Source organism: Esox lucius, chromosome 22 (genome assembly GCF_011004845.1).
Source record: "Esox lucius isolate fEsoLuc1 chromosome 22, fEsoLuc1.pri, whole genome shotgun sequence".
Classification (NCBI taxonomy): Eukaryota; Metazoa; Chordata; class Actinopteri; order Esociformes; family Esocidae; genus Esox; species Esox lucius.
This window is the reverse complement of record NC_047590.1, coordinates 1,869,359-2,096,448: the sequence shown is the minus strand read 5'-3', so window position 1 is coordinate 2,096,448 and position 227,090 is coordinate 1,869,359. Positions and strand designations below refer to the sequence as shown.

At 44.1% G+C, this 227,090-nt stretch overlaps 9 protein-coding genes and 1 long non-coding RNA gene across 16 annotated transcripts; 8 read left to right on the top strand and 2 right to left on the bottom strand.

The window, feature by feature from the left end:
• The first annotated feature begins 4,688 nt into the window (after positions 1–4,688).
• On the top strand, positions 4,689–45,243 carry rasa3 (RAS p21 protein activator 3). 2 transcript variants are annotated; one of them, XM_010886815.3, is made up of 23 exons: positions 4,689–4,778; positions 20,544–20,661; positions 22,496–22,599; positions 25,540–25,634; positions 26,874–26,950; positions 29,955–30,035; positions 30,421–30,493; positions 32,467–32,540; positions 32,706–32,810; positions 33,554–33,713; positions 33,876–34,024; positions 35,509–35,623; positions 36,333–36,407; positions 37,514–37,637; positions 38,200–38,306; positions 38,594–38,749; positions 39,417–39,490; positions 40,819–40,925; positions 41,305–41,387; positions 41,871–42,079; positions 42,918–43,021; positions 43,113–43,296; positions 43,620–45,243. In XM_010886815.3, the coding sequence occupies exons 1-23, from the start codon at positions 4,724–4,726 to the stop codon at positions 43,693–43,695; spliced, it is 2,505 nt and encodes an 834-aa protein (XP_010885117.2). In that variant the 5' UTR covers positions 4,689–4,723; the 3' UTR covers positions 43,696–45,243. The 2 variants fall into 2 exon arrangements, with proteins under 2 accessions (XP_010885117.2, XP_010885116.2); XM_010886814.3 differs by having other exon boundaries at positions 40,819–40,937; positions 43,620–45,242.
• Positions 45,244–45,343: 100 nt separating this feature from the next.
• On the top strand, positions 45,344–60,365 carry pros1 (protein S). The gene is made up of 14 exons (XM_034289753.1): positions 45,344–47,279; positions 47,895–48,052; positions 48,678–48,702; positions 49,224–49,310; positions 51,504–51,626; positions 52,009–52,140; positions 53,258–53,383; positions 53,490–53,733; positions 54,409–54,610; positions 54,782–54,946; positions 55,207–55,378; positions 55,713–55,849; positions 59,057–59,276; positions 59,652–60,365. The coding sequence occupies exons 1-14, from the start codon at positions 47,066–47,068 to the stop codon at positions 59,843–59,845; spliced, it is 2,199 nt and encodes a 732-aa protein (XP_034145644.1). The 5' UTR covers positions 45,344–47,065; the 3' UTR covers positions 59,846–60,365.
• A 331-nt stretch (positions 60,366–60,696) lies between these two features.
• txnl4b (thioredoxin-like 4B) lies at positions 60,697–61,824 on the top strand. 2 transcript variants are annotated; one of them, XM_020042070.2, is made up of 3 exons: positions 60,697–60,932; positions 61,120–61,199; positions 61,440–61,824. In XM_020042070.2, exons 1-3 carry the CDS (start codon positions 60,801–60,803, stop codon positions 61,603–61,605), a joined length of 378 nt encoding a protein of 125 aa, XP_019897629.1. In that variant the 5' UTR covers positions 60,697–60,800; the 3' UTR covers positions 61,606–61,824. The 2 variants fall into 2 exon arrangements, with proteins under 2 accessions (XP_019897629.1, XP_010885120.1); XM_010886818.4 differs by having other exon boundaries at positions 60,714–60,932; positions 61,120–61,271.
• A 479-nt stretch (positions 61,825–62,303) lies between these two features.
• si:ch73-41e3.7 (uncharacterized protein LOC572312 homolog) lies at positions 62,304–65,326 on the bottom strand. Of its 3 annotated transcripts, XM_010886819.3 has the most exons (3): positions 64,311–65,326; positions 63,279–64,065; positions 62,304–63,206 (listed from the first exon to the last, which is right to left on the bottom strand). In XM_010886819.3, the coding sequence occupies exons 2-3, from the start codon at positions 64,058–64,060 to the stop codon at positions 62,996–62,998; spliced, it is 993 nt and encodes a 330-aa protein (XP_010885121.1). In that variant the 5' UTR covers positions 64,061–64,065; positions 64,311–65,326; the 3' UTR covers positions 62,304–62,995. The 3 variants fall into 3 exon arrangements, with proteins under 3 accessions (XP_010885121.1, XP_019897627.1, XP_019897628.1); XM_020042068.2 differs by having other exon boundaries at positions 62,304–64,065; XM_020042069.2 differs by having other exon boundaries at positions 62,304–64,061.
• Positions 65,327–65,435: 109 nt separating this feature from the next.
• Positions 65,436–67,924, top strand: mrpl16 (mitochondrial ribosomal protein L16). The gene is made up of 6 exons (XM_034289754.1): positions 65,436–65,650; positions 65,825–65,896; positions 66,124–66,272; positions 66,582–66,875; positions 67,367–67,577; positions 67,630–67,924. The coding sequence occupies exons 1-5, from the start codon at positions 65,578–65,580 to the stop codon at positions 67,556–67,558; spliced, it is 780 nt and encodes a 259-aa protein (XP_034145645.1). The 5' UTR covers positions 65,436–65,577; the 3' UTR covers positions 67,559–67,577; positions 67,630–67,924.
• An 813-nt stretch (positions 67,925–68,737) lies between these two features.
• On the top strand, positions 68,738–73,795 carry LOC105020116 (centromere protein Q). Of its 2 annotated transcripts, none has more exons than XM_010886824.4 (8): positions 68,738–69,079; positions 69,373–69,496; positions 69,577–69,737; positions 70,156–70,224; positions 70,404–70,608; positions 70,710–70,829; positions 72,023–72,100; positions 73,569–73,795. In XM_010886824.4, exons 2-8 carry the CDS (start codon positions 69,404–69,406, stop codon positions 73,764–73,766), a joined length of 924 nt encoding a protein of 307 aa, XP_010885126.2. In that variant the 5' UTR covers positions 68,738–69,079; positions 69,373–69,403; the 3' UTR covers positions 73,767–73,795. The 2 variants fall into 2 exon arrangements, with proteins under 2 accessions (XP_010885126.2, XP_010885127.2); XM_010886825.4 differs by having other exon boundaries at positions 68,743–69,079; positions 70,404–70,533.
• Positions 73,670–81,106, bottom strand: LOC105020115 (fMet-Leu-Phe receptor). Its single transcript, XM_020042576.2, has 4 exons — positions 81,061–81,106; positions 80,792–80,945; positions 75,930–76,125; positions 73,670–75,227 (listed from the first exon to the last, which is right to left on the bottom strand). Exons 3-4 carry the CDS (start codon positions 76,074–76,076, stop codon positions 74,292–74,294), a joined length of 1,083 nt encoding a protein of 360 aa, XP_019898135.2. The 5' UTR covers positions 76,077–76,125; positions 80,792–80,945; positions 81,061–81,106; the 3' UTR covers positions 73,670–74,291.
• Positions 81,107–96,835: 15,729 nt separating this feature from the next.
• On the top strand, positions 96,836–102,446 carry LOC105020117 (ephrin-B2a). Its single transcript, XM_010886827.3, has 5 exons — positions 96,836–97,239; positions 97,677–97,963; positions 98,983–99,075; positions 101,151–101,246; positions 101,339–102,446. Exons 1-5 carry the CDS (start codon positions 97,124–97,126, stop codon positions 101,752–101,754), a joined length of 1,008 nt encoding a protein of 335 aa, XP_010885129.2. The 5' UTR covers positions 96,836–97,123; the 3' UTR covers positions 101,755–102,446.
• A 7,114-nt stretch (positions 102,447–109,560) lies between these two features.
• On the top strand, positions 109,561–112,594 carry LOC114830060. Its single transcript, XR_003777805.2, has 2 exons — positions 109,561–109,769; positions 111,287–112,594. It is a non-coding gene; the product is annotated as an uncharacterized LOC114830060 (long non-coding RNA).
• Positions 112,595–112,954: 360 nt separating this feature from the next.
• Positions 112,955–226,736, top strand: gpc5a (glypican 5a). Of its 2 annotated transcripts, XM_010886828.3 has the most exons (9): positions 112,955–113,336; positions 118,936–119,097; positions 142,270–142,805; positions 143,023–143,181; positions 144,116–144,249; positions 144,415–144,540; positions 164,792–164,912; positions 181,196–181,379; positions 225,901–226,736. In XM_010886828.3, exons 1-9 carry the CDS (start codon positions 113,186–113,188, stop codon positions 226,083–226,085), a joined length of 1,758 nt encoding a protein of 585 aa, XP_010885130.2. In that variant the 5' UTR covers positions 112,955–113,185; the 3' UTR covers positions 226,086–226,736. The 2 variants fall into 2 exon arrangements, with proteins under 2 accessions (XP_010885130.2, XP_010885131.2); XM_010886829.3 differs by lacking the exon at positions 181,196–181,379 and having other exon boundaries at positions 225,901–226,093.
• The last annotated feature ends 354 nt before the right edge of the window (positions 226,737–227,090 follow it).

The following is a 227,090-nucleotide window of genomic DNA, read 5'->3' as shown; positions in this document are numbered from 1 at the left end:
CAGTCCACTGCTTCGCTGGCCATCTACAGTTGATGAGAGGTGGTAACAGAGGATCATATTGTATTAACATATAATGTCTAACTTCAGTCAGATGTGTTATTTACTGATGAATGTGGAAGTCTCCAGCTTTCATTTCCCAATTTGTTCATTGTTTTATTATAAATAGACCAACTTGCTTAAAAACACTCAGGGTCTCAGACAGATTTCACTTTTGATACATCTTTTTCATAATGCAAGGATCGTTCTTCATTGCAATGTCTTATCACCTCTGCATTTACATTTCTGTCATCAAGGATACGCTCTAATCCAGAGCGACTTATAGTTGGTGCCTCCCTCCCTCCCTCCCTCCCTCTCTCCATCCCTCCCTCTCTCCATCCCTCACTCCCTCTCGCTCTCTCTTCATCCCTCCCTCCCTCTCTCCATCCCTCCCTCCCTCTCTCCATCCCTCTCTCCCTCTCTCTCTCCATCCCTCCCTCCCTCCCTCTCTCCATCCCTCCCTCCCTCTCTCGTTTTCTTTCCCTACCGTGGGAGCATCATAGCGGCGAGCCAACGTCAGCTTCGATATCATTACAGTCATTAACACATAGTGTGTAAATGTGCAGGGAGACGCATGGACACTGGCCAGGGGGGGGGAGGAAGGCCACAAGTATACGTGGATGTGTGTTGTTGTGTAATGTTGGGCATCGGGGAGGGGCCAGACGTGCGCACTCAGGTTATTAATAGTCCCTGGCCCGCTGGACTCCCTGGTTCTGCTGACGCAGTACAACAGCTCGGCTGCTGAGCATGTCCACATTAATCTGCTTACAGCTAACATCTGTCCCTCTGTCTCACACACACACACACACACACACACGCGCATGCCAAACATCACAGGCTGTTATAATCCACAACAGATAGAGGCACAGTCATCTAGAGGAACAGACACTTTTATGCAAATGCACAATGTTGTTGGCTCAAAGGCTCAGGCCCAGAGTGGGCTCCAAACACACGCCCATAACGGAGTCAGACGCACACAAGCATGAATGCACACACACGCGCAGACACACGCACTCGCACCCACGCATGCAACACACACAGCCCTGTAGGTGGTTTAACCACAGGGTGTAGTCACCACTGCTCGCTGAACTCAAATAAGGGCTCTGTGTCTGTTGGTTGATGTTCACCCTGCTGCCACTCCATGCAGATGAACTGTATTTCCCTCTTATAGATCTTCTAACTCCAAGTCCCCTTACTGATGAACTGTATTCCTCTTATAGATCTTCTAACTCCAAGTCCCCTTACTGATGAACTGTATTCCTCTTATATATCCTTAAACTAACACCCCAAATCCCCCTCCCCTTACCTGTGAACTATATTCCTCTTATGGATCCTGTAACTAGCACCTCAAGTTCCCTTACAGATTAAGCATATTCCACTTATATTTCATTTATTCCACTTATATATCCTCTAACTAACACTTCAAGGCCAGTGCCACACCAATGCTCCTGATCTGGCCAGTATTGGCCTGCTAACTGAATGAGCCATTTCCCTGATTATGAGAGCAGGCTTGCTAGTACTGTAATGTCAGGCTGACAAGCCCAGTGGCTGCTCTTACAATTGGCGCCTGAGTCCTATTCCCTACATAGTATAATACTAGGGTTCTAATTAGAGTACACTATGTGTAAGCAATAAGGCACGAGGGTGTGGTGTATGGCTGATATACCACGCCTAAGAGCTGTTCTTAGGTAGAAAGTATAGCAGAGTGCCTTGACAGAGCGCTTAGCCGTGGCATATTGGGAATATACCACAAACCTCAGGGATGCCCAGTTGCTCTTATGAACCAGTTACAAACACAGTCAGAGCGGTAAAAAGTGACAGCCACGGCTATCAGCCAATCCGTGTTCAGGATTCAAACCACCCACTTTATAAGAGGGAATATGGCACTGTTTAGGGAAATAACCCACGTCTCTGTCTTCCATTAGCTCACTCCCGGCCAGAGGAATCAGGGTGGAGTGTGGAATTGGGTGACGTGACAAGGATGAGGGTGTATAATTAGATCAGGGCTGTTCTGAATGAGCCACGGCTAATCCAGAGCCCTCGGCTGAAGGGGCGGGACGGAGCTGGAGGCTGCCGTTGGCAATGATTGTGGTCCGAAATGTTGGAGCTGTCAACGTCTCAAACTGTTCTAACTTCTCTGCATTCCACTTTAAATCAAATCAAATTGTTATAATAAAAAAAACAATTGCGTGGCTACATATATTCTACACTGAGTAACAGTACAGAGTCACTAGAACAAGGTAGTTGGTGTGAGGGGGTAGGAGGTAGTCGTGTGAGGGGGTAGGAGGTAGTCGTGTGAGGGGATAGGAGGTAGTTGGTGTGAGGGGGTAGGAGGTAGTTGGTGTGAGGGGGTAGGAGGTAGTCGTGTGAGAGGGTAGGAGGTAGTCGTGTGAGGGGATAGGAGGTAGTCATGTGAGGGGGTAGGAGGTAGTCGTGTGAGGGGGTAGGAGGTAGTCGTGTGAGGGGTTAGGAGGTAGTTGGTGTGAGGGGGTAGGAGGTAGTCGTGTGAGGGGGTAGGAGGTAGTCGTGTGAGGGAGTAGGAGGTAGTCGTGTGAGGGGTTAGGAGGTAGTCGTGTGAGGGGTTAGGAGGTAGTTGGTGTGAGGGGATAGGAGGTAGTCGTGTGAGGGGGTAGGAGGTAGTTGGTGTGAGGGGGTAGGAGGTAGTCGTGTGAGGGGGTAGGAGGTAGTCGTGTGAGGGGGTAGGAGGTAGTCGTGTGAGGGGTTAGGAGGTAGTTGGTGTGAGGGGGTAGGAGGTAGTCGTGTGAGGGGGTAGGAGGTAGTCGTGTGAGGGGGTAGGAGGTAGTCGTGTGAGGGGTTAGGAGGTAGTTGGTGTGAGGGGATAGGAGGTAGTCGTGTGAGGGGGTAGGAGGTAGTTAGTGTGAGGGGGTAGGAGGTAGTTGGTGTGAGGGGGTAGGAGGTAGTCGTGTGAGGGGGTAGGAGGTAGTTGGCGTGAGGGGGTAGGTGGTAGTTGTGTGAGGGGGTAGGAGGTAGTTGGTGTGAGGGGGTAGGAGGTAGTCGTGTGAGGGGGTAGGAGGTAGTCTATGAAGGGATACATACAGTATAAATGTGGTGACAGCATCCCTTTACTTCTCTACACCTCCACCATGTCATCCCTCCACCATGTCATCCCTCCACCACACCATCCCTCCACCATGTCATCCCTCCACCACACCATCCCTCCACCACACCATCCCTCCACCACGCCATCCCTCCACCACGCCATCCCTCCACCACGTCATCCCTCCACCACATCATCCCTCCACATTACAGTGCCTAATGTTTCAGTGTTCTGGAAGGAGAATGTTTGGTTTCACATTGATTCTGCGGTCATGCCTGTCCAATGACCTTAAGGACAGAGTGATTACACTCCTCGCGTTCTCCTGTCCCAGGATGACTCCTCCTAAGTCTGTTCATCAACACGTATCACAACACTGAGAGAACACCTGACACCACGCCAACACGTGGTCGAGTAGCTCTAAGCCCAAGTTCATACTAGGTCAAGATCAGTCATTCATTCATTAATTTGTAGTTTGCCTTGTGTTTCCTGTACATACGAACAATAAAAAGGTCAAATTAAATATTCATAGAGGTAGGCATGCTTTTGAATGATAGCTTCAAGGTCAAATCCGTTTTTGCTTGTGGCCAGCAACTTTTATAAAGAGAGTGCCCTGATTTTGTTATGCACTTTCAGTAAGACAATGAAAGTAACATTCTACTTTCGGCAAAAGACAGGCTATTATGACAAAATGAACCATACCAAAACACTGCTGAAAATGTCCTTAAGAATGTATTTTAGCCACAAGCAAATGGGATGTCCGGCCCTGTTTATTCATGTGGTGAAAATCTTGTATAACTTGGTATCATAGTTTTCCATCAACAACGGGTAAAAAGAGCAAATTAACCCTGTCTTTGTACAATGACAACATATAATTATTCTTATTTTAAGAAAAACTAGAACATCCAAAGCAGTCTGACCTATCATCTAAAGCAGTCTGACCTAACTTAACAGACAAATAATGATCGTTTTGCTTTGCACAACAATAAAAACGTTAACTGGACCATTGAGCTGATAATGGGCCAGACCATTTGATATTTGCCCGAAATGCCAGATAGCCAGTCCGGTGTAGAGACCATCCATTCATACGTGCCGTTTTGTATTCATTCATTCATACATACATTACATAATCTAGTTAAACCAATTTTATTTCATATCGATAAATGTTTTTCCATATTTCAAAGGCAGCGAACGAAGAAAAACCGGTCTGTTCTTGGGAACTTTGGAATGTTTTTCGCAACACACTCGGCGCATCCTTGCATCAAACCGCCTCTATAGGCACAAAACAGGTTTGGCTTCCGATGTTTTCTTGACAAAAAACACGCCCGACTTGACCAGACCGCCCCAAATCCCGCCCGCCCGCCCGCTGGCAGTCAATCAGCTGTAGAGGTAACATGGAGCCCCTCCCCCACCCGAGCTCTGCTCTGCTGTGAGCTGCAGTGTGTTCTAGCAGCGGTTGGGTTGGGGAATGCATCTCTGAGCTGTCCGGGACTCATACACATAGCTGTACCCGTACATACGTACCGCGCTGGAGCTGGACTAGACCTCCCTGTGCTACTGGAGGGACCGACACGCACAGAACATCGTGGAGCAACGTCCACCAGACAAAAGGGAAAAAGCCGTACTGCGAGTATGGCGGTCGAAGAGGAAGGGCTGCGGGTTTTCCAAAGCGTCAAAATAAAAATAGGTAAGAAAGGCTGGGTGAGAGGCAGCGGGATATTATTCACCCTACACCCCCTCCCCCCGCCTCCGTAGATTTACATTAACGGTCTGAAAGGCAATGGAGCTCCGAGAAAGCCCTCGCGCACGCGACTTTCTATCCAATATTCATCATTCAAATGATAAGCTCGCATAACAACGTGCTGTTTTGTGAAAAAGAAAACATCGGCGCGGTCTAGTCAAATCAGAACCGTTTTGGTGGATTATGGAGGAAGATAGGGGGATTTGGGAATAGACATAAATGTGTTTGGTGGTCGTTTACCCTGAACGTGGATTGGTATTCTTTGGCGGTAGACTGAGCAGAGCGACAAAGCTCGAGACGAGAACGGTAAACAGCTGTATTATCCAGATGGCTCGCTCTCTGCTTGCCCACTTTCTCCCCACGCAGAGCTTCAGCCCTGGGTTCTGTTCCTGCTGTTCTCTATTGCGACACAAGTCGTGGCATTCATCGGGGAGGTTGAGGGAATAATTAGTGAACGGAATAACTACCCCTCCACGGCTGGTTCCGTAGGCCATTGCTTAAATTGCTTGCTTTAAAGCGTAGCCATAAGCTGTTTTACCTTGGCTCGCTTTACAATTAGTTATTAATGCGCTATGCACAAGTTCACCCGTGTGTCCCATCAGCAACACCCATTCATTAATAGTCGGTTGTCAAAAGTGTCTTTTTTTTATGTTGAAGATCTGTTTTGTAGTGCGCCATGGATACCACATACTGTCATGAGAACCGTTCAACATTTATTACGTTTGCGACTGTTCCCGAGGAGCACTCGAATGTCAACCGACAACAGCTGGACTCCCTGTTCGTTGGTGGTCGTAATGTTTGGCAGACTTTATCGTCGCCTGCAAACTGCAAGTCGTCCCCAGGATGCAGGGCAGCCCCTTTCTTATGGGCCGCCTGTTTTTACCATCAAGTGTCTTGATGTGAAGAACCACTAACCCACTGGACTGGGGCCGTGTAGGTCAGCCCATTGGATGGCAACGTGTGACGTTACCGTGAAACCAACCCGTCTAACTTCAACCGCTGTATTAGGTGAAGATTAAGACCATGGCAGAGACTGGTTACGCCCCTTCACCAGTATCTGGTGGGGTCTCCATCTGAAGCTCACAGCCACAGCTACTTTGTTGTTTAGCCGACTCCTATCAAGACCGACTGGTGAATGCGGAGACCCCCCCACACACACACACACATTTGGGCCCGCATCCCCTTGGTGTTATGGGCGACGTGGTCCACCGACCGACGTACATGGGACAGTAAAGGAGTGCAGTGTGGATGTAGGATATGGTTGTTAGCTGCCGTTTGGCGGTGAGGTCAGTTTGTCTTCTGTCCCAGCTGTTGGTCAGAACTGGCATCACATTGCATCACACAGACAGTCACACTGCACTTCCCCTTGCTCTGTCTGGCTGTTTTTTGTCATTCTTCATGTCAAAACAATGAGAGTCCAGGCAAGGGAAGACCGTGGCTAAGGTTTAGTGGGCAGGGCTGCTGTTGTGATGTCCGTTTTTTGAAACATTACCAGGAAGTTGCTGCAGACTATTAGTCAATCAGAAGATTATAGGGTAGTCCATCATAAGGCAATAGAACTCAGACCAAACTGCCAGATAAAATATTTGGATTTCTTCTGAATATACACGCCATCATTTTAATTTTGAGCAAGAGAATACCTTCTTTAAGCCTGTCTTTGATCATGGTGATATTCTGTATTTGAATGTCTCAGTCTTGCTTTTATACATCAAACTCTATAATGCTGCTCTTAGATTTCTACTGAGCACAGCCCTCTTACACAGCACTGTGCCTTATATCAGTTGTCAGGTTCGCCTTCCATTACTGTATGGAGGCTGCTCATAGTGACTGGTAGATGTTTATCCACAAGGTGCTCTCAGGTCAGGGCAATATTCTAGCACTTTATTAACATCGCAGAGTCATGGACTTGATGTTCTAAGATCTCACCGTCGAACATTAAGACCACTAAGCTACAGCTGTTGCATTGGGAGGTGTGATACTAGGGACTGGTGTTTGAGGAACTTCTACAAAAGTCACCTCCTGGTAGAATAGGGCAGAACAGTACAGTACAGAAGACTATAGCACAGAACAGTACAGTACAGAGGATTATAGCACAGAACAGTACAGTATAGAAGAATATTGCACAGAACAGTACAGAAGAATATAGCACAGAACAGTACAGAAGAATATAGCACAGAACAGTATTATGACCAACTTTACCAGTAAAACACAGTATTATGACCAACACTATCAGTAAACAACATTATTATGACCATCTTTACCAGTAAAACACAGTATTATAACCAACAGTATCAGTAAACAACATTATTATGACCAACTTTACCAGTAAAACACAGTATTATGACCAACACTATCAGTAAACAACATTATTATGACCATCTTTACCAGTAAAACACAGTATTATGACCAACAGTATCAGTAAACAACATTATTATGACCAACTTTACCAGTAAAACACAGTATTTTGACCAATAGTATCAGTAAACAACATTATTATGACCAACTTTACCAGTAAAACACAGTATTATGACCAATAGTATCAGTAAACAACATTATTATGACCAACATTACCAGTAAAAAGACACTTATTGGAAAAATGACCAAACATTAAGTTTATAAGGAGGAATGGTCTTTGTAAAAAGTATATGTTTGAAAAATCACTTTATTGTTGTCCACATTTCTCTATATCTCAATTTTATACTTCATGATTTATTTAATTTGTGTATGTTTTTTATTATTGCTGTTATATGGGATTGTGGCTGTAAAAGAGACATTCCCTTATGTAACAAAGGTAGATAGAAACGACAATCAAATTAATGTGCAGCCCTGTTTTGTAGAGCATTGTAAAATTCACTAAGATTCACCAATTTCGACCTAAAAAATTACTTTACATATCATCATAATATGTATATATTATTGTATCTATTAGTTCTATTGATCAGCTTGCACATGCAGGACACAGACAGACAAACCTACTAACACGCTGGCCAAACTGGGAAGAGGAGAGGAATGAATGAACGATGAAGTTGAGCAAGGTGTGCATGATACAACCAAGGAGACACTGCGTTCTAGAATACAAATATATTGTTTTTTACAGACACACATTTTAAAATCAACAGGAGACAAAAACATTGGAATCCCGAGGTTGTGTGTTTGTCCACCAGCTTCCACTCTAACTGAAAAGACGTCTTGGTGTTGTAGTGCTGCTGTCCGGACAGAGGCCCCCTTCCTCCTGGTCCCAGTTTCCTGAAGCAACACGTACAGTATAACACTGAAGCCGTCTGGCTAGCGGGGCCGGGGCTAAGCCTACTGTCCGGGGGAACGCAGGAAACAGGAAGCTACTGCCCCAAATCACTTCCTGATTGGCTGGATGGACTACAAAGAAGTGTGTCTGTGTGTGTGTGTGTGTTTTTCTGCGTAGCAACAATCTAATGCAAAGCAGATGGACTGTCTGTCTCCGTTTCTCCTACTGATCCACTAACAGATACATACTGCCTGTAACCCAGCTTCTGATCCAATAACATTACAGACTCAGATATGTACTGCCTCTTACCCAGCTTCTGGTGCAATAACATTACAGACTCAGATACATACTACCTCTAACCCAGCTTCTGACCCATAACATTACAGACTCCGAAACGTACTGCCTCTAACCCAGCTTCTGATCCAATAACATTACAGACTCCGATACGTACTGCCTCTAACCCAGCTTCTGATCCAATAACATTACAGACTCTGATACGTACTGCCTCTAACCCAGCTTCTAATCCAATAACATTACAGACTCCGATACGTACTGCCTCTAACCCAGCTTCTGATCCAATAACATTACAGACTCCGATACGTACTGCCTCTGACCCAACACCCTTGTGTTTCACTCAACCCATGTGATGGCGGGTAGAGTGGGAGAACTGTGCTGAGGTTTGTAAGTCTATCGCATAGCGACACTGACCAGTTGGTCAGTCTGGCCCAGCAGCCCTTGTGTTCTGTGTGGGAGGAGTCTTATATATATGGGAGGGGTCTGTCTGGGAGGAGGGAGACAGTCAGGCACGACTGGGGTGGGGGTGGTTGTTGAACATTCAGGTCATACAGGCCAGAAGAATGCAATCTGCCGTCTTTACACAACCTACAGACCTCCAAGATACGGAGGCGAGCAGCAAAGATAGGGGCTGATCCCTCTCACCCTGGAAATTGACAATTCAGAACTCTCTCCTCTGGTGGAAGGTTGAGGTCTATCAGGACGGAAACCTCCCACCACAAGAACAGTTACTTTCCTACAGCAGAAGGCCTCATGAACATGCCCCTGGAACCAAACTGACTATAGCCCGTTCCCCACATACAAATACAACCCTCAACTGGATAAATCTATAAACTCTTCCCACATACATAAACAACCCTCAACTGGACAAAATCATACATACTTTTTTGTTATTTCTAGTAATTTATTAATGCACAGTTAACTATTTTTATGCTCAGTCCACTTTTCTTATTTGTTTTCACTTCCCTTATTCCTATTGTATAAATCCTGGCCCACGGCCAGAAAAAAATCCTTCTATGTTGTGAAACTTACTTGGCAATAAAACTCTTTCTGATTCTGAAGAAGAGAGACTGCCATGCTGGCCTTCTTTACTGGGAGACATAAGGAGGCAGTGTCTTTTAATCTGGGAGTCGGGTCAGAGGGAGCCAGGGACAGGGACACACCTCGCTCTGCAGCCACGTGGAGGAAGCACTAGGGCCGAGTTTGAGGTTTGAGGTTTCCAGTCCCTCTAGTCTTTGTCAGCTGGCCAGCAGAGTTTCCCTAACTTCCTGAAGACGAGTTTGAGATGGGAGAGGACAGAGAGAGAGAGAGGCCGGGGACAGGGAGGAGAGAGAGAGTTGTACTGTTAGGATACTCTCCTGGAGGACAGGACTCTAAATAGCAGCTCTGACCTCTGACTGTCTAAATAGACAGAACTAAAGGAATTTAGAACTAAAAGAATTTAAAACTAAATTAATGTAGAACTAAAGGAACTCATGACTCAGAACTAAATGAGCCCAGAATCCTGTTTGACTGAAGGAGTCTGGAGGCTATGTCTCTAGCAGGGTCGACAGCAAGGTCAAGAGAGCAGCTCTCTGTGTGGTGTGTCCTGTTAATGTAAACAAGTCACACGCAAGTGGCTTTTCATTGGCATTAGGTAGGAAGTTCCTGGAAAGCAGAGGGGTGTAAACATCTGTGTGTTGACTAGACAGGCGTTTGTTCTGGTTGAGTCTTAGGATAATGATGATGATAATGATGATGGCGGCGGTGGTGTAATGTAATCACAGTTCTATGAGGTGAGGTCACGCGCCATCTTTCCTACACACAGCCTTGCCCTGCGTTTTATCAGAGCCCTCTGGGTTCAATAGTTCACTTTGCAGTGGATTGACATGGGGGTGTAAATAGTGGCAAATAAAGGGGGGTTTAGTAAATAACTCTCAACCAATCTGCTATTTCTCACCCTTCAGATGCCCTCTATCTCCACCAGAGACCGCCCAGTGTAGGTGTGATGTAATCAGATACCAACCAGTGTAGGTGTGATGTCACCAGAGACCGCCCAGTGTAGGTGTGATGTCACCAGAGACCGCCCACTACTACTTGGTGCTCAAAAAATGACTCCTTGACCGTTAGAGGAAAACCTGTTGGGTGGAGAGAAATTCAGTAATTCAAGTTTTTGTATGTATGATTAACTGAAGGGTTGTAAAGTACTAACTTTAAAGGTATGGTAAAATTGACAGAATTATGACCCAATTTTCTATCTCCGCTGACATTTCAGGTAATGCCATGGGTGTGTGCTTAATCACACTTTTTAAGCGTGTGCTTAATCGCACTTAATAGCACTTTGGTGTCACACACAAACAATCACATGTAGCAACTCTCAAAATCACCAACATCAGTGAATTCATTTCTGCTGGATTCCTGGGTTTTTGGGGAAACTGAACAGATACATAGCTATAGGCTCTATGCTTGACCTGACTGGTGTTGGTAAAGTGGGTGTAATTTTAATTTGTGGCATGATATATTCTTTGTTTGCTTTAATAAAGCCCACATTAAACTGTGTAATAATACATTTTAAGGATAGGCTAAACGAACTGAAAGGCCAGCTGAACATTTTATCACTGCCAACGTGTGTGTGGGGAGAGTGGAGATGGAATGGGGCGAGGGGCAGAGCGTGCATCATTTGTCTTGAATGCAGAACAGGTTTCCAACATTTTGGAGGGGCAGCTAACCCTACAACCATACCCGCTACAATTTCGCTCCCGAAGCACACCGCGCATTGTCCCTATGTTTCCTTCATCACCCTTTAGATTTAGGCAATACACTATGCTGTTGAAAAATGCAATATTAAGTGCTTCTTCAGTAGTTTAAATGAAAACTAATTGGTAGTACTTGATCAGAAAAGTAGATGTTTTTTTTTTAAGTTATGCTTTTAAACAGAACAATGCAGCGATATGATGAGGCAGTTTTTTTGTGAAACCTGAGCGGGAAAAAGCACATTAGCAACTGGAGCGGCAAGAACTGGTCTGTGAGCGAGAGGGATTTTCGACACAGCTATGCTTGCATACTCCGGTCATTGCTCTCCACTGATGGGTAAAATATCTCGTTATTAAGCATTTAGAGGCGGAAAATACAATTCAAGATGAGCCTAGTTAGACAGGTTATGACGGCTTTATCACAAATTCGAAATGGACTGCTTGATTAAAGTTGGGAAATGTAGTTTCCGACATCAGCTGCAGTTTTGGAGTATTACCTGCCCCAGTTATTATTGTGTGTGTGTGTTATAAGCTGGGTTGGCGAACTGCTTGGCCTATGTTGGGAATATTCTATAAATCCCATTGGCAGGTGCCATATTGGAAAATGCAACATAGGCTATTAATTGGCTATTCATTTAGGTATTTATTTTCTGGTCCATGGAATACTAGCTCAGCAGGAAATTGGCCCAATGCCAGACCTACTTCCTGATCCCTGGGGAGACTTCAGTGAAAGACTCGCTGTGCTGCATGATGGCTCTGAAGAGGTCAGGCTGACCGTAAAGCTCCAGCATGTCACTTCTGGCAACAGTTTTCAACCTCACATGGTCGTTCTGATCAAATGTGTCCAGCCTAGCAACGGTATCTCTCTTTTGCAACGGTGACACCACATCCGTCATGGAAACTCGGTCATTGTAACAGACAACAACACTGTGACAGTCCTGTTTTCTGCCCGGACATATGATGGGGTGTGTGTGTGTGTACAGCATCCAATGGCCATATGTAGAATTCGAAAACGTATTGTATCTGCCTCTGAGTGTGATGATTATGTCATCAGATAGTGCCCCGAATCAGACGCTGGTGTGTGTGTCTGTGTTTGTGTGTGTGTGTGTGTGTGCCTTACTGGATAACGCTTGTGTTCTCCAGAATGAGTGTGTGTTTGTGTGTGAGATCTCTAGGGACTTTTCACATTAGACAGATGAAGTGAGAAGTCTAATGGATTTTTGGTGGATGGGTCTGATCTACTAGAAGGGGGTTTGTGGTTAAATGGTAACTGTGATGACAAGTCCTTGTACAGGTGAAAGATGGCCAGGACAACCCCAGCTGGCCCTTCGTCAGGGTCTTTCCTGTCTTAAACGGCACCCTATTCCCTACAAATAGTATACTGCTGTGGTCCAATGTAGTGCGTTGAATAGGAAATTGGTTGTCATTTAGGTCACATTCCAGTCATCCTGTAACATTAGACTCAACTTCCGCCTTGAATGATACTGGCTCATTGACCATCTGTGTGTTAGCCTCTGACCCAGTCAAAGGTGAGAGGTCATTCCCAACCTCTGACCCAGTCAAAGGTGAGAGGTCATTCCAAAACACTGACCATTCAAAGGTAAAAAGTCACTTTAACCCCCCCGACCAATCAAAGGTCAAAAGTCAACCTAAATCCCACTGACCAGTAAAGGTCAGAAGTCAATCTGGACCCCACCGACCGGTCAAATGTGGGAGCCTATCTGACCTAGTCTAAGGTCAACCTAAATGTCTCTGACAGTGAAAGGTCATAGCTGACAGTGAAAGGTCATAGCTGACAGTGAAAGGTCATAATTCAAAATCAACCTCTGAGGCCAGTGCTTCTGTCTTTGAACCTTTGTGGACATGTGTGTTCATGTACAGTACGTTTTCTGTCGGACCAGATCCTCCTCCCCTCCTCCCTGGCCTGCGGTGTGCTGTTTTGCCAGGGATGGGTGAACACCGAGAATGTGATCACTAACTAAAACACAGCCTCGGCCCTGCAAGTGTGTGTGTGTGTGCTTTCAGTGTCATAAACTCCAAGGCTGTTGAGTGGAGATAAAAGCTAGACGGATCCAGAGTCCTACACACACAGCCTGACTCCATTATAGAGAGCTCTGATCAGGCAGCACGGTGGAGATCTGGGGCTCTGTGGACTCTAATGGGCTCTAATGGGCTCTAATGCTGTGTGGCCTTAAAAGGACAATCTGCAGTTTAAAGTGTACCCAGGTTGACTATATTGACTCTGTGTTTGGACATTGTTTTAGAAACAGGTTTATGTTTCTTTCTCTATGTACGCTGTGAGTTGCTGCAGGATTCTGCCCATCAGGCTTGAACCGACCAATTAAAGGCTAGCTAAGTAAGAGTGTCTTTTTCTGACAAACATTTTGCAGGACAGGCACACCAGCTCATGAAGTTGTACTAGAAAAAATGAAATTGCAACTTTTTTTGCTACAATTTCAATGGAAAGCTCAGCATGAAACCAAATGCCCGAATGTTGAGCATCAGCATAATGGAGCGTTTTAGATGTTTGACATTACAGTTATGAAATGTCTGTGTAGCCGACAGTTCCCCTCAAAACTTGTTCTCCATCTTTTTTTTTTTTTTTTCTAATTTCTTTTGTTGAAAATAAGGAACCAATATGTTTTAAGTGCTTTTACTTCTATGACCTCTTTTCTCACGGCTGTCTTGTCCATCTGAAGCAGACATGTGGTGAGCAATGTTTGGAAGTAGAAACTGCAGATGGCCCCTTTAAGCTGTCAGAGAGCGGTGACAGTTATCCAACCAGACCCACAGTGTATGTTTGTTTTCGGTTGGGGCTCATTGGTCTGTTATAAAGGGAGGCTCTGCAGTCTGTCATTGGTCTGTTATAAAGGGAGGCTCTGCAGTCTGTCATGGTCTGTTATTAAGGGAGGCTCTTCAGTCTGTCATTGGTCTGTTATAAAGGGAGGCTCTGCAGTCTGTGATGGTCTGTATTAAATGGGGGCTCTGCAGTCTGTCATTGGTCTGTCATAAAGGGAGGCTCTGCAGTCTGTCATGGTCTGTTATAAAGGGAGGCTCTGCAGTCTGTCATGGTCTGTATTAAATGGGGGCTCTGCAGTCTGTCATGGTCTGTATTAAATGGGGGCTCTGCAGTCTGTCATGGTCTGTAATAAATGGGGGCTCTGCAGTCTGTCATGGTCTATATTAAATGGGGGCTCTGCAGTCTGTCATGGTCTGTAATAAATGGGGGCTCTGCAGTCTGTCATGGTCTGTATTAAATGGGGGCTCTGCAGTCTGTCATGGTCTGTATTAAATGGGGGCTCTGCAGTCTGTCGTGGTCTGTATTAAATGGGGGCTCTGCAGTCTGTCATGGTCTGTATTAAATGGGGGCTCTGCAGTCTGTCATGGTCTGTATTAAATGGGGGCTCTGCAGTCTGTCATGGTCTGTAATAAATGGGGGCTCTGCAGTCTGTCATGGTCTGTATTAAATGGGGGCTCTGCAGTCTGTCATGGTCTGTATTAAATGGGGGCTCTGCAGTCTGTCATGGTCTGTAATAAATGGGGGCTCTGCAGTCTGTCATGGTCTGTATTAAATGGGGGCTCTGAAGTCTGTCATGGTCTGTAATAAAGGGGTCCCGGTGTCCCGGTTATAAAAGGCTGCTGTGAGGTAATTAACTCAGTGAGTCATTAATTAACTGAACCCGAGATGACAGACAGGCAAAGATACTGGAACAGACAACCGGCCAGCCATGCTCTTCTCCCCTCTCCTCCCCCATCTCTCTCCTCCCCAATCTCACTCCTCCCCCATCCCTCTCCTCCCCCACATTCCTCTCCTCCTTTCCTTCCTATCCTTCCTTCGCTCCACAAATCCTCTCCATCTCCTCTCCTTCCTCTTTTTACTTCCCTCCTTCAGATCTCCTTTCCTCCTCTACTCCTTCTAATCCTACTCTTCTTCCTCTCCTTCATCTCCTCCTCTCCCTCTCCTTCCTCCTTTCCTTCCTCTCCTTACATTTTCTATTCTCCTTCCTTGCTTCCATTTATCTTGCCAGGGAGAACAAAGTGCCCCTGTATGTGTGTATTCCATTGTACATGAACACACTGTGTATCATCAACCCATTTACAACATTCTAAAAGGTCTGTTTGGAAGGAAGGATCTAGAGAAGCAGTATCCTTCTAATGGAAGGAACATTCAGTGGACATTCATAGCTGCTTCCCTGTGAACTTCCCTTCTCACTGTCTCTCTCTGTTGCTGTCTCTCTTTTTTTTTGTCTGTTGCTCTGTCTCTTTCTCTGATGCTTTTTATCGCTGTCTGTTCTTTCAGAGTTACTGGCTTGTCTAGTCTCTATCTGTTCTGTCAGTTTCTGGGGTTTTCAGTCTCTCTCTGTTCAGTCTGAGGCACTGGATTGTACAGTGCCTTTTTAAACAACGTCTTGGATGCAGATCGGAATTCCTTTCTGTCTATCTCATTTCCTGTTGTAGCTCTCTCTTCCCCCCACCCCCCCTGTAGTGTTTCCCAGGCCTGGTAGGGGAGTGGGGTGGTCTTCAGTCTGTCATTCAGGGGTGTTGGGGTGGTCTTCAGTCTGTCATTCAGGGGTGTTGGGGTGGTCTTCAGTCTGTCATTCAGGGCAGTGGGGGTGGTCTTAAGTCTGTCATTCAGGGCAGTGGGGGTGGTCTTCAGTCTGTCATTCAGGGCAGTGGGGGTGGTCTTCAGTCTGTCATTCAGGGCAGTGGGGGTGGTCTTCAGTCTGTCATTCATGGGTGTTGGGGTGGTCTTCAGTCTCTAATTCAGGGCAGTTGGGGTGGTGTTCAGTCTGTCATTCAGGGCAGTGGGGGTGGTCTTCAGTCTGTCATTCAGGGCAGTGGGGGTGGTCTTCAGTCTGTCATTCAGGGCAGTGGGGGTGGTCTTCAGTCTGTCATTCAGGGCAGTGGGGGTGGTCTTCAGTCTGTCATTCATGGGTGTTGGGGTGGTCTTCAGTCTCTAATTCAGGGCAGTTGGGGTGGTGTTCAGTCTGTCATTCAGGGCAGTGGGGGTGGTCTTCAGTCTGTCATTCAGGGCAGTGGGGGTGGTCTTCAGTCTGTCATACAGGGCAGTGGGGGTGGTCTTCAGTCTGTCATACAGGGCAGTGGGGGTGGTCTTCAGTCTGTCATACAGGGCAGTGGGGGTGGTCTTCAGTCTGTCATTCAGGGCAGTGGGGGTGGTCTTCAGTCTGTCATACAGGGCAGTGGGGGTGGTCTTCAGTCTGTCATACAGGGCAGTGGGGGTGGTCTTCAGTCTGTCATACAGGGCAGTGGGGGTGGTCTTCAGTCTGTCATACAGGGCAGTGGGGGTGGTCTTCAGTCTGTCATTCAGGGCAGTGGGGGTGGTCTTCAGTCTGTCAGCCAGTGTTAGATGCCACAGGATGGAACACAGAGAACCAGAGAACATAATATCAGCAGTATCATTTTGTTCTTAATCCCTTTTTTTTAATGAAAAACATGCATTTTTTGTTTATTTTGATGCTTCAGTTGAAAGAGAGTGGGGAAAGAGAGATTTGTTTTGCTGAAAAGGCGGATTTGAACCCTCCTGCAGCAGTTCACCGGAGGCAGCAGTATATGTTCACCAGAGGCAGCAGTATATGTTCACCGGAGGCAGCAGTATATGTTCACCAGAGGCAGCAGTATATGTTCACCGGAGGCAGTAGTATATGTTCACCAGAGGCAGCAGTATATGTTCACCGGAGGCAGCAGTATATGTTCACTGGAGGCAGCAGTATATGTTCACCAGAGGCAGTAGTATATGTTCACCAGAGGCAGCAGTATATGTTCACCGGAGGCAGCAGTATATGTTCACTGGAGGCAGCAGTATATGTTCACCAGAGGCAGCAGTATATGTTCACCAGAGGCAGTAGTATATGTTCACCGGAGGCAGCAGTATATGTTCACCCCCCCCCCCCCCCTTTCTAATCAGGATAATTCTCTTTGTTACTATCGCTCTCTTTCACTCTTAAATTTCTCTCTTAGTGTTTCTTTAGGGGCTTCCTATGATCATTTTCTCTCTAGTGATTGTTATCTACCACTGAGCCGGTGTGTGTGTGTGTGTGTGTGTGTGGTGGGGGGGGCAATCATTGTGCTGGGTCTTGATTGATCTGTGTGTGTGTATTTTCACCAGTGTGTGTATGTAAATATGTGTGTGTGTAAAAATGAGATTTAGGCCATGTAATACTCTTGGGGGAACATTCATTATTTGGGTAAAAAAAAGGCATTTGTTGTTGTTTCTCCAGAATGAAGAGGAGAAGAGTGAGTCAGACAAGTGCCTGAAGAAAGACAAGCCAACAGATACACCAGAGAATAGAGAGGAGGGGGAGTATACATGGGAGGGGACTAAAAAGAGAGAAAGAGACGGGGGGGAAGAAAGCATGAGAGATTGGTAGAGAGAGGGGGGAGAGGAGAGAGGGGGGGGGTGAAGAGAGAGAGGGGGAGAGGAGAGAGAGAGCTGCTGTGTGGTTTCAGGACTATGTAGCTGGTATTATATGTGAAACTGGGGGCTATGTTTCCTTTGTAATGTGCTGTAAGACACACAAACACACACGTACCATGCATACACACACCACACACATAGTCACTCTCCCCTCATCACAGTATATACATTTGTGCTCAAAAGTTTGAATACCCTTAAAGAATTGGTATTATATGTACCATTTGTAAAGAAAACATGAGTGAGCAGGCAAAACACATGTCTTATGGGATTCACATTCAACTGTAGGTCATTACAGAATGGCACAATCATAAAACAAAACATGGCAACAAAGAAAAGAATGAACTGACCCCTGTTCAGAAGTCTGCATACCCTTAGTTCTTAATGCTGTGTATTGCCCCCTTTAGAATCAATGACAACATGCAGTCTTTTGTAATAGTTGTCTATGAGGCCCTGAATTCTTGCAGGTGGTATAGCTGCCTATTCAATTTGGCAAAATGCCTCCAAGTCTTTGGTCGTCTCACGTTTGAGTCCTCCCCAGAGTGTCTTGATGATATTGAGGTCAGGAGACTGTGATGGCCACTCCAGAACCTTCACCTTTTCCTGCTGTAACCACTGGAGGGTCAACTTGGTCAACATTGTCGTGCTGGAAAGTCCAAGAGCGTCCCTTATGCAGCTTTCATGCTGACGAATGCAAATTGTCTGCCAGTATTTTCTGATAACATGTTGCATTCATCTTGCCATCAATTCTCACAAGATTCCCTGTGCCTTTAGAGCTCACCCCCCCCCCCCCCCCCAAAACATCAGTGAGCCACCACCATGCTTCACAGTGGGGATGGTATTCAGTTCACTATAGGCCTTGATGGCCCCTCTATAAACATAGTGCTTATGGTTGTGACCATAAAGCTCTATTTTGGTCTCATCACATCCAAATTACTGTGTGCCAGAAGCTGTGAGGTGTGTCAAGGTGTTGTGTTTGCATGATCAGTCATATTTTCAAAATCAATGCAAAAATTGCAAATGTTTACCAGGGTATACAAATTTATGAGCACTGTATATACCCTGAGAAATTGTTCTGTAACTTAAAACAGGAAGCTCTTTCTCTTTCACAATGTATCTCTCTCTTACAGATGATAAGACACTATTTCACTCTGTAAAACACTATATCACCCTGTTAGATTCTACATCACTCTGTAAAACACTATATCACCCAGTTAGATTCTATATCACCATGTAAAACACTATATTACCCTGTAAGATTCTATATCACCCTGTAAGATTCTATATCACCCTGTAAGATTCTATATCAGCCTGTAAGAAACTATATCACACTAGGACACTATATCACCCGGTTCCAAGGTTTATTGGGTTGAGAATCATTTGTTTACATTGCCAAAGCAAGTGGAAAATAATAATAAAACCATATTACCCAGTCAGACATTAGATCAGCACATTTGTGTCTACGTTGTTGTGGGGGAAACAGATGCTGTTTGGCCACTTCCTGTTTTCATGTTTTCCACAAGAAAGTGTGTGAGAGTTCAGACGCACAACAGCAGCTTGCGTCGCATCCTTCTCAGAGCCTCCGGCCGCCTGCTCCGTAATCCTGTGATGCTACGGTTTCCTGGGCCACCTGGCCACTTTAATCCAATCAGGGTCACCATTGCGATTTTACAAGCGGGAAGTAGCGAGTAGGAGATGCCACTAGATCACAGCTGTCACTGACCCGATCCACGGCATTAATGACCTGACGTCAGCACGGCAGCCCAGTCCCCCGTTCACCAGGGGGTGTGCCCTGCTTTTCTGACGGGATCCTCATGGGTGATTGAGTCACAGTACCACACGCAGAGTCGCTCATTCACATTAGAACGTCATGTTATGGCCCGTGGGACTCGGCAGGCGACGCTGGTCCACTGGGAGGAAAGCTGGGCGATGCGATAAATTGTGCGAATTGAGGAGATAACTAGGCTTTCGAATGACATGTATAAAACATTCAGTTTTTAAAAACAGATAACCATTCATCTACTGCCAGAAGTGGTTTGATGTTACATTCCTGGACACTTAGTGAGTCTGTTTCTCCCCCGCTAGCTCAATCTCAGACCCCGAAGGGTGGGTTCAGGGGGAGCCTCTGCTGCTTTGAGGGGTGGGGTTAAATGACCTGGAATACTGACCATGTGTTTGGATTGGCTCGTGTGTGTGTCTGTGTGTGTGTGTGTGTGTGTAAGGGAGTGCTTCTGTCTTTCTGTCCAATGAACAGATTAACTTCCTGTTGGACCAAAGGGAAATGTCCCTCACAGATTCTCACACACACACACACACACACACACACACACACACACGTGGAAGCAGAGAGGCGGTGTGTAAGGATACGGTCTCGGAGAAGCCCCTGCTTCCACCACTTTGCCGTGTTTCACGGCTCACGCTAGGAACATGCGTGTCCAGACCATGTGACCAGTGGCATCTCATTCTCACAGACGTTTGAGAAACGTACCGGACACATTTAGCCCTATGAACTAATTAAATGCTATTTGTTTCATGTGTCTTTATTAGAAAACGATATCCTTACAACATAACAGGTTTTATAGGAGAGTAAAGTGTTTGCCCTTGTGTCTTTACTGTTAAAATATAAATTAACTGAGAACTACGGAGGCAGTTGATTTTGCCCAGTTGAAAATCATCCCGACAATTTGCCACAAAACCAGGGCGTCTCCTGACCATGGCTGCAGTTTGAAACTACACAATTAGATTTTTTTCTTCCAGACAATTTGGTCGGCAGCCAATAATGTCACCGGCTTGTCGTTTCTTGTTTATCTGCCAAAAAGGAACGGAAACCCTGGTGTGTACCGAGTCTTACGGTGTACCACAGAGGATAGCAACGTAACCCTGGGTTACGTTTCAGGCCTTGTTGGTAAACAGGGTTGTTTGAAGAGAGAGAGCAGAACTAGCAGTTCCCAGTGTTTATTTAGGGTTGTTCATCTCCTCTCTCCCCTCCTCTCTCTCTTCTCACTTAGGTGAAGCGAAAAACATCCCTCCATACCCAGGGCCCAACAGAATGAGGGACTGTTACTGTACTGTCAATCTGGACCAGGAGGAGGTCTTCAGGACCAAGATCATTGAGAAGTCTCTGTGGTGGGTTACTGTCTCTCTGTGACTGTCTGTCTGTCTAACTCTCTCTGGCGGTCTTTCCTGCACTGTTTAACTCAGTGTAAGTCTTTCACTGCCGCTCTCCTCACCCCACTCTCAATTAAATTCAGTTGGATGCCACTATATCCAAAGAAAACTATGTTTAGGCTGAAGTAATAATGCAGTATATATACTAAGTGTACAACAGTCTGTGCATTTCTCTTTTTCTTTTTAAAATTCACATAATTTTCATAGATTAAAACCATTTAATTAATATTGCATTAAAGCATTTTGTTTTGACAATATTCAGTATTCTCTCTTTTCAATTCAGTCGGCTTGGGAAATGTGTTAAAGGCATAGAAAACACTCCTGGTTAGGTGAGGTGCTGGCTAGGGGGGGCCAGAACAATTTCAGGAAATGAAAGAAATAGCCGCACACTGGACGCTCAAATGCACTAATTTATTCTGTCCCTGCCACGTCCCCCCCAGGCTATCATGTTAAACACTGCAGGTCACATGCTTACATGTGTTTTTGTGGGATTGTATCAGCAGTGTGTTTTTGGCACATTGCTGATACTTTGTATTCTGTCGTGGCAGAAACATCAGAGATCACTGATCCACAAATAGCATCCTCCTCATGACTTCACCAGACGTCATCCTCACGTGTAACGTTTGAGCCCAATTCAATGGCACTTACAAATGGACATCTTTGTGGAAAGATTTATGTGTACAAAACGAAGCATGAACTTGAAGTTACAATCTCAATCAGCTGCAAAAACTTGATGTTGCTGTCCGCTTCCTGTGAAAGAACCTCTCGTCTCGCTGCTTCGTTCTCCAACACATCAACCTCCCAGCGAGACGAGGTAACCTTGGCAACATTTTATGAAAAAGAGCGTCTGCTGGGATCCTCTGTCTTGTGTTCCCTTCGTTCTAAATGTAGTGTGATCTCAAAACGCTGTTGCTCCTGTAATCACAAACTCTGGTGGTTTAGCAGATATGGCACAATGTCAGTATTTGACATTTGACATTTCTCATCACTTCTGGATCCTTGTGATCAGAGGGGACCACGAGTACAGCTGAGAGAACTCTCTTCCCCTTGTCACTTCAGCTCGGAGATATTACTCAGGCAGAGAGACACCACTGACTTCACTGAGATGATGATGTCTGAAGTCTCTCTACTGTGAACGGGTGTAATAGGATTGGACAGGGAGGAGAGTTTACATTAACAGGAACCGGAGTTTGGAATGCTGCTTGTTTACATCACATGTCGTCCCTTGTTGCCATGGCGTTGCTACATATCTGCAACCTTCCTAAAGGTTTTCCGGGAATACATTTGAAGGATGCCCGTATTCCCGGAATGGAAACGGCGTGAAATCTGGAATCTTCCAAACAGGAATTCTGTGAAAATCCGAAGTTACGGGTATTGTACAATCCACAAAAGTAACTGTAGCATGGATGTGTCAGCCTGTCTTTAGGGGTCAGTGGGTCAGTACAGGGCTGGTTATCTGGACAGGGAGCCTCTTCGCTTGTTAGCTTCCATAACCCACAAATTCTGTCTGCACCCTTAAACAGGAATTAAAACCTGTTCCTTGCCTGAATTAAGACTGAAAAAATCACAAGCTGTTTTTATACATATTTTAAATAAAACTAATTTAGACATTAGATATGGAATCAGACAATTGTAACATATGGTGGAAAAACCTAAATGATCTATCCAATTGGGAATGTTGTTTTGGTGAAGCCAAAGGATTATGGTTTTGGTCCTGTAAAGTACTGTAAATGGGCTCAGATGTGTCGGTTGTCAGCTGGTGTAATGAAATGTGTTTTCTTTCCCCCTACAGCCCTTTTTATGGAGAGGACTTTTATTGTGAAATCCCACGTAGTTTCCGCCATCTTTCCTTCTATCTCTTTGACAGAGACGTTTTTCGGAGGGACTTCAGCATTGGTGAGTAACACCAGATGCCCCTGGTCAAACCGACGGTGTAAAACTGCTACCTCGGCAGTCGTGTCTACATTGGCACCAATCAATCATCAATCAATCACATTTATTTATGAAGCCCTTTTTACAACAGCAGTTGTCACAAAGTGCTTTACAGAGACACCCGGCCTTAAACCCCAAGGAGCAAACAACAGTAGTGTTGGATTTCAGTGGCTAGGAAAAACTCCCTAAGAAGGCAGAATTTTAGGAAGAAACCTAGAGAGGACCCAGGCTCAGAGGGCTCAGTCCTCTTCTGGCTGTGCCGGGTGAGATATTAAGAGTCCAATTGGAATAATTAATAAATGCATGTGGGCTGAGTCCAGAGTCTATTTAAATTTAGACTAGGGAATTATGACCAGATGGACAAGGACAGGGACAGCAACGGGCCCCCCCAAACCAGGTACCAGGTGTGGACCAGGACCTCATGCCCTCCTAAAGTTTAAAACGGGAGGAGACATGAGTTCAACCTTTACATATATCCCCATCAACAGAGAAACCTAATGAGCGACCAGCCAAGGCAACCATATTAGATAACTGACCCCCCCAAACCTGGACACTGGGGTGTTTAACCCCCGTGCCATTCAGGGATTTATTAAAATAACTGTACATTTGTAGCTTAAAAATAACGTTCAGCTTTAAAGTTTCAAACCATCATTGGTTTGAATGATGTCAGCAATTTATTTAGTTATTTTCCAATAGACTCTGTGCACCAGCGTAGTGAGGAAGTTCTGCTTTTGTCTAGAAGTCGGTATTGCAGTTTCCGGTTTACTTACTAATACTCATCCGCATTAGTAAACACCTAAACTCACAACAAGATGAGTGATGCTGTTGTACGGAAAAAAAAGAAATATTATGTACGTGACTCATTTAAGTTTCAAGGTACAAGTGGGGCATCATTTTAATCAGGAGAATGTCCTCTTTTTAATAAAATATGGCTTGCGCCATTCAATGACTTCAAACGCTAGACTAGAAATAGTAAGAAAAGGGGATTTTTTATATACTTCCACATAACGCAGGTTTAAGCGCAATTAATGCCATATAGGACCAGATGTTTACTTCCTTTGCCAGTTGTTATTTTTCAGTTTCGTTGTGAAATGAGGTTACAGTAGTAAAATAAAAGAGGAGACCTGTTTTGGTGCTTTTTTGAGGCTATGGAAATTTAAGCTTCATTCAGGTTGAAGAGGCTGAACGAAGGTTTGTTTCAATTCACTTGCTATGGGGACGCGCTAGCGTTCCAGCTCAGCCAGCGTTCCAGCTCAGCCAGAGTTCTTTTGCCGTTTTTGAGGCTAGGGTGAATTTTTATGCGTTTTATTGTCCTGCCTAATACTACACTAAAAAGGAACACGTCACTAACTAGCTTAGCCGATAGCCGGCCGGCACACCATTGTAAACTACTTACCCTCGTAGTTGTGCAGATAACTCGATACGTAGAGTTTGAATCCCTTGTTCCGCTTGCTTGTTGGAGCAGGAGACCAGGCATCAACAATTTGATGGACATCACTAATGCTTTTAGGCAGGTCTTGGAGACATCTATTAAAAACTGAAATTTTGGGCGATGCGGGTGATCGCCTTAAGTAAACCGGAAAATGATATGCCGACATCTGGCTAAAGCGGAAGTTCGTCCATACGCTTGTGCACAGAGCCTATAGAGTATTTTGCAAACTACACCCCCAACTATTTGATTCAGCCCTCATCTCTAGATTTTGAAGTTACTGGGCTTGGTGTTTGTCTAGTTAGTGTGAAGCAGGTTAGCGGTTAGCGTTTGCTTGTGTGCTTCAGGGAGAAGCACACAAGCTCAAGATCATACCCTTAGTATTTTCGTTTATTTTAAATAAATTAACTGTAGCAATTTATTAAAAAATAAATACATATTTTGAAAGATTTTTAGAAGCATTTCTATGGTTTTTGTAGAGGAAAGTAGTGAATGATACAGGGGAGAGTTTTATCTGAAATAGCAGTCGGCCAGACTTGAACCCATACTGCAGCAGGACCTGTGGATTAATGGCACCGTATCCCATTAGCCCATGTGTTTGGCTGATCTGGGTTTGCTTTGGGTTGGTGTGGGTTGGTGTGGGGCTCGCCCAAACCCTTGATTATCTAACTGAGGGCCAAGGGTGTCATGTTTGTGGTATCTCTTCTTCTCTCCTGGTGGTTGATGAGACACAGGTGTCAGCATTCTGTTAGATTGTGATTGGCTGTGCTGCTTTGGTTCCCATGGTGACAGGCAGCCAGAAGCCCGGGGAACAACCTGAATGTCTTCAGTTCTGTTGAGCAGATGACAAGAAAACAGCTTGTTTCTGCACGTTTCTGCTTCTCCTGTAAATGCTCTCCATGTTGAGTGAGAGAAAAGGGAGGGTGAAGGAGAGAGAGAAGAGAGGAGGCAGGGCAACGGACAGAGGAGGTAGAGAGAGAAGAGAGGAGGCAGGGCAACGGACAGAGGAGGTAGAGAGAGAGAGAAGAGAGGAGGCAGGGCAATGGACAGAGGAGGTAGAGAGAGAGAGAGAAGAAGCGAAAAAGAATGAGAGAGGGAAGGGCGAGAGTTTAAAGAGGAAAGGGAAGAGTAAAGCCCTTTAGGTAGTGTTATTTGTAGATGGACTGATAGACTTCTTGGCGTAGGTGTTTGTTTGTGTGTGTGTATGTGGGGGGGGGGGTTCTCTCTTGAAGGTGTGAGCTGAGATAATGGAGTTTTAAGGTCACAAATGTGTCAGTGATGACATCACAGTGCTGACTGGAGGCCAATTGTTCTTCCAGTTCATTGCTTAACTATTTAGGTGTGTGTTGGGTTAAGTTGACGGCAGCTCTAATTGTTCTCTGACATGAGGTGCGTGTCTGTGTGTGTGTGCGCATGTGTGCCTGTGTGTGTGCGTGTGTGTCTGTGTGTGTGCGTGTGTGTCTGTGTGTGTGCAGGTAAAGTGGCAGTGAAGAAAGAGGACCTGCAGCAGTACCATGGGAAAGACACCTGGTTTCCTCTGCAACACGTCAGTGCTGACTCAGAGGTCCAGGTAGGTGGGAACACACACATCATAGATTCAACACCTCAAACATTATTCTCACTCTCTCTCTGCCTCAGTAGACAGCAGTTTTATGTGTGTCTGCATGATCTTTGTGTGTGTATCTGTAGTGGGGTTGGTTCTGATCCATATAGGATTCTGCTGAGATTCAGTGGACACCGTGTCCATTGTGGAATGCTTATTGGTGACATACACCCACAGAGACACACAAACACACACACACACACACACAGAGACTCACAGACACACACACACACACACACACAGAGACACACAGACACACACACACACACACAGAGACACACAGACACACACACACACACACAGGGACACAGTAGGTCAGAAATCCAGTGAATAGTAACATCTGTGTGTGTGGCCACTGAGCAAAGCGCTGAGACAGAGAGGCATTCATACTGACATACTGGGAAAGGAAAAGGATGTGAGAGAAAGAGGAGGGAGAGGAGAGAGGGAGGGAGGGAGGGAGCGAGGGATGGAGGGAGGGGGGGAGGGAGGGAGTGAGGGAGGGGGGAGGGAGGGAGGGGGGGGGGGATCTAAGGAAGTAGGAAGATAGACTGTTTCTCCCAGAGTCCCTTTCTCTGTAAATAGAGGACACATTGTTTAGTGTTTCTGTGTGTTTGACAGAGAGATGTCCTGGTAGAGAGAGAGAGGGGCCCTGGTAGAGAGAGAGGCCCTGGTAGAGAGAGAGAGGGGCCCTGGTAGAGAGAGAGGCCCTGGTAGAGAGAGAAAGGGGCCCTGGTAGAGAGAGAGGCCCTGGTAGAGAGAGAGAGAGGCCCTGGTAGAGAGAGAGAGGTCCTGGTAGGAAGAGGCCCTGATAGAGAGAGAGGTCCTGGTAGAGAGAGAGAGGCCCTGATAGAGGCCCTGGTGGAGAGATAGGCCCTGGTAGAGAGAGACCCTGATAGAGGCCCTGGTAGAGAGAGACCCTGATAGAGGGAAAGAGGGCTTGGTAGAGAGAGAGCCCTGATAGAGTCCCTGGTAGAGAGATGGGGTCCTGGTAGAGGCCCTGCTAGTGAGAGAGAGGCCCAGATAGAGGCCCTGATGTTATTTCGAGTTCTGGTTTGTATGTGACCTGCATAATAACTAACCTAGCATGTTCTACATTAACCCTGCCCTACCCAATTTAAACACACACACACACACACACGGTATACTACAGGCGGGTTTTTCTCCTGGTGTGGTGGTAACCAAGGTAACAGTGTATCCCATCCTCAGGGAAAGGTACACCTGGACCTGCGGCTCAGTGAGGTCATCACGGACAGCGGGGGGGTGTGCCATAAACTGGCTTCACGGTAAGGACACACATGACCTTTGCACTGACCCTAACTCCAAAACCCTTACCTTAACTTTGTCTTATTAAGACTTCTACTGTTACTATGAAACCACTGTAAAACCTTTAAATGTATATATACTGATATACTGAGCAAAGGAATAACCATCTCGTGTAATGTGTTTGGCCCATGTTTCATCAGCTGAAGTAAAATATCCCTGATATTTTACGGCCAAAAAGATGCAGGGTTACTGTAAACCCTTCTAATGAAGATGCAAGGTGTTCCTGTAGAACGTTCTAATGAAGATGCAAGGTGTTCCTGTAGAACGTTCTAAAGGAGGGTGTCACTTAATGGACATTTTCAATGTTCTCTTTTCAATGAGATGGCCGTTGTCACGGCAACAGCCCCACAGTTCCGAGGTCATTAGCAATGCTTTGATTGGCATGCCGTTGCTTGGGGGCTTCGTGTCCAGGGTGACTCACTCGTCGTTGGACTGTAAATAAACACAACGACTTCTGTGTGTGTGTGTGTGTGTGCGTGTGGGCGTGTGTGCGTGTGTGTGTGTGTCCTTAACAGGATGTGATGGGCGTTAGTGAGCCTTGATGCTGAGACTAGTGGACAAGACGTGCCTCTGCATATGTGTGTGTGTGTGTGTGCGTGTGTGCGCGCGCGTTTGTAATCTTCCCAGAAAAGTGTCTCTCCCAGTGTACCATGACTCCATTTCAGTACTGCCAGGCGTGGGTAACAACACAGTCCTCTGCCTCAGACCAGCTCAGCTTCACACCGACATGGTTCAGTTGACTGCTGGGCGGAGGACCAAGGTTGTTCCAGGCCGTATTTATTATATATTTCCTTCTGAGACACCTGTTGGATTCTCACCTGTATCAGGGAATGTATTCGCAGGTCAGAGGGGTGGGGGTTTGGTGGGGTGTGGGGTCATTTTGAGCTGAAGCGTGTAAATGAAAAATAAAATAAGTAAGACAATTTATTTTGAAGTGCTACCTTTAAGTATATATTTAAATAGCTTGTAAAAAATGCATATCATGAATACTGGCCAAAAAACATGTTTAATTTATCCTAGACTTGAACAGATTAGACCTACAATATAACATGAATAAAAATGCACATGTATCTACTAAATGTCTTTATCAGAACAAGACTGGGTTGAAGCACATGATTTCATGGATCATTTCTATGACAAGCACACGTTCTTATATTACGCTAAGGGGCATATTTTATGATATTCATGAGAAGAGTTGCCTACCCAGCAGACAATGAACTGTCCCCAAAAGTGAGAAATGTCATTCCTTCCGTTTAATCCTAAAACCTACAAACATGGTGGACTTCAGCAGAAAGGAATGCTGGACTAAATACATCAGTAACTGAGACATTTGAACAGCAAGCGAGGGAAGGTGTTCGCAGGAGACCTCAACTGCCTTTAGATTCCAGAAATAAAATGGCTTCCAGTGGTCCAGAGAGGGAACTGTAGCGTGCTGTTCATCTGTGATGTAGCTGGGCGTGCAGTCGATATGACCCTGAATGAAATTAACTGTGGTGGTGTGGAGTCTGATTCCAAAAGACGGACACACACTGCACTCAGTAAATAACATTCAATTTACATTTTATTTATTCACTTTACTCACAAACTAATTTAATAAAAGAAAATGTATTGATCAACCGTTGGGGCCAAGCCATGGGGACTTACCTTTAGGGGTTAAAGAAAATAGGATATTGAATGTGAATTCTGTTCTGTGGAAACAGGGATAAAGTGTGTGTCTCTCTGTGTTGTGTGTCTCTTTGTGTGTGTCTCTGTGTGTATGTGTCTGTGTGTGTGTGTGTGTCTCTGTGTGTGTCTCTGTGTGTTCTGTGTGTGTCTGTGTGTGTGTGTGTGTGTGTCTCTGTGTGTGTCTCTGTGTGATGTGTGTGTGTCTGTGTGTGTGTGTCTCTGTATGTGTCTCCGTGTGTGTGTGTCTTGGTGTGTGTGTGTGTGTTGTGTCGTCTGTTTTATCTCCTTACACTGATGTGATCCAGGGTTAGGATGTAGAGTGGGTGATCCAGGGTTAGGATGTAGAGTGGGTGATCCAGGGTTAGGATGTAGAGTGGGTGATCCAGGGTTAGGATGTAGAGTGGGTGATCCAGGGTTAGGATGTAGAGTGGGTGATCCAGGGTTAGGATGTAGAGTGGGTGATCCAGGGTTAGGATGTAGAGTGGGTGATCCAGGGTTAGGATGTAGAGTGGGTGATCCAGGGTTAGGATGTAGAGTGGGTGATCCAGGGTTAGGATGTAGAGTGGGTGATGGGTCTTCTGCTCGTTGCCATGTTGATGCTGTGCTGGAAAAGGTTTAAGCAGGTGATTGCAGTGCAGTTTGTCTAGTTGAATAGAGAGACATCATGAGTCAAAGATAATGTTTGGAGGTGAATAGAGACAGTCCTGATTGAGTCAAAGATAATGTTTCTGCATATCAGTTTAGTGTCTTTGTCTGGTTCTCTGCACTGCGAGTGTGCTCTCCTGTTGCTAGTGTTGAGGAATAAGTGCTTTTTGAGGCTGGTTGAAATTCCATTGACTTCTGGGCCTGGTTGTGCTGATTATTTCTGTGCTTCTTACATAACCAAAATGTATTCAAATCATATTTGTATAAACTTTGCTTTGTTTGATCACTTTTTTTTCTTCTGTAAGCCAGTCATCTTTTCTCTGCTCCTATTAGCAGCCAGACAGCAACCAACTGAAACCACTGTCATGTTGTCACTGCTGCTGTCAGTTATTTAGAGGCTAGCAGCAGGTGGTCCTACAACAGAGATTACTGACCAAGTAACTTTACTAGTTTAGTTCTGCAAAGTAGATGAGGCAGTCTGTGGATACGTGTCTGTAGTAGAGCTTCCACCTACACTCATTGAGCCTTATGAAACTACCACTCCCTTGTGCCTGCGTGCCAGTTTGTTTTGTGACTCGAAGCTACGGTTGTACCTTTTGAAATAATACTTTGTGATGGGTTAAAGCTCAGTGCACTCTGTGTCTGTCTCTGCAGCGTGCTGGAGTGCCAGGGTCTGCCCATCGTAAACGGACAGTGTGATCCGTATGCTGCCGTCACCCTGCTGGGACCGTCCAGGTCAGAGGCAACGATCACAGAGACACTGATCGCAGCCGTGGTCTCGCCTGTCAGTCATCTGTGTGATAGGTGGTCATTTAACCAGGTCTCCTTTCTTTCTCCCTGCCTTCATCTACTACTCCTCCCGCTGTTTTGCCTTCTGTCTGGCCTTTTACTCTCTCTCCTACTTCACCTCCCCCACCTCCTGCTCTCCTGTCCTTCTACACCTCTATCGCTCTGCTTTTTTTCTCTGTCTCCCTCTGTCTGTTTTGTGCCGTCTTTCTCTCTCCGTCCCTCTGTCTGTATCTCTGTCCCTCTGTCTGTATCTCTGTCCCTCTGTCTGTATCTCTGTCCCTCTGTCTGTATCTCTGTCCCTCTGTCTGTATCTCTGTCGCTCTCTCTACAGGTCCGATGCTAAGAAGACAAAGGTGAAAAGAAAAACCAACAACCCCCAGTTTGAGGAGACATTCTACTTTGAGGTGAGTGGAGGCTGTCATCACATCTCCAACAGCCCTCTGCTCCCTGACTGGGGCACCACAGTGTTAGGAAACCGGGGGACCTCTGAATCATTCTGTTGCTCAGGGCTTCTAGTTATTCCTCCTGGAATGATCATGGAGCCTAACTAATCTATTTGAGGGTTAGGGTCAGACGTTATTATGCCACAGAACTCCGGGAAAGTGCCTTGTTTTTGGGGCAACTTGTAAACAGCCTGACTGTAGGAGGGGACTGTTAGATTACAGCAGGGCTTATCATCTTCACTGTGGTTGTGTCTGTGTTACCTCAGGTTAAGACGGTTGTGGTTTCGCTTGAGGGAGTTTGTGTCCACACCCTTTTGTTTCTCGTTTCAGTTTGTGGTGGGGCTGAATCGTTAGGTAGTCCGTTGTTTAACAGCCCTCTGGGGGCCTCTGAAGTGCATCATCATTTGAACTCCCCAGGGGTCCTACAGGTACACAGTCTCTTTGGGAGCTGTAGCAGTGGACCATGGGGATGTGTAGTTATTTGACAGGTCTGAGAACTGCTCTCCAATGGCCCCCACTCCCTGCGTTCTGTAGAGTGACACGAGGAGAAGAAACAGCGTAATTGAGTCTGACAAACAGTCTGATCCATTGATTTCTATCTGACAGTTTCTCCCCCTCCCAAACTCTCCGTGAATTCTGGCATGGCAACCTCTGTCAGTGTGTCTGTGTAACCTCTGTCAGTGTGTCTGTGTAACCGCTGTCAGTGTGTCTGTGTAACCTCTGTCAGTGTGTCTGTGCAACATCTGTCAGTGTGTCTGAGTAACCTCTGTCAGTGTGTCTGTGTAACCGCTGTCAGTGTGTCTGTGTAACCTCTGTCAGTGTGTCTGTGTAACCACTGTCAGTGTGTCTGTGTAACCGCTGTCAGTGTGTCTGTGTAACCGCTGTCAGTGTGTCTGTGTAACCGCTGTCAGTGTGTCTGTGTAACCGCTGTCAGTGTCTGTGTAACCGCTGTCAGTGTGTCTGTGTAACTTCTATCAGTGTCAGTGTGTCTGTGTAACCTCTATCAGTGTCAGTGTGTCTGTGTAACCTCTGTCAGTGTGTCTGTGTAACCTCTGTCAGTGTCAGTGTGTCTGTGTAACTTCTATCAGTGTCAGTGTGTCTGTGTAACCGCTGTCAGTGTGTCTGTGTAACCGCTGTCAGTGTGTCTGTGTAACCGCTGTCAGTGTGTCTGTGTAACTTCTATCAGTGTCAGTGTGTCTGTGTAACCTCTATCAGTGTCAGTGTGTCTGTGTAACCTCTATCAGTGTCAGTGTGTCTGTGTAACCTCTGTCAGTGTGTCTGTGTAACCTCTGTCAGTGTCAGTGTGTCTGTGTAACTTCTATCAGTGTCAGTGTGTCTGTGTAACCTCTATCAGTGTCAGTGTGTCTGTGTAACCTCTGTCAGTGTGTCTGTGTAACCTCTGTCAGTGTCAGTGTGTCTGTGTAACTTCTATCAGTGTCAGTGTGTCTGTGTAACCTCTGTCTGTTCGCCTGTCTGCCTGACACAGGGTTGTGGGTAAATGGTTGTTCTGAGACACAAAGCATTATTAAGTAATAAACCACAAATCCCTGATAAGCCTCATTGCTGTTATAAACCAGTTGCCAAAACAATTAAATCAGTAAAAGGTTATTTGATATCATACCGTTTAAACCGTTTAACATACCGTGGCTGTTTCTGTTGACATTGCATGTCAATCAAATGTATTTATAATCAATCTAATGTATTTATAAAGCCCTTTTTACAACAGCAGTTGTCACAAAGTGCTTTTACAGAGACACCCGGCCTTAAACCCCAAGGAGCAAACAACAGTAGTGTTGGATTTCATTTGCCACTCACCATCGACCGTAATCGCTGATGTATTTCATATCAAGCCTCCATAGCACAGAAATGTATCTGTGATTCCTGGTGGTTGTTTATCCACCCAGTTCCAGTGTTTAAGTGTCTGTGTTCTTCAGGTGACCCGTCCTCTCAGCCACACCAAGAGGCAGTTTGACATGGAGGAAGAGGACGTTGACAAACTGGCCCTGAGGTGAGCAGCTGTTCGCCTGTTTGGGCTCCTGTTCCCCCAATAGAAGATCAGCATAAACATATTGTGGATCTCAGACAATAGAAACGCTACCAGAAACCGAAATGACCTCGGATTTTAGTCCAGGCTAAGAGCCGTTGTGTGTGTTTGTGTGTTCACTCCTTTCAGGGTGGACCTGTGGAATGCCAGTAACCTCAAGTTTGGGGATGAGTTCCTGGGAGGGGTCAAAGTTCCTCTGAGGGCCCTGGGCCAGGACGGAGTTCACGACGCATGGTTAGAAACTACAGAACTCTCTCTCAGTCTCTGTCTCTTCACCTTACTGATCGCATACGTGTAAACACTGCTTGGAATTTTTCGCATTTCTTTTTGTTAGAAAGTACAGATCCTTCAGTTTGAGATAAAATTCTTTACTACACAAACAGAGGCTCTGTACCTTCCGCATCATTGCATAGGTTTGATTCACTTTGTTTTTTAGTTGAAAAAGAACCAGGATTTAGATTAGCACAGGATCAGGATTTAGATTAGCACAGGATCAGGATTTAGATTAGCACAGGTTCAAGATTTAGAAAACATGGTTCAGTTTGCTTTACACCAGACACTGGGAGAGGTATAAAGCAGATCCATCCACTCTGTCAACTTCTGGATCGCCGTCTCATGCACTGTGAAACACTCTGAGACACTCTGAGCACTCTGGGACACTCTGAGACACTCTGAGACACTCTGAGACACTCTGGGACACTCTGAGACACTCTGGGACACTCTGAGACACTGAGACACTCTGATACACTCTGGGACACTCTGAACACTCTGAGACACTCTGGGACACTCTGAGACACTGAGACACTCTGAGACACTCTGGGACACTCTGAACACTCTGGGACACTCAGAATGTGTGTCAACGTGCACCTTTCTGTTCTTCTGCCAAAAGAAACAGACACAATAAAGGACTGACTGGCTCTTACCCCTCCCACAACCCCACCCATCACCCTCACTAACCCCGCCCCTATTATGTGCAGGTACTACCTCCAGCCCAGGGACAATGTGGGGGGGAAACCAGTGAAGGTGGATGAGCTGGGCTCTCTGCGCCTCAACATAGTTTACACCGAGGACCATGTGTTCCCATCTGAACATTACAGCCCCCTCAGAGACCTCCTGCTGCACTCCACTAATGTAGAGGTCAGCCATTACTTTACATTCTTGTCTTCAGGAACCAGCAAACCTTTGTGTATTGGTTCAACACTCTTGACCACTAGGTGTACCTCTGTGTGTGTGTGTGTGTGTGTGTACATGTTTCTATATCATTAGTGTTTGTTACACAGCATGTTTCTCTCCTGTCAGCCTGTCTCGGCATCAGCTGCACACATCTTAGGAGAGGCGTGTCGGGAGAAGCAGGAAGCAGCCATCCCATTGGTCCGTCTGTTCCTTCACTATGGAAACATAGTGCCTTTTCTCAGTGCCATCGCCCATGCAGAGGTCAACCGCACACAGTAAGAACACACACACACTCAGTAAAAACACACACACACACACACAGTAAGAACACACACACACTCAGTAAAAACACACACAAACACAGTAAGAACACACACAGTAAAAACACACACAAACACAGTAAGAACACACACAGTAAAAACACACACAAACACAGTAAGAACACACACACAGTAAGAACACACACACTCAGTAAAAACACACTAACACACACTCAGGAAGAAAGCACTAACAAAGTGTAGAGTTAGGCTTGGTTTAGGTGGGTCCAGAAGGTTTGGATCCAGGGGCCTCAGGTATCCATCTTGCATACGTTTCCAACTTAATTCTGGCATATTTGGAAATCCTATGATTTGCGTGCTCTGTTGTACGCAACACATACGCATGCTTCCATTGATAAATCAGACGCATACTATACTATAGCTTGCAGTCTCCACCCAATGAACGCCTACAATTACCCATATAAGGTATCCAAATTAGCCCTATTGACTATGTAATTTCAGTCGATACACAAAGCAAGGTGGAGACTGGTCAGAAGAAACTTAGAAGAAAATGCATTTTCCATAATGTGTACTTCAAATAATATTATCTGAATATTATCTGATATAAAAACATGTCCTTTTTCGAAACATATCAAGTAGGCCGACAAGCAGTCATAAATATTCTGGCTGTTGTTAATAAAATAAAAAGTGATCAGAGATCAGTCAAGGTGGACGAGAGGAAGCAATTTGCTGCACTCCTAACCAGTGTCCAAACTACAGGAGGTGGGCAGAGTGTGACAGATATTTCTCCCATTGACTAGCAAATCGCTGGCATCATTCTGGGAGAATTTTAAATAAATGTCATTTCTGAAATTTATTGTCAATTTTGTCATATTACAAATTGTAGGCCAACATTTTATAACGCTATAGCTCATTCAGAAACACAAAGAACCTCTAGGTTGTAAATGTGAGCATCTTTAATTAAACTGGCATATTGTAGTGAATGGGAGAATATGCAATGTCGAATGTGTTGCTTTACGCACATGTGGCTATTGTTTGTCCTGTTTTCACGCTGCACGGATATGCCCATTGAAAGGGCTTCGTTTTGCAACCTGTTAGTCCTAATAGTTTTTGGATCAGCTACAGGCTGTAGGGTTTTGATGCTTGCTGTAGCTTATAGGCCTACGATGTAGCAGGAAACAGTTAGCGCATTCCTGTAGGCTATTCATATTTCTACTCATTAGATTTTCCCCATGTGTTTCAGTTGACATTCCTCCACCAGCTTTCCTGAAATAGCATGGTGTTTCTCCAGTTCAACCGCTAGGCTGTGCACACGTTCCCGCTCAGCATTGATAAATGCCCACTTTTGTGTCAAAACTGGAGTTCTAATGGTTGACACACATATTTGTGCGTACGCACGACTGATACCAGAGGCCTCAGGAGAGAAATTTGTTGAGTCTAGTTAAAGAACCAAGTTTGTTGATGTGTGGTCTCCTCTGTAGGGACCCCAACACTATTTTCAGGGGGAACTCCTTAACGTCTAAATGTATTGATGAAACCATGAAGCTGGCTGGAAACCATTACCTGCAGGTCACCCTCAAGCCCATCATAGACGAGGTACAGAACGGACACCATTTCATCTCCTGTCCTCCCTCCCTTCCATTCCATATCTCCCCCTATTTTACAATTTAAATTAGAGAAATAAATACTTCAATTCATAAAAGAAATCTGCCTTTGGGCTGATGAAATGTGTCTGAAAACAAGCAACGTAGACTAATTCAGACACAGAGACAAGTCTGAACATGACTAATATTATTGTTTTTAGTCAAAAGTTGTGAATCAAGTTGTGACTGAATTCGACTAACATGTTTGTTTTCAGATTTTTCTGTTTTGTAACAAGCACAACTTGATCACCTCATTGGCAATTGATTCAAACATTCATTTTATAATTTCATGTTTTCTTAACTACTTTTGAAGATGCATTTTGTGCATTTTATTCTTTCTTCTACCTTCTCTCCTGCTTCTCTCCTCCATCTCTTCTCCATCTCTCCTGCTTCTCTCCTCCATCTCTCCTCCATCTCTCCTCCATCTCTCCTGCTTCTCTCCTCCATCTCTCCTCCATCTCTCCTCCTTCTCTCCTCCTTCTCTCCTCCTTCTCTCCTCCATCTCTCCTCCATCTCTCCTCCATTTCTCCTCCTTCTCTCCTCCATCTCTCCTGCTTCTCTCCTCCATCTCTCCTCCATCTCTCCTGCTTCTCTCCTCCATCTCTCCTCTCTTTCCCTTGGATATGGAGACTGTCAGTAACACTGATGGTTTTGGTCTCTAGATCTGTACGGACCACAAGCCTTGTGAGATTGACCCCGTCAAGCTCAAGGAGTCTGAAAATCTGGAGACCAACAGGGTGAGTGTGTATGTTTTTAGATTAGTGTGTGTGTTCTGTATGGGTTTTGAACATGGTTACTGGGTTTAGATTAGTGTGTGTGTTCTGTATGGGTTTTGAACATGGTTACTGGGTGTAGATTAGTGTGTGTGTTCTGTATGGGTTTTGAACATGGTTACTGGGTTTAGATTAGTGTGTGTGTTCTGTATGGGTTTTGAACATGGTTACTGGGTTTAGATTAGTGTGTGTGTTCTGTATGGGTTTTGAACCTGGTTACTGGGTTTAGATTAGTGTGTGTGTTCTGTATGGGTTTTGAACATGGTTACTGGGTTTAGATTAGTGTGTGTGTTCTGTATGGGTTTTGAACATGGTTACTGGGTGTAGATTAGTGTGTGTGTTCTGTATGGGTTTTGAACATGGTTACTGGGTTTAGATTAGTGTGTGTGTTCTGTATGGGTTTTGAACATGGTTACTGGGTTTAGATTAGTGTGTGTGTTCTGTATGGGTTTTGAACCTGGTTACTGGGTTTAGATTAGTGTGTGTGTTCTGTATGGGTTTTGAACATGGTTACTGGGTTTAGATTAGTGTGTGTGTTCTGTATGGGTTTTGAACATGGTTACTGGGTTTACAACTCTCATCCAGAATGTGTCCATCTAACGAGAGACAGGCAACAACACAACGTTTCACAGTCATATTGTATCAGAACAACAAATCGCAGTTGTAAGGTGTTCAGCACAAGAAGAGGGACTTTTTTTTATTTTTATATTCTTCAAATAAGCTTTGGATTTTTTCAGGGACTCTGCGGTCCAATCTTTAAGGGGACCCGGTTCCACATCTGAGATGCCAGGACAGAAAAGGACTTTCACTGGGCTGAGTAAGAGCTGCCCTTCTGTGATGTGGGACAACCCAGGTGACAGAATGCAGTGCCTGGGTGGGGATGCCGGGCCCCAGAGTCAGGACGGGTTTGAGGGGGCAGGTTGTCGGTCCGCTGGACGTTATTAGTTGCAGGCTTCACCTGAGGCAAGAGTTCAAGGGTCACGGTTGTGCCAGCGGACCCAGTACGTTGAGGTGATGACGGGCAGTGGTCTGGTTCTAACCCTGCGGTTCTGTGTGGTTCCGTTGCTCAGGAGAACCTACGTCAGTACGTAGACCAGATCTTCAAGGGGATTACAACGTCAGGCGTTAGTTGTCCAACGGTCATGTGTGACATCTTCTTCTCTCTCAGGGAATCTGCCGCAACACGTTTCCAAGGTAACAACCTAATGGTCTGCTTCCTGCTTTAGGGTCTTGGTGACCTTGTGACCTTGCTACAAAAAGAGATTAGTTTTATAGTCTCTCTATATTCCCTTCAGTCACCCTCTAGTCTCTATAGTTTCTCTGTAGTCTCTCTCTCTCTTTAATCTCTATAGTGTCTCTCTTTAGTCATATTACCCCCTGTAGTCTTTCTCTCTTTAGTCTTATTACTCACCCCAGACATGGAAACATTTGTTTACATTACCAAACCAAGTGGAAAATATAACAGATACAATTAAAATAATAGATAATCAAAGGGGTTAGTATCTTACTCTCTGTCTCTGCCCTTTCACTTTCTCTGTTTCTATCTCTGTATCTCTCTCCCTTGTTTCTGTAGTCTCTATGGTGCTATTAAACACTATTTCCTGTTTACTTCCTCTGTGAAATTGTGGCAATTGTTTCTTTGTTCTCCGGAGGGTAACTAGTAGTGTCTCATAGACTACACTGCCACCTGCTGGCCACTCTATATTTTCCAGCCACTGGCCGCTGTCTAACGTGATGTTTAAATTTTTTTCCCCAGTTGACCACGACGTGAAGTACACAGCCGTCAGCAGTTTCATCTTCCTGCGTTTCTTCGCCCCGGCCATCTTGTCCCCCAACCTGTTCCAGCTGCGTCCTCATCACCCGGTGGGAACACAGTTCTGGTGCAGAACTCACTGGGCCGACCCGGCAAAGCACAGACCTAACCTACAGCTAATATTCACACATAACTGCTTTCAAGGCTTAAATGAGTACGGCCCTGTCCACGGTGTTCTGTGCTGCACCGCAGGTCCAAAGCCTGTCCAGTACCGTTGAGTTGGTCAGTGGCGGCTGGTGGGGCTACGCTGGGGAGGACAGGGCCTGAAAAATGGACGGAAAGATGCCTTCTGGAGCCTTCTGCGAAGCATTGACCTTTATTTCCACTCCTGCCCCAGGACCCAGCCACATCCCGAACGCTGACACTCATCTCCAAGACCATCCAGACCTTGGGGAGCCTGGCCAAGTCCAAGTCAGCCAACTTCAAGGAGACCTACATGGCTGCGTTCTACGACTACTTCAACGAGCAGAAGTATGCAGACGCTGTGAAGAATGTGAGTTGTGTCTGTCTGAAGACCTCATTGAACCCTGTAGATCGGTGTTTCTCAACCCTGCTCCTGGGCGACCTCCTGCCCTGCATGTTTTAGATCTCTCCCTGCTCTGTCACACCTGATTATCAAGTCCTTCATGAGCTACATCGGGTATGTTTGGGTAGGGAGAGACCTAAAACATGCTGGGCAGGGGGGCACCCAAGAGCCCCCCTGTGTAATTAACCCTGAAGATGTTTCTCATCTGTCTAAAGACATCATTTTACCCAAATTGATTCTCATCAGGTCAACAAAATATGGATTGCAGCTGAGTTGAGGCAACAAGTGAATTCGTTTTTTTCATTCACTTCAGTTCTCTTAATAAGCTGAGCTGTCTGTGATTACTGTTAGAAACGTTTGTAATAACTTAAAACCTGTCTGTTTAAGTTGAATTTTCTGTGAATGCCCCTATTTTTTTGCTGGTTGACATGAAAGTTGACTAAGTATGACTGCAGTTGATTTTAGATGACAGTCACTTGAACCTAGCAAATGTAATTCATATCCAAAAGTGTAAAATGCCTTAAAATAATTACCGCTGTGTTCTGGCCCCATTTGAAAACACAGCGGCCGTCTGAAGTAGCACACTGCCTAGGAAATAGGGTGTGATTTATGCCTGCTGACTGTTTCTCTTTAGTTCCTGGACTTGATCTCGACATCAGGGCGTTGGGACCAGAAGAGCATTGAGACGCCCATCATGCTGAAAGAGGGGTAAGATAACATTACTAGCTAACAGGTTTGCTCATGGACGAGAAGACTAACTCATGGATGGGAAGACTATCTCATGGACGAGAAGACTAACTCATGGACGGGAAGACTAACTCATGGACGGGAAGACTAACTCATGGACGAGAAGACTAACTCATGGACGAGAAGACTAACTCATGGACGGGAAGACTAACTCATGGACGAGAAGACTAACTCATGGACGGGAAGACTAACTCATGGACGGGAAGACTAACTCATGGACGGGAAGACTAACTCATGGACGGGAAGACTAACTCATGGATGGGAAGACTAACTCATGGACGGGAAGACTAACTGTTAAGAAGCAGAATGGACAGGACTTTTGGTGATGGCTGAAGTTCTCTGATGGAAGGGTATACTAGTAGAAACGTGGCAGTCGAAAGACTCGGACTAACTCTGGTCCAGAACCTCTGACTTGGACCTGTAAATCAGTAGTAATCTGTCTAATCAGACTAGTTCTCTCCAGACTCATTCCCCTGTGTTGTGTCTCTGTTGGATGTCATCAGGACGGTTAAACTCACATTTAAGAGGGTTGATGGGAAGGAGTCCTTCAGGTAAGCACTGTGCCAAGGTGTCGTGACTTATGACCTTGTGACCCTGAAACCTCCCCGATGCTTTTGAGACTCGCTGTCTGAACCTTCCCTGAAGTCCTCTGTAACGTCGAAGCCAAGCCCTAGCTTAGTTAGTGTCCTGGTGACCTGTCCTGTGTGTGACCTGACTGCTTCAGCGTCATTGGTTGTTCCGCCCCTGTAATGACGGACACCCTACAGGGAAGAGTGCCTGAGTCCTAATATGGTCACCTTTGCTGTGTCAACACTCACAACCAGTGCCAGCTCCAGCCTTTTGGGGGCCCCTCTTCCCTAGCGGTCGGGGCTCACTAGCAGTTGGAGCCCCCCTAGTGGTCGGGGGCCCTAAGTGACCACTTATATCGCTTATGTCTGGATCCGGCCCTGCTCAGAACCAACAAAACAGATCCCTTTTACCTTGTAGCATTTCATGGTTGTGGTGTAGCAGCGTTAAAGATCTAGAACACATTGATCGTCCTCTGAAGGCCTCAGTAGAGTCCATCTTTTCTTTCTCATCTTCAACTCCCTAACCTCTGTCTGCTCTTTCAACACTTCTCCTTCTCTACATCCTTCAACTGTCTCTCCCCCTCTTTAGACTCTGTCTCTCACTCCTTTAACTCTCTCTCCCTGTCTCTTTTTTAGTCCCCTCTCTCTCCCTCCTTCATTTCTCTTCCTCTCTCTCTCTGTCATCATCCTTCAACTCCATCCTTCCTTGTTTTTCTCCAGATTCATGATCAAACGAGCCCAGGGGAGGAACCGTTTTGGGATGAAGAACTTCAAGAAAAGGTGGTTCCGTCTGACAAACCACGAGTTTACCTACCACAGAACCAAAGGTAACGCCAAAGGTTTGTAGGGAATCTTTTTTCAACATTGTCAGAGCTGGTCTGTCTGTCTGTTTGTCTGGTCCAGTTCTCTGTCAGCAGTTGTATGGAGGTTGTATGTAGGTGTTATACAGCTACTGTGGTGGTGATGTGTTTGTGTAATTAAGGTTTGTGGCTTTTGTTTATGCACACTATTTGTGTGTATCTGTGTTTGTGTGTATATGTGTGTGTGAGAAATCCTTTTATAGTATGCACATTGCGTCTGCAAGAAAAACCATAAATGTGTTTGTGATTACTCGTCCAAGGAAATGAAGGCATGCCGTGGAACAAACCAGCCTAATCAAAACATGTTCCTTGTCTGGTGTCTGATGCAATACATTGTTTTCCCCAGGGGAAGGCGCTCTCTGCAGTATCCCCATAGAGAACATCTTGGCTGTGGAGAGACTTGAGGAGGAATCCTTCAAAATGAAGAATGTAGGAATACCAGAACTACAGGAACAATACAGAACAGCACACCGAACCACTATAACCATTCAGCATTTGCCATAAATATGATTAGATCATTCACTGTTATCCTACCTGGGCCTACCTTCAGAGAGTACTAGACCACACGTTACCCTCCAGAAACCAACACGTGTTGGGGTCAATACAGTTTCAGTTACAGTCAAATGAAAGTAAAACCAAATTCCCATTCTGAATGTCTCTTCAATACAACGGGTGAACTACAATAGAACACTTAATTCAGTTCTGAATTATAAAAATTAAATACATGTATATATTATTATTTTTTTGCCATGGGAAGCATTTGTTTACATTGCCGAGGCATGAAATACATAACCAATATAAAATATATAACAAAAGTGAAAGCCTGAAACATTACACACATTTTCAAAAAGAACAAAGACATTTCTAATGCTGAATTACTGTCTCTGTTGTCCACCTTGTCCCTCCCACCAGATGTTCCAGGTTATCCAGCCGGAGAGAGCGCTGTACATCCAGGCCAACAACTGTGTGGAGGCCCGGGACTGGATCGACATCCTGACCAAGGTCAGCCAGTGCAACAGGAAGAGGCTGAGCACCTACCACCCCTCAGCGTACCTCAACGGCCACTGGCTGTGCTGTAAGACATCTGCCGACACGGCGCCCGGCTGCACTCCCTGTACAGGGTGAGGAGAAGATCGCTGTCTCTCCCTCTTCCTCCCCCTCTATATCCCTGTCTCTCCCTCCTCCTCCCCCTCTATATCCCTGTCTCTTCCTCCCCCTCTATATCCCTGTCTCTTCCTCCCCCTCTATATCCCTGTCTCTCCCTCCTCCTCCCCCTCTATATCCCTGTCTCTCCCTCCTCCTCCCCCTCTATATCCCTGTCTCTCCCTCCTCCTCCCCCTCTATATCCCTGTCCCTCCCTCTTCCTCCCCCTCTATATCCCTGTCCCTCCCTCTTCCTCCCCCTCTATATCCCTGTCTCTCCCTCCTCCTCCCCCTCTATATCCCTGTCTCTCCCTCCTCCTCCCCCTCTATATCCCTGTCTCTCCCTCCTCCTCCCCCTCTATATCCCTGTCTCTCCCTCCTCCTCCCCCTCTATATCCCTGTCTCTCCCTCCTCCTCCCCCTCTATATCCCTGTCTCTCCCTCTTCCTCCCCCTCTATATCCCTGTCTCTCCCTCTTCCTCCCCCTCTATATCCCTGTCTCTCCCTCTTCCTCCCCCTCTATATCCCTGTCTCTTCCTCCCCCTCTATATCCCTGTCTCTCCCTCCTCCTCCCCCTCTATATCCCTGTCTCTCCCTCTTCCTCCCCCTCTATATCCCTGTCTCTCCCTCCTCCTCCCCCTCTATATCCCTGTCTCTCCCTCTTCCTCCCCCTCTATATCCCTGTCTCTCCCTCTATCTCCTCCCCCTCTCCTCTTTGTATGTAGTTGGGGGTTTTAATTGGCTTTCCAGAGGGCTTCTGTTCAGGCGTTGTGGCGACGGTAAACATGGTAATGGGGTTTAATGTGTCTGTGTTAAAGGGGCCTGCCAGCCAACATTCAGCTGGATGTGGACGGAGACCGAGAAACAGAGAGGATCTACTCCCTGTTCAGCACCTACATGAACAAACTGGTCAACATGCAAGGTCAGACATACACACTATCCTCTCTTTGCCATGTGTGTGTGTGTGTGTGTGTGTGTCACGGTCTGACCCTGTGGTCTCTTCCTCCGTCCAGAGGCGTGTGGCAGTAGGTCTGTGTATGACGGGCCGGAAGAGGAGGAGTACTCCAGCTTCGTCATCGATGACCCCCAGGAGACCTACAAGACCCTGAAGCTCATCGTCTCCTCTGTCCAGACACTGGAGCAGCAACACACCAAGTACAAACGAGACAAGTTCAAGAAGACCAAGATTGGGAGCCAGTAAGCACACACACACGCGTACGCGCACACACACATGCACACAAGCCATCTCGAATGGTTGAGAGGACAGTAGATAACGCTGGAGATATTATATTAACAGGCATGATTTTGAGAGGGCTGTTTTACTTTCCAAAGTATGGAACAGTAATTCACATTTTTGACACCAACACTGGGGTTAATGGGTGTTAATATTACTCCTACAGAGTGAGTATTGAATCAACACTTAAAATGTTTTACGCAGATAAAATCCAAATGTGCCAATTTAACGTTTAGTAATGTTGAACAACATTCCTGACCACACCCCTGTTCTTCGTGTTCTACAGGGAACATCCTATCGGAGACAAGAGCCTCCAGTGCTACATCCGCCAGCAGTCTGAGAGCTCCACCTTCTCCATTTAGCCCCGCCCACCAACCACTGCCATGAAGCCTGGAGCACCGCCCCTACAACATGTGACTTGGCAACACTTCCTGATTGCCCGGTCCACAGCTCTATGGTGGATACTCTTGTAACACCACGGACACTGAGCCGTCATCCTGACTGGGAGGAAAAGGATGAGGAGGGGGTCGTGCTCGGTTTCTAACTGGTCTTGTTTTCGAAGATGATGTGCTTAAAGAAAATGCTTTTCACTGGATCCATGATCTGGGTGATCCCGCACTTTAATCTGCCCCAAAATGGTGGCGGATCAAGAAAGCTACCGCCTCAGCACATTTTTAAAGAACTGTAATTCACTGCTCTTTTTTATGATTTAAGTGATATATTATTATAGATGTTAAGAAAAACTATTCCTTTGTATTTCAAGTCGTTCTGACCAAATGCAGACGGTTTCAGCCGTGTGTTTTAGCGTCTTCACTCCTGTCGCCCAGAGAAAGATGAAGATGGAGGATTGCAAGGAGACAGCCCTTGATTTCAAACTTTATGGCTCTGTTTCAACAGTTGTTAAGAGTTGTAGTCTTTGATTCAGAGCTTGGTCCTGCTGTTTGAAGTTTTCCTGCTCCTCATTGCCTGCTCCCTGTCTCTGGGTGAAAACTACAAGTCCCAGTGTGTAAAACTCATTTATTCTGTATAGACTGAAATGGTCCAAGTGTCAAAATCCCCAGAAAGCAGTAAAAGGTGGTACTGGTTTAATTTCTCCTTTCCATAAGGAATTTCAGAATCACTTCAGGCATGTGTTTTGTTTAGGCATAACTGTGTAAATCTTGTCAGAACAAGGGGACTTTTGTCAATATATTTGCTTCAATTAACTCTACAAAGAAAATATCTTTGCTTATATTAAGCCAGTATTGATGAAAGTGAACTTGTCTGTTTGATATTTACACAGTTCTCAAAACACACAGGTGCTTTAAGCCAACACGAAACGCAGACCTGATTTAAAGTGCACATAGAAATGAAAAAATGGTGTAAGGACACAACAAACCGCTTTTGCAGTTGTGTTGCAAGGTTTTATGGGGTTTATGATTCATACTATTTCATTCATTACATTACATCACTTCTCCTGCTGTGAATTTTATCAATGGTTTGGTCCAGTTGCATACAGTATTTGAAGGTACAGTTATGCTTCACCCTTTGCATTGTGGGAAATGTGGCTCTCACTGGCCTGGTGTGCCACGCTACCAGACAGTGTGTCTACACACCCAGCTATATCCATCCATCTTTACCACTGGATAACAGTTTATTTCCAGTGTCTCCTTCCACACTAGTGACAAGGCCTATTGATTGGGCGACAGGGTTGGGGTGAATTCCATTTCTCCTCCATGCTTTTCATATAGGAACCTTCATGACTGGAAATGGGTATACTTTCTGAATGGAATGTATATTAAAATGGAATGTTCCCCCACCATGTCATGTGTTCTAGGAATCTAGCTGGTGTGGATATTGGAACATAGCCTCTGAGCTGGGTGTAGCTAGCTGGGTGGGGCTAGCTGGGTGGGGCTAGCTGGGTGTAGCTAGCTGGGTGGGGCTAGCTGGGTGTGGCTAGCTGGGTGGGGCTAGCTGGGTGTAGCTAGCTGGGTGGGGCTAGCTGGGTGTGGCTAGCTGGGTGGGGCTAGCTGGGTGGGGCTAGCTGGGTGGGGCTAGCTGGGCGGGGCTAGCTGGGCGGGGCTAGCTGGAGCCTCTCACTGTCTGTAGGCCCGGTGGGGTCTGTCACATACAGGCTCCCACACAGTGTCAGTCACTGTTTCTTCACCTCTCCATCTCTGTTTATGCACCTGTTGTTCTTTCCTTTCACCTCATTTGACCTCTGTAGAAGAACCCGGTCATCTGTGTGAATAATTGACCTTTCTACATCTCCAAACCGCTACTGTATTTGGTGAACAGATGCGATATTGCCAATGCCGCAAAATTTGTCTTTTGTATCTTTCTACGTTTTGATGTTTGAACCTCCTCAACATTAAGGACTGTGTTTTCTATTCTTCTGAATGTCATATTGTTGTACAGAATGCTCTTTACTTTCCACAGTTGAAGAAAAAAAAAAGTTTTTCTTGCGTGTGAACCTGATCTACCATGTGTGTGTGTGTGTGTGTGTGTGTGTGTGTGTGTGTGTATGGTCCATGAAAGTGATTGTGTGTTTATGTGTGAGAAAGAGAGACTGAGAAGGAGATTGTAAGTTCATAGTTAAGGCATGAGTGAGTGTGTCTTAAAGGTTGTTGTTTTAGGTTGTGTTGTAAATACCCCCCCCCACGTCTCTACAGGGTTGTGTTGAGTTCTGCATCTTTTATCGTGAAGAAAAAGAAAACCTTGTTTGATTGTAAGCCATGTCTGTCATCCACCCCATTGTATTTATTTCTTTATCTCAATAATGTGTTCCATTGAAGGATGTTGGTTTTAATTGGAGATAGAGGGACACTGGAGAAACAACCTCCATCCTCAAAAAGGCACACAGGATGTGATTTATGCAATAATGACTGATCACATAATGAAATTATGATCAATAAATTAACATGTATTCCTTTTGGTATGCAATAATCACACCCACATAGGTCAGCTAATTAATTTGTTACCAATCCAATCGCCTAGAAATAACCAATTCTACATTCCTCATCTAATGGACACCTTTTAAGGGAGAACAGTGTATTTTATATATAAATATATAAAGAGTGTTACGAAGAAACCTGTCATATTTGTGTACAGAACAATTGAATGAATGGTTGGTGAAAATGTTGTTTAAATTTGTTTTTTCTTCAGATAAAGAAATGAAGGCAATATGAATACAAACACGTTGTCAGAGGACTGTTCATGACATCAAAACTATATTTGTTTACATTTATTACTTACAAACATTGTTAAACTAGTCAATATTTTGCAATCATCTTGGCACAGCAGTCACAATAAGCTCATGTATAAGTAATTCTTTAAGTATCAGTGGGTGAATATCAGTTATCCCTAAAATACTTACCTCCAGGCTGCCCCTTTTAGATCCAGAAACAATACATCGCTTTGCGATGAATAACTCATAAATGTAAGAATAGAAGCACTTATAGACTAGTTGTGGAGATCCGGTACCACACTTTTAAGGGGGAAAAAAGTATTTAGGAGTATTTTTGTTTGCCTTTGGTAAAAGATGCTGGGAGGTTTATGCGTGATAATGACGTGCAGGTTTTGTGTCCTATCTTCTGGTTGAGCTTCTGCATTTACTCGAAGAGAGACAGTCCGGTGGTTCAAATACTGGCTGCAACCCGATGTTCCAGCACTGCTAAAGAGGCCGCAATGTATGCAGAGTGTGTGGTGATCTGAGATGAGAAGCTACACCCCCTCCCTTTCCTCTACGCGTACATGGCACAGTCCCAGCTCCCTCCAGCGAACAGGGAAAACGCTTTCCGGGAGAATAAACTTTTCTCACAGAGCTCAGCAAACCCGATTGGAGCTAACCCCCGGGCCAACCGCTTATTTCAGAGGAACGGCTTTACTATGTGGAGAAAGAAATCGGCATTGGGAGAATCTATTGTTTGTCTAGTCTTACTCATGACGCTCTGCGATGCTCATCAATGTAAGTGAACGTTTTATGTATACAGAACTATTGCCTATTGGTCATGTCGGCAATGCTAGGAAAATTAACACTGTGTGTTTCGTTATTCAGTAGTTGAGGAATGTATGGGTGTTTTTGTTGTTTATTTATATTCCAACGAATATAACGGTGACTTTCTCTCATAAATGCAACTTTCATGAGCCAAATCCAAGTTCCAAGCCAGTTTCAAGCGGTGCTTGTCGACACTAGCCTGCACACATGCAACAGCTGACCAACCGAGATTTTGCCTGTCGGAGCCTTCTGAGGAACCTGGAGATTTCTTGCAAAAGTTGTGATTTAAATAGACCACGTGGTAGTAATGCCACGCAAATAAGAACAACGGCCTGTTGAAACAGCCTGCTGGTAATCCCGTAATTCTACGGCGTTTCTAAATAAGTCACGAATTAAACATGGGAAATAAACAAAGTACCTGCATATATGAGACACTCTGTTCACATCTTGTTCACAGAATGGCAGTTTCATCATAGCAATGTCATACACACATAACAGTAGTTAGGCCATATTGTCCTCATAGGGAATAACCCTGTACCAACTCTTCAATAAACAAGTTTCACTCGTCGTCTGCCCCCTGTCCAGTCCTTACTAGGAGCAGAGCTTCACAGTTTCTAAACAGACAGCGCAGGGCCAATTCTATGTTCGAGGAGAGCAAGAAGGGGAACCTGGAGAGGGAGTGCATCGAAGAGCTGTGCAATAAGGAGGAGGCCCGAGAGATCTTCGAGAACAACCCAGAGACGGTGAGTGACTGGGGTCACACTGGTTACAAAGTGTCTGTGTGTGGAGCAACCAGGGGACAGGATAGTCTTTTTAAGGTCATGTCAGAATGATGCCTTGTCTCTCAATACCAATAAACGTTAGTGGGTTGGTGTGGACTGGTAGGCAGGCTAGCCAAAAAGTACAAATGGGTCAACATCCGAGGAGCAAGTTCTCTGAACAACTCATGTTACAAATTCAGTGTGAATGTTGGTGTGTGTTTGTGTGTGTGTGTGTGTGTGTGTGTGTCAGAGACAGACTCAGGTCAGTGAACCCCCTCATGTGTTTGTTTATTTAGTGAGGTTTCTCGTGTTGACGTAGCTGAAGTCTGACCTGTGTGGGTCGGAGCAGGATTATGACCAGGGCGGACTGGGAACTGAAAACAGACCTGGCATTTCTAACACACTGGCCCATTTCTTCTCTTGAGTCACGCCAGGTTACATTGTCCTCACAATGAACAAGCTTGACAGGCCCGCTGGCCAAAAAACAAACTAGCCCATTAAAAATGTCTTCTAATTACGACCCCTTAGCTGCAGATAGGCTGCTAGCCAATAGGAAAACGCATTCCTCTGTACTTCGCTAATCAGTGTGTTCTCTTTCCTTCCATAGGAATACTTCTATCCCAGATATGTCGGTAAGTTTCAAATATTCCAATTGAATGTGAACTGAGGGATGTTTGGAGCTGGCATCTTATGCCCATTCATGCTGTCTATGATGTAACGTCCACTGTGACATCTGACCGTGATCTTCTCCACCTCCACGGTTCTGCAACGTGTCTGATGCTTTGAAGAACCTGAACATGTTAACGTGTGTTACAGTGTGTCTGATGCTTTAAAGAACCTGAACATGTTAACGTGTGTGTTGCAGCGTGTCTGATGCTTTAAAGAACCTGGACATGTTAACGTGTGTTGCAGCGTGTCTGATGCTTTAAAGAACCTGAACATGTTAACGTGTGTGTTGCAGCGTGTCTGATGCTTTAAAGAACCTGAACATGTTAACGTGTGTTGCAGCGTGTCTGATGCTTTAAAGAACCTGAACATGTTAACGTGTGTGTTGCAGCGTGTCTGATGCTTTAAAGAACCTGAACATGTTAACATGTGTGTTGCAGCGTGTCTGATGCTTTAAAGAACCTGAACATGTTAACGTGTGTTGCAGCGTGTCTGGGTTCACACCGTGTCGGCATTAACAACCACGACTCTGGGATCACCAACATTCCTTCTGACCTCAGGTCCTGTGTTAAAGGTGGGTTTGGGTGTGGTCACGGGCGTAGGTAAGGATGGAGTTACATGGATTTACCCCTGAAGGTACAGCTGCTATTTTAAGTCATTATTCTAAAGGTTCTTTCTGGTCTTTCTGCAGCATAAGCTGTGAGCAATATTTTACAAACAAAATACCTCCATCAGAATCACGAAAACGTGTGGGCACCTAGAGATATTGATCACGTACAACCCTGTTTCCAAAACAGTTGTGACGCTGTGTAAAATGCAAAGAAAAACAGAATGCAATTATGTGCAAATCATTTATCCCTGTATTTATTTTAAAATAGTACAAAGACAACATATCAAATGTTGAAACTGAGAAATGTTATTGTTTTTGGAAAAATACATGCCCATTTAGAATTTGATGCCAGCAACATAGTCAAAAAGATTTGACTGGGGCGTGTTTACCACTGTGTTGCATCACCTCTTCTTTTAACAACACTCTGTGTGGGAACTGAGGAGACCAATTGCTGTAGATCTGAAAGTAAAATGTAGTCCCATTCTTGCTTGACACAGGATTTCAGCTGCTCAACAGTTCGGGGGCACATTGGTTGTATTTTTCGTTTCATAATGCGCCAGATGTTTTCAATGGGTGAAAGGTCTGGACTGGAGGCAGACCAGTTTAGCACCCAGACTCTTACTACAGAACCATGTTGTTGTAATATGTGCAGAAGGTGGTTTGGCATTGTCTTGCTGAAATAAGCCCACTGATTAATGGTGTCTTCACAGATGTGCACGGATGCTGGCTTTTTAACTGTGCGCTGATAACAATCCGGATGGTCCCTCTTTAGTCCAGAGAAAGCAGTGTTCATGATTCCCAGAAATAATGAACATTTTGATTTGTCAGACCACAGGACAGTTTTCCACTTTGCCTCAGTCTATCTTAAATGATCTCAGGCCCAGAGAAGGTGGTTTGATCTTGTTTAAATATGGTTTCCTCTTCGCCTGGTAGAATTTTTACTTGCATTTGTGGATGAAGCAATGTACTGTGTTCACAAACAGTGTTTCAGAAGTGTTCCTGAGCCCATGCAGTGATGTCCAATACAGAAATGTGTCTTTTTGTTAATGCGCTGCTGCCTGAGGGTCCGAAGATCACAGCCATCCAATATTGATTTTCGGCCTTGTCCCTGGCATAAAGAGATTTCTCTGGATTCTCTGAATCTTTTAATGATATTATGTGCTGTAGATGACGAGATCCCCAAACTGTTTGACATTTTACATAGTGAAACGTTATTCTTACATTTTTGCACTATTTGCCCATGCAGTCTTTCACAGAGGGGTGAACCCCTCCCCATCCTCACTTCTGACAGACTCATCCTCTCTGGAATGATATTTTAATACCCAATCATGTTACTGACCTGTTGCCAATTGACCTAATTAGTTGTGTGATATTCCACCAGGTTTAGTTTTTTAGCATTTCACAACTTTTTTGAGATGTGTTGCTGGCGTCAAATTCAAAGTGGGCATATACAGCTACACTCAAAACCTTCCTTTTCAACTTTTTTGGAAAGGAAATACGTTTTTTTCCCCAGAACTGTATTCTCAGTTTCAACATTTAATATGTTGTCTTGACACTATTCTCTATTGAATATAGGGTTTAAATGATTCGCACATCATTGCATTCTGTTTTTAGTTACATTTTAAGCAGCTTCCCACATTTCATATATATAGGTAAATGCATCATTCTTCTTGATGTGGGTTGGGGACGGTGTTGCAGAGTGTCTGTTGTCAGTGTTGATTTATTCAATACATTTATATTTGTGTTGACAAATATCCATATGTCCAAATATTAAAAAAATTTTTACCGGGGGTGTTTTTACTTCCTGACAGCCTTAGATATTACATGTAAAATTTGAAATATTGTTTATTTTGTATGTTAAATATACTGTATTTTATGTTACATTTATGTTAAATGTAGAATTGTGTGTTGCATGTATGCTACATGTATGTTACATATGCATTGTATATGTTACATATATGTTACTTGTATGTTAAATATGTTGTGTGCATGCTGAATGTATGTCAAGTGTATGTTACAAGGATGTTAAATGTACATTTTATGTTACATGTATGTTAAATATGTTGTTTGTTAAATGTAAATGTTGCGTTGCAGTACATTGCATATCAAATGCACATTGCATGTATGTTAAATGTACATTATCTATTTATTCTGCAGGGATCAGCAACCAGTGTCATCCGTTGCCGTGTTACAAGGAGGGTTATGAGCGCTGCATTGATGGACACGGCTCCTTCACCTGTCAGTGTAAACCGGGCTGGAAGGGCGTACGCTGTGAGGAAGGTGAGGAACAGAAAGGTTGAAGAACGTATCCACTCATGATTAGAATTCACTGCAAGTAAATGTTTAGTTCCTTCTCTGCCCTGGTTTAATACTGGGTGTTTATACCGTGTGTTAATACTGGGTATTAATACTCAGTGTTAATAGTGGGTGTTAATACTGGGTTTTGGGTCTTAGGTGCATCACAGCAGAGGACAGCTGAAGCGCTTACATCGCTGGTCTCCATACGCCCTGATGGCTTTTTTTATTGAAACCTTAAAGGCTTGGCCAGTAAATTTGCTGTTGCTTCCTTGATTCACAGTTCTAACCAGTGATAGTAAATTATCTCTGCATAACCAACCTTCATGTTATAATAAAATAATTATGTTATTGTTTAATGGAACAGACATAGATGAGTGTCTGGACCCAGAGTACCCTGCTGGCTGTAACCAGGGGTGTCACAACAATCCCGGGAGCTTCCGCTGTTTGTGTGAGGATGGGTACAGGTACAGCAGCAACGACCAGATGCACTGCACAGGTAACTGACACTGTCATACTGTAGGGTCACTGCACAGGTAACAGACACTGTCATACTGTAGGGTCACTGTACAGGTAACAGACACTGTCGACCATAGGTTCAACAGAAACCCTTCACCTATAAAAATATTTCCAGTTCCTTCAGATTCCGAGGTCCACGCTTGTGGACTCTCCTCTTTAGCTCACCCCACATTCTGTTTGGTTTAGGTCAGGTTTTAGGTATTTTTATGGAAACTCTCCTAAAAAACGTGTGGTTATGTATGAGGTGTCTGATCGTAGTATAGGCAGGAGTCCTCTTCCAGACCAATTGTCAACATCTCCAGTGATGGATTTGGCCTGTGTCACCTCATATTTATACCCCAGTGAAACAGGATGTCATGGCTTACCACTTAATTGTTATCACTCAAGTGAACTAGAATATACTTTGGTTAGATTTTTCACATAACAATTTCTAGGGGTGACAATAATTGAGGCTCACATGTAAATAAATAAAAATATTTATGTATTCTTATTTATTTTGCTTTTTTCAATCATTTTACTCCAATTAAATGTTCGCTTTTTGTGAATATTTGGAATGAAAGAGGATAAACAGCAAATACATTTTTCTGACAGGCCATTCATAATTACTATGGGTGCCAATATTAGTGAAGGGCACTGTAGGCATAATCCCCATAAATACTTGCGGCAAAACTTAAAAAGTCTATTTTCTTTACTCCACCATTCATTTGTTCTACCACAGATAGATCCACTTCCAAAAAGGTGTTTTTCGTATAGGCTTACACCACCTCAGCATTTTGGTAACTGTAAATATCTATAGGACAAGGTGAATTTTATTAATATGTTCACCTATATTTAGGCAAACATTTTTGCCGAGGGAATTGACGCGAATATGTTGACAAACATATTTGAAGTGAATATAAAATATCTTTATGGATCAATTAATGGTGTAACATGAAATGAGACGCTTTCAGATTTCAGATTTTTGCGGGGTCATACCTCTAATGATGACGTTTTGGAGCGTATGTTTTCTGACTTGAATCTTTCATCTCCATAATACCAATTCGCATTAATGTTGTCCAGTTAGATGTTTGGTGTATTTATCTGTCCCCCTGCTCCAGACATCAACGAGTGTCTGCTGTACCCCAGTGTCTGTGAAACCGCAAAGTGTGTCAACACCCCGGGCAAGTATGAGTGCCAATGTCTCCTAGGATTTAAGTACAACTTCACCTCGCACTCCTGTTCTGGTGAGACACCGCTGCCGTGTGAATCGAGCATCAAAGTGACCATAGCTGAGGCTAAGTGGTTGTGACCTCCGACCTCTGTCTGACCCATGCCCTTGTCCCTGTGCAGACGTGGACGAGTGTGAGTGGAACGTGTGCGCCGGCGAGTGTGTGAACACGCCAGGTAGCTACTCGTGCCACTGCAACGGGCGGCGGGGCCTGCGGCTGGCTGAGGACCTGCACGCCTGTGAGAGGGTCCCAGTGTGTGTCCAGCTGTACGACTACAAACACCCTGAGATGCTGTACCTGGGAGAACAGTTCACAGGTGGACCTGTCATTTACCTCCGCTACAGACTACAGACTGACAACACCAGGTGAGGACTCATAAATGCGTCCTTGCACGCTCAGACATTTTCTCAATGCTTTCATTTGAAAACACAAATGGCATCAAGGAGGATTCTTCCACTGTGAAGGCCTTGGGTTTGGGTTTCACAGTTACGGATAGACAGTCCAAGTAGCATTAGTCTTCAGCTAACAATGGTCCAGTGACTGGCTTTAAATCTCATGTCACTTTATGTTCAACATGTAGCTAGATTTTCACAAACAAAAATGTAAAAGAAAAATCAACAACGTTACTGGAGTTGGATTTAATGGAACCTAAACCTTTAAACGGGAGATTTTCATTGGGTGTTTACTTCTCTACACAGAGCTGAAACAGAGCAGTACCTACTGGACACACATTCAAACATTCAAACACAATACTGGTCCTGTTCCATGGACCTCCCAGTACCCTAAACCTGCTACTGGGTCCATGGATGTCCCTGTACTCTAACCTGGCTACTGGGTCCATGGACCTCTCTGTACCCTAACCTGGCTACTGGGTCCATGGATGTCCCTGTACCCTAAACTTGCTACTGGGTCCATGGATGTCCCTGTACCCTAACCTGGCGACTGGGTCCATGGACCTCTCTGTACCCTTACCTGGCTATTGGGTCCATGGAAGTCGTTGTACCCTAACCTTGCTGTTGGGTCCTGTTTTTTTGTTGCAGGTTTGCTGCAGAGTTCGACTTCCGTACGTTCGACCCCGAGGGGGTGGTCCTGTACGCGGAGTCCTACAGTGACTTAAGTTCTGGCCCAGCGTGGTTCATGTTGGGGCTCAGGGGAGGACGCATCGAGGTCCAGTTCAAGAACCAGCACTCCCTGAAGGTGACCAGTGGAGGCAAGGCCATCAATGATGGGCAGTGGCACGTGGTGAGAGACGGCTGGGTGTCTGTAATGTTGTGGTTTTGGATTGGTGCTGTTGGGTAATACTGTAGTTGCTGCTGTTGCGTTAAGTTGTATTGGCTGTGTAATGTTTAATGTTGTTATTGTGTAATATTGTTGTTGTTGTTGTTGTGGTGTAATTTTGTGTTTGGGGTGTAGATTTCGGTAGATGAACTGGAGTCCAGTATTAGCGTTAAGATCAGCAAGGAGGCGGTGATGAGTATCAACATTCCAGACAGTCTCTTCAGTTATGTTGACAGGAAGATGGACACCAAGGTTTACATCGCTGGTCTTCCCAACCACACGGACAGCCTCATCAAACCGGTGACAAGCCTGCCCGCCACTGAACCGGCCTAACACAACAACAACACAACTGTGTCACCACAATCACACAACAACGACAACACAACCACATCATTACACAAACAGAAAAACAACCACAATACAACCACATCATTCCTTACCATGATAACCACAGCCTAATCTCAGTACAAAAAATCCTCAAAACATATGACTTTTTTAAAATTTACTGTTGGTAAGACCATCTGCTAAATGGCTTAAATGAATTGTAAATGTCTTCCTAGATTAACCCTCGTTTGGACGGCTGCATCCGGGGCTGGAACCTGATGAACCAGGGGGCATCCGGAGTGAAGGAGGTCATCCAAGAGAAGGAGAGCAAACACTGCTTTGTAAATGTTGAGAGAGGAACCTACTTCACTGGAAATGGCCTGGCTCACTTCAATATAGACTACTACAGTAAGTAGTGCACACTATACTGGCTCACTTCAATATAGACTACTACAGTGAGTAGTGCACACTATAGTGGCTCACTTCATCATAGACTACTACAGTATGTAGTGTACACCGTACTGGCTCACTTCAATATAGACTACTAAAGTAAGTAGTGTACACTATACCAGCTCACTTTAATGTTGGCTCTAGTAAGTAGTGTACACTTTAATACCCCCCATCAATGGAGGATTCTACCATAACAGTATGGTCTTAATGATTGTGAATTTGGGTTCAGTGTCATACTGTGTGTGTGTGTGTGTGTGTGTGTGTGTGTGTGTGTGTGTGTGTGTGTGTGTAGGTGAGTCTGACACCTGGAGGGTGGATCTGGAGATGAACATCCGTCCATCCAGCAGTACCGGGGTTCTCTTTGCGTTGGTCGCCAATGATACCGTCCCCCTGTCTGTGTCCGTGGTTACACAAGGAACCGACGATGCTGTGAGTTCAACCACAACCATGAGACTAACACACATACACACTATCACACATGAAGTTAACTCAAGAAGTATTGGCACCCTTCATGAAATTGTGCTAAAGTGAATGCAAAAAAACACATTTAGTGCTTAGACACGAAAGGGAGACCTGTCCTTTCGACACAATAATTTCTCAAACACAAAATATTTGTTTGAGCAGTACGATTTAATTCAGTAAAACAGGTTCTGCCGGAAGAGGACTGAGGACACAAGTTGTGTTATTGTATACATTTAGTCTTTTAACATATGAGGCAGGATTCTACACTAACCCTTTAATTATTCCTTACGGGTGACAATCTATATTTTTTAGATAAATACTACATACTACTCATTGAAATGTTTTGTGTTGAAATAAAGGTATACACCTTTACCCTCTAATGTTTGAAATATGACTCAGTGTTAGTGTGAATTGTTTTTTTACATTCACTTTTTCTCAATTCCATGAATCTGAGTATTTTTTTTATCAGTAATTACTGAAAACCTAAATTACCCTAAGAGGTTTTGGAAAACTATTAAGTTCATTTCTGCTAATGAGCTGCCATCATGCATTATGAAGGATTCGATTGCTGTCTATGACAAAACCCTAATGCTAAATTGTTTTAACAAACATTTTGTATCATCTGGTAAATTGTTTGATTCAACTACTGTTTCTGATCTACATTGTATTGAGGAACCTGTGATATCTGGTCAGATTTTCAGTTTTCAGTCCAGGAAATCCTGAAAGCCCTGAAGTCACTAGATCTAAAAAAAATAATAAACAAACCTGCAGGTCCTGATCTACTTGATCCCTGCTTTCTGAAGTTGGCAGCTGATTTTATAGCTGAACCATTGACACATAGACACATATTGAATGTAATGAAATACCAGAGATATTGAAGTCAGCATTTGTTTTACCATTGCTTAAAGGGGGTGATCTCTCTCTTTTAAACAACTTTAGGCCAATTTCGAAGCTGTCACCCTTCGCTAAAATCTTTGAAACCCTTGTTAGTGAACAGTTAAAGGAGTTTTTACAAACCCGATTCCAAATAATTTGGGACACTGTACAATTGTGAATAAAAACGGAATGCAATGATGTGGAAGTTTCAAATTTCAATATTTTATTCAGAATACAACATAGATGACATATCAAATGTTTAAACTGAGGAAATGTATCACTTTAAGGGGGAAATAAGTTGATTTAAATTTCATGGAAAGTTGGGACAAGGCCATGTTTACCACTGTGTGGCATCCCCTCTTTTTATAACAGACTGCAAACTTCTGGGGAATGAGGAGACAAGTTGCTCAAGTTTATGAATAGGAATGTTGTCCCATTCTTGTCTATTACAGGCTTCTAGTTGCTCAACTGTCTTAGGTCTTCTTTGTCACACCTTCCTCTTTATGATGCGCCAAATGTTTTCTATGGGTGAAAGATCTGGACTGCAGGCTGGCCATTTCAGTACCCGGATCCTTCTTCTATACAGCCATGACATTGTAATTGATGCAGTATGTGGTCTGGCATTGTCATGTTGGAAAATGCAAGGTATTCCCTGAAAGAGACGATGTCTGGATGGGAGCATATGTTGTTCTAGAACTTGGATATGATGGTGCCTTTCCAGATGTGTAGGCTGCACATGCCACACGCACTCATGCAACCCCATACCATCAGAGATGCAGGCTTCTGAACTGAGCGCTGATAACAACTTGGGTTGTTCTTGTCCTCTTTAGTCCGGATGACATGGCGTCCCAGTTTTCCAAAATGAACTTCCACAGAACACTTTTCCACTTTGCCACAGTCCATTTTAAATGATCCTTGGCCCAGAGAAAACACCTGCGCTTCTGGATCCTGTTTAGATACGGCTTCTTTTTTGACCTATAGAGTTTTAGCCGGCAACGGCGAATGTCACGGTGGATTGTGTTCACCGACAATGTTTTCTGGAAGTATTCCTGAGCCCATGTTGTGACTTACATTACAGTATCATTCCTGTATGTGATGCAGTGCCGTCTGAGGGCCCGAAGATGAAAAATGCTGAACTCCACTTTTATGCAGATGAAACTGTTATTTATTGTTGGGCTTTGACCTTAGAGAAAGCTTTTCAACATTTACAAACTGCTTTTAATGCTGTTCAACATACCTTGTGTCAGTTGAAACTTGTTCTCAATGTGGACAAAACCAAACAAATGTTTTTCTCTAAAACAAAAAAGAAACCTCTAAATCGTCCATGTATTACTACCTACCAGGGTAATGTGATTGAGACAGTAACTTCATATAAATATCTTGGAATTTTAATTGACGATGATTTGTCCATCAAACTGCATATACTTCAACTTGCAAAAAAACTTAAGTTGAAGTTGGGATTTTATTTTAGGAACAAGGCTTGTTTCTCTTCTAAAGCCAGAAAAAAGCTTATTTTAGGAGCCTTTATGCCTATACTGGACTGTGGTGATATTTTATAAATGAATGCCTCTGCTCAGTGTTTGAGATCTGTTGACACCCTTTATCATGGAGCATTGAGATTTATCTTAAATTGTCAGGCACTTACACACCACTGCCCTTTATATGCTGGAGTTGGATGGTCTTCACTAGCATCCCGTGGTCTTAGCCACTGGGATACCTTAGTTTACAAAGACATATTGGGTTTATTGCCCTTATATTTATGTTCATTTATCCATTAAAAATTTGGTGAATACTGTCTCCACTCACAAGATGTTATGTTACTTACTGTGCCAACGGTCAGAACAAATTATGTGCCATGTACTCTTCTCCATCAGCTTGGAACACCTCTCAAAATTGTTTTAAACTACAAGATCCTGTCTCTCTTAGCATTCTAAAATAATTGATGATGGACTTGGAATTTGATTCCTTTACTTGTTAATGTTATTAATTTTGTTCTGTCAACATCTGCAGAATAATGGTGTAATTGTCTTATGGTTGTATTGATTATACTTGTACTTGTATTTGTTGTATTGTATTCTGAAACATTTGATTTTACGCCTATTCTTGGCCAGGACGCTCTTGGAAAAATGTAAATTTTTAATCTCTATGAGCCTATCCTGGTTAAATAAAGGTTTAATAAAAAAAAATAATAATAAAATGAATGGTTCCAATATTTGAGTCTGTCTGTACATACAGAACCTGAGAAACACACAGACACATATATATGCTCTAACTCCCACCTCTTCCCCTTGTCTCCAGGACCTGCAGGTGTTCCTGGATGGTGTATCCGTGGCGACTCTCCAGACGTTGATGTTGTGTTACCCAGAGCGACTGGCTGTGGCGCTGACGGTCACCCCAACCACAGTGGAGTTAAGAGCCAACTCCTCCACCTCCGCATACAGCCTCCCTGATGGGGCCCTGGGCCAACTCAACAGCACCATGATGCAGCCCATCAGGACATACATCGGAGGATTGCCAGGTCAGCAGTCAGCCATCTGTCTAGTTACTAAACAAATGACTAGTAACTAAATAACCAGCTACTAGCTAAAAAACAACAACTAATAACTAACTAGATGATGCATCCTGTTAAGGCATGTTTTGGAGAACTGCGGTGTTGATAACCTGTTGCCATCTAAATCAATAATGTAGTCTGACTGAGAAATTATCTTTGATGTCCAAGTTAGTGTCATTTAAGTATTTCACCTGTCCTGCTTTACATTTTTCTTACACCCTCAACTATCTATGCTTTTCCCTCAACTATCTCCTTCCTCTTTTTGTCTCTCCCCCATTCCACACCTCCGTCTCACCACCTCTCCATCCCCCTTTTCTCTCCGTCCTCCTCCCCTCCCTCCAGATGGCATCCCGTTGTCCTCCACCCCAGTGTCGGCCTTCTATCACGGCTGTATGGACATCACCATCAACGGTCAGCTGTTGGACTTCGACGAGGCCGTCAGTAAACATAACAGCATCAAGTCCCACTCCTGCCCCCCTGTCTCCCCCCCTGACACGAAGAACAACAAACCCTACCAGTCACCATACAGGAACTGACCTCACAGCAAAGTCAACCTGTCACTAAATGTCTCAGCCCCAAGGCCAAACACTGTATATGACCTAATAACAAATTATTGGGAACCAGGGTTCCCAATAATTTGGTGGACTTGTGCAATGCGGTCACGACTCTGTTGATTTTATTTTGTGCATTCTTTGTTATACATACTCTTTCTTAATTGGATACCTTTGTCTCACAGCTGTTTATTACGTCTTTATAAGGTCTTCGGCCTGTTCAGTTGAAGAATTGTTTGGTTATGAAAACATTGATCTTTATCTACCAAGAAATGTATCTACCACATCCTGGCTTTAATACAGCATTTTTTCCCTATGTGTATCTATTGTCCTCTCTGTCCCCCATCTCTCCTCTCTAATGACAACTCAAGATTTCAGGTTTCATCGTGTATATAAAACAAACTCACTTTAATATATAAGTTAAATGTAGTTGTTTTTTTTTTTTTTTATGGATTGAGTGGTTCGTGTGTGTTTACTTCAATAAAGGTGGCTTTGGCACTGAGAATGTATCTAGCGTGCTGGTCCATTACAAGTTCCCAAAGTTGGCAAAAATTTCACCTCACCTGAACTAGTTGAAATTACATAAATTACCTTTTATTCTACAAAATAGCATTTTTTTATTTTCACAATTTCTGAGTTTTATTTCGACCTCAGTGAGAACTTGAACACTTAAAAATATTAACATGCTAGGCATTGCTTCATTTCGGTTTGGGCATTTGGTGAATAGTATGGTTACGGTTATTCGTTCTGAAAGAAGCGTTTTAAGATTTTACGCATTTTTTAAGATGCGTAGAAACATTTTAAGATTCTATTATACGCATATTAGCAATTTAGGAAATGTCAATTTTTCGGGGACGTTTAATAGTGTTGAACAACATGACGGTGCGTGCCATTTCCGATTATCAAACTGGTAAACGCATCTAGCTAGCAAACTTAGAACATGAGTTTGTTTTTGCCCAAATTATCATGCAAAAAGGATATAGACGAAGTAATAAAGACTGTTGCTGAAAAGGTATTGGTTCTTCGGTTTGGAAGAGATGAAGACTCGGTCTGTTTACAGCTTGATGAGATTGTAAGTAGCTAGTACAGTGGTTAGCTAACTCTGGGTGCTAGCCCTGTGCATGGTTTAGCTGTAGCTGCTAGATCTAGCGACAGATTAATGAGCTTTCGCCCGTCAAAACTTTACATAAACCGAAAATGTGCATGTGCTTTGAAACATTTGCGCTAACTCCTACCTAATATTTTATTTATTTTAACAGCTATCAAAAACCTCCCACGATCTGAGTAATATGGCGTCCATCTACATCGTGGACGTGGACTCGGCTCCAGTCTACACCAGGTATTTTGACATAAGCTACATCCCTTCTACCGTGTTCTTCTTCAACGGACAGCATATGAAGGTGGATTATGGGTGAGTCTGCTTTGTGTTTTGTCGTGGTCGGTGAGTGGGACATTCCAGTGAACCTTATGGAAGGGACTTGAAAACCAGTTTAGATATACAGTATGAAGCATACCCTTCCCTTCCATGGATAATCACTCATGGAAGACTGAATTATTCGTTTTTCTTTTCTCCATTCAGGTCTCCAGACCACACCAAGTTTGTGGGCAGCTTTAAAACGAAGCAGGACTTCATGGACCTGATCGAGGTGATCTACAGAGGAGCTATGAGGGGGAAGATGATTGTACAGAGTCCCATTGACCCTCAGAACATCCCCAAGTACGACCTGCTCTACCACGGGATCTAACGGATCACAGCTGCTCAACCACAGGATCTAGTGGCATTTGAACAAATGGGGGGTCTCAATAAGGCAGACTGATTGGTGGACATATTACTGAGAGGACACACTCACTTTGAGAGACTGTTCTGGTATTGATGTGATTATTTGTTGCTTTAGACATCACAACCACAGAACTCTAGTGGTATGTCTTGAGAATTCCAATAAATGAATTTGTTTGTTCCATTATTTCTTGTGCAAATTGAACATTTTGCAAACAACAGTTTCTGTAAAACAAATTCAGTTTCCTTTTTGCTTTTTATTACAAAGAGTTTTCAGACAGAAATCCTTATGGTGTATTAATTCTGCCAGACTGAACCTGTTAGTTGCAAAATGTTTTTTTTATATAGTTTGTGTTGCACAAATTAAGGTTTGTTGCTGCTCCATTGTTTTTATTTTTGACAAAACAGTCAGAGACCTACTTCTTGGTATTTTACCAGGTACCTATGCTAAGAACACTTTCTTATTTACAGCAATGATCTGGGAGCAATTAGCATTAAAAGTTCAGCAACTAAAACATTTGTTTTGCGGAATAAATTCACCAGAGTTGTACTGGCTGTTCAGCCGGTGAAATTGTGTAATTAGATATTTCCTATGGAAATAGAATCAAGACCTACTAACTGATGTATGATATGAACAATGGATGTTTATTTTTTTTAATAAGCTACATGTACAGTTAGTTTACACTGTGGTTGCCTATATAATGTACATATGGCAAAGCTAAACCTCTAATAAATGTGTCCACATTTTCAAATGAAAAAGGCCATTGGCAGTGCTGCACATATTTCTCATGTTGGGAGGTCCACATACATCCAGCCACTTGACTTACATTGTGTACTGTACTGTTTCCCCAAATACCTCAACCACATTGTTCTACAGTTCAACACATGGTGACGTTTGACATGGCCAACAGGTCTTCCCCTCCACCGCTTCCCTTCATCTCTGGTGGTTCTGCAGCTCCAGTTATCTAAATACGGTGATAAACTGTCTGCTGTGGTTTTTCATTATTTAGTGCATCAATGACCCCTGGATGTGGGTACTTGCATTATTAAGTGGTTCCCTGTTCTTACCCTGGGTTTCTCTGTATGACCACAGACTGATATGCTGCGTAAGGCCGCACACACAAAGTGAAACTGCAAGATCAACCACAAGATCAGTGGCGTCAAACTCTTTCCATTAAGGGTCAAGTGTGTTCTGCCTTCCCCTTTTAATTTCTAAGTTATGTCCAATTATGACCAGGACAGCTGGTCAGGGGAATTCCGCATTTCAGACTTCAACAAATCAACCAAGAACAAGGAGGGAGTGAATCTGCCCTGTGTCCTCCATGCTAGGACCCCAATCCCCTGTCAGAAAGGCCTGGTCAGACATGCCCCAAGCTACTCCTGCTGCGAGTCACAATGTTGAAGGCGCTGGTTGGTTTGGGACTGAGCATCTTGGAGAAGAACTTGAACACTGACTCCATGCAGACAGAGGGGGCTGCCTCGTGTCTCTGTGTGCCTGCTGACATCTGTAGGCACCCCGCCTTTAACGACCCCACCGGCTGGTTCAGGGGCTTGGAGCTCAACACCCACCTGGAAACAAGACACGGAATGTAAAAGAGAACACGTTCTGAACGACTCGCCGTGACAGCGTGCCGGCCCCACCTCCTGGAGTGTGTCCTCAGCCACTCCCGTCCCATCGCGTCCAACGGCTGATGCCACAGGCTGTGGGAGGAGTCCAGGAAGGCCACCGCCCACACCTGCTTTACCACTTCCTGTGGGCGTCGGCACAGCAGGTCCACAAACACAAGGCCTCCATAGCCGTGCGCCACCATGACCACGCGGCTGGAGCTACAGCGAGACACGATCACGTCCCACACATGTTGCGCATGATCCTCCGGCATCTCCCCGACACCACCCTGGTTGGGGTTCATCAGTAGCACTGAGCACCCATCTTCCAGGGCTTTCCGGACATAGGGGATCATGCTGCCCTTCTCAAGGCCCTCGCTGGCTGCAGCTCTCCAGCTCCATAGCCCACAGTGCACTGTGCCCCGGTCCTGGACAAGAACCACCAGGGTGGCTGGACTCTCCAGGGCCCTGGTGCTCAGGTACACATACCCCAGGCAGGGGGCTCCTTGGTGGGGTCTGAGGTTGGCCCTATGGTCCCCTTGTTGGAGGACTGGTGGAGGAGGGAGGTAGAGCCTAAAAAGGTGGAGCTGCTCCTCCAGGATGGAGTGGACATGCTGGGTGATGTGGAGACACAGCGCCTGGTCCTCTCTCTGGGTGTCTTCCGGGTCGCGGCCTCGCTGGAACCTGAACACGAAGGGCTCCTGGGTGACCTGGTGACGCAGGCGCCCGTCTGATGTGAAGCGATAAGGGAACACTAGAGGAGACTCAATGGAGACGGCCTGGTCCTGGGTCTCAGCAGTGTCCACCATTACTTCCATCCTGGCTAAAAGCAGACATTATGTTTAGCCAGGTTAGAGCAGAAGTAGTCAAGATCTGATAATGCTTTATCCCATATGAGCATGCAAATTCAGGCTATATGTTGCCTACTCAAGCCAAAGATCATATTACAAAATGACCATAGGCAGTTTTACATTTTAATTATCCAAACTCAGACCAGGAGTCCTTGGATAGAGCTTCTAATCTTCATCAGCATGGCTAAAAATAGCAAGCCTCTTCACCAAAACTTACCTTAAAAGTGTTCTGGTGTCCGAGATAAATTAGTGCTGCTTTATGGCGATCAGTTAGATTGTCCAAGATGCGAAGTATTGTTTGAAACGTAGTGTATGAGCAAATGTGATAAATCTGACTCTGCTCTCGAATGAATAAGCACCAGGGTTGTCCTTTGACAGATGCTACAAGCTACAAACGAATTGGACGATGTAGCAACCCAGCCCCCATCCAATCTGCAGGTTCAAGGTGCGCGTGCCGTTCCATGGCGCGCGAATGGAAACAACCTGCGCGACAGTCATCCACGAGATGTTCTTGTACTTCGCAATATATACTCAAAAACGTCTTGCTTTAACTATACAAATTATTTTACTTTAAACGTACATGTGGTCTAATGAATCTGCCCTTATCACTGTCAACGAGATGTTCTTGAACTTTGCAATCTATTCTCAAAAACGTATTGCTTTAACAGATTATTTTACTTTAAACGCACATTTGGTCTAAATTAATCTGCCCTTATCACTGTCAACACGGATAGTGCGCACTAGGCTACATCACAGGATAGTATGTCCACACAACGATCATTATATTCAGTTAAATCTGATTAACAATGAATGAATTACAGTTAAGTAAAAACCTACAGTACTGCCTGGATGCTGTGAGAACAGATAATGTAAAGGTGGATGACACTTAAAGGAACCCGTACCTATCAATTAGTTTTATGACCATTATTCTGAGAGGTTAACCTGCCAGGCGTTTGTGAGACCCCCTTGTTCAACTACCCCAGGTTCCTGCCCCAGGTGGGCCTCTTTCAGCTGGGTCAAAACATTGCTATCTGACATGGCTAATTGAGTGCCCGTAAATGACTGACATAAAAGAAAAACCGCTGAAGCGCAGTCACATTTTGAACTGCCTAACTATGCCCAATACGATTGGTAAAGTTTGGACTCAAAAAAGGAGTTCAGAGAGCAGGGGAATATGCCTCTAGCTGGTACAGTTTAACAGACATAAATAAGTAAGAAAAAACATGGTTAATTCGATTTATGAAGTGCGCTGCCAAAGTTATCTCCCGTTTCGTATACTTTTTCAGTGATGCGTTAAGAGGAACTATAGGATTACGAATATTTGTTCTACGCGGTGCGATATTACCGGCGCACTGGATGTTGATAAGCGACCTTGTGCGAACCGTGGTTTATAAAACGAACCTATTTATTTTGATATTATGGAGACAATAATTGTCTAAATACCAATTTTAAGCGTAGTTCATTCACAACGCCATTGTCCAAATATGCTTTCTCTAATGAAATCTGCTCTTATTGGACTGACCAACACGGGTACTTCAACTGCCGTTGGTTTCCAAGGTAAAATTCTTTCACTGGAACGATATCTGTAAATGCTTTTACACATAGTCTAGCTCAGTTACGCTAAAAAATGATGATCAGACTGTATTATTGTAATCGTGATACGTTTGGATAGCTGTCTAGCTATTACCAGCTTTAACTAGCTAGCTAATGTGAAAACATTTTGGTTCTCAGGTCTTGTCCGAAACCGCTTGAAGATCTTGTCTGCAGGGATGAATACATATGACGTTCCTCCAGATTACAGCGGTAATCAACCGTAACTACCTTACATTATCATAATTCACCTTCAGTTGCACTTCATAACTGAATGAAGCACTAACCCATTTTAGTTTGTTACGTTCATGATGTCACACAAATCCACTTCCTGTGTTGGCTACTCAAGATCAAGTCTCTTGACATGTTTTACCTCGAAATCAGTCCCCTAGACATTTCTGCACCTGTCTGTGACTCTATATTCCTCCGTCCCAATACAGATGTGGTGCTACCTGAACGGCCCAAGCTGAAGTTCATGAACAAGGTGCCGAACTTTAAGAAGGCAAAGAAGGAGATGAAGAAGCTGAGAGACATTCAGGGCCCAGCCCTTACAGCCAATACTTTCACCAGAGGACAGTATGGCATTGTGGTCAGTGTCTTCTTTTGCATTTGAAATGGTCTCTGTGTTCAGGGGCAGGCCTGTGTGTAAAAACATTCTCACAAGGGAGTGTTTCTTTTGATCCAGGTGCAGATATTTTCATTCTTTCCACATGCTTGTTTTGGTTGAGTTGAGTTTCCTCATATCATATCGTATCTTTTGAATTTCAACACTACTGTTGTTTGCTCCTTGGGGATTAAGGCCGGGTGTCTCTGTAAAAGCACTTTGTGACAACTGCTGTTGTAAAAAGGGCTTTATAAATGCATGCGCTTGATTGATTGATCTTTCCACCTCCCTCAGGCGTTGGGTGGGGGTTATCTCCACTTTGGACACATGGAGATGATGCGACTGACCATCAACAGAAAAATGAATCCACGTACCACCTTTGCCTGTTGGCGCATCAATGCCCCCTACAAGCCAGTCACCAGGAAGGGTCTGGGGCAGAGGATGGGTGGAGGGAAAGGGGCCATAGACCACTACGTCACGCCTGTGAAGTGCGGACGGATAATAGTGGAGGTGGGGGGTCGGCTGGAGTTGGCGGAGGTGGAACCTGTCCTGAAAGAGGTTGCCAAGAAACTGCCCTTCCCTGCCAAGGTGAGATTAGAATGTGCCCTTTGTTGGAGGGTGCTGTGTGGTAGAATATGTCCTGTTGCTGTTAAGTCTGTCACCTGTCAAGGGACCCTCTGTCCTTGGCTCCTTTTTCTTATGAAGGCAAAAAAGTCTAGACTTGTATTTTCTACTTGCATTGTAGAACGTACTTCAAATATAAGTATAGTTCAAAGTGTGCCTTTGTTTGCTTTAGAATGGGGATTGTGCTATAGATTATAATTTCTGGACAATTTAAGAATCAACAAGGCCCCTGCTTCAATTGCACTCTGTGACCTTATTGATCAACAGAAGCCTGTTAGATTTTAGAGAACTGTTCATTCCTCAGATTCCAGTGAAATACCTGACCTTTACCCTATATGATCTCTGACACCTTTCCTTCAAGTAGCAAGCAGAGGGAGCCTCACAGGCGCACAGCTGGAGCGGAAATCATGAACTTGACCATTTTCTTGTTTAACCTCTGACCTTTAACCCCCCAGGTGGTGAGCAGAGAGAGCCTGGCCACCATGCAGCAGGAGCAGAAGGACAAGGAGCAGAACAACCAGAACCCTTGGACTTTCCAGAGGATTGCCCGTGGCAACATGCTGGGTATTAGGAAGGTCCTCAGCCCATTCGACCTCCACAACCATGGGAAATACACTGGCAAGTTCTACGACTCCAGAAGGGTGTGAGCCAGGAGCCCTCACCAAGGCTTAATGGACCGGATGGATGCTCAGGGTGTGAGCCAGGAGCCCTCACCAAGGCTTAATGGACCGGATGGATGCTCAGATGAGATTCCACATAAATGTATCTGAAAACACATCTGAGAGAAATCCTTGAGCCTAGACACTGTCCTGTTTGGGTCCTCTAATGCGTTATACGGCTTTCTGTGGGATTACTGCTCATGGACATTCACGGTTCAAGGAAAATTGATGGAAAGGCAGCAACATGTTTTATCCTACATGGTATAAATGTGGGTCTCTTCTGTTGGAATGTGTCGAGACACTTTGTCCCAGTTGGTGTTAAATCAGCAAAATAAATATGGCTGTTCTAATCAATCAGTGTATTCAATGAAGCCCTTTTTAATCCATCCCGTTTTGTATAAATTGGTGGCTTAGCAAACAATAACAAGCTTAGGAAATCATGCTAGCTCTGATGACTTCATCACACTTCCAAAATTCTGACCGTTGGTGCCAATAACTCATTAACTAGTTGTAAAATGTTGCAGCAATGAAAATGTATGGAATTTAAACCTGTGTTAAGCAATGGACATAAGGGTACATTATGGTGTCACAATGAGGGTACATTATGGTGTCACAATGAGGGTACATTATGGTGTCACAATGAGGGTACATTATGGTGTCACAATGAGGGTACATTATGGTGTCACAATGCTGTGTGAAGTTATATGGGATCCTTGAAAAAAACGTATTTGAAATCAGAACATTAAGGTTGAAGTATACATTCTTAGCTTTTATTTTATTATATTTGTATAGATATTAATTTCATCATTTTAAAAAAGGATGTTGTGGAATAGCAAGGATGATTAGGAAGAAGGCACTGTCTTTAACTAGTGATGGCCATTCGAGGCTTAATTAGCGTTATTTTAGCATCAGGATATTATGCTGGCAGCACTCAGATTATCTTTATCACAATAAAAGCCATAATTGAAATGTATAAGGCAATATAATTAATCTAGTTTGTGAAAAAGAACAGACAAGGATAACATTGGTACGGACATTAAACATAAAACGCACAGACTAGATTAACAATATTGCCTTTTATATTTCAATGATGGCTTTTATTTTGAAAAAGAAAATCTGAACCGTAGTAAACCCTCGAATGCCCATGACTACCTTTAACTCACCCAACTTCGTATGAGTTACATACGTTTGGCTAAGGGTTGAAAAAGTGGAGATATAAATGTTCAGAAATAAGTCCTATCCTTTTAATTAAATTGTTAGATGCCTTCAGTGGTTCGTGCTGCGAGTCTATGCCGTTCTAAACCAAGGCTTTTCAGCTCTTGAAAGAAATGTGCAATGTTTTGACAGCGTACACCTTGGAGTTTTTTTTATTCCGTAAAGCTGGGGAAGTTATATGAAAGTGCAATTTTACCTCCGACCTAAGAGTGGCAGCACCACGCAATAAAGCGAAGAGTCTACCGTAAACGCACAAGAAGTAAAACGTTTTTAAAGAAAATTACCGCGAACCAGGTAAGTTGAATTACAAAATGCATGTTTACGGATATTAGTTTCCCGCATTGACCCTAAATGCATGAATTGCTCGTGTAGGTCCTCGCGAAACTGTTCTACAAAAGAGTATCACATTTGTTCTGTCCTCAGTTAGCAAGTTACTGTAGATTGCGCCCCAGCTCCTGTTGCAAAATAACATCCGTGTTGTCAAAATTGTCCATAAACAACGAATATGTTTATTAACTTCAGTACAGTAACATTATTTGGTTAGCTTATAGTAACATTTGTCTATTTTGTGTGTAAGCACGGTTTAGTAGTCTGACTAGGTAGTTAGAAAACGTTACTATGAAGCCAACTCGGGGATCAGAACGCGTCCCGTCCAAGGCAACGAAAGGCAAGAAGCCAAGTGAAAAGGGAAAGAAACGGAGAAAATCCCAGGTGAGAAATTACAAAATAATTAAATATCACAGGGGAAATGTTGTCCTTCGCGCTGCTGACTGCCTTCCATTCCTTCTCAGGAAAACCTACAGGCCGGTACCAGCGGTACTGTCCCTCAGCCCAAGTCTAAGAAGAACAAAGTTAATGCAGCTCCCAGGAAGTTGACCGGTCAGGAGAAATGGAAACCGCTGTCCGAGTCATCCATTACGGCTCTGGACAAGATGCTAGCCCTGTCCGTACTGTGAGTAAACACACAACCAGAATTTTACCGGGAGGTGGTCTTAGGGGTTGTCTCTCTCCTAGACAGTTTTTGGATGATTGGCAACTTTAGAATTTTTGCTTCCGTGTTATACATCAGAGATTGGTTCTCCCCACCCGCAGATATAATGGGAGATCAGCTGGTTGTCAATCACCTGTTTTGCAAATATTGAATGATTCGACCATTGCTCAAGCAGCCAATCAATCACTAGTGTGTCTATATCATAATGTACCTATGTATTTATACTATCTGGACCACAACTTGCTATTGACCAAAATAATGGACAAATAACCAAGCAAACATGATTGCTCTCCCCTGCTCTAGGCCATACTTTGATAGCCCTGCTTCTGCTTTCACTTGGTGGTTTTTGCCAATTTATTTTTCTCCCTCACTTACTCAGATCTGTTCTGGCCGTGCAACGGACTGGAAAAGAGGAATCTCAGAAACATCTGAATATTCTAAGAACCAGGTGAGAAGTGAAGGGTGTAGAACAGATGACAGTGAATCCACCTGGATGGGTCAAACAACCAGGATGTATTCCCTTGCTCTTCATTGGAGGATTATCCTGTCTATGGAGGCACTTCTAAAAGGTGTGGGATGCCGCTTTAATGTGGAGCACGTCTTTTATTTGTTTTGTCTGTTTCTCAGATTCATAGCTAAGTGTGCTCAGCTGGCAGTTCCGTTCCAGAAACAGGAAACGCTAGGTAATGCTTTCCGCCAACACCAGGAAGAGAGCAGGAAGGCCACTGTGGGCAGGAAGAACCTCACCATGCTGGAGGTGAGGGACCCGGTGTGGTTCTCTGTGGATGGGTGTGTTTGTCTTTGGTCCACCTGTACGAGCTTCTGTGTTTATGTGAGGAACCGCTGTTGAGGTTTAGCCTGAGCCTGTTCAATCTGATGGCACATGTTGCTGTGTGTTTGAACTGTTAATCTGTTTTTGTTGTTGTTTTTCAGGCAGATTTGAGTGCCGTGGTGATCTCTCTAGAGAAGATGGAGGAACAGAGAGACTCTCTGGAACACCAGTGTTCTAACCTCCGAAAACTACTGGCGCACGAGGAGGATGGAAACCAGCAGGTGCTTGCGTGCAGAGACAAGCTTGTGAAAACAGATTACAGACACATTTACCCAATCGGCTTCTGCAGAAATCGAAGTGAAATGATGAAAATAGGAACCATGTTCATATTTGGGCATCTGCTCAGAGCTTGGTTTGAGTTTGGTCATCTGTCTGGTTGTTGTCTGAAAAGCCTCCGCCCTGGAGCCCCTGAAGTCCTTTTAGGGCCCCCGTAAAACCTGCAACATGAAAAATGTGAGCTGTGGGCCGTTCAGGTAGCACCACCTCTGTATTGAGACAGAGGAATATAGAGTCGCAGATAGGTACAGAAATGTCCAGGGGACTGACTTCAAGGTAAAAGATGTCGAGAGACTTGATCTTGTGTAGCCAACACAGGAAGTGGATTTGTGTGACAGCATGAATGTAACAAACCAAGATGGGTTAGTGCTTCATTCAGTGATGAAGTGCAACTCATATTTAGCAATACCCGCAGGATGGAGTGGTTTTAAAAAAAATACTTTTCAGTGTTTGTAGCACTGCAATGTGTACCAGCAGTGAACTTGTGTAACTCTTAAGAATTTAATTTCATCTTTCGCTGTGTCTCATTAAGACGCTTAGTTACATTTACATCACTTATATCGCTTTATGATCGGCGTTTCATGTTTATTCTGTTAGTTTCCAAAAATAATGTAATGTTAATTTGGTCACTGTTCATACATAGAAATGCACTTTTCCTCAACTTTAAATCGTATTTTCATATGCCTGGAGTGTATAGCAAAAATATCAGTTTTGACTTTACAGTCCTAATACTTTTGCAGGGCATTGTACATTTTATGCCAAAACAAGGGACATTGACTGGCTTTTGCGAGGGCATCAACTTTTAAAGTTCAGAGCCTTGTTGCTTTGATTAACATATAGTCACGGCTAAAGAAGCAATGGATTCACTAGTAAATATTGTACTTTTGGCTAAAGAAGCACTTGTTGAATAACTAGCAATATAGTCTGGGCATGAATTAGATGTTTATTAGTCTCATGTTAACTTATAGTTACTCATTTTGGAAGAAAACAATGAATATAACCTTATTCTCTCTGAGTTGTGTCCGGTGACACCTTAAGTGTGCTGTGATTTATTGCTTTTAATGATGAGCGAGATGTTTTCTCCTGCATCCAATCAGGCTGTTGGTTGTGTGAATGACCTCTTCATCTTTTGGTCCAGGTCCTCCAGTTATCAAACCAAGGAGTCCTGCATCTACCCACTCTACCTCCACGAAAACACAGAGACACACCCCTACAGGTGACGCACACACCCCTACATGCACACACACACAGAGGCACGCATACAGACACGCATATAGAGGCACGCACGCACGCATACTGACACGCATATGAGGCACGCACGCACGCATACAGACACGCATATAGAGGCACACACGCACGCATACAGACACGCATATAGAGGCACGCACGCATACAGACACGCATGCACACACTTATATCCTTGTGGGGACCAGAAAAATGTATGTCCTAATCTCAATAACATATCCTGTATACCTCAATTTAACCTTAACCCTAAGAACTAAAAGTAAGACTGTAAGATTTACCTTAAACCTAACCCCCGGAAATAGCCTTTTTCCTTTTGGGCAACGGATGAAAGAAAAAACTGGTTCAGACCAAGTTGTCTGTTTTTTCAATCTCTGCTGGGATTTCTGGCCTTGGAACATTATAGTTGTGAAAGCTGACTATTGATTATCCCAAAAAACCTAACCCCAAAATCTATCCCCTAGCACCTAGCCTTAATCCGTAACCCCTAGCCTTAATCCGTAACCCCTAGCCTTAATCCGTAACCCCTAGCCTTAATCCGTAACCCCTAGCCTTAATCCGTAACCCCTAGCCTTAATCCGTAACCCCTAGCCTTAATCCGTAACCCCTAGCCTTAATCCGTAACCCCTAGCCTTAATCCGTAACCCCTAGCCTTAATCCGTAACCCCTAGCCTTAATCCGTAACCCCTAGCCTTAATCCGTAACCCCTAGCCTTAATCCGTAACCCCTAGCCTTAATCCGTAACCCCTAGCCTTAATCCGTAACCCCTAGCCTTAATCTGTAACCCCTAGCCTTAATCCGTGAACACAAATGATAACAATGTTGAACCGTAGTTCTCACAGCAGTCAGACAGGAAGTTGTGTGATTAACACCTTTTGGTGAGAGAATTTTTATCTCTGGTTTTAGGGAGGAAGTTGACAGACTTTGAAAATCATTAATTTTTTTCTCTCTCAAAAGAAGCAGGAAGTTGCAGAATAGCCTGTAATACATTATGTGCAGGACATTTGTCTGATCTGTAATACATTCAATGTGTTACGTTTCTGTCTGGTCTGTTACATATGGCAAATTCCGTAATATTAACAAATCTCGCCATGTCATTTAGGAAAGAGTATTTTGTAAATAGAGAAACCCTCTCAAGCAAGTAGCTGAAAAAGTATTGGCCTTTCAGACAGTGTGTCCCGTGGCGATGGCCTAAAGAAAGCAGGAAGACATTGAAACATTCAGTTACTGTTCGATCAAACATCATAACAGGCAAAACCAGTGACCTTGGACTTAGTTCATGTTCTGATCATCAAAACCATGCGTGCCTTTTCTAGTATTCCAGAAACGGCAGCAGGCGATAATTCTGGTGGAAGATTTTTTTAATAAACTGTGATCTGAAGAAGCAAATCCGCTGAAAACACTTTAATATGATATATGATTTCTAACTCTCCTTTGTCTAGAAACGCTTGCTGACTTTGGTTCCTGGTGAAGCCTCGACCACTGTGGCCCGAAACATAGCCAAGACCCTCCAGGCTCCAGGGCCCCTCCAGGATGCCCGGGCCCTGCTGGAGCAGGCCTATAAACACGCAGACCACATGCTCACCCCTGCAGCTATCAGCCAAACACAGGAGGTCTCCACTAACCCCCTCGGCCAATAACATTTACTGACCAATAGCATGGACTCATTCCCGTGGACCGATCGACCAATGGCCTGTATTCTAAGTGCAAGTAGCTTCGGGTGCTACATGTAGTCATTAACATTGCATACAGTTTTGTAAACGGCACCATTTGTACATGTCATTTAAGTTTTCTGCAGATTAAAAAAGTATGATGGTGATCGGTCGTTCTTGGCATTGGAGTGTTCTATCAGGTCTAAAGCTAATGCCTGTAATTATTATGGTAATGCATTAATGGTAATGCATGTGATATATATAGAGCCATTATCATTAGAACTGATCAAATGCATGAAACACTTAAGTAGACATTTATATAGCTCTTAATGCAGTTATAATGATAATGCCTAGTAAAACGCTAATGCTCGACAGTCATATGCCAGTATAGCACAGTAATAGGATAATGTAGTAATTCAGACCACATATGGGCCAAAGACTGCTTGAGCTCTCCAAGTAATCAACCCACTGTAGTCTCTAACTCCGTAGGGTCCCTGAAAGGGATTTAGGGCACTAGATCTGGGAATCCCCTCTCTTTAGAGTCCTCCTGCTCCTGGTGTCGGTCGACTCCTCGTTGAACACCTTCCCAATGTTGGAGGGGAGCGTTGCCCAGATGGTCCGGCCCAGACCGCGGGCTGCGAAGACGTAGAGGACGGGGTTCAGAGCGCTCTTCAGATACACCAGGAACGACGACACGTACTTCGCCGTAAACAAATGGATTTTGTGCCCACTCCAGTCCGGCCGCCCTTCGGCCAGAGCCTGCAGGAAGCGACAGGTGAAGTAGGGCACCCAGCAGGTGAGGAAGAGCAGCATGGTGAGGAAGAGGACACGGTACAGCCTGACCATGCGCTGTGTCGAGGAGGAGGAAGTGGCTGTCCTGGCCGTCCACAGAACGGCCAAGTTACTCCCCAGGAACACCGTGAGAGGCAGCAGGAAGCCAGCTACGGTCTCCGTGACAAACAGCCCCTGGCTGTAACCGTCGCTGTCCAGACACTGCTTGGTGCCGTTGACCCCCTTCACTAAGGCGCTGTAGACATAGGGAGCAGCGAGGGCACTGGCCAGCACCCACAATAAACCACACACCAGGGGCACGGCCCACCGTGGGCGCTTCAGACTGGCCCACACGGGCCGGAGGAGGCACAGGCATCTCTCCAGGGCTACGGCGCACAGGAGGAAGGCCGCCGCGTAGAGCCCCAGGCCCCGCAGGAACACCACCAGCTTGCAAGCCTCCAACCCCAGGGGCCAGCTGCAGTTGTCCGCCAGGTAGGCCATCATCAGAGGGGTGCGGAGCAGGAGAACCAGGTCGGCCAGGGCCAGGTTCACCACGTAGACCCGGAAGCTGCTGGCGCCACGGGTCTCCCCCTCGCCAGCGCTGCCACGCCTCGTCAGGCGGCCACGCCCACGCAAGGCCAGCGCCCAGACCACCAGGCCGTTCAGGAACACGCCCACCTGGAAACAAGATGGTAAGAGGGAGGAATGTGGTAATCGTGTTGCTTCTGATCTTAATGGTTTCCTTAATACATCATGGAATTATGACGTTATGTGTTTGTTGATGTGGCGGACGGCCAGTGAAGTGACAGACAGTTGTTGGTTGAGGTACCCAACGTCTAAGCAGGAGGACAACATCGGAGAGGTTTGTAAACAGGCCCGTGATCAACAGCTTACTGTGTGGAGAATACAATAGACCCTCCTACAAGAGAACTGGGCAAGTGAGGAGCAAAGAACCCTGGAAACGTGGGGGCTTAAAAAAGTTTAAAACTTGACGTCCTCCCCACTTTGCCTTTGGCAATTCCCTTAAGTGCTGGTCCAATTTACAAATACTGTTGCCTCAGATTCTACACGGTGCCCCGTTAAAGTGAGCCAATTTGGTTGGGAAACAACACCCTTTCGATTGACGCAACCAAGCTCATCAAATGTCTACCTTGTTTGAGTGCAAAATATCTGATGTTTGAGTGCAACTCCCAGCTCCGATTTGCAAGTGTCAGACCCAAACCTCATTGGTCGGACTCCCTGTGAGGTGTGTCAATAGTTATCAAACTCCGATCCGTCTCGCTTGTTTGGGCGACCGCATCGTCAGCCGAGTTATGGCTAAAATGATGTCAATGGGACGTCGTTCTTCAACCGTCTTTGCTACGCAAACCAGAGACTCACTAGGAAGATGACAATGGTGACCAACAGCTGAATGACGCGTCCAATCTCCTCCTGCCAGGTTTTGTTGCAGCCCAGCTTATGAATGGGCCCTGTTTGGTTTGGAGTGGACAGGGTCATGGTCCTTCGGGTGCTGCTTACGAAGTCCATACCGGCGTTCAGATGGTGGAGAAAGATCGAGACCAGAGGCTGCGGAGACCTGCACAGACAGAATGGGAGACCTAGTTATTTTTACATCTAACCCGCATTGAGACCTAGTTGGACAGAGATCCCTAAAAAGATTGGACAAAATTGATCAGTAGCGCTGTTGAGCCAAAGCAGGGGGCCCAAGAATTGTGTACTATGTCATCTGCAGTATGTGCAGAAGACACAGTATGCCTTGTTTCATCAAAACCACTCGCTTCGAACCTGGGAATTCCATGGCTGACTGAGGGACGAATGTGATTCTACTCACAGTTTATGCAGATATAAACAAATATTACTCACCCATGACAATGATTTGTTATTTGCAGAAGTCCCAAACTGCATCATTAAGGTAGAAATGTTCAAAGAAAAAACAATTCCTTTATAAGAATTAGGAATTTGAGATGACAAACAAGATTAAGACAATCCGTCATCGACAACATGAGAAGGTCAGAGAACAAGAATCCTCATCAAGTAAGCAATGGCTATAGAAAAATACCAACATGCCTAGAAACACTCATCTCCACTAATTTGGTGCTAATTAAAAAGTCTAAATCAACTGAAGCAGTGATGAACCTGCATGAAAAAGGTCCCATGTTTATTCTATCCCCACACTCTGCGACGAGGATGGCTGGAGGGCTGAAGGAAACCCAACACAGTCCCCAAATAAAGAATTGCAGAAGTTGAATCTTGGGGTCAACAACTCTCCAAAACTGAAACGCTGATGCTGTCACAAACAGGGTGGTGTAGTGCAGTGTTGCATGGACAAGGAACCAGGTGCAGGCAGGGGTAGTCGGTGTTGATACTTTAATTTATAAGAAATAAACAAAACACCAAGCACAAAACACACAAAGCAAAGGGCTGACTAAAGCAGCAAAAACGACAATAAGAAATGACACAAGTACTTACAAATACCGGCAACACACACGACAAGAACAATGAGCCACAATGTGGGGAGCTGAGGGGAAACATACATACACATACAAACGATTCAAATTGGGACCTGGTGTGGAGGATTGAAAACATCTGACAGTCCGGGATGTGTTCGTGAGAATATGGGAACTTGTGAAAATATGGCACGGTGGAGCTGCTCACCGCACCATGACAGATGCACCAAACAAATGTGAAAAACCTTGTCTACAGGGCCATGTAGTCTTTCTGGATAAGAGCCTCAACTAAATTACCATTATTTAAAAAATGGAATGTGGCCTCCGGTTGGGTTTTGTCCAAACACGTCTGCCCGTGGAACTGGTTTTGTTGCCACATCAAAGTGCAGCAAAACCGAAAATCAGCATGTTTACATTTGGGTTGCACTTGTCATAGTTAATGACACATTATGGGATGCTGACACACATGTTTCTTAATCTATGCCATAATGCTTTATAACATAGATTATTAACTGTTTCTCAGAGATTAGCCTTCTGCATGTTGTTTAAAGTAGGTGAGTAAGGTAACACCAAATCATTTATTTTATTATCAGTTGATTCTTAAAAGATAAAACTTCTGAATGCGTTATGAGCTTGGTTCAATTTATGTACCAAATCGAAACACAAGATATCAGCTTGTTTTATTCCAATGTTTGCCAAGAAATTTAACTTCAAAACGTGTTTCAATCATTTTTACTTTATTGATGGTTAGTCCCAGCATCTAAATCTCTATCTATGAATTTCAGAGCATTTAAATTTCTCTTCCTACATCCTTCAGAAAAATGTGTGAGAGACTTAACTTCTGTGTGCATGTTAAAGCTTTCGAGAGAAATCGCATGTAATAACTTGCATTTTGGCAGAATTCTAGGTGAGTCAAAACACTGGGAGAAACAAAGCCCCTCTTCAACAAAAACTGAGTTTCTTCCTCTTACAGCAGACCTGGGCAAGATGAGGCCCTCGGGCGCGGAAGTTATCATTTGTACGTACTATACGCAATTGATGGCTAGCGATCTCTGGAAATAAGAAAAGTTGATAACGAAAGCAGGGTATTTAAAAAAAAATATTGACAGGAAAATATTTATTGGCAGATGTGGCAGGTAAAGCAACTTGTTAAGCAAACGTTACAGTTTTTAAAGAGTACAATTTGCAGAGTCACGAAATACAAAAACTGTCACCCGATGCTACAATTCAGCAAGTCCAGGCGCAGATGCAGCCTCACTGATGAACATCTTGCAGCAGTACCGCACACTGCTTCAACAGATGATTCCTGACTTCAATTGTTCATATTGAGTGAGTAGCCCTAAAAGTTGATTTCTTGGTTCTGGACTGCTGGAATCGCTGTCGTTAAAAGCACGTAGTACAAAAAATATACTGTATGAAGTTAGATGACGGCAATTATACCAACATTTGCTTTAATTGAAAATCTTCAGTAGTGATTTCATTGACTTATGTCTGCCCTAATAACTATTATACCTATATAACTGTTATACACTATACCTTATGTAATGTTGATTACTCTGTTGAGTTAAAAGTCAAATTTTAAGGCAAATTCCCTTTTTAATAATCTTAAAAAGGGAATTCTTTAGGCCTTTGCCTGCCATAATAACAGTTGTTAACAGAAAAAATAAAATAAAAACATTGTTAAAGTAAATTAAGTTCAATTATGAAGACTGTGTTGCATGGAAAACAGATATGCATAAATATAATATGCAAGTTAACAGAGTTAGCTATGTTGTGTGTTTTTTAGGCATGTTGGTTAAAAAAGTAATCTGGCCCACGATGCTCTCTGGCATTTTCAGTGTGGCCCCCCAGTGAAAAATATTGCCCACTCCTGATCTTACAGCATCTAAGAGCAACATATGCAAATATTTTACAAAGGTAAGGGTCAGATGTTATACTGTTAGTTAACGATGTGCAAATACCATAAAGTGAAGAACATGGAAAAATAAATAGAGATAAACACAGCTTATGTTTACAGTGTTGCTAGCCTTTCATTGGCTGCGTTACACACATCTGCTGCTGAGATTGGACTCCGCTTCCACCTCATTTGTTCCGCTTCCAAGTATTTTCTCTGCCAATGGCAGCTTCTCATACTTTTGTGTCAGCTTGAGGGGAACAACTTTGCTCACTTGCAGAGTTGACATCCCCCACAATTCAATGCCAATTCAGAGCATCAGTAGCCACTATGTGTCTAACCTAATCAACACACTACATAAACATGTCTTGGGGGCAGAACTGCCCTGAAAGCAGAAATGTATGTGATTGGTTGACTCAGTGGAGATGGCGGAGCGTGCTTCTGAGATGGTCGAAGACGCAAGCAGTGTTCATTTTTTAATTCAGTCTTAAATGCCAGAGGCAGGATTCTACACGGTGCCCCATTAAAAATGAGCCAATTCGGTTGCAGAGCAACACCCTTTCGATTGACAGAACCAAGCCCATCAAATGTCTGCCTTCAGGACAGATCTGATGTTTGAGTGCAACTCCCAGCTCCGACTTGCATGTGTCAGACTCAAACCTCATTGGTCGGACTCCCTGTGAGGTGCGTTGATAATTATCTTACTCCGATCCGTCTCGCTTGTTTGGGCGACAGCATTGATGTACGACAGATCAAATCTAGCTGCTGTCACGTTGTGTATGGCAGGGGCCCCATCTGCGGGCCCCATCAGCGGGTCTACTTTTTCTGGCAACTTTTTTGGCACATTTTATCTTATCCACTGCACCTTTAACCAACGTCTTCACAGAATAGGAGGAGGTACTGCATTCTGCTTGGTCAATATACCTGGTCATATAATGGGTAAAACTCTTTGAGTGGGCCCCTTTTAAAATCTGATTATTTCTGAATTCAGTTAGGGTGCAAAATCATGTTTCTCAATTATACGGTACCAGTCAAAAGTTAGAGTATGCCGCCTGAGGAAATTGTTCTAATAGAGCAATTTCCCTGGGAGTAATCCTACATAACATTAGAATGTAAACATTCAAATTTATAATAGAATTACAATATATGTTGTTCTCCAAAAGGTAAATTATTTTGTGAGATGGTTAGAAAAGATTGCAAACTAGGCAGGCTGAAGATAAAAAATGCATTGGAGGACCCAAAAAGAAGTACTGAAATTATTCCCTGCTCAGCGTCTGTTGAAGTGGTTTGGCACAAAAGCACACACTTTGACCATGATAAGAAGTGTTACATGAATTAGCGTTGTAGGGGCATGTAGCAACTAAGAAATCTCTCTTGCAATCTTTTCTGCTAGTCACCTTTCCACAAAAGAAACAAAGTTGCAACATAACATACATACTTATTAAGAAAATTGACATTTGACGTCCACGTCTGGGATTAAATTACCTACAAATATATAATTAATCCTGATACATTCAGGAGCCTGCAGCTTATTGGAAATAGCAACATAGGTGTTGAGATGAAAAAGGGGGTCAGGATGAAAAATTATGAAGATATTCAGTCACTGCTGTACGTGGCTCTTGATAAGTGTGTCAGCCAAATAACTAATTGTAGTTGTGGTTAGTTCAAAGCCCCTAAACACACAGAACACAACCAACACCTTTGGTAACCACAGTTCTAACGCGACGCACACAAACTCTCTCGGGGCTCGTCCACAAGAATTAGACTGACACACATTCTGTTCCCCCATCTTTCTCTGTCTTCCCCCCCATCTCCCTCTATTTCTTTCTCCCTGGGCCTGTCCATGCTTATCAGACAAGCCTAGCTGCTTTGGAATTACTCAACATGCAACACAGCCTCACCCTCTTCCTGCAGCTGCATTCCTTCACGATCACGCCTGTAGTTCTACTTTCCCCACGCGGCTTCTGCCAACTGCCTGGTCCCTGTGAGCACAGGTAGATACCGTATCCTCTTCCGATGGTCGTTGCAGAGCAGCAGATACGGCCGAGGAAGGCGCTTTGACAAAAAGGTCTGTATGAGCGGTGTTGCTTTTTTGAGGTTTAGTGGTCAGTTTTGCGAGCAGGCGGATGATCATTAGCTCAGAATGAAAGGCAGGGAAGGTTTGACTCACCTGCGTCTGTCAGTCGGTCACTGTGCTTCTGAGACTGAGAGGAGGAGTGCCGACTTCACATTGCAACGCCTTGAGGTAGGCTAGTTAGAGGGTGTTTGTGTGTGTGTGTGTGTGTGTGTGTGTGTGTATTTCCTTCTTTCTCAATAATTGCGACACTTGTATGTGCACAACCATTACACATCCTTCCTTATTTAGATATTCAAACAAAAAAGTTTAGCAAGGATCTGGAAGTGTACTATATCAGTGATCAAGTGGTAAAGATAAGGAGTGAAAAGGTGGGTAGTGGGTAAGTGAGTTGAAATGGTTGGACACTATAAGGTGTGAAACTCTGGGTAACTGTAATACAACAGTTGGACACTGAAAGGTGTGTAATGTCTGGGTAAGTGCGATAAAGTGGTTGGACATTGAACGCTGAGTAAACTCTGGGTAAGTGTGCTGAAATGGTTGGACATTGAAAGGTGAGTAAACTCTGGGTAAGCGTGCTGAAATGGTTGGACATTTAAAGGTGAGTAAACTCTGGGTAAGTGTGCTGAAATGATTGGACATTGAAAGGTGAGTAAACTCTGGGTAAGCGTGCTGAAATGGTTGGACATTTAAAGGTGAGTAAACTCTGGGTAAGTGTGCTGAAATGATTGGACATTGAAAGGTGAGTAAACTCTGGGTAAGTGTGCCGAAATGGTTGGACATAGAAAGGTGAGTAGACTGGGTAAGCGTGCTGAAATTGTTGGACATTGAAAGGTCAGCATAAATCGATCCACTGCACCACTGCTGATGTCACTGGTAGGCAGATCTCACCCCCTGACAAAACCAGCCAGTCAGAGTTAACCACCAACAGCTACCAACAAAGATTTCTCTTATTCCTAATCCCATGCAGACTATGTTTTACGACTCTTTCCTTCACTTATTGCAGTTACCATATATATATATAAAGCAGTCTATCTGTGGCAGTTGTGTTGTCAAGAGGTGAACCTGCAAGTTCTGTGTGTGTGTGTTGCATAGATTTATCTTAGTGTGGTTATGTGACCGAAGGAGAGACCCCACAGATGTGCAATTGGATTCAGGTCTGGGCTCTGGCTTGGCCATTCCAAAACGTTAATCTTCTTCTGGTGAAGCCATGCTTTTGTTGATTTGGATGTGTGCTTTGGGTCGTTGTCATGCTCAAAGGTGAACTTCATCTTCGGCTTTCTAACGGACGACTGACTGTTTTGTGCCAAAATTGCCTGGTATTTGGAACTGTTCATAATTCCCTCCACCCTGACTAAGGCCCTGGTTCCAGCTGAAGAAAAACAGCCCCAAAGCATGATGCTGCCACCACCATGCTTCACTGTGGGTATGGTGTTCTTTGGGTGATGTGCAGTGTTATTTTTGCGCCAAACATACCTTTTGGAATTATGGCCAAAAAGTTCAACCTTGGTTTCATCAGACCATAACACATTTTTCCACATGCTTTTGGGAGACTTGATGTTTGTTTTTGCAAACTTCAGTTGGGCTTGGATGTTTTTCTTTGTAAGAAAATGCTTCTGTCTTGCCCAATAGCCCATTCATATGAAGAATATGGGAGATTGTTGTAACATGTAGCACACAGCCAGTACTTGCCAGAAATTCCTGCAGTTCCTTTAATGTTGCTGTTGGCCTCCCTGACCAATTTTCTTCTCGTCTTTTCATCAATTTTGGAGGGATGTCCAGTTCTTGATAATGTCTCTGTTGTGCCATATTTTCTCCACTTGATGATGACCTGTCTTCACTGTGTTCCATGGTATATCTAATGCTTTTAAATTTATTTTGTACCCTTCTCCTGACTGATATCTTTCAACAATGACATCCCTCTGATGCTTTGGAAGCTCTCTGCGGACCATGGCTTGTGCTCTGAGATGTAACTAAGAAAATGTCAGGGAAATCCTACTAAAACAGCTGAACTTTTATTTGTAAATAATCAGAGTTACTTTAAATGATGGCAGGTGTGTAATGACTTCTATTTAACATGAGTTTGAATGTGATTGTTTAATTCTGAACACAGCCACATCCCCAGTTATAAGAGGGTGTGCACACTTACGAAACCAGATTTTTTTTTGAATTGTTCACATTATAGGTCACATTAAAAGTGGGAAAAGTTCTGACATGATTTATCTTTGTCTCATTCTTTTACATCACAAAAACCTGGCATTTTCATAGGGGTGTGTAGACTTTTTATATCCACTGTATCTATTGAGAGAGGAAGTGTGTGTGTGTTGCATGTAGTTCAGTGCGTGTGCGCGTGCGTGCGTGTGTGTGTATAGCATGGATTTATCTTTGTGGTGTTATGCGAACGAGCTAGATATATATCTATAGAGAGAGAGAGAAAGTGTGTGTGTAGTTCAGTGTGTGGGTGTGTGTGTTGAGTTGATAAAGGACTTTCTTCCTCCTCATTGTTGAAACCATCATTAAAATATTTTGAAACAAATGACAGGCTCCTTCAGTTGCCAAACTGGTTCTTAGCCACTAATTTGCTAAAAATATGATTCTGCGTTAATGATGCTCCAGCTTCCTATGAACCATGTACAGTGCGTACAGAAAGTCTACACAGTTTCTAACATTTAATTTGTGATTCCTAGAAATAAGGATACCACAGTACCTGATAAAGGTAGATGATTCAGTTGAGGAAGAGAACATTGGTGTCTAAGCTCTATGGAGCTCCCAGAGGCGTTGCAATTGGGCAGAACAGTCCGGGTTTGGGGGATTCATCTTGAAATATTTGTGCCTATTTTTGCCTCTAGCGACTTCTAGTCGTGGGTATGTATTCTGGTGTGTGCCTTCTGGATGACTGAATGGCTTGATAGGAAACAGAACGCAGTTGGATATGCTGTGAAATGTGCTGACAGATTTCTCAAATTGGATTCCCTGAGTCCGCTAGGTGTTGCTGTGATGAACAGGTCTTAATCAATTCAGCAGAACAAGAGAGTACGAAAAAAAATAAACATGTACTGTATTACCCCACTCTCCTACATTTTCTGATTTTGTAAGTTGTTACACGGGTAAGTTGTCACATTGCTCATACCTCCAACAATAGTTGCTCTCTCAGAAATCAAATAGCTACTTTGTGTGCCTCAACTTCCTGTTTACAAGTGATTAAGATCACTAATCTGTGGTGAGCACACGTTTCTTATATTTCCCTATCAAAAGTATAAATGTGCCGCTTTACATTTTATGCAAGAAAACCTTGTTAGGTATGAATGTAGAAAATTATAATTTTGCTTTGAGTAAAGGAGACAATTACATGTCTTTTGATACTTTATCTGCAGTCCTATGTTAAGCTAAACTTGAGATTTAGCCAACATTAACATTAATTGGGGCAAGTTGTCCCTTGCCCCAAGATCATGTGACAGCTTGTGACAGCTTGCCCTGGTATAAACAGACACACAGAACATGCTCCATTGTAATACTTTTTAATCAGCTCTGATAATATTATTAAATGTGACTGTAAATGGATTATTATATATAGGTATAGTTTAAAGGAGCTGACATATCCCTGGACTAGCCTATACAAGACAGGCTCTGGTGTGTCTGTGTGTTTGTGTGTGTCTACTAACACACTACTTGCCTACTGTATGAGACAGTATATCCACACATACACTAGTTCATAGTGTAATTAATTTAGTGTGATGTTATGAATTGTGTTATGGAAACAAGAATAGTAGACAGGGAGGAGGGCGTAATAAGCCTGTAATTAATATGCAATTGAAATGAGGAAATGTGTTTTGGAAGGAAAGAAGGAAGGAAGGAATAAAAAAAGAGGGGAAGGAAAGAAAGATTGTAAGAAATTATAAAAGAAAGACAGATAATGACAGCGCACCACCTGACAATGTGAAGTTGCAGTTGCTATGCCAGCATTATTGTTTTGATTGACAGGCATGATTTGCCATATTCTCTAGGCATGATTGTTTTCATTTTTTATCCTACATAGTGTGACAACTTACTCGCTGATTGGGCAAATTGTCACAAGTGCACACTCTTTATTTAAAGGTCTACAAGTCCGTACTGATATAAGATGCAATGAATACAAAATAAGTGCCCAAGACTTCCTTCTTTCATTTGGTATGACATTTATAGCATTGTGATGTATTGAGCCCTGTAAATGTTACCCAGAGTGAAAAGTGTGACAACATACTCTCCTCTACTTATATTTAGTTTTGTAAAGGTTCCCACTGAAGTACTGTAATCGCAACATATACTGGTCTGGAGTCGCAATTTCTATCGAGGTCTTTTTATTTTTACGTGCATAAGATTAGGCTATCATCGAAACACAAACACGCCTATGTACCTAGGTCCTACTATTACATGTTATAGTCCCCTCTCCTTTGCTACCCCCTACTCATCATAAGGACAAGACATATATCCCTCTGCCATTGACAAACCACCCATTATTCCTTCACTGTGACTTGTAAACACTTCACAGCATACTAAAAGATACCCGTATAGAAATGAATAGAAAAGACAATAGAAAATAAAAGCACAACTGCCAATTTTTATTTATATATATATATATATATATATATATATATATATATATATATTACATTAGAAAATGTGTAATCAAAATGTGTAATCAATGCATTTTCATTGATAATAATCAGTTCATAATGGATAAGTGTTTGTAAAAATCTTTCTTGAATGAAAAGTTTTATTAGGCTCCTACCGAACATCTTACCTACAGTATTTCCTAAACAAGCCTAACTGACGCCAACCATCCAGGTAATTTGACCCGACGTCCCTAAGCGAGATTGCCATAACCATACATAATTCAACACAATAGGAAGCTTTCAAATACCGGGAATTGAAATTTTGGATGGTTGATAGGAAGATGTTTGTTTGTTTATTTAATAGGTGGGTAATTAATTTACCTGAAATATGCGTGTCTTTTGGTTCCACATATACCACTGCAGCTCGAGTTGCATTCCTGCCTAATGTGATTTAATCAGGCTATCTTTCCCACTGTTATGCCCCTATTATGAATTTCAGCATGACATGACATATTTTTGTAAATATAACACATTTTCATTACAAATTTTATTCAAGATAATTAACTTTATTCAAGCGTAAAAAGCTTACTGACATTTATAGGAATTGATGTGATCGTCCGCACAGACCTGGAGCGCCACAATTAGCCGAATGGGCAGAGACAAAAATAACCTATGAACTAGGCCAGTGGCTCCCAACCCTTTTCAGTTACTGTACCCCCAAAAAGAATTTGCACTGCTTGGAGTACCCCTGAAGTACCCCCTCATGTTCATTTCACTAGTAAGTCTATGGTGTCATGAGTGTTTTCAAGTACCCCCAGGGGTCCTAGTACCCCTGGTTGGGAACCACTGAACTAGGCTACTATAAACTACTTTTAACCAGGCTGTTTGGAGAATATGTTCCGGAAAACGCACCGTTTTACAGCATTTCCGCTCTCTGTCGTATTTATGCCCAGACATAGCGGAGAGAATGCTTTCCAACACTTGCCGGGAGATTCCTGGAGGTGCTCCTAAAGCTGACAGCATTGTAGCAGAAGAAAAAGTTGCTGCTGGAGTCGGACCGAAATAACTCTTCTGTTACATCAAACGAATACCAAGGCCATCTTTACGCATCCTAAGTTATGTTATTCCCATCCATTCCCCTACCAGGGTCGACACCCGAGGTTATATAAAATGCATTATTAAGACAATCCGTGTAATACACACGAAAATCTGGAGCCGTTGAATGAAATTAATTAAGAAAAGTGAGTAATATACAAAAATAGTGGATCCGTATATAAAATGAAATAGGCTATAAAGAAAATATCGTATTGTAGCCTACTGAATTTTACGTATGCAGTAGACTTATTTCTAATCAGCAATTATGGGTAGACCTGTGATAGTGTGATAGTGTAGCCTGTTGAAAACATCCCGTTCTAGTCTACTTGGGTTGTTCCTCCACTGACCAGTCGTTAGCCCTGGGCGTCCGGGGCTATTTTATTTTATGAATAGTCCCGGATCTCAAACGGACAAAAAAAAACCCAAAAAACATTTAAAGCAGGTGGTAAGCTATTCAACTGTTTTTACATACGTCTCGAAATCCGACAAAACAAAATGTACTTGTTGCAGATCTACACAGCCACGCTCCTTCGGTGTGCCTTCTTTTGCGTTGACCAGTTAATGAAGGCTTCTACTTTCCTATTCGTTTTTTGGTTGGTTCTTAGTTTTACTGACACAGCACAAGGAATACCACAACAAGGAATAAGATATTCTATTAAGATATTCAAAGTGGAAGACACACAAGGGTCACAAAATAAGTCAAACATACGAACAATAAGTGTATACAGTACCCTTCATAAGAATTGGGACAGTAATGTCCCAAAAGGCATATGAAAATACGGTTGGAAGAAGCATATGAGGCAGAAGTACGGACTGTCACCTTATATTTCTGTTCATTTCAACACGTTTTACCCCCTCGTGACTTGGCTCACAGGTGTTTCTGATTGGTCAGGTGTTTCCTGTTGCATTGACGTTCACACGTAAAAGAGCTGTAAATGTGTATTCTCAGTTCCACCTGCTTTTTCCTCTGGAGTCTGCGTTGAGCTACAGAAACTCCCCAAAATCAGCACAAGCTCAAAATCTCTGCTGTAGAGATTTATTTTAGGTAATAATTAAAAATCATTGTAATTATGCATTGCTCTAAATTTTAAGATTTCCTTTTTTATCATCACAATTTCTTAGTCACAAAATATGCAGTTTTTGGACTGAAATTGAATCTTTGCCTAAGGAATTCTCCCAGGGTATTTAGCAGTAGATATTTTTATTCAATGCAATTGGTTTGCTTTAGGCAGGACAGGAAAAGGATAATTAAGTGCAACACTTCCTTATACTGATGTATTTGCGATGTGGAATTTCTGTTGGACTGCATTGGATATTAAATTAGATTTGATTCAACGTTATTGTCATTGAACAGTACAAGTACATTACAACAAAATGCAGTTAGTATCCAACCAGAAGTACAAACAGAAGTGGGCAGAAGATTTACAAGTAGCGTTAAGTATATGTATATTTCAAGTGGAATGTATACAGGTGCTGGTCATAAAATTAGAATTACGGATGGAATTACGAATGGAATTACTTAAATAAATCAACTTTTTGATGATATTCTAATATTATGACCAGCACCTGTAGATGTGCAATGAAGGCAAATGCAGTACAAATGGCAATACTAAATGTGCAATTAAGGCAAATACAGGAGAGGAGAAAATGTACATGTATTAAGTATAGTGGATGTTACAAATTGGATAATAGTTGTGCGGGTACAGATGGAAATTCAGATGTGCATTTGAGGCAAATTGAAGGAGTAAGGTAGCATGTGTGACCGGGATGCAGAGAGAGAAGAAATGAGGTTCCCGAGGTAGACACATACCTGTAACAACTGAAAACATTCATTATCAGACTAGGCAGTGTCAGAGTAATACAAAGGGAGAAGTGCAAAAAGGTCCCTGGGAGGTATGGTTGGTGATGGGAGTAGTGCAAAAAGGTCCCTGGGAGGTATTGTTTGGTGATGGGAGTAGTGCAACATGGTCCCTGGGAGGTATTGTTTGGTGATGGGAGTAGTGCAACATGGTCCCTGGGAGGTATGGTTGGTGATGGGAGTAGTGCAACATGGTCCCTGGGAGGTATGGTTGGTGATGGGAGTAGTGCAACATGGTCCCTGGGAGGTATGGTTGGTGATGGGAGTAGTGCAACATGGTCCCTGGGAGGTATTGTTTGGTGATGGGAGTAGTGCAACATGGTCCCTGGGAGGTATTTTTTGGTGATGGGAGTAGTGCAACATGGTCCCTGGGAGGTATGGTTGGTGATGGGAGTAGTGCAACATGGTCCCTGGGAGGTATTGTTTGGTGATGGGAGTAGTGCAACATGGTCCCTGGGAGGTATTTTTTGGTGATGGGAGTAGTGCAACATGGTCCCTAGGAGGTATTGTTTGGTGATGGGAGTAGTGCAACATGTTCTCTGGGAGGTATTGTTTGGTGATGGGAGTAGTGCAACATGGTCCCTGGGAGGTATGGTTGGTGATGGGAGTAGTGCAACATGGTCCCTGGGAGGTATGGTTGGTGAAGGGTTACAGAGTTCAGCAGGGTTACAGTAGATGGGGAAAAAACTGTTCCTGAGCCTGCTGGTGTGGGAACGAAGAGGCCTGTACCGCCTGCCTGATGGTAGGAGGGCAAACAGTTTGTGGCATAGATGTGAAGGGTCCCTGATCCCGCACACCCTCTGCAGACACCCCTTTGAGCTGGAGGTCTACGATGGCAGGAAGCTGGGCACCAGTGATGTGCTGGAGGTCTACGATGGCAGGAAGCTGAGCACCAGTGATGTGCTGGAGGTCTACGATGGCAGGAAGCTGGGCACCAGTGATGTGCTGGAGGTCTACGATGGCAGGAAGCTGAGCACCAGTGATGTGCTGGAGATCTACGATGGCAGGAAGCTGGGCACCAGTGATGTGCTGGAGGTCTACGATGGCAGGAAGCTGGGCACCAGTGATGAGCTGGACGATTTTCACCACCCGTTGGTGGGCCTTCCGGTCATCTACGGAGCAACTGCTAAACCAAACTGTGGCACAGTGTGGGCTTTTTTCAGCCTCCTCAGAAAGTACAGATGCTGCTGTGCTTTTTTGACCAGGGCTGAGTCCAGGAGAGGTCTTTGGACATGTGGATACCCAGGAATTTGAAGCTGGACACACGCTCCACCTCAGTGCCAATCAGTGAGAATTGGGGTGTGACTGCAGCCTTTAGACTTCCTGTAACCCACAATGAGCTCCTTGGTTTTGTTTGCGTTGAGGGCCAGGTTGTTGTCAGGGCACCATGCCGCCAGGCACTTGACCTCCTCCCTGTAGGCTAACACGTCATTGTCACTGATCAGGCCTACCACCGTGGTGTCATCTACGAACTTGACGATGGTGTTGGAACTGTGTACAGGAATGCAGTCGTGGGTGAAGAGGGAGTACAGGAGGGGGCTCAGCACAAAGCCTTGTGGAACACCAGTGTTCAGGATCAGGGTGGAGGGGGCTCAGCACACAGCCTTGCGGAACACCAGTGTTCAGGATCAGGGTGGAGGGGGCTCAGCACACAGCCTTGTGGAACACCAGTGTTCAGTATCAGGGTGGAGGAGGTGAAGTTGTCAAAACTGACAGAAAGGGGTCTGTTGGTTAGGAAGTCTGTTGGTTAGGGGTCCAGTGTTGGGGTGAAGCAGGACTTAAGGTGGGCCAGATCTAATCTTTTGAAACACTTCATGATCGTGGGGGTGAGTGCGACAGGTCGGATGTCATTCTGATTAGATGCAGTTGACTGCTTCGGCACTGGCACAGTGGTCACAATGGTTGAACATGTCAGTAAAGACCTCAGCCAGCTGCCCAGCACGCCCTGAGCACACGCCCGGGGACGCCATCAGAACAAGCAGCCTTGCGTGCGTTCGCCCTGCTCAGTGCAGATGACACATATGCGGTGGATTGTCTGATGGGGGGGTCGTCTCGGGGGAGTTCAGCTTTAATGGCTGGTCATAATGTAAAAGATGACAGATATGTGTTTGCATGTATTTGTAAATTCCTTGGTGGCTGGTTCACCCTCAGATTTGGGACACATCAAAAGGCCTGTAAAAGGTCCCAAATTACAAATGTACTAAAATGGCAAAAAGAGGTATCACAATGAGAGAATCTTTTTATGTCCTCTTGCATCACTCTAAAAGCCCCCCCCCCCCCCTTCGTTGCTTCTCATCCAATGGCTTTTAAGAAGGTGTCAAGGAGAAACCAGTTAAGATTCTCAGATTGTGTTTGAGTGAGTGCATGGCAGTATTTTGGCCACTAGGTGTCAGTGCCTCCCATTTCCTGGACCTTGTCAACACTCCAGGACCTTGTCGCTTCAGGTTGACATTGCAGGGCCACTGTGTACTAAATGACAGGGTGTCAGTGAACCGAAGCCTCAGGCTGTGCCACAAATGACCCCTATACCCTACACAGCTCACTCCTTTTTGACCAGGTGGATCCTGGTCAAAAGTAGTGTGGACCAAATGGTCCACACAGCAATGGTTTATAAGCATGTGAGTGCCCCTCTGTGTAACCCCTCTGATTGGGAGGTGATTTCCCTGTCCATCTCAGTATGAAACTACCTAACTAGTGTTGTATTCCTATCAATGACAGTAAACCCCTCCCCAGGGAGACCCCTCCCCAATTTCGGTTGTCGAGCTAACCGCCTCCGGTATGTTCTGAGTAATCTGCCTCAATAAATGCAGTCATGATTGACATCTCAGCACCAACTGGATTTAACCGGGTCAGGGTTGTTGGGCTTTTTTCCCTCTGTGAATTTCCCCTGAATGCTTGGTCTGTGAAGCACACAGGACTAGGGAAGGACCATTAGAATACTGTATCAAGCACAAGAAGATATGCAAAGTCAATGACTGATCTCTTATCAAATTACTTTTGTGTAATTGTTTATTATTATTTTACATACACATTTAAAGGGTACATTTTGTCATACATTCATTTCTGTGTAAAAACATAATGGTTTAGACGTATTGTGTACTAAATTGTGGAACCAGGAAATGACATCATCAGTCGGTAGTGCCTCCCACATACATGAAACTGAGTGAGGTTAAGTTAACCACGGGGGACATATGAGCACAGAGACGTATAGACTGAGAGATAAAGAAACAGACAGAGAGTGATAGAGAGACAATGACAGAGTGATAGAGAGTGAATCACAAAGAGAAAATACTTGAAAAAAATAATATTCACTCTCTCCTCTCTCCAAAACCATATCAAAATTAAAAGAAATCTCTCACAAAGGTCAGGTTACTCATAAAGGGAAACAACGTAAGTAAAATACCCAGAACAATTTGAATTTTGGCCCTTTGGAGATGTGATCCATCTTACTGGAAGGTGCCACTTACTCTGTGGTCAGGATTCTGTGTAGGCAGCTGTTAATTTCCACCGGGACGGGGGGGTCCCTTGAAAGCTCAGTGTGCCAGTCCCCACCTTCTTGTCTTTCTGTCTGTCTCTCTGATTTTCTTCTCCTTCTTTTGACTAACCCAAGAAGGCATGACACACTTTCACTGAAATGCAATGCGTTACAGATAAACTGAAACAAAATCAGTGTGTGTTGTATGAGCATTCTGCGCGTGTGTACCCGTGTTGTAGTGATCTAGTCATGGTAGCAGCACACAACAGTGTTAAAGTTGAAGCGTCTGCCATTGGCAGTTTCCTCTCAGCAGTTTCAAGTAAAGCCATAACGCCTCTGAGACCCCTTTACAGGAAAGCAAGTAAGAGTTATACAGGGAGTTTCAGAAGCACAAATTCCCAGTACAGGGTCCTGGGTCTTGGGGCAGGTGTGAGAGGAAAGGGAGACAACCTGGTTCTCCTGAGAGTCGCGTTATGAGAAGGCAGAAACAGGTTACTTGGATACCACCGAATAACAATAGATGCTAGCTGGGTTGCCTGGCTACCATCTGGGAGAGCGAGCTGTGTGTAGGACATGTCATTCAGATTTGGTTTAGGTTTAGTCATTCAGAGGGAAGGACTGACCAAACCTGAAACCCTGAGGTTACTGTCACACCAACTGACAAACTGAAGTGTTCATCGTCTCCATCAACCTGGGGTAGGCTCCAGTCTGAACCTCGACTGATGTGTACAGATGATGTACACCCTGGGAAGACCCTAATTAATAGCTCCTCAGTTGATTCCTAGGGGGCAAATCACACTTTACTCACTGGAGCCCAGTCCTCCATTACAAAGCTCTCCCCAGCCTGGCTCCCTCTACATCCCTGGCCTCCTCCTATCCGCCCCTCCTTCTGTCCCTCCTGTCTCTGCTGCTCAGACCCTGGACTGGCCACCATTGCAAAAAACAAGATTGAGCTGCATGGTTAAACTGATGGCCCCTTAATCTCAGGAACTGTCTCCTCCCAGACACCCACATCTTCTGAATCACTACCTTAAAAAATAGCTAAACACCAGTGTTTCAGTCAGGCCCCACTCAGATTGGCTCAGCCCTCACTCCCTTTTCCGTTTCTATTTTAGCCATATTGTTGTTAAATTATTTTCTCTGCTCTGCTGCTCAGTGTTCCTCGGTTGTGTAAAAGGCTTTTTAAATCAAATGGATTGTTATTGTTTTATTATTAGTAGTATTATAATTGGTATTAATATTAATATTAATCCTGACTTCTTTTTTTCTTGGTGTTATCGTATATATATTTACATAGATGACATCATGTGTGATTTCTCATAACCTTTATCCAAGAAGAGCTCAATCCCCTGCTATCACTTTCCGTTAAATAGAAGGGGAATTCATGAAGTTATAAGAGGTTATGAGTCATAAAGACACTTAACACGTATAAAAGACAGACTGGGGGGGGCTCGTGGATTATTACTCTGATAGACAGAAAGACAGAGGGAAGACAGAGACGGAGGGAAAACAGAGGCTCTTCAAGGAATATTTTGGCAACAGAGAAATTTTGAATATTTGGCATCCTGATGGAGGAAGTCAGTGGCAGGTAACGTATTTCTCTGACACCAGCACACCATCTTTGGGCTGTAAGCTAACATAGACCAAAGAACATCCTGTTCAAGTCCCCAAGGGCTTTACAGATGCTGCTCTGTGTATCATGGTTGATTCCACAGGCTGCTCTGTGTATCAATGTTGATTATACAGGCTGCTCTATGTATCACTGTTGATTCTACAGGCTGCTCTATGTATCACTGTTGATTCTACAGGCTGCTCTGTGTATCACAGCTGATTCTACAGGCTGCTCTGTGTACCACTGTTGATTCTACAGGCTGCTCTGTGTACCACTGTTGATTCTACTGGCTGCTCTGTGTACCACTGTGTTAAGACTCACTCTGCCTATCATTGTGTTAAAACAGGTGTCAGTCAGTCTGTCAAGCAGAGTTGAGCTTAGCATGGTTGCAATGTCAAGGACTAGCAGGTGTTGTTTGAAAATCTGACAGGTTTTTAAAGATTTGGGTGATAAAAGAGCTGTAAAAACATTATTCAAGCAAATATTTAGTTCTGAATGTCAATGTGGCCATATATCCACACTGTCCAGGGTAGAATGAGTTAGGCTTCCACACAACTGTCCAGGGTAGAATGAGTTAGGCTTCCACACAACTGTCCAGGGTAGAATGAGTTAGGCTTCCACACAACTGTCCAGGGTAGAATGAGTTAGGCTTCCACACAACTGTCCAGGGTAGAATGAGTTAGGCTTTCACACAACTGTCCAGGCTAGAATGAGTTAGGCTTCCACACAACTGTCCAGGGAAGAATGAGTTAGGCTTCCACACAACTGTCCAGGGTAGAATGAGTTAGGCTTCCACACAACTGTCCAGGGTAGAATGAGTTAGGCTTCCACACAACTGAGCTCTGGCCTTTTCGTGTCCTGATAAGTCTGAAGGGTTGTTTCTCTTGTCCTGTGTCTCCAGTCAATTTAAACTTGTCTTACAGGGGAATACTGGCCTGTTAAAGAAGCCTAGAGATGATTACAACTGACTGAACTAGAACATAATTTACTGGACACTGTATTACTAACTCAATTATTCACTCCACTATCTCACTCGCTAACGTACTCAGTAACTCGCTATCAATTCAACATATCACATACTCGGATAATAATGGCTAATAATAACATTGCTCATCTAGATATACCTTTCGTGTCGTCTAAGAGTGAAGGATCTTTGTCTCCCTCTACAGGTGGTTCTCAACACTGACGCCACTCAGCTTCCCGACAGTGAAGAGGAACCGTTACAGATCGAACCTGCCTCCCAGGTTGGGGTTAATGCTAATCGTGATAGGGGTTCTGTAATAAAAGAGACACCTACCATGCTAGCATTAGCCTTGCCCTGGGACCACACTGCGAATATTTCATATAGGTGCCCACTTGGGACCAAGTTTGGTTTATGACCTACACACTGTAAAAGATCAAGTCTGGGGTGAAGTAAAACTGACCCAAAAGAAAAGAACAACATGTGCTTATCAAATAATGAATTATATTTTTATTATGTGTTAATTTCATTTCACTAAGTAAGTTCCGAGAAAATCCAAAAGAACATTATTGCTTAAGTTCCATGCAGATTTTCTGAGTATATAACAAAGATAGAGAACGCATATTTAAGTTACTTAATTTATTTTTGAATAATTTAAGTTTTCCCTTCATCATGCTACATGGTCCTGTTTGTGGGTAATTCATCGTTTGTAGACTTTATGGAGTGTCTGATTGGCTGACAGTGTGTCACTTTATTAATTCATGCATTTATATGAAGTAACTTCATGTGCCATGAGGATAGCAAAACTGTCAGAAAAACTGACATTCAATAATAAATGGTAGCACTTTCCACTGACACAAATGCAGAAAACCGCCATGCCTACAGATCAACCTCCATTTACCACAGGACAGATGAGTCATCAATGCCCTATAGAGCTGGAAGAAATCGAAACGTTAATAAGAATGGTAAATACTGACACTTGGACATAAATTATGTGTTTTTGAGAAATAAATTAAATCTTCTTTCACCTCAATATTGTGATTTTTTTTATCTGCTCAGATAAATTGTTTGTAACATTGTTATTTAAAAAAAAAAATTAAGCAGATTTAATTAAATTTTACAACTACATTTTTTCTTACTTTTTAGACGTGATTTTACTCAGAAATATAGAAATTCTAATCTACGCAATGCCAATATTGTGTTAATGCTGCATGACTGGGGTGAGAATGACGATGCACCCATCGTAACTGCATTCACACCAAAACAACTGCATTTCCCATGACTCCATCCCCCATTGCTTCTGTCAGACACAAATCAGTGACACAAATCATAGTGAATTCTGTCCCACAATCTTTGAGGTGCCACGGTCTCGAGACGGTACAGACATTTGCTGGCTACACTCTAATCGCCAGTCGTTGTAAAACCGAAAACCATATATAGGCTAGATAAAACTCCTAATAGTTTAAATGCGATTTCCCCCCAAAGATGTTTGATGTCTGGCTGACGCCAGCTCTGTTTCTTAACTATGCAGCTTGGACAGGGTTAAATGTAAGGCTAAAGGAATATATGTTGTATGTATGAGTATATGCGTGTAAGTATGTGTGTGTGTGTGTGTGTGTGTGTGTGTGTGTGTGTGTGTGTGTGTGTGTGTGTGTGTGTGTGTGTGTGTGTGTGTGTGTGTGTGTGTGTGTACGTATTTTCTTGTTTGTGTATTTTGTTCTTGATGTCCTGTTTTTTTGTCTTAAAAAACATGTATTCCTTGTCCTTAATTTAAAATAGAAAATTAAGAAAAGCAGCCTGCATTTTGTATGTAAACTACTGCTCCTCTGTCTGTTGGTGTTAAAATATGTGGAATGAAAATGCCGAAAGAAAATTCACCAAAAGATCGAAACGATTTCTGTAACTTAATATGTACTTAGAACTACTGAAGAATATCGACATTGCGATAAGTTAATCGTTTTAACGAGTTTTGTGGAAGATAATATTACAGTCCCACTATCCAATAACTGCTGACATGGGCGGACGTTAACTATCGTCTTAAACTATAGCAGGGATTCGTACATTAGAATGTTATACATGTTTTATTAATGAAAAGTGGACCATGAATTCAAGTCACGAGTGCATCCCGAAGTTGATGGCATTAATTAGCAACTCTGTGTAAGTGGATGTCACCCCTCGGAGTTTCGTCAGCAACACATTACCACGGAGGGCACTCCGAGCAAGGGCGTAGTGTATAGGGGCCGGCTTGAGATTCACAGATCCAGTCAATGATCCGTCACAACCCACTTCAGAATAAACCCTTTCATCTCCTCTCTCAGGATTCACATTCCACTTTTACTCGCCATAATGCCGGTACGGGGATTTAATTCTTGGGAAAAAACGTTATTACAACACCCTCAAATCGCACTGGAGGTACTCTCTGTCTCAGGTGGTCGTCCTATTGAAAATGGCAAGTTAGGGATTATAAAGATGCCGTCCGATTATGTTGTCGCTGATACTGACTTAGAAACAAAATCGTTCTATTATAATCTCTTCTTGTGATATTGAGCGGTGACGGGAGTGTGTGATGGGGTTGGGGAGCTGCGCATGGGGATTCTATGTTAGAATGTTGGTTCTCGCAATGAGTCCACGCGCCTTTGCTGTCATTCTGGAGTCGATCTATTGGAATTCCTCAAATACAAAGTAAGTCGGTTGAAAGGTATTCGTTTGCATAAAATAATAATGTTGTGGAAAATGAAACCATAAAGTATAGATACATGCATCTATATGGCTTTCTATTGTATTGTGAAACTGTTAGATATTATTTAGCATTATCTACATACGTTGTCTAAAAATTGTGTTGTCCAAATGATGTAGCCTATAAATAGCCTGTGAATCCATTATAATATTTTTTGTCTTGAGTAGTTTATTAGTTTCCGTTTTTTATATAATTTTTTAATGGGTAAAATATTAATACATGAATTGGTGAATTTTATTATGATGTTTAAATACCAATTAATATGAATGACAAAAACATTACGTGAATATCAACTAAGAAATTCCCCAAATTATAATGTAATTAGCTATAATATCACAGACATTCTGACGGTTGAAGTCATCTCTCTCACTGCTTTCCTCAGGTTCTCACCTGGACAGGGGCTAGTCCTTTACCCTCAGATTGGGGACAAGATGGACATTTTATGTCCCCGGACGAGGCCCGAAGGTGGGAGCAGTGCGACAGAATACTACCGTGTGTACCTGGTAACCCGGGATCAGCTTCACAGCTGCACTGTCAGCCAATCAGACACTCCGCTGTTGAACTGTGACAAGCCGGACCAAGACGTCAAGTTCACCTTCAAGTTCCAGGAGTTTAGCCCCAACCTATGGGGCCTGGAGTTCCTCAAGGGGCGGGACTACTACATTACCTGTAAGTAGTCTGTCGCTAAGGTTTCCTGTATGGCAGTGTGTTGGATTCTCTGGGCTGTTCCTCCAAAATTCTGTACTGAAACGACTCTCCAACCCCGCCTTGGATAAACACGGCAACATTTGTTTTTTGGCCAAAAACGATTATACTAGCAGAATGTTTGTAATTTTAGGAGTGTTTCTCGGTTAGCTCCCCTATAGACAGTTATTCTGAGGAGACCACCGCCTTCCTTTGTCTCACACCTCTCAGTCAGGTTTCGTCGAGTTCCTCTGGTCTTGTTATGTGGGCCATGTTGGTCGACCAGGCAGCGTCCCACAGCGTCTCCAAGCCCAGTGTAGCGTGACAGTAAGCCTGCGTCCCCAATGGCGACCTAGGGTCCAGAGGGCCCTGGTGTAAGTAGTGCACTCCAGGGTGATTTGGGACTTCATACAGTGCGCTGTGTTGGTCCCTGCGCCTCACTCAGGGCGCTGTCAGTGGGGCTCCGCCCATCCTGGCAGCCAGGGGCTGTGATCCTGAGAGCCTACATGCCCCAAATCACACAATGCTCTTAAACAGCGTGAGCCAGATTTGACGTGAGCTGTCGTGGCAACCAAGCTCGTCGCATGCGAGACGCTGTCATCTGACCTAAATGGTCTAAATGGGCCTGAGTGTGTGTGTGTGTGTGTGTGCGTGCACGCGCACGTGCGTGTGTTTGAGGAAATAGGATAAATGTGTGAGTATAAAGGTGAGTTCATGTACACCCTGTTTCTACTCAGCGATTTGGTGTTTTATTCTCGCCGGGCGAAGAATTAATGCAGTTTCACTGTTATTTGCTCCATGTTGGAGTTACTCTGAGCAACTGAGTATTTTCTGTATTTGGTATTTTATCTGTTCATTACTTTGAGGTATATATACATATATTCCCCCCGTCTCTCTCTGTCTTTACTTCCCCATCCCTCTCTCTCTGTTTGCCTTTGTCTGCCTCTTTCTCAACCTCCCTGGTTACATCTCCCTCTACCTCCCTGTCTTGCTCTTTCCCTCAGCGACCTCCACCGGGACTCTTCAAGGGCTGGACAACCCTGATGGAGGAGTGTGCAGAGTCAGGTCCATGAAGCTGGTCCTCAGGGTAGGACAGAGTAAGTTGTGTGTGTGTGTGTGTGTGTGTGTGAAGTATGGGGAAGTGTGTGTGTGAGGTATGTGTGTTCTCTTCACACTGCCCCTGGTAGGGACTGGACATCCCCATAAGGAGAAAAACACCCCTGGGAAGATTTCACCAGTTCCCATGATGAAAAAGGCTGTCTAGTTTAGGCATTAAGTTTAGGGTAGGTTAGTGTGAGTGTTGTTACGGTTAAGGTTAGGGTTGGGTTAGGGAAAAAACTCTTTGAATCTTTTTTTTTAACAAGTGTGTGAAGGGTTTATGAAGGGTTGGTGAAGGGTTTTTGAAGGGTTTGTGATGGGCTTGTCAAACGTCATCCCCTGTCTTTGATGCATGTTCTACTGGTATTGAGTGACACACATGATGAGAGGAATTGGATAAAAGTTTGGAACAAGACCTCTATTTTTATTAAGTTTCCTGGAACAATGTTGCTGGCTTTCAAAACAGTGTTTATGAGACACAGAGCTATATGGCATTTAGCAAAAATGACAAATGCTTTTTCCAAATGCAGTTGCCTTTTCAAAACTTAAATGCATTCATCAAAACAAAAGGATGCTTTCAAAACTGAAAGTCATTCATCAAAAATAAAAAAAAATTTGGCAAAAGGATTACTCAAATTCATATCTCTTGAATCCAAACTGACAAAACAGAAAACGAGTCAGTCTGTTAAACGAAGTCCTTTCACAATCTAAATCACAAGGATGAAATCCATCTATAAAAAGTAGCTGTAATTACATTAATGTTTATGCCAAGCAGTTTTAATGCAGATCAAATAGTATTTATGATCAAAACAACAATGGAAAATGAGCACATTCATGCAAGATTCATTCATTGGTATCATCACAATCATATGTCATGCATTTAATAAATGTTCTGCTGAGAATTGTGTAGACTCCATTGATACAGAAACACATTCCCCAATATAAACTGAAACGTTCCATTGAATTCCAGAGGAGAACATGTCAAATTCCTAATGTCAAAACATCAAACAGTAATTTCTATTTTTCTGTTAAATTACCACTTGATGTTCAATAAATCTGTGTGTGTTAGTAATTTTAACCTATAATATATTTGTATTTTATTTATTAATATTTTCTTAGCCTCCTATACAGGTCTGACATGCTCATTCGGATCCTGTTGGAGCTTGAAAACAACTTTGAAGATTATTTTTTAGTGCTTGGGGTTGCTGCCAGCCACCAAGCAGTCAAAACCTGCCATCAAAAGCTGCATCCCTTTGCTTTTACACCTCCACCTGGGAAGTCTATGAAATGACTCAAATATGGAGGTGTCAGTGACAATAAAACCCACAGTACACTCCGAGAGTTATTTCTATTTGTACGTGTCTTCTATGGACCATGGAAATCTGGATGTCATCGGTACAATGACACTTTAACGTTTAGAAATAAAACTGTCTTATATATTTGCATTCCTTGAACAAGGACAAGAAAATTACCAGACATTCTTGAGATGGAAGAATTTGACCAGTTTGGTTTGTTTTTGATTGCATACAGTTTTTCAGGAATTCTATGCTTTGTAAGGCTGAGAGTCGGTGTGGGAATTCAATTAGTCAGGGTCTTGGGGGTGTTTCACTAATTTAATCAGGTGTGTCAGTTCAGGGCTACAACAGATATGTGGGACTCCCAGGGTCCCTAAGGAGAAGGAAAGCAAAGGCCACTGGCTCCACCAATGTCATTCTGCACAGTTCAAAAACAAATTGTGCAATTAAGAAAACCTCTCGGTGTGTTGATGTGCTCATGGTCCCTGTTTGAATAAAAGTTGTTCATAATAGTGATGAAATAACCAATATCCATTAGTACTTTTGGTTCGCTGGGAAACGCGCTCGATAGGGTGATCATTTCTATCTTCTCTGATCCACAGATCATCTCCTTTCATCCTAATGTAAACCCTCCCGACCAAGCAGGACAAATTCCCCATTCAGACCATCTTGGCAAGGCAGACAGTACAGCATTATTCTGTGATCATAATAAGCTTGCTAGGATTTGGTTTGAACCAGTTTGCTGGGGTGATTTTAATATAATATATGTGTTCTTCCAGGTTCTTCTGCCTCGTCACCCCCTAAAGATTCTCCTACCAGGTTTCCCCCTCGACACCCAAAGCCCCGAGTCAAGGACCCAACCGTAAAAGGCAATGGTGCGCTGGAGAATTATGAAATGTAGTTCAAGTTCAAATGTAAATCGTGTAACTGTGTACGTCTTTGCATTGATTGGCTCTTCCTCTCTCAGACACCGCTCACGGTGGTGGAGACGCCGACAGGGAGGGCGGGGCCTCGCCAGGAGGCGGGCCCGTTGGCTCTGAGGTGGGACTCTACGTTGGCGTGGCATGTGGCTGCGCCATCCTCCTATTGGCCACCGTGATACTGCTGGTGGCGGTGTGCCGTTACCACCGGCGGCACGCCAAGCCGCACGGCGAGGGGCCGCAGCCCACGTCCCTGCCCCTCAACGCCCTGGTGAAGAGCGACAGCTACGGAGGGGATGGGGACCGGCGTGGCTCGGGGCCCGGTGACGCGATTTTTCCACCGAGGCCCTCGGACATGTTCTGTCGTCACTATGAGAGGGTTGGCGGCGACTACGGACACCCGGTCTACATCGTACAGGAGGTCGCTACCCAGAGCCCCACCAACGTCTACTATAAGGTCTGACCTGACCCGTCGTGGATCAAGTGCTGCCAAACACTCAAACATTTGGATCTGTTCCACACATTCCAACCGGGGACAAATACATGCCTGTGAATTACTTACGAATATCTAGACACCTACTATGCTTTTAAATATGTAGACATTGTCGAGCCGACAATAGAATCGCTGTAAGAGAGAATGAGACAAAGAAAACTCAGAAGACAGCGGAGTTTTCACAAGGAAAGATCACAAACGGAGGAAAGGTGCCACTACATTTATTGCTGCTAAATGAGGGAACAGCATTTCATTAAAAGAGATGCATGAGTTGGGCAGAGGCTCATCGGAAACTGGTCACAGAACAGAATTATGTTCTCCTGCTTGCGTACTTGTTCTCCTGTAGGATATCAGCTCAAGGTATTGTGCAGCTCCCACACCTAAATATACAGTGTACTGGCAATCAGAATGAGTACTGGCACCTATTTTAGTCTGAGGCCAGCGCTAAAAGAGATCCATGGTTTTAGAATCGGAGCACAATATTGCGAATGGCTTGAAGTAATTTTAAAGAACCTGTGTGTCTGTGTAATTTTGTTGAAACTGTTCTGTGAATCGATATGTTGCTGTGAACTTGCTGATAACAGGCCAACATACCTACTGGACCCAGTTGTCTAGTTTTCATTTGGTTGAGCTGCAAGAATAAAAATGCATTTTTCACCCTGCACTTGGATTTAGATGGGGGCCAGATTTCATTTTATATCGATAACTTTTTGCAAATCAACTTATTTTACTTGTTTCATATTATTTTGCTAAAATTACATTTAAAATATGTCACGGTTTTTGCCCAGTAGGCAGGAATCCAGGACTTCACCTAGCCCTCACCATAGCCCAGACTGCTGGGTGATGTAAGAGTTAGTACTGGAAGACAGAGCGTGGAGGTTTACCTCCTTATAATGGAGTGGCTCCCTCAGCTCCAGGCAAGCACGCCGTCCTTCTGTCAGAGTGGAGAGTGACTGAAGTGACTCACAGAGAAAACAAAACAGCATCCGTCTCTAGTAGCCAGGAATAAACCTGGAGAAAAGCCTTTGGCCCCTAAAGCCTTCTATATAGAGCCCTCTATGGCGAGTGAATAGAGATCTTGGATTATTTAGGACGAAGGCATCATTGAACTGTCGGGTGGGAGGTTTTGTAGGGTATGATCTACAAAAGGTTTGTTATTACACTCTCCACTATCATAACTGAAACAGCCAACATTTCTCTGAATGTGAAAAATTCTGCTTCATCCGCTAAATGTTTCTTGGATGTCTTGGTGGGCTTGAGCCGGGGGAACACCGAGAGAACCTGTGAAGGATGAAACATGTCCTTATACATCTGGCATTCCCACGCGTGCGTCTCCAGCTCTGCTCCTGGAAGTGACGTAGCTGGGTAATTAAAGCGTGTTGCCTGAATGAAAGTGGGGCAGTCCATTACCTCCCTAATTCACCACACGGGACAACCCGGCTGGGATTCGGCACGTCCGATGGCCACAGCATCATCAGCAGTCTCCTCTCACTGTAGGTATTCGTCCAGTGGGTTACATCTGGGGTGTCGAAACCAATTCACGTTGGCAGCCGTCTTTGCTTTTCAACAAGATCCAGAGGGTCACACTGAAAGTGGGTTATATTACCTCGCCTTGGAAGTTTGCTAAATACAGTCCTTCATCTTTTCGGGGGCGGCGGGGGGGGGGGTTACAATGCTTCCTCTCTTTCATGTTGGTGTTGATTAGTGAGCTGGACATTGTTAAGCACGTGTGAATCTAGGTCCATCATTTTTTTTTTTACTTTTATATCCCGTTAATTTTACCAGGTTTGCCGGATGGTCAGCCGGTTGTTATTGACATTGACAACCGTGCCAAAGGTGCAAGAGAGCAGAAAGTTACCTTTCAGAACACTCAAAAGAAACAAAAGAAACAGAAGCAAAGAGACGGCCATCCACAATTTCACCAATATACATGACACATTGTGTGGAGATACATAAATACATACAGGATTGGGTGTTCACCATATGAGGTAACATACATATATATATAGAGACTAGTTAAGCATACATTTGCTGTTAGTAGAATTGAGTGGTAGTTGGAGATCAAGGGGAAGTGTTTTGTATGTTATTGAAGCTGTGTTGAAGGGATTGTACACAGAGAATAAGGTCAGCTCGAAAATCGAACCCAGAGGAACACCCATTGAGACCGAGAGTGTTCTGGACAGCAGGCCCTCAGATTTGGCACTGTGTACAGGGTCAGAAAAGTAGTTTTAGAAGCAGGCTAGGCATTTTTGTCAGGAAACAAGACTGTTGGGTCTATTGATCAGAATTGGGCGCATTACGGAATCAAAGGCTTTGGTCGGGTCAATAAAAACAGCTGCGCAGGACTGATTATTATCCATGGCAGATGAGATGTCATTTAAGGCTTTCAGTGTAACCAAGGTAAACACAGGACCAGCTATGAAGCTCTAAATCAACAGAGACAATATGATGGGAGTCAAAATGGCGGGTTGTCTGTTTGTTTACCTGCCGTTCCAACATTTTCGATAGGCAGGGCGGGATGGAAGTTGGCCTGTAGCAGTTTGGATCTAATTTGTCACACCCTTTTGAAGTGGGGAACAGCAGCTGCGCCCCTAAAATCTCTGGGGATTAGGGAGATTTTAAGTGACAGGTTAAACAGGCAAGCGACAGGGACTGCGATAATGGCGACGGACAGCTTCAGTCAGAAAAGCTCCAGATCATTGAGCCCATCTGATTTACAAGGTTCCACATTCGGAGCCCCTACCAGACATCAGTCACCTGAATTGGTTGGAATGAGAAATGGGGGGGTTCAGGGGGAGAGGCCCAGGGGCCAGTGTCAGAGTAAGACTAGCAGATTGTCTTGCTTGGTCGGCCGTAGCAAAGTGTTTATCAAAACTCTCAGTAATTCTGTCTTTCTCAGAAATAAACTGTGCCATCTAATTAAGGTGCTGTATAGGCAGATTGTAGGAGGTATTTTTACCATTGACTTCAGTATCCAAGTAATGTTTAGTTTAGTATTAGGGCTACAAAATATTAATTTGTATCCAGAACACAAAAGTTCCATAAAGATTTGTCAGTCACTTGGTTCAAGACTATTGCTAAATGCCAGAGATGTTTTTCTGTAGAGATTCTTTCATTTGAGTATCCTGAACAGTGCATGTATATTAAGCAGAGTACCGAAAGCGTTTTTAAAATGCACCAAGCATTTAAAAAACACAGAAAAGGTTCATCTTGTGCCGTTTCTACACAGATTTCTACAAGAAATTCTGTTAAATAATATGCACTGTATTTTTTCTTTTTTACTCAAATCCCCCACAGGTCGGGTAGGAATAGTTCCTCTACAAGAAATGACATCACTTTGTCTGCCTCCAAACAGTCAGATACTGTTTCACTATTTTGTTTTTCATCTTCAAGTCAAGCGTATCGCTTACACACAATCTAAAAACTTCACACAAAACCCCTTTGCAGTAATTTCCATTTTAGTAATTTGTTCTGATCTAAATGAAGTCTCCTTGACTTTGATCTTCCCTTCTGGGACTTGGCCGCGGCACCGTGGAATCGGGGAGCCTCCGTGGGCGAACGTGTTTCACGCTCCTTCAGCCACATCATACCACATTACTAAACCGACAGACCCGTCAGGTACTGCACCACCTGAAAACACACCAGGTCACCAGGGGACCTCCCTGTCTCCACCAGGACCTCCCTGTCTCCACCAGAACCTCCCTGTCTCCACCAGACTGTTCATACAAGACGTCAGAGAAGTGTTGGTTATTATTAAAACATGACAACATTGAACAATCAGTGACACACACCTATCGTACTGAAATATTTACGCACTTACTTTTAGTACAGTACAGCGAATACACAACAAATTGTATTTGTATTATCTATGAAATTTTGTCATATATTTTCTTCATGAACATTAACCACTTTCTTCAATAGGAAAACATAGTTATAGACGATTACTGCATAAAACCTCCTGTCTGTTTTGTACCAAGCGTACCCCCAAGTTACCCTTGCTTAGTTGTTTGATGTTTGGTTTTCTCGCAGTGTCTCACAGTTGAATGCTCTGTTGTGGAAATAAGAGGGATGAGAGAATGGACAGGGGGAGAAGAGAAAAGGAGAGAGGGAGAGGTGAGCTGTTGACCCTGGGTCACTAAGGGACAATAGTGGCCTTGCTTCACTAAGCAGAACAAGAGAATAGACAGACCAAAGTGGGAGGAGCCTCACAGGCAGCTGCCATTTTAGAACCTGAAACATGAGTGACATAGCAACGGACAATCTCCTCAGTGTCTCTGTGCTCAAGGAGTTTTATGACCAAATTAATTTATGAAAATGTAAAAAATATTTTTGATCTCTGCATAATTCATAATTGGAGGTGAAGTGTTAAAATACATACAAACAAAGAGAGAAAGATAATACCAATTTAAATTAAATATAGTTTCTTCTGATTCTTTCGATAGATTTCCACTTTTTCCCCCACCTTTTGTTTAGTATAATAATTGTAACAATATTATTATTTTATACAGCCAATCTCTCCAGTGTGTTTGAAGAGAGAGGAGACTGTAAAATCAGAAAGGTTTCTGTGGGTTACCAAGACACCACTTTTGACCAGCACCCGGAGTGTACAGATCAATGCGAGGTGTTGGAGAGAATGATTCAAAAGGTTAACCACTTAGAAGGTTACCATGGGACACCTAGGGAATGAGTGCCTGGGAACATAACTTTAGAGATAAATATATATAATATATATATACAAATATAATCTGACTCCATATTGTCAGTAAAAACAATATATTGTAAATGACTATGTTGGAAGTCCTTAGGAAAGGTAGCTACTCCTTTTTATTTATTTAGGCTAATCCAGTAATACAATTATAATACAGAACATAGTTACAGGTCTTTGGGTAAATAGCATGCTACAACACAATGCGTTGGGAGGTCTCTTTTTAAAGATGACAAACTCCAAAATATGACTACAACACAACATGTCGGGAGGCCCCAGACTGCTAGGTGAGAGGGGGCCACAAAACACATTTTTGCTTAGGGCCCCCAGAAGGCTAGAGCCGGCACTGACTACACAACCCAACGTTTTGGAAGTTCTCTTTAACGAGGACAAACTCTCATAACTTTTTGGAGACGTGGCTGTTTATTCTCAAATCAGACAAATCTAAAACACTCCACGAAATAGTCATTAGCATTACTTTACCTTGGCAAACACAATGAACACAATGGACCGCTACTGTCCCATTTAGTCAATGCAAAATGATCAAATGGACAGGACGTAGCTGCCAGCTGTTGCCAGACATGCAACAAGGACAAACATTTCTACAATGTTCTTGAAAAGTTTGACCCATAACCCGTACAGTACAATAAAGCATATCAGACTATACAGCCCTTTATGGGGAATAGGGGAAATCCAAACAATCCACAATATCATGCATTTAGTTACATTCCAGTTCACTCAGAGTTTCACACCTCTCCAGGTGAGCTGAGGAGGGTGGGGCTGATGACCCACACCTGGTGTTACGGATCTTGAGAGAAGCAAATGTTACCCAGGACACTGATTAACATCACCGAGGGTCTGTTGGACTTGGTGGGTCCAGACGCACAACTTCGTCCAAAAAACTTCCACTCTTCCTTCACAGCCATTCCTTGTTACACTACAATAGGATGCCATTTGAGAGTTGGACCCAGAGCTCCAGAGGCTCTGATCTAGAGTGTGTGAGGTTTAGGGTTGCAGGAGAGGGAGGGGTACACATCAGTGACCACTAACTAAACTTAATATACATCCACAATAGATGATGCCAGGGTGTCCATCTAGTTAAACAAACTTCCCTTCCACAGTAAATGATACTAACTTCGGCGTCTACATGGACATGTTTTGATATTAAATTGTATCTTTATATATTTAATAAAGGATAAAGAGTTTCCCTTCCTAAATCTATAATCAATACTACCACACCATAATCAATTATGAATGTTACATTTCAATTAAAAAAGCATTCATGTATGAACTGGATTCTTCCTTCCGTTACGGAAACTGTCCTTGTATTTAGCAAATGGATTGGAAATAGTGATGTTAAATAATGTGAATGATGTAGACAGGATGTTGTTTGTGTCAGAGGAAAGAAATATGTTACTCAGTTTGCTGAGACCATCTAGTGGTGATCTAGTAGAATGTTTATTATCGGATTACAGTTTACAGAGCAAAATATGGCAATTCCCCAAATAAATAGACTTGTTTTATAACTCAAAGTACAATTTCACTATTACAATCAACCAACTGTAAAGACTAAGGTAATGCATGTAAACAGCTGCGCAATTGGTTTCTGAAACTACAATGGCTTTCAAAACAGCAAAATCATCTGTGTTACCTCACAATTTATCTCTCAATTTTTTGTTATGTTGTTAAGCTAGACAATCATTTGTGATATGGCCCAATTAAATCAAACTTGCATTGTCGAATTTACACGCATTTTCCTACTTTTCCTGTGATCAAATATACTGACTGACTGCAAAAATTTACAACTGAGGGGAACCCCCTGTGTCTTTCAGTTTCCAGAATTAGAAATGTTTGGGCCCACCATGAATGTTAGATAAAATATAAAGAATTATCTTAATAAATATTTCTATAACTTGTTTGAGATTCCTACTTATCTGTGTGATGTATGTTTTAGGTATGTTAAAGGTGTGTGATGTCAGGAGAATCTAAGAAGTTTCCCCATTTTTTAAAAACATGTTTTGTTTCGTTAGTGAGAAAATGTATGTATCAATTTCCTTGGATTACAATGCATTATGAAAAATTTGTAAAAGGACAAAAAAACAACCAAACTATTCAAATCTATCAACTCTTTTTGCTTTATGATATATCTCTGTAAAACGTTTCTACACTGGATTTTTACATAAATGTGTATATTTAAGCTGTTTCTTTAATTTACAGTGTATATTTGTATTGGAAATGTTTGGTTGTTGTTCTTAACAGACACATTTTAAATGGCACAAATTTAAAAAGAAATGTAGTGCAGAAACATCCAGAATGATATTTTCATTCACAGTAATATTGAGGGTATAATTTTGTGAAATAAACAACATTAATAAATAAAAAAAATTAGACAACATTAGATATATTTTTATAAAACATTGCAGTTATCCATCGGTAACTGACAGTGATGTGACAAAATATTTCCTCTAGTACAAAACAAAATAATTATGGAACGTGCACACAAGCACAGACAGACTAAAAATAAGACTAAAAATGGGGAAACCTTAACTTTAATGACCATAGGTTTGGGACAAGATATTGGATAAATATCTCACATTTTTAGTTTGGTGGGACTATAGTTTTAATAGATTTTTAACACACATAACTATAAAAAACACTATTTGATTTCACATAAACATAAATTGAATTTACTTTTTAAATGAACTTTTTTAAAAATATTTAGTCACCTATTCCTTCATGTTTTTATTTTCTGTTGTTCTGTTTTAAAATACCATGTGGTGTGTTTTATAGTTATATAATAAAATTGCAACAATTATAAGAAATGTGGGATCTAACCATGCACAAAAGAAACAATTAATTTCGTTTAAGTCTGACTTTAGGTCTGGACTACCATAAGTAACTTCAAAGTAAATAAAAAAGCTTATGTTTTCTTATTAATATAGCTACTGTTCTATAAGGGTGGGATCGGAAGTACCGTAGTTGATGTATGCTAATTAGGAAGTTGGGGGTTGTAGCTAGATATTTACGTTCAGCGGGAACCGCCCTTCATTCACCCACATGGGTACCGACAGGTCGCCTTCGCGCCACTTTCGTAATCCCTCAATAATATCCGAAATTACAGCCACGGATTGATTTCTTCTAATTTAAACTCGGGTTATGTAATCTATTTTCTGCTCAGCCCACGATAAAAGTTGATTAAGTATTTGCTAGATTTTACTCCCACAGTCGAAACATTCAACGGTAAGTGCACGCAACTGAGCGAAGATGGTGGATTTCAGCGGTGAGTGTTATTGACAAGGAAATACATTTCTGTTTTAGTTTGATGATTGGTTAGGAAAATGACAAAGTGTATTTGTGTGGTTTTAATTGATAAGACACCTTTAGAGTGAATATCTGGCTACCGTCCTAAAACCGAAGAGGTTAGTGAGAAACAGTGGTAACTAAGAGGCGCATGGCAGCCCTCTCCTGCTCCATAGTTGTGAGAATGAGGGAGATTTGAAAAGCGTGCTGCCTCGCTGCAGTGCCTCATCTGAACGTTGCTACATATTTGGGTGATTTAATAAAATTGACACAGTCAATATGTTTGATTTAATCTTTAATTTTATTTTAGCAAAACATAGTTTTTCTAGTGTATTCTGTGCGTTGGTCTGTGAGTTAGCTAGTGCCCCCCAGAACAAAGCAGCTCCAGCAGCACATGGGGCAGATTTAGGCCGCGCGCCTTAGTTAGCTAGTTAGCCTAACCAACTTCTTACTCGCGGTTTGTGTAGTCCGCTAGTTGTAACAGAGCACAAACTGCAAACTTGCTGTAATTGTACATAAATCATTAAGCGAAAGCGTCCGGTCACAGTGTTTTCAGGGCTAAATTGGCCCTAACTTAAAGTTCGCGTGAAACGGTTTTGGGTGGGCTAACCAGTTCGCTAACGGCAACTTATTAGCCGGGGTAGTTTGTCAAATTAGCTGGTCTTAATTTGTTCCGAGGTAACACATGTTTGCCGTGGCATATAGTGTTACATCAGGTGTTAGTTGAAGTTTGTATTGTATTTTTGTTTGTGTATTTAGGGTGGTAACTAGCTAACTTTGGCAGTCAGTTTGCCATGTTTTGTGTAGTTAGCTAGATACCGCGTTAGCATAAACGGTCAAAGAACGCGCATGTTGTTACGGTACAGTAGCTACACTGGTTCGTGTTTTCCGCGGTCGTGATTTTCACAAGTTCCCCACTTTCACTGTACGGAAATATTTAGGCAAAGTGAACAAACGTGTGGTGTAGTTGTTTTCAGTAAATATTGTTAAGGTTTGTGGACTCAGCGGCGCCATGTTAAGACGGTGGGGGAGGGGTGAGCGGACAGTGTGCTCTGTAGCGCGTGCGCAGAACATCCAATGCGGGCGGCAAGCTGCGCAGTCCATTCATGTTTTTTCCTTCCTGTGGCGGCCTCATGGTTCACAATAAATCACAACAATATTTGAACTACGTCCACCTTCACAGACTGACAAACTTGATTTAAACTAACGACTTATTTTTGGAGGTGTACGTTAATTTGTCTTTGGGTGGTGTAGCTCCTAACGCCAAGTTTTTCTTTTTTACTCGAGTGTTCAAAAAGAGAACAACGACCATGATGCTGCTAAAAACCCGTGCTTCTGCCCTGATGGCTAGCCATCGTGAAGTTATATATCTGGTTCTGGTGTCCCCCCCCCCCCATTTAGCTAGGCATTATTTTAAATTAGGCTTCAGATGTGTTTTAATGCTTGCCCTCTTCACACGTTTCACACAAGTAACTCTGCTTTATTGTTTGATTTCAGGAAGCATTTCCAAGATGTTTTGGGAGCAGACATCAACACGTCATGGAAGTTTTGTTTGCCACAAACCTTTTACCGTCTGGAAGACGACACTTGGGTACTGGTCAAGGCCGTCGATTGTGGCTGTATTGTCAAAGTGCTTACAGTGCAGGTAGTACCATGGGATACCTACTGCAGTGAAGGCACTTCTAGCAATGCCCCTGACATTAACACCCGCAGTGGACCCCCGCCTCGCAAGTGTCACTTCCCTTCGTCAGGTCTTTGTGCTAAGGTGCATCTAGTGCAGATAGTGAAATAGACTAGCGCCTACTGCCCTATGTGCCCCTTCTGGCAGAAGGGCCTGTGACCCGTCTGAATTCGCAGTGCGATATGACTCCCCTCATTTAATTTTCTCGCAGTTCTCTGCTAGTTTTGCATAGTTGCATTACAAGTAAAAATGAGTTGTGCAAATCTATGCAAAACTGATGGAGGCCTGCTTGTTCTTCCACCTCTTGTCTGTTGTGGGGGGCTATGTTGCCCTTAACCCGGAAGCGTCACCCGGGACTCCAAGCTGCTGTGCTCCTGCTCGCCTGCCTTTGTTTGGGGGACCCAGCAGTTGACCGGTTTCAGCAGTGCTAAAGTGCTTATAGTGCAGGTAGTTGTTTCCCGATCTACTGCAATGTGAGCACTTAAAGTACTTCTAGCTGCGTTGCAGCGCCGTCGACTCGAACGGAAGACCCCTTGGAGCCAGCTCCGCCCAGCTGTTGCCAACCCCTGGTCAGTTTTGCTGGCTTGCATCCCGCTTTAACAAATGTTTGCTGTGCAAATCCATGCAAAACTGACTTGGCGCTGGGCACTCCGTCCGTTGGTGCCTGTTGCTTAGGCTCTGCATGTCTTGAATGTTTTTAGTACCCATCTATTCGTTTGGATTTGTGAAGCGTTTACATTGCTCCATTCCAGTGGTCAGGGTTTGTTGGTTTGTTTTACCTGGATGCTAAATGGTGATGGTTCTTTGGATTTTCATTGGTTCTAATATTTGTATGGCATTGCAGTGGTTCTGTGGATGTCCCAGTCTGGGCCAGGTTGGGAAAGGTGTCAATGCGGTGTAGTCTGAAGGTATTGCACTTGTCCCGGCCTGCTTAAGACTGAGATGAGGCAGCGGATTACTTTGACCACAAAGTTAAATTAAAAGAGTTAAGTTTCCATCCATGATTGCTTTTCAGTGTACACATGGTTTGTTTTTCAGTGGTAAATGTCAACTTCCCCATTTTGTTGGTATATATGTTTGAATGTTTGGCCCATGTCGGTGTAAATAAACAGCCATAAATTGTACTTCTGTTTCCGTTTCTTTGGTTTTTTTGATTTATACTATTAAGATTTGACTGTTTTTGTCAATTCGCCCAGATGCAGTATCATGAAGGCTTGATAATGATTGCAGAAAGTGCTGCGAAATGTATTATTCAAACTCCTTAATTCGATTAACGATTTGATTCATGGCGTTATCAAGGTTATCAAAGTTGCTAACATGATCTGGTGTACTGAATGTTACGGAAATGGTCGTTTTTACTCGGTCTTACTGTTGACCACAAGATGGCGCCCCACACCAGCGGTTGAGTTGGGACTTTCGCCAGTGGTTTTCCCCCAGGTATGGTTCCGCCCACTCCCCTCATTCCCTTGACAGCTCCAGTCACGCCAATCGTACGACATGGTGCAGGGGTGTTCCATGACGCCCATGGTCATTTCTCTACCCTACTAGTAATTTTGAAGCATACCGCAGTCCGTGTTTGAAGTACCATCATAGTCTTGGCAATGTTAACATACGGGTAGGGTCCGTGGTCTTAGGATGTGCGAATTTTACAGCCCGTGCTTGTTCACAAAAAGTTATTAGATCCCGGGTCAGTGCCACATCGCAACTGTATTAAAATGGAACTGCAAAAGATGATGATCTGTTGTTTTTTTGCCGCTTCTGTTGGGTTTAGCTCTGAAAGTATAAGTAACTGCGATGAAGTGCGTAAAGTTTTCCAACTAAGGCAGATTGGACCGGTGAAATCTCTGCCGGAGAGACCGCAAGAAGGTAAAGTTGACTAGTATTTCGCTTTCAAAAGTTTTGTCATTTGATTTTTGAGAAGTTAGCGCTATTAAAATGTATTATCAGCAGTTGTTATAGGAGCTATGTAGCCAATAAACCGTCTGTAAAGGCGGCAAAGCGTGCGTAATTCGATCAAACCTATCCAGTTGGTGCTAATATAGTATCCCGATGTCCACGTCAAACTAACAAAACCCGCATTTATCCGATATCCCTCTCCATGGACTGTCGTACACAATGGCATTTAATAGCCTAATATTGTTTTATTTGGCTTTGTTCTTTCCCGTTGATTGTCTGTGGTTTTGAGTGTTCAGACTTTATTGGTACCATGTTCATCCGAGTGCGGTAAAAGTGGTACATTGTGATACTTAGGGTGCAAGTTAGCAGCCCCTGGCATCATCATTATGGCTGATAGTGACATTGTTTATACATTGTGAATTCGTGGCATGCGGCCTATTTGACTAGTATAATTTACTTTCAAGTAGGCCACATCAAGCAATTTGGATGATTAATCCTGTTCGACTTTTGCATATTAAATACAATTCGCTATCAATGCATCGGGGATGAGTCTGGCTCCGTGTGCTCCATCACATACCATTCATTCCCTTGTACATCCGTCATGTTTGACGATGCACCTGATTAGAGAGCCTCGGCGATGTGATGAAAGTTCATCTTTGTTGACACAGCTGGAGCTTAACTTCGTGCGGCGTGGCCCTTGTCACCTATTCTGTTGGGCAATTATGTAGTTTGAAGCATCCGAAACGGGGCGATGGTTATACCTGAATTAATAGGCACATTGGTCCAGAATATCTTGTTTTTGTCAAATATTCAGTTTGCAGCCTAATTGGCTGAATGAATATGCCCTGACTCTAGTTAGTGGATGTTTTTCAGGCTCTACATGTGAGATTAGTTTGTGGTTAGGTGAAAACAGACTGCTCCTCTGATTTACAATGCTGTAGCTATATTGTCTACTCTAGGGTAACTGCATGTGAGCAGATGTTATTTCAATTCAATATACAATTTTTTCAGAAATGTTGGTTGTGATTGGATTTTTGGGTGATTTTTGTCATGTCTGACCTAAATAGCTTTCATAGCCTGAGGACCCGCACAATGCTTTGAGGGCCTTTTCCGCACCCCGCCTAGAATATCTGCGGGGGACCCAGCCCCCAGTGTTGTATGACTCAACGGAACTGTGATGATTAATGCATTGATCACACAAACATTCTCCCTGTTCTCCTCAACACTTTGATATGTTAAGATCTCTCCAGGAATGCCTGACATACTAGCCGATTGCTGCTGTTTTGAAATATTGTTTTATTAATTTCATTTTTAAATTAATAAAACAATTCATTTTTAAATATGGTGCTGTGCCATTACGTTTCCAGTTCACTGGGTTTTTAGCTCATCCAGTCATAACTTCTGGGGAGGAGTGAATTGCTTCCTCTTAGCTGTGTGTTTATGACTCTCCCGCTGAACGATGCAGGACAGTTCTGTAAATATAGCTGAGCTGTGGGCAGCCTTTTCTCTGTCTTCTGACTTGGTTTTCCACCCCGTCTCTCTGCCTCTTTGTCACTCGGTCTCTCCGCCTCTCTACTGCTCTCTCTGGCTCAACATCCCTGATTCTTACCCTATTTCTCAGTTTCTCCTGATCTCTGGCGTCTCTTATCCTGCCCATGAGGTAAAGACTCATTAACTACCTAGTTGTCGGGCCAGCAATAACAAGGCCGGCAGTAACTGGACCCCCCCGTAACAAGGCTGGCAGTAACTAGTTTCTACCATCAATCTGCGAAACTCCATAGTCAGGTATTCTGGTGTCTGAGGTCGTGTCTTGAACTGAACCCTGTCCTCTACACAAAAAGAGAATACGGTGCCGTTTTGCCCCAACTGTCCCATGTCTCTCACAGTGCGTGGGGATGCCTGGTCACTGGGGATGCCTGGTCACTGGGGATGCCTGGTCACTGGGGATGCCTGGTCACTGGGGATGCCTGGTCACTGGGGATGCCTGGTCACTGGGGATGCCTGGTCACTGGGGATGCCTGGTCACTGGGGATGGAGATCATAACCCAGGACACATGTTTCAGCTTCAACTGCTGTTTTAAAATGGTAATTGTTTCCTACCATTGCTGGTGACAGATCTGAAGGGGTAAGATGTTCAAGGCTTCCAACTGATTTACTTAGGAGCTTGTGATTGGTGCAAACTCTTTCAAGTTTAAGTGGAAAGCTTCCAATATTTCCTTCAGGATGGTTTGATCAGTCTGTGTGTTGGCGGTAATAAAAAAAAAAAAATACCCCGTAGCATTGTGGTTACTGGTTGATGTCAAATAGATTTGAAAGGACTTAGTCAAAGGTATTACTAGGAAAAAAAGTAATGTTTATTCAAGGTTGTGGCTGTTGTAATCTGAACAAACAATGTGTGAAGTAAGAACAACTTAAACGTATGAAAACAATTGAACCAGACTTGTTCAACGCATTGCTCCAAGCCCTGTATATAGTTAAATTGGAAACACTTCTTGGGAGTGTTAGTTTAAATCAAGAGTAAAATCTGAGACTCTTTCACGTCGTCTTATCTAGAAGGCAAGGAATGTTTTAAAGCGTGCTCTTCTGTGTGACTTCACACACACCACATCTAGAGGCAGCTGATCAGATCTTTGTCAGCACTTCCCTACTCTGTCTCTGCCTGTCTGTCTCAAACCTTTTTACAGTTGTTTTTGTCCCTGTCTTCAACATGTTTGTATTGTCCCCTATGTGATCCAGTTGCTTTATACACTTAGTGGATAATCTCCAAGATCACTTGTCAAGGTGGTAACGATTAAACTGATTGCTTTCAATGTTTTCCAGTGTTCCTTCTTTCCTGAGCGTGTTTCAACACGTCGGGAGCCTGAGTGTACAGATGGAGCGCACGTAGTCGTTTCTATAGAATTGGCTGTTATTGACTTCAATAGGGTCACCCACTCAGAAATCATCCTATTTCTGATACGGGCAGAATCGTTCAGCTTAGAGACCTTAGAGAAACAAAAACAGATTTCAATTTTGTTTTATTAACTAAAACATACACCAACAAAGTACACCCCCTGGAAAGAAATTGGACATATTATGATATGTGGATTTGTATTCTTCATTTGAATACTATTGACACACACGTAACCTAACATCAGTAGCTAAAGTTGCCCCCTTTGGCTGAAATAACATGTGGCTTTCCTGTAACTGCATCGTCTGGGAGGAACTTTCTGCTTACTCTTTTTGACAGCACTACTGTGTCATGTTGAAGGCTGCTTTTTTTTTGTTGCATGAACAGCCTTCAAGTCTCCCCCCAGGATTTCAATAGAATTGAGATCTAGGTTTTGACTTGCTTTACTTGTGTCAATCATTAACATGTTGGGGGATCGATTTTCATTTCAGTCTCAGCTTTTTGACTGATGGCCTCAAATTCTCCTCAAGAATTCTCTGCTACAATATGGAATTCATGGTTGATTCCATGATGGCAATTTGGCCATGCCTTGAAGCAGCAAAGCAGCCGTCAAGATTGATTGTGGCCAGAGGCCTGTAGACCTCTTGGTGTTGTCCTTCGGTCCTTAGAGTCTTCCATGAGCATCTTTCCAGTCAGCTCTTGAGCTGTGGGCAGCCTGGATTTGGTGGGATGATGTAGATTGCCAGTGGCCTGGTATTTTCTCCATTTCTAGATCATCTTTTGGACAGTGGAATTATGTACTTGGAATTGTTTGGAAATGGCTTTGTAACCCCTCCAGACACATGGACATCAATAATCTTCTGAATCTTCTGTGTTACCACACACCCATCTAATTCAGACCAAATCAAACCAAGTTTCTAATCTTTATGGAAGGCTGGACCCTGCCAAGTTACACTGTAATGACTTTTGGGTGACCTGTTTCCCAATGTTAGACATTTTATGTGATGGTAAAGGTAGAGATGTACTAACTTGAGGAATGAAGAAATTACATTTCTGTTTAATTAAATTGCATCAGAGCTTTCAAACTTGTTTTGTTGCATTGGGTTACCTCAATCCATGAATGTGGTTGGAGTGCTCTTTTTTTTTTTCCATATCTCCATGTGTCCAAATATATTTAAAGAAATACAAACTTTTCTGGATTTTTTTCATGTGGCTCTGCAGTATACAAGAAATCACCAGGAAATAATAATAATAATTAAAAAAAAATACTTAGTCAAGGTGCTCGGTAATTAATGTGATTTCTTTGTTGTGGCTTTAAGTTGACAGGTACCTGGCAGGTTTACTAAAACATGGCCGTCTGCCCGGTACTGTGAGGAGTGAGATTACTGCAGTACAAATCATTTATTCATGACTCATTGAAGTGTTTCGTGATGAGTGCAGTTCATTTCCCCCTTCACTGTTGATGATACGTTATCTCTGTGGTAATGGCTTTGTACTGGAACTTTTAACTTGCCCCCAGGGCTTCTCCTTCAATGTGACAGAGATCATACCATCTCTCCGTGTGTCAGACAGTTTGGCATTTATTTAACGAGTCATTTAAACGCTATGGTAATGGATCTTTGAGTAGTTCATGATAGGTTTGCAGTACCTCCATGGAGACCATGGGTTTTCCCTATCTGAGAGGACTAAATTGCCAACCGTAGCTTGTCCCGTGTAATTTAGCCTTCACAGGATTATTTTTGTGTCTCAGTTAACGTAACTAGATTTTTTGGGGGGAGGATAGTACTGCATAAGTAAAGGGTTATCTTTGGGTTATTTTGTGAGATCATGCTAACTTAAAAGAAAAGTTTTGTATTTTATCGGCGCCAGACACAGGGTATGGACACAGTGCCAGTGTTCTGGGCCCTGGAGGGCAATTATTAACACAGAGTGACCTTTTATCCCCCCTGGTGATATTATTTGGGGGCAAGTGATGCCTTGTCAGGGGTGACAGCTGTTCTGTAGGTGTTTTTTCTGGTTGTGTCGAAAGTTTCATGAAAATGTCGTGCCCTTTTTGGATATCTTCATCCAGCTGGCTCTGTTTTTGAGGCAAATTAATGTTTTCCATGGAATTCATGTGCTTTTTCTGGAAGACTTGACACCACCCGCTGTTCACCTGCACCGAATATAATATCCATCACCGCCTGCAATGCTTTGTACTGTCTGCAGAAAGGGGCATTCACTGCCAACTGCCCTCAAAGAAGCATACAGGCAAGGCTGTTCCTGACCCCGGCCACTGTTCCAAAAACCGTCCCCCCCATGTGTCCATGAACCGCTGGGCAGGACGGGGTAATTGGGACCAAAAACCCCTCCACCTGGAGTGCGTATTTATGGATTTCAGGGAGGTAAACCGTATTTTCTATGCAGTTTTCTCCACTTGCTGATGTTTATTTTGCAAATATGGACTTTGGGTGTGTTGGGAGGAGGGACGTGTCTTGATGTGGCTCTTGCCAAGCCATTGTGTTTTATGACCGTACTCATTCAACCAGGAAGTGTTCACCGAGACACTAAAACTGCTGGATCATCTGAATTCAATGAGTTAGTTTATGAACACCGGTCATATTCAACTACTATCTTCTCCTGAGCCTGGTTGTGTAAAAAGGCCTAACACCCGACTAACCATTCTTTGTCCCACACCAGGGTCGGAGCTGCAGGTGTGCCAGTCCAGGAACCTGACCTGCTGTACTAAGAAAATGGAAGAGCGCTACCAGGTGGCGGCCCGGCGAGACGTTCAGAACCTCCTTCAGACGTCCTCCTCAAGCCTCAAGTTCCTCATCTCCAGAAATGTTGCTGCCTTCCAAGGTAAGTGAGGATGCAGAGGAGGCCTGGCAGACATGGACAGAAGTGAAATACTACGTGTTCAGGTGGAGGCTTGCCGCTTTGGTTCTCAATCTCCCCCCTTGCTCTTTGTCTCCTCACCACTTCCTTATCAATAACCACCCCCACCTTGTGCTCACTGCTTTGGGACTGGCTGTGATGGACCGTAAAACAGAATTGAAACTATTTTGTATGAACATTGGCATATAACGAGCATGCACAGAGTCATATCATTACGTTAAATCACCTCAATTATCCCTTTCAGTAAACACAGTCTGCTGATCTGAGATGCCGTGACGGTAAACACTGTATTTAAAACGCTGAAGGAGCTGCAGGCGGGACCCACAGCCCTGGGCTTGGCGGCTGGTTGGATGTTGCCTGGTAGATGTGTGGGAGGATGGATCCCACCACGCCTGGGTTTGTTCTGTTTAGTGACTCCGACGTTTGGTCTGGTGGAGTTAATCCACAGTCACGATCTACAGGCCTGGACCACGATCGGGCTGTTGACCAGCAGCTCACAGGGATCCCCCAGTTCTCATTCTTTGGGTCGAGGGATACTCGTTTTCCCCTGATATGTCTTCTCATGTCTATGTCAGCCGGTTCAACCAGCCTACTAGTTTGAAAAATGTGGAAGACTACCAGCCGCTCAGTCAGTTGTCCTTCCTCCAGCCAAAGAGAGAAAGGCCGGGTGTGCCCTGCCCTGCCCTGCCCTGCCCTGCCCTGTCCTGTCCTGCACACACAGACCTGTAAAACAGGCAAGAAGTGGAAGCATCCTTGACCAATGATGAGCTTGTCTTTCTGTGTCCAGTTGAACCTGTGACCAATCATTGTTTACGTGCTTTGTTGAGGTTTGTAGACAATGGCTGGCTAACCCAACATGCTTTAGTTTATTCCATGCAGATTAATGAGCATTGTCTTTTTCTCATGGCTTAGTGTTGAGAGTGGTCACACCAGCTGATGTGTGTACATGTGTCTTCTCTCTGCGACATTACCTCTGCTCTTTTGAGGACATCCTATTCTGCCACGCTGTGGATTATCATCTTGCTGTGGTTTGGGGAACTAAAGCCACTTCTCTGCCTTCACATAAAGTGAATTTAGCAAGGTCTCTTGGGAGTGACGTACAGAAGGACTTAAGTTTAACTATCCTGCTCAAGGACTGAACATTGTATTTTTCACCTTGGCTCTGAAACTCAGTCTGGCAACCTTTGGTTACTATTCAGATGCTCTGAACACTAAGCCTTCTGAAACCTGGCACAGTTTTGGAATGCATCCGAGAAGCGGCCCTATTCCTTTTCTAATGCACTGCTTTGACCAGGGCCTAGATGGAATATTTAGGGAATAGTGTGCCATTTGGGAGGCCGGATCGGTTCCCAAATGGCTGTTGACTGCAGTGGTCTGTCAGCTGTGCTATATAACATGGAGACACTGTCTGAGGAACAGAGACACCGGGTCAACGTTGGGGGTCCGGGACGTCCTGACTGTTAGTTTTGCTGCTGTAGGTGCTGCGGGACGACGGAGAGGCAGCCTCTACTCAGCGTTCAGTCTCCAACACAGCAGGACTCTAGGATAGCTCAGGGCGGTTGCCAGGGACCCAGGCCAAATCTGGTGGAGGGGGCGAGCGCTCCTCCAGCACCCCACTCAGCAGGCACCGGCCGGGGCTTTGTCTCGGGGCAAGCCTGGGTATTGTCCTGGAGATGTGGAGGGACTTAACAACCTGCAAATGAAATACAAACTCTCTGAGGGGAGTCACATTCTCCGCTGGGGAGAGAAAGGTTATGGTGAAAGACCAGCTGCTTGACAGTTTTCTACCAGATCTTTTGATCTTTTTTTTCCTTTTATTTCTTTTGCTGACTGGGAAATGACATGAATGTTGGGTTTCAGCTTCAACAGAGGATGAATCATTGACATTTTGTGGGGTTGATTGTGAGAAATTTGTGACGAAAGGAGAGTGTGTGAGTGGAAGAGAGATATAAAGAGAGACTGAGAAAGAGAGAAAGAAAAAGAGAAACAAAGACGAAGCAGTGAGATGAAGTGGCGTGTGGTGACTTGCTGTTGGTTGGAATGGGTTTTGAAGAACCAGTTACTACACAAATAGTTAAAACTTCAGTTCACCCGTTTCAAGGCAAGGGTCCTTCTAAATCAGTTGTAATGTTACCATAAAAAAAGAATACAATTAAGGATGAAGTCCTTAAAAATCCAAAAAGAAAAAAGAAAAACTCTGAGTAGCATTTTATAGTCTTTTTTATTGGCTGATGTCTCTTGGGTGTTGTGACAATGTGGTCGTCTTGCCAACAAACTTCGTGGAATTACCACTGTTGGAGTCTTCATTTATATCTCCCTTCCTTCCTCTGGCTCATCCCCTTTCTTCCTCTCGCTCTCTCACCCCTTTCTCTCTCTCTCTCTCTCTCTCTCTCTCGCTTGCCCCCCCCCCCCCCCCCACATGCTTTCCAGCTGTGTATAATAAAGCAGAAGGCTAATTGCAGGTTTTGTATGTTACAAACAGGACCATTAGTCTTCCCTTTTAACTTGTCTGTTCTTCCTGTGACTGTCTGGGGCTCTAATGCATCACATACAGTAGTTAGAGACCAGCAGCTCTGGGTGTCTCCAACATTAGAAATCAGGACCTCTGGTTATCTCTAACATTAGAGCTCAGGACCTCTGGTTGTCTCCTACATTAGAAATCAGGACTTCTGGTTGTCTCCTACATTAGAAATCAGGACCTCTGGTTGTCTCCAACATTAGAGCTCAGGACCTCTGGTTGTCTCCTACATTAGAAATCAGGACCTCTGGTTATCTCCTACATTAGAGCTCAGGACCTCTGGTTGTCTCCTACATTAGATGAGGCAATGAGGTTTAACAGGCTGAGGTTTAACAGGCTGAGGTTTAACAGGCTGAGGTTTAACAGGCTGAGGTTTAACAGGCTGAGGTTTAACAGGCTGAGGTTTAACAGGCTGAGGTTTAACAGGCTGAGGTTTAACAGGCTGAGGTTTAACAGGCTGAGGTTTAACAGGCTGAGGTTTAACAGGCTATGGGGTTTAACAGGCTATGGGGTTTAACAGGCTATGGGGTTTAACCGGCTGTTTCTCTTTTATTCCTCCTCACCTGCTGCTCATCCGTTTCCTACCTCACTCTCACCCTCCTTTACGCTCTCCTTTTCCTTGCCCATATTTCCCCCAACTCCCTCCTATCTCTCTCTCTCCTCCACCTCCTCCACCTCCTACTCATGTGATTCAGCCTTGACTTGTAATCTGACTTCTCCATCAGAACCTCCAGCCGAAGGGAACCTCTCCAGACTCTCTAGCCCTAGATGTGTGAAGGACCTCCGGTGTTCATTCAGCTTCACCGACCTCTTTGCTCCACATCCTCAAATACATGTTATATGCATGAGTTGTCATTAGTTATGTCCAACCCTTTCCACCACCTCAACAACAAATAAGACCACTGTCTATTTCCATTTAGGAAGCCTCTGCATGCCAGCCTCAGTTTTGTGTCCCTCTGTGCTTCCCGTACATATGTTGCGACTCTTAATGTTCGGCGTATCAGAGAAGGACTTCTTGACTAACAGTTCAGTCTCTGAATGGCATTCTGGACAATACTCTGTGGGTGGTACAGTCTCTCTCTGACTCGCTCTGTCTCTTTCTTATAACAGATTAACATTCCGGTTGGTGCTGCCCAATGTTGCTAAGTTAGTCGCTAGCCAATATTACTAGCTAGCAAACATTATTTTGAGTTTTATTTTGGGTTTATTGCTGTCTTTGTGACCACTTGTTAAACCAATACACAATATGCCATCCTAAAGATGGCAGACTCAAGAATTGAACCAGAATAGAAACGGCTGCACTCTATGGACAGTTGTGAGGTTATTGGTAATGGTAAATGAGTTTGGTTTTCTCATGTAGCGGTTGGTCCCCTAACAATTGCAGCTTCACTGTTTAGAACAGTGATATGGTGACAAGGTCACCGTTGGTATAAACGACAGAGATAACCGCGATGCGACGGAGCTAACCGCGATGCGACGGAGCTAACCGCGATGCGACGGAGCTAACCGCGATGCCACGGAGCTAACCGCGATGCCACGGAGCTAACCGCGATGCCACGGAGCTAACCGCGATGCCACGGAGCTAACCGCGATGCCACGGAGCTAACCGCGATGCCACGGAGCTAACCGCGATGCCACGGAGCTAACCGCGATGCCACGGAGCTAACCGCGATGCCACGGAGCTAACCGCGATGCAGAACGGAGTTCCGGGTGTCACATTAGGGTTCTGCAGTGATTTGTCTGTGGGATATGAAGCCAGTTGGGTCGTCAGCGAGTGTGTAGTTGTATGGCCGATACAGAACCGGAACTGAGCCACCAGAACATTTTATAGCCACAGGGAAGTGGCCTAATGAGTCAAATATTTCAAGGCATTGATGGGTGAGGGGTTGAAAAGGGCGAGGCAGGGCTCAGGTAGTTCCCTGCATTCATCCTATTATCTCTAGTTTGGCCGGGTCTGTTCGGGCTCCGGTTGTCTTGTTGAAGGGGCTCTGCCCTACTTTCTGCCTGAATGAGATTGTCCTCAGCTCAGCAGCAGGCAGTCCTCTTGGCCTGAAGTGTCCTTCAGCACTGGCAGCCACATTGCCCCGGTATTCTCAGTCATGGGCACCGTAGATAGTGGACCACCTGGCTTGGTTCTACACAACCCTCGGTTTGGGGCTCTTGCAGGGAGTTTTCAGATGAAAAGAGAAAGGTTGTTTCAGCGTGATTGTTTGTTGTGAGCTTCGGTCTGTGACCGTGTGGGCTAAATCCACGGCTCATGTCTAGAAAACACTCTCTGCTTTCTGACTCGTCAAATCCTTTTGGATTTAGCCCTGTCAGATTAGGTTTCTGATTCTTCCTTAACTTGAAATGAAAAGGCTCACTAAAGCAAAATCCCTTTCTTGTCAGGCGTTAAATGGAAAGAAATTGAAACCTAAAGCCCAGTGACTTGTGTGCCTGGAGGAGGTTGATAGACTTGACGTTCTTGGGATTGAGGACTGGTACTGGGGGCTGGTACTGGGGGCTGGTACTGGGGACTGGTACTGGGGGCTGGTACTGGGGGCTGGTACTGGGGACTGGTACTGGGGACTGGTACTGGGGGCTGGTACTGGGGACTGGTACTGGGGACTGGTACTGGGGACTGGTACTGGGGACTGGGACTGGTACTGGGGACTGGTACTGGGGACTGGTACTGGGGACGGGGTTGTGGAAAAGACCATGTTCGTTCACTAGCTGCGTAAAGACCTTGAAAAGCAGTTTGATGTCACTGTACTCAGACATTTGCTTTTCACTCCAGCCTCGCATTCATTTCTCTCCTTGGCCTCTCCGTTGTCATTGTGTTGTACTGGAGGGTTGTAGGTGTTGTTATTGTGTTGTACTGGAGGGTTGTAGGTGTTGTTATTGTGTTGAACTGGAGGGTTGTAGGTGTTGTTATTGTGTTGAACTGGAGGGTTGTAGGTGTTGTTATTGTGTTGAACTGGAGGGTTGTAGGTGTTGTTATTGTGTTGAACTGGAGGGTTGTAGGCGTTGTTATTGTGTTGAACTGAAGGGTTGTAGGTGTTGTTATTGTGTTGAACTGGAGGGTTGTAGGCGTTGTTATTGTGTTGAACTGGAGGGTTGTAGGCGTTGTTATTGTGTTGAACTGGAGGGTTGTAGGCGTTGTTATTGTGTTGAACTGGAGGGTTGTAGGTGTTGTTATTGTGTTGAACTGGAGGGTTGTAGGTGTTGTTATTGTGTTGAACTGGAGGGTTGTAGGTGTTGTTATTGTGTTGAACTGGAGGGTTGTAGGTGTTGTTATTGTGTTGAACTGGAGGGTTGTAGGCGTTGTTATTGTGTTGAACTGGAGGGTTGTAGGCATTATTGTGTTGAACTGGAGGGTTGTAGGCATTATTGTGTTGAATTGGAGGGTTGTAGGCATTGTTAAATATGAAGTGAATGTAACTAAATGTGGTGACTCGTCTGGCTGTTGGGGTCCCGTCGTATGGTCTCCTCTTCCTGTAAAGAAAACACTTCTATATTTGTCAATGTTTGGCCGCCTGTCAGGAGAATAACTGTGCGTGGCTCGGCAGTCCGCATTCTGATTTTTGTTGTTTTCATTTTTATTGCTGGACTCGTGTTTACAGTACCCCTTAATAGCTGGAGATGACATGTTTCACTTTTAGATCTCTGACCTGAAACATTTTCTTTGCAGCAATTTTAAACAAGCCCCTAAAGCCTGTATTTATACTCCTCATATAGACAGAGTCATTATAGTAAAAACAAATGTTGTCTTTCGCGCACAGTCCAGCTGAAAGTAGGCTTTCGCTTTTAACTCTGCCCCTCTGCCTGCTGTGGCGTGTCCTGTGTAGTGACCTTATGACTGGCCTGGTCCCAAGTAGTGAACAGTATATACGAGGTGTGTTCAGCTTGGAACCCTTCGAGGTCTGGAGCCTGCTGGTCTTCTGTTCTACCTCATTAACGGCACCCGCTTGGTGTGTCTCTGGTCTGAATCTGTCCCTGGTAGGTTCCAGAGTTTCAGGGATGTAGGGGATTGAGAGCTGTTTGGACCTCGTTCTAGATGTTTGGGGGTTTAGAAGTGACGGAGTCGGTTCACTTTCTATTCAACACCTCTCCGGCTGTCTTTCTGTGGTCTCTGTTTGAGTGTTAGTACTGTTTAAACCCTCTACAGCTGCACTCAACCGGAAACAGCGTGTTATTCTGCTGTAGAAGCGGTTCTGGATGTGTAAAATGCTCCGTGGCAGATAGACAATAAATCAAAGCTCGGGGGCAGTCAGAGCTGAATGGCATTGACTGTAGAAACCATGTCTCTTTTACTCAACAAAACACAAACGAAGACCGTGCAAAGAATTAATGGAGGAGAGAAACACACAGAAACTGAGAGAGACAGACAAGGAGAGAGACAGACAAGGAGAGAGACAGACAAGGAGAGAGACAGACAGGGAGAGAGACAGACAGGGAGAGAGACAGACAGGGAGAGAGACAGACAGGGAGAGAGACAGACAGGGAGAGAGACAGACAGGGAGAGAGACAGACAGGGAAACAGAATTAGGCCAATTTCCCCTCATAAATCTACAAAAAAAAAGAGAACAAAAATATCCCATCCATCTGATAAAAGTGACCCCAGTAGGCAGGGTGCTGTGTGCGCTGGTAGTAGCACTGTAAGGTGCCATTTGGGTCACCGACTGGTTCGGTCAGACGAGTCGCGACGTGAGGATGTTATGGACACTTCAGCCCTGAATGAACTGTAAAAACCCTGTCTGTCCCTCTAGTTTTCCATGGGCATACTAGTCATTCAGCAGCCGCTGTTCTCCAGTAGGACGTGTGGACCCTGGAAGGACTGCTTCAGTCTCTGGTTTGACACATTTTGGAGTAATCTTGGAGGGTGGGACCGTGTTGTTGTTGTTTGTTCAAGGTCTCAGAAAAAGCTGTAGATAACATCAACTCCTTACACTCAAGCTAAATTGGAGTGTTTGTGATTGTTCAGTGTGCTTCAACACTTGTCCTTTTACACAAACTGAGGAGCTTTGACTTGATGGCGTTCCACTCAGGGCTCCCCTCTTCAGCTTTGGGGCCTCAGATGTAGCCTTAGAAAAGCCTGTGTGTGTGTGTGTGTGTGTGTGTGTGTGTGTGTGTGTGCACGCGTCTCTGTGTGTGTAAGGGGCTTCCTCCAGATTCCCACAGAAAGAGTCTTGGCTTTGTGATTCAGGGTGGACAGTTGATCCTGGCAGACCGGTGCATAGAGATGGACAGAGGTCTCTTCTGTGGGTCCATGCCATTAACGTGTCTGTAACAGTTTAGTTGTTAATTATTTCTACTTGTTTAGTGGTGCTGCTGTATTTAATTTCCAATTGCTTCGGTAGCTAATGTTTCCCATGCCATTGGCAGTGCCTTTGATACAATCTCCATATCAATGCAGCCAGTTTAGGTTCATTTCAGTGCATTATGTTGAATCTTTCTCATGAAGTCCTGATCGGTTCAGAAACGATCAGCCAATGAAGTTGAAAGTGCCACTGTGTTAACTACATTCACAATGTCTGCATCCTCTAAGCATCTCTATAGGATTTGGAAGGAGTTGCTGTCTCTCTCTTGTGGTCTCTCTCTTTCTGTTTGAAGTGTCAGAGGGAGGATTTGCCGTATTGCAGGATTACCGACTCAATACCCTGACTGTTCATACATGCCATTACAAAATGTCTATTCAGAAATTTCTGAATTTAGTCCATAATGAGATTGTGTCTTAAGCTGTGTTTCCCATGACCATCACCAAAACACCAGCTGATGGAATTAATGTGGATGTTTGCTGGCCAACTCTTTCTCAGTCTCTTTTGGTCTTGCAACTAGTGTTCACTCGTAACCGATGTGTGTGTGCACAATCTGTACGTCCGTGTAGAAAACCGATAAAGTAAAATAAACATCCACTCGTCAGCAATTTGAAAGCACCTGACCGTTTGTCACAGACATCCATCTCCTCAAAACTCTCTGCCGAACGATGTGTTGAACCTGACTAGATAAGTCCTGAAGAGATGTGCTGAGCAGAAACTGTGCTTCCGGGCTAAATTCTCCCTGAAATGGATTGTAAAAAGGCGACACAGTTAGTCTGGAAGCTGGTGTTAACATGCTGAGAGAGGCCTTAGGCTAGCCCTAGCCCAGAGGAGATGGTAGCCTAGCGACCAGCCTCATGGTTTCCCACAGAATTGACTGGCTGTTCTGTCCTTATTCAGAGAAGGTTGGAGTCCTAAACAGTAGACCAAGGTGGCTCCTCCAGTCAAAGCCGTACGCTGGAAAACCTTTGTACAGCAAAGGGAGGATTCTGGCCCCCTGAACGGCGGGGCGATAAAGTCACTGCCTTGCACTCAGGACAGTTAACATTATGTATTTTCCGAGACGCATCGAAGGAGACTCGAGACCCTAGATTATTTTGTTGTGTAAACTTGCAGATATCGATAGCTCAAGACGCCACCTTCTAAGGTAGCCTGCGGCATATTTCCCATGGAGCCCCCCTGGAGTTTTAAGTGTGTAGACAATTCTGTTGGAGCTGTATCAAGTGTCTGTGCAGTGTGAGGGCATATCGATAGATTCTTCTGCATTTGAAGCCCACAATCCTGCCTGGTGCGTCTCAAACGTGGGCGTACATTCAAGTGCTGTGCCAACTAATGTAAGTCTATCTAGTGGGACATTTTTCTATCTTGAAACGTTAACAAGCCCTCTAGCTGTGTCTCTGAGAAAACAGGGCTTGAATCCTGGTTGGATGTTAAAAGTTCGAATCCTGTGACACACAGAGGGGCAGTGCTCTTGGCACCATCTGGGTTTGGGAGTTACTAATCAAATATGCTTGCCTTTCATTGGCAGTACTTCAACTTTTAATTTGGCCTTTTCCAAAAGGTCCGGGCGTAAATGTCACAGTTGTTGTGCTGATTCCACTGCATCCGAGGGAGTCTAATAGCTCTGATATGTCTTGACCTGTTATGCCATGTGTAGATTTGACCATGGGTAGAAAATCGTTGTCTTTTTTTGTAGTAACATCATGGCAGAAGCTGCGTTTGTTGCTGTTACAGTGTAGTTGGATCTGCTCTGTGCAAAGTTTGAGGGGTTGAGATTTGGCGAGCAGTTTTGTTGGACCAAACAGAAAATGCAAATAAAGAGTAGAAACTGCTTCTTGTCATTGTGAGTGGGACTGTGTGTCCGTCCGTGCATGCGTCCGTGTGTCCGTAAATGGGAAGGTAGCCAGGGGATGTTAGTCAGTTTATTGCCTGTCCAACAGAGATTTGGCTTCGTCATTCAACCCAGGCCCTCTTAAGAGAGTTGGCAGGGGGTGTAACATCTGAGCAAGTGTGTAACATAACTATATCAGAAACATTACGTGAACAAGTGTGTCGTGTTTGTCACATGTAAGGATCAAGGAAGAAATTCAGCAGCCTAAACTGTTCATCACTGTTCATTTTCCTCCAATCTCTGATGGCACAGATTATAGTCTAGTCTGCCGTATGGTGCTGAAAATCAGCTTCTCCCTCCACACTCCTTTGTCTCCCCCCTGTTTCTGAGCTTTTTTTAATCCACCCCCTAATTTTTTCTCCCCCATCTCCATCTCTCCTTGTCCCCCCAATCTTTCTCTCTTTTTCTCTTTCTTGCTCGCTCGCTCTCTTTGTCTGTCTGCCTGCCTAAGAGAGATAATGACAAAGTTGCTTTCTAAGATCATTACAACATTTGGCCAGGGTCAGAGGGATGGACAGAGCGATATGATTGGTCAATTAGAGCACGGCTGCTGCTGTCTGATAGGCTGTTTTCTGTTGATCTTGATTGTTATTTAATTGCTCAGTTTGTCTGTATCTCTTAGAATTCTATATGCTGTTCCCATTACATTTTCAGACATGAACAACAGCGCTATTTACATTGTGAACCTTTCAAATAAAAGATGCAAACTCTAAAATTGCAGAGCTTAACATTAAGTGAGAGCTGAGAAATCTACTATAGCTAGTGGCCAAACACACAAAAATATGCAAACGGATGTTTCAACTTGAAACCAACGCTCAACAGGCACCGCAAGATGTACATCATATTAAGCGAAAGCCTGTAGGAAAAAATGCTGAATGATTTTGTTTTGGTTTGTTTGAGCGTGGTTAAAGGTTTCTGGGCCAGGAGGCGGTCCTGGTTGTGTTAAGGCTCTGTTACTTCTCTGGCCTGAAACAGACCTGCTTTCAGAAGTTATGAAAGGATCATTATGGCCCATTAATTTCTTACTTTAGCTCTTAAACTGAGGTGTTTTTGCTGCTAAAGTGTCAGGAGGGTTCGTGGGTATTCACACTGTATGTGTGGTACTATGGTGTCCAGGTCAGAGCTGTGTGTGTTTGTCACTGACCACATCAGAGATGATTGTGTGTCGACATCAAGCATACCTGCATTGCTATCGGAGGACTGGACATTTTGTATCCTTAAACGCCTTTAGCTACATCCTAGCCCCTCCCTCCCTAACTGATACCGTAACCTCAATAAATTACCATTTCCTGTTTCAGTATCTTATTGAGGACCGGAGGTTAATTAACATGGTTTGGAGGTCCTCACTATGATAAAGAAACATTGAAGTGAAGTGAGAACATTTGGCTGGACATTTAGGGTTATGTTTAGGCATTTATGATGGAGTTAGAGGTTAGGTTAAGTTTAGGCATGAACTTATTCAGTGTACGGTTAGGTTTAACGATTGGGTACAATCGTTTTTTGAATGGTGCTCAACTCCGGTCTCAGTATGTGAGTAACATTGTGTGCGTCTGTGCAGATCAGAGGTGTTTGTCCTGATTAGAAGTGTGTGTATCTGCCATATACCCGATCCAAGGTATGTTTGTGTCTGTGGCTGTCCATTTAAGGGTTGTCCTCTCCTGTCCTCGGGTCTTCGCTCATTTCTTTGAAGTTAAGCCGAGAGCAGAGGCCTCGCCACAGCGCCTCTTCAAATATTGATTTTTAACCTCTCGGAGAGGTGGTGTGGGATTTGAAGGAGGGGGGAAAGGAGACTAGCTCTAGCCTGTTCCCATTGCTGGAGTGGGTCTATTCAGGTCAGGAACGTCAACTCTGCATTTTATCCCCCCTCTAGTCTTTGTCTCACTGCTTTTTCTCTCTGTCCTTTGAGTCTGTCTTTCCGTACTCTTTCAGTAAATTTCAACTCATTTCAACAGTTCCAAGCAAAAGGTAATTAAACAAGACAAAGGCAATCAGACATTACCAGTCACCATACAAACACAGGAAGATCAGTATTTTGATGGTGGTAAATATAATACTGCCTCCTCTGATAGTTGACAGCCTAGTTGAAGTTTCCTGTGAAGTTGTTCATTTAGAGTTTTTTTTCTTGTGTTCTGCATGGAAATTGTGTTTAGTTTTGTGGCACCTGGACCTTTTTGTCTAACACCAATATTTTTATCTTGGTAAGATTAACTGACAGATACAGTAAACATTAGATTTAGTGCAGACTTACATTGTCCTTGCTAATTCAAAGATGTGTTGCGAATGTTGGGGCTGCAAAGTGTTAATTGCCCAATTGTAACTCCACTGTAATGTTTGTATTCATTTTATATCATTGTCGGCTGACAAAATGCTCTCACTGCGCATCGGGTCAAACTCACTGGAGTCAACTGGAGTCAACTGGCTTACAGCTTTTATTTGGGTTCTGTAGATGAGGTTAGTGTTCAAGGTTAGCATGTTCCTTATTGAAATGCAGCCACATTTTCAACTTGCGTGCACGCGTGTGTTTGGTAGTGTCACGTCACACACATGAAGGAACTTGGCCACGCTGGGGCCTGGATGGCGGTTTCTTCAGACGGGATCAGGAACTGAAAAATAGAACCAGAATGTAATTTTCATTTTGATACCAGCAGAACCGGAAGGCTTGGAACCGGTGTTTTCAGTTGCAAAGTATTTTGGATTTTACCAGGTCATTTTCACTGAGGAAATGTCATAGTCTGCTATTTATGAAACTGTCAAATATACCAGAGGTGAGGATACCAGAGGTGAGGATATAAGGAATATCACAGGCCTCCGTAGGTTGATATTTCATCCTGCCCTTTATTTAGTTCTGATGGTCTTTAAAAGTTGATGTCACTGTTTATGTTACAATTCTGTTTTTGGTTTTGCTTTGAGTCCTTGTCGTTGTCAAATGCTTAGAATTCGGATCAATCCGTCGTCACCATTTACGGTAGCTACGTCTTTGTCTGCATCGTTTAGTCTTCTGTTCTCCCGGACGCGGTTTAATTTGATGGATTCTTCAGTCACATAACACATTCTGATCCTTATTGTTTATTAATGTATTGCTGTAATATGAGTTATTCCCCATAGTGAAAAGCAATGTTCTGGATGTTGTGGAAAGTTATTTGATTTTCTTCTTGGATGGAAGAACAATACATGTTAGCTGATTGGACACCATCCATGCTAGGTTTTACTGTTGCTTGGCAACACTGTAACAATGCCCAGCAGTTGTTCTTTGGTAGGTTTCTTTTCTGTCATCCCTTCTTCTATAGCAGCTCTAAATATTATCCATCCTGTTGGGTTTCAATGCCTCCTGGCTGAGTACTGGTCTGTTCAAGTTTTTTGCGGTGATCTGAAACTGCTGTTGATTGGCTGACTGGGACCCCCCCCCCCCCCATCCCGTCCCAACAGCAACACTTAATGTTCCTCTCCTTCATGTTTAATAAGTTGAATTCCTGGGTAATATGAGGCTGTGTGTTCGGGGGGGGGGGTTGTGACTGGCTCATAACAACATGGGATGTTGTTTTTGTTGTTGTTGATGTTAGGGCACCAAGAGAATGACTCGCCCCTCTTCTCCTTTTTTCTTTGGTGAGTAAGAACCCTTAACTCACCCCATTAACTGGCATATGTGCCACTGTTAGTGAGGGGAACACACACGCAGACACGCGCACACTGTCCCATGTACCCCTCCCCCGTTCCCCGTCAGGGCTTCAGCCAGGAGACAGGCGTCTCTGACACCTCCTTGCAGCCGTTTTGGTTGTTCAGTGTTTGGGTTGGTTCAAACAGTGCTTCCTCTATTCAGGACTGAAATTGATCCCTCTCCTCCTCAGAAATGTTTCCAAAGAGCGATATACAGGTCAGCGTTCCGTTACCTGACGGCTCCGACCGATATCTTCTGCCACTCTGTCGTTCACTAGGTATTTCAGTCTCAGACTGACGTCGGTTGAAGATCTTTGTGGTCACGTCAGAATGTTGTACGACACGCATTCATTGGTGATTTTCAAAGTCACTGGCACATTTTGTGAATGCCACCGAACTGATTTGTTGCTTTCTGGGATCCATCACTTTCTGGGACCAATCAGATTTGTAGCTGTCATTCTGGCTGGTCAGTCAGTAGTTGGCAGGTAAACATATATCCGCTATGTATATCTACTTCCTCTCAATGACGCTGTCCTACTGTATCCATCAAGGATGTGTGTGTGTGTGTGTGTGTGTGTCTGTGTGTGTGTGTGTGTGTTTAAGTGGTCAGACAATTTCCTCCTTATAGATTTCCAAACCATCTTCTGTATGGCAGGTTGGCCTCAATCCCAGTAATTTGACCCAGGTATGGCTAGACATGAACCGCCAGGCAGACATCCTTCCCACCGCTTCCAGCCAAGCGTGGGTGTGTGTCTGTGTAGTAGGCAGGTGTGTGTTTCCAGGTAGTGTGTTTGTTAGCCGGTAGTATATGTGGTGCTGGGTGTGTGTCTGTGTTGTTTGGACTTCTCTGAGTGCTTTTGCTGTGATTGTGATAATAGATCTGTTTTCCCTGGCGTCTTGTGTCTGCGTTTCAGTTTCCAAAACCAACAGTCATCTAGCAGCTTAGAGTATTACTACATCCTAAATGCCACCCTGTGTAGTGCCCTAACACTGACCACTGCCTGTATGACTGCAGTCAAATGTAGTGCACGTGATCAGGAATAGAATGCCACTGAGGATTCTTGATACTTCCTTTGCAGAGCCACTCATTTTTTTTGTAATTTTTTTTTGCTCAAGACCCAAATGAGCAATTGTCCGGCATCCCATGACTCAGATGATCCATGTGGTGAACGGTTGTACTGTATATTTAAGTCGATGTATGGTCATATAGATGGAGAATAAACACTGTGGGTGTTGTAGATGTATGGTCATATAGATGGAGAATAAACACTGTGGGTGTTGTAGATGTATGGTCATATAGATGGAGAATAAACACTCTGGGTGTTGTAGATGTATGGTAATACAGATGGAGAATAAACACTCATAACATTTTTGGAATCTGTCTTAGAAGACTGTTATGATGACACTGAACATTTAGCAACATTTCTGTGGAAGCATCCTCTCAGATTTACATACGCATGGATTTATTTTCTTCATGTGAACTGAAATCCTTTACATAAAGATTATTTTCACAGTATCAAATTGATATAATTTAAAAACTGTATGCCCTGGAAGGAATGTATTTTTTCTGTGAGGCTCTTAACACAGCTATAACTATCACAGTGGAAAGTTCAAACTGTAGGAGGAAAAAAACTATTGTGTTGTTTGGCATTTGACGAGATCACAGAGTGACCGAGGTCTGCATGTTGTACCATCCAGATCCAAGTGAGTGAGTTGCTAAAGTCCTTGATTTTGCAGCGAGGGATGCAGACTGTTCCTCTTCCACCCAAGCTGGACCCCTTTCCCCATATAGATTGACCCGTGCCATCGGTCTGTGTAGGCTGTGGAGGTTGGCCCGGGCTGACAAGGACGTGAGCCTGAGGCCCTGGTAAGATGCTTACACTATAACTATGGTGTGGTTGAGTTTGCCTCCGACACAACCGCCCCCCACTGGCTGAAGATTGCGGGAGTGGCGCCTTGCAGCCCGTAGTATATTTCCATATCCCTTAACATAGCGCCCTGTTCCTAACCTGACCCTGACGCTGCGTGGGTGAGAGTAGTGCGCTAGAAAAGCTGTTGTTGGCATTTGGGAGACGCAGGCAGTCTGGGTGCTGTGTGTTGGAGGGATGGTTCTGAACAGCAATAAGATTGGTACTAATCTGTTGATTAACCCGGAGGACCTGTTCAGACAGACAGTCTGTTGCCACCAGTAATAGACAAGACATCCAGATAAACCCCTGGACTGTAACATAATAAATGCAGAACAACAATGGTCTCACTGAAAAGCAAAAGAATGAGGCGCACCGAACCTATAAATACTGTCCTTGCGGTGGTTGTTGTGTCGTGTCACTAGAGGATTCATTGTGGTATTTTGTGTGTTTAGATCATAGGGGGGTTTGATCCGGGGATGAGCTCAAGCCGCAGAGTGACTCAGTTTTACCAAACAGGACTCCAGATTGGTTTCAATAGCCTATCAGATGTCACAGGCTATTCTCCTGTGGTCTGGGCCATTCAGAGGAGATGAAAAACATCAATGAGAGCCATCTTCCCTTTGCTCTGAGCGGGGAGAGAAAGGATTGGCCAGGTGTCTCCCAGCAGAACTCTATTTACCTTCTAAAGGAACACAGACGTTCCCAACAAAGAATTATTAAGAATATAAACAGACTGTTCTGAAACAGTGATGTTCCACTGGTTTCCGTCTGAATGGTGTGGACAGGGACTGAACATATTTTCAGGTTGCTCTCTTTCACCTCACTGACTGAAACACAGGGCGTGTTTTGAAGAGGTGGGGTTCAGATTTTTTCACATTAGGATGGCTGGCTTCATATTATTCCCTCATTCCCTACTTGCCGCTCTACTCTGGCTGTATTTGCCGACTCGCAGTCTTTTCCGAGTCTTGTCAGTCTTTTCCGAGTCTTGTCAGTCTGTCCGAGTCTTGTCAGTCTGTCCGAGTCTTGTCAGTCTGTCCGAGTCTTGTCAGTCTGTCCGAGAGCAGCAGATGAGAGGACATCTTGTCAGTCTGTCCCCCCCAAGTCAGGTGTTTCCCATCCAGTGCTTCTGTAGACTCAAACTCATTTCTGTTCTGACTAACCTCATTCTTGAATGACACATTGAGGTAATATACAGCTACACACAAGTCTCACACACACACACACACACACTTGAAGGAAGACAAGCACCAGCACACCAATTCTAAGCGTTAGAAATTATTTTGGGTGAAACGCTGATGTCTTCATGCAGGTACAAGATTTGGAGCTGATGCTCAACCTCCTGACAGCCTGTACTCTGTGTAAATCAAATTCATAACTGGTCTGTGTCTAGAACTCTGCCTCTTAGGTGTCATTCCAGGTAAGTATCAGAGGAAGAGTTCACCTCTCATTCCTGACCTCCTACCTTTAGGAATGTTTTATACCCACAACCACCTAACACCCAGTAACTCCATTCCTGACCTCTTACCTTTTGGAATGTTCTATACCCACAACCACCTAACATCCAGTAACTCCATTCCCGTGGTTGGCAGTTGGTTTAACCTCTGCACCCAAAATTATCCAGGAAAAGTTTTTGCTGAAATTCTATCTGTAATTTCTTTGAGCTTGACAGTAAATAGCTTTTTATATTATATACTATGTAGGTGTCATGTGCCATGTCAAAAGAATTTCATTGTGCCGGATGATGCTGTTATTCAATACATTTGACAAATAAACTTGGACTTGAACTTAAATGAAACCACATTTTTAGTTTCTGTAATGTCAAAGATGAGGTTATTTGTGTTCTTGATGTTGAATGTTGGCATGTTTTCTTGATTTAGACCGCAGATACCTGGAGGATTTATCTGGATGATTGAAGGGAGAAGAACAGTAAAGGGGGCGAGGAGTTGGGAGGATTGGATATGGTTGCAAAACGTATGAAAAGAAAGGAAGTATAATGATCTGTAACTGCGGTGGTTGAGGTGACCTGCCCCTTTAGACGGAGGGTCCCTCTTGTTTTGTGGAGTCCCATTGGGCTCTGGTCTGGAGGACTGCACTACAGACAGTAGGGTCCCATTGGGCTCTGGTCTGGAGGACTGCACTACAGACAATAGGGTCCCATTGGGCTCTGGTCTGGAGGACTGCACTACAGACAATAGGGTCCCATTGGGCTCTGGTCTGGAGGACTGCATTACAGACAATAGGGTCCCATTGGGGTCTCAGCTATGGGGTCCTCTAACTGGGTCTCCACTATGCATTCAGTGCTCAGTAGAACAGTGTAATGTCAGGCAGGGCTGGATCTCTCCGGGTGGCAGGAGGTTCGGCCTGACGTAAACTGTGTTGTTCGGCTGTAGTTAGTGTCATTATCTTCAGTGGTTACTTGCAACCCTCAATTAAAACTAGCAGAAAGCTTTACATTAAAATTAGGCCTTAAATCTGTCCTCTTTATAGTGTTTTTTTATTTTGTACAGCCCTTCACGATGCCACAGAAATGAGAGTTCTGGTGTTAGAGGAGAATACAAAAATATTCAACTGTTTTTTGCAGCTCACATTACTACAGGTTCCCTTTCAGGCTGTAGGTAAAGTTTTCCTCTTAGAGCTTCCCTCTGCTTTTGTCAGATAGTGTGGGGTTCTAACATGGCTCTGTCTCTACATCAGCTCTCGTGGGGTTCTAACATGGCGCTATCACTCTACATCGGATCCTGTGTGGTTCTAACATGGCTCTGTCTCTACTTCAGATCCTGTCAGGTCCTTTCTAAGTTAGTTGTCTGTCTCTACATCAGATCCTGTGGGATCCTGACATGTCTTTCTCCGACTTGTCTGGACTGATTTACACAGATGAGACAAGCATCTAAATATCGCATGGACATGTCTGGATAAATTGCATGGACCATCTCATCACAGAATGACATGAATTACTGAGCCCATCAGCGGTGCGGCCCAGCAGGCTGTTTGGATTAGACTTCATAATGTTATTATCTCTGGAACCCGACTGTGTTGTTTGGATCACTGAGTTAAATTCATCAGGACTCAATTGTCTCCTTACATTTGCAATCCTTATCCTTTTGTGAGGGTTCTCAACCCTTGCTCCAGGGACACAAATGGGGACACATTCAAATTTTTGCCAAGGACCAACGCACCTAAATTAAAAGACTTGATTGGTTGATTTGTTCAGGGGTTCTTAAACTTTGGGAATCTGGAACCCTTTTTCCAAAAAGCAATATCATCAACTGATTCCTCATTATCAGATTGCAACAAGTGAGATGTAAATGACTGACAAAAAGTGTTGCTGTTTTAGATATGCTGAACTGACTAAATAAGTAGTAACAAGAAAACAAAGATTTAAAGCTTCAATTCCTGTGAATTAAAATTTTTAACTATTTCGGGGGAGGGTACCTGTTGTGAAACATATAAACTCTAAAGAACTTTGGATACCAATATCCATGTGATCCCTGCAAACACATCTCTTGCTGGGCTGAGAGCAGACATTGTTGAGTAACATCATTACATTGTATTGTATTACGCCCTCTACTTTTCCCACAGGGATCTTGGCAAAATATATTTTATCTCTTATTATTATTACTCAAATAAAAAAAGTTGCAGTTTTTGCCCACTGACCTTAGCAGTAACTCTGTTTCAGAAACCCTGGATTAGTTGAATTTAGTTTGGTGTGTTTTAGGCCAGAAACTGTGCAGTCCTTTGGTTCCTTGCTGGGACATGCTAGTATGAAGAAATGTGGCTCCAGTCTGACCAGGCTTCCTCAGCCAGTTCCTCATCGCTGAATTAATGACCCCGCTGTCACGGCTAAGTGGATTTGTTTGCATTATTGAAAATGAGAAATGCAACAATTAGGGGACGCAGAGAGAGGGAGAAGCCTTTTAACCACAGAGCAGTGAGCAGGGATTGGATCGTTCAGTTCTGGCCGTCATATGACGAACCACGTGTCAAGCTAATGATCATAATTACCATGAATTGTAATAATGATTATTTGTAATGGTGATTTTAAGGTTTAACGATTTAAGATGCTAGCCCGGGACCGACTGGCGTCCTGTCTGAGTTCTCCTGATCGGAACGGTGACCTGACTTTCGGACAAAGCATTGTGTTGAAAACATCTCGTCATTTCACCTGGTCGTGATGTTGAACCTTTTTAACGCCAAAGAAACCGCTGCTCAGAGAGGCTGAGTGGACCTAGTCTGTGTTTCATATTAGGGATGTCCAAACGTAGATCTGGCTGGGCTTAATAGGCAGTCTCACCTCAATGTCAGTGACTGTTCTGTGTTATCCCCGCCTTGAACCACCCAACATCAATCTCTAAATCCACTACAATTACCCATGATGCCTGCCACATGGCCTGCTGGTGGATGTTAACTGGGGGATGTCTCAAATGGCACCCTGTTCCTTACATAGCACATTACTTGACTGGTGGCCTGGTTAAACGCAGTGCACTTACTGAGGAACAGGCCACTCCAGGCTTGAGGAAGGCCTGAGCTTTGACAGTCTTTTGATGGACTCCGGTTTCTGTGTGAGAGGTCTGTATATGTTATCCATGTCCATCTCAAATGGCACACTAGTTTTGACCCGGGGCTGTGGTCAGAGGAGTGCGCTAGCTAGGGAATAGGATGCCAGTTGGGACATGCATGTCATGCTGCTGCCAGCCAGGAACCACAGCATGTCTCCTGCTTTGTAATTGGTTGTGTCACAGTGTCGCCCCAATATATTATGGTATGAAACACGTCCAGGCGGCAATATACCGTAAACACACACACACCTCTAGGCATAAGCGCCATGCACAGCAATCCTTGTGTTCTAGCTGGCCAATTACCGGGGGTTAGTTGACAGGTCTGGGTTCAGAACCTGGCCAGGGAACATGTTTTTTATTTCCTGACTAGTTAAGCCTGCTCGGCTGCTCGCGCTTGGTCTCCTAACAGCCTGTAAAACCTCCTGTCCGGACAGAAGGATTATGGTCTAGTAAGAGAGAGGTCACATGGTCATGTGAGCCATCCACCCAATCTACAGTTAGTTACTGAATATACAGGTGTACAACTCCCTATTTCCAGAGGACTTTACAAAGCATTCATCTATTAGAATCAATTGACTGAGGAAATAAAAGAAATACATGCAGACAGACGTCTATGTGGAGAAATAGTCTACATTAAATTGCTAACGGTACTGAGAACCCATCAGCCTTCTCGCCATGGGTCTGTCCTGGAGTGTGGTCCGTATATGAGTGGCGCTGCTCCTCGTCGCGGCTCTCCTGCGGGACGTCTCAGATCAGGACATGCATACAGAGGGAGGCATCGGCTGTCTCCCAGATCCCCAACACACTGCACAGAGTAGTGCTCTCATCCCTCAGCAGCAGTTTGCCTTCAGTGTGTTAGTATTGACAAGACCCACGAGGCTCAGCTGCTAGAGCTTCCCGCTGGCAGGTCTGTCAATGTACCTTTACACCGCAGAGACCCCCAAAATATTTCATCCCATCTGCATTCTTCTCTTTTAGATGTAAATTCATGTGAGCCTGGAGCAATGAAAACCATTTCTTTTTTCAAATTAACTGTTTTATCTATAATAAATGACCGAACCTCTCTCCCGGCCTGGCGGTGTCCAAGCCCTCACGTCTGCCCACGATGGCCGTGCTACCTGGTTCAGAAGGTACCCGGGCCCCCGGAACCTGTCCTCTGCCCCTACCCTCACAACCCCTGGCGTCGCTCTCCACGCGTCCCTCCCGCCAGTCTCTCTCTCTCTCTCTCTCTCTCCCTCTCTCTCTCTCTCTCCACGCGTCCCTCCCGCCAGTGTCTCTCTCTCTCTCCACGCGTCCCTCCCGCCAGTCTCTCTCTCTCTCTCTCTCTCTCTCCCTCTCTCTCTCTCTCTCCACGCGTCCCTCCCGCCAGTGTCTCTCTCTCTCTCCACGCGTCCCTCCCGCCAGTCTCTCTCTCTCTCTCCCTCCACACGTCCCTCCCGCCAGTCTCTCTCTCTCTCTCCACGCGTCCCTCCCACCAGTCTCTCTCTCTCCACACCTTCCTCCCCCAGTCAATCTGTCTTTGCCACCAGCTCTCATCCCTCAGCTTCAGCTTAGCTCCACGCCCTGCTCTCTCCTCTACCCCCCAGTTCCACCCCTGCAGCCCCATGACAGGCACATGATGTTGGGGCAGACCTTCCGGTCACGGCCTGGCTAGCTCCTGCCTGGGCCTCGGGGGAAGGGGTAGCTGCTGGTGGATGTCTTAGTGGTTTGTTTCTCTTGACTGAGGACGTGGGCAGTATTTCTTCACTCTGCTAAATGACAGAAATGCTGAAAGTGGTTCAGTTTCTAATCCGGCGAAGAGAACGTTTAACCTGGCTTTTGTCCCGTGGTTGCTACAGTGAGTCGGAGTATGTGGAGAGACTGTTAATGTCTCCCTCGTGAAAAGGTTTAGTACATCTCAGCATCATTTTGTTTTGCCTGTAGACTGAATGTGTGTGTGTATCTGATGGCCTGGGTTTCCCCAGATGCTGTCTTCTCTCTCGCTCTCTCTCTCGCTCTCTCTCTCGCTCTCTCTCTCTCTTTTACCCTCTCAAAAAAGTATTCCCAGTAAATGAATTAAAATCCAACACCTTTTGCCGTGGGGACCAGCAACTTGTCCCCCAAATGTTGAATTTTACTAGTTTTAAACTATCCTGGTTATGGATTTTTGGTCTTCACAAGGATGCCCTCCCACAGCGAATCCCCCTGAATGGAGGGCACACTCTAAAACAAGCTAAATATATATATATTTTTTGTGATTCCTAAATCAAAGTCTTTCTATCTACTGAAAGCAGGCCAAGTGCAGGTGACAGACAGGAGTTGCCTGGGTTATTTTAGTGTGCTTGGTATTAATCGGTATTCTGGTCATGATCTGGGGGCTCCATCATCGAGCGGCCCAAATTGACCCGCCCTGCCTGGTTGGGAGGAGGGTTGGACAGGCCTGCTTTGTCATCTCGTGCTTAATGATTTCTAGTGGTGGGGGCGTGTCCTGTGCTCATGGGTGGTTGTCGAGTGGGGGCGTGTCCTGTGCTCATGGGTGGTTGTGGAGTGTGTCCCCTTGAAGCAATGTCCCCAGAAACCTCCTGGTTGAGTCGTCTGCTTTGAATGCTGAGATGTCCTTGGAAGAAATGTCTCCATCTACAATTCTCCTGTACCTGCAGGAGAGCCGTTTCCATAATAAGGTTTTCAAATTAGACATCACCACATTGGGAGGGGAGAAATGTGTGGTAAAATATAGGTATTAAAAGCCTATGCAGACTCCACTAATCGAGACTGACTGAAGTCATCCAAGAAGATTACAGTCATTTTGACTGTCGGAACCTTCATTGTCTGTTTCAAGAGTTACAGTTGGATCAGTCTGACCTCATCTACAGTTACACTGTTGGATGGAGAATAGAGCCCCCTCTGCTCTGTTAACTGCTATAACCACCTCCCTCCCTCCATGTCTCCCTCCCTCCCCCCTCCCTCCATGTCTCCCCCCCTCCCTCCATGTCTCCCCCTCTCCCTCCATGTCTCCCTCCCTCCCTCCATGTCTCCCTCCCCCCCCCCCTCCCTCCATGTCTCCCCCCCTCCCTCCATGTCTCCCCCTCTCCCTCCATGTCTCCCTCCCTCCCCCCTCGCTCCATGTCTCCCCCCCTCCCTCCATGTCTCCCCCCCTCCCTCCATGTCTCCCTCCCTCCATGTCTCCCCCCCTCCCTCCATGTCTCCCTCCCTCCCTCCATGTCTCCCTCCCTCCCTCCATGTCTCCCTCCCTCCCCCCCTCCCTCCATGTCTCCCCCCCTCCCTCCATGTCTCCCTCCCTCCCTCCCTCCATGTCTCCCCCCCTCCATAGAATCATTTGAGTCCCTGATGAAGGCAGCTGAGAACCAGACCAACGTAGTCCTCCAGGCATCGTATCGGAACATGGCCGTCGAGGCGTCAGGCCCGGTTCGGGAGCTGTTCACGGACATTGGCCTCTTTCTCCTTGGCTCCGAGCTCAACATCGATGACATAACCAGGCGTTTTTTCGATTCCCTCTTCCCATTGGTCTACAACCACCTCATCAACCCTGACCTCAGCCACATCGCTCCTGGATACGCCGAGTGTGTCCGGGCCGCCCGCCGCAGTCTGGCCCCGTTCGGTGCCTCCCCTGGGATCCTAGCCAATCAGATCGGGAGGTCAGGGGTCGGGGGGCGTGTCCTACTGCAGGCGCTGCACTTGGGCATTGAGGTCATCAACACGACAGATCACCTGGCCTTCAGCAGAGAGTGTCGACGAGCTCTCCTCAGGATGCAGTTCTGCCCTCACTGCCAGGGCCTGACCCAGTCCAAACCCTGCATGGGTTTCTGTCTCAACGTGATGCGAGGCTGTCTGGCTAGCATGGCTGAGGTACGACCGACCACACACACACACACACACACACACAGGTCTGCATAATGCTCCTTCCATTTCCAAGCACAAACTGCAGTAAAAACACGTTTACAGAGATGCTGAATGACACAGAGAAAACAAAGATTTTACTGCCCGGTTTTACTGCTGGAGGTCCACTGCTGTTCCGTCTGGCTCTTCATGTCACGTTGTGACGTTTGATGTGGTGTGATTTGAGGTGGACCCCCACTGGAGGGAGTTTGTGAGGTCATTGGAGGGCTTGTCGAAACGCATGCACGGATCCCAGGACCTGGAGCAAGTTCTACTCGGAGTTCACAACCTGGTCCACGATGCCGTTGCCCATGCTCAAAATATCGGGCCACGCCTTTCTGCTCAGGTAAGAACCAGCCACGCCTTTCTGCTCAAGTGAGACAGAAGCTGAAATTCTATGGTAAAATGACCAGGACATCCTGGGATTTTAAGTTTTTGAAATGTCACATTATAACCCTTTACATCCCCCCCAATATAAAAAAGCTATTTCCGACAAGCAGGGTTATTGTGATCCTGCTACCGACTGTTTCTGTCTGTTAGGGATGTTAAAGTCCAGCTGCTACCACTCTGTCACTCAGGAATGTACTACACACACACACACACACACACACACAAACACTTACATACCACACAACAGTGTGCCCGGAACATTCCCAGAATACACCATTATAGGCATGTTGAGCCAGCAGAGGTTGACGTGTGTGTGTGTGTTTGCGGTTGTGGGGTTTTCGCAGAGGCCGGCAAAACTGCTAACCAGAGACTCTGTTAGGTATCACATATGGAAAACAAATGTGGATCCGGGAGGTATTTTTATATGCATTTTGGAACGTATTTGAATTCCTGGCCAACATTTGGAAATGGACTTGGAATACGATGGTCAGGAAATGCATTGTGCACGCGCGCGCACACACCCACACAAAAACACACACACATAGGAGCCCTATGTAATACCCAGGGTCGGGTGGGGGGGGGGGGGGGGTGGCCACAGGTGTTTGGTCAAAACTAATGCTAAGCCCGTCAGATGCCCCCAATTCAACTAACCTGTTCCCCAGAGTTCTGGTCCATTGTCAAGCAGGACAGCACTTTTGGACATTTTAAACGCTGAGGTTCGTGAAGCTGGAGACTGTGGTAAAACTTAAATTACAGCCCCATCTTGTGGAAACGTTATGCCATAGCATCTCCTGTGGGCTACTGACATGTATTTTACCTGATTGGCTGCACACAGATCATACTGATGTTTAATGTCATGTCTCTGTTTGTGTCTGTTTGTGCTGTTTTAGGTGCATAAAGTGTGTGGCCGCCCTAGCAGACAGCCAGCCCAGTCTGTTAGTGGCCAGCAGAGCGGCGCTAGAGAATCCATCCCCCTCAAATCCCCCCCGAGGGAAACCGGAGACAACCTGGCTACCAGGAGGAAGTATGTTTTCTGGTTTACATTGGGCATTTTAGTCATTTAGTACATCTCTTACACAGAACCACTAACTTGTTGACACATCATCTCTGCTTGTATTGTAAGATGGACAGCAGGTTAGACAATACTCAAAGGTTGTTTTTCCCTGTGTCTGTGTGTGTTTATCTAAAGAGAGTTCCTGAATAGCCTGCGTCAGTACAGGACGTTCTACGGAGGCCTGGCGGACCAGCTCTGTGTGAGCGAACTGGCCTCTACTGACAGTCTGGCCTGCTGGAACGGAGCAGACATCGTGAAAAGGTTCATGACCCCCCGCCCCACACAAACAGTATATGTAGGGTACTGGGTGTCATCTCTGTTTCCAGAATATCTAATGGACCTGGAGGTCCTCTCTATATCCAGGATATCTAGAGTACAGGATGTCCCCTCTATATCCTGTGTATTTATGGTCCTGGTGGTCCTCTCTATATACAGTATCTTTGTATCTGTGGTGGTGGAAATGTCTGAAGTGTTCTGGAAGGGCAGACAGTTTGGACGTTCCCTAGTCCTGTGTGTGTGTGTGTGTGTCCTTCTAACCCCTCTTCTCAGGATGGTATTTCTTCTTTACTGTCATCTCCTGTCAGGACAGTAAAATGGCAGGTGGGCCCACATCTCACACCGAGGGCTGACACGTTGGGTTAATGCCTACTGGGAAATGTTGACAGGGTGGGAGGGCGTGCGAAGGGTTATTACATCTGTCTGTCAAGGCTGCGCTCGCTGCTGCCCCCGTGTGGTGGACAGAGGGAACTGCCACCAGACGAGGGCTTCAGTAGACACTGCTTTGAGCTTTGTAGCTGAGATGGACATAAAGACAGGCAGCATTCATTTGCTTTCAGGCTGCCTGAAGGAAGGGAATAGTAAATCTGTGTATGTGCTCTCCGCCTGAAAGAAATATACGTGTGTATATTATCTGTATGAGTGAGGTATGATCTAACAGCGGGGGGATATATGGTGATGCCCATTATCCCAGGAGGAGGTGTGTTTTACTGCTAGGAGGGAGGATGGGAGGCCGGTCAGCCTCTCATAAATAACACCCTGCTGAAGGAGAGGGGGAGGGAGATAAAATGCCAAGTTAGATGATAGTTGATTTACGTAGCGTCTCTGACTGGAATTCACGTGTGTGTGTGTGTGTGTGTGGATCTCTGTTGAGAAATAAAACTGAAAGTGTGTAGGACCTGCATTTCGCTACACCTGCAACAACATCTGCTACAATGTCTTTGTAATCCACTGAAACATGGACACTTTGAAACTGTGGAACTTTGTTTGGGTGGGTGCGTGCATGCGTGCGTGCTTTTGGCCTTTGTTATGACTCAGTATGCATGCCTTCATGACCTTTAGATGACTTTATAGTTGACCGTTACATGTTCATTGCTTTCGAGTGGAACTGTTCAGATCTGTGTTATATTTTCGTTTCCCTCTGGGGCTGTGTAACATAGAGGCTAGAACCAATCAGATAACAGCTAGTGAAAAAAGCCTAGACTAAAGCTTTTGTCTCTACTTCCTGCTTCTGTCATGAGGTTTTTTGGAGGGGGAGGGGGTCTCTGTATTATGATTGCTTTATTAAGCCTCATACGTTGTGGTTGCTTTAAAGTATGACCACTTCTCACTGACAATGAACTGAACCTGGGACCACAGATCAGAACTTCCAAGATAGATTGAAGTTCTTCCTTTCATTAGTCAAACTAAATGAATGGTAGGGAGAGCCAGAGACTCATCTGTCTGTGTCGGGGCCACCTTCTCTGTCTGGGGTGAAAGGTTAGAGGATTCCCACATTCTTTATCCAGACATATATACACACACACACACACACACACACACAGTTACTTGAATGACTGGCATTCCGCCAACAACCTGTCCTTTCTCTCTGCTCCCTGTGCGACTAAGACACACACACACACAGACAGACACACACACACACAGACAGACACACACACACACACAGACAGACACACACACACATGCACGCCCATATGCACACAGTCAACTCAAAGTCATGCTAATAGAATGAAACAATCTTTTGTTTGTGCGACTGCCTTCAAATGACACCCTGGTCCCTATCTAGTGCGCTACTTGATTCTAACGTCCTATTGGCCCTGTTCTCTAAAAGTGCGCCACATAGGGAACGGGATGTTATTTATGATACGGCCCGTGTCTTCACGAGAGAATGTTCTCTTACTGTAAAGTTGGAGAGCGCCTTGTTTCTATGGTGACCAATAATCTGCATCCTGCCTGTTATCTTTTTGGCTCCTCCCTTCCATTTCCTCCTTTTGACACCGATGACAGACCCTGTGGTTGGCGATGGGACCGCTGGCACCTTTGGAGAAACACTGCATTCCAGATGACCCCCTGATCTCTAGAGGGGACCCGTGGTCTGGTGATTACAGGCTTGGGCTGGTCACACAAAGGTTGCCTTTTCAATATCCTTGAGTTAGGAACTTTTCCTTAATAGCTCCAGGGTTGCCCTTAACATTGTCCGGTCCTGGACTCTGAAAGATATATCTCAGTTTAACTACAGATGGGCTCCCATATTGCACCTTTATCTGTCAGACAGTACTAATATACACAGCCTGTTTGACTGTTGTAAAGATTTGATGGTGACCAATTTTACCAGTTGGCCGATATTGTCGGCTAATAATAGCCTTTCACAGATATATTTGTAATCATTCCACTGATTACATGTATCTCACAAACATATTTCTTGGAAGGAGTTTTTCGACAAGCATGTGCGCACTTCATTTTGCCTGTGTATCATCAGAAGAAATCCAGGGGAAATTTAAAGATTATTATTATTACGAAGTATTTGTGACCAATAAAGTATTTGTTAGGAACCATTCATGTTCCATTATTTTTAGGATGACTGAAATGAAGATTGTTTTTAGCATGAGCACTATGGAGAATGACAATGATTTATATGTTCTTTTATTGTTTAGCCTTTTTAATGGATGGTTTTATTAAGCCCTGAATGTTCTTCACTGGTGCTGTCCTTGATACCTACCACCTTTAACATTTTACAGATCAATATTCTTTAATGGAGCAATGTTCTTGTTTAAGTGTTTTATTTTAAGTATCTAATGTTGTTGATAGCATTGTCCTCTGAAAAGTGTACATGATATACTTACTAAAACAAATATTTTCTTTTGTCCTTTGGTGTGATGTAATGTCCTTTGGTGTGACATTAGAAATGGGAGAATTAAATGGTTCTCTGCTTGGGAAAACAGAAACCGCAATGGAACATGGGTCTCAAAAGGACCCACCAGTACCTTTGTAGATTTATGAAAACGATTGTCAGAAATTAGAGGTTATACTCTGTTGGTTCTAATGTCCATAACCCCTGGGTGCTGTTGGTCCCCAGACCCCTGGGTGCTGTTGGTCCCCAGACCCCTGGGTGCTGTTGGTCCCCAGACCCCTGGGTGCTGTTGGTCCCCAGGCCCATGGGTGCTGTTGGTCCTGCGAACTTCCATTCACAAGTATATTCAAATGGCTTGGAAGCTTTTCTTTAACAATAGGTGTATATCACATTGTTTAGAGGTTACAACAGAGGATGGATAAATTAGAGAGAGAAAAAGTAAGGAATTCCTCTCCTCTTCTGTCCTCCCTGGGTGATTTGCCTGGAAAGATTAAGCTTAGCAGAGGGGACAGTCTCTAAGCCCTGGTAATAGAAATCCAGTGAAGAGCATCAGGAGGTTTAGGCCTCTCATAGGTCCTCAGCCACCTAGAAATGTCTGTTTTAACAGCAATTCAATCCACTCAGCTTTAATGGGCAGGCATGGGCCTCTGCAGGTTGGATTAATGCCTGAGTCGTTTGACCACTGAGCGTTGCTGCTTCTTTAACAGTAAAGGTGGTCATTATATGTTGATGTGACCCCTAGTGCTGTCATTTATTACAAATCTATATAAAGTTTGTGCCCATGTGACTGTTATCAGACTATGCACATTAGTGAATGTCTGTTAAAATGTTATCATACTCCATTAAGATAGCGGGTGAATGAGACTGTAGATGTAACCACACATTATTGGGCATTACGAGACACTGCGCTGACGAATGAAGGCAAATGCATAATTACATTATACATGGCATGGTCGTTAAAGGACAAGATAGGACTGAAACTAACTGGCATTAAACATAAACCGAGAGTAACAGAAAGCAAGATGATGTTCCTCTGCCCCACAGCACATTTTAGAGGGGCAATAGAAAGAGACAGAGAGCGAACGAGAAAGAGACAAAGAAAGGGAAAGATATTCTTCACCAATTCTGTCGGTCTTGGACCTAACAGTGGATGTCAGTACAACAAATATAATGGTGTCCCAGAACAGGTCTGGATGCCATGAACACAAACATAAATGGTACCGTTGCCCTGTAGCAAACATTACACCGCCGAGACCTAAACATCAACATGACAGGTAACTTCTATAAGGTTGTGAATGACCTGAGACGAGTCTACACCAACAAAAAAAGTGTCGCTGGGCTGGGTGGTGTCGCTGTCGCTGGGCTGGGTGGTGTCGCTGGGCCGGGTGGTGTAAAGGCACAAATATTATGGGTTTTGGTACAGTATATACTGTTTCCTGGTTCAACCACTTGATGTGGTGGTGTAATGTCTCCCTCTGGCTACCAGAGGGCGCTCTAATCATTTAGTGATGCAGCAGAGTTTACTGACGTCTATGAACCTGCACTTAGACACACTCTTCTATGAAATTGTACACCGCATTACACATCCATTTGAAAAACTAGTAAAATAACAAATAGCATGAAAACAGATTTTTCTTCTCTAGGTATTGACTCTTTTTCACCAGTTATTTTTGTGTGGTTTGGAGGATGTTTAATGGCTACAAGAAAGTGATTACTTTAATAAATTACCAGGAGTTATTAAACACCTTTTGTTCTAAATAGACAACTTTTGTTCAAATAGTGAGTGGGAGAGAGAGAGAGAGGGGCGAGTTTTTCTCTCCTCATTTATTATTTATTGCTATTTTCTAGTTTTTTATCTTATTTCCCATGCCAATTCAGGCCTCTAAATTTAAATTGAGAGAAACAGCGAGAGGAATAAGAATGACAGGAGATAGAGGGAAAGGAGAGAGAGAATAAAGAGGTTCCTGTGAGCCTTTCCTTCCCTTTCCATTCTGTCCAGCTGGCCATTCTAGATAACCACAGAGACCACTAATTCCTTTGAGGTCTTGGAGCCGAGCAGAGCCGGGCAGCATGGGAGGAGAGTTCCTCTGAACCTGACCTCATAGTTACTCTGCATCCATCTGGACTGACACCATAGGGCCCGTTTTCAGCTCTCACTTCGTATTCATCAGTCCGTGTTTGGTCCCGTTTCTTATGACAGCAGTTCTCAAACCTCCTCTCAGGGACCTCCAGACTTTTTTACAGTGTGGTTGTCTTGGAACTGGCTCGTCTGATTTGCCTTATTCAAGGACTCAATAAATAGTTGACAAATCAGGTGTGCCAGTTCTGATCTGATTCCAAGAGGAGAGGTTTGAGAAACACTCAACTATGCTCTGAATGAAAATCAGAACCAGAATATACTGATAGTATACTGAGAATCAGAACCAGGATATACTGATTCTATACTGAGAATAAGAACCAGGATATACTGCTACTATACTGAGAATAAGAACCAGGATATACTGTTACTATTCAGAGAATAAGAACCAGGATATTCAGAGAATTTGACTGAATACACAGAGAATCCCCAATAGTGTACTGAGAATTTAATATTTAAAGTATGTGCAGAATTTAGACACGCAGGATAGACTGTACGCTATCAACACTGATGATCAAAACCACAGACGCTATCAACATTGATCAAAACCACAGACACTATCAACCCTGATGATCAAAACCACAGACGCTATCAACACTGATGATCAAAACCACAGACGCTATCAACATTGATCAAAACCACAGACACTATCAACCCTGATGATCAAAACCACAGACGCTATCAACGCTGATTATCAAAACCACAGACGCTATCAACGCTGATGATCAAAACCACAGACGCTATCAACGCTGATGATCAAAACCACAGACGCTATCAACGCTGATGATCAAAACCACAGACGCTATCAACGCTGATGATCAAAACCACAGACGCTATCAACGCTGATGAACAAAACCACAGACGCTATCAACGCTGATGATCAAAACCACAGACGCTATCAACGCTGATGATCAAAACCACAGACGCTATCAACGCTGATGATCAAAACCACAGACGCTATCAACGCTGATGATCAAAACCACAGACGCTATCAACACAGATTCTCAAAACAGAGTACATTATTAACACTAGTAGCTACATTAAATTAAGAGCAGGGTTGTGGGAAAGGAAGTCAATTTAATTAAGTCCACGGGAGCTTTTAGTCAAAAAAAAATTTAAGTTCTTATTTTTATTTTAGTGGAACATTTATTTATTTATATTTTATCAAAGAGAAAATACCCCAAATCGTCTAAAACTGGGGGCCTGGAACTTTTGATGAAGAAACCAGTTGGAACTCCTCCAACACTAATAATTGATTTAACTCCCTGGAGGGTCTGGTTAAGCAGTGTTGGAGTTGTCAAAGACAAAGGGAGAAGACATGACTGGGCCTGGAGGGAGAAGACATGACTGGGCCTGGAGGTAGAAGACACGACTGGGCCTGGAGGGAGAAGACACGACTGGGCCTGGAGGGGGAAGACACGACTGGGCCTGGAGAGGGAAGACACGACTGGGCCTGGAGGTAGAAGACACGTCTGGGCCTGGAGGGAGAAGACACGACTGGGCCTGGAGGTAGAAGACACGACTGGGCCTGGAGGGAGAAGACATGGCTGGGCCGGGATGGGGAAGACACGGCTGGGCCTGGAGGTAGAAGACACGGCTGGGCCTGGAGGGAGAAGACACGACTGGGCCTGGAGGGAGAAGACATGACTGGGCCTGGAGGGAGAAGACACGACTGGGCCTGGAGGTAGAAGACACGACTGGGCCTGGAGGGAGAAGACATGACTGGGCCTGGAGGGAGAAGACACGACTGGGCCTGGAGGGAGAAGACACGACTGGGCCTGGAGGGAGAAGACACGACTGGGCCTGGATGGAGAAGACACGACTGGGCCTGGAGGGGGAAGACACGACTGGGCCTGGAGGGGGAAGACACGACTGGGCCTGGAGGTAGAAGACACGTCTGGGCCTGGAGGGAGAAGACACGACTGGGCCTGGAGGTAGAAGACACGACTGGGCCTGGAGGGAGAAGACACGACTGGGCCTGGAGGTAGAAGACACGACTGGGCCTGGAGGGAGAAGACACGACTGGGCCTGGAGGGGGAAGACACGGCTGGGCCTGGAGGGAGAAGACACGACTGGGCCTGGAGGGAGAAGACACGACTGGGCCTGGAGGTAGAAGACACGTCTGGGCCTGGAGGTAGAAGACACGTCTGGGCCTGGAGGTAGAAGACACGACTGGGCCTGGAGGTAGAAGACACGACTGGGCCTGGAGGTAGAAGACACGACTGGGCCTGGAGGTAGAAGACACGACTGGGCCTGGAGGTAGAAGACACGACTGGGCCTGGAGGGAGAAGACACGTCTGGGCCTGGAGGGAGAAGACACGGCTGTGACAAAGACCTGGTTAGAGACCCAGTTGCCTTGACCCCAGGTAGTCCCAGAAAAGGTCGGCTGACAGGGCAGAAAAGGCCAAAGCCGACAATAACAGACTCATTCACAAGCTCTACTTGCTGAAGCCCAGTGCTTTATATTGGCTTGAGATAAAACAATGGAAAGGTTAATTACTAAGCCGATCTGGTCTTTACACAGCAGGAATTGACGTCTGGTTATATTAATGACCTTTCAAGGTTCTTGTGTCCCTGAAGTCATCATTTTGAGGGGCGAACAGGTAGTACCATAGCTACCATACTTCGGGAGTGATTTATTTTCCCGTGGCTCATATTTTTCCTGGCTCTGGTGACAATGTCAGGTTATAATGTGAGCAATCTGTGGTAAAATGTTTAATAGGATGTTTTTCTAATCAGGTCACATGGTGTTAACAGATGATAGAAAAGCGACTTGACACTAACTGTTCCTTTTAAGAAGAAAGTCCGAATCTACTTAAGGACTACCTGTTACAAGTGTAAGATGCAACTACTCAATGAGACAGTTTAACCGGCCAATGACAAGCCTGAACTGTTTAGCCGTTTTTTTACGTCACAGGGTCATGTTTTCCTAAATCAAATCGTCATTTTAGCGAATATGAATATCTGTCCTGTCTAATGTTACTGTTAACCCGGGCTAATTTCTTCATTTTGCCATGGACAGACCCCATCTGTTGTAGCTGGATCTGTAATTAATTCTCTGATTGCTCATGCTGGACGTTGACTGTCTGTGGATCCAGCCAGCCTCTAGTATATGTGGTAGACAGTGTGGCGATGCATTCTGCGAGTTACACACACTGCTCCATTTGGGTCTGAATGCTTTTTCTTCTTGTAGATGAGTTTTCCGTAACACCCTTGTCCCAGTGTCAAATCTTGTCTTCTCCTTGGCTTTGGGCAACGCACATTTTAAACTGCCTTGCTGTACACAGAGACAAACACACACATACAAATCTGGTGTAGCGTGACTCCAATCCTCCTCAGAAAGGGTCCTTTTAGGTTCTGCCGGCTTGTCGATGACACTCCGAATATTAAGTTGACGTTAAGGTTTGTTTTCCTTCTCTAGACAGAACTACTATGCCCACAGACAAGCTTTGCTTACATCGGGCAGAATATGATGGTTCTTGACTCAAGCCGGAGCTGATCAGAACAGGACCTGCCGTGAGATGTTCTCTGGTTTGATTTCCAGTTCCTCTTACGACATGTTAGCTCAAGTATTGCAGAGCTCCTGCGCATAAATGCAAACATTAACGGCATCAAAAATGAGTAAGTCGGGTTACATTTTTGGCCTTTATGCACTAAGTCAAACCTTAGATATTTCTTGTAATTCCTCTTAAAAGGAGACATTTTTAAGTTCAGCCCTCTGGTGTCTATAAGGGGAGTAGAGTAAACTATGTCTTAACGACTCTAGACAGCTTTAGCTAGAAAACCGCTAGCTGGGTGATCTAGCTAACATTACATGGTTTGAAATTCCTGCACCGAAATTAATAAAACACAATAGTATTGAAGACGACGAACATACAAGAGCGTAAGTAAGCCAACAATAACAAACTTTTTCAGAGGAACTCCATTTGAAATTACTCTCCCCATTTCCTCTGCCTTCGTTTGGTGTAAATCTGACAAATGGCTCCTTTAATCTGTAAGGCCTGGTGAAGTGTGCGATATTAAGTGGCTGCTCTTAGGCACAACATCACGCCGAGTGGAAATATTTCTGAATGACATCTGTAACACTGAGTTCAACTTCGCTGTCTCTCTTCTCCTTCAAATCTCTGTTCATTTAACATTTACCATTTCTTCCTCTAATGTGAAGAAGGCAGTCAACATTAAGAATTGATTTGGAGGAGAGCGATAATTTGTGTCTTTGTGTGTTTTAGCCCGGAGAGCTTTTAGTTGATCTGCTGCAGGAATATTGATGATCAGTCTGAACCGTGTTCTTTATTTTAATTTGAGGCCACAAATTAACTTTCAACCTATTTTCTGCTCTCCTTTCCATCCTTTCTTTCTCTCTCTCTCTTTCTCTGGCTTGCCCTCTCTTTTGTCTCCCCATCTGTTCTACTCCAATTCTTTCTCTACCCAAGGTTGTCTTGGCTTTATTCAAACATCTCTTGTATAATGCTCTTGCTATACACAGTCTGTGGCGGTATGGGACATTATGGGTTGGCACTCCCATCATGCAACCCTAGATGATGTCTGCTATTTCTAGAGACGTGGGACAGGCGTTTGTAAAATTCACCTTGTCTTTCCTTTACCAACCAGGATAAATGAGACTTTTCTAAAAGGACACACTACTGTGATTGGCTGGCACTTAAGAGGCGGTGAATGAATCTGATTGGTGAGGTCATGTCACTGTCGGCTAATCCTGACGATGAGTCCTGAGAGAATGTATCGTCTAACTGCTGTTGGATCAGACCCTATTCCCTGTATATAGTACACTAGTTTAGACCAGACCCTATTCCCTGTATATAGTACACTAGTTTAGACCAGACCCTATTCCCTGTATATAGTACACTAGTTTAGATCAGACCCTATTTCCTGTATATAGTACACTAGTTTAGATCAGACCCTATTCCCTGTATATAGTACACTAGTTTAGATCAGACCCTATTCCCTGTATATAGTACACTAGTTTAGACCAGACCCTATTTCCTGTATATAGTACACTAGTTTAGATCAGACCCTATTCCCTGTATATAGTACACTAGTTTAGATCAGACCCTATTCCCTGTATATAGTACACTAGTTTAGACCAGACCCTATTTGCTGTATATAGTACACTAGTTTAGATCAGACCCTATTCCCTGTATGTAGTACACTAGTTTAGACCAGACCCTATTCCCTGTATATAGTACACTAGTTTAGATCAGTCCCTATTCCCTGTATATAGTACACTAGTTTAGACCAGACCCTATTTCCTGTATATAGTACACTAGTTTAGATCAGACCCTATTCCCTGTATATAGTACACTAGTTTAGACCAGACCCTATTCCCTGTATATAGTACACTAGTTTAGACCAGACCCTATTCCCTGTATATAGTACACTAGTTTAGACCAGACCCTATTCCCTGTATATAGCACACTAGTTTAGACCAGACCCTATTCCCTGTGTATAGTACACTAGTTTAGACCCCTAACCTAGTAATAGGAGTATGGACTAGTGTGAAATTTGAGATGAAGACAGGTGTCAGATCTACTGAGGTCAAATGTTCTGAGGTAATCTCTGTTCATGTCAGCTTTATGCAGGTTAGCTTTACAGAGGTCAAATGTTCTGAGGTCAGATCTACCTGGGTCAGGCCATTAATTGTATCTGATTAGGTGATCAAATTAACGTTCCGACCAACTTGTTATTTAACCAGAGGCATGTTCCTGTAGAGGCATCTCTTCTGTTGTGAAAAGGAAAGTACTTTCTTAATATATTTTCTTATTTTGCCAACCAACTTTCCTTTTTTGTGCTTTTACCTTCCATTTCTGAGCCTCCCTGGATATCAAGGAGGGTGATTGGCAGGTCCTTGTCTCTGGCCTTTGGCGAGGGGGTGTTTCTTTGGTTATTGAAGATGAGTGTTAGATAACAATTAAGGATGACCTTTAAAAGCAGCCCCACCCCCCACCCTGTTCCACTGTTTTTTGATCTTCCTTCAGATTGGCACCCTATTTCCTGGCAAGAAGTATGGCACTACATATGGACAAGGGAGTCATTTCAGACATTCAGGGCCTGGCCGACAGACGGGCAGCCTCCGATCAGGTGGTGCTGTAATTGACTGAGGACCCAGTGAGATTAGGGAGCGAACTATTATTTTTTTTTTTCCAGTCTCCTCCAGTTTTACATTTTAGGAGGAGATGAGGTCCTCGTCCACACCTGCGGATTACCTGGTTTGGGGGGCCCGTTGCTGTCCCTGTCCTTGTCCACCTGGTCATACTTCTGACCTAGTCTAAAATCAAATAGACTCTGGATTTAGCCCAGAGAATTTTATTTATTATTCCAATTGGACTCTTAATATCTCACCCGGCACGGTCAGAAGGGGACTGGTTACCCCTCTGAGCCTGGGTCCTCTCTAGGTTTCTTCCTGAAATTCGACCTTCTTAGGGAGTTTTTCCTAGCCACTGAAATTCAACACTACTGTTGTTTGCTCCTTGGGGTTTAAGGCCGGGTGTCTCTGTAAAGCACTTTGTGACAACTGCTGTTGTAAAAAGGGCTTTGTAAATACATTTGATTGATTGATAGTGTCTCTAACATCACACCTTTTGTTTTGTCTTTTTCAGAGAGCTCTGCTGGAGTTGGAGGAGGTGGAGGGAGAGATGAGTGATGTATAGGGACAGTTGGGGAGAGGGAGGAAAGGTGGGCAGTGATGGAGAAGAGGTCTGTAGTGGAGGAGGGGGAGAGGTCTGTAGTGGAGGAGGGGGAGAGGTCTGTAGTGGAGGAGGGGGAGAGGTCTGTAGTGGAGGAGGAGGGGAGGTCTGTAGTGGAGGAGGAGGGGAGGTCTGTAGTGGAGGAGGGGGAGAGGTCTGTAGTGGAGGAGGGGAGGTCTGTAGATGGTTCCTGAAATCAAGACACAGGGAAAGGAAGCACATCAAGACTGAGGACTGTATGAACCCATGGACGCACACATACAAACACATGCTCAGACCCACATGTGCTGAAATTATGGGAGCCATGACCATCTGGGGGAACATATGAACATAGCACTGACTCACATTACAGCAGAGACTGTGTGTTAACACCCAGCAGTGTGTGTGTGTATGTGTTGACACCCAGCAGAGTGTGTGTGTATGTGTTGACACCCAGCAGAGTGTGTGTGTTTGTGTTGACACCCAGCAGAGTGTGTGTGTGTATGTGTTGACACCCAGCAGTGTGTGTGTGTGTGTGTGTTGACACCCAGCAGTGTGTGTGTGTGTGTGTGTTGACACCCAGCAGTGTGTGTGTGTGTGTGTGTTGACACCCAGCAGAGTGTGTGTGTGTGTGTGTGTGTTGACACCCAGCAGAGTGTGTGTGTGTGTGTGTGTGTTGACACCCAGCAGAGTGTGTGTGTGTGTGTGTTGACACCCAGCAGAGTGTGTGTGTGTGTGTGTTGACACCCAGCAGAGTGTGTGTGTGTGTATGTGTTGACACCCAGCAGAGTGTGTGTGTGTGTATGTGTTGACACCCAGCAGAGTGTGTGTGTGTGTATGTGTTGACACCCAGCAGAGTGTGTGTGTGTGTATGTGTTGACACCCAGCAGAGTGTGTGTGTGAGTATGTGTTGACACCCAGCAGAGTGTGTGTGTGTGTGTGTTGACACCCAGCAGAGTGTGTGTGTGTGTGTGTGTGTTGACACCCAGCAGAGTGTGTGTGTTGACACCCAGCAGAGTGTGTGTGTTGACACCCAGCAGAGTGTGTGTGTTGACACCCAGCAGAGTGTGTGTGTTGACACCCAGCAGAGTGTGTGTGTTGACACGCTTCTTTTCAGAATTCTGTGTTTACTAACGCTGGTAAGGGCGTTCAAATGTTAGCAGTAGTAGGCAAGAATGATTTGGGACACGGCTCACTCAGCTGTCTGAACCCCAAACGCACCCTCAGTTTACAATATTTCGGGCACTGGTCAAGAGTAGTGTACTATCTAGGGAATAGGGTGGTTAAGAGCTCCGGTTATTGGAACTGCACCATGTATAGAATAGTGTGGCATTTGGAACGTCGCTGTGGTGTGTTGAACCCAAACCCCCTGGACACTCCATCCATCTCTCTGACACCAGGGCATTATGGGATGGAATCAAATTCCGGAACACGTAAAGAGACGTTTTGGGCTCTGTCAGATTTCATGCCGTGCATTTAATTCCCTCCTAAGTCGGTTGTTTTGAAAGATGGTTTACCAAATCAGAGGTCAGAGAAAAATGAAGAGAAAAGTTTAAAGAGGATGAGAAGTCTGAAACTGGAGTTTCTATTGAGTGTACCAACCTGGACCAAATTGGAAAATCTTTAGTAATTAGAAGGTGCCTTCAAACAGCGCTGTTTCACCAAATGAGCTCTCAAAGCTCTTTTCACCTCATCCTTCTTTAATGTGTAGCACACCTGGGTTATGGAACGCTACTAATTAGTTGCCGACTGCTTAACACATCCACTGTGAGGTGAGGAGGTGAGGGAACTATACCAATTAGGAATGGAGGGGCTAATTAAGTGGTCATGGTGGTAATCTAGCCGAGACATCCCTACGATTACAGTAGGTACCTTTTGTAACACCTTCACGAAAGCCGCCACTCTGATGTGTATGTCCCCTTTACTCTTCTAGTAGTTACCGAATACCGGAAGACTGCCCCCTACTGGCCCTGCATCACCACTGGCAGAATCCGTTGGCCCGAATCCATTGGCAGAATCTGGTCTCACCCTGGGACCGATGAGTGCAGTCTTCTGCACATCAGAGGCAGCTTGATGTGCTCCAATCTTCCTAACTTCTACTTTCATGTATTGAGACGTCCTGTAGAGGAATAGATTCTGCTACACCCCTGTGAACGGTGGAGGAACAGATCCTGCTACACCCCTGGCGAAGGTGAAGGTGTAGAACCTGTTACTATACACCCCAGGATTACAGACTAATGCTCTGGGAACACTCAGGTGGAATTTGAATCAATAAGCCTACAGAGGGCTCACCTTCCAACTGGCACTCTCCTGTTCCCTGTATGCAGTGTAGTGCCCTATAAAAGTAATAGAATGCCATTTGGGGCTGGAGAGGAGCCAGGGGAGACTGTCATTAAATTAATGGACCGAACTGTTTGGTCTGCTTCCTGTTTAACGGTTTGCCACGTAACAAATATTGCTTCACAGCCCTGTTATCATATATTTTATTCATTTTGAATACTCCATTTTTGGTTTGAAAGTTGTGGGAGGGGATGCTCTGCAGCCTTGCTTTGCTGTCATTTGGAGTGGCAGAGTGGCCGGGCAGTTGGTGGTCCCCTCTGACCTCGCCCGTCTGGTGAGCGTGGGATTTGCTTGTCACTGTTCTTGTCACTGTCTATTCCTCGACACAAGATCTACTGAGCGTGCTCACACTGGGAGTTCCTCCCCCATGTAACAGGCCAGATGAGTTGTCCTAGTATCTAACTGGTGAAGACGTTACGGACGTCCGCAGCTTAAATCCGCTCTAGTCTTCCATGGTCTTGGGTCCCTGGCGGGCCTATGTGCAGCACGGAAACGACCTTTTTCCACAGTGTTTGCCCATAAAACACCTCTGTCTGACTTCAGGATCACTGGGTGGCCCTATCAATGCATTTCAGGGTGGACTCGTCTCTGTCTTACTGTATAAGCTCCTCTCCTACTTCTAAAAGTCTGAGATTGTGTGCGCACATTGGTGGGTGTGTGTTTGAGTATCTGTATCTTGTGTGTGTGTTTGTTTTTAATCTCCTCTCTAACTTCTAACAGGCTGAGATTGTGTGTGTGTGTGTGTGTGTGTGTGTGTGTGTTTAAGCTCCTCTCCTACTTCTGATAGTGTGTGAGTGTCTGGGGAAACGAGATGCTCTGGGGCTTGTTGATTTGTTTATGTCTGTTTACAGAAGCTCTCATGAATTCATAATCAGTTTATTCATGTTTCTCTCTGTGTCACGACTGGCACCCTGTTATTACCTTTACAGTGAACTGTTATTACCTCTTTACAGTGAACTAGTTTTGACAAGAGCCCTATTGTCCCTCCAAGCCCTTAGACGTTCCAGTCTAAACTAGGGTACTGAGCTTGGAATAGGACTCTGTTTGGGACGTGGAGGTCTTTGTTTTTCTTTGCTGTGTCTTGGAGAGCTGGTGTGGTCCAAACGATTGGTTCAGATATTGATAAGGCAGTCAAGTAAAGCTAGAATTTGAAGGCTCAGTGTGATTTTCTGTTGTTTGTGAGGAATTGGTTCTGATTACTCCCCAAGTTCTGATTACTGCCAGTTAAAATGTTTATAAATCTTTGGAAATTTTTGGCAGAAAGAAATATATATTTACTTGAGTCCTTATTTAGACTTTTCAATCAATTTTTAAATCATAACTCAAGTGGAATGCCTGACTGTGTTTGTTTTGAATATTATAATATCCTAAATGTATTTTTTATAATGTTTTTCCCTGAGCCTCCATTGGTGCTCAAAATGCTCACTCAGAACATTTGGGCGTTAGGAAAGAAATGTGTTAGTAGACTCAGTAATCCTCAGCCCGGATTGACATATACGAAGTGTTTATGTTGTATTTTAAACCTGTTGATATGCGAGACACCGTCTGAACGTTTACTGCAGCCAAATTGTAAACCAGCAAGGCTGTGTTGTATGGGTTCCCTTCCAGCTGGTGATCTCAGTAGAGATGTACTGAGTACATCTCAGCGTCCTAACCTTTAGTAACAGCCTCCTTGTACAATGCGGTTGTGTATGTTTACTGAAGGTTTACGAGACCCCAGGACAGACAGACAGTGCATGACACCATCTGGAACCATCATCACCATTCTCCATGTCCTGCTAGAGTTTAGATCAGACCTTCTCTTCTCTGTCTGTCCTGCTAGAGTTTAGAACTTCTGTCTGTCCTGCTAGAGTTTAGAACTTCTGTCTGTCCTGCTTGAGTTTAGAACTTCTCTTCTGCATCTGTCCATCTAGAGTTAAGATCAGACCTTCACTGAGAGATAAAAAGAGAAACGACTGTTTGGGAATTTTATGACTTCTGTTTAGGAATAAAAAACCTCTAGGGAGATAGATGAATCTAGATGTCCCTGGCTGGCTGGAAGTATGACTCAGGGATATTATGACGGTGATATTTCTGCTGGATATACTGTGAGTCGGAGGAGAAAGAGAAGGAGGATCTAATAAAATCCAATGTTATTTGTCAAATGTGTCGTAAAAAACTGGTGTAGACCGTAGTGGAATGCTGACATATAGTCTCGTTCCCCGACTGTTAGAAAGTAAGACCGTAAACTTAATATACATTTAACTCATCTAAACAATGACTAGCACATGACAATAAAAAACAGTAGCCTGGTTGTATACTGGTACTTACAGCCCATTCAGGTGGCACAGGCAGTCCAGCTCCTCCAGGGTGGCATATCCGAAGTGCCGTCGCGAGAAGGTTTGCTGTGTCTCCCAATACAGTCTAATTATCAAGGAGGAGATACCAGGAGACGGGCCGTTACACGAGGAGAGCTGGACAGGGCCGTAGAAGGGCATCAACCCAGCAGCAGGACCTATATATGCTCCTTTGTGCGAGGAGGAACAGGAGGAGCACTGCCAGAGCCCTACAAAATTACATCCAAAAAGAATTACCTCCAATGGTACCCTGACTGCTGTTAGATACCGGGATGAAATCTTCAGACCCACCTTAGGCTGGTGCAGTAGGCCCTGGGTTCCTCCTGGTGCTGGAAAATGCCCAGCCTCATGTGGCCAGAGTGTGTAGGCAGTTCCTGGATGACGAAGGCATTGATGCAATTGACTGGCTCTCACGTTCCCCAGACCTGAATCCAGTTGTGAACCTCTGGGACAATATATATCAGTGCATCCGACCCCACCAAGTAACACCGCAGACTGTCCAGACCTCGCTGATCCAGGTCTGGGAGGAGATCCCCCAGGACACCATCCGCCGTCTCATCAGGAGCATGCCCAGTTGTTGTCAGGAGTCCATACAGGCATGTGGGCGCCATACACACTAATGAGTCATGTTATGAGTTGCCGTGATAAGAATCACCTCACAGTGGATGTGTGTTGGAACAGCCTGTGATTTCAGTTGTTTACTTAGATTTTCGTTGTGAGTTTGTATTCAGCCCTCAAGTGGTTGGTGATTTTGGTTTCCACTGGCCGCTGTTACGTCATTATGTTCTCAGTAGGGTCTAGTTGAGCCTTCTCATTCCTGAGTGCTATTGTAAGAAACGGCATAATTTATATCTACAGTAGCAATCAAAGGGCAGGTTTCCCCACCATATTGAATTGGATGGTGTGTCCAGACTTGACGAATTTGACTGACTGTATATGTTAGAGAGTGTATACATCTGAGAGGGGCCGTGTCTTGTTTAAGAAATACAAATGCCGGCCATTCCCAGGCATACAGGTGACCTGGAAATCAATGATATTTAAAATAAAGTCCCTATATAATTTTTTTTCTTCTGTCTCTTCTCCGATGCTGATCGGTATTCCGGTCCTTCTCGCCCACTTACAGAGTCAACAGCTCAATCCCACTTCAAACATGGCTGTCATAACACACACACACACACACACCATCTCTATTACCTTAACTGCCATGCCCACCTCTGGAGCAAGACTACACTTTAGTTTGTCAAATACGCTGATTCTGTGTCCGGGCAGATGCCCCCCCCCTCCACCCGCCCCTCTCCACCTCTGTCTCTGATCAATGATGTGTCGGTCAGGCCTCATGGAGTCCCAATAATTGGAACGAACATGGCAGCCGTTCGCTGTGTTTGCTGCTAAACCTACGCCAGCCCCGTGTCACACCTCAGCTCTTTTATCCGTTCTGCTGGTTGCTGGCTGAGCCGACTGTTATACCTGACTGCTACGGGGAATGGCTGCCTTTTTAATCTGGAATGTGATTGTCTTTAATTGCACCATTTGTACTCAGAACTCTGTCGAGGCAATTATTTGTTTTTCTGGAGTAATTTATTTGGATTTAAATAAACAGCCCTAGATTTATGTTGCACAGCTGTCAGTGATATGACATCACTACAGCTCTTGGGCAGTTTTTTCAGTTTTGTCTATCAGATTTGCTTCAACGGCTACCTACAGATGAATAAATCAACCAACCGTTGGCTTACTTCCAGTGGTGGGGACTGTGGGTTTTGGGCAGCCTGCCTGTTCCCTGCTTGTGTCTTTGTGTTGGAGGTAAATGTTTTAGTGCTAGTCTTAGCTGTGGCCGCACTGCGTAGGTGGACTGGATTCGCTGCGCTCCTGACTCATAATTTGCATCAAGGAGTGGAAGAGGTGGGTTGGTCTGGCTGTCTGTCTGTCTGTCACCGGGCTAGCTGCTTTCTCTTTGTGTTCTGATTAGGAGACCGACAGACAGAGAGGGAGGGGGGGAGGGGGGGAGGGAGGGAGGGGGCGGGAGTAGGGATAAAGACAGAGTGAGAGTGGGCAATGAAAAGGAGGGATGAGTGAGAAAGAGAGAGGGAAAGAAAGAGTGGACAAGAAGAGGAAGTAAATCCCTGTTTGGTTATGACGTCCTCTGCCAGGGCTTATTTTCACATACCAGCACATACAGAGGAGAGATCAAGTCTCTGGGAATGTTCTGGAACGTCACTTCTCTTTTTCTTATGTTCATAATGCAGCTTGATGAATTGGAATGGACATTCACTCGTCTGTGCTTTCTGGTGAATGAATGTTAGACTAGCAACCTTTTCTGAATATGACTACATGAATGGCCTGTTACTTGTGGTTAAAGAAGTGAACCATGTAGGCTAAAGGTGTCCCTGTTGGATGCTGTCAGTTTATTTGTTAGTATGTTATGACTTCATTCCCTTGTTCTTTGAGTTTAGGATTTCTCCCTCTGTTCCCTTAAAGCAGAATGATTCACACAGAGATCGGAGTCAGATGGACAATGAGGAAGAGAGTGTATAAAATGATTTAAAACATTCTGTCTTTCTCTAGCGTCCCCAGGGAAGGTGTTGGGTTAGCACTGCGCTGTTACAAAGAGAGAGACACGCGATCTTAGATTTATGTTTTCTTCTTTTTAATGCTTGGTTCTTTCTTTTCAGTGTTGGTTAAAGTGTGTCTGATGAATGTTTCCATATAACTGTTCTTCATCATGGGACTCCTATGATGAGCAGGCGGATGGTGGGTTTCTGTCTGTCTACGAAAACCCAGGAGAGCCTATGGACTGTGGAAACACTGTTACACTGTGTGATAAACTCCATGTGGTTCTGGCACTGGCTCCCTATGGCATTGTAAAATACAGGGTTGACAGCATGCAACAGAGGTTCTGTGTGTGTGTGTGTGTGTGTGTGTGTGTGTGTGAGAGGGGGAGACAGTAAGAGGGTGATGCTAGTACATCAAGCCAGTTTAGACAGGAATCAGAACGTCCTGCGTCTGGCCCCAGTGGATGACATCACCTGTTATTGCGACGAGCATGTCCATCAATCTACCTGACGAGGTTCTGATGAAGGTGGCCGTTTCCCCGCTCACATCCTCCGATATTCGGCACGCTGTGCACTCGGCTTTGTGGCTAATGTGTAATTTTCGCTACGTCTCGCTTGCTAGCGGTTTTGTTGTCCTTCAGATTGATTCTTGTTCCGGCCGTGAGACATCGGGAAAGTGCAGAGCCTAAATGTCAAGACCTAATATAACATATTGACCTTTATTTTCTAGTGAACGGTTAAACAAATATACCTGGGTTTTTCTGTTTGATCTCTGTTTTCCTGTTTTGCACCGAGCAGTCAGCGTTGACTGCCTTGCTCAAGGACAGTATAGCAGTGTTTTTCATCTAGTCAGGATTAAAACCGACGACCTTTCGTTTACAGGCTCGATGCACTTGATCCCTTGGTCACTTGATCCCTTGGTCACTTGATCCCTTGGTCACTTGATCCCTTGGTCACTTGATCCCTTGGTTACCCTGCTGGCCCCCGAAATATAGAGCTGCTAACGCTAATAGCTACATGCTATTGTCATGTGGATGTTGAATGTGTTGTAATGGCCTAGAATGGTGTTGTCTCACCGTTTGAGGGTGTGGAATGACATCCTGAAACGGTGTTGCAGGGAGCAGACTGGTCCAGATGGCCTGGCGGTCGTCAGTCCAGAGTGGGGGTCGGGGGGGTGATTCATAATTGTTGTGTTATAATGTTCCAGTCTGTTCTGAGTCATGTAGCTCTCCTGGCTTGGCTTCAGACACGTGTGTGTTTCATTATCAAATTCAATTCCACCGTAAGCCCTGTCCATCCGCCCGTTCCCTGGCCCATATCTCCTCTCTCTCTTTCCTCCCCAGCTATACCTTTCAGGTCGTGGGCAATGGGATTAAGGCTCAGGCTGACAATCTAGAGGTCAGAGTGAAGGAAGTGGACCCTGTCGTCAACCAGATTATCGATAAACTCAAGCACGTCAACCAGGTGAGTGTTCTCCACCAGGTGAGTGTTCTCCACCTGGTGAGTGTTCTCCACCTGGTGAGTGTTCTCCACCTGGTGAGTGTTCTCCACCAGGTGAGTGTTCTCCACCAGGTGAGTGTACTCCACCAGGTGAGTGTTCTCCACCAGGTGAGTGTTCTCCACCAGGTGAGTGTTCTCCACCAGGTGAGTGTTCTCCACCAGGTGAGTGTTCTCCACCAGATCAAAGACAGAGATGATGTTCCCACAGAAACGTCCTGGACTTGAACGGGTCGTTGTGTGCTCGGCCTGGATGACATAGAGGCCCAAGGTTTTGTACCTGGTATAAAAACAAGAACACTCCCTGAAGTGATAAAGAATACATAATTAAACCGTGTGTGTATATAAACACACACACACAGAATATATATGCATATATGCATGCCCAAGTCATTTGTTTCTAAGTTACTTTAGCTATTAATGAATTTTCCGGATGTAGTTTTTTGGGCGATGAACAGCGGCCTGCTGTGTGGGATAGTTTGGAAAATGTTTCTTTTTCTTTGAACATGGAGACTTTTGAAGTAGCAAGTAGAACGAACAAACAAACATTAATTTGCTCATTTCCAATCTGAAAAGCCCTATTTCCTTTGAAACTTAAACCCTAAAGAAGCTGACTACCTTTATTTATTTTCTTTTGATTAGTTTCCTCGGAAGAGAAATTAGTTTTGTGTCCTGTTTCATTCTGTGCAACAGGTAGAGTCGAAGTGATTGTCAAAAAACCTCTGATGGGGTGGAAGAAACAATGAGTATCTGTTTACCAGCTAATTTAAATGGTCTTTTTGTATTTCCCATCCATATTTGTATATCTGTTGTATCCTTGTTTGGTCTGTTAAACATATCAGCCTTTGCGTTGTTTTGCTATTTGGCTTTTTCATGCAAGTTTTTTGAATATATTTAGATAGGAAGGAAATATCAACATACATATAATTAATCTGAGTTGTATTAATAGTGGTAGAAGTATTCGCTGTCAGTGTTGTTCTTGTTTTTCAGATGTTCTATGGTCTTCCGGAAACGCACAGTCGTAATGGGCGTTACCATTGCTGTGGAAAGCCTGATTTTGTATTAATAACAGGGTAGTTAGCCTACACGTCATTGACACATAATGAAGACAGGACCTGAGGTGTTAGGCTGTTCAAATCAGTCTAAACTCATAGAGAGTGTGCTGGTGACTGGGAAAAGGTGCTCTAGAGAGTGTGCTGGTGACTGGGAAAAGGTGCTCTAGAGAGTGTGCTGGTGACTGGGAAAAGGTGCTCTAGAGAGTGTGCTGGTGACTGGGAAAAGGTGCTCTAGAGAGTGTGCTGGTGTTGACCAGAGGGTCATTCTGCATGTATCAGTTTTCAAAGACCAATCAGAACTGATGATTTTTGTAAAGTAGAAATGAGGTTGTAGGTACTACGATCCAGGTTCCTCGCTGAGGGAAAAAAATCCTGTCTGTGGGCGTGGCTTAACGGTTGACTGGAGGGAGGGGTTCGGTAGCCGGGCAACGGAGCGTATAGCCTGCTGGGGATCTTAAAGCCCCCCTGAGAAGCACTGTGATTTAGGGCCTAAGAGAGAAAGGCCTTTGTTCCCCCTAATAACACCCCTCCCTGCCATGGCAAGTGTCCCAAACCAAACCCTATTCCCTACATAGTCCACTGCTTTTTGCCAGAGGTGTCTGAGTTTCCCTATAACCCCTGGTCAAAAGTAGGGAACACTATGTAGGGGGCAGGGTTCCATTGGGGACGCAGACATGGCCTATCACAGCATATCTGCTGTAATGACACGGATTAGAGCACTACAAAGGATCCCTCGTGTCAGAAACTCCCCGGGGGGAGACCGAACCTGCTGCCAGAACGGCCTATCGGGCGATGACAGAGCAGGTTAGGGGTTAAATGACAGCTAGAATACACTGATCAAGAGGAAAGAGAAAAGCACAGCTGACAAAAAGACCATTTGTTAAGGAAACTAGAGTTCTTTTTATCTGTCAAATGTGCCTCTGCGTTATCATGCTGATGAGGGAAAATAATGAATACAGGGATGACAGGCTAGGAGGGATGACAGGCAGGGAGGGATGACAGGCAGGGAGGGATGACAGGCAGGGAGGGATGACGGAGAGAGGGATGACGAGAGAAGGATGGAAACCGAGGAAGATAAGGAAACTAATTCAAAGTACTTTCTAAAAATCCTTTTCGGTGTCCTCCGTGGAGTTAAGGTACATTAGCTGTCATCTGTTCTGAAGCGGAGGTGGGCTCCAGGCACGTCCCAAGTGCCCCAGTAATCTCCTCAACTGTGCGCTTTTTCCCCTTCCCTTCCTGGATGTGATGTTGGAATAAAGTGGCTGGTATATGTAACCTTCTACCCCAAACCAGTGTTTTTCAATGTGTGTGGAGTAGGGAACGAGTCGAGAATGAGTGTACGCTTGAGGATGCTGTCCTTTAAGTTTAAATAAAACATTTATAAATCCCAGATTCCATCACGTCTCATCAGCAGGTTCATTTTATGAATTATTTGCAGGCTGCTCTCACAGTAAATCCATCAGGAATCTATAAGCAGTCTCTGCATCTGCCCTCCCTCTCATCTCTCTATCAAACTCTATAGCAATCAGCTTCTGTGTAACTTGGCGTGGGAGACATTATTGGCCTGGTGAATTATGCATTTAGCCGGTTCTTTACGCTTTAAGAGATTAACATTGGAAATGTGTCCAGTTTTTATTATTTGTTGTTGTTGAACTTGCATACCAAGTCAGGCTTTATTGGCATAAATAAAACAACGTCCTTGGTTTGCTTGTGTCCACCTGTGGACATCTAGCATTGAGCCTCTGACAGATAATCAGTATGAGTAGAACCCAATAGATGTTCCACGGAAAATAACAGGAAAATAAAAATAAAATTATAATCAAATAAAAGGCGAACTACAGCCATTTTCTCACCATTTGTGGACAAAAGGAAATAACAGTGATTTTCGGAAATAACGGTAGGTGGTGTATAATTCAGTCCAGGGCTCCCTCGCTCTCTGCCCTATTCATTCAGAATCCATTTTATTGACGGTCCTCGAACGCAGACCCGGAGCCTTCTGGCAGAAAGCACGTTGCCACATTAATCTGCCAGGCAAGCAGCTGCTAAACTGGTCCTAGACCTGTTATTGACAGAGGGAAAAAACATTGAGTATTCCAGGAATGGGATGTCGCCTGGCTGTCTCACACCAGCCGTTCATTGTGTGTTTCTCTGCAGAACAGAGCTTTTACGAGGAGGTGGGGACGAGCAAACCCTCAACTACATCATCCGTTTGGAATGGGGTTTGTAGTGCTGCTGTAATGTGTGTTGACCTGTCGGTTAATATGTCGGTTGACATGTCAGTTGACTAGGTGTTTGATGTGTCGGGTGATGTCTGTTGACCTGTTGGATGACACGTCTGTTGACATGTCGGTTAATGTGTTGGTTGGCCTGTCAGTTGTGTGTGTTGACTAGTGGTTTGGTGTTTAGGATGATGTGTCGGATGACATCCCGATGATGATGTCTGTTGACGTGTCGGTTAATGTGTTGGTTGACCTGTCAGTTGTGTGTGTTGACTAGTGGTTTGGTGTTTAGGTTGATGTGTCGGATGACATCCCGATGATGACGTCTGTTGACGTGTCGGTTGCGTGCTGGGTTTTGGCGACGAGTCTTTCTGTGGGTGTCCATATGACCTTTCTGTCTCCAGGGGAGACGACCCAGCTACAGGGAGGTTACAGGCTGTGTCCCCGGGGCTGTTCTGTTCTCTTTACTGTCCACTTCTTATGACCAGGTCTATGTTGATAGATACTGTACTGTAAATGGAATAGTGTGCCGTTTGGGAGTCTACCATAGCCACAGGCAGAGTCTCTCTGAGGGTGACTGGACAGCTGCGGACCGTCCATCAACGCTCCCTGACCTTGCGTACCATCTGGACTGATGTTAACTGTTCACTCTGGATAAGAGCGTCATCTGAATGACAAAGTTATGGTTGTAGCCCATGTTGCAGTACTGTGCAGTAGACATGGACACGGTTTTACATTCCTTCACGAGTAGAGAACAATCCTTTAGATCAGAGGTCTCAAACCGGTTCCACGGAGGGCCGAGTGTCTGCAGGTTTTCTCTCTCACCTTGTACTTAATTGACTAATTAGGTCACTAATTGGTTTGTTTCTACCCCCACCTGGTTGTTTAGGTCTGAACTGGGAACCAATTTAAAGGAAAACCGGTTTGAGACCTCTGCTTTAGATGAAGGCCCTTGTAGCGTACCATATAGGGGTTAGGATGACATTTAAGACCCAATGCAAACTTGTTGATTCTTTTTTATATGCAGCATAGTGGTGAGGCAATATGATTTATATGACTACTGTATGACTCATGATCACCATATTACTTATATATTATATGACTCATGATCCCTAGATTACTTCTATATTATATGCCTCATGATCTCCAGATGACTTCTCTATTATATGACTCATGATCCCTAGATGACTTCTATATTATATGACTCATGATCTCCGTATTACTTCTATATTATATGCCTCATGATCTCCAGATGACTTCTATATTCTGACTCACAACACTTCTTTTGCATTTATTATACAGATGCAGAATATATAAAACATGCGTATTGTTCACTCAACAACAAAAGTCAATATACATTCATATAAAATAGTTGAACCAGCAGGTTTTCAGGACGTCGTCATTATACTGGTCCTCTTGTTAGAAGGGAATGTCTCTCATGATTGTGCCAACATCGGCATTGACAGATTTATGCCCTGTTGACCCACCACCCCCCACCCCCCACCCCCGCTGCGATACCCGGTAGACCTCGGTGGGAGAGATTGTGGATAGTGTCCAGGTTCTGTTTCGCTGTGTAAACAGTAAGTGGGGTTGTTTACAAAAATCTGTCAGAAACACACACACAAGATGGTGTTGTCTCCTGGCATGCACACCAGACGCAGTGTAAATGGTGATGAACGGTTCCTGGAGTCAGGTGTGTATGTATGTGAAAACAAACAGAATGTGTCCTAAACTGCACCAGCGTCACACTGCCATGGAAAGACTGAATGGAAAATGACTTAAGATCTTTTGCCAATATCAACTAAAGGACTAATGGGGCCTAATATTGTTTTCTTAGACTGCAAAAAAAAGAGAAAAATGTTGTCCTGAATACTAGAAACTTTGTAGTTATTTAATTAAATCCCCTGTATCACTATCTACTACGATATATTATAATACTCATACTCTCCAGTATTAACACCTACTAGCATCTATTATAATCTATTAAGGCTGGTAATCTCCAGTGCTTATCCGAAGGGGCACATAAAACTTGAAGCAGGACATTAAACAGAACATTAACAGATGAGAACAAAGTTGCAGTATGTCAGGCAAACTCTCACTTCTTCCTAAACCTGAGAAATACCTGAGAAAAGCTACCCCCCCCCCCCCCCCCCGCAATTCTTATTTAGAGAATTTGATTACTGTCATGGTTTTTCTATTTTCTTGGACTTATTTTGTCCTTTGCTATTGCCTACTCACATTTCAGTGTTTAACCATTAAATTGACATTCAGTGACTTCTTTCAGAAGTATAAAAATCTATCTGAAACGTTTCTGTTACATAACTTCATGGGGATCTCGTTGTATTCTCTGTGTTTCCCTTCACTTAGCGACTCCTTTGATAACCCGGGGCTTTGACAGAGATGAGATTGGTGTTCAAAAGAAAAGTTCAAAGCTGCCTCAGCTCTGTGCTGATACACCTGATGATATTATGTCTGCCTCTTGTCTCTGATCTCACTTCTTTCCTGTTCGCTCATTTATCGCCAAAGAGAAGAGCATTAGAGCTCCTTAGGGATTGCTATCCGAGCTTTCATTTTAGCACTGATCTAGGATCAGTTTTGCCTTTCAGATCACACTCATGAGGACAAAGAAGGTCTTGGTCCAGCCCTCTTAAATGCCGGTTGAATACCGGCTCACCACTAAATGCATTTCTCATTGTTACATCCAAATATACACAAGTCTTTGTTTCCGCTTATAATTCGTCAAGCCTTTCACTATCTGTGACACACAGGACAATGATTTATGTAATTTATATGACAGTTGGTGTCTGTGTTTCAGGCTGTGTGCCTTAAAATGAGTGATAAGCGAGATTGAAGACATCGGTGGCCTTTAAATCTTAATGAACAGCTCACAGTCATTAGCCACGGCTCAAACAAACCACTGCTTAATTTTATAGTCACGGATATGAAAATTATTTGATACAGAATATCTGGCCTTCACCAAATAAATTCAACAACTTGTTTCTGTGTGCTGTCATTACCCTGTGCTGTGCAGTATGTTCTGGACTGTCGTAGGTTTATGTCAGCTTATATCACTTAACGTGATTGAACCAAGTAGCATCTGAATGTCTTCAGAATGTTGGATGGGGTTTATGGATGTAATACGTTGTTTTTAGAAGAGAATGCATTTTGGTTCTTGATAACGTCAATGTTTATTTACACAAACCAAAAGTTTGGTGTCACTTTGAAATGTCCTTGTTTTTTAAAGAAAATAAGATTTCTGGTGTATTAAAATAGCATAAAAGTGATCAGAAATACAGTGTGGAAATGTTTTGTTGTAAATTACCATTGTTTATTTTTAATGGATTATCTACATAGCCATACAGATGCCTGTTATAGCCATCACTCCTGTAAATAGCCATAGTTATAGCCATCACTCCATTTAAATGGCTAATTGATCATTAGAAAACCCTTTTGCAATTGTTAGCACAGCTGGAAACTGTTGCGATGATTAAAGAACCAATAAAACTGGACCTTCTTTAGACTAGTTGAGTCAAGCATGGTGGAGGCAATGTTATGGTCTGGGGGTGCTTCGGTGGTGGTTAAGTGGGATATTAGCTCAGGGTAAAAGGCATCTTGAAGAAGGAACGGTATGACTCCACTTTGCAATGCCATCCCCTGAGGATGGAGCTTGATTAGAACCAATTTCCTCCTACAACAGGATAATGACCCAAAGCACAGCTCCATGCAAAAACTATGCAAAAGCTATTTTTGGGAAGAAGCAATCAGCTGGTATTCTGTCTGTAATGGAGTGGCCATCACAGTCAATGGATTTAAGCTTGAATGACACAATTACTTATAAATAAAGAAATCAACATTTCTAACGTTGTCAATTACTTCATTTCCTATTCATTTTTCCTATATTTCCTATTCAAACTAATGTGTGTTTTCTTGGAAAACAAGACCGCTTAGCACCTGTGTCAGTGTCTTCACACTGTTGAAGATACTGTGTCGGTTTGATGATGTTACCAGATAAAACACTGTGTGGTTGCTTCTCGTCATGTCGGCTGCCATTTAAACATCTGTCAAAGCTTAGGTCCATTTTGGTCAGGTTTAAAAGAAAATCCCTATACAAATGTATACTTAATGTTGGGTCCCGTTTGGAAATGTCATGCCAGGTCGGTAGTTTTTGTAGGGTTTCATTGTCTGTCATCTCTGCTGCCAGTTCAACCCTCATCATCTTTGTTCAGTGACACATGGAGCGTTGTGCTGCAGGGCCATTATGGGGGTAACATGATTAGAATGCATATCTCTATGGAGGCTGTCATTTTAGGACGATAGGCTCTCAACCGTTGTCAAAGACATTGGCCAAGCTACAATGAAGCTGTGAGTAATGAGGGATGGATCCCGAGGTAAATGTCTCATACAAGACAGATCCGTCTCTCTTGTCTCTAATTCACATTCTCTCACATTCTCTGTGTCTCTCTCTGTCTGTCTCAATGTCAATTTAGAGTGCTTTATTGTCAGGGGAAACGTTTGTTTACATATCTGAATGGGTTATGTTCGCAGTGTTGTTTGAGCTCCACTGGTTCTCTTTTTCTCATGGCAACGAGACACATGTCTCGTGTGTGATTGGGTTTTGATTGCACATTGCAGCATTTCACTAAACAGGGATGTGAGTTTGTAAATGATTGATTTGCTTTCAAATTCTTTGTGAGTCTGTAGGGTCTGAGTTTGTATGATCTGAGGAAAACGTGTCCCTAATTAGATCATGCATTTTTCAGGAGGTCAGGAAGTGCAGCTCAGTTTCCACCTTGTTTTGTGGGCAGTGTTCGCATAGCCTGTCTTCTCTGGAGAGCCTAGTCTGCCTGTGGCTGCTTTTCTCAGGTACAAGGCCATGATCACTAAATCTGTCTTAGTCAAGGTGTTTCTTAATTCAGTCACAGTGGTCAGATATTCTGACACTGTGTCTCCTCTGTTTAGGGAAAGCTAAGATTCACATTGGCTCTATTATTAAGTTCATTCTTTCCAGTGTGATAAATGATCCTTTAGTTTTCTCATCACCTGATCCTGTGACTTGGTGAGGTTTGTTTGGCTTTGCCTCAAAACCATCTGGCTTAGAAGGGTCTTCTCTATGTTCATACCTCTCTGTCTCACTCTGTCTTAATCTCCCTATCTCCCTGTTCTCCTCAATTCACTTGGTGCTTTGTTGGCATTAATGGATGGTTCACACTACTGCCAAGGCAGTGTTACCATAAAAAAAAAGTTACAATGATGAACATTGAGAATTTCACACAGAAAAATCAGAAATGTACATTGTGGGCGCTGTTGTCTCTCTTATACGGGCCTGGACATATTCATTTGTGTGGTGTACTCTCTCTTTTTTCACCTCTTCAGCAGATGGTGTTTCTCGGCCAACTGCTCTAAAGCGCCACTGTCTGGGTTTTTGTGTTTGTATAATAATGTTTTGTGATGATAATATTCTGAATCACAGTGTGTTGGGTGAGGGTGACATTTGGTGTCAACTTGCTGTGCTAAGGGGAATCTCCCAAGTTATGCACTAAAGGCTAAATATGTACAGTCACTCACTCACTCATTCAATTCAGCTTTATTAGCATGATAGTTATTACAACCGTATTGCCAAAGCTTGAGGTACAATAACAAAAGGAGACTTTTCAGTAGCAGCACCATTCAAGGTGACATCAAGAACAACAATAACCAGCATTGTGAGAAATATTCAGCAATGCTCAGAGTAAACAACAAGAAGTACAAATGAACAAATAACCGTAATTACGATCGTATTGCAAAAGCTAGAGGGACACCAACAACAGACAACCCCACAGTAACAACACTAAGAACAGAAATGACAAATATTTACAAAAATGTGGGGTGTACTCAGTTTTGTGAGATACTGTGTGTGTGTGTGTGTGTGTGTATATATATACTGAAAAACATCCCCACAGCATTTTGCTGCTGCCACTATGTTATTGGCAAGGTTATGAGCTGTGCAGAGTTTTTTCCAGATGTGGCGCTTGGCATTCAAAGCCAAAGTGTTCAATGTTTGTTACATCTGACCGCCTTGTTCATGCTGCAGAAATGTTTTGGTACCCATCCCGGGTACAGGTTTGTGCCTTTCCAAATCATGTCCAATCAATTTAATTAACCACAGGTAGCCACAAGTAAATTTGGTCACAGGAAAGAAGATGCACCTGAGCACAATTTCTGCCGTCATAGCATAGGGTCTCAATTTCTAATTTAGATGTGATATTTACGTGTTTTTCTTTTTTATGAACTAGCAAATATTTCTAAAAAGCTTTTTGCTTTGTCATTACGGGGTATTGTGTGTAGATTTTGAAAGGCTGTAACTCTGGGGAAATTTAAGTGGACTGAATACTGTCTGTATGTGCATCTCTCTCTGTTCATAAATATCTGTGTCACTTTCACTATCTGTGTATCTACATGTTCATCTCTCTCTGTGTATAAATATATCTCAGACTTTCTCTGTAACTCTCTCTCTCTCTCTCTCTCTCTCTCTCTCTCTCTCTCTCTCTCTCTCTCTCTCTCTCTCTCTGTGTGTGTGTGTGTGTGTTTGTGTGTATAAATAACCTCTGTGTCTCTCTGTTTGCATCTGAATATACAGTGGGGAGAACAAGTATTTGATACACTGCCGATTTAGCAGGTTTTCCTACTTACAAAGCATGTAGAGGTCTGTAATTTTTACAGCGCCCGAGTGTAAATGTATGAAATATCTCCTTATAAAATGTGAGATACAGGCAGAAAAGGAGAGGGACAGAGAGATATAGTCGGGAGAAGTATTTGATACACTGCAGATTTTGCAGGTTTTCCCACTTACAAAGCATGTAGAAGTCTGTAATGTTTATCAAGTGTGAGAGAATCTTAAAAAAAATCCAGAAAATCACATTGTATGATTTTTAAATAATTTGCATTAAAAAAAAAATACCAACCAGTAAGAATTGCGGCTCTCACAGACCTGTTAATTTTTCTTTAAGAAGCCCTCCTGTTCTCCACTCATTACCTGTATTAACTGCACCTGTTTGAACTCGTTACCTATATAAAAGACACCTGTCCACACACTCAATCAAAGAGACTCCAACCTCTCCACAATGGCCAAGACCAGAGAGCTATGTAAGAACATTAGGGATACAATTATAGACCTGCACAAGGCTGGGATGGGCACAATAGGCAAGCAGCTTGTTGAGAAGGCAACAACTGTTGGTGCAATTATTAGAAAATGGAAGAAGTTCAAAATGACGGTCAATCTCCATCGGTTTGGGGCTCCATGCAAGATCTCACCTCGTGGGGCATCAATGATCATGAGGAAGGTGAGGGATCAGCCCAGAACTACACGACAGGACCTGGTCAATGACCTGAGGAGAGCTGGGACCACAGTCTCAAAGAAAACCATTAGTAGCAGACTATGCCGTCATGGATTAAAATTCTGCAGTGCATGCAAGGTCCCCCTGCTCAAGCCAGCGCATGTCCAGGCCCGTCTGAAGTTTGCCAATGACCATCTGGATGATCCGGAGGAGGAATGGGAGAAGGTCATGTGGTTTGATGAGACAAAAGGGGAGGATGAATGGGGCCATGTATCGCGAGATCTTGGCTAACAACCTCCTTCCCTCAGTAAGAGCATTGAACATGGGTCGTGGCTGGGTCTTCCAGCATGACAACGACCCGAAACACACAGCCAGGGAAACTAAGGAGTGGCTCCGTAAGAAGCATCTCAAGGTCCTGGAGTGGCCTAGCCAGTCTCCTGACTTGAACCCAATAGAAAATCTTCGGAGGGTGCTGAAAGTCTGTATTGCCCAGCGACAGCCCCGAAACCTGAAGGATCTGGAGAAGGTCTGTATGGAGGAGTGGGCCAAAATCCCTGCTGCAGTGTGTGCAAACCTGGTCAAGAACTACAGGAAACGTATGATCTCTGTAATTGCAAACAAAGCTTTCTGTACCAAATATTAAGTTCTGCTTTTCTGATGTATCAAATACATATGTCATGCAATAAAATGCAAATTAATTACTTAAAAATCATACAATTAGATTTTCTGGATTTTTGTTTTAGATTCAGTCCCTCACAGTTGAAGAGTGCCCATCATAACAATTACAGACTTCTACATGCTATTTAAGTGTGAAAACCTGCAAAATCGGCAGTGTATCAAATAATTCTCCCCACTATATCTCTCTGTACTTCTCCTTTTCTGCCTGTATTTCAAGATATTTCATACATTTACAGTCGGATGCTTTGTGTAGCATTTTGTGCACCATCCTTTGTGTAGCATGTGCACCATCCTTTGTGTAGCATTTGCACCATCCTTCTGGTAATTATTATTGCTGCAGTATAAATAAATAGAGATGCCCTGCATAGAATCTCAAAGGGCTTTTCTTTGTTGGTCTGTATAGCGTAACATGATCAAAAATGTTCTCATTTCCCTTTTGGTTCTCTGTGTTTAGCAGACGACTGGAGAGACAAATGTTTGATACATCTTTTAGTGGCCGGCAGGGAACACCAGCTGGACCGGAGGATGTTGAATAACTTTATTATGGTGATCTTTAGTATCTGGTGCCTCGCTAACATGGCCAACACTGGCAATAGGGTTGTTAGGTATTCATGTGGGGACACACACATTTTAAAACATTGTGTGTGTGTGTGTGTGTGTGTGTGCCCGTTTGTGTACGCTGAGGATGAACTGAAATCCCATTAGTGGGCTTTGTTTTACTGAAGCAGAAAGGACCACTTATAAGATATACATCTTCTGTTTTTACTTCCTGCTGATAAAAGGCTTATTTTTGAAATGTTTGTTTGAATAAAGGGTAGAATATGGATACGCCATGTTCCAGTGTTCTCTGGGCTCGACTACTTGGCCTGAAGAGTACTGAGCTGAAATATCACTTGCAGTTGTACACAGATTGGACTCACAGTAAACCAGGTGGGACAGTAGTGTCTCATTTGGTAATTGCTGTATGGAGTAGCACGTAATATCTAAGACTGACATTCAAACTTGACATTGTTGACATCCTCTAACAGAGATGATCATTGCTCGTTATTTTATTTTCACTCTCATTTTATTTTCAATGCTGAGTATTTTCCGTTGAGATGTCTGCGTAGAAAGGCTGTCCAACTGCAGTTGTATAACAACAATGAATATGCTGTGACAACAACTCAATTATTTGTCTAGTTCTACAGAATGCCCACTCTCCATTGAGAACGCTGTTCCGTGGCGCTCATTGCCCTCCCAGCTGCTTTGTATTCAAAACAAAGCTTTTTCTGCTTTCATGTTGAGGGAAGAGCAGATGTACTGTCCCATAAACTAGGTGGACAGTTCAAGCTAGACTGCATGCAGGGATCACATACAGCTGCACTAGGACTGTCTATTTTTTGTCATTAACGCGGGGATCAAGATGCAATGATTCATAATGGAATAGGACCAGTTTAGTGGACAGGAACCCCCAATTCCATGACTTTGATATATTCCAGAGTGCCTGGTTAGACGTGTCACCTAATCACCAAACCCTTCAATGTGGGAATCAGGTGTCTGTTTGAATCTACAACAAAACTGAAATGTGGGGTTGGGGGGGGCGGGGCTCCTGAGTAGGGAGGTGATCTCTGACCCAACGATAATGTGTTCAACAGTTTGATTCCGGTATTAAATGTTCTCGCGCTTTGGCGCGGCACATCTTAGCTGCTGAGCATTCTATGTTGACAAAGTCACTATTAGTTTAAAAAAAAAACATCCTGCATTGACAGTGAATGAGGAAGTCTACAACAGCTCATCTTTCTGGATGTCGACTGGCCAGTCGTTTTGCAGGAGTGGAGAGCTCCGACTTTCTGCTGTCAGCGAGCAGTAGAACTGACGGTAAACATGGGACTGTTTCAGTTGTTGGAAGGGAGTGCCCATGACAGACCCTCTTTCGGAAGGGTTTAACCTTTGACAATCCTGCATCATGTGAGTGACAGAGCCCAGAGGGGAACCGAGACAGAGCGGACCTACAAGTGTCATTGTCTCAAAATATCTGAAGAAGTATTTTGCTCTGCTGCTTTTAAGGTAATTCCTAATTTGCTTTATTCAGTAGTGTGTATTCATTCATATGACACTCCTGCTCCATGTTGAGTTGGTGTGATAGTTGGGGTATGTATAGGTAATCAATTATCCTGTACAGGACGGCCTTAGTGTGGCTGTTTAATAGCATTATCGGGAAGTACGATTAATCACCTGTCCAACAATACGTCTGGCGCTTCATGCAATAAACAAAACAATAAAAAAAAGTTTAACCCTTTCCACACACACGCAGACACACACACACACACACTCAGGCATTACTAAAACCCCTCCCAACGCACACCCCCACCAAGCCCCTCCGCTGAGGAGAAAAAAAACCCAGATGAAAAGCCTGACGGACATGCTGAAGGTCGATCACCACCTCAACTGTTTCCTCTCCGTAATGATTTATTCCGTGTTGTGAATCCCAGAGCTGGCGTGGTGACTGTGTGTGATTAATGACCCCTCCCAGTTGGACTGTAAGTCATGTTCCTCACTAAGAAGCTCCATTCTGAACAAAACAAGGCAAAATCAGTAGCTTGCCATATGAACATCCCAAATAGTGCCCTCTCCTCTATGCAGTACACTGCTTTTGAAGCGGGTCTGTATGTGATAGGGTACTAACTAAAGACCTGTTGAAGGCCGACAGGGCTCAGAGGTTAGACCTCCTTGTTTGTCCAGCTGTCTGTTTAGTTAAGAAGAGAGCAGAGCTCAGGACCGTGTCCTACTCTGTCTGTGAGAACATCTGCAGTTCGCTGTGACTTCACCAGATCTGTCGTGCACCAGTCCATTAACAGCCCTCATAAATCAACCCTGCTGCCAGAACACGGTGATCCGTCATACTGAGGACCGGACAGGACAGGATATCTCTTCTCGGGTTCCCGGCGAGCGGACATGTATGTGTTGCAGTTGTACATCCCAAACCAAAACCATGTCAAATTCTTTACCATGGCTTGTTTGAGCTTGACTGGTACATTTGAACCAATGTAGTAGTCAGAGTGCGGGCCCTGCTCATCTGGAAGGCAATGCAGGCTTGATGTGATGTCAGAATCTGATGTGGATGGTTTTCTTGGAATCACGTGAGGTCTCCCCCCCCCGACCCTCTGGAGATCCTGCTGTTCCTCCAGGCACGGTTCTGCTACGGTTCTGTTCTGAGCTGGGAAAAAGACAGATTGAGCATGGTAGCTGCCAGGGAAAACATTTTTGTTGTTGAGGATCTCTTAAAAGTGTCTCATTGGCGTGGGAACGCTAGCTAACGACCGAACAAGACCGAGTGTTTGGTGAGAACCGTCGAGGCTGTGTATGGCTTCCTGCCCTGCTCCCTTTGTAGGGAGCTACTTTAGACCAGGGCTATGTCAGAAGTGGTCCCCTTTGTGGGGAGCTACTTTAGACCAGGGCTATGTCAGAAGTGGTCCCCTTTGTAGGGAGCTACTTTAGACCAGGGCTATGTCAGAAGTGGTCCACTTTGTAGGGAACGGCTTTCCATTTGTTGTACCCCTTCTACTTTGGTCCGACTGCCACAACGAGGGACGCTGACAGTCTGAGCGACGGGCCGGACATGCAACGTAGCAACGTACACATTTATCTGACCCTTCTGGACCCTCTACTCATTAAGATTATTCCAGAGGAAGAACCTAATTACTTTTTCCCTCACTGTGACGGTTGACAGGTGGTGATGTTTTATTCCCCTCATATTCTTCTTCTGTCTAGGGGGCAAGTATTTATTTAATATACACCAGAGAGCACCTGTTTTGAAATGAATGGAATATCGACACAGAAATCAATGTGTCCGTAGGGTTCTGCTCATGTTCTCAACATGAACTCTCATTGTTTGGCCTAAACTGTAAACATTATCATTGTAAACACGATAGCCCCCTGAACACACAAGCACTGCTAATCTAAACTGTAAACATTATCATAGTAAATGTGATAGCCCCCTGAACACACAAGCATTGCTCATCTAAACTCTAAACATTATCATAGTACATGTGATAGCCCCCTGAACACACAAGCACTGCTATTCTAAACTGTAAACATTATCATAGTAAATGTGATAGCCCCCTGAACACACAAGCACTGCTAATCTAAACTGTAAACATTATCATAGTAAATGTGATAGCCCCCTGAACACACAAGCACTGCTATTCTAAACTGTAAACATTATCATAGTAAATGTGATAGCCCCCTGAACACACAAGCACTGCTATTCTAAACTGTAAACATTATCATAGTAAATGTGATAGCCCCCTGAACACACAAGCACTGCTAATCTAAACTGTAAACATTATCATAGTAAATGTGATAGCCCCCTGAACACACAAGCACTGCTATTCTAAACTGTAAACATTATCATAGTAAATGTGATAGCCCCCTGAACACACAAGCACTGCTAATCTAAACTGTAAACATTATCATAGTAAATGTGATAGCCCCCTGAACACACAAGCACCCCTCATCTAAACTGAATGGGACTGTTTGTCTTGCCTCTCCCGTGGCTCTCATCCTATTAGCATGACTGCCTAATCCAAAACAATGACGAACCACTAAAGTAGCTAATCAGCATATGTTTACATCAACAGTTCTTCACCTGTCATCGTCATCTCCACCTGTCTGACAAACACTAAAGACTTCTCTCTCTCTACCTGCCTAATTAACACAAATCATGAGAAACATTGGGTAAATATTGTCAAAGCATTAATGTAATATATACTGTGTGTGTGTATATATCTTTCTCCATCTCTCACACTTTTTATATCTACTTTTCTCATGCATTTAAACTAACCAATTTAGAGGAATATATTTCCTCCAATAGGGATAAGATTCACTAAGTTGTGGGATTGGGAGATGAATACAGAGGTTGTGTGTGTCCCAAAAGTAATTCACCATAAACTGAACAGGAAGCCATTTGGAACTGCAGCCAAGTGTTCTGTCTGTGTGTCTTCTAGCTGCTGCAGGGCAAGTCCATCCCCAAGTTCGGAACATTGGACCAGATCGAAACAGGAAGTGGAGACAGCGAGGGGCGCGGTGACAGCGAGGGGCGTGTCTACAGCGGGGACTGTGATGATGAGGATGGGTGTGGTGGCTCGGGTGGTGGAGAGGTCAAGACACAGATCCTGAGGGTCCCAAAACGTAAGTCCTTGTTTACATTTGCCATTCCATTTTGACGTTTGCCATTCCGTTTTGACGTTTGCCATTCCTTTTGACGTTTGCCATTCCGTTTTGTCGTTTGACTTTCCATTTTGATGTTTGCCATTCCGTTGGTCTCACAATTATGAGAAGTTCTGACTTGATGCTGCTGCTGTTGGTTACATGAGGGAGACAGGGAGTTGGACCAACTTGTGGAGCGACTTAAATATCTTACCTGTTCCTTGCGTAACCCGATCTTCAGTTGTGACTACAGAAGACTATATATAGCCCAGTATCGAAGCGCTATAATCATCATGGAGGATGAACTTCATTTAACAACCCAGCCCTGTGATACAGGAGTCGGTCCTGTATAAATGTCAGCCACTGCCCTGCGGTCCAGAAGACAATTCTGCTCGTGAGTTATGACAGCCCATAATTGTCATAAAGCGGACGGGTCGCTATGGAGACATAAAGCTGATTAGAACCCTCCAGTTTTGTGATAAATGTTCCTCCGAGTGGAGAGGTGAGGCGACCTGCTATGAATCACAGTGGTGTGTCTCTCAGTCCCCTCATCGTCCCGTCTCCATCATCCTAACTAGCTGATTAATCATCCTCCCCTCCCATTGGTGAATGTCATAACAAGGAGCCGCCCTGAACTGCCATCATGTCACCGTCCACGTCTCCTATTCTGCCTGTCAGTCACCCTGCCCCGCCTGCCTCAGCGCTATAGCAACACACACATTTATATTCAAATAGGATTCAGACATAACAGAGGTTTTTCATATTTATTGACACTCAAACTAGACCTTCTCCACACCCATGACAGCTGACACGGAGTAGTTCCTCACTAGCCTGCCTCATTCAGGCCTGCCACCTGAAGACCACATACTGCCAGCCTGTCTACCTGGCATGGGCTCAGAAATATCCGTCTCGGCATGATGGGCTGACATTTCAGCACATCGTCAGCAAAGTCCTGCTCCATGTAGAGGTCGAATGAGCCGCCTGTTTCCAGTCTACCCACGCCCAAAACTACAGCATCTTGGGTTTTGGTACGCCGGAGAACACATCTTGGACCTGAACGGGTCACCTTCTCCCCTATGAGTCCGGTAGCACCTTCTCCCCTATGAGTCCGGTAGCACCTTCTCCCCTATGAGTCCGGTAGCACCTTCACGCCTATGAGTCCAGTTGCATGGAGGTTGTGACTAACTTCCCAACTGTTGCATTGTCACTAGGCAGCATGTTCAGCATATGGGCCAGTCTTCCACCCCCATCACTTTTCTGTGCCTGTGAGTTTACAAATAGCTATTTTATCACCTCTTGAACAGGGTCCCTCTCCGTCAGAAGCTCTGATCATCCGGCTTCATGACAGAAGGCACACGGCTGAGCTGGTGAATACTACACATCCACCTGTCCACCACCTCCACACCCATTACCACACCAGGTCTCTGGGTCAAATGGCGTCCTATTCCTTACAAGGAGCCATGATTTAGGCCAGGGTTCAGTGGGATCAGAGGGCCCCGTTTGATACGCAGCGTCTGTCCGCCTGGACCGAGGGCCCCAGTATCCACTGGCCTATATTACTTTCTGTCTGTCGTGGTTCAAACTGACAAATCGCATCACGTTCTATATATCATTTGTGTCTGATGCAACCAAGTGAGGACACTGTTGTGAGACACTTCCAGGGTGTCCCGAAAACCCACTCCAGTCTTCACACATTTCTGCCTGAATGTTCATTCTCAAGGAGGGTTCGTCTGAGTGTTTCCTTAGCAATCTACAATGCCCTGTCCTCTGACTGTCCTGGTTCTGACTGTCCAGATCCTGTCCTCTGACTGTCCTGGTTCTGACTGTCCAGATCCTGTCCTCTGACTGTCCTGGTTCTGACTGTCCAGATCCTGTCTCTCTGTCCTGGGCCCCTGTCCTCTGTCTGTTTGTTTTGGTCTTGTCTGTCTGTCTGACTAAACCCCCAGAGTGTATTCAATCTAAGCTATGCTGTAGAAATATACAGCATGGAGAAATAGGATTGTGATTAGAGTTCTGATTAGTTGGTGATTATGTGTAATCTTCAGACTGATCCAACAGCACATAATGATCAGGTCTATAATTACACCTGGATTTTCTCTGCTTTACCCCCTAAATCCTGTAAACCATGTCTTGATTCTATCAAATTAGAATAGTGTAAATAGGATCAGATTATCATAGATTATACATTGCATAACATGTTGGACAGGGGAGATTGAGACGTGATTTTGACAACTTCGAGTCCTTCCAATCCAGTCAGCCCTCCAGTAGTGCTGAAACAGGGTTTAAAGGATTATATTTGGTATAATTGAATTATATCTGCCCTTTGTTACGCTGACAGTATCTGGTTGACAAGATCTGTGTGAGGTCTCTGTTGCATCTATATCCTGTCAGAGTATTGTGCTCTTAAATGGAACCCTGTTCTGTCTCTTCAAACATATTGCACTAGGAAGGCGTTAGGGTTCAATTTGGGACTCGTACTCTGTGTCTGTTTTTGCATAGAAACTGGATTTGCATGCTAAAGCTACTCCTTAACAGCACTGCTCTATACGTATAATATGATTACATTATATATTCATATTACCCCACAACACAATATTGATCGTCTGTCTTCAAGCTGGGGTAATAATGCAAAAAAATTCCATTTCAAGGGCAAAACACATCTCTGTTATCTCATTTTATCCCCAAAAGCCAAATCAATCTTTGTGTTCTTAGTGTGGTGATGTGAAGTCATAGAAACAATCATTAGATTATTTTCAAATCTTGTAGTCTCTCTCTTTTGGAACATCATCTTCCGAATGTGTACAGATCTACATATAGGACAGATTTATTATCCTTTCCTGTTCTGGTGTCTAGTTAAGAGCCGGGATGAGTAGGCTGACAGAGGGAGGAGGGAAAAGAGAGACAGGAATATGGAAAGAGAGTGAGAGAGAGAAATGGTGAGATAGAGAACCGGAGAGCATCCTGGAAGTTGCTCATTTCTGTCCGTGCTGCCTCTTTCTGGGGCTTTTTACAGCAGAGCAGCTAAAAGCTGAACATAGTACTGGGCTTTAACAGGTTAAAACCCATGAGTTGAAATTGCTTTGATTGGTTCACACTTAGGAAGTGTAGGACAGGAAACTATATCCTCCCCTCTCAGGTTGTCACCAGCGCCCTGCACTGTTTTGTCACAGACACAGAGACGACGTCTAAAGTACTTTTGGTAGCAGACAGAGAGACGGCTTCTAAAAGGCTTCTGGGATAAAGTTTTGTCGACAGGAGAGACACACATCGATTTCCTTTGAAAGAGGTAGGAGATCGGGAGGAAGTGGACGAAAGCAATGCCCTGTTAGCAACAAGCTCCTATTAATTAATAGTGTCTCTCTGCAGGGGGAAATTACAGGATATGATTTCCTGGGTCATGAGGGAAGGAAGCTGCAAGTAGGGATGAGCGATGTTCCGCATGTTAATGGATAGATGCTGTCTAGTTTCTAAAACATGGCAAATAGTACATCTTCATTTCGGAACATTAAGTACCTCACCCAAAATGAGTGTTACAAGCTTGGCAGAGCTACGAGTGAAGGTGGTCCAGGGGGCCATGACACAACCTATTTACCCTCCTGCGGATTTCCTGACGACCATTTTGTTTGATTGCAGGCTATACAGTGCTTCTAGAGCCAGCATCCTTCTCTGGGATGTTCCGTCTCAACTTGTAATGCCCAGCAGCATGTTGGGTTCTTGCTCCAACCAGGGTGGAGGGAGGGTCTGGGTTCATGCTCTAACCAGGGTGGAGGGAGGAAGGGGCTGGGTTCATGCTCTAACCAGGGTGGAGGGAGGAAGGGGCTGGGTTCATGCTCTAACCAGGGTGGAGGGAGGGAGGGGCTGGGTTCATGCTCTAACCAGGGTGGAGGGAGGGAGGGGCTGGGTTCATGCTCTAACCAGGGTGGAGGGAGGGAGGGGCTGGGTTCATGCTCTAACCAGGGTGGAGGGAGGGAGGGGCTGGGTTCATGCTCTAACCAGGGTGGAGGGAGGGAGGGAGGGGCTGGGTTCATGCTCTAACCAGGGTGGAGGGAGGGAGGGAGGGGCTGGGTTCATGCTCTAACCAGGGTGGAGGGAGGGAGGGGCTGGGTTCATGCTCTAACCAGGGTGGAGGGAGGGAGGGAGGGGCTGGGTTCATGCTCTAACCAGGGTGGAGGGAGGGAGGGAGGGGCTGGGTTCATGCTCTAACCAGGGTGGAGGGAGGGAGGGAGGGGCTGGGTTCATGCTCTAACCAGGGTGGAGGGAGGGAGGGGCTGGGTTCATGCTCTAACCAGGGTGGAGGGAGGGAGGGAGGGGCTGGGTTCATGCTCTAACCAGGGTGGAGGGAGGGAGGGAGGGGCTGGGTTCATGCTCTAACCAGGGTAAAGGAAGGAGCTGTTATTCGGGTTGTGATTGGCCATTTGAGCATTAATTGCTCATTAATAATGCAGGTGTCAGAGGCCTCTGAAGGTAACACTGTGAGCTGGTTGCCAGTGAAAACCTGTCAACAGACGCACGTTTTACACACACACACACACACACACACACACACACACACACACACACACACACACACACACACACACACACAGACAGACAGACAGGGGCTGTCACAGTGATGTCAGAGGAGGTAACCCTATTAGTAAGCCAAGGTCTGCCACTCCTCCTCCATCCTCCTCTCCCTCCCCTCTCCACTGCTGTAGGTAGTACCACCCATAACAGCTGTTGCCTTCCCAAATTAAATGAACCGTTGCGGCATCACACATTAGCCCTGTATCATTCTGTGGCTGTCTGATAGTCTACGTGTCCTTCAGATCTTCAGCCATATATCAGTGGGGAAACGTCAGGGGCCTTCTAAGTCTTCGGAGAAGACATAAGGATGGGCACAAATATGTGTATATATATTAAATATTCAGAACATAATATCCAAACAGAACTATTCTGTGGTGGTCTCTAGGTAGCTAAGCCAAGGCTTGGCCTCCAGGGTCTTGACTGAATAAAAATTTAGCATTTTGGAATTACTGTAATCTACCAATCACAATTTGACTTGGGTGGTTCTATTGTAGGGGCAGGGGCAATTATGTGATTAGGCCAGATTAGCTGACAGCATGTTGGCTAGTTTCTTAACTTCTGTCTTTTAAAAGTGAATTTTCAAGATGTTAGTTTTCAAATTCCACAGTTCTTATTTTTCTTTGATATATATTTATCTCTCTTGCTGTTAGCTGTCTATGAAAACAGTAGCCCTAACTTGTGTCCGCGCCACATCAACAGGGTTCAGACCTCGTTTTATTACTTGATTCTGCAATGGGAAATAGATTAGTAGTCGTACACATCGATATGGACATTTGTTTTGCATTGTCATGATTGTGTTTAGTGTATTGATATCCAGTGAAGAGAGTGGATCATTCTGTCGGCCTGGTAGATCTGTTTAGTAAAATGTACTTAAGTTACATCCACTTCGGGACTAGCTAGCTGTTGCATAATTTGTGTCCGTGACTGTTGTGGTTGTTAAAACAGGTGTGCTGTGCTGAGCTCGGTGCGTCCGTGTGGGTGTTGCTGCTGTCATATTATTCTGAGCTGCTGAGCTACTGTTCTCTGCCTGCACAAAGCACAGCACCGAATGTGAGTGGAGTGTCTGTACTCCCACTCATCACTCACTGAGCGCTCCTCTCCTGCCGCGCGACATTCATTTTCCCGCTCCGCTAAAAATCATTCCATGCTCGCGCCGTATATTCGCTCCGTTTAAAAAAAAAAAAAAGAAACAACAACAAAAAAAACCGCGACAATTTAGCAAATACTGCGTCTGCTTATTTAATTATTTTTGCTCCCATTTGCTTTAAACGTAGGCTTTCTGAGAAAAAGCTCTCAACAGTTCTGCAGCAAGTTGTAAGCTATACTGTACCGAAGTATAGAAGCCGCTGTTTAAACCGCTCTGACCAAACTACTCACGCTGTTCTCCGGCTCCATTGCACTGGTACTCTGGCTCAGGTCTGTTTCATACAGGATGTCATCAAAATCATTGATTATCTTGCCTTATAGCTAGATTATATGTCGTGCACACAATAAATGCTATGATTTTGTGATTTTTCAAATAAATATTTTTTAGTCGGATGAAATGTTTTAGAGGATATTTTTCCCTGTAGAAGGCCCAGGTCCAGTAGCCACGGTTTGCCACTAATGTATATTATCTGAAGGTCCTTCGATTCAGATTAGATATGTTGATATCAAATAACAGTAAATGGCATTGTACTACAACCACCATGTAAAATTGTATGTTATTTCTTTATTAGGTTTAAGTGTTTTGGTGGAATCTGTTCAACATGTTCTGTTGTTCAGCTTAATTCAGGACCATTTGATGAAGCCTGTGTTGCCTCAGTTATTATTTGTCCTAAAATCATCCCCAATTTTCTCTCTTAGCCCTGCTCCTCTTATCCTTGAGCATCAGTCCTGAGTGGCTTGTCAACTGCGTCTGTATCCCACTTAAGCACTAAACAGCTCGCTCCTGCTTTTGCCCTCAAAACATCTTGCAGCCTTTCACCTCAATCTACACAAGGTGGATTGGAGTCATTGACTTCTTGTATAAAATCCAATCAGGCTTTTTTCAGGGCTGTTGTGAAGGCTCGTCCTTATTAGTCTGAGGACGCCGGGGCTCATCCCTGTAAAGGCCACAGTGTTAGTCAGAGCTGAATAATTTCCCCCTCCCAATGTAAACTAGGCAATTAGATAAATGCTGTTTACTATTTCCTGTTTGATGGTTTCCTGCTGAGGGACAAGGACCCCTGGGCTTGATTTAAATAAGGGCATTTGTTTAGTTAATTACCAAAATACTTCATACAAGTAATTTCTCTACATGGGGCACCAGTTCTCTTGTGGACCAGGGACGGGCAACATCAGGGACTAGCACCATCCAACCCTGTTATCCTCCAGCCCCAACAAACCCGCCTAAATCAAATAATGAAGTAGTTATGATATTTAGTTTAGATGCTATTTGTTTCGTCCTTATATTTTGGTATGGACTGAGTCGCCCGTCCGTTGACCGGAGTTGCCCATCCCTTTTATTAGGCGGCAAACTCCACTGAATTGCTGGTGGTACGAATATATAGCAGAAACGTCAATTTCATTTGATGTTTTTTTGCTACCTGGATGTTTGGGATTTTCTTGTTATTCTGTCCTCACCTTACATATTAATACATCCAACTCACAGGAACACACCTTCAATATTTTTAGTACGTCTATTATTGTCTCTCGGCTTTGTTCTGAAAGTGAACTGTGATTGTATGGGACCAATCCCGATGATGCTGTAGTGTTATGGTTCATTTGTCGGTGATGTTCATTAATTTGTTTAAAATCTTTTTCTGTTTGCCATTATCTCCAAAGACATGATTCCAATCTTTCCTGTTCATTTTCTCTCACTCTTTATGCCGTCTTACTCCGTCTCACCCCATCTCACTGTATTCACCTTCTGAATATATTTTACTCAGCTGGCATGCAGGAAGACGCCTCATTGTGTTAACGAGCCATGAAAAGGCCAAGTACACATCATTCTGCAGAGTGTTGTCATTATCAGCCTGCAGTAAGCAGTACTTCAGCCCCTCCGTCCACCAGTAGAGAGAGAAAGCAGAGAGCAATAAATGAAAAACATTCATTTTGTCAGGTTATTTAACTTCTGAAAAGCAGAACGGTTCCCCGTTTGTCTTTTTTTTCACGTTTGGTTTTAAGTTTACGTGATCTGTTGTCATGGAATCCTGCATAAGGCATCTGTGTGGAGCTAACTGGTAATACCACACACATAAAACACATGAGATTCCCTGCTGGAGACCAGGGTTCAACACCACCCCACCCGTATCATGTAGTGTCGACTCTGATACTTATTGTCAGTAACGCATCAAACTATCATGGTGAAAAGTGAACCTCCCCGTTGCCTCAGCAACCTAACCACATCCCTTTCCATGCTAACTGTCTTTCCCAGTAGTTAGAGTTAGTCCCCCCCCCCTCCACTTTTATTCTCTCTTGCTGACAGGTTTCCATGCGATTATTTATGAATCTTAAATGAACCGTAACTGTTGTCTTGACACGCTTTAACTTTATTAATTATTATCTATCGCCAGTTATTAATCTCCAGTAATCAATGTTCCCTGTTTATACAACCACCAGACCGTGACCCTCTCTGAGGTAACTTTTCTTCAGAGTACTTCAAAGCAACTTCCTGTTTATCCCCTTCTCTCTTCTCACAGGGCCTTTGGTCCTCTGCAACTTCAGTCTGTCTTTCACTTTTTCTCCAAGGTTGTCCTTGGATGTGCATCGCTAGCTAGCCAGCCCTTAATGGCTTTCCCCCTCCCGTCATCCACCCCACCAGTGTAGTCTGCCTGGTCTCCTTGGCTGTGGCCCAAATAGAACATCATTCCCTAACGTAGTATGTTGAAGCCTTGTCAAGATAGTGTAGTACACACGGTGTAGGGATCCATTTAGGTCACTGCTACTCTGCCTCACCACCCAGACAGAAAATGTGACGTCAGCTGTGAAAAGCACTCTACTCCCTCACCAGCCAATCTAGAGACTACCCACAACTCCCTGCAGCGGCTAGGGGCAGTGTCTTAACGGTCCCAAAAAACTATCCTACTTTCTATTCAGGACTTGACCAGGGCCAGCATACAGAATGATGTCCTTGGGGTAACATAGGGAGTTGTTAGGGGTTACATTGGGAATATGGTGCTAAGCAGGGTTTACATTTAGCATGAACCAGCTGGAGCTTTTTCTCCTGCACTTATGGCCAGAATGAGGTCTAGAGGGAGCTGATCTCCTGTACTTCCACTGGCCAGCGGTTTAACATTTTAGGTACAACTGGCACTCATAAAGTAGGGCTCCCCCTCCTACCAAATCCCAGTTTAACCCCTGATGCTAGATAGGGAATAGGGTGCCATGGGTTACCTAACGAAAAGGGGCTTCATAAGGAATTTCAGATGCTGCACCAAAAACCAGACGGATAACGCTGGGCGCCTCCAAGGTTAATGTTTCTAGTCTTTAGAAGGTAGAACTGAGGTACGCTGAGCTTCCTTCTTTGCCTCTCTGCACTAGACACGTTTTCAGACGGAGGTAGTGGTCGGATTTGTTGTGTGTCGGATTTGTTGTGTCGGATTTGTTGTGTGTCAGATTTGTTGTGGTCAGATTTGTTGTGTGTCCGTGTGTGGGGGAGTGGTATTTTGTTGTCCACATGAAGATTTGAATGACGCCAAGCATTTTATCCGGTCATAATTGGGGTGAAAAATTCCAGAATGTTTTGTTAAATTTTTCTTGGTTTTCTGGTGGTGCTGGTTGGAGGATCTGCTTTTCTGGTTATTCATGTTTTTGACCTTCCTCCTTTGCTCCTCATGTGTACATGAATGACTGATGTCACGACCATTTCTGATGGTAGCACGTATACAGTCCAACTACAGTGGCATTCTTTATTATATAAGGCATGTTATATGATTAAAAAAGCAACATGACAGCAAGTCTTGAGGTAAATCACAAATGGAAACCTTTTCTCCAATTTTTATCTCACTGAAACTTTATTTAGCACATAGGGAGTGGTTTGGGCAGCCGATTGTCTCGACCTGGTTCTCAGGACCGCTCTGTCTCCTGAGAACGGCCAGTTGGATCACTCAGAAACCTCATCCACAATTCTAAATTGGCCTCATCATTCTAGTGGAGGGACCTTCTCATTTAAGTATTTGTCGTCATTTAATTGAAGCTAATTGGTTGTATTAGAAACAGGTCACCGCAAATGGGCGGTGGTTCCGTTTTGAAGAAGTCTTTAAAGGTTTTTTAGAAATATGTTGATTGCGAGGGAGAAAATGAGCCCCCCCATGTTAATTCCAGTTAAGTTACACCTTTGAAGCTGTAATGAGCCTCTCCTGTTAAGAGTAATTATGGTGCCGTAATACACCCCCCCCCCCCCCCTCATCAGCTGTGTCCCAGCCCTCGCCCTCCCGCCCCTGTTGGGTTCAGCACACTTATGAGGCTTCAATCACATATGCATTGTTTGCCATTGTATAATCGTGAGGAATCACGCTCCTCACTCAGCCGTGACCAATTGTCAGCCATGTACAGCATGCTGAGTTAGTCATTATCCTGAACACCTAAGTTCCAAATGACATTGTGCTCCCTGAACAGTACTTTGCTTTTTACAAGGCCCCAATGGGTTTGTTGTGCCCTATTCAGTGTGTAGGGTCCTGTTTGGGACCATACCTGTTGTATGAATGTCAGCAGTACCCTTTAGAACGGTAGGACAAACTAGGTGGAGTTGGGTTAAAGTAAAGCAGCTACACACAAGGGCCTGCAGGTATTTTGTATATACTTGTTTGTGTATATTCATATACAGACGTTATTCTACTAAAAAGATTTAGTGGGGAAAGTCAGTTTTCACTGAAAAAGTGTAGTGGGCAGTGTGTAAACCCAAGCTGCAGTTTATCATCAGTATGCAGCACAGCAAAAGAAAACTTGTTTACCACAAGCTCGAGTGGGCTTTTCGTCAATGGGTTACCGGCGACATATTTAAACAATGACTGGGATATTACCATTCAACAAGTTTTTTTAATTCATACTGTTTCACCCTTCCACAAGGAAACAGTCCAGCCAGACATCCAGCTCGGCTGCTCCAGCCAGCAGGTCATTAGTTTGATTTGATCTCACATTGTTCAAACTGACTGGCTGTTAATTCGATTCATTCGGGTTGCTGTGGGCACTGGGCGTGTGGCCAGACACCGTTCACTGTGACAGTGCTATCCATGGTCCTGAAGGCCGCACGTTGCCTGGCTCATCAAGCAGATTCATGTTACCATTTTACCTAAAAATGGTGTACACATAAACCGTATGCTGATGCATTTAAAGCTGCTCATCTTCCCCAGGCTCGTTCATATGGGCCAGCACTACAGAGAAACAGCTCCGAGTCCATCTAAGGGCTTATTCTGACTAACTTTTTATGGAGTTACAGTGAGGGAAAAATATGTTTGACCCCTGCTGATTTTGTACGTTTGCCCACTGACAAAGAAATTATCAGTCTATTATTTTAGTGGTAGGTTTATTTGAATAGTGAGAGACAGAATAACAACAAAAAAATCCAGAAAAACTCATGTCAAAAAGGTTTATAAATTGATTTGCATTTTAATGAGTGAAATAAGTATTCGACCCCTCTGCAAAACATGACTTAGTACTTGGTGGCAAAACCCTTGTTGGCAATCACAGAGGTCAGATATTTCTTGTAGTTGGCCACCAGGTTTGCACACATCTCAGGAGGGATTTTGTCCCACTCCACTTTGCAGATCTTCTCCAAGTCATTAAGGTTTCGAGGCTGACGTTTGGCAACTCGAACCTTCAGCTCCCTCCACAGATTTTCTATGGGATTAAGGTTTGGAGACTGGCTAGGCCACTCCAGGACCTTAATTTGCTTCTTCTTGAGCCACTCCTCTGTTGACCTGGCTGTGTGTTTTGAGTCATTGTCATGCTGGAATACCCATCCACGACCCATTTTCAATGCCCTGGCTGAGGGAAGGAGGTTCTCACCCAAGATTTGATGGTACATGGCCCCGTCCATCATCCCTTTGATGCGGTGAAGTTTTCCTGTCACCTTAGCAGGAAAACACCCCCACAGCATAATGTTTCCACCTCCATGTTTGACGGTGGGTTCTTGGGGTTATAGGCAGCATTCCTCCTCCTCCAAACACGGCAAGTTGAGTTGATGCCAAAGAGCTTGGTTTTGGTCTCATCTGACCACAACACTTATACCCAGTTCTCCTCTGAATCATTCAGATGTTCAGATGGGCCTGTACATGTGCTTTCTTGAGCAGGGGGACCTTGCGGGCGCTGCAGGATTTCAGTTCTTCATGGCGTAGTGTGTTACCAATTGTTTTCTTGTTGACTATGGTCCCAGCTGCCTTGAGATCATTGACAAGATCTTCCTCTGTAGTTCTGGGCTGAATCTTCACTGTCTCATGATCATTGCAACTCCACGAGGTGAGATCTTGCGTGGAGCCCCAGCCCGAGGGAGTTCTTTTGTGTTTCTTCCATTTGCGAATAATCGCGACTGTTGTCAACTTCTCACCAAGCTGCTTGGCGGTGGTCTTGTAGCCCATTCCAGCCTTGTGTAGGTTTACAATCTTGTCCCTGACATCCTTGGACAGCCCTTTGGTCTTGGCCATGGTGAAGAGTTTGGAATCTGATTGATTGATTGCTTCTGTGGACAGGTGTCTTTTATACAGGTAACAAGCTGAGATTACTCCCTTTAAGAGTGTGCTCCTAATTGTAAATCGTAAATCTGTTTGTAGTGTGTAGTAGTGGTAGGATTCGGTTTAGCTTGGTATCTGTTTGTAGTGTGTACTAGTGGTAGGATTAGGGTAGCCTGGTATCTGTTTGTAGTGTGTAGTAAAGGTTGGATTAGGGTAGCCTGGTATCTGTTTGTAGTGTGTGTAGTAGTGGTTGGATTAGGGTAGCCTGCTATCTGTTTGTAATGTGTAGTAGTGGTTGGATTAGGGTAGCCTGGTATCTGTTTGTAGTGTGTAGTAGTGGTTGGATTAGGGTAGCCTGGTATCTGTTTGTAGTGTGTAGGAGTTTCCCCAGTGTTTACCCGTTTCTCTAGCCCAGGGTTGAAAAGCCACCAACAGTGGCCGACCCAGGCAGGGACGTCTACAGCCAGACTAGTGTGATTTGTCCCCTACAGCTGGCCCTTGGTTACACGCCGTCAATCATGTCCCTTCAAAGGTCCTGTCCTTCTGGGTGTTTTTTTGGGGGAGGTTATGCATGCATTCTCAATGCTCCCCTGTCCACTATGTAGTGCACTACATTCCCCCGGAACCCTGGAAGTGCACTACGTGGAATGGAGTGGCATTTGGGCCGGCCCTCGGGGTAGGGGGACGGGCTGTGCGTTCTGTGTTCCACAGGAGGTTGTGATATTTGTAGAAGTCTAGAGCACGCCCTTTGTCTCCCGGAGGACATCTTACTGGAGACCAGAGCAGAGGGATCACATGTAAACGTTATGAATGCCTCCTCAGCTATTCACGACCACCCCTGTTGCAACCCCTGTCAGGAGCTGCTGCACCCATTTTTGGGCTTGACTGATATTTACCTATTCTTGATCCTGTAAGAACCAAAATACATTATAAGCATGTTTTATTACAAAATGTATTGTGTATTTTTGTATTTCTAATGTATTTTTAGGAAGGCAAGTGCATCAAAACACTACAGCTATTATATATGTGTGTATCTATGTTAAGTTATATAATATATACTACATTAATATGCTACTGTTTAATGTTTATCAGCAACTTGTAATTTCAGAGGATGACTTGAATGTATATTTTCACGTCTGTTTCTTTCAAGGTGTTTTTAGGATTGGGTTGTTCTGACCCAGGGATGACATGGCGGTTCCTCTTTGAATCTCTTGGTTTGGCTGCTGGCTATTTGGCTTGGTGAACAGACCAAATGCTTTCATGTCTCAGCAGTAAAATAAGTGTGGAGCTCATTTCACGAGTGGCGCTTATTTCTTATAATTGGACCTGTGATACAAATATGATATGGATTCATGATTACATGATGTGTTCAACAAGAGTTAAACCTTTCTGACACCTTTAGGTCACTGATGTAGGTGGATTCTTAAGCTGCCGTGATTTAAAATGTGGGACGGCAGTGATGGCTGTTTGAAGCTTTCGTCAAAGGGAAAGCTACGCACTCCAGGGTGTCTAACACAATCACTTACGTGAACCAATGTTTTTGACAGCCAAGCTGTCTTCTTACGGGTTAACTGACAGGGAGCATCATGTCATTTTCTGTGACGGCAGTGTCACAAGCAGCTCAGCCACGGTCGCAGGCAAGTTTGTGTTGTCACCCCTCAGGGCCCTGGCTAAAAGTGGTGTCTTGTCCAGGGATGATCTGCTACTGTCTAAATACCCCTGATCGCTGACTTAGTGTTAGGGTGTGATTTTAGACACTAGTCCTGGGTGTGTAGTAGTGGTTTTACTGTAATGATGGTGTTGACTTACAGTAGTCTGGGTGTGTAGTAGTGGTTTTACAGTAATGATGGTGTTAAATTACAGTAATCTAGGGGTCTAGTAGTGGTGTTAGGGTAATGGTGGTGTTAAATTACAGTAATCTAGGGGTCTAGTAGTGGTGTTAGGGTAATGATGGTGTTGAGTTACAGTAGTCTGGGTGTCTAGTAGTGGTGTTTGGGTAATGGTGGTGTTGAGTTACAGTAGTCTGGGTGTCTAGTAGTGGTGTTAGGGTAATGGTGGTGTTGAGTTACAGTAGTCTGGGTGTCTAGTAGTGGTGTTAGGGTAATGGTGGTGTTGAGTTACAGTAGTCTGGGTGTCTAGTAGTGGTGTTAGGGTAATGGTGGTGTTGAGTTACAGTAGTCTGGGTGTCTAGTAGTGGTGTTAGGGAAATGGTGGTGTTGAGTTACAGTAGTCTGGGTGTCTAGTAGTGGTGTTAGGGTAATGGTGGTGTTGAGTTACAGTAGTCTGGGTGTCTAGTAGTGGTGTTAGGGTAATGATGGTGTTGAGTTACAGTAGTCTGGGTGTCTAGTAGTGGTGTTAGGGTAATGATGGTGTTGAGTTACAGTAGTCTGGGTGTCTAGTAGTGGTGTTAGGGTAATGATGGTGTTGAGTTACAGTAGTCTGGGTGTCTAGTAGTGGTGTTAGGGTAATGATGGTGTTGAGTTACAGTAGTCTGGGTGTCTAGTAGTGGTGTTAGGGTAATGGTGGTGTTGAGTTACTGTAGTCTGGGTGTGTGAACACTCAAATGGATTATGTTGTTGTTCATGTGGGATCAAACAACATGATGAAATGCAGCTCAGGACATTTTGACCATGATTTTATGGAACTGAATCCGTTGCTGCTGAATCAGTTGACAATTCAGCTTTTGATCCTACACCTTCACTAGGTTGTGGGATTTAATGTTTTAGAAGGTTCCTCGCATTTCATAACTGGTTACTTGCGGGGGTAACTTTTATAGACAATAACTGTACTTTCTGGAAGCAAACTTCCTTTTATAAGACCGATGGTATCCACCCAAATCTTCTGGGTGCCTAGTTTTTGTCTCAACACTAAGGAAGCACCTGCCAAACCAACCTGAGCTACGGTAACCAGTAACTTGCAGTCCCATTGCTCTTCCTGTGGGGAGGGATTATATAAATGATGTCACCTTATTTTCGACAGATAATTGTCAGCTCAACCTGTGCTGTCAGTTGTCGTGTTTTATCAGATTCTGTATTACTATAGTACACGCTTTTATGAGTTACCAGTGTCAGCTTCTTAAATAAAAAAAAAACATTAATATTTACAGAGATTAAAAATGTGTCACCCAGAAATGTGTCAGAAAGGAGAGTCTGTATAAGTCTATTCATGTATTTTTTATCAGTTTTTTATTATATGTAGCGTGAAAATCAATTAAACACGTACATTTTTGGGGGAGGTGTAAGGCTTAGTTTTTGGGCTTTCTGAATACCGTTTTAACTCTGACTACTTCTCCTCCTCTTTCTCCTCCTCAGAATCTTTTTATCAATTTATTCCATTAAGCACATTCACACAAACGCGGAAATTGACTTGGTGGAAGATAATGCGTACAATGTCTGAAGATTATTTATATTCACCACATACAGAATAGGGATTATATCAGTAAACATCCAACTTACTAGGATAGGCTTTTTGATCAAGTTCATAGTATTAACAATGAGTCTATACAGTATTTATATATTTGGGGTTCGGGAGGGGTCTGTTTGTCAAAACATTGTGGTGTCCTCTCAGGCACTCATCCAACCAGGGTGTCATCCTCTTCTCTGCTCTTCAGTTTTTCTCTCTCTGCCCTCCTCTGTCGTTCTTCTTTTTAAGAGGCTTTGTCTCCCCTCCTCTGCTTTGGTGCAGCCAGATCTCTGCTCTAATAAATGCAGCAGGATAATGAAGGGTAAAGAAAATGCATGGCTTCATTCTGCATAATCAAGTGTACTGTAGCTCTCCCTCTTTCTAAATCTGTTTCTCTACATTCCGCTCCCCGCCCCCCAATCTTCCGCCTCAGTCGTTGCCTTCCTATAGCTCCCCCTTCTCCCTATCTGTCTTTTTTGCCTTACCTTTATTTCTCTCCCCGCCTCTCCTTTTCCCTACTCCAACATCTGTCTCTCTCCCCCTCTTTCTCTGTCACTCTCCCCCTCTTTTTCTGTCTCTCTCCCCCTCTTTCTCTGTCACTCTCTTGCTCCTCTGCCTTGCATTCTGTCAGTTTCCCTTTGTCTTTCTACATATCTGTTTCTCTCCCCATTTGTCACTGTGCTTCTCTCTGTGGTAAGATGTAAGGGGATATATCAGTAGTAATGACTGCTTATCTAATGTAACTGTATGAGTATGCAGGTAACATGACAAACTCATGGGAAACTGTAGTGTGATAGTATACAGCGCTAAGCCTCCGCGTGTTCACTATTTTCAGTGTTATTTAATTAAGCAGAAATGTGCATATTGCTGAGGTCATGCCAGGACACATGTAGACGGCCTGTGATATAGTTAACCTGACCCAGCAGGCCAGTTCTTTCAATGGAAGTATAAACCAAATTGCCTGCATTCATTACTACTAGTTTCAATTATTGTCAGCCGACTTGCCAGCATTTACATTTAATTCAGATCGTTTAGCAGATGCTCTAACCCACAGCAACTTAAAGCATAACGTTTTTTTTCTTATTTCGAAGAGACTCAATTAGATTTTTCCAGCCAGTCCTCCGGGTTTCGTATCGTTTTGATAGACCTGGGCCAGGCTGGGTGCTTGTGGGCTCTAGGCTGCTAGAGTTATTGACTGGCATATTTGTATTGTGGCCTTGCAGTTTAATCAAAGCTGAGTGGGCTAACATAATCTCAACCAGTTTCCACCATTTTGGATGACTCACCTGCCTAGTTTTTGTTTAGCTCTACATTTGTTTGGAACAGAAGTTCACTATTAATTGATTGCCTGAACTGAGGTGAAGTTTGCTTATCTTTGTTGTTGCTGTGTGTTTAGTGTATTATGTCTGGTGGATACTGGCACATTCAGCTCAGATCCATGAACCAGTTGGAGGTTGATGAGGGACAGTCAACCCTGCTAGCTGAACTAGACCAGTCTGGTGGCACGATCCTACTGGCCGGACAAATCCGACAATGTTATGCTGCACCATCACATTTAACTGTATGAACACACTACTAATACTACAGCTACTACTACTAATACTACAGCTACTACTACTAATACTACAGCTACTACTACTAATACTACAGCTACTACTACTAATACTACAGCTACTACTACTAATACTACAGCTACTACTACTAATACTACAGCTACTACTACTAATACTACAGCTACTACTACTAATACTACAGCTACTACTACTAATACTACAGCTACTACTACTAATACTACAGCTACTACTACTAATACTACAACTACTACTACTAATACTACAGCTACTACTACTAATACTACAGCTACTACTACTACTAATACTACAGTTACTACTACTACTAATACTACAGCTACTACTACTACAACTACTACGACTAATACTACTACTACATCTGCAAGAACTATTACTAGTTGTTTACCTGTGTGATGTATCAGGGAGAATCACAAGCGTAATGTTCACGAATTCCAACCACAAACCCGATGTGGCTTCAGCCTGAAACACGGAAATGAGTGGCAACCTCAGATTTCATGCTGAAGCTGTGTTGGATCTAATGAACACATCCAAAATCCAGCTGCTAGAGATATTCCGTGTTTATCGCGAGATAAAAATGTAAGGTATTCAGAACATGGGAGAGAGGGGTTTTCCCTGCAACAAAACAAATGTTTGCGTTACCCAATATCCATCTCTGATTCTGCCTCTGCTTTGTGGGTGTTCAGTGCATCGTTTAATTTCCTGCAGCATTTTACGCATCATCAATAATTGTTGCCTGGATGTCATCCAGTTATGGCCGACACACACCAGACCCTTCTGTATGTGGAATTATCATGAATGGATGAATAATTGAGTTGCACGGGGACCCAACGCCTAGTATTCCATTTCTCTGTATTTAATCTTTCCCGATAGCCGCAATCCTGATAGATACAGTAACCTTAGAAAAATTGTGCCCGGGATTCATTTGCCATCTGTAGAATAAGATAAAGTGTCGGAGATGCAGATTTAGAGTCCAGAGAGAAAAGGGCTTGGCGGAGTGGTTCTCGAACCAGCTGTTCTGTGATCCATGTACTAACGGATGTAGTTTGTCCTTTTCAAATAATCACCAAGCCATTGACTAGGCGAATACGCCGAGCTAGTAATGAAATTGTGGACTATCTATGTGTCCCAGTGGAGAGGTTTGACTAGCAATGTGCCAACCCCTAACAGAGGAAACCGGTTAAATCAGGAACAACAACATCATCATCATTACGAGACGATGACAACATACAATCCTGGTAATGTTTGTCTTTGCACTGACCCAAGAACAAAACCATATTTTATCATGATAAAACAACTCCTTAATGTAAAAGCTGGCCGTCTGACAATTCATATATCACAGCAGTGAAACAGTGCTTTGTTATCTGTCTCCAGAGTCACGTCTCGTTGTGGTATGGCGTAGAAACCATTCAACTGCTCTCATCGGACTGGAATTTACACGGTTTCATTTTAATAGTCCCTACATGAAAGGAACGGTCCATTAACCAAACCAGCGAACTACACCATAAGAGGCCAAGCCACCAAACCTGTTATTAACGCTCCAGGGAGAACACTAAGCGAGTCCAAAACACCACACGGTTCCCAATATATAGTGCACTACTTTTGAAGCAAGATATTACAGAACCTTCACTCCCAATCAGGATGGAGGCCTGTGGTTCTGGTTCCAGAGATGTAGTTTATCTATATACCTTATGAATTGTTGTAGAGGATGTTTGTTTTCCCAAAGACTTTTATTAGTGAGTGTTACACATTAGTGTGGACTAGCACTCAAGGGAGACAGGAGCTAAGGTAATTACACAAACATCTGAAGTGTGTCTCAAGTGGTATGCTACTGTTCCCTAAACTGTGCAATACTTTTGACCAGGTCTCATTTGCTTTTCAGTGATGGGACACATATTTACATTGTAAATATATGTAATGAATAATGAAGAAGTTAGATTTCATTACTGCCATCTCCTGTCAAAACACATTGTTAGTGAACTTCAAATGTATTTATAAATGTTTGATGTGTGTAGTTACTCAGAAATGCTGATTTTGGCTGATACTAAAGGTACTCAGTTTTTTTCATATATGATTGTCAAATGTTGAATACTTTATACATTTTAATTCATGAATAAATCAATCCCCAGTTTTAAAGCAAAAAGAGAAATGAATTCCTCTGCAGTAATCCAGGTCCCGGGATGCTTCATTGACCCAATAATGTTTTATTTGGTTGAATCAAACATATTGCATTACATATTTTCCAGATTGGCTCAGAATACCAGGGGTCTGCCAAATAAAGCATTAAAAGATAGTGCTGCTTTGGGCTTTGAGGAATCCACCAGACACTTTAAACTGTCGATTACCTATCCTATTTCTCTGTGAACCACTTTCACTCTCCTCTCATGCTTTATATCCTGTATGCAGGTCTCCCAGCATTATATGGACCTTCCAGAATATCCACTCTGTTATTTATTCCTTTTGGAGAGCTGAAAGTGTGAGATTTAGATGAAGCTGCACAAAGCCGTGGTGTTTCAGAAAGCGATTGACAACACTACTGTGATGCGGTGAGGGAAAGTGGTTTTCATTTAAAAAGCACCGGTGAGAAGGATGACAATACGGGATTAGATTCTCCACATTCCTTCCTTTAAACCAGAGAAAAACGGAGAGAGAAAAAATAGAGTATATATAGAGTAGATGATTGTCAGTCACCTTGCCGTGCTGTTGACTAGCTTCCATCACATTATCTGAATAAAGACAATGGGATTTGTCATAAGGAGACTGTTCCATGGTTCCAGTAGGAACAATCTAGGAAGTATTACTGAGCTGAAACAAAAACATTCATCTGGCTGGTTAATGCTGTAGGGTGTCTGGTTGGCGCTTTGCGGGATTATTGTACAAGCTGCTCTTATTCATGCAACATAAACAGACAACGAGACAAGACCCGTGATTCTGCCATTCAGTCTTGGTTAAACCGACTAAGGATTAGTATCTCGGCCATGTTTGTTAGGATGAAGGCTGCTGTGGGTGGGAATTAGTACCATCAACACGGCTCTTCTGGATAACCTCAGTGGTGGTGTTAGGTCGGGGCTTCTGGGGCATTGGCCCTGGGTCTCTGCATCCTATTCGAATAAAATAGGTTATAAAGGGTTTTCTGTCTGATAAATTTGCATAACTGTGCACATAACTTTAAGAAATGCATTCAACGAGAGCCGACTCGTTTTCACAGCCCTTGCTTCATTTTATAGGTCTATAATGTCTATCACTTGGATATAGGCCCAGAACATCCCACCGTTTTACAGTGGGGTCTAGGTCCAGAACATCCAACAGTTTGACAGTGGGATCTAGGTCCAGAACAACCAACAGTTTGAGAGTGGGTTTTAGGCCTCTGTAATGTTCTCATCCCTCCATCTCTTTCCTTTACTTCATCCCTCCATTTCACATTCTTTCCTTGACTTCTGTTTCTCTCTCATCCCTCCCTACATCTCTACCGACGTCCATCTCTTGTGGCTTAATCCCTCCTTACACAACTCCATCCCACTTTCCATTCCTCATTGTCACCACATCTTAGTAATGGCTGGTCATTGTCCAATCCCACGATATTTAGTGTCCTATTTGTGGAAATACGGTTGGTAATTGATTATAGAGGGCTGACGTCTGTCTTGCTCCCTTTTACTCCCTGGTCTCACATTAGTCTTGTATTGATCGCCTGGCAGCCGTTCTGGTGTGGCCGTTCCCCGATCAACCAGCCTTCCTTATGTGTGGTCCAGGTCTGACCATTAACGCCGCCTACCATCAATCCTTCTGTCACTCTGCCAGCCCGAAGGACCACCGTCCACTGGCACGCTGACCAATTCTGCAGACTGGTGGAGTTTAATGTTAGGATGGGTGGAGATGAGTTTAATGTTAGGATGGGTGGAGATGAGTTTAATGTTAGGATGGGTGGAGATGAGTTTAATGTTAGGATGGGTGGAGATGAGTTTAATGTTAGGATGGGTGGAGATGAGTTTAATGTTAGGATGGGTGGAGATGAGTTTAATGTTAGATTAAGTGTGGAGATTAGTTTAATGTTAGGATGGGTGGAGATGAGTTTAATGTTAGATTAAGTGTGGAGATTAGTGTAATGTGGGGATGTTTGTTTTTTCCCAGCTGATTGATAGGTGGCGACCGAAATGTGTTACATAGTTGAACTTTTGTTGGTCTCCTGTTAATAGTTTTTCATATACAGCTGTCATTTTTACTGCCATTGAAATAACCTTTGTGATTGTGGGACGAGAGTTCATGTTAAGGATTTGCTTCATTCAATTCACATTTTCACTGGGAAAGAATGTGCATATGCAGTCTTTTAGACTGCTGAGGATATATGTACTGAGGTTTTATTGGCATGTCCTTCCTACAGAATCACTCCTAGTTGATCCTGCTAACCCCTTTGTGGGTTTGGAAACATCACTGCAGGAGCGGAGAGCTTGGCAACAGAACAGGTGACATCTTACAGACAGGCAGGAAACTGAGTTTATTCATGCCAGTTGCTCAACTTCGGTGTGTTAAAGTAATTGAATTCTGAGGCTCATTTGAATCCCCTGTTTGAGGTAGTGTTTGTGTTGTTGTTGTAAATCAGAAAGTAATACAGTCTGTGGACCTTTTAACACTACCATGTACTGTACGTCCTAAAATGCATGTGAGGAAAACTTGAGCCAGTATATTATTTATTTTAACTTGCAAAAATGCAAAGCCACAATCAGTCGATCGGCAGAGGGCACACTATTGAAGAGAAATGTATCATGCAGACTACGCACTGACAGCACAAAAGATGAGGGACCAGATTTGTGAAAATATTATGATTTCTGTTTTAAATAGCTTAGTTCTGGTTGAGAACTGAAGACGTTGCTGTGACAGTGAAGTTGTGCTTTCTGGCTGTGGACACAGTTGTTACACAACACATCACTGAAGAATGAAGAAGGCCAGTATGAAGAAATGAAGTGCGCTTATCGCCAGAACCGTGACATGAATGAACTGTGCGGGAGTGACAAAGATACCTGTTCATTGTTGGGTGGAAGAGTGACACACAACACTCCATGCCTCCGCACATGACAGGAAGTTTACCTAAAAAAATTCTCTTCATATTCCTTAAGTGTCAAACAGGAACCTTGACAAAATATGAAATCTCCAATGATAGTCTGAATTTATAATCAGATGACCTGCCAAAATGTCAATTTTTTTCTTTGCGTAGTATCCCTGGAATCATTTGCATGGCACAGAAGTATTCACAATCACTGGAATGGTTTCTGCTGTGAGGATACCCAGTGTATTTTAAATCCAAGCACACAATTTATTTAATGTTGCAATTCAGTTCTAAACATTGACCAAAAACTGTTTTTGAAAATGAGCCATTTTTGTTTGCTACCAACCCAACAGTGTTTGAGAATTAAGGGAGATTGAGGCAGAGGAAGAAAATAGCAGGTGGCCTACTTTTATGAGTCAGTATTGTGTAGTTAAATATATTCTATACAGAATAAGGGTCTAGTCAAGTTGCTGTAGGCTCATATCCCAGAATTCCAACCCGGCGTCTATCCATCTATGTAAAATAAATATCATGTAAATTATGTAAAATAAGGCACCTTTTTCTTTCCTAAGTCACTATGTCAATTCTGGCTTGTGTTTTAGCCAACCATTTTTTGCATCTAAAAGTTTTATGCCAAATTCTGAATAACCTTTTAATGCTGGGCACATTTACACACTTCCAGAACCTTCTGTCATCTAACATTCAGTTAGTACCCTACAGTACATGTTAAGACAGGTCAGTGGGAGAAACGCGTGGCCTAGTATTAATAAGTAAATCCTACACAAAAACAACCTGTCAGCAAAATCAGTGCTAAAAGGAAGAAGAAAAACAAACATCAACAGCATTTGAAAGTTAAGTTGATGAGAATGAAACAAAAAGTCATCTCAGTTACTGTTCCATCAGTAATCAAAAAACATTACTATTGTATGAAAATCCCAATTAGTGGTTTGCTTAAGAAGTTATAACTTTGATACATCTTGAAAATGATAACACGCTTTCGGTCTTGTAGATGCTCACGCCTCTGTGTTTGACCTCAGTATGTCGTGTACTCCCGGGATGAGAATTTCATTATAACCTTTTCAGAATGCCATCTCTCAGAAGGAGCAGTCTGAAGCCCAGCTGGGTTTCTGTGGACATGTGCTGTAGGCCGAGGGATCTGGCTTTATTAAAGTACCGCAGTCTTCACGCCTCAGGGTTAGGTCCTCCTAGTGGTGACTGCCAGCTCTTTGTCATGACGAGACGCTTCCCATTGCTACTACAGATGCTGTTCTTATTAAGGACACATAGTGTGGGTCACGTCCTAAATGGCATGCTTCATCGTGCACTGCATCCTTCAAGAGCCACACAGCGCTTTATTTCATCCCAATGCGATTTGGTTCGGAAAACAAAACCCGGAAGAAACCCGGGTTCATAACCCAGTGAGGCTGGACATTCTCACTGCTTTTAATACCAATCTACCTGAGAGTCCTTCCCAGAATCCATCTGCTGGGCCGGCTTAGCGAGGCGCTGTGAGTGGAGGGGCTTATTCATTGTCCACAGTGCCTCTCTGCACAGCCAATCTCTTTATGTTCTGCCTCTGTGGTTGTGCCCTGGTGCTCAGTCGGCATGCCAAATGACACCCTATTCCCTCGCCCTGGTCAGGCGTAGTGCTCTGTGAAGAGGATAGGGTGCTGTTTGGTGAGTGGCCGACATTGTGTGGCTATCATGGTAATGCCGGTAGACGGTAAAATAACACCGCCGTGCCGTTCTTTCTTTCCTGTTTGTTTGGTCATTTATTTTAAATGTAAGGGCGATAATTTGTCTGACTGGAAGCATGGAAAGGAAAATTGACCATTCATATGGCTGCAAAAAGCCGCCACCCAGCCCCCACCCACCCAGCCAGCCAGCCCCCACTGACCCCACCCAGCCAGCCCCCACCCAGCCCCCACTGACCCCATCCACCCAGCCAGCCCCAACCGACCCCACCCAGCCAGCCCTGACCTGGCCCTGACCAGCCCACCCAACCAGCCCCCACCCACCCAACCAGCCAGCCAGCCCCGTCCCAACCACCCACCAACCCACCCAGCCAACCCCCACCCACCATAATTTCAGAAAATATGTCTTACATATTATAATAAGATATGAATAAAGCGCATTGAGTGATTTATATTTTTCTTCTCTGTGGTGTGCTGGTATGTCCACACGTTGTTGCCCTGAGTGAAGATGCTGGTTGTGGTTGACAGGCTTTCCCAGGAAGATACATTAAATGTTCATGAATCCTGCGGCCGTATGTTTTGCAGCTCTGCAGTTACATTAATGACTGCTAACCGCTAACCAAACAATCGTTCTCTGGTGCGCACTTGGAGTGCAATATAAATTTCTTTGATTTTCTTCCCAGACCTCAAACCTGGTAGTTTGAGGTCTGGGAAGTATTGTTGTGAGCTTAGAACATTACATTTTGTGTTTTTTCAATTATAAAGCTGGAATATTTAAAGTAAAAACCTGAAAGAAAAAGTTCTATACTGACTTATGGGAGCTGGGTTAACTGTAACATTTATTTTTTAATCTATTTAGAGACAGTTTTGAGCAGTGATACTCATTAGTGTGGCTATCTACTTCTCACAAAGCATTTCCATACCATCCTGAATGTACTAAATCAATATGTTCAACTGAAATAGGAACACAGAAGCACTATACATTTTCAGATATTTGATGGTGGCAATCTGACACAGTTACAATTATTGCTCGGAATCGATTTGCTCCAGTCTTGGTCTTGAATCGGCGGTTTCGAACGGAACACTGCCTGCGAGACAGATTCCCGGAGTTGTACTGATGCCAAACACATGCCTATTATTCAAATGTCAAATGTACAGGACATAGGCTTCTTTCCCAACAATTTAGCTCTTTAAAAACAATGAAGGTATTTTAGAAACATAAACGCTCTTAAAAAACATTGAAGCTCTTTAACATTCTGCTGTGTTAAATTGCTAAATCGAATCCCTGAGCCGACAGCGTGAAGGATGTTTTATTCTGTCCCTGAGCAAGACAGTTTACCTCAATTGCTCCCAGGGTGTTCCTGAAAAGTAGAATGTGTTTGAGTCTTTCTTACCTGGTAAAATAACACAGAAAAAATTCATATAGTTGAATGTGCAAATGCTCATGAATAGAGATGACTAGACTGTTATTTTTACACCATAAAGCTTTTGTTTACTGCTTCTGCGTACTCACATTCAATCCCCAACCCAGAGGACTGACAAGTTAAGAGTTCCTAGTTGCGTTTTAAACAGATGGCTTAGCGCGTAACGACTCAACATATTCCACTGTGAGAAGTGATTGTTTTGCAGTTTACATTTGATAAATATTGCAGGATTAACTGAACAAGAGGGTTTGCTGGCGGCTGCCCCTCTTTCTGGAAAACATCACAAACATCTAGACATTCAGCGGGGAGAAAGAGGAAGGATAAATAAAACAAACGGGTTGACGATGAGTCACTCCGACAGGTTTCACCGCCCCACCTCTGCTCAGTTCCCGCTGCCCACTGAATGCAGCGTTTGCCACACTAATTTTGCGAGTCTGAGGATCTGTGACAGTTCGTTTCCTCCCGGTGCATACCGCACGACACGTCACATCACATTTCGCTTTGCGTGTCGGCGGAGCTGCGCCCGTCCCGAGTGGCCCCTCGTTCCCTATACGACGTCCCTGTAGACCACAATGTGCACTAAGGAGGGAATAGGGTTGTATTTGGGAGCCGGCCTTCCTCCTGATGAGTCACGCGTCCTGGGGGGGCACGAGCGCCATGGCGAAGGAGCTGGGGCCTGCAGCCGGTCGGACCTGCAGTAATTAAATATCACAGCAAAGAGCCTCGGTTGGGTTCAGAAACTAATTTCATGCCGTATTCTTCTGCTGTCTCGATGCCGCCGCTGCGTGCCAATCACACCCCGTGCCCTCGTTTTGACCAGTGCGCTCTGCCGTGTAGGGAGGAAGGCAGTGTCCCGTTTGTAAACCAGGAGGTGCCAAAGCAAATACGGGTCGAGCAACAGACAAGGGACCTGGTTTGGGAAATTGATAGAAAGTCGCTGGCATGTGTGTCCTGGCAGTGACGTAGAGGAGGTGGCGTCAGATGAACCCCGAGGGGGCGAAGGGGTCCCGGGGAAATGTTGGCGTTTTAGAAGCCTATTTCAATTCTACATCCATTTACAAGACAGACAGTTTGGAATAGCTGTTTTAGTGCCAGAGGAATTATCGAAATGACAGGCTACTCTGATGCTGAGTGCTGCGAGCGCAGAACGCCGGCACGTTTTTGGAAGAGCCCTTTGAGATGACTTATTTTCGTATTATCGGTATGTTACGAAGCTGCTGTATGTTGGAGGGATGTTGGAGCACAGTGTTCAACGAGGGTCCAGACCTCCGTCTACATGAAGGTGGGAAGTCACTGTTAACAAGTGCAACATTATTAATTATTTAGGACACAGAGAATGGGGTCGGCTGGAAAATTGAACTCTGAGGAAATCCCCTTAAAACAGCTAGTTGTTTGGACTGCAGGCCCTCAGAGTTTACAAATGGTGTGGTCAGAATTGTTTTAGACATGGTTTGGTCAGAATTATTTTACACATGGTATGGTCAGAATTATTTTAGACATGGTATGGTCAGAAGTAGTTTACACATGGTATGGTCAGAAGTGGTTTACACGTGGTATGGTCAGAAGTGGTTTACACGTGGTATGGTCAGAAGTGGTTTACACATGGTATGGTCAGAAGAAGTTTACACATGGTATGGTCAGAAGAAGTTTACACATGGTATGGTCAGAAGAAGTTTACACATGGTATGGTCAGAAGAAGTTTACACATGGTATGGTCAGAAGTAGTTTACACATGGTATGGTCAGAAGTGGTTTACATATGGTATGGTCAAAAGTGGTTTACACACGGTACTGTCAGAAATGGTTTTCAAATCAGGTTAGCCAGTTTTCTGCAATCCCGAGATTGAGTCTGTGAACAGGTCCTGGCAAATAGGTTTGGAAAATGTCTGAAATGGAGTCAAGAGGTGCTTTTCAGATGGGACCATCCCTGTGTCCTATACCAAAAATAATTGTTAAGAACAGGAGGTTATTTCTCTGTTGTTGCCAAAAAAGTTAGAAGCTAATTCAGGAGGTTGGGGGTCTTGAGCGGTGTCCCTGGTGGATGAAAGCGGGACAGTTTGCCCTGTCTAAATTTAGATCTTATTTCCATGCTCCTGTGTACGGACACACACAAAGAACACAAAGATATCTTTCACAAGGAGCATGTGGAACAATATGTAATCTACTTATCTCACTTTCTGTTGTCATGGTCCCTCTACATTCCCACAGTCACTCTACATTCCCATGGTCCCTCTCCCATGATCCCTCCACATTCCCACAATCCCTCTGCATTTCAACTGTCCCTCTCCCATGATCCATCCGTATTCCCATGATCCCTCCACATTCCCACTGTCCCTCTCCCATGATCCCTCCGCATTCCAACTGTCCCTCTCCCATGATCCATCCGTATTCCCATGATCCCTCCACATTCCCACTGTCCCTCTCCCATGATCCCTCCGCATTCCAACTGTCCCTCTCCCATGATCCATCCATATTCCCATGATCCCTCCGCATTCCAACTGTCCCTCTCCCATGATCCATCCGTATTCCCATGATCCCTCCACATTCCCACTGTCCCTCTCCCATGATCCCTCCGCATTCCAACTGTCCCTCTCCCATGATCCATCCGTATTCCCATGATCCCTCCGCATTCCAACTGTCCCTCTCCCATGATCCATCCATATTCCCATGATCCATCCGCATTCCAACTGTCCCTCTCCCATGATCCCTCCGTATTCCCATGATCCCTCCACATTCCATCTGTCCCTCTCCCATGATCCCTCCGTATTCCCATGATCCCTCCACATTCCATCTGTCCCTCTCCCATGATCCCTCCGCATTCCCATGATCCCTTCGCATTCCCATGATCCCTCCGCATTCCCATGATCCCTCCGCATTCCCATGATCCCTCCGCATTCCCATGATCCCTCCGCATTCCCATGATCCCTCCACATTCCCATGATCTCTCCGCATTCCCATGTCAATGTTATTAGTTGTTTTGAGATGCCTTTAATTTATTCCGTATTGTTGTCCATCATGAATGGTAATGTCATTTAAAAACACATGGTTGGAATTTAGTTTATAAATCAAAGCCTGAAGGACTGCGTCTCTAAATGGCTTTATTTGTTTCTGAAGCCTTGTGATAGTCACACGAGTTATCCCAAATTTACATGTAAATATAGAGTCAGGGTGAGGCGAAGACTCGGGCAAACATCCACGGAATATATCCACTGAACAATAGCAAATATATCAGACAGATTTATAAATGATTGTAGTCTATTGTTCTACTATTTCTCTAGGCAAATGCATCTGAGCAACACTGAACCAGCGTCCATCTCTAACATCTCACCTGTTTGTTCTAACCCAGCTGCCAACCCTGGTTTGACCTCGTCACGGGTCACAAGTGCACAGAGGTTAGCTGTCAGCTCCGCATGATGTGTGTGTGTGTGCTTTGTCTGTGTACTCTCTCTCTGCACTGTCGATACTCCCTGATGATAGCAGAGCAAGCAGACACACTGATAGTATGAGATAAAGCAGAGGTGTCTGTAAGGTCAGACCTGGGCTGCATTCTGTTCACCACCGATCATATTTTTCTTTCTGTTATTTTTAAATATTTTTATTGAACACGTGGAAGAAGCAATATAAGCAATCGTATCAAACCCCCCCCCTACTGACTACATCCTGCAATGTCAGCCTTCCTAAGCCTCTGTCAATGTGTATCCTAAATGTCATTCTCGACCCTGATCAGAAGGTAGTGTACTATTTAGGAATTTGGATGCCATTTGGGACACAGGCTTCTCTCCCCGTTGTTGGGATAACTCAGCCTTTGCTCCGGGCCATGAGGCAGACAAACAGAATTCTAAATGGTCCTGTGTTCAGCTGTCAAGTCCGTCTGCAGTGCTCCGCCTTGGTCAGTCCCCTGACACGTTGACATCGTCACGGCGACTCGTTTTGTGCCATCTCCTTGTTTTTGGAGACTGGGACGTGTTCATAGCTTGAGCTGCTCAATCAAAAGATGCCTGTGAAGATATTGTGGATCTTGATGATCAGAGATAGAGAACAAGCATAAGTGGTTCCCCAGAGGACCTAACAACAGAAAGATGTGGTGTCCCATGGTCCTCTGGGGGTAGAAATCGGAAGCTTCCGGTCGAGTTCCAGTTCCTGAGGGGCAGCCAAGTGGAGAGGCAGTGAGAACACATGGAGAAAGAGAACCGGCTGACTCCCGATTTTGTCACTGCTGAAACATCCAATCTTCATAGTTTTCTGAGTAATCTGGGTTTGTGCAGATAAGAAATGTTGTACTGTCTGGATTCCAACTGACCATTGTCACGTAATTATCTTACTTATTTGGACAGCTACTAATTTTCACAATAATTAGGAGACTATTAATATATCATTAATGTCTCTCTTGTCTGTTCTTATAACATATATACAATATACTGTGATGAAATATTTCCAGTTTTCCACTCAGGCCTATTTATCCAATTTCTTTGACAGCCCCTGATTAAGAAATGTTTTTTCTTCCGTGTTACCATAAAACAAGTCAACGGTTTAAGCATGACTTTTGGAATGTGCCCAGTAACTAAATGAAAGCCTCATAAAAGAATGTTCACTCAACACCTGAATGCTCTTTTTATTCCATTCCTTGTTTTGGCTGCCAGGGAACATCAGTTTGGATTCTGGCCCAGACAGTCGTTTCTCATAGAAGTGTTGTGTTTGTGAGATGAGTGCAGTTGACAATGTATGGCTCCTATTTCTCCAGTGTGTAGGCTCCTTTCCATTCATACAGTGAATATATATATATATATATATAAAGGCTACAATGTATAAAGTAATGTTACACAAACACACACACATGCACACGCTACACCATAGAAACTAACAGCAGGAGCTCTGAACAGAGGCCTGTTGGCCAGTCAGCAGGAACTCTCAACGGCTTACTATGTAATCTCATCAGTAGGAGTCATACTTCTACTTCCCAGCTTGGTGAGGGATCACTGTCAACTCTGAGCTCCAATGAGGATGTCTGAGGGTCTACTAAGGGTCAAGGCCTGTTAATGGAACACTGTGCTAATCCACCTCAGCGAGGGATGGGGAGATGGGGCGGGGTTAGGGATGGAAGAGCTGAGCGGTTGGAGAGATGGGGCGGGGTTAGGGATGGAAGAGCTGACCGGTTGGAGAGATGGGGCGGGGTTAGGGATGGAAGAGCTGAACGGTTGGAGAGATGGGGCGGGGTTAGGGATGGAAGAGCTGACCGGTTGGAGAGATGGGGCGAGGTTAGGGATGGAAGAGCTGAACGGTTGGAGAGATGGGGCGGGGTTAGGGATGGAAGAGCTGACCGGTTGGAGAGATGGGGCGAGGTTAGGGATGGAAGAGCTGAACGGTTGGAGAGATGGGGCGGGGTTAGGGATGGAAGAGCTGACCGGTTGGAGAGATGGGGCGGGGTTAGGGATGGAAGAGCTGACCGGTTGGAGAGATGGGGCGGGGTTAGGGATGGAAGAGCTGACCGGTTGGAGAGATTGGGCGGGGTTAGGGATGGAAGAGCTGACCGGTTGGAGAGATGGGGCGGGGTTAGGGATGGAAGAGCTGACCAGCTGGAGAGATGGGGCGGGTTAGGAATGGAAGAGCTGACCAGCTGGAGAGATGGGGCGGGGTTAGGAATGGAAGAGCTGACCAGCTGGAGAGATGGGGCGGGGTTAGGAATGGAAGAGCTGATCGGTTGGAGAGATGGGAATCCTCAGACATTGACTGATGTAGCTCAGTTGGTTGAGCAAGGCATTTGCAACATCAGGGTTCTGGGTTGGATTCCCGGGGGTCCAGTATGACCAGTTTACACTACAAGTTGCTCACAATACAAGTCTCTGCTAAATGACTTCATGTAGTCATTTAGCAGAGAAAAAAATTTAACAAATAAATGCAGTTTGTGTAACAGACACACTGAACCAACCAATCAAGAGATTCAAAGAAGAGTGAGGGATGACAAGTAGCTCTTATTTTGTAGTGTATTTTCCTAAATTTTCAATGTAATGTGTGTATTAAATTTTAAAGGTCGTGGGGAGATTTTCATATCCCCTGTCAGAAAGATATTGTCTTGTTCGCTAATGCCGGTAGGTCCTACCGCTAACTAATAACATTCACACCTTCTCCTTGTTATTGTCTGCTTGACATTTATCTAGCAGTAATGGACCAAAGCTAATCAGACATTCTTTTCTCCTTGTTCCATCTCAACAACGCATCACACGCGCTATATCTAGAGTATATTTCATTGAATCACAATATTTAAAGTATATTACATTAAATCACACTATATCTACAGAATATTACGTTAAATCACACTATCTACAGTATATTACATTAAATCACACTATATTTACAGTATATTACTTTAAATCACCCTATATCTGCAGTATATTATATTAAATCCAGCAGAGACCTTACTGTTGCATTTGATTTTCTTTCAGCCTGTAAAGGGGGAATCTGCAGTTCAAACCATAACCGGTTCACTCAGCCTTTTGTTTGGTAAATAGCTGAAGGATGAGGGTAGTTCTAATCAAAGTTATTGTTGCAAGGACTGACCATCCATGACATCATATTGGTCATTTGAACCATGTTACAACAGTTTACCCAAAGCCCCAAGGCATGTATTTGTGTTCTTCAAGAATCATTCGGTATATGTCATTGCTTCAAGTCAAATGAAAATTTACCAATCGCAGATTGAAACTTTACAATGTGATTGTTTTGTCTTTTCAGTTTGTGGGGTGTTAAGACTTCAGAAGGGGGAGATTTATCTCCTCTCTTGTAAATACTGTGTCAGTCATTCAATCAGATCTGGTCACGACTCACCGCTTCTTCCTGCTTCTTCTCAACTCCAACCATTATGGAGGAACGCCATCTATTACATCTAGGCTGTGTCCCAAATTGCTCCGGTTTCTCTGTAGTGCACTTTTTTGACTGTGGCCTGAAGGGAATAAGGTGGCAGTGTGCCATTTGGGATATGTCATGTTTACTGGTCAGGCTGCAGGAATTCTCTGGGTTAAACAGTTGTTTTTCAGTGTGGTCCGTTTGAATCTGGGAGCTGACAGGAAACATGGAAGGGCCAGACAAACCACATCAAACATTTTAAGAGCAGAACTTTTGTTCTTTATCCAAGTTGTCTAAGGTGTTGGAATTTGTTTGATTGAGGGATCTGCTTAGTTTGTCTTATAATTGTAACCGGAACATGTACAATGCTACAACTGACCACAACTGACTTAAGAAAATATAATTTATGATTATTATGAAACATGTTTACATCGTATATTTTCTTTTACTTCTGGGAATGCTTAATGTTTTTGTTTTTCTCTTCTGAATTCCTGGTGTTTAATGCAACAAATCTTTTTTGTTTTTCTCTTGCCAACTCCTGCAATACAGTAGATTCAGTTTCAATGTAAAACAGTGCGGAGCTCACCACAGGTCAGAGCATATGAAGGGGAAGTTACAGAGCCGAAGTGAAGCACAAACTCCACCTCCCGTCCTTTAGGGCAGGGACTCCACCTCCCGTCTTCTAGGGCAGGGACTCCACCTCCCGTCTTCTAGGGCAGGGACTCCACCTCCCGTCTTCTAGGGCAGGGACTCCACCTCCCGTCTTCTAGGGCAGGGACTCCACCTCCCGTCTTCTAGGGCAGGGACTCCACCTCCCGTCCTTTAGGGCAGGGACTCCACCTCTCGTCCTTTAGGGCAGGGACTCCACCTCCCGTCTTCTAGGGCAGGGACTCCACCTCCCATCTTCTAGGGCAGGGACTCCACCTCTCGTCCTTTAGGGCAGGGACTCCACCTCCCGTCTTCTAGGGCAGGGACTCCACCTCTCGTCCTTTAGGGCAGGGACTCCACCTCCCGTCTTCTAGGGCAGGGACTCCACCTCTTGTCCTTTAGGGCAGGGACTCCACCTCCCGTCCTTTAGGGCAGGGACTCCACCTCCCGTCCTTTAGGGCAGGGACTCCACCTCCCGTCTTCTAGGGCAGGGACTCCACCTCCCGTCCTTTAGGGCAGGGACTCCACCTCTCGTCCTTTAGGGCAGGGACTCCACCTCCTGTCTTCTAGGGCAGGGACTCCACCTCTCGTCCTTTAGGGCAGGGACTCCACCTCTCGTCCTTTAGGGCAGGGACTCCACCTCTCGTCCTTTAGGGCAGGGACTCCACCTCCCGTCTTCTAGGGCAGGGACTCCACCTCTCGTCCTTTAGGGCAGGGACTCCACCTCCCGTCTTCTAGGGCAGGGACTCCACCTCTCGTCCTTTAGGGCAGGGACTCCACCCCAGTTTGTCCTATTTGCCATGTAATAAGAGCACTGATGTAAACTCTGAAGCAGAGCGTTGATCTGCAAAATCAAATGTTTATGAAACACTGAGCATCAAGGCCTGTTCAGACAAAACAGTTTTCTCACTGGGACAGTGGATTACAATGATTTTAAAAGTATTTAGTTCTGTCTTTGCACTGTCTGTTGCTGCTCTGTATCATGTCATTTGCCTAAAAGTGTTCCTCAAGACTATACGATGACCCACTTTCACAACAGCCAAATGCAGGTTCAGAGAACTGAGGGTTATATTAAATGTATCTACTGTGCAATTCCTAGTTACACTGAGGCTGCACTCAAGCAAGTCAAATACCCACTTTGAGATTTGGCACAAAATTTACACAATTTGTTATTTAATTCACCTTGAACTAGCCAAGTTTGATGTGACACTATTGTTTTCAATAACAGGAAGTAGGTCCTTCCAGATCATGTGTTTTGGTGGTCCTGTGATGTTAATTATTCAGATTTAGCCTGTTAAATACTGTATGATGCAGCTGTGTGTGTGTGTGGTCTCATCCCTTGTTTATAATTCCTCTGGTCGTCTCTGGGGTTTGCCGTTTGGGCCTCCAGTCCTCTTCTCTGTCCATTTCCCAGCCCCCTTCTGTCTCCTCTCTCTTCTTTTGGTTTAGTTAGAAACATTTCTGTGACCACATAGAACAGTATGGAGGACATAGAACAGTATGTAGACAGTCCCTACAGTAATGCAGTACTTGAAAACCAGATCCTGATCTAATGTAGTGTGCTACATATTAATAGTGCGCTGTGTGGTTAAATTCCGAGAGCACTGATTGGCCAGCCATGTTAGCCATGCTGTTGCGAAGATCAGCTTGATTCTGCCCGTGGAATGGCTGCCGTGCCAACCTGACCCGCGCACTGTTTGACTTGAGTAAAGATCTCATTATCTGCTTGGATTGTAATTATCGTCAGTAAATTAAACACAACGGTGAAAAACCCAGCAATGTTTGTTTTGAGCTTCTCAGTGTGACAACCAGAAACAGATGTTGAAAATGTCTATTTGACAAACCGTGAACTCCGGTCAACTGCTGCTAGAACACAGGGGAGCCTGGCAGAGCTGCGTCAGTACACCAGGTGTTTGAATGCCGTTCACTGCATACCCCACAGTGCCCTGGGGTCCAGTATTGGCTCAGTGTTGCTCCTAGTTGGACGGGTGGATGTCAGACAGGGCTATACTTTTTGTAGCTCTCTAGTGACTCCTTGTGGCAGATTGGGTGCCTGTGGGCTCAATTGTGGTTGTTGGTCGGGGAATGCAATGACCTCTAACTAGTGCGTGCCTGCAAACACTTCCTGGTTGAGCAAGCACTGTGACAAAGGCGGATGGGCTGTTTGGGACATGCTCTCAAAGACGCACATCTTAATCTCCTTTCCACAGTGGTGAATTGGAGAAAAGGAGAAAATGCGAATAAAGCCAGTTTTGTCTTCATGACTGTTATTTAGTGTTATCACAGAGGGGTTAGATAGCGTTCATGTACTAAAATAGTTTTAAAATAATCTCCTGCGGTAAATCCCTATTCTAATTTTGTTAAAAGCAGCGCCAGTTTGACCTTACCCAGAATTTCTTCTATTAGAAATTCCTGGTGTGTTGTGTAGTCATGAGTTTCCGGTTACTCTGTTTTTTTTTTTAAGCGGCTAGGAGATGACAGATCTTTATCCCTTCATGCAGTAAGGCTGTAAGATAGGCTGCCGTCCAAATGGGACTCTATTCCCTTTACAGGGAACTATTTTGGACCAGAACTCTCATTGTCAGTTGTACAATATATAGGGAATAGGCTACCATTTGGGATGGGAGAATAACGTTATCTTTCTATAGAGACTAAAGAGATCTGTGACCTTGGCATGTTTTCCTGAGTGTTCAGTGTGGTGTTGTCTTCACTAAGCTGTCTTTAGTCATGATTTAAAGCCATATAGACACACTGGTGTGGAAGTTGGCAGTTGATTTAACCTGGCCTGGTTCCTCTAGCAACAGGAACTAACTGTAATGAAAAATTAACTCTCCTTTCCCTCCCCTCTCCATCATTTCTCTAATTCATCCTCTCCATCTTATTACCCCTCTATCCGGGCCTCCATTTGAACCTATTCCCATCCAGGCCTTGATTTAAACCCCGCCCATCCAGGCCTCCATTTAAACCCCGCCCATCCAGGCCTCCATTTAAACCCCGCCCATCCAGGCCTCCATTTAAACCCCGCCCATCCAGGCCTCCATTTAAACCCCGCCCATCCAGGTCTCCATTTAAACCCCGCCCATCCAGGCCTCCATTTAAACCCTGTCCATCCAGGCCTCCATTTGTGCGGTCACATTTGCCTCCACCATTTGTACTGGATTTCCAAAACTGTGGGAATGGATGTTATCAAGGATGTTGGAGCTTAAGTGCAATGGAATTCCATCAGGCAGTATTTTATAAATTTTTTACTTGTGCAATTTCAGACAAAATAATGGATAGGAGTGGCTAATCATATGACAAAGTGCTTTTGTTGTCCGATTTTCATGCTCATTGAAATATTTAAGTGAAATATGAATTGCATAATTCAAGTCACAATGTGTCCAGACGTTGATTGGTTTGTGATGCCTGCTCCAGCGTTGGAAGTCACCCTCAGAGTTTCGCCAGCAACACGTCACCTTGGAGGATCCTTGGAGGAAGTTGGTCAGGGCGAGGGGCTGGTTTGGGATTCACGGGCTGCCTCTTACTGATCCAGTAGCATGAAGCGAAAGCCTTTTGATGCTCATCTTTTATGTCTTGAAACAAATAAGCAGCAGTGTTGGTACCTTGTTAGAACAGCCTCCAGCCACTCAGGGGATCTGCATTGTGACTCCATTCAAGTGTATCTGTCTGCTACCAATTACTGAGAACACTGGAAATCTGCATTCCAAATTCCACCATATTCCCTCTTTAGTGCACTTTTACCCTATAGGGTCATTTGGAACTGTGGCACTCATTGCAAAGCATTGTGGGCAACAGTTTGGAAATACTGTTCCTTCCTCCAGATAAGACAAGGTTGTTGTCTCTGAGACCATGACAACGGAAACTCTGCTTTCTCACCTGTGGTTGTGTACCTGGATCTCATTCTGAACAGACAGAGATGGCTTGTGTTCACCTGGCACCAAACATTGGCAGAGTTTACCCAATAAGTGGCTTGGATTTGTTGCAAATTTTTTTGCTAAATAATCTAGTAATTCCTATGACAGTGGCTTCAAAACTACATACCACCTTTGTACTGTTCTGGAACTTAATTTCTCTTCTTTCCTTCTCTCTTTCCTTTCTTCCTCTCCATCTCTCTGCTCCCTTTCTTCTCTCTGTCTATGGCAGAGACTAGACCCAGCTCAAGCTGTGCAAGCTGTATTGGAAACTCATCAAGAAAGCTAACACAGAACGTGCTGAATGATATGATTTCTCCTATGTGGTGTTAATTGAGGGTTTTTCAGTGTGCCCATGAATCTAATTGAACAGGGAGTTTGGGTGGGACACAGAGGAGCACTAAGTTGTTCTGTCTCTGAGTGGAAACAGACTGTCTGTTCAGATCTCCGGTGTCCCCTCTCTTCTTCTCTGCCCCCCCTCCTACTTTGTGTCTCTCCTCTCTCAGCATGACTTCCTGTCCCCTTGTTGTTCTTCAGAAAGCGAAAAAGACTCAGAATGAATTCTACGACCGTGTCCTAAACCGCACCCTTTTTCCTTTCACATCGCACCCCTTTGACCAAAACACCCATCGGTCCTGGTCAAAAGTAGCACCCTTTCAAGGAATCGAGGTGTCATTTGGAACGCACAAGGCAACTGCTGGGAAAATGCAGACGGAGCCTCTAGATGAATCTGGTTAATTCTTCTCTGCTTGTCGTTTTATACACATTAGATCCTTTCAATAAGAGCTGTGTCCATCGAGACCCAGATTGTTTTCTTCAACGTTTTGTGTTTCTGTATAACACAATTAATAATGTAGACTATTGGATTCTGAAGTGCTTTGTCGTAGCGCCTGTCGCTGATGCGTGTATCAGAGTGGGATATTTTCCAGAGGCTTCGTCAGGCTTCGTCGGGGATGTTGATTCTCTGAGTATTGAAGCCTTTGTTGGTCCAACTGGGTGCAGAGGTTGATACTACAGTGGGAATGTAATAGATTACGATATAATTTTAATATTGATGCTCCCTAGACTAAAAACTAAATTAGAGGGAATACTGCAGTGTTTAGTAGAGGTTGATCGATGAAACGCAGAAAGTTTTATTTGGACGATTATAAAAAAGTTCTCTCAAATCCACCCTCGTTGACCAGGCCGATCAGTTGGTCGACCAGAGATGTGATGTCAGCTGTTCTGCCACCCGTGTGCATCTATTTATTAGTCCATCTGCTCATTTACTCTCCCATACATTCGTGAAAAGTTCACCCCCTAGAACGCTTTTTTATTTACATTTTTTAACATATTCGGATGCATGGATAATTCAGCTATAATTCCAACCACATTGATTGAAACAAATAATCCAATTAAACAAATCAAATAAAACACTTAAACCCTGTGTAACAATTAAAATACTTTGTGAAACCTTAAATATAAACTGAATTGCAAATTCCTTATGCGTACAAAGTTAGCATACCAGTACTTTTACCGTCACATAAAATGGCTACAATTAAAATCAGGGGGAAATCATTTGAGTAATCTAGGAAGGACAGCCGTCCATAAAGGTTAGAAACTTGGTCTGGTTTAGTCTTAACCTGATGGGTGTGCGGTGACACAATGCCAAGATCAAAAGACCTGAAAGCCCTCAGAAGAAAGATTATTGATGGCCATATGTTTGGAGGGGTTACAAGGCCATTTCCAAGCAATTACAAGTATATAATTCCACTGTCTGACAGATCATCTGGAAATGGAGACATTCCAGACCATTGGCAATCCACATTTACTTCCTTTTTCACATGACTGTATATGTACAATATTGTGTACTAAATCTACTTGGTACTGTGTCTGTATGCTGTGTGTTGCCATTCGGGTATGGACTGTTGATATTGGTTTACAGTGTGGTTCTCAGAGGGCGGTTTTAGTGAAATTGGGATGTCTCATTAAAGTAAGACAAGAAGTCTCTCCCATAAATATATTATAATCTAATGTAACAAGATGATATCCCTTGTCTGTTGATCTCTTATTTACATATCAGGGTACCCATCTGTCATCTGAGTGATGCATTAGTAAATTGCCTTTTACAGTGTGATTAATTTATAGGTCTACCAACATCACTCCATGTCCTTCCATTCATAGCAAGCCATTTTAAACACTGTGTAGAATGTTACAATCTATTTAAAATTCCCGTACTGGCCCATGAGTTTGTGTTTGATTAAAACCATGATTCATTGAATATGGAGCTGTTTGCCGGCTATAGGAAAGGGGCAGACACACCCTTAACCACACTGATGAAAATGAGTTTAAAGCCAGGGTCCTCTGTGTCCACATTTCAAGCAAGCAAGTACATCGGTCATGCCTACAGCTAGGTTCAGCAGTGGAGCCGTGTCTCCTCCTATTCCAGACTTCTACAGCAGGCATCCCCAGCCACCCAAACAACTGACTGTTTCCTGTACTACCACACAGCACAGGCACTGTTTCCTGTACTACCACACAGCACAGACACTGACTGTTTCCTGTACCAACACACAGCACAGACACTGACTGTTTCCTGTACCACCACACAGCACAGACACTGTTTCCTGTACCACCACACAGCACAGACATTGTTTCCTGTACCAACACACAGCACAGACATTGTTTCTTGTACCACCACACAGCACAGACATTGTTTCCTGTACCACCACACAGCACAGACACTGTTTCCTGTACCACCACACAGCACAGACACTGTTTCCTGTACCACCACACAGCACAGACACTGTTTCCTGTACCACCACACAGCACAGACACTGTTTCCTGTACCACCACACAGCACAGACATTGTTTCTTGTACCACCACACAGCACAGACATTGTTTCCTGTACCACCACACAGCACAGACACTGTTTCCTGTACCACCACACAGCACAGACACTGTTTCCTGTACCACCACACAGCACAGACACTGTTTCCTGTACCACCACACAGCACAGACATTGTTTCCTGTACCACCACACAGCACAGACACTGTTTCCTGTACCACCACACAGCACAGACACTGTTTCCTGTACCACCACACAGCACAGACACTGTTTCCTGTACCACCACACAGCACAGACACTGTTTCCTGTACCACCACACAGCACAGTTACTGAAGCAAAATTGTTGATGGCTACTTGGCTCTGGATTACATTCTGATCAGTAAACAAGCATTTTTTCCTACAAAAATAGCCTGTTCAACAAGCAACACTAAGCAGTTACTAGGCAACACTAATGTCATCCTAACAACCTATGATCATCCACAACATGTAGACAGTCACATGTCTCTGTAGGGGTGATACCTGTAAACTCTACAACCTTCTTGCTTCCATCTTCAAAGGGCACAGGTCACAGGGTCACACATAAATCCCAAAACGGTTTAATACAATATGTGTATGGATGTGCATTTCAACAAGGGCTGTAGCGAATCACATCCCAGAGGGACTAGTTACTGACTAGATCCCAGTCTTAAACCTTGCATGAATCTGAGGCTTGGTTCACTAGATCCCTGTCTTAAGCTGTGAATGAATGAGGTTCATTAGATCCCAGTCTTAAGCTGTGAATGAATCTGTGGTTTGGTTTACTAGATCCCAATCTTAAACTGTGAATGAATGTGTGGTTTGTTTCACTAGATCCCAGTCTTAAGGTGTATTCATTCGCCTCTCGAGGCGTGTCTCAAATGGCACCTATTCCTAACTCTTCTTGACCTTTTCATATTCACACTCAGCGCTGTGTGAAGTCATAGCCAGGGTTGTATCATTAAAGAACAAACACAGAAAGGGTGTGGTGGGAGAGATGTCCAACAACCGATTTTATCCTCCTTGTTGTCTTTTACCGAAGAGATTTGGGCGACCGTATGATTTACCCATCCAGAGCCAGAGAAACAGTGGCCAGGCTGGTGTAATTTTGTCTTTGTGTCTCTCTAAACAGGAACATTGGGACTCTTGGATTTACCGCCTCAAGCAGGGGTAAAAGATATCTTGTTCCTGTAATTGTGGTGTGGTTTTCTAAAGAACATTATGAGAGATTAGCTTCATTCATGCACCGTAAAAGAGAATTAACTGTTTATTTTTCTTTGTTTAATTCATCAGCGTTGCTGTCTTAGAATAAATGATTGAGTGGCTTAGTATAAAAATCCCTTAATTTCTTCAGTCCCAACAATGGCACTTCTATACTTCAGCGGGCGTGTGATTTAAAATCAAGTCAAACTTAATTTACATACCAGAATTCTTACACAAAATGTATTTGTAAGTGTGACCACCCATAATGCCCACAATCCTGTCCTCAACATGTTCCAAAGGGCCCCATACTGTCTGTGTGGTGGAGGGCCATATGTAGGGAAGAGGGCCTTTTGGAATTACATCATAAGGAGACTTGTTTTGTTGTTTGTTTTGTTGACAATGCCGTGACCTATTTGGACATGTCTGCAGCCATGACTACCACATTAGAATCCAGAGGTTTCCAAGAGAAAGCATGATGTTAAAGTATCTTTCCGTTTAAAATCCCACCTCTTTCACATTCATATTCTGATATCTCCTATCTAAATCATTTAGATATTTTTTTCTATTCATTTGTTTCTTAGATATTGGGAACCCCATGTCCAAATATAAAAACAGAATGCAATGATGTGCAAATCATTTATTTCTATATTTAATTGAAAATATTTATCTCTTTATTGATAATATTTATCTCTATATTTAATAGTACCAAGACAACATATCAAATGTTGAAACTGAGAAATGCTATTGTTTTTAGAAAAATACATGCCCATTTTGAATTTGATGCCAGCAACATGTTTCACAAAAGTTGGGACAGGGGCATGTTTACCACTGTGATGCATCGCCTCTTCTTTTAACAACACTCTGTATCTGTTAATGCAGTGCCGCCAGAGGGCCCAAAGATCAAGACCGTCCAACATTGTTTTTTGGCCTTGTCCCTTGCGTACAGAGATTTCTTCATATTCTCTGAATGATGTTATGTACTGTAGATGATGAGATTCCCAAACTCTTTGCAATTTTACATTGAGAATCGTTATTCTTAAGTTGCGCTATTTGCCTGCGCAGTCTTTCACAGAATGGTGAACAACTCCCCATCATCACTTCTGACAGACTCATCATCTCTGGACTAATCTTCTAATACCCAATCATGTTACTGACCTGTTTCCAATTGATCTAATTAGCTGTGATGTTCCACCAGGTTTAGTTTTTTGCATTACGCAACTTTTCCAGTCTTTTGTTGCCTCTCCCCCAACCTTTTTTAAACATGTTGCTGGCATCAAATTCAAAGTGGGCATCTATTTTTCAAGAAACAATTAAATGTCTCAGTTTCAATATTTGATATGTTGTCTTTGCACTATTTTCTATTGTATATATGGTTTAAATTATGTGCACATCATTGCATTTTTTTTTTATTTACATTTTATGCAGCGTCCCAACTTTTTTGTAAAACCCCACCAAATAATATTTATCTTTTTTATTTTGCCATGTTGTAAATAATTACATTTCTCATCGAAATCTGTAGTTACTTCAAACAACAGTAACATCTAGCGGCTACAAAGAGAAAGCATATGGTCAAACAGGATGCCTCAAGAACTGAACAGACAGCTTCAAACCGAGGCAATATTTTTAGTACTTTGCTGTATATGTTCTTTTCAAAGAGGACGCTGTTCCTTCTTACCATTTCATGTATTTTTTACTCACATATTCCAAGCAGTCAATCATGTAATCATCGGGAGACTTTCAGAAATGTCTGGGGTCGGCTGGAGAAAGGGAAAGATGAAGAGGGATGAAAACAGATAGGAGTGAGAGCGAGAGAGGAGAAGAGTCCATCAGTCCTCAGATCCTCTAATGCTGTTAGACACACATCAGTAGAGTTGTGGAGCAGCCTGGTACACATTGTCCCCTATAAAACTAAACCTCCAATGGGACACACTGTCCCCTATAAAACTAAACCTCCAAACGTCCAATGGGACACACTGTCCCCTATAAAACTAAACCTCCAAACGTCCAAAGGGACACACTGTCCCCTATAAAACTAAACCTCCAAACGTCCAATGGGACACACTGTCCCCTATAAAACTAAACCTCCAAACGTCCAATGGGACACACTGTCCCCTATAAAACTAAACCTCCAAACGTCCAATGGTACACACTGTCCCCTATAAAACTAAACCTCCAAACGTCCAATGGTACACACTGTCCCCTATAAAACTAAACCTCCAAACGTCCAATGGTACACACTGTCCCCTATAAAACTAAACCTCCAAACGTCCAATGGTACACACTGTCCCGCAGAACACTGAATGACCAATGTGTCTTCTCTCTAGCCATGTACTCTTGCCATGTACCCACTGTTTGCGGTCCGGTAGGCCAGTTGAAGAACCTCAGAAAAACCTCCAAGGATCTGTAGGCCTATCCCTTCTTGTCTAAGGTCTGTGTTCACGTGACCAAATGGGAACCATGACTGTGTTGCCAGGTGGAAACCTGAACCTGAAGGCTCATCGGGCCGTTCATCTGTACTCTGAAATGCAGCCAGGTTGTGCAGCAGGACAATGACCCAAAACAAGCACTAGTAAGTCTATATCAGAATGTCTATGTACTGGGCATTTTTTACCTAGTTAAAGGATGTCACAGCGCTACAGGAGACTAGTAAATTACTATAGGAAGTGTTTGGTTGCTGCTAAAAGTGGCTTAACCATTTAACCAAGTTTTTCCCAAAGAGGAATTGGGTTTAATTAATTTGCAACCAGTGTTGTGGAGTTCATAGAGCCACAGTGCAGTGTTGTGGAGTTCATATAGCCACAGTGCAGTGTTGTGGAGTTCATATAGCCACAGTGCAGTGTTGTGGAGTTCATAGAGCCACAGTGCAGTATTGTGGAGGTCATAGAGGCACAGCCAGTTGACAGCCAGTGTTTTTGAGGTCATAGAGACACAGCCAGTTGACAATCAGTGTTGTGGAGGTCGTAGGCCTGTTAAGATGCAGAAGTCTGTGTTTTACAGCCGTCTATTCATCGTTTTCGTCTGTCTTGGGGACGGCAGCAGCTTGGCGGAGCAGCGCTGAATCAATATCCAGTTAATTTCAGGCCATTCACACTGGGATCCCCTGACAGCGTCTCGTGCGCCTCGGCCCTGGGGAGATGTCTGTTGTTGATAATCAGGACACCTCCTGCTAAGACTCCGGGAACAGAGGGACACCCAGGAATTATACTACAGCCTGGATCTCCTGTCTCTCAGATCTTAGCTCACAGAGACTTTCTTTAACTCGAAATTCAACAGCTCTTGAACACTTTAGTACACCACCTTCTGCCGACTCTGGGGCACTTCAAGACACCAAGATAGTAGATCACGTTTCATCTTTTCAGCTAGAAATTCAGACTATTGAATGTGGTTGACAATTGAAATGATTATGAAAACAGCAACAACACTAAACTTTGGAAAAAGGCACAAATTTGAGGTTTTGGACTGCTGATGTTTGGGCTGCTGATGTTTGGGCTGCTGATGTTTGGACTGCTGATGTTTGGGCTGCTGATGTCTTGGCTGCTGCTGTTTGGTGTTTTTAGTGGTTTTACAGCAGGGTATTTATACAGAGATTACAATACATGTTGAACAGTATGGACAGTCATAACACCATGCCACAATGTACCTCAGAACTATGCTCTGTCAGTATTTATTTCCCTTCCTCTCTCTCTCACTCCATCCCTCTCTCCCCCTACAGTGGTTCCGGACTCAGGGATTGACCACCGTCATCACCAACACCCCCATCGGGACGACTCAGAAGACGGGGACAGGTCTACCGCCCAGAGTCTAAGATCACAGCGACCAGCCACACTACTACTGGCTGTGCTGGGGAGTTCACTACTGACTGCACTTTCTGTTCTCTCGTCAGCTGTGACCCTCTGAAACTTTGATTCCTTTTCATCTAAGGGAAATAAAGACAGACACACACACAGTCAGAGGTGAGAGGGAGAAGAGATGGGAGTTCCATAACTGTAAAAAAAAAGTTGTGCGTGATGGAGTTCTAGAGATCCAAAAGGAAACCAGGATGAGATCCAACAGGAAGTGGAAATCAATGGAGGAAATAGAAAGTAAAAATGTACTAGCAACAGCTAGTATGCAGGCCAACATATGTAACACTCACTCTTTACCAGACCTTAAGTTTAACTAACAATCTAACACCGAGACACTTAACATTCACTGATGTCACGGCCCCAATTACTCCCATACTCTTTTCAAAAGGATGGCAAATAACATTTTTTATCATGTAAAAACGTCAAATGAATTTAATTGTATTGAATTGATAATATATTTAATGCGTAGATGTATGTATATGGTAATATGTTTTCACTTTTATTGCAGGATGGAAAAATGTGACGATCCCCCTCTGATTACTATCTATATTATTATTGTGGTGCTAAGTACCCTGTCTCATTCCCACCTCTTTAAATATAAACATTTGTCTTTTTTAAATTTTAAGCAGTAGTTCCTTTTGTATATGCAGATGGTTTACAGATGTTGTAAAACACGAGTCCATATAAATTAATATGTTGTGTATTTATTTGTCTGCATTTTCACAGAAGAAAGCAAATGAATGGGCATACCTCACATCTATGAAGCACATGGGAGACACCAAGCATCAAATCTGTAAAACACTTAGAATACATCTACCACCAAACCTATTAAACACCCAGAATACATCTACCACCAAACCTATTAAACACCCAGAATACATCTTCCACCAAACCTATTAAACACCCAGAATACATCTACCACCAAACCTATTAAACACCCAGAATACATCTACCACCAAACCTATTAAACACCCAGAATACATCTTCCACCAAACCTATTAAACACCCAGAATACATCTACCACCAAACCTATTAAACACCCAGAATACATCTACCA

Bases quoted from the DNA above. Each gene is read 5' to 3' on its own strand.
- LOC105020115 (XM_020042576.2), bottom strand. From the start codon at position 76,076: ATGGACTTCGTAAGCAGCACCCGAAGGACCATGACCCTGTCCACTCCA. The intron at 75,228-75,929 runs GTGAGTCTCTGG...TCTTGTTTCCAG, and splicing joins TCACCATTGTCATCTTCCTA to GTGGGCGTGTTCCTGAACGG.
- si:ch73-41e3.7 (XM_020042068.2), bottom strand. From the start codon at position 64,060: ATGGAAGTAATGGTGGACACTGCTGAGACCCAGGACCAGGCCGTCTCC.
- gpc5a (XM_010886828.3), top strand. From the start codon at position 113,186: ATGGAACTGCAAAAGATGATGATCTGTTGTTTTTTTGCCGCTTCTGTT. The intron at 113,337-118,935 runs GTAAAGTTGACT...GTCCCACACCAG, and splicing joins GCCGGAGAGACCGCAAGAAG to GGTCGGAGCTGCAGGTGTGC. The intron at 144,541-164,791 runs GTTCATGACCCC...TTTCCTCCCCAG, and splicing joins GGAGCAGACATCGTGAAAAG to CTATACCTTTCAGGTCGTGG.
- pros1 (XM_034289753.1), top strand. From the start codon at position 47,066: ATGGCACAGTCCCAGCTCCCTCCAGCGAACAGGGAAAACGCTTTCCGG. The intron at 47,280-47,894 runs GTAAGTGAACGT...CCCCCTGTCCAG, and splicing joins GCTCTGCGATGCTCATCAAT to TCCTTACTAGGAGCAGAGCT. The intron at 48,053-48,677 runs GTGAGTGACTGG...TTCCTTCCATAG, and splicing joins TCGAGAACAACCCAGAGACG to GAATACTTCTATCCCAGATA.
- LOC105020117 (XM_010886827.3), top strand. From the start codon at position 97,124: ATGGGGTTGGGGAGCTGCGCATGGGGATTCTATGTTAGAATGTTGGTT. The intron at 97,240-97,676 runs GTAAGTCGGTTG...TGCTTTCCTCAG, and splicing joins TGGAATTCCTCAAATACAAA to GTTCTCACCTGGACAGGGGC. The intron at 97,964-98,982 runs GTAAGTAGTCTG...TCTTTCCCTCAG, and splicing joins GCGGGACTACTACATTACCT to CGACCTCCACCGGGACTCTT.
- LOC105020116 (XM_010886824.4), top strand. From the start codon at position 69,404: ATGAAGCCAACTCGGGGATCAGAACGCGTCCCGTCCAAGGCAACGAAA. The intron at 69,738-70,155 runs GTGAGTAAACAC...TCACTTACTCAG, and splicing joins ATGCTAGCCCTGTCCGTACT to ATCTGTTCTGGCCGTGCAAC. The intron at 70,609-70,709 runs GTGAGGAACCGC...GTTGTTTTTCAG, and splicing joins GTACGAGCTTCTGTGTTTAT to GCAGATTTGAGTGCCGTGGT.
- rasa3 (XM_010886814.3), top strand. From the start codon at position 4,724: ATGGCGGTCGAAGAGGAAGGGCTGCGGGTTTTCCAAAGCGTCAAAATA. The intron at 25,635-26,873 runs GTAGGTGGGAAC...TCCCATCCTCAG, and splicing joins GTGCTGACTCAGAGGTCCAG to GGAAAGGTACACCTGGACCT. The intron at 35,624-36,332 runs GTACAGAACGGA...TTTGGTCTCTAG, and splicing joins TCAAGCCCATCATAGACGAG to ATCTGTACGGACCACAAGCC.
- mrpl16 (XM_034289754.1), top strand. From the start codon at position 65,578: ATGCTTTCTCTAATGAAATCTGCTCTTATTGGACTGACCAACACGGGT. The intron at 65,651-65,824 runs GTAAAATTCTTT...TTTGGTTCTCAG, and splicing joins AACTGCCGTTGGTTTCCAAG to GTCTTGTCCGAAACCGCTTG. The intron at 66,273-66,581 runs GTCAGTGTCTTC...CACCTCCCTCAG, and splicing joins GAGGACAGTATGGCATTGTG to GCGTTGGGTGGGGGTTATCT.
- txnl4b (XM_010886818.4), top strand. From the start codon at position 60,801: ATGAGTTTGTTTTTGCCCAAATTATCATGCAAAAAGGATATAGACGAA. The intron at 60,933-61,119 runs GTAAGTAGCTAG...TTATTTTAACAG, and splicing joins GTTTACAGCTTGATGAGATT to CTATCAAAAACCTCCCACGA. The intron at 61,272-61,439 runs GTGAGTCTGCTT...TTCTCCATTCAG, and splicing joins CATATGAAGGTGGATTATGG to GTCTCCAGACCACACCAAGT.